This window comes from Lithobates pipiens, unplaced genomic scaffold, assembly GCF_037356315.1.
Source record: "Lithobates pipiens isolate NorthernLeopardFrog02 unplaced genomic scaffold, aLitPip1_a1.2 Scaffold_19, whole genome shotgun sequence".
NCBI classification, from domain to species: domain Eukaryota; kingdom Metazoa; phylum Chordata; class Amphibia; order Anura; family Ranidae; genus Lithobates; species Lithobates pipiens.
The window spans coordinates 447,035,441-447,323,798 of record NW_027507764.1 but is presented as its reverse complement, the minus strand read 5'-3'; the positions used below and the strand labels follow the sequence as shown (position 1 = coordinate 447,323,798).

General features: G+C 43.5%; 1 protein-coding gene across 2 annotated transcripts; it reads left to right on the top strand.

Annotated features, from left to right (window-relative positions):
- Nucleotides 1-53,659: 53,659 nt before the first annotated feature.
- On the top strand, nucleotides 53,660-204,354 carry ATP6V1H (ATPase H+ transporting V1 subunit H). Of its 2 annotated transcripts, XM_077492693.1 has the most exons (15): nucleotides 53,661-53,819; nucleotides 57,480-57,562; nucleotides 58,881-59,000; nucleotides 81,547-81,646; nucleotides 84,170-84,259; nucleotides 94,544-94,657; nucleotides 97,176-97,280; nucleotides 103,792-103,845; nucleotides 111,054-111,151; nucleotides 131,890-132,082; nucleotides 143,014-143,192; nucleotides 155,631-155,756; nucleotides 170,242-170,343; nucleotides 175,811-175,924; nucleotides 204,011-204,354. In XM_077492693.1, the coding sequence occupies exons 3-15, from the start codon at nucleotides 58,897-58,899 to the stop codon at nucleotides 204,069-204,071; spliced, it is 1,440 nt and encodes a 479-aa protein (XP_077348819.1). In that variant the 5' UTR covers nucleotides 53,661-53,819; nucleotides 57,480-57,562; nucleotides 58,881-58,896; the 3' UTR covers nucleotides 204,072-204,354. The 2 variants fall into 2 exon arrangements, with proteins under 2 accessions (XP_077348820.1, XP_077348819.1); XM_077492694.1 differs by lacking the exon at nucleotides 204,011-204,354 and having other exon boundaries at nucleotides 53,660-53,819; nucleotides 175,811-175,928.
- The last annotated feature ends 84,004 nt before the right edge of the window (nucleotides 204,355-288,358 follow it).

Genomic DNA, 288,358 nt, shown 5'->3' with positions numbered 1-288,358 from the left:
CTGAAAATTGGGCTCATCAGGAAGGGTGTAAATTTGCCCTGTGCGAACAGTGAGCTCTCCCCAGACATCTCTATGATCTAGGAAACTGGAAGTGACAACATTAAGTCACTTCTGGATAAACACTGCCATTTTTTGAAAAGCATGCGATCAATGTTTTTTCTTTTTTTTTCTTTGATCTCATGCATTTCAGGATAGAGGAGAGATCTGGGGTCTATAAGACCCCAGATGTCTCCAGAAAGAGGACCTGTCATTCCTTATTTCTATCACAAGGGAAGTTTAAATTTCTTGTGAGGGAAATAAAAGTGAAAAAAAAATGTAATTTTTTTTTATTAATAATAATAATAATAATAATAATAATAAGTGTTTTTAAAGGGCCCCTTCTCTTCGTGCCCGAGCGCAGAAGCGAACGCATACATAGGTGACACATGCATATGTAGACGGTGTTCACACCACAGAAAGCGAATGTTATAGCAACAGTAATAATTCTAGCACTGGACCTCCTCTGTCGCTCTAAACTGGTAACCTGTAAAAAAAAGTGTCAGAAAAGGGCTGGTCTTCAAGTGGATAATACCTGGTGACCCTGCTACGATCCCATGTACCAGCACTTCGTGTTATGGGGACAATGTTCTGATCCTGTCTCACAATTGTCACCCAGCAGTGGCGGTGCGTTCATAAGGGCGCACGGGCTTCGCCCCCTCTCTCCAGCCACCCCTCTATCACCAATAGATAGATTCATGCATTTCATGAATCTATCCATGGCCACCACTGCCACCCCCTATTCAGGCGCCCGGCCCCTTTTCGGGCATCTGAATTACAGCAGCAGGGTATTTTTTTGAAGTAACTGATTAGAGCCATAGGCTCTAATAGGCATCAAAAAAGGTAAACAGCGAGCGCCATGCTTGGTGCTCGCAGTTCATTCACCTGTGTTAGGAAAGCAAATGAATATTCGCTTTCCTAATACTGAACCGCCTCTCCACCAATCAGGTGGTTGGATCTTTTACCCGTCAACTGATTGGCTGAAATGACAGGTGCTGTGATTGGATGCTTATCAGGCATCCAATCATAGAGAACGGGAGGAGAGGACGGGAGAAAACATTGAGGACATGGAGGAAACCGCTTGCGGCTGTCACCGCCCCACTGAGACCGGGTAAGTGCTGGGCAGGCAGCGGGCGGGGGGCACAGTGGCGGCATTCGATGGGCAAAGTGACATCAATTGATGGCACAGTGGGAGCATTTGATGGGCACAGTGGGAGCATTTATTGGTACAGTTGAAGCATTTGATGGGGCACAGTGGGAGCATTTGATGGGGCACAGTGGGAGCATTTGATGGCATAGTGGCAGCGTTTGATGGGCACAGTGGCTGCGTTTGATAGTACAGTGGATGCGTTTGATGGTACAGTGGCTGCGTTTGATGGTACAGTGGCTGCGTTTGATAGGCACAGTGGCAGCAATTGATGGGCATAGTGGCAGCAATTGATGGGCACAGTGGCAGCAATTGATGGGCAGAGTGGCTTTGTTTGATGACACAGTGGCTGCGTTTGATGGCACAGTGGCTGTGTTTTATGGGCACAGTGAGGCTGCAATTGATGGTTTATTTTTTCAGTTTGCTTGCCCCCCCCCCCCTCCCCCAAAAAAAAAAATTTGAGCACCATCTGCCATTGCCACCTAGTAACATTCACCCATGCAAAGATTGCAAGTGGATGTTTTAACACACATTGCACAAACACGATTTCCTGTTGTCCCTATTAACCACTTAACGACCGCCGCATGCCATTGTACGTCATCACAATGGCATGTACAGGCACAAGCACGTACATGTACGTGCTTGCCTTCCAGCGGGTGGGGGGTCCGATCGGACCCCCTCCCGCTGGATGCGGTGGTCCGTTTCGCTTCGGGAGCGATCTGGGATGAGGGGATGGCTGTTGGTTTCTGGCCATCCCCTCTCGATCGCTCCTGGCGAATGAGAAGCTTCCTCCCACTGTGTATTGTATACACAGGCAGGGAGGAAGTGATTTCATTCTCCTCGGGGCGGTCTTTTTGACTGGACTACGAGGAGAAGACTAAAAGTAAGTGTGCACCAACACTACACTGACATGTAGGCACACAAACCCCCCCGATCGCCCCCCAATCCACCCCCTGCCCCCCCTCATCCTCCCAGTCACAGTGTCACTGATTGCAGTGATCATTTATTTTCTGATCACTGCATTCAGTGTCAGTTGTAAAAGTAAAAAGTGTCAGGGCAGTTAGTGTTACCACCCCCAATAAAGGTTTAACCCCCTGATTGCCCCTAGAGTTAACCCTTTCACCCCCTTTTGCCAGTGTCACTAAGCGATCATTTTTCTGATCGCTGCATTAGTGTCGCTAGTGTCGCTAGGTAGCTAGTTATTTTTTTAGGTTCACCACCAGGTTTTTATAGTGCTAGGTACCCCGATATACTACCCAATAATGGTTTTAACCCCCTGATTGCCCCTAGTTAACCCTTTCACCCCTTTTGCCAGTGTCACTAAGCGATCATTTTTCTGATCGCTGCATTAGTGTCGCTAGTGTCGCTAGGTAGCTAGTTATTTTTTTAGGTTCACCGCCAGGTTTTTATAGTGCTAGGTACCCCCATATACTACCCAATAATGATTTTAACCCCCTGATTGCCCCTAGTTAACCCTTTCACCAGCGATCACCGTATAAGTGTCACTGGTGACGCTGGTTAGCCAGTTAGTTATTTAGGTTCCCCGTCAGGTTTTTATATAGCGCCAGGGACCCCCATATACTACCTAATAAAAATTTGAACCCCCTGATTGCCCCTAGTTAACCCTTTCACCAGTGATCACCGTATAAGTGTAACGGGTGACTCTGGTTGGTTAGTTTGCTTTTTATAGCATCAGGGCACCCACCATTTATTACCCAATAAAGGTTTAACCCCCTGATCACCCGGCGGGTGATATCAATTAGGTTTTAGGGTCAGGGTCTGCGCCGCCCCAGGCAGCGCTAGGTTAGTGCCAGTACCGCTAACACCCACGCGCAAAGCATACACCTCCCGTAGTGGTATAGAATCTGAACAGATCAATATCTGATCTCATCAGATTTATACTAGCGTCCCCAGCAGTTTAGGGTTCCAAAAAAACGCATTGTTAGCAGGATCAGCCCAGATACCTGCTAGCACCGGCGTTTTGCCCCTCCGCCCAGCCCACCCAAGTGCAGTATCGATCGATCACTGCCACTTACAAAACACTAAACACATAACTGCAGCGATCGCAGAGTCAGGGCTGATCCCTGCGATCGCTAACAGTTTTTTTTGGTAGCGTTTTATATTTAAATCCGGAAGGCAGTGCTTGGTTTTCGGGGTCCCGTACGTGGCTAGGCTCCCAAAAAGTCCCCCACATGTGGTATCCCCGTACTCGGGAGAAGCAGCAGAATTTATTTTGGGGTGTAATTTGACTTATGCCCATAGCATGCGTGAGCAATATATCATTTAGTGACAACTTTGTGCAAAAAAAAAAAATTGTAATATTCCTGCAACTTGTGGCAAAATATAAAATATTTCATGGACTCAACATGCCTCTCAGTAAATAGCTTGGGGTGTCTACTTTCCAAAATGGGGTCATTTAGGGGGGTTTTGTGTTATTTTGGCATTTTATGGCCTTCGAAACTCTGATAGGTAGTGAGGAGTGAAATCTAAAATTTGCACCCTGAGGCCGCGTACACACGCGCGGACTGTTCGCCCAACTTTGTCCGTCAAACAGTTTCGGCAAACAGTCCGCTCAAACTTAGCATGGACGGACATGGCCACACACGACGGACGAACAGTTTGCTGAAACCGTGCGCGATGACGTGAACGGCACGTACGACGGGACGAAAAATACGACTTCCTATACACTGCATTATAGCTTTCGGCGTGAAAATCCTTTCTGAGCATGCGCGCAACTTTGTTTGACGAACAAGCCTACACACGAGCGGACTGTTCGCTGAAACAAGGTTTCAGCGGACAGTTTTTCGGAAATTCCGAAAAACCTTGTCCGTCAAACTGTCCGCTGAAACTGTCCGCTGAAAGCCCACACACGAGCGGACTGTCCGCCCAAACACTGTTCAGCGGACAAAGTTGGGCGAACAGTCCGCCCGTGTGTACGCGGCCTTAGAAATCCTGAAGGCAGTGATTGGATTTCGAGGTGCCATACGCCGCTAGACTCCCAAAAAGTCCCACATATGTGGTATCCCCGTACTCAGGAGAAGCAGCAGAATATATTTTGGGGTGCAATTCCACATAGAACTATGGCATGTGTGAGCAATATATCATGTAGTGACAACTTTTTGTAATTTTTTTTTTTTTTTTTTGTGTCATTATTCAATCACTTGGGACAAAAAAAAAATATTCAATGGGCTCAACATACCCCTCAGCAATTTCCTTGGGGTGTCTACTTTCCAAAATGGGGTCATTTGGGGGGGAAGTTGTACTGCCCTGCCATTTTAGCACCTCAAGAATGAGGCAGTCATAAATTAAAAGCTGTGTAAATTCCAGAAAATGTACTCTAGTTTTTAGACGCTATAACTTTTGCGCAAACCAATAAATATACACTTATTGACATTTTTTTTACTAAAGACATGTGGCTGAATAAATTTTGCCCTAAATGTATGACTAAAATTGAGTTAATTCGATTTTTCTTATAACAAAAAGTAGAAAATATATTTTTTTCTTAAAATTTTCGGTCTTTTTCCATTTATATCACAAAAAATAAAGATCGCAGAGGCAATCAAATACCATCAAAATAAAGCTCTATTTGTGGGAAGAAAAGGACGCAAATTTCGTTTGGGTACAACATTGCATGACCGCGCAATTTCCAGTTAAAGCAGTGCAGTGCGAAATTGTAAAAAGTCCTCTGGTCCTTAGGCTGAAAATTGGTCCGGGGCTAAAGTGGTTAAGAAACACACCTTTAGAAATATAATACATCTATTGTTGGAGAGAATGCATGTAGACAGAAGGACCATGAAGAGGCTGCAGGATATAAGCAGCACTGGCCTGCAATAAAGGATGTAAAATAAATGAAAACAAGTATTCTATTTTTTTAAGGCAATTGTTCATGCTACATATTGCTCTTGCAAACTAAGTATTTGTCAGTTAGGGTTTAAATCAAACATTATGATTCTGTATTGTGTATGAGTCAGGTTGAAGAATGTCGGAATACAAATTTTAGTAAACATAAAATTGCCTAGAGATAACTTTCTTCTTTGCAGTAACAAATAAATATTTCCTTCTATTAGTCAAGAACAGGGATAGAAAAAATATGATCTAATTAATCCTTGCCTGACATCCATCTATAATACAAGGTTTTGTGCACGGACAAAATGTTTTTCTTAGTATGACAGGCAGGACTCCATAAAGACCTCTGTCCCATATCTAAGGGTTTGTGATCATGGACACTGACAGGGCACCCAAGCCCAGCAAGCTGAGACACTATTTGATGTAAGGGAAGTAGAGCTCTCTGATGCTGCTTTTATGCTTTACTGCTGCGAGCACTGCTGAACAAAGGTTTGTGTGTTTGGATGCAAGTCAGTCTGCTTGATAGCAAGAGGAGTTTGGATGACAGTTAGTATATGTGATAAAAATTAGAAAGATGTATCTTTGCTGTATATTTCGAGCTCCAACAAGAGAAACCAAATTCAGTTTCTGAAGCTGAGATGGCTACCTACAGTGGTGTGAAAAAGTGTTTGCCCCCTTCCTCATTTCCTGTTCCTTTGCATGTTTGTCACACTTAAGTGTTTCGGAACATCAAACCAATTTAAACAATAGTCAAGGACAACACAAGTAAACACAAAATGCAATTTGTAAATGAAGGTGTTTATTATTAAAGGTGAAAAAAAATCCAAACCATCATGGCCCTGTGTGAAAAAGTGATTGCCCCCCTTGTTAAAACATACTATAACTGTGGTTGTCCACACCTGAGTTCAATTTCTATAGCCACACCCAGGCCTGATTATTGCCACACCTGTTCACAATCAAGGCATCACTTAAATAGGAGCTGCTTGACACAGTAAGGTCCACCAGAAGATCCTTAAAAGCTACACATCATGCCGAGACCCAAAGAAATTCAGGAACAATTGAGAAAGAAAGTAATTGAGATCTATCAGTCTGGAAAGGGTTATAAAGCCATTTCCAAAGCTTTGGGAATCCAGCGAACCACAGTGAGAGCCATTATCCACAAATGGCGAAGACATGGAACAGTGGTGAACCTTCCCAGGAGTGGCCGGCCGCCCAAAATTACCCCAAGAGCGCAGCGACGACTCATCCAAGAGGTCACAAAAGACCCCACAACAACGTCCAAGGAACTGCAGGCCTCACTTGCCTCAGTTAAGGTCAGCGTTCATGCCTCCACCATCAGGAAAAGACTGGGCAAAAATGGCCTGCATGGCAGAGTTCCAAGGAGAAAACCACTGCTGAGCAAAAAGAACATCAAAGCTCGTCTCAATTTCTCCACAACACATCTTGATGATCCCCAAGACTTTTGGGACAACATTCTGTGGACCGATGAGACAAAAGTGGAACTCTTTGGAAGGTGTGTGTCCAAGTATATCTGGCGTAGAAGGAACACTGCATTTCATAAAAAGAACATTATACCAACAGTAAAATATGGTGGTGGTAGTGTGATGGTCTGGGGCTGTTTTGCTGCTTCAGGACCTGGAAGACTTGCCGTGATAAAAGGAACTATGAATTCTGCTGCCTACCAAGAGATCCTGAAGGAGAATGTCCGACCATCTGTTCGTGTACTCAAGCTGAAACGAACTTGGGTTCTGCAGCAGGACAATGATCCTAAACACACCAGCAAGTCCACCACCGAATGGCTGAAGAAAAACAAAATGAAGACTTTGGAGTGGCCTAGCCAAAGTCCTGACCTGAATCCTATTGAGATGTTGTGGTAAGACCTTAAAAAGGCCGTTCATGCTTGAAAACCCTCTAATGTAACTGAATTAGGACAATTCTGCAAAGATGAGTGGGCCAAAATTCCTCCAGGACGCTGTAAAAGCCTCATTGCACGTTATCGCAAACGCTTGGTTGCAGTTGTTGCTGCTAAGGGTGGCCCAACCAGTTATTAGGTTTAGGGGGCAATCTCTTTTTCACACAGGGCCATGATGGTTTGGATTTTTTTTCACCTTTAATAATAAACACCTTCATTTACAAATTGCATTTTGTGTTTACTTGTGTTGTCCTTGACTATTGTTTAAATTGGTTTGATGTTCCGAAACACTTAAGTGTGACAAACATGCAAAGGAACAGGAAATGAGGAAGGGGGCAAACACTTTTTCACACCACTGTATATCTATTTAGCCAATGTCCGAAACCAGAAACAGACAATGGGGGTTATTTACTAAAGACAAATCCACTTTGCACTACAAGTGCACTGAAAGTGCACTTGGAAGTGCAGCTGTTGTAGATCTGAGGGGGACAGGCAAGGAAAATAAAAAACAGCATTTTAGCTTGCACATGATTGGATGATAAAATCAGCAGAGCTTCCCCTCATTTCAGACCTACTCCTCAGATTTACAGCGACTGCACTTCCAAGTGCACTTGTAGAGCAAAGTGGATTTGCCTGTCGTAAATAACCCCCAATAAATTGTTTGTGCTTGACCTTCCTTAGCCCTTGTACACACGGTCAGACATTTCAACAACCAAATTTCGTCGGATTTTGTCCGACGGATTTTGTCTGACGGATTGTGTCCGAAACTGTTGCATACACAAGGTCGGACAAAGTGATGACGTAATTTCGTTACGATGGGACTACGTTCAGGCTAGTAGCCAATAGCTTTGATGTAGGAATTTGATCTGAGCATGCGTGCCACTTTGTCCGATCTGAATTCTCTACACATGATCAGAGTATGTCCGATCGGACCAGTTTGTCGGAAAATATTTCCAGCAAGTTGGAAAATTTGGTCCGACGGATATTCCGACGGAAACAGTCCGATGCATAACACACACAGTCGGATTATCCGACAAAACGGTCCAATAGGACACATTCCGACGGATTCTCCGACCTTGTGTACAAGGGCTAAGGACAGTTGGGAGACAGGTTAATTGTAAGTCGTGTTGTTTCTGTGCCCATTCACACCAGTGACATGTACAACATGCATAGCTCAAGGGTAGTGCTTCCAAGGACAGAGTTCACTTGGAAAATCTTTGTTTTAGAACTTTCTTGACCACTTTTATATAAAAGAAAGTTCAAGCGAAGGTTACTCTCACAGTGGTTGTTCAGCATTCTATTGCCGTAACAGAATACGCTTACAAGCCTCCTAGTTTTTTTCATGGCACCACTTTTGTTTTGGCCTCAGGCCCTAGTCTGCTTCCCTACCAGACAATACTCAACACAATTCTATGCACACATGCATAATTTCTGGGTGCACTGACTCCACCTTCACCTGGGTGGAGCCGTTCTGTCTCCTGGGGGGTGGAGCACTAAACTTCTTCCCTATTTTCACTATATAGACACCTTATTTTTTCCACTCCGTTCACCTTGATAATATGCTCCACAATATACTTCTATACTGTGGTGATGGGTCTACTCTATATGACATTTGCGAAATATGACATTTCTTTTTAATTTTATTTATACCAATATGGTAACAAACCACTTACTTTATTGTATACAATATAGAAACCCCATTTATCTAGGGGCTCAGTATAGGCGGAACTGTACCTTCGGTTCATATATTCTCTAGCGCTCATGTTGCGCTGGGCCTTTTCTGAAGGCCTCTCTCCCTTCATTCCCTTAATTAATTTAATGCCCATAATGACTGGCCAATTTTCTCTACTTGTGCCTATACACTCTTGCCTCTAAAACAAATAGTACAGCAAATCTGCAGATTTACAAGAATAGTCTCCACTTATCTACGTGGATAGAAGGGGTTAATGACAATAGACAAAACACTCATTAACCTCCCTGGCGGTATGATTCAGTCTGGAATAAGGTGCTGAATGCGGTACAATTATTTTGCATGGAAATCTGGCGTTTTATTTTGTAGTCCTGTAATTCTTAGGAATAACGCTCTTAAATCTGTTCAAACCAGAGTCTAGCAGACATCCCGGGTATGATAAAGTTTATAATATAATAAAGAATAATAAAAAATATTCAATAATGTAATCAAATCCTAAAACACTGAAAAAGGGACACTTTCTGGTTGCTATGGACAATCTCCAAATTTCAGGCAGAAAAAAACAGTATTTATAATATAAAAGTGCATGCAGGGCACTGCACAGACCACTAGGGACAAAGGGGGTGTGTATTTTTTAATACAGCACTGTAATCTGTAAGATTACAGTGCTGTGTGTGTTTTGTGTACTTTTACTTTTTTGAATTTTCCGCCGTTCTCCGCTCCTGTGCGCCGTAACGTCGCAGGGAACGGAGCTCAGCAGCATTCGGCACTGTGAATGGAGCGGAGGACAGCTCGATCACACAGCGTGGCGGACATCGCTGGATCCAGGGGACAAGGTGAGTAACTCTCCCTGTGTCCTCCCCTGCATCGAGCGAAGCGATCCCGAGTCTGGCTCGGGGGTTACCGCTCCTGTAATTAAAATCCCAACCCGAGCCAGACTCGGGATTACCGCTAGGGGGGTTAAGAGACCCTCCTCGTCTCGTCTCTTCTCTTCTCTGTGAGTTTTATCTGACCCTACCATGCGCCTCTGACCCAGGTCACCCACAAGGAGTCAACGCAGGGAACTGCAGAGGATTCTCCCTATCCACACACAGTCCAACCCGTGAAGGGGGACACAAACACATTCACACACACACGTTACCCAACCAGAAAGGTCAGAGAGTGGTCTGGTTTCCTTGAGAACCGACAGATAGGATACATAGGAAAGGCAGAAATATAGCAAGCTTAAAGACAGCTTACCTAGCCGGCATTTAGATGTCTGCGTTCCCGATGATCCCGATCAAAGCGTGGTTCCTTCTGGAAACTCTGCCAACCTCCTGATATCTGACTCGCCAAAACTGTTATCACTAATTTCTGATTGGGACTCTAAAATAAAGTTAATACTGCAGTTGCAGGAACAAATTCACAGGACTCAATCACTGTGTTTAAAATGTCCGTTCAGTGCCAAAATTTATTATTACATGTTATTTTATACATAGATAAGAAAGGGGTGGTGTGAGATGTTATTAACCACTTGCCGACCGCCGCACGCCGATGTACGTCGGCAGAATGGCACGGGCAGGCATAAGGGCTTACATGTACGTCCTTGCCTGCCCGCCGGTCGGGGGCCCGATCGGGCCCCCGCCCGGTGCCTGCGGTGGTCGGTATTCGTTCGGGAGCGATCCCAGACGAGGGGACGGCCATTCATTCATGGCCACCCCCTCGCGATCGCTCCCGGCGAATGAAAATGTCCGGTGACATCACTTCCTCTCCTGTAATGTAAACACAGGAGAGGAAGTGATGTATTCTCTCCTCCGTGTCGGTAGTTTTCGTTCCGGCACCGAGGAGAGAGGTTCGGTGAGTTGCACCAACACACCCCACATACAGTAGAACATGCCAGGCACACTCACACCCCCCCTTTACCCCCCGATCACCCCCCAATTACCCCTGCCCCCCCAGTCACAGTGACACCAATTGCTTTTTTTTTTTTTTTTTTTTTTTTTGCATTGGTGTCATTTGTGACTGTAGTAACTGTTAGGGCAGTTAGGGTTAGCCCCCTTTAGTTCTAATGTGCCCCCCTAACCCCCCCAATAAAGGTTTAACCCCGTGATCACCCCCCGTCGCCAGTGTCACTAAGGCTGGGTTCACATTGCAGCGGTTTATGAGAACGAATGTGATTCGCACCGCACTGCAGTGCAAATCACATCCGATCTCTGTGCGATTTGAGTTCAGCCATACAGATAGTATGGCTGAATTCGTGTTGCACCCGCCGCACCCGCCGCAAATTCGCACGGGACCCTTTTTTTGGCCCGCAGCAGAATCGGATCGCATGGGTGTTCACACCATGCGATCCGAGTTTGCAGATCGCACTGCGATATGCGAACTGATCTGGGGGTGTCATTAACATTTCACTGACACTCCCAGCAGTTCGCATAGGGCAGTGTGAACTGCCGCCGGGAGGCATGCGATGCGGGAACCCGCCGCGGATTCATGGCGTTCCCGAATCGCTCCAGTGTGAACCCAGCCTAATAAGCGATCGTTTTTCTGATCACTGTATTAGTGTCACAGGTGACACTAGTTAGGCAGGTAGGTATTTAGGTTCGCCGCAGCTTTTTATAGCGCCAGGGACCCCCATATACTACCGCATAAAGCCTGATTGCCCCCTAGTTAACCCTTTCACCAGTGATCACCATATAACTGTTACAGGTGACGCTGGTTGGTTAGTTATTTTTTTTATAGTTTCAGGGCACCCGCCATTTATTACCTAGTCTCACTAATGTACCCCTAAATTTAGGGGTGTCTACTTTCCAAAATGGGGTCATTTGGGGGGGGGTTGTGCCATCTTGGCATTTTATGGCCTTCAAAACTGTAACGCCCTTAGAAAGCCTGAAGGCGGTGCTTGGTTTTCGGGGCCCCGTACGCGGCTAGGCTCCCAAAAAGTCCCACATATGTGGTATCCCCGTACTCAGGAGAAGCAGCAGAATTTATTTTGGGGTGTCATTTCACATATGCCCATAGCATGTGTGAGCAATATATCATTTAGTGACAACTTTGTGTAAAAAAAAAAAAATATATTTTTTTTTGTCATTATTCAATCGCTTGAGGCAAAAAAATAAAATATTCAATGGGCTCAACATGCCACTTATCAATTTCCTTAGGGTGTCTACTTTCCAAAATGGGGTCATTTGGGGGGGTTTCTACTGCCCTGCCATTTTAGCACCTCAAGAAATTAGATAGGCAGTCGTAAACTAAAAGCTGCGTAAATTCCAGAAAACGTACCTTAGTTTGTAGATGTGACAACTTTTGCGCAAACCAATAAATATACAATTATTGACTTTTTTTTACCAAAGACATGTGGCTGAATACATTTTGGCCTAAATGTATGACTAAAATTGAGTTTATTGGATTTTTCTAATAACAAAAAGTAGAAAATATCATTTTTTTTCAAAATTTGCTGTCTTTTTACGTTTATATCGCAAAAAATAAAAATCGCAGAGGCAATCAAATACCATCAAAAGAAAGCTCTATTTGTGGGAAGAAAAGGACGCAAATTTTGTTTGGGTACAACATTGCATGACCGCGCAATTACCAGTTAAAGCAGCGCAGTGCCAAATTGTAAAAAGACCTCTGGTCATTTACCAGCAAAATGGTCCGGTCTGAAGGTGGTTAAAAACTAACAAATAGAAATATGTTATTAAAAGCTAACAAATAGAAATATATTATTAAAAGCTAGTGAATAGAACAATTGCAAAAGTAAAACATTGAGAAGGAAGGGGGGAGTAGAGAGTGTTTAGCAAGAGATGTTTCTGTGTGTTAGGTGAAGGTTACAGAACACATTTCAGCAGCGAGAACAAAATGGAGTCTCTTGTGCTTAAATGAACAGTACAGTGAATGTCCATGTCAACAGCTACATAAAGATTTTTCCATATACACTTTTTGGGGGACTGCTTGTGTGCTCCTGGTTCATGTTTGGGTCCTTTCCTTAGCTCCCGTGCTGGACATATTTATTTGGCTGACCTCCGGCAGGTGGTATCGAATGGTCTCAGTATCAGTTCTTATGTGAGTACTTTCAGTTATGGCCATTTATCTGTTCATCATCATCCTTAATCCCTCCATCCCCCAGTCTGTAGTTATATCAAGCTATAATGGTGATTTTTATCCCCCTTTTTAGTATATGGATGCACTCGCTCCTGATGAGTGGATAGACGTCCATGAAACGTTGTCAAGCTTATTTTGATGCATCCATTTCATATTTATGATTCTAGATGATTTTATTGCTTTACCACACTGATATAATGTTATGTCTACTCCATTTGAGGGACTGCAATGTACAATATTTACTTCCTGTGTCATGTTGGTGACTATTCTCAATATGTATGTTGATACTTTGTATTTTATATGCCAATGTGCTATTATGCATCCATGCCCTATCTTTGGTCTAATAAAGAATATCATTTTTTACATATGTATATGGTTTTGTCTGGCTCTACCCCACACACCTCATCTAAAGTAACACCCCCCCTCTTGTTTGCATAAGCAACCAGGGATGGAGGCGCCATATTCCCCCTTGCGTCTCATTCAAAGTCCCACATATTCCCTTTTTTCTTTGGGTTTTCAAACTTCTGAAAACACCCAACTCATAAGGGCCTGCACAATCAAAGTGCTGACTATTGGCAAAACATAGTTCCAGGAATGGAAACGTCATCACTTTCAAGGCTTTACAAACCTCCAGGAGCCACCATAGGGGGAAAGGAGGCTTTACGCCTCAGGTCAACCTTATTCTTATGTAACACCAGGAAAGGCTCTTTATACAATAAGGCTGCTAGAGATGTCATAGCTATGGGTAAGGCATAGGGAATGTACTGTGGGGTGAAATGTAAGCGACACTGTGCACAAAGGCATGAGAGGCCAATGCTCTCTGAAAACAAAAGCTAAGATCGAGATTCATCCCTCAATGGTAGTCAAGGCCAGATGCTTATTTAGACCATATTGAAGGAAGGATAGAATGCATCCCATGGAACACTTCCTAGAATTAAATATTCTGGTCTATACTACACAAAAAAAGGCTTTGAAGGTGTAATAGTAGACTTCGAAATAAGTCGACTTCCTAGCCTTAAAGAGGGCAAGAATGACTGAATCCAACAGATCCAAAATTTGCGGGAACTTTAGAATGCCTTTAAAGTCTATGGGACTCAAACATTCGAAATCAAAAGTGCTAGTATGCCTGTAAGGTGACGCGTGTTTCCGGAGCTTAGAACAGTCCCTGCACAAAATGACAGTTGTAAAGGAATAAAAGTAATTTAAAACTGCTTGCGGCTTTAATGTAATGTCTGGTCCAGGCAATATGGATAAAAATCAATGAGACAAATGGCATGGGTACCCCCCTCCCCAGCCCATTACCAGGCCCTTTGTGTCTTGTATGGATATTAAGGGGAACCCTGCATCCAAATTAAAAAAAGGAAAGGTGTGGGGCCCCCAGGCCCTATATACTCTCAACAGCAGTATACAGGTGGTGCAAACAAGACAGGGACTGTAGGTTTGTTTGTAATTTTGAACTGGTACATTTTTAAAGTGTAGATCCAGTCAAAAAATCTATTTTTAAGCTTTTTAGAAAACATAGGGAAGGGTTATCACCCCTGTAACATTTTTGTTTCTGGGCACCGCCACCAGTGGCTAAAGCCCAATTTTTCAACTCCTGTTTAACAGGGGCATGTAATTAACCTGTGCTGGTGCCACAACACTGTAACCCCTCACAGATACTCTAGTTGGAGCGCAAGAATGAGCCCTGCTGCAAAGTATTGCATCAAAAATTGTAATTACACACCCCTGTTAAACAGGGGCTGAAAAATTGGGCTTTAGCCACTGGTGGCGGTGTCCAGAACCAAAAATGTTCTTACAAACTATCAGCATGATTATTGAGGAGGAAGAGGATAGACACTCAGAATAACAGGTCAACAGTCAACATAACAGGACAGTCACTCAGCATCAACATAGGCAGTCTTGAAGGGATCTGACATTTCAAAAAAAAATTATTCGGTTACATCAGCATCAAGTGCTTGGTAGCTGGTGGTGTTCCAAGACTGAGGACTCCAGACCGAATGCCTCAGCTAACCTACATTGCATGGCCTCCCTGATCCTGTAAAGCCTGCGGAAGGATCCTCATATTCGTCGGATCAAGGAGAGGGACCATTACTGCTGGCAACCCTCCTTGATCCATGTTACAAGGGTAAGGTTGTGGACCTTATCTTGCCATCGCAGAGGGATCAGAGGATGAAACATCTTCGGGAGGCCTTGCAAAAAGTTCTGTGCAACGTGTTCCCAGAGACTGGGAGGTTACAATGTCCTGGTCCTGGACAACTTGTCGCTGAGGCTTCGGTCAGTCACAGAAGGAACGGTGGAGAAGGTGGCCGTCTGACTGATGCTTTCAGACAATTTTTTAGTCCGCAGCCCCAAGGTATGATCGGTTCCAGCACCCATCGCCAGCGTCTGATTTACATGGTGCAGGAATACCTAGGGGCAAGGTCAGACTTGGACACCTTTCCCACCGAAAATCCTCTGGCTTACTGGGTCTTGAGGATGGATCACTGGCCAGAGCTTGCACAGTATGCAATTGAGCTACTGGCCTGTCCTGCATCCAGCGTTCTTTCGGAACGCACCTTCAGTGCTGCTGGTGGCTTTGTTACCGATCACAGGGTGCGCCTGTCCACCGAATCAGTTGATCAACTGACCTTCATCAAGATGAATCAGTCTTGGATCACCCACAGCTACCAAGCACCTGAAGCTGATGTAACAGAATAATTTTTTTCGAAATATCACATCCCTTCAAGACTGCCTATGCTGAGTGACTGTCCTGTTATGTTGATTGTCTATCCTCTTCCTCCTCCGCTGATATGTTGGAAGAACATTTCTGGTTCTGGTTGATGCCATCAGCCCAATTTTTCTGCCCCTGTTTAACAGGGGCGTTTAAGTACAATTTTTGATGCAATGCTTTGCAGCAGGGCTAATTCCTGCAATCAAACAAGAGTATATGGGAGAGGTTGCAGTGTGGTGGCACCAGCACCAGTGCCTAAGGCCCAATTTTTCTGCCCCTGTTTAACAGGGGCGTTTAATTACAATTTTTGATGCAATGCTTTGCAGCAGGGCTAATTCCTGCAATAAAACTAGAGTATATGGCAGAGGTTGCAGTGTGGTTGCACCAGCACCAGTGCCTAAGGCCCAATTTTTCTGCCCCTGTTTAACAGGGGTGTTTAATTACAATTTTTGATGCAATGCTTTGCAGCAGGGCTAATTCCTGCAATAAAACTAGAGTATATGGAAGAGGTTGCAGTGTGGTGGCACCAGCACCAGTGCCTAAGGCCCAATTTTTCTGCCCCTGTTTAACATGGGCGTTTAATTACAATTTTTGATGCAATGCTTTGCAGCAGGGCTAATTCCTGCAATAAAACTAGAGTATATGGCAGAGGTTGCAGTGTGGTGGCACCAGCACCAGTGCCTAAGGCCCAATTTTTCTGCCCCTGTTTAACAGGGGCGTTTAATTACAATTTTTGATGCAATGCTTTGCAACAGGGCTAATTCCTGCAATAAAACTAGAGTATATGGCAGAGGTTGCAGTGTGGTGGCACCAGCACCAGTGCCTAAGGCCCAATTTTTCTGCCCCTGTTTAACAGGGGCGTTTAATTACAATTTTTGATGCAATGCTTTGCAGCAGGGCTAATTCCTGCAATAAAACTAGAGTATATGGCAGAGGTTGCAGTGTGGTGGCACCAGCAACAGTGCCTAAGGCCCAATTTTTCTGCCCCTGTTTAACAGGGGCGTTTAATTACAATTTTTGATGCAATGCTTTGCAGCAGGGCTAATTCCTGCAATAAAACTAGAGTATATGGCAGAGGTTGCAGTGTGGTGGCACCAGCACCAGTGCCTAAGGCCCAATTTTTCTGCCCCTGTTTAACAGGGGCGTTTAATTACAATTTTTGATGCAATGCTTTGCAGCAGGGCTAATTCCTGCAATAAAACTAGAGTATATGGCAGAGGTTGCAGTGTGGTTGCACCAGCACCAGTGCCTAAGGCCCAATTTTTCTGCCCCTGTTTAACAGGGGTGTTTAATTACAATTTTTGATGCAATGCTTTGCAGCAGGGCTAATTCCTGCAATAAAACTAGAGTATATGGAAGAGGTTGCAGTGTGGTGGCACCAGCACCAGTGCCTAAGGCCCAATTTTTCTGCCCCTGTTTAACATGGGCGTTTAATTACAATTTTTGATGCAATGCTTTGCAGCAGGGCTAATTCCTGCAATAAAACTAGAGTATATGGCAGAGGTTGCAGTGTGGTGGCACCAGCACCAGTGCCTAAGGCCCAATTTTTCTGCCCCTGTTTAACAGGGGCGTTTAATTACAATTTTTGATGCAATGCTTTGCAACAGGGCTAATTCCTGCAATAAAACTAGAGTATATGGCAGAGGTTGCAGTGTGGTGGCACCAGCACCAGTGCCTAAGGCCCAATTTTTCTGCCCCTGTTTAACAGGGGCGTTTAATTACAATTTTTGATGCAATGCTTTGCAGCAGGGCTAATTCCTGCAATAAAACTAGAGTATATGGCAGAGGTTGCAGTGTGGTGGCACCAGCAACAGTGCCTAAGGCCCAATTTTTCTGCCCCTGTTTAACAGGGGCGTTTAATTACAATTTTTGATGCAATGCTTTGCAGCAGGGCTAATTCCTGCAATAAAACTAGAGTATATGGCAGAGGTTGCAGTGTGGTGGCACCAGCACCAGTGCCTAAGGCCCAATTTTTCTGCCCCTGTTTAACAGGGGCGTTTAATTAAAATTTTTGATGCAATGCTTTGCAGCAGGGCTAATTCCTGCAATAAAACTAGAGTATATGGCAGAGGTTGCAGTGTGGTGGCACCAGCACCAGTGCCTAAGGCCCAATTTTTCTGCCCCTGTTTAACAGGGGCGTTTAAGTACAATTTTTGATGCAATGCTTTGCAGCAGGGCTAATTCCTACAATAAAACTAGAGTATATGGAAGAGGTTGCAGTGTGGTGGCACCAGCAGCAGTGCCTAAGGCCAAATTTTTCTGCCCCTGTTTAACAGGGACATGTAATTACAATTCTTGATATAATATTTCACAGGAGGGCCCCTTCCTGTGCCCACCCAGAGTAACGGTGAGGACTTATAGTGTTGTGGCACCAGCACCACAACCACCAAAGGTCAATTTTTCTACCACTGTTCAACAATGGCATGTAATTACAATTCTTGATATAATCGTTCACAGCAGGGCGCTCCAGCGCCCACAAAGAGTCACTTTCAGGGCTTACAATGTTGTGGCAAAACCAACACCTTGTTCCGCCATTTCTGCAGAGCATATAGGGCAGGCCCCTACTTTCAAACATCCAATTTACAAACATCTCCTACTTGCAAATGGAAGGAGACAACAGCAAGTGAGATGAAAAAAGGTGGACGACAAAACAAATTATACAGGGGTGATAACCCTTCCCTATGTTTTCCAAAAAGCTTAAAAATAGTTTTTTTGACTGGAGCTACACTTTAAAAATGTACCAGTTGAAAATTACAAACAGATTCAACTTAACACAACAAACCTACACAGTCCCTGTCTTGTTTGCACCGCCTGTATACTGCTGTTCTGAGTATATAGGGCCTGGGGGCCACACGCATTTCCTTTTTTTAATATGGGTACAGGGTTCCCCTTAATATGCATACAAGACCCAAATAGGCTGGTAATGGGCAGGGAGGGCTACCCATGCCATTTTTCTCAATGATTTTCAACCATATTGCAGGAACCAGATATAACATTAAAACCGCAAGCAGTTTTAAATGGTGTTATTTCCGTTTAATGTCATTTTGTGCAGGGACTGTTCTAAACACGGGAAACACGTGGCACTTCACAGGCATACTACAGACACCCCCCAGGCACCATATTTAAAGGAATATTTCACTTTTTTTTTTCACTTTAATCGTCATTAAAATCAGTACTCCCGCCAAAACTGCCATTTTTAAAAACATTTTAGGCATTGACCCATGACCCCTGGGGCAGGAGCCAGGTCCCCAAACCCTTTTTAGGACAGTATCTTGCATATTAGTAGTTAAAATTATCACTTTTCATTTCGAAAGTTCGAGTCCCATAGACTTCAATGGGGTTCTAAAGTTCGTTCGAATTTGGGGTCCGTTCGAAAGTTCTGGTGCGAACCGAACCGGGGTGTGTTCGGCTCATCCCTACTCCTAAACTTCAGTTTAGCAGCTGTAGTGTACATGAGGCCTTAGACAAACAAATGACACTAGTAATATAACTATACTAATCTCTAGGTTATTCAACAAAAACATTTGAAAGTGTCTTTAACAACTTCAATACTGGGCACTTTCCCCCCTTCCTGCCCAGGACAATTTTCAGCTTTCAGCGCCATCACACTTTGAATGACAATTGGGCGGTCATAAAACACTGTAACCATATGTTATTTTTATGATAGGCGGCATTGATGGACACTGACTGGTGGCACTGACAGGTGGCACTGATTCCCACTGAGAGGTGGCATTGATGGATACTAATAGATGGCACTGATGGGCAGCACTGATTGTGCAGGTACTGACAGGTGTTAATGCTGGGCACTGATTGGCACTACGGTGGGCACTGATTTGCACTGTGGTGGGCACTGATTGATACTTTATTGGGCACTGACAGGGGGTTATGATGGGGCACTTACTGGGCATCGATTGGCAGCTTATTGGTACATTATCAGCACAGACCCACCCTCTGACAAGGAGAGCCGCTGAGCTGCTCTCCCTGTCAGTGCAAACCGAGGAATGCCGTTTACCGGCGCTTCCTGGTCACGAGGTGATCAGCTGTGATTGGTCACAGCTGATCACGTCAGAGGCTGTGAGAGGCTTCTTATCATGATCGGAGATGTGGTGTGTCAGGCTGACATGCCCCACTCACGATCGCCGAGCTGTGTGCCGGCATGTTATCCTGCTGGACGTCATATGACGCCCAGTCAGGATAACAGAACAAATTCCCGGTCGTCAATCTGTTATAGGCCGCGCGGGAAGTAGTTAAAGTATAACTAAAGTCAAAATGTTTATTTATTTTTTGTTTTGGATAGAGGGGAAAGGGATTAGAATACATGTCAGTTTCTATTGCTGTCTGTTAAGGAGATCCACTCTCTCTATTTGTCCTGTTTACCATTACCAATGAAAGTGAACATAAAAGAAAATCCCACATTTTGGGTTGTTCCAAAAAAATGCAATAGGGGGAAATTTTCAAATGGGGATACTAGTTCTGATGATCTGGGGGGTCCCTTCATTTTCAGGGGTTTCCTCTCACTTCCTGTTTGGCTATGGGACAGGAAGTGAAGGGAAATCTCTGCAACGGGACACTGATGGACCAAACAAATCTGACAAAATGTAAAAAAGAATAAAAATTTGCCTATAGTTTTTTTTTTGATTTTAAGTGGGAGTCTGAAAAGAACATGAAATAAGCAGAAATTTCTCTTTAACAAAGATTAAGCATAATTCTCAAGAAGATTGCTGATGATTGCTAGTTAGCACCGTAGTCATATGCCAATCACAACCAATTATAATACATTGGACATCTCCTGGCGACAAAAGATACTTTATCTGGAAAAACTATCTGAATAAGTTTGCATTATTTAAATACAGCAATTAAAAAGATATTTAACAGATTCTACAATTACACTTTTGATAGGAAGGAGAAGGAAACCTTCAGCTTATGGTGCTGGAAACTAAAGTGACAGATAATGCAGCGCTCACCTACTTTTGAGAGCTACGTGACAGCAGCTTGGCAAAATGGATTTTAAGCAGCTGCTAATCACCTTTAATGGTTTTCTCAGCAATTTCATTTTCAATGCTTTTAATTATTCTAATGCTAATAGCGCAAGGCAATGAATGATGGTTTTAATTATACTATATTGAACGCGTGAACTTTGAGTACATTTCTGATGGACACAGAATCATTTCACTGTGCAGAGATCCTACATACACTGTCTTTAAATCAGAAATTCATTCTGTTGGGAAATATTATATTGTTTTCTTTCTACATCTGTTTCTATGGTCACGGAATTTTAAGAGATACTGTAGACCTTATAAAATGTCTATTCTCTGTTTTTCAGAGGCCGATAGCTGCACTTTCTACATGCTAAATGAAGGTCGGCTTAGAGTCAGGGTGAAATATAACTAATTCAGCTAGCAACAGAAACAAATAGGTATACTGCCAATTGTTTACTGTACAACAGTGATGTCTCGCGCTGCCTGCATTTGGCATGCGGTAAGTAAAGCCTCTTGAAGTAGAAGTGGACTTTTTCTCCTTGTATGAGACCATAATATAAAACTCTGATCAAAGGTTAAAGCAAATCTCTCCGTAAACAGTACTTTTTATAACATTGTAGCAAAGAACAATACATTCCAAAATTTACTTTATAAGAAAAAGCTACAAAAAGCTTAGTAAGGATAAGCTCTGGCAGGTTCGCACATTCCACGTGCAGAGCCCGTCAGGAAGTCGGCACGGCACTGCACTAATCACAGGCAGTGAGACATTTCCCGATGTGCGGCTGCAGAGATTGGGAAATGTCTCACTGCCTGTGATTAGCGCAGCGCCGTGCCGACCGAAGCTCATCCCTACTTAGCAGTGGTATATTCTCCTGTGCTTGACAGTAACACAAGAGAATATACTGCTGCTAAGCTTTTTGTAGCTTTTTTTTATAAAGTAAAGTTTGTACAGATAAGACAATGTACAGATAGAAATAAGACAATGATATCCTGCACTTCAAGACCAGGCCTTTTTAAAAATAAATCTTTATTTTTTGCTAGAAAATGACTTAGAACCCCCAAACATATTTTATACATATATATATATTTATATTTAGCAGAGACCCTAGAAAATATAATGGTGGTCATTGCAATATTTTATGTAACACTGTATTTGCGCAGCGGTCTTTCAAACGCATTTAAAAAAATACACTTTAACGCTACATATATAGTGCATGATTTTGTGCACGCAGTGCAGGGGGGTGGGGGCGTGCTGCGCCACCCCCCAATCACAGCGGCAGCCAATCAGCGGGTCCAGCGCCTGCAATGGCCACCGCGACCTAACGATCATTCAGAGGAGAGACGGAGCAGTGTTCTGCCTATGTAAGCAACGGCTGATCTGTCAGGGAGCAAAAGAGAGATCTTGTGTTTCAGCTAAGCTGAAACACGGATCTCTCTTTTTCTCCACTGTATCCGTCCCCCAAACATTAATAAACACCTCCCATGGACACATTTAACCCCTTGATAACCCCTGGTATTAACCACTTCCCTGCTAGTGTCAGTTATACTGTAACAGTGCATTTGTTTTAGCACTGATCACAGTATTGGTGCCACTGGTCTCCAAAAAGTGTCACCTAGTGTCCAATCTGTCTGCCGCAATGTTGCAGTCCCACTAAAAATCGTTGATTACCGCCATTACTAGTAAAAATAATAAAAAAAATAAAAGGTCCCTAAATCTATTCCATAATTGTACACATTATAATGTTTGTGCAAACCAATCAATATATGCTTATTGGGAATTTTGTTTACCAAAAATATGTAGCAGAATGCATATTGGCCTAAATTGATGAAGAAATTAGATTTTTAGATTTTTCTTTATTGGGAATGTTTTATAGCAGAAAGTAAAAAATGTTTTTTTTTTTTGCTTATAGCGCAAAAAATAAAAACCCTTGAAAATTAATGGAACTCTCTCAGAACCAGTAGAGATAAGAAATGGCACCAGGCAGGGCTGTTCCCTGTCCCCAATCCTGTTCATACTGACGTTGAAACCATGCCTGCACACTGTGAATGGGAACCCATTGATTCAGGGCCTAACACTAGGGACTAGACATTGTAAATTAGCAGCTTACGTGCATGATGTTCTATTTGTCCTCACACAACCCCATATATTCATCTCTAATCTCATAAAAGAATTTGAATTATATGGATACATCTCTAACTTCAAGGTCAATTATGACATGTCCAAGGCACTTAACATCTCCCTGGCCCTGAGACCCCTACAAGAGACCAAATCCAACTGCCCCTTTAACTGGGTGGATTCTGCACTCAAATACTTACTAGGGATATGGCTTACACCCGACCTGGCTAGCCTCTACACACAAAATTTCCATCCCATCTTACTCAAAATACAACAAGACACGCGGCTCTGGAACCACAAACCACTCTCTTGATTTGGAAGAGCAGTTGTAGTGAAGATGACTATCCCACCTAGGATACTGTACCTGTTTTATAACCTACCTATCTTACTGCCTAAAAGCTTTTTCTCCCAATTAAACACAATTCTGAGAGAAACCATGCATCAGCATAATGACCCTGACATCGCCAAAGACAGAGGGAGATATTAACCTACCAAACTTTAAACACTACTATTACGCTACACACCTGATGCAAATTATGGATTGGAATTGTCACTCCTCTTCCAAAGACTGGGTAGGAATAGAAGGCTTACAGTCCAAACCACCCCTGAGATTTTTACCATGGATCTCCAAAGAAGTACGTCCTATGAAACTGGCACTACACCCGACCATTGGACCGACAGTGAAGGTTTTCCAGTCACACGACAGTATGACATAGCTTCCACGCCAGGCCCACTAACACCACTGATTCACAACAAGGACTTTGCCCAGGGTCATACCACCGTATCATTCCCCTACAGGGAGCACACGACACCTGTGATGGTTTTTCACTGTGTGGAAAGGGGAAAACTCAAAACCTATGACCAACTACAGATGGAATTACAAGCAAAACATTTCACATACTGGCAGTATAGACAGCTCCATGACTACATTCTCTGCTCAGACAACAGACGACACTTCCTGCGGGAGATGACTTTTTTGAGCAATTATACATCATGGGAAACCCAAAGCAACCTCCCTGATGTACAGTTGCTTGCAATCCAACAAAAAAAGGCTACCCTGTGAACATAAGCAAGAATGGGAAGAAACGTTAAGAAAAAAAACGTTTTACAGATGAACAATGGCTTAACGCCTGTATTTTAGTACACAAATGTTCTATCAGCTCTAGTACAGTGCCTTGCGAAAGTATTCGGCCCCCTTGAACTTTTCAACCTTTTGCCACATTTCAGGCTTCAAACATAAAGATATACAATTTTAATTTTTTGTGAAGAATCACCAACAAGTGGGACACAATTGTGAAGTGGAACGAAATCTATTGGATATTTTAAACTTTTTGTAGCAAATAAAAAACTGAAAAGTGGTGCGTGCAAATTTATTCGGCCCCTTTACTTTCAGTGCAGCAAACTCACTCCAGAAGTTCAGCAAGGATCTCTGAATGATCCAATGTTGTCCTAAATGACTGATGGTGATAAATAGAATCCACCTGTGTGTAATCAAGTCTCTGTATAAATGCACCTGCTCTGTGATAGTCTCAGGGTTCTGTTGAAAGCGCAGAGAGCATCATGAAGACCAAGGAACACACCAGGCAGGTCCGTAATACTGTTGTGGAGAAGTTTAAAGCCGGATTTGGATACAAAAAGATTTCCCAAGCTTTAAACATCCCAAGGAGCACTGTGCAAGCGATCATTTTGAAATGGAAGGAGTATCAGACCACTGCAAATCTACCAGGACCTGGCCGTCCCTCTAAACTTTCAGCTCAGACAAGGAGAAGACTGATCAGAGATGCAGCCAAGAGGCCCATGATCACTCTGGATGAACTGCAGAGAACTACAGCTGAGGTGGGAGAGTCTGTCCATAGGACAACAATCAGTCGTACACTGCACAAATCTGGCCTTTATGGAAGAGTGGCAAGAAGAAAGCCATTTCTCAAAGATATCCATAAAAAGTCTCGTCTAAAGTTTGCCACAAGCCACCTGGGAGACACACCAAACATGTGGAAGAAGGTGCTCTGGTCAGATGAAACCAAAATCGAACTTTTTGCCCACAATGCAAAAGGATATGTTTGGCGTAAAAGCAACACAGCTCATCACCATCAACACACCATCCCCACTGTCAAACATGGTGGTGGCAGCATCATGGGTTGGGCCTGCTTTTCTACAGCAGGGACAGGGAAGATGGTTAAAATTGAGGGGAAGATGGATGCAGCCAAATACATGAATAAAATAAATAAATAAATGCGGCGCTGCCTAAAAAAATTTATAAACTAAAGTGCAATAACTAAAATGAATTATAGACTAAAAGTGCAAAGGTGAATCTGTTTCACTAAAGTGATAAAATGTGCAAAAATGGAACAATGAGTATAATACATCTAATATGCAATATAATAAATAATCATATACGTGCATAAATAATCAAAATTCATAAGTGAAATACATTCCAAAATATAAAATTGAAAAAATGAAAATTGCCAAATAGGCAATAATGTGCAAAATGCAATAATAGATGGTGATCATCAAATAAAGTCCATGCATATAATTGGTGACCATATAACAAAGTCCATGCAAAAAACTTATGAAGTGATTTCCAATACGTGACAATCCACTGCAAACTTCAGTGCCCAACTTGTGCACCACCAGTTTCCCCCAGCCTCTCACCTCAAGTTTTATGACTATGGCTGCATAAAAATCACATCCACTGACGCACTGCTGGAGATTCTTAGACCCTGGCTGATAAACAGCAGAACCAGACTGAGGCTTCCAGTGTCTCCAGGAGAACCTTTATTAGCCACGCTAATCCAATGTGACAAACGTATGCCACAGTTCTGTACACATTACTGTATTTTCTGCCATGTATAAAAATACTGGTTAATTTATCAAAAGTGAACAAACCATAATTCCTAACACCAGTGCTTGACCAAAAATAAGCAGCGCTGTGCAATCTAGTTTTTGACCATATACAGCTGCTATACAGCCCATCCCCACACACACAGGCGCTATTGTGTACATCCAATTGTCTCTCACATATATTCTAAAGGGCATTTTCATGCCCTGTATCATAATTTCTGCACCTGCCCTCAGAAGTTTTATGACTATGGCTGCATAAAAATCACATCCATTGACGCACTGCTGGAGATTCTTAGACCCTGGCTGATAAACAGCAGAACCAGACTGAGGCTTCCAGTGTCTCCAGGAGAACCTTTATTAGCCACGCTAATCCAATGTGACAAATGTATGCCACAGTTCTGTACACATTACTGTATTTTCTGCCATGTATAAAAATACTGGTTAATTTATCAAAAGTGAACAAACCATAATTCCTAACACCAGTGCTTGACCAAAAATAAGCAGCGCTGTGCAATCTAGTTTTTGACCATATACAGCTGCTATACAGCCCATCCCCACACACACATACACACTGAATTTCCAATATACAGTATGCTAAAAACATAGCAGAATTTAATTACTAATGACACAGATTTTTGGCAATTGGTGAATCCTTGACTTCCTCCAACTTCATTTATCTTCTGGACAAAGCTAAAATCCACAACATAGTTCATGGGGAATGTGATGCAATATGGAACATACTAAAGGGAATCGTAATGTTGGAGCCAACAGAGGAACGGTGGTTGGAAATCAGCAATGAATTCAATTATAACAGCAACTTTCCTCACGGCATTGGAGCATTAGATGGCAAACTCATACAAATGCCAGCAAACAATGGCTCGAAGTATTTCAAATATAAAAAGTTTTTTCCCATAGTGATGGCCATTGCTGATAGCAACTACAATTTTGTGGCAATTGACGTTGGTGCCTATGGAAACTTTGGGGACTCTCAAGTGTTTTGCGATTCACCCAAGGGAAGAAGGATAATGGAAGGAAGGTACAACATACCCTCCCCTTGGCCTATCACAGAGATTGAACAGTAAACAACAGAGATGTACGGCTCCAGGTGGCAATCCCAAGATTATACCTACCCCACACGTCAGGAAAGGGTGCTGGCTCAGCATGCACAGTCAAGGCAAGTAAGGAGATCTGGACAGCCACACACCGATGCAATCACCTTTACTGAAATAAAATACAGTCCATGCAGTAGACAGAGGTACAGAAATTAGCTGTAACTGACGCGTTTTAACACCCTCACTGGTGCTTAGTCATAGCTAAAGGTAACACACACTCAGGTCACAAATAAGCTGATGACTGAATAATCAATCATCCCATCCTAAATGTAATCATGTGTGGACAACAGAACACATATGAAGGTGATTAAAGCAGTCAAGGTAATCAAATTACCATATTTATCGACGTATAACACGCACTTTTTTCCCCTAAAAATCAGGGGAAAATCACGGGTGTGTGTTATACTGCATTTTTGGGCTCTGGGCAGCTTTCAGCCGCCTTCGGCCCTTCTCGGCGGCTTTCGGCCACCTTTGGCCCTTCTCGGCGGCTTTCGAAAAACCGCAGAGAAGGGCCGAGAGCGGGCGAAAGCCGCCGAGTACGGCCGAAAGCTGAGTACGGCCGAAGGCGGGCAAAAGCCGAGTAAGGCCGAAGGCGGACAAAAGCCGATGAGTACGGCCGAAGGTGGGAAAAAGCCACGAGTACGGCCGAAGGTGGGCAAAAGCCACTGAGTACGGCCAAAGGCGGCCGTAAGCCGCTGAGTACGGCCGAAGGCGGGCAAAAGCCACCGAGAACTACCGGGCGCCGCCGAGATACACAGGACATCTCGGCGGCGCCATTTCTAAAAATAAAAGCTGACATTGATGGACAGGCTGCATGACAAGGCTGCAATGATGGACAGGCTGCATGACAAGGCTGCAATGATGGACAGGCTGCATGACAAGGCTGCAAATGACACTGACAAGGCTTCAGATGGACACTGATAAGGCTGCATTGATGGGCATTTAAATGTAAGTTTTTTTTCCTTAAATGTCCCTCCTAAAAGTTTTTTTTCCTTAAAATTCCCTCCTAAACTTGGGGTGCATATTATACGCCGATAAATACGGTAATCCATTAAATGGTATATCAATTCGTCAGAAAACTTCTGCTTGAATCACACCCCGTGCCAACTCATTCTAATAAAGCAAAACAGATAAAACAGTTGTCTTTTTAAAAATGGCATACAAAAAAAAAACTCCTACGCTCAAAAAACATAAAACAAGAACAAAAACAAAATATGTATGTTCATAGTGTTGCAGATATTCACAGGGAAGTGCCCAATTATACATATGATATTATAATAAATCCTGAAAATATGGGGGAGGGTTTTTGCACAGTACTTCCCCTGTGTGCTATTGGCCAATAAAGAATTTTTACTGTCGACTTCCATAATGAAACAATATCCCAAAAGAGGCCTGGATTTGAAGAAGAAGGTATTTAATTATCGGCTAACATGAGCTAGGCGATTTGTGGAGTGCACTTTAGGCATACTGTCAAATAAGTGCAGAATCTTTAGAGGTGGAGTACAATAAGATCCCGCTAATGTTGACATTATTGGTAAAAGTGCCTGTGCTCTCCACAATTTTGTCTGTAATAGAGAGGGGATTCATTCTGATGTCTCACTTGTGCATGATCTGGAAGGTGTTGATTGGCATAGTGCACAAGGTACCCACCAGGTGTCCATTGTCAGGGAGCAGTTTGCTGATTATTTTATGTCACCAGAGGAAGAGCTTCCATGGCAATATTCCAAAGTGTTAAAAATGACTTCTGTTTCCTCAGCAACTGAAATAGTTCTGTCATGTATGGTTAAGCATAAAGAGGTTGCAAACCTCATACATGAAATATGAACAAAGCATATCCCTTTATAGTGTCTACTTGTTTCAATTAAGTACAAGGGGGTTATTTACAAAAACTGGAGAGTGCAAAATCTGGTGCAACATGAAAACCAATCAGCTTCCAGATTTTATTGCCAAGGCTTAATTGAAGAAGCTGAAGTTAAAAGCTATTTGGCTACAATATACAGTTGCACCAGATGCTGAGTGCACCGTTTTAGCAAATCTCCCCCCGAAGCGAGTTTTCTGTCTGCTGCTTGGTTCCTCTGCTATCTGCATAAATCACTTCTGACAGGTTTTTCTGACAGCAATAAAATAAAAGGTGACAGTGACGGTAGCTCAAGCACACAGCTTGTGATTGGCAGCCTCATGTCTGTTCCAGTGTGCTGTATGAAGGTACAACCATAATTGGCTTACAGAGCTTACCTCACTGATCTCTGCAGTATGCAACTTCAGCTCCCCACCCCCTGATAGCTCATAAAAGGTATATAAATTCTGGACTTTGAACGACTGTATTAAAGAGAAGACTGCAGATAAATAGGTGCAACATATAGAGGAGGATTTTGTTACATCTCTGTGTATCACCTGAGAATAGTCACTTCAATGGGTGTATGACAGAGTTCACAACCTCTTGTTTTCCTGTTTAAAATTCTGTTTTCCAAGTGTCATGTGATGCTGAAAAGCAGGCATGATTGTTATGTAATAAAAATCAGTGTGGAACAATTGTTCCTTGTTCAACCTTTTTATTCTGTTGTTTGAAGTTCTGAACCCTATACTTCATATAATAACGTTCACGTAAATTTCTAGTTATTACCAGTGGAAAGTAGTTATTAACCACTTGCCGACCAGCCGCCGGCATTTTACTGCAGCAGGTCGGTACAATCCCATGAACCGTCGTAGTGGGATTGGGATAGCAGGCGCTGCACGGGGGTCCCGATGCTCACGACCGACGGTCGCGATGGCATCCGGTCATGAGCGATCATGAGCACAAGGGACAGAACACACAAATCCCTGTTCTGTTCTGAGAGCAGTCACAAATCGTATGTTCCTGTTAGTTAGGAACCACGATCCGTCACTTTTTCTAGTCAGTCCCCTCCCCCTTCAGTTAGAATCACCTCCCAGGGAACACAGTTAGCCCCTTGATCGCTCCTAGTGTTAACCCCTTCCCTGCCAGTGACATTTATACAATAATCAGTGCATTTTTATAGCACTTATCACTGTATAAATGCCAATGGTCCCAAAATGGTGTCAAAAGCGTCCAATGTGTCCTCCATAATGTTGCAGTCCTGATAAAAATTGCAGATCGCCGCCATTACTAGTAAAAAAATAATAATAATAAAAATGCTATAAATCTATCCCCTACTTTGTATAACTTTTGTATAAACTTTTGTATAAACCATCGCTTATTTCGATTTTTTTCACCAAAAATATGTAGAAGAATACATATCGGCCTAAACTGAGAAAAGATTTGCTTTAAAAAAAAAAAAAAAAAAAACGGGGATATTTATTATAGCAAAAAGTACAAAATATTGTTTTTTTCAAAATAGTCGCTCTTTTTTTGTTTATAGCGCAAAAAATAAAAAACGCAGAGGCGATCAAATACCACCAAAAGAAACCTCTATTTGTGGGAAAAAAAGGACATCAATTTTGTTTGGGCGCAGCATTGCACGACTGCGCAATTGTCAGTTAAAGCGACGCAGTGCCGAATTGCAAAAAAATGTCCGTGTCATTCAGAAGCCAAATCTTCCGGGGCTAAAGTGGTTAAACGCACCAGAAACCAAAAAATATTTGGCTACTGCAACAACATTCACATTTATTTCAGTCACAATAACAACTAAGAAAAACTTTTCAGGAACAATTTCTCATATGTTCTGCACATATCCACAAATGCGCATGGTAAAATAGTACAAAATATTACAAACATCTTTGTAGTGACAATACATAGTAGGCAATTTTTTAAAATTTACATAAAGACCTGCATGCGCCGTATGCATAAGTTCCACGTCACTATTATTCCAGGATTATCATGTTCCTCTACCCTGTAGTACATGTTCGTTCCAACAACGCAAACCAAGAAGGTGAAAGTCGTAGCATTTGAATCTCATCTTCTGGGATTCCAAAAACAATGCTAAGATGTGGAGTCAGAACAACAATACATAACCAAAAAAAGTGAAAATGCAGTTTCCAATTTGTTTGTTATGGGACTGAAACTTCTAGGATTGCTGATCTTCTGTGACCCCTGGATTGCCTACTTATGCCCAGTACACATGATCAGAAATTCCGCCAGCAAAAGTCCGATGAGAGCGCTTGGTCAGAAAATGTGATTGTGTGTATGCTCCATCGCACTTTTGCTGGCGGAATTTCGGCCAGCAAAAGATTGAGAGCACGTTCTCAATTTTTCGGTCTGAAAAAGTTCCGATCAGAAATTCTGATCGTCTGTACAAATTCCGACACGCAAAATTCCTACGCATGCTCGAAAACAATTTGACGCATGCTCGGAAGCACTGAACCTCATTTTCTCGGCTCTTTGTAGTGTTGTACTTCACCGCGTGCTTGACAGTAGAAAGTTCAGAGAACTTTTGTGTGACCATGTGTATTCAAGACAGCTTGAGTGTAAATCCCGTTGGAAAAACCATCAGAGCTTTTTCCGACCAAAATTCGGATCGTGTGTACGCGGCATAACTCCTACGGTTGAGCTCCACTCTTCATAGGATATAGTAGTCGTATGCAGGTCAGCAGGAAGACCCCCTGAGAACCCCAATGGGGAGGCCTTACAATGTGCATAACACCATATGATAAAGCCTATAAATGTTCACTTAAAGAGGAGCTGCAGTCAGCTCACATAATTTGTAATAAATACATCTTTGCCATTCTCAAGCTTCCCTCCAACCACTTTGCATATTATTTTATATATACTGTACTGTGATTCTGTATCTGCCAAATATGCTGCATAAATCTGTGAAAACTGTGGGCAGCTAAAGCCTGCCTGTTCACTTCCTGGATTTACACAGACATAGAGGCACACCTACAGCTCTGCAGCTCTCATTGGCCCTCTTATGATGCATCCCCCCTCCTATCCTGGCAAACTCTCACAAGAGCTGTGCATTAGGTCATAAGCCTAGGTTTTTTTCTACTGCCAGAAAAAAAAATGGTTTACTATCCAAAGTTAAAACAAACAAGGGCAGAAGATTTAATATATGGAAAGATGACAAAATGACTAAAATTCCGCTTTAACCACTTAAGGACTAGGCCTTTTTCTGACATTTGTAAAGACCAATATTTTTTGCTAGAAAATTACTTAGAACCCCCAAACGTTATATATACAGTTGTGCTCATATCCTGGCAAAATGTATAATTTCTTGGCCATTTTTCAGAGAATATCAATGATAACACAAAAACATTTCTTTCACTCAAGGTTAGTGTTTGGCTGAAGCCATTTATTAAGGCAACAGAAACTACCCAAATGACCCTGATCAAAAGTTTACATGGCCTGGTGATTTTGGCCTGATAACATGCACACAAGTTGACACAGAGGGGTTTGCATGGCTATTAAAGGTAACCATCCTCACCTGTGACCTGTTTGCTTGTAATTAGTGTGTGTATATAAAAGGCCAATGAGTTTCTGGCCTCCTGACAGACCCTTGCATGTTTCATCCAGTGCTGCACTGACTGGAATCTGAGTCATGGGGAAAGCAAAAGAATTGTCAAATGATCTGCGGGAAAAGGTAGTTGAACTGTATAAAACAGGAAAGGGATATAAAAAGATATCCAAGGAATTGAGAATGCCTCTCAGCAATGTTCAAACTCTAATCAAGAAGTGGAAAATGAGGGGTACTGTTGAAACCAAACCACGGTCAGGTAGACCAACTAATATTTCAGCTACAACTGCCAGGTAAATTGTTTGAGATGCAAAGAAAAACCCACAAATAACTTCAGGTGAAATACAGGACTCTCTGAAAACATGTGGTGTGGCTGTTTCAAGATGCACAATAAGAGTCCATTCACACAGGGGCAATTTTGGATCCGACTTGAAGTTGACCCAAGTTGCCTCAAGTCGCGCAACATGATCAAATCAATGTAAGTGAATGAGAGCCGTCTTAATGTACACTACTGACGTTGCTCTGACTTCAGAAAAGGTTCCTGTACTAGTTCAATCCGACTTCTAGGCAACTTGTACCCATTGATTTCAATGGAAGTTGCCTCCAAGTCGGATCCCCTGTCTTAACTGAAGCAACTTTCCAGGAAGTAAAAATACTTTTCTAGGAAAACCCCTCCCTCCCACAGAGCTGATTATTATGTGATTGGCCACTTGCAAAGTCCCCTGTCCTGGAGGCAACTTCAAGTTGCCTTATAAGTTGCCTCAAGTCGCGCTGTGATTCATACTCAAGTCGTGTCCAAGTTGCCTCCCAAAGTCTCGCTGGAAGTTGTGTTGCCCCTGTGTGAATGGACTCTAAGGAGGTACTTGAAGAAAGATGGGATGCATGGTCAAGTCGCCAGAAGAAAGCCATTACTACGCAAATGCCACAAAGTATACCGCTTACAATCTGCCAAACAACACAGAGACAAGCCTCAAACCTTCTGGCACAAAGTCATTTGGAGTGATGAGACCAAAATTGAGCTTTTTGGCCACAACCATAAACACTACATTTGGAGAGGAGTCAACAAGGCCTATGATGAAAGGTATACCATTACTACTGTGAAACATGGAGGCGGATCACTGATGTTTTGGGAATTTGTGAGCTACAAAGGTACAGGAAATTTGGTTAAAATTGATGTCAAATTGCATGCATTGTGGAATGGTGCCAAACTACTGTACTTAAAAATCTCCATAGGTAATGCTTTAAAATTTCTACAGGTTACCAGTTTAGTGTTACAGAGCAGGTCTAGTGCTAGAATTATTGCTCTTGCTCAGACGTTCCCAGTGATACCTCACATGTGCGGTGCAAACATTTACATATGTGAGCGTGACCAAAGTATGCATTCACTACTGTGCACGAGCACGAAGAAACAGAGGTACTTTTAAATTACATTTTTTTATTTTGACACTGTCCCTTGCGATAACAATACAGCATAACAGGTCCACTTTATGGAGAGATCTGGGGACCCCAAATCTCTCCTCTACCCTTAAAAGCAAAAATTTATCTTTTGCTTTGAGCAAAATAAAAAATAAAAATTTACATGACCTGAGAACCAGCAGTGATGTCATGACGTTGCTTCATTCCTCCAAGGGCATAGGGATAAACGGTGACCATCTTGGAGTAGAGAGTGATCGTCTTTTCCTAGTGATAAGGAACAGAGATCTCTCTCCTCCTCCAGTCAGTTCCCTCCCTCCACAGTTAGAAACACTTCCCAGGGAACACATTTAACCACTTGATCACCACTAGTGTTAAACCCTTCCCTGCCAGTGTCATTTATATGCCATTTATTTATATGCCATTGCAACAACAGAAGGTGAGAGTAAATCCCTGGTTGCCTCCAGAACAAGTGTCTCCATTGGCAGATATCCAATCTCTTGCTATTCTGTGGACATGGCAAACGTGACAAATAGAGAGGGCGAATCTCCCTAATGGACCCGGGGACAGCAATTACAGTGCCTTGAAAAAGTATTCATACCCCTTGAATTTTTCCACATTTTGTCATGTTACATCCAAAAATATAAGGTATTTTATTGGCATTTTATGTGATAGAACAACACAAAGCAGCACATAATTGTGAAGTGGAAGGAAAATGATAAATGGCTTTCAATTATTTTTTTTTTTTACAAATAAATATCTGAAAACTGTGGTTTTTGTATTAAGCCCCCTTTACTCTGATACCCCTAACTAAAATCTAGTGGAACCAATTGCCTTCAGAAGTCAGCTAATTAGTAAATAGAGTCCAACTGTGTGTAATTTAATCTCAGTATAAATGCAGCTGTTCTGTGAAGCCCTCAGAGGTTTGTTAGAGAACTTTGGTGAACAAACAGCATCATGAAGGTCAATTAACACACCAGATAGGTCAGGGATACACAACTGCAAACCTATCAAAACATGCCCATCCACCTGAACTGACAGGCCGGGCAAGGAGAGCATTAATCAGAGAAGCTGCCAAGGGGCCCATGGTAACTCTGGGGGAGCTACAGAGATCCACAGCTCAGGTGGGAGAATCTGTCCATGGGACAAGTATTAGTTGTGCACACCAGAAATCTGGCCTTTATGAAAGAATGGCAAGAAGAAAGTCATTGTTGAAAGAAAGCCATACGAAGACCCATTTAAAGTTTGTGAGAAGCCATGTGGTGGACACAGAAAACATGTGGAAGTAGGTGCTCTGGTCAGATGAGACCAAAATGTAACTTTTTGGCCTAAAAGCAAAATGCTATGGGGTTGATTTACTAAAGGAAAATACACTTTGCATTCCTCATCTCATGAATAATATTCTATTTTTTAAAAGCCCATTCTCCATAATAATGTTTACAATTATTTTTTATACTCATCTTTTATCATTTTTGATTTCATCAAGATGTATTTTACGATTACTTTTACTAGAAAATTTCTAGTGATCTGCATATAATTAATTTTTTTTTGTTTCAAGTTACCACAATAACATTATTATCTTGTATTTTTTCTTAACCTTAAGGAGGTTGGTGTCCCTTGTTAATTTGACATAGGGGGCTATTTACGAAAGGCAAATTCATTTTGCACTACAAGTACAAGCTACAAGTGCAAAGTACACTTGAAATTGCACTAAAAGTGCACTTGGAAGTGCAGTAGCTGTGGATCTGAGGGGGACATGCACAGAAAATAAAAAAACAGCATTTTAGCTTGCACATGATTGGATGATAAAATCAGCAGAGCTTCCCCTCATTTCAGACCTACCCCTCAGATTTGCAGTGACTGCACTTCCAAGTGCACTTTGCCTTTTGTAAATAACCCCTATAGTCTTTTTGAAATGTACCTGTCGACTCACAAACAATAAAAACACGTAAGAAAGTATTTTGTGAAAATAAAATATCCATTTATTCTGGGTAACAAAATAAAGAGAAAGGCAACGCTGGACACACTTTTGGAATTTGTGAAGCCTTTTGGCCCCCAGGGCACACATCAACTCAGTGGAAAACAAAATTGGGATCTTGAGGAGCCCATATAATAGGGAGCACAATCTGGTCCAGGAATCCCAGAGATCAGGACAAGCAGCAGATGACATATCTGTCTCCAGGCTGTGGTACTACAACAGCCTGCGTCTTCTATCCTTGGAGGCTGTGGCTCTAGTGGTGGACTTGTAGGAGGAGGATGGGCTTGCTCATATATGTGGCTGTTCTCAGTGAGCTGGCCCCTCAACCCCTTCTGAAGGGCCTCATAAAAAATTTCCCCACCGAGGAGGCATTGGCCCTTCTCTAATTCCAGCAACCTGGTGGCTACATAGCAGCCATAGGCCTCTTCAGCGTTGGGGGGTCCTCAGGAAATCGGTGGCTTCCCTAATGAGGCCCAGTGCTGCGTCCTCTGTCATTGTCCCCTTCCTGGGCCTTTTGGTGGTAAGGCAGGGAGGAGGCACCTGGGATTGGGTGAGGCTCCTTCTAAGCTCAGCCACCTCCTGGCTGCCACTGGGCATGGCCTCCTCCTGGCTGACGTTTGGCACAACCTCCTCCTGGCTGACGCTTGGCACAACCTCCTCCTGGCTGACGCTTGGCACAACCTCCTCCAGGCTGAGCTCATCCTGTGTATAAAAAAGGGACATAGTTGTAGTTTTTGCTTCATCAATCACACACAATTTTAAGCTCATGACTTGCAAGTTGAATGTTAATAAATAGAAAAGACTATCATTCTGACCCCATCATTTTTCAAGCTGGTCACCAACATTTTTGACCACTACTGTCTTGTGATATGTATACATCATTTTTGGTCTAAAATCATTGATTTGTAAGCAATTATAACATCTAGTTAACATAATTAATATTAGGACAATAAATATGTCTAAAAACAAATATACCTGGCTCCAGCTGGGCGCATCCACTTCTTCCTGCATGGAAGGCCCAGGTTGTTCCTAGGAAGCCTCTGCTGGGGTGGAGGGAAGGGTCAAAAGAGATTCCCTGGCTTCAGTCTGGTCGTCCAGAAACTTCCGTTTTTTTGAAGTACCACAGCCTGGGGACATAAACATTGTCAGCTGATGCTCCTGATCCGAGGGAAGCCTGGAACTTCTTGTGCTCTTTCCTATACATGTTCCTCAAGATCCTAATTTTAGTTTCCAAATCTTAATGTTTTTTTCGGGGACCCGAGTCTTCACAAATACCAGAAGTGTCTCCAGTGTTGCCTTCCTTGCTTGTTTATTGTAATATAAACTGTGTTTGACCTCCCACAGATTCCTCATCTCCCTGTACTTGTCAATAAAAATTGACAGGAATTCTGGTTTCTTAAATGGATTCATTTTTTCTTTAAGACAATACACAAGACAAAAACACTAATGTCAGTCTAAACTCTCATTATCTTATCCCAATATCAAGACATTTTTGACACTCTAATGTCTGATATTGCCTTCAAGTTTTTATACGTTGAACTTTGTAAGTTCCAGAGTTGTGTATGTTAATGTTTTAAAACATGCCTGTTTCTAAAAAAAAAAAATAAAAAAAAAAAATAATAATATATTTATGAAAAAAAATAGTGAAAAAAAATATAAATGAAAAAAAAATTGTGAATTTTTTTTTTAAAACACATTTTATAAACGCACATGTGTGAATGTGCAGAGTAAACATTTTGAAATACAGCAATGTGTGGCTTCTTCTTTCAATACTCAATACCAGTTTTGTAAGTCATTTTGTGTTTACAGTGACAATGGGGCTTATTTACTAAAGGAAAATCCACTGCAGTACAAGTGCACTAGGAGAACCTAGGAGACAGCCAAAAAGAAAAGCAAGCAATAAAGAAAATACTAGATTTTATCAGAAAAACATTTTTAATTACTAAAAAGTTTATACATTGTCTGGCACTGCGATGGCCCCCCTACCCATAAAATAATTAACATATTTCTCCTGAACTTCACAGGCGCTTTGGGGTGCCAAGCCAGTACGGCCAGTATCCAGGCCCATCAGGGAATTGTCTGGAATAAGTCTGGCCTCAGGCCCAACTGAGGCTAGATAATTCTAGGAATTTAAAATTTCCTTAAATAATTGTGCAGGATGCAGCAGCACAGGATAATATGATTGATGTAGTCCACCATATGGATTGCTGTCAGAAACAGGCAGAACCGGCTGGCCATTATCCCGAAGTTATTCTCAACAACTCTTCTTGCTCTGGCCAGCTGGTAGTTAAAAACCCTCCTCTAAGGGGTGAGGGTCCTTTGGGGGAATGGCCTCATCAGGTGCTTGCCTAGACCAAACGCTTCATCAGCAATGAAGACGAAGGGGAGTCCTTCCACGTTGTCCGCATCAGGTGGCAATGCCAGGCCACCAGTCTGGAGACGTTGTTAAAACTCCATCTGGGTGAAAACTCGACATCCAACCATTCTTCCCCACATCCACATAGTGTGCCAACACCACCGCCATTAACACTACACAATTAAACCCCTTATAATTATAATAGTAAGAACCCGAATGGGGTGGTGGCACAATGTGGACATGCTTCCCATCTATCGCCCCTCCACAGTTGGGAAAGCCTCAGGCACTCTATCTGAATTTAAGGACACACATTACGACACATTTTAGGGGGTGGGGGAGGGTTCTAAATTAATTTAAGGACACACATTACATTTGGGCGCATTTTAGGTGGTCGGGGAGGGTTCTAAATCAATTAAAGGACACACGTTACATTTGGACACATTTTAGGGGGTGTTTCAGGGAAAGGAGTACAATGGAGCTGACAATATACATTGTTAAAGGGACTAGGCTATAGGTGTATATGGGCTCTGGATAGCATGCTGGGGAGGTTAGTGAAGGCAAATATGCATGTAGGCCAAAAAAGGATTATTAAAAAATCTTCCAGCATGCATGAAGATAAAGGGGACATTCATAGCATATTCCAATCATGGTAATTAGGGAATGATGAAATAAATACAATACATTAGCAAACATTAAATACATATATTGTGATATTAAAGGAGAAAACTTACCTTAATATAGTCCTTCTGCAGGACCTGAATGATGGCAGAACAGCTCTGGAATAATGATCCCCAGAGCCTGGGGGGAGATTACTATCGAGAACTTGAGGTCCTGTAGACTTTTCACAGTCTCCAAGTACCGCAACGTGGCGACTAGCCTCTACTCCGGACTGATGGCTTGCTGCATGCAGGTATCCTAACTGCTGATATAAGGGGTGAGCAAAGCCAACAGACGGTGAAAAACGGGGTCCGTCATCCTAAGATAATTCCTGAAATCCTCAGGATTATTCTCCTGTATCTCACAAAGCAAAGGCATGTGCGAGAATTGGTCACGTTGGAGTAACCAATTCTTGGCCAATGAACTCCTCCTCGCCTTGTTCATGGACCGGGCTTGTGTCAAAGTATGAACCCCAACACCAAGCCCCCACACAGCACAAACTCGACAACGAGTATGTATACGCACCATGGTTACAAAATGGTCGGCTGGTCAGAACGCACTTAAACAAACGTACTGAAGAACAGCAAGGCTCTTGAAGAGCGAGCTGAAGAACAGTAAAGAGCGGACCAGAACGCACTGAAATCCAGATAGGAAACTGACCAAAACGCACTGAAAACCAGACAAACCCACAAGCACAACTGAACAGCATTAAAACGATCGGAATAAGCTGGAGTCTGAAAGGTGCAAATCATCTCTAACAAAACTTCTACTAATACGGTATAAATACAAGATCAGCAGAAGGAGCCCAAGGGGTGGCGCACTGTGTCTTGAAGTTCCTTTTTCTAGTCCCATCGTACGTGCTGTACATCACCACATTCTAAATGGTCGGACTTTGGAGTGATCGTGTGTAAGCGCGACAGTTTCATCGGATCTCTGTCTGAAAAACCTTCGGAATTTATTCCGACGAGAAAACCGGAAGTATGTATGCAGCATTAGAGTCTGCAAAAGACTTGAGACTGGGGCGGAGGTTCACCTTCCAGTAGGACAACAACCCTAAACATAGGGAATGGTTTAGATCAAAGCATATTCATGTGTTAGAATGGCCCAGTCAAAGTCTAGACCTAAATCCCATTGAGAATCTGTGGAAAGACTTGAAAATTGCTGTTCACAGACGTTCTTCATCCAATCTGACAGAGCTTGAGCTATTTTGCAAAGAAAAATGGGCACAAATGTCACTCTCTAGATGTGCAAAGCTGGTAGAGACATCCCCAAAAAGACTTGCAGCTGTAGTTGCATCGAAAGGTGGTTCTACAAAGTATTGACACAGGGGGGCTGAATACAAATGCATGCCACAGTTTTCAAATATTTATTTGTAGAAATTTTTGAAAACCATTTATCATTTTCCTTCCACTTCCCAATTATGTGCCACTTTGTGTTGGTCTGTCACATAAAATCCCAATATACAGTGGTGTGAAAAAGTGTTTGCCCCCTTCCTCATTTCCTGTTCCTTTGCATGTTTGTCACACTTAAGTGTTTCGGAACATCTAACCAATTTAAACAATAGTCAAGGACAACACAAGTAAACACAAAATGCAATTTGTAAATGAAGGTGTTTATTATTAAAGGTGAAAATAAATCCAAACCATCATGGCCCTGTGTGAAAAAGTGATTGCCCCCCTTGTTAAAACATACTATAACTGTGGTTGTCCACACCTGAGTTCAATTTCTATAGCCACACCCAGGCCTGATTATTGCCACACCTGTTCACAATCAAGGCATCACTTAAATAGGAGCTGCTTGACACAGTAAGGTCCACCAGAAGATCCTTAAAAGCTACACATCATGCCGAGACCCAAAGAAATTCAGGAACAATTGAGAAAGAAAGTAATTGAGATCTATCAGTCTGGAAAGGGTTATAAAGCCATTTCCAAAGCTTTGGGAATCCAGCGAACCACAGTGAGAGCCATTATCCACAAATGGCGAAGACATGGAACAGTGGTGAACCTTCCCAGGAGTGGCCGGCCGCCCAAAATTACCCCAAGAGCGCAGCGAACTCATCCAAGAGGTCACAAAAGACCCCACAACAACGTCCAAGGAACTGCAGGCCTCACTTGCCTCAGTTAAGGTCAGCGTTCATGCCTCCACCATCAGGAAAAGACTGGGCAAAAATGGCCTGCATGGCAGAGTTCCAAGGAGAAAACCACTGCTAAGCAAAAAGAACATCAAAGCTCGTCTCAATTTCTCCACAACACATCTTGATGATCCCCAAGACTTTTGGGACAACAATCTGTGGACCGATGAGACAAAAGTGGAACTCTTTGGAAGGTGTGTGTCCAAGTATATCTGGCGTAGAAGGAACACTGCATTTCATAAAAAGAACATTATACCAACAGTAAAATATGGTGGTGGTAGTGTGATGGTCTGTGGCTGTTTTGCTGCTTCAGGACCTGGAAGACTTGCCGTGATAAAAGGAACTATGAATTCTGCTGTCTACCAAGAGATCCTGAAGGAGAATGTCCGACCATCTGTTCGTGTACTCAAGCTGAAACGAACTTGGGTTCTGCAGCAGGACAATGATCCTAAACACACCAGCAAGTCCACCACCGAATGGCTGAAGAAAAACAAAATGAAGACTTTGGAGTGGCCTAGCCAAAGTCCTGACCTGAATCCTATTGAGATGTTGTGGTATGACCTTAAAAAGGCCGTTCATGCTCGAAAACCCTCTAATGTAACTGAATTAGGACAATTCTGCAAAGATGAGTGGGCCAAAATTCCTCCAGGACGCTGTAAAAGCCTCATTGCACGTTATCGCAAACGCTTGGTTGCAGTTGTTGCTGCTAAGGGTGGCCCAACCAGTTATTAGGTTTAGGGGGCAATCACTTTTTCACACAGGGCCATGATGATTTGGATTTTTTTTCACCTTTAATAATAAACACCTTCATTTACAAATTGCATTTTGTGTTTACTTGTGTTGTCCTTGACTATTGTTTAAATTGGTTTGATGTTCCGAAACACTTAAGTGTGACAAACATGCAAAGGAACAGGAAATGAGGAAGGGGGCAAACACTTTTTCACACCACTGTAATACGTTTACGTTTTTGGTTGTAACATGACAGAATGTGGAAAATGTCAAGGGGTGTGAATACTTTTGCAAGGCACCATAAGTGTCAAAGGCTTTTTATTGACAACTTCATTAAGTTTATGCAAAGAGTCAATATTTGCAGTGTTGACTCTTCTTTTTCAAGACCTCTGCAATTCATCCTGGCATGCTGTCAATCAATTTCTGGGCCACGTCCTGACTGATGGCAGCCCATTCTTGAATAATCATTGCTTGGAGTTTGTCAGAATGTGTATTTTTTTTTTTTGTTCACCCATCTCTTGAGGATTGACTATAAATTTGCAAAGGGATTAAGGTCTGAGGAGTTTCCTGACCATTTACCCAAAACGTTGATGTTTTGTTCCCCAAGCCACTTAGTTATCACTTTTGATTTATCATGCTGGGTGATGATTCCATCATGCTGGAAAAGGCATTGTTCATTACCAAACTGTTCTTGGATGGTTGGAAGAAGTTGCTCTCAGAGGATGTTTTTGTACCATTCTTTATTCATGGCTGTGTTCTTAGCCCTTGTACACACGGTCGAACATTCCGATGGACAATGTCCGACAGGACCGTGTTGTCGGATAATCCGACCGTGTGTGGTCTCCATCGGACTGTTTCCGTCGGACCAAGTTTTCCAACTTGTCTATAAAATTTTCCGACATCATGCTCCGATCGGACATAGTCCAATCATGTGTAGCCTACTCTGACGGACAAGGTGCCATGCATGCTCACAATCAAATTCGGACACGGAAGAGCTCGCTCAGGTAAAACTACCACTCGTAATCGATATAGCACATTCGTCACGCTGCAATGTTAAAAATTCTTTCATGCAGCGCATTCTCTTGTTCTTTACAATGCTGCGAGAATTAACTTGTTTTGATGCTCATATTTACACACACTTCTCCCAAATGTATTTCTTTCGTCTTTTTACTCATTTCAGCAATACAATATTTTAAATCGTCACATCTACACAATCTTTTCTTGTTCTTTTTTTTTTTTTTGTGGTTGTTATTTTTCATCAACATCTCCTTTTTTGACAGTTTGCTCATCTTTGCATTTTTTGGGAGTGTTTTGTGTGTCAACTTACCACAACACCTTTATTTAGGTGTCAAACAAATAAACAGGAAGGCAGTGCTGGAGAAACTTGTCAATTTGGTGAAGCCTTTGGCCCCCAGGGCAGACATGAACTAATTGGAAAATGAAAAATTGGTGGCCTGAGGAGTACATATCTCAGGGAGAGAAGTCTGGTCCAGAAGTCCTAGAGATCAGGAAGAGCAGATGCCATCTATGTCCCCAGGATGTGGTTCTACAAGAGGCTGCATCTTCTGTCAGACCAGACTGAACCCAGGCCATCACTCTCTCGTCTTCCTTGGGCACTTCCCTCTAGGCTTCCTTCCAGGCTGTGGCTGGGCTCCTGTAGTTGTGGCAGGAGGAGGAGGGCGATTGTCGACCTCCTGGCTGCCACAGCCTCCTCCCGGCTGAGGTCTTCCTGTGTATGAAAATGGGACATAGTTTTCGTTTTTTGCTCATCAATCACACCATTTTGTGCTCATGACTGTTGCAAATTGAATGTTACCAAATAGAACAGACTATCATTCTGAGCCCAGCATTTTTCATTCTTGTCCCAAACATTTTTGGTCACTACTGTCTATTGAGATGTAAACCACTTTGTTAAATCACAACTTACTGATCAATAATAACATCTAGTTAACATCATTAAATGTACGACAAGAAATATGTTCAACAATGCTATACCTGTCTCAAGCTGGGCCCCTCCACATGTTGCTGCCTGGAAGGCCCAGGTTGGACGTTGGAAGCCTCAGCTGGGGGTGAAGGAAGCCTTGAAGGAAGACGGTCGAGTGGTGGCCTGGGTTCCCCTGGTCTACCAGAAAATGCAGCCTCTCGAAGTACACCATCCTGGGGTAATAAATGACATCTGGATCTCCTGATCTCAGGGAATCCAGGGGCTTCTTTCTCTCCCTGAGATATAGAAAAAACAAAGAAAAAATCGCGCTACAGACTATAGATACAGGAAAATTTAAATCCTGTGAAATGCTGCAGTTCTATTATATAACCCAAAAATTATATATAAAAATATTTCAAACCAAGAAGAACCGCGCTCTCTAGATACACACACTTCCCACATGATCCCAATATTCCAACAGATTGACCGTGTTAATAAAATATAAAAATATATATAAGAATAAAGTGCACAAGTGTTATTAAATGATCATAGTGAACATGATTATCATTAACCCATAAATACAATTATGAATCACATCTAAACTTGCATATTGATAATCCAAAGGCTGAAATTGAAAAAAATGCATAAGAAATTGGTCAGAAAAAACCTCCTTAACTACTAAGTATATCCTCGTATAATAGTCCTCAAAGGAACAAATCTGACTTGTGAAGTCAATTATAGGCAAATAAAACACCACGTGTCGGCTATAGTGTCCAAAAGTTCTGATTCCTTGCTTCATAAACCATGAGACATGACATAGTGTACCACCACCAAATATCAAGATTGGCTCCTTACCAGATGTCAAACAATTATTCGCACATCAAAGGATCAGATCCTGCTACACATGCTCCTCAGTCCTCCAGAACTCCACACTCTTCCGAGATCATGGTACAGAAAAGCTCCCCATTTGAACAGATTCCCAAATTCACCATATAAAGGAGAAAAAGGCGCTCCGATAGTGTAAAATTGCTTATTTAATAAAAAATTCAAACTAAAAAGGCACACTTACAATAAAGCAGTGAGATATTGCATAAACGAGTGGAAAACGGCGGCCGTACGCTGATCTCCACGGGTCTCTCCTTCTCCAACTGATACGATTTCTCTAGGCAATAAAAAGCATGTCACACTGCCCGACGCGTTTCGTGATACTTCACGTCGTCTCTGGGCACCATATGCCATGCCATATCTCACTGCTTTATTGTAAGTGTGCCTTTTTAGTTTGAATTTTTTATTAAATAAGCAATTTTACACTATTGGAGCGCCTGCATCTCCCTGAGATATGTACTCTTCATGGCACCAATTTTGGCCATCACATAGGTCATGTCTGCTGGGGGGACCATGATCCGCACCAAAGCAAGAAGTTTCTCCAGCGCTGCCTTCCTCTTTCTTCGGTCATTATAAAATGGGTTGTTCATCTGCCACAGACAGGGCAGCTCCTTGAACAGTTCAAGGAATAGCCCCATAAAATTTGCTTTTTTGGAAGGGATCCATCTTGTCTGCAAGACACAACACAAGACAAACCCTAAAATACTAATAATGCCATGCTAAACCCTCCTAATCTTGTCCCAACATAGGCTTATATAGAAGCAGTCTAGGCTAGTGATGTACCAAGTTCAAAACTGTACCTTCGTTTGCACGATTGGCGCGTCAGTTCCTCACTCTGTTCACAAATCGTATGTACGACACACGCGTGTTGCATTTTATATACAGTGCGCATGCGTGAAACTCCGCCCGCCCCTGACGTTCTTTCTAGACTATTCCCTGCCCCTTCTCTTTCGGCGCAGTGGGGACAGCACATGGCGGAGACACAGCAGGTGTGCAATCAGAGTTCCACTAACCAGGAGGAGGGTGAGGAAAGCCCGGAGCCTGAAACGTCCCAATCCTGGAGGAGAAGATTTAAGGCCTCAAATATGTCTTTTGGAGAGATGTTGGAGATGGTGGACATATTGAAGAGGACCGACTATGATGGGAAGTATGGACCTTACCCAAACCCAAATATCAGAAAGGCCAAGATCATGACTAAAGTTGTGAAGAGTCTTCAGAAGAATTTTGGGGTACGACGATCCAAAGATCAAATGAGAAAACGCTGGTCAGACCTGAAACTGAGGGAGCACGATCAGTACAGAAGGATCAAGCGTGTTCTTCAAAAAAGTAAGTAGTTGTCGTGTTTTCATATGATTATTCTTGCTTGCATACTGCTCCATGTACTTTGATTTCATGTTATACAGTTTAAAATGGCCACTTTCAAGTTCATGGGTTCAGTCGTTCCTAAGAAACATCGTTTGTTAGCCCACTCCCAAAACGATGTTTTTACAAATTACACTTCACTACATTTCTTCACACTGCATGTAAGTATTCCAGCTTAACAAAGTGTCGAAAATAATGTTCTCACCTTTGAACTCGGCCAAAAAACACAATTGTACGACACTTCCAAGCAATGTTTCATATTCCTATTTCTGCCCTCTGTGTGCTAAGTATTCCTTTTTTACATTTTCCTAGGGGAGAGAAGACTCAGGAAGTCTGAGGACACCAGGGACCCCACACCTCCCAAAGAAGGCGAAATTCCAACACCAGAAGCAGAGGAGGAAGGAGAGGTCGTTGAAGTTGGACAAATTGTCACCACAACAGGTGAGTGTCGGAGACCACGGCTTCCGGTAAGCTCATCAATGTATGTCGTCATATTTATAATACATGGTGGGTTTTTTTTTGTTTTTTTTTAGGTGATGTGGAAGAAGAATCACATTTTACCAGTGAAAGTTCCCAGATCCTGATTGGGGAGATAATGGGGTGCAATCGGGATTTAGAAAATATACAGAAAAACATCAATGGATGTTCAAAATAAAATGAAGAACATCATTGATGTTTTGGGGAGAGTCTGAAACACCCCAAACTAGCTAGGGTTTTCTTTTTGTGTTTTGAAAAAACAACTTTTGTATTTTACAAAAAGCCAAAATTGGAAGATGCACACAGTGTGTCAACATGCCCTATCTCCCATCATGGGGGATCAATGTACGTGTTTTGTGTAAAGTGGCTGAGATGAAGGGGTTGCACCCCCAAAACATATACATTGATCCCCCATGATGGGACATAGCACATGTTGACACACTGTGTGCATCTTCCAAATTTGGCTTTGCCAGGGGTGACACCCCATGTGATGAAGGCAATATCAGCCCAGTTTGTACATGCTCATGTCTGATATTGTCTTCACTTTTCAAACTTGAACTTTGTAAGTTCCTGTGTTCTGTATGTTACGCTTTGATACATGCCTGTTTACACAAAAACGCCAAGTTACAAAAAAGTTACCAAAAATGTTTTGATACACCCAATATGTTGGTTTGTTGTAAAACCCTTTTCTAAACGCACATGTGAATGTGCTTTGATTAAAAAGTGAAATTTTCAACAATGTGTGGCTTCCTTTTTCAATGCGCAAAAGCAGTATTTGGAGTAAAATTGTTGTTTTCGGTGACAATGGGTGTTATTTACTAAAGGCAACTCCACTTTGCACTCCAAGTGCAGTTTCAGGTGCACTTTTGCAGTGCACTTGTAGTGCATAGTGGATGTGCCTTTAGTAAATAACACCCACAGTGATGTGTAAATTTCCCCAATCACGCCATTTTCCTGACCCCACATATTTCTGCCATGGTGCTGAAAATGAGCAAGATTTTTGTCAGTAATGCACTACATACATTAGTAACAAAAACAAGTGTGTGGCAGATTATCTGAAGAAGAGACTGTCCCCTCATCTCGCTCAGAACTTGGGTTTGCACTGTTGTAGAAAAAGGCCCAAAAAAAACAAAAAAAAAACTTAGGAGACACCTAAAACCAAGCCAAGCAGTAAATGAATGCAAAGATTATTGTAGTTTCAAAGAAAAATGGATTACAAAAATGCTTCTCAGACATTGTCTGGCATATCAATGGCCCCCCTACCCACAAAGTACTCCATGTATTGGGTTCTGACCTCGTGGGCGCTTTGGGGGGGCAAGCCAGGATGAGCAGCTTCAAGGGCCGTGAGATTATCATTTTCAGGCAAGTCTGCATCTGGGCCAACTGAGACCACATAGTTAGCTGAATGTCTTTTCAAGAAATTGTGCAGAACACAGCAGGCAAGCACTATGTGATTGAGTTTATATTCCGCCATGTGGATTGGCGTTAAAAAAAGCCGGAAATTAAAGATCCTCTGATCCGGGGTGAGGGTCCTCATCGGGAAAGGCTGCATCAGATGGTTTGCCAGGGCAAACGCCTCATCCACGATGAATACAAACGGGAGTCCTTCTTGATTCTTCTCTGGGGATGGCAAGCCCAGACTGGCACTCTGGAGACGCCAGTAGAATTCTGTCCGTGAGAACACTCCACCATCCGACATCTGGCCATTTTGCCCCATGCCGACATACATGAAGTAATAGGTCGCTGACACCACCTGTCAGGAAGGGCATGCCAGCACCCAAGATGGCTGCCGAAGAAGATGACCTGCTACCTCTGCCCCTATCAGCATGCCATTGGTGCGCACGCACCATGTGACAGCTTTTGCCGCCCAAACAGGCTATTTAAACTCAGCCAGTTTCCAGGCTCAGTGCTGTCTGCTCTACAGCGTTCCCTGTGTAACCTGCAATTACTTACCTGCCTTCTGTTCCTGTTGTGACCCGGCTTGCTTCCCAACGTTCCTGTTTCCTGCCTGCATCCAAGTTGTCCCCCACTCCGCACCTGCCTGCTCCTTCTGCCACTCTGCTGCCAGCCTGTTGATGACCCAGCCTGTAATCTGATTCCGCTTCTGCTTCAGCCCCTGTTCCTGATGTGCCCGTTGTGTATGACCCGGCTTGCCTTCTCTTCAGCCTTGAGGGTGCCACCATCCCTTCTGCTGCATCTGCACTCCTGCCTGTGGGGACCGGTGGTCTACTTGTTCCAGCTACCTGCCTACCACTGCTCTGGGATTCCTACAGACACCTCTACAGCCCGGCCGAGTGCTCCGAGCCAGCTCCAGGTTCAGCAATCCCGCTAGGCACTCATGCGACTCTGCATCTCGGTGCTTCCTGTCAGCTCTATCAGGGGCTCCAAGTCAGAGTTGTAAGAGAGGTCATCCTCTGCATATCAGGCTCCATCACCAGGTACGTGACACCACCGCCAACATCATGATACTATTAAACCCCTTGTAATTATAATAGTAGGACCCCGAGTTGGGGGGTGGGACGATGCGGACGTGTTTCCCATCAATTGCACCTCCACAATTGGGAAAGTCCCAACGGCTGGCAAAGTGGGAGGCCACAGTCTGCCATTCCTGTGGCGTTGAAGGAAACTGTGGAGTGAAACAAGAAAAAAAATTAGTAATTTTGCACATTGCAAGCAGATTAGACACCAACATTTTTGGCCAAGATCAGTATAACATTTTAGGAAATTAGTATTAAAAGCCTAAAGTATAATGTCCCCTTATCAGAGTCATTAGCCCCTCATCCCCCCCCCCACCCCCCATCTGATGGGCCCTTGCAAAAAATGAGGAGGGGGGATGTTTTGGACAGGTAACCCTCTCCACTTGATTGAGAGCTGAATGCCTAAATAATCTGTGATACTTTGGGCAGTCCCTCCTTACTTACACTATTGGCAGCCCACCGGACAGGTAAGAAGTGTTATAATACCAAAACTACAAAAAAATTGACATTCTGCTATTACCTATCAAGATAATAGTAGGAGAAAAAAATATATAGCATTTGAAAGTATTGAGGCAGGCCCTTGCACTACATGCTTTGGTGAATTCGTCCATAAATGTGACCATCAAAAAGGTAGGTAGAGTGTGTATTGGGTTTGGTAAAGTCAGCAGATAGAGGATTGCTATCAGCTGACCTAGCAGTTGAGGGGAGGGGGGTTCCTAATGAGTTTGGCCCAACCAAAAAAAAAAATGTCACTCTGCATGAATTGAAGCACACACATAACATTTGTAGACATTTTAGGGGGTGTTTAGGGGAAAGCAATAATATGGAGCTGACAAAAGACATTGCTAAGTGACTAGACTATAGTTATATGGGCCCAGAAGAGCATGGTGGGGAAGTTAGTGAAGGCAAATATTCATGAAGGACAAAAAAAGAACTTGAAAAGCTTCCAGCATGCATGAGGACAAAGGGGCAGAGCATATGAATTAGAGCATATTACAATCATGGTAATTAGGGAATGAGGAAAGAAATCCAAGACATTAGCAATCATTAAATACATAGAATGTGATGTTAAAGGATAAAACTTACCTTCATATAGTCCTTCTGCAGGACCTGAATGATGGCAGAACAGGTCTCTGGAATAATGATCCCCAGAGCCTGGGGGGAGATGCCTGTGGAGAACTTGAGGTCCTGAAGACTTCTCCCTGTCGCCAAGTAGCGCAACGTGGCGATGAGCCTCTGCTCCGGAGTGATGGCTTGCCGCATGCAGGTATCCTGCCTGGTGATATAAGGGGACAGCAAAGCCAGCAGACGGTGAAAAACGGGGTCCGTCATCCGGAGATAATTCCTAAAATCATCAGGATTATTCTCCTGGATCTCACGGAGCAAAGGCATGTGCAAGAACTGGTGACGCTGGCGCAACCAATTCTTGGTCCACAAACTCCTCCTCGCCCTGTTCATGGACCGGGCTTGTGTGAAAGCTAAAAGCCCAACACCAAGCCCCTTCACAGCACAAACTGTACGAAGAGTACATACACAAAACATGGTTTAAAATGGTTGGCTGGTCAGAACGGACAACAGAAAGCACCGATAAACAGCAATGCCTGAAAGAACGACCTGAAAAGCAGAAGCAAGCAGACCATAAGCAATGCAAATCAAAGCGTACTATACCAAGATATAGTCCACAATGAGAAACAAATGCTTACTGACTACACGCACTGATAATCAGATACGCAAAGACAAGTACAAACTGAAGAGCAGTACCGAACTGAAGCACAAATCTGAAAAGTGCGAATCGTCTCTAACCAAACTTCTACTAACACACGATAAACACGAGATCAGCAGAAGGAGCCCAAAGGGTGGCAGACGTGGTGCTGAACTTCCTTTTTCTAGTCCCGTCGTACGCGGCTTACGTCACAGCGTTTTTGGCAACCGGAATTTCCGTCAACTTAGTCCGACCGTGTGTATGCAACATCACTTCCGGACCTCTTTCAGACTAAATCCGTCTGAATTAATCCGACGGATTTGGTTGCCGGAATGTCCGACCGTGTGTACAAGGGCTTAGGCAAAATTGTGAATAAGCCCACTCCCTTGACTGAGAAGCAACCACAAACACGAATGGTCTAATGCCGCGTACACACAATCGGAATTTCGGCCAGCAAAAGACAGATGAGAGCTTTTCATCGGAAAATGTGACTGTGTGTATGCTCCAATCGGAATTTAGCTGGCCGAATTTCCGCCAGCAAAAGTTTGATAGCATGTTCTCAATTGTCCCAATGGAAAAACTTTCTATCGGAAATTTCGATCGTGTGTATGCAATTCCGACACAAAAACTCATGCATGCTCAGATTCAACTATGAGATGGAAGCTATTGGCTACTAGGTATTGAACTTCCTTTTTCTAGTCCCATCGTACGTGTTGTACGTCACAGCGTTCTTGGCGGACGGAATTTAGTGTGACCGTATGTAGGCAAGACAGTTTGAATGTAATTCCGATGGGAAAACCATCAGAGCTTTTTCCGACGAGAATTTCGATCGTGTGTATGCGGCATTAGGATACTTTACGGTTGGCATGACAAAAGACTGATGGTAGCACTCACTTTTTTCTCTGGACAAGGATTTTTCTGGATTCCCCAAACACTTGGAAAGGGGATTCAACAGAGAAAATTACTTTACCCCAATCCTCAGCAGTCCAATCGCTGTACCTTTTGCAAAATATAAGTTTGTCCCTGATGTTTTTACAGAGAAGTGGCTTCTTTGCTGCCCTTCTTGATACCAGACCATCCTCCAAAGGTCTTTGCCATATTGTGCATGCAGATGCACTCACACCTGCCTGCTGCCATTTCTGAGCAAGCTCTGCAATGGTGGTGCCCCGATCCTGCAACTGAATCAACTTCAGAAGACTGACCTGGCACTTGCTGGACTTTCTTATCAGCCCTGAACAACTGAACCTCTATCCTTGAAGTTCTTGATGATCCGATAAATGGTTAATTTAGGTGCAATCTTAGCTGTGTCACTCAGCCACAGACAGACAGAGCAGCCCGAGTGCCCGAATGGAGGACAGCCACTCTGTCTGATGCTGAGTGACAGGCGGATGCAAGGCACTGCAAGCTGAGGCGTGGGGAACAGCCCAAATAGCTGCTGTCCCCAGCCTGATTTGGCTCCTGCATGGGTACTTTTTTTTGGGGTCGGTCCGGCCGATTCAGCAGGGAAGGAGGGGGGTGGACGGAGGCAGAGAGAAGACTGTGATCTGCAGGCTGTAGCAATTAACAGAAAACTTTCCCCTGTCAAGCGGACTCTTTTTCCACTTTCTGGTGCCGCTGCGCAGTCATCTCCTGTGCAACAAGTACATGACAGTCCCTTCTATATCAATCTACTGGGCAGCCTGGGACTGTCATGGACTTGTCGCACAGGAGATCACTGCGCAGAGGCACCTGAAAGTGGAGGAAGAGTCTGCTTGACAGGGGAAAGGTTTTTTTTTTTCTTTTAATTGCTACAGCCTGCAGATCAGTCTTCTCTCTACCTCCGCCCACCCCTTACTTCCCTGCTGAACCGACCCAAGAAAAAGTACCCATGCAGCAGGCTGGGTACAGCAGTATGGGCTGTCCTCCCCTCTGCCTCAGCTCACCCCCTTCCTTCTGGGGAATTCTCTGACTGGGATGGCTCACCAGTCCCATTGCAGCCAGACCCCAGGACCAGCTCCAGCAACCAGATCCCTGGCCCCAGCAGCCAGACACCAGGACCAGCAGCCAGATCCTTGGTCCCAGCAGCCAGACCCTTGGTCCCAGCAGCCAGACCTCTGGCCCCAGCAGCCAGACTCCAGGACCAGCAGGCCAGCTCCAGCAGCTAGACCCTTGGCCCCAGCATCCAGGAACAGCAGCCCAGCTCCAGCAGCCAGACTCCAGGACCAGTAGCCCAGCTCCAGCAGCCAGACCCTTGGCCCCAGCAGCCAGACTCCAGGACCAGCAGGCCAGCTCCAGCAGCTAGACCCTTGGCCCCAGCATTCAGGAACAGCAGCCCAGCTCCAGCAGCCAGACTCCAGGACCAGTAGCCCAGCTCCAGCAGCCAGACTCCAGGACCAGCAGCCAGACCCCAGGGATGGTAGCCCAGCATCTGTGTGATCAGGCTGCATTTCATTGGGCACTGGTACAGTTGCGTTTAATTGGCACGGTTCAGGCTGCATTTAATTGGCACTGGTAAGGTTGCATTTTATTGGGGGGGGGTCAGCGCTGGCACAAAGCGTCACCTCCCTGAAATTAGTTTGAAACCTCTGTGAAATATTTTTTGCAGGTTGGGATGTCTGCATTCTCAATACTTTTGTCCAGGGTTACAGATCTCTGCTCTCACAGGAAATCACGCTATGGGCTTTCCTTTCCTCACACAGTGACAGAGCTGAGGAAAGAAATTGCCAATAACTGCCATTTGTTTACATGGGATCAGCTGTGACTGGAATTGGCTGAAAAAAAACGCTCCAATGCCAGATAACATGCATTCCAAATGCTCCGTATAAACATCCGCATGGCCACATTAAATAACATGCAGCTGCGCTCATGGGTGTAAAAAACAAATAAAAACCATACCTCCCAACTTTTTGAGATGGGAATGAGGGACACCTACTAGCAAAAACATGTAGCATAGGACACGCCCCCTTAAAGGAGAATAAACCTAAACAATTTTTATTGGCATTTGAAAAATTACAAATGCAGCAATTTAGAAATTGGATGAAAGGTTTAGCACCGGGAACCACTTTTTGAAAGATAAAAAGTGCATTTTATATACAACTATATAGATCAGACCAAAATGAGGAGGAATGAGAGACATTGAAAACCACCAGACACATCAGTAGCATATTACACCATGTGAATGAGGCCTGATCTTATAGAACTTGGTGTGTTTTTGTGTACCATTAATAAAGAATTCACAGAATGCCCAACCTTACAGGCACACTCAGGCTGGATTCACACCTATGCAGTTTTAGTGCTTTTTGCAGATTCACACTACAATCCATTGAAGATTGTTTCCTATGGAACTTTTTCTGTAGTGCAAATCTGCAAAATGCGAAAAGCATTAAAAATGCATAGGTGTGAATCCAGCCTCAGGGATTGCAGTGATTTCATTTTTCCCAATCATAGAGGAAACCATCAGAGTTCTGCTATCAGCGTATATCATCTATGATGATGATATGATATCATCACATGGTGATGTCCTGACTCACATAAACTGTCAGCCATACACACAACTCCCTCTATCACACAGTGAGAGAAGAGACAAGAGTCCGTACACAGCTCCTCCCCACCAATCAGGAACAATCCTCCTCCCTCCACTACATGGAATACAATCCTCCTCATCACACAGCTCCCTTCTTCCGTAAACGGGATCACGTGATAACAGCCCGTCCCCGCTCACTTCCGGGGTAGAGTCACCTGATCGTGTTCCCGTCACATGACTGCGCCTGTCTTCTCCGCTGTCCTGTCTATACAGAGAGGTCACAAGGTGCGCGGAGCGTAACACAGAGGCTGGCTGTCCGGTGCAAGGGCCGGGGACTGAGCCAGGGAAGGTGAGTGAACGAGGACATTATGGGCTCTGTGCTGTATGATGGGCAAACTGTGTGGCCTGGCTGTACAATGAAGGTGTATGTGTGTGGCCTGGCAGCGTCTCGTGGGGCTTTCGCCCGTCCTGGCTGCGTCTCGGTGGGGCTTTCGCCCGTCCGCGCTGCGTCTCGTTGGGGCTTTCGCCCGTCCGCGCTGCGTCTCGTTGGGGCTTTCGCCCGTCCGCGCTGCGTCTCGTTGGGGCTTTCGCCCGTCCGCGCTGCGTCTCGTTGGGGCTTTCGCCCGTCCGCGCTGCGTCTCGTTGGGGCTTTCGCCCGTCCGGGCTGCGTCTCGTTGGGGCAGTTTTTAATCCTGTTAGAATGACTCTTATTGGATGTCCCCCATAAGGCTGGGTTCACACCATAGCGATGCGGGAACGCCGCGAATCACATCCGGATCTCCCACCCGCAGCAGTGTGAACCCAGCCTAAGGGAAAATTTACTAAAACTGGTGCACATAGAATCTGGTGTAGCTGAGCATAGTAACCAATCAGCATCTAACTTCAGCTTGTTCAATTAAGCTTTGACAATAAAACCTGGAAGCTGATAGGTTACCATCATGGATGCACCAGTTTTAGTAAATCTCCCCCACGTGATTGTGTAAACTCTTTTCTCTAATTGGTGAAAATGTAAACATAATTTGTTACTAATATATCAGAAACCAAGGCTATTGTGGAATTGTTAAACCCCTGACATCCTTTCCCCTTCCTGTGCCCCATGGGGGGGGGGGGGGGGTAGGGAGTGTTCTTCCATCTCACTTACTGTAATCGGAAAGAACAGGAAATCTGAGGGAACACAAAGTGAGGACAAATCTTTCTTGTCACATTGGCAGATTTTGTTTTAGTTCCTGTTCTGGTGACAACTCGCATTTTATAGATGTTGACGATGAAGATAAAATGTTAAACACAAATCTTGTAATTGAGTGCCATGTCGTTTTTATATTGCAGAGACCCCATTTGCTCATACTTGTAAACTATTGTTGAGTCTTGTGTGTGTGGTGTTTATTTCTTGGGGAGTGGATTTTCATCTTCTATTTATTTATTTTTACGTCTTTTGTTCTTCACAATGCCCCTTTTTGTTTTTGCCCTGACTGACTGCATAGTACTGTCTCTGATATATATCTCTATCAGTGTGTATGTCATGGTCTGTGTTTGAGTTTAATAAAGTACGTAATACATAGTAATTACCTGGGCTTAGACTGATTTAAACTCAGGCCAACTTGAACATTTCGTTATGTACTTGCTAGGAGTAGTGGGAAAGAGATGTGAAATCTCTTCAACATGAACACAGGTTTAGCAGAGTAGGGAGGAGTTAGAATTAGTGGCAATGTTTTAAATAATTTTTGCCTTCTTGTTTTGGTGACAGCTGAACCCCCCCACCCCCATTTTTTTTTTTTTTTTTTTTTTTTTTTTTTACATGGACAGTAAATAAGTGAAGATCTCTCCAACACAGTCATAGACAGAAATAAAAACTGACACGTTTTAAAGTGGTTGCAAACCCTTACAAACCACTTTGACCTACAGGTAAGCCTAGATTAAGGCTTACCTGTAGGTCCAAGCAATATCTCCTAAACCTATATGGTTTAGGAGATATTTGCCCGAAAACGGGCACCGCTGTCTACGGCGCATGCGCCGTAGACAGTGGCGCGCAGGCGCACTGAGCGCGGCATTTCCAAGAATGGAGCTGCCGCGCATGTCGACTCCCGTGCGCATGCATGGGAGTGACATCATCGCGGCTTCGCCGAATGACAGCAGCGGAGCTGCGAGACGCCACCAGCAAGATGGATGCGGCGGACTACAGGGGACAGCGGCAACTTCGCTGGCTCCTGTGTCAGGTAAGTGACACATAATGGACTACTATGCGATGCATAGTAGTCCATTATGCTTTGCCTTTGCAGGGAATGAAAGAGGAAGTAAACCCATCAGGGTTTACTTCCTCTTTAACTCTGCTTAAAGCTGGCAATACATTAAACACTTTTCCTATTAAATTTCCTATATATATATATATATATATATATATATATATATATATATATATATATATATATATATATATATATATATATATATATATATATATATATATATATATATATATATATATATATATATATATATTATTCTTCAACTATGTAGCGCAAGGGCCTACCTGATTGCATACAAATTGAAAGTGTTTAGGTTTGACCTCATGTTTGCTTTTTAAAGGAAAATTGTACAAGAAAATTCGTATAATGCATTGCCAGCCTTAATCTATACCAAATGAGATAGAAGGAAAAAAAAAATCTAAGAAGGGTTACTAGCTCTCCAGACATGTATCCGATTCGTGCCCGCGCTATAGCCAAATGAGTCAATGAGACTCGGCTGATCACAGATGAGAGTAAGGGGCCAATCCCGGCCCCTTACCACCTGATCAGCTGTCAACCAATGACAGCTGATCACGTGATGTAGAAAAAAAAAAGGCGATCACCGTCTCGTGTCAGAGGTATGTTTACATTCCTTGTGATAGGGAAAAAAAGGTATATAAAAATAAAGTAAAATAAAATAAGAAAAAAAAATGAAAGCGGCCCTATCCGTCCATACTTGTGCACATATGGTCGTGCATGCATATGTAAATAGTGTTCGCAGCACACGTGAGGTATCGCCACGAACGTTAGAGCAATAATTATAGCACTAGACCTCGTCTAAATAGGTAACCAGTAAAGGTGTTTAAAATGTCACCTGTGGGGATTAGATACTGTAGTTTGTCCCCTTTCCACGAGCAAGGGAAATTTTAAAGCGTGACATGTTTGGTATCTATTTACTCGGTGTAACATAATTTTTCATATTTTACAAATAAAATGGGATATATATTGTGTTTGTGTTGTATGTGTTTTTACCAAATACTGTGACATAAAAAATTTAAATGATTGCCATTTTATTCCCTAAGGTGTCTGCTAAAAAAAAAACGTATAATGTTGGGGGGTTATAAGTAATTTTCTAGCAGAAAATACTAATTTAAACTTGTAAACAGTGCCAGAAAAGGCCTGGTCTTCAAGTGCAGTCAGTACAGTCATCATCTTGGCAATGTGCTGGAAAAGAAATATTGCCTTCTATGGCTGCAAAAAAAAAAAAAAAAGAATGTGGAATTTGTTTCATAGGGATCTGGTGTTTATAGGTGAGAGGTGCTCTGCCCGACCATTCCTTAGGCCCCTTTCACACTTGTGCAACCTGAAAATTGCGCAATTTTGCCACTATTTTGACAAAACTTTAAGCAATGCCAGTGTAATCTTGAGGTCTATGGACCTCAAGTCGCATCGAAGTCGGACCAAAGTAGTAGAGGGACTACATTGAAGTCGCTGCGACTTGAAGTCACACAGATTTGAATGTAAATCACGGGGTACAACTTTTCATGTGACTTTGCAGTCGCAGGACAAGTTGCACAATTGTGAACGGGGCCTTAGTGTGAGTCTTTCAGACATATTTAGTAGCATGTGTAATTTTTTTCTTCTTCTAATGCTGGGGTCAATACGGGGCATTCCTCTTGTCTAACAGAGTTTACATGTAAAAGTACAGCTGTTATGGCACACACTTATTTGTTCATGCTGCTGTGTAATCACTGTATTTTCTTTTCTTTTTTTTTTTTTTTTTGCAGGGCTTTTATTCTACAGTTATTTCTTCCAATCCCAGAATATTTCTGGGTCAATCCGGAGTCTCTCTGCTTTTTACCTGTTAGAGGTAAGGCTAGGAGCTGGGAACAACCTTTGATAAATCTAATAAAAGGGATTGGCTTTTCAAACCCGTGTTTAGAGAAAAACAAAAGCCTTGTTGTGTCATCAGACTTATACTTCTTGAAGGACACAGAAAAGGAGATTCTTGTATGAGCGCCTTGCTGTGTATTAGAATTTATACACCACACATTACATTTCAAATATTTGACATTTTTTGTCAGATCTGGTATTTTAATGTGTCCATTGCAGTTATACTACAGACAGATTTCATGTCAAAGCCTTAAATTATTTTAAATAATCTTACTTTTCAGAAAAATCTTTTCATAAATTATTGATTATGTCACTATTGTGAATTCAGAAAGTATTTTATTTAGTGTTAGCCCCCTATAAAATGTGTGGATTCCTGGAAGAATCAAGCAGCAAGAATAACCTTGTTACTGCAAAAAAGTGTAGTTCAGTGCAGCTTTTGCATTTAACGTGTTTTTTTTTTTTTTTTTTTTTAAACAATACTTGAGAGCTTAGTCTAAAAGGCAATACCTTAGGCCCCTTTCACATGGAGCGGAACCGCTGGACAGACTCCACCAGCTCAGTGGGGGATTGCTCCATTGATCCCCGCTGAGCAAGCGGATGACAGGTCCATCTCTACTCACTGTGCCGAGACGGACCTGTCAGAGCCCTGCTGTTCTCTATGGCGAGATCGGATGAAAATGGACAGCTTGTCTGTTTTGAGCGGATCTTGTTGGTGAGTCAAATCACACCTAGGCTATTCAAATCATGGGTGGAATCGCGGTTCTGCCCACAATTCCAGAATCGCAGCAAAATGTGGGATTTTCTATGCCATTACTTGGTAATGGCACTCCAACCACGGTGCAATTTTGCAGCGTTAAATTGCACTGCAATCAAACCACGCAAAGCTTGTCGCTCAAAAAGGAACAGGATCTTCTTTTGTGCGGCAGTCGTGTCTTGCAATTGTGCCATGATTGCAGTGCGATTTATCGTGGCCAAATCGCACCACTATTGGGGTGCGATTCTGCCTGTGATTCAAATTGCCTAGGTGTGAATGGAGTCTTACTGTTCCGATCACTGTAATTAGGTTCTTGTTTCTACATCTGCCCAAGCAGGGTAATGTTTAAAAAAAAAAATGGAAGATACCCAATCAACATTCCATCTGACATCTTGGGATGATGTTATTGGAGGGGTAATTTTTAGCACCACATTCTCCAGAAATCTGCCTAATCCAGGGAAAAAAATGTTTCTTCATACACTTGGTTTGGAGCCTATATCATGTCTTGAAACGCATAATAATATTTTGTCTTTGTCTTTAGAAGCAATAAAGAAAAGATGGACATCCGAGGTGCTGTTGATGCTGCTGTCCCAACAAACATTATTGCAGCCAAGGCTGCAGAGGTTCGTGCCAACAAGGTGAACTGGCAGTCTTATCTTCAGTAAGTATACATCACTGTCTTTATCCTGCTGCTTTTTCCTTGGTACATGTGTAATAGTCACAGACATTGTGTGTGTGTGTGTGTGAGTTCTTACATTTAAAGAAAGCTGGGCAAATTCTAGAACCTCACCAAGGTGCTTAGGCACATCTTCCTGACAATTACGGCCTCCTCTGGTGTCTACATGATCAAAATATTATTTTCTGACACTGGCAGAGTCTGCACGGTGACTCCATAAACTTGAATTGGGCTGTTCTCCCAGCATTTCTAGTGTTGGACTACAGCTCCATCCAAGTTTATGGGAGTTGGCGCATGGGCAGATGCTGTAAAGAAAGTTGATTTGTCTCTAGGGATCTAATCAATGGAGGAGGGTGGCTGTATTCGGGAAGAGGTAGGAAAGCGCTTGGGTACAACAGACTACTGCTGAACATTAAACAGACTACAGTTGACCTGATTCTCAATCAAAAATTCTCATCCAGGCTTCCTTTCAATCTCTCCCCTCTGTATCATGCACTCCATACCTTTCCTTCTCACAGTTGTATCCTCCCTCCTTAAATTCTCTCTCTCCTTCACCCATCTTCTCCACCCCACAGCTTACATATATCACCCTCACTCCTGTCTTCACCTAATTACTGCACGTATCAGCTCCTGCTAATTCTGAATCCATATACCAATAAAACCTGCAGGACACTGGGAAATGTCCCCCCCACATAAGTCACACTCCCATATCACCGATCTCACCCTTCTGCTTCTCCTAACTTCTGGAGATATTTACCCAAATCGTGGACCAGGATGCTGTTGAGCACCTGTGGCGTAAGATTAAGTCACAGCTAGATTTCAGCCAATATAAATCTGCCCTCCAAAAATACCATTCCTTCCTCCACACTGCCAAACAGACCTACTTTATCGCTCTCATTAACACCTTCTCACACAGTGCCCATCAATTCTTTTCTATCTTTACCAGTCTACTTCGTCCTCCATTATCTCCACCCACTAACTTACTCACTGCACAAGAGATTGCTAATCGCTTCAAAAATAAGCTTGAGACCAATCGTCTCGATCTCCACTCTACAGATATCGCCCTCACTTTACACTCCTGCACAATCAATACTTCCCTCTTTTAACCCAGGTACTATAGAGGAAGTCACTAGACTTTTTTTTTTTTTTTTTCTCTAATGCCCACCTAACCTCCTGCCCCCTGAACCCTGTTCTTTCTCAAATACTACAGTCACCCTCTGGTTCTAGCCTACACTCTTTAACTCATATCTTCAGCCTCTCACTCTCTACTGGAATCTTCCCCAACCCTCTAAAACATGCGCTAGTCACTCCCATTCCAAAAAGGCCTCACTAGACCCCACCAATCTTAACAATCTAAGACCCATCTTTTTACTTCCTTTTGCCTCCAAACTCCTTAAACGTTTAGTCTATAACCGACTGAGCGACCATCTCATTGAGAATAATCTTGATCCCCTTCAGTCTGGATTCAGCCCACAGCACTCCACAGCAACTGCCCACCTAAATCTCACAAGCGACTTATTAACAGCCAAAACCAATGGTTGTTATTCTGTACTCTTACTTTTGGACCTTTCCGCTGCCTTTGATACAGTTGACCACCCCCTCCTCAAAAAAACAAACAAAACAACTCAATTTGCTTGGTCTCCATGGCTTTGCTCTCCGTTGGTTCAAATCTTACCTATCTCATCGCACCTTCAGTGTGACTTACAACTCTACTTCCTCCTCTCCAACTCCTCTTACCTTTGGGGTCCCCCAAGGTTCTGTCCTTGGACCTCTACTATTCTCAATCTACACGTCCTCTCTGGGTCAGCTGATAGCCTCCCATGGCTTTCACGACCATTTTATATTCTGATTACACCCAAATCTGTCTCTCTGCCCCTCTGTTCACCCCATCAGATGCAGTCCCTGTTCGGGTATTCTGTCTGCTGCTGGAGCAGCGGCTGTCGGAATACAATAGCCAGCAGGGGAGATTTCCTCCATCCATGCTGTTTAGTGTGGTTGATGGCATCTATTGTTTATTTCTAATGTGTTTTGCTGGCCTTTAGGCTTTGTTTACACTTGGGATCCGACTTGAGGCCCCAAGTCACGTGACATGTGAAATCCTGTGTTAGTCAATGATGGCTGTCTTAATAAATACTACTGAAGTCGCTCCCACTTTAGAAAAGATTCCTGTACTATTTTAAGGAGACTTCTATCCGACTTGTGCCCATAGACTTTAACGGAAGTCGCCTCCAAGTTGGATCCTCGTCTATATTGATGTAATGTGGATCCAATATTACAGCAAGATTACCCAGGCATTCCCTTAAAGTTGCTTCAAAGTCTTTTCAAAGTTGCATTAAGTAGTATTCAAGTGGCCAGGAAGTCGCCCCATAAGTCGCACGACTTTCCGGTCGCTGCAGTGTGAACCAAGCCTTAGGCTTTGCATTACATTTACTTTACAAAAAAAACTAAAAAAACTATACTGGACTGCCCAGTGAAGTAGAAATACTTGTCTACACCTACCCCTGTACTGCTTACAATAAATAATGCCGAATGTTTACAAAACAGAAAGCAAAACCAAATTTTTTCTTAATGACGTTTTGCCTGTCAAGTCTGATGTTTTGCCGAGTACATCCTGTGTGATAGAGTTTAAATCTTCTAATCATTAGTATTAGAATGGTATTTGAAGTAAAATGCACGGTCCGTTTGGTTTTAGTGATTAGTGACAGTTTTAGATCTGGACCCACTGGTTTATGTGAATTGGGGAACTTGTGTGTGAATAGGTTGAGCCTTACTAATCTCATATCTTTCATTGGTCCACTCTATACTTCTAGTATTTTTAATACTTAAAGTGGTTGTAAACCCTCACAAACCACTTTGACCTACATGTAAGCCTAGATTAAGGCTTACCTGTAGGTCCAAGAAATATCTCCTAAACCTACACGGTTTAGGAGATATTTGCCGAAAGACAGGCACCGCTGTCTACAGCGCATGCGCACTGAGCGCGCCGCTGTCATCGGTGATATGCCGCGAGTGGCAGCTCCCGTGCGCATACGCGGGAGTGACGCCATCGCGGCTTCGTCGAATGACAGCGGCGGAGCAGCGAGATCCACCGAGAAGATGGATGATCCGGACTGCAGGGGACAGCGGTGACTTGGCTGGCTCCTGTGTCAGGTAAGTGACACATAATGGACTACTATGCGATGCATAGTAGTCCATTATGCTTTACCTTTGCAGGGAATCAAAGAGGAAGTAAACTCATCAGGGTTTACTTCCTCTTTAAGCTTTCCATCTGGGCAGTGCTGTACACATCAGTCCAAATGCTGGTGCCAGCTTTTTTTGTCAGCAATCTAGGGATCTGATTAACTGGCTCTAATGCAGGGCTCAAAACTTCAAATCCTGAGCTACTAGCCAGGTAAGGCTCGTACACACCATAAGAAAATCCGGCGAACATTTTTGTCCAAAGAATTTTTTTATAGTGTCTGTACAACTTTCGACAGCCGATTTTGACTTTTCATACGAAAATTCCCTGAAGGGACAAGCTCCAAAAATGTTTCTCATATGGGAACAGAAGGAACAATTTTAGTTTAATGTGTACTGTTTTTGTATGTTCGTGCAAAAAAAAAACAGAAAAGAAAGATTGCGCATGATCAGAAACGACAAAAAAAAAAAACCTTTGTCGTCCGAGAATTTTAATACGAATTTTCGTTCATCGGTTCTGATTTGCTGTGAAACAATGAGGAAAATCAGACGATATAGTGTGTACCCCACTTTACTCGCCCCTCCCCTAATTAGGCCCTCAAATTATCTCATGAAATTACATTGGTAAATGTTTTATGCAGAATTAAGTTACCGAAATAAATATTAATAAAAACATTAACATTATTAACATAAAGCATAGTTCTCCTATCACCTTCCAGGACGTCAAACCTGAGAGATGAGGGCTCCTCCCTACAGGAAACACAATCAATTGACAGCTTGTTATAAGTCGGCACCGATCCACGATCCGAACGGGTCACCCCGCTCGGATCAGCACACGCAGCGCTCCGTGGAACGCTCTGCGGTCTCGGCCTTAGGAAAGGCCGTGGCTTTGGCCTAGTTCCGGAGCGGCGGCCATCGTGGTACACCTGCCGGTGTTTACAATGTGATCGCTCCGTCAAATGACGGAGCGATCACCTGTAAACAAACCGGCGTCATGATGCCGTTTCCTCTCTCCCCTTTCTGTACTGATCTGTACAGTGGAGTGGAGAAATCGGATGGCAGCCACAGCCATCCCAGCAATACTCTGCAATACTTACTCTGCAATACTTACTCTGCAATACTTACTCTGCAATACATACCCTGCCAATACCCAGCCATACCCATCCATGCTCAGCCAATATTACATTGGGTGAGATGACGTGGATATTACAGTGGGGGAGATGTATATTGCAGTGGGGATTATATGATGGTGGCATTTTCACAGGTTTTTGCAAATTCCATTATTATTTGCTGATCCGAAAAATGATCCGATCCGTGACTCTGATCTGAGGAATGATCCGATCCGTGAGTTTTTTGATCCGTTGCACCCCTAGTTATAAGACCCCCCCACCCTTCCCCTTGATCCCCAGTATTGATTGTGTTTCTCCCAAACACCGCAGCATGTTTGTTTTGTTTAAAGACCAAATGACTGGGGAGGGTTGGATGGTCCCCTGTTGAACAGGTTTTATTAGGGAGGCCAGGAGGGCTGAACTAACCTGCAGGCTTCTCCTTCTCACAGGTAGCCCTCAAGGCTGCACCAGCGCTCTGGCCGCAGGGAGTGCGTACCATTTCTGCAAGTTCGTAAAACGCCATCACCAGCCGCTCTCTCTTCTTCCTTGGGGAAAAGCCATCCTGCATGGAGGAAGTGCTGTGCTCCAAGCCTCACTCTGGTAAGGTCACGGCCACATTAGAGGAAGTGGGTGGCGCCCAGACGTGCCCTTAAAACGCTGGGAGGACAGCGTGGAGAGCGGTGTGGGGAAGAGAGAAAGGGAGCAGGTGGCTGGCAGTGGTTGGCTTGCTGTACTAGACCCTCAGTGGTACCAGTAGCCCAGGACCGAGGCAACCTCCTCATGGAACAGGATGAAGGGATGTTGACTGCAACTGCATGCAGATCCAGGTGGGGGCCTAGCTCTGGCTTCTAAGGGGTCTGAGAATCCCTGGGCCAGCCTGGACAGTTAGGGGGAAGACAGAGTAAAAATTACATGTATGAGCTATCTCTTGTCTTGCAGAATCTCCCAGCGGTACCCAGGAGGCTCCAGATATACAGCCCCCTGCTGCAACAGAGCATAGCTCCTCAAAAAAATGTGGGCACTGTAAGGATAAACTCCAAAAGTCCCATTCAAAACCCTTCTGCTATAAATGTATCAATGTGAAAGAAAACTTCAGTTGTGCAGCCTGAATGGGTTAATCAAGCGAGTGATCAAATGAGCCTCCAGAACAAGCTACTATGCCACTCACTCCCACCAAAAAAATAAATCAGTAAATAATTAATCAGTGATAAATAACTGCTCAGTGATAATAATAAACTGTCCCTATTATACCACTCATAAAGTGCATAAGAATTATATAGGTCTGCGTGACACACAGGTCAGAAAAACCCAAATACTGAAGCGCCCGAAAAATAAATAAGTGAACCGCCAGGGATACAAACTTCCGTGTGCCAAACACCCTTACTCAATAAAACTATAACTAATAAGTGGAAGCAGAAAAATAGAAAAAATCTGCGCTTAGTAAAAAACAATAAAGAAATCAGCAGCTGAACACCATAACCAAGATACTAGGCACAAAAAAATAAAAGAAAAAAAAGTGCAGAGCTTGGCCAATAAATTTGAATGTGACCAAAAAAAACAAAAGTGCAGGGAAAAAAAAAATCGCCAAAAAACTGTGAAACCGAATACACAAACACTATTGAAAATGAAAATAAAAAATATAAACTCAAGTGTCCATATATATATATAGATTAATATAAAAAATAAAATGTAAATTCAAATGTCCATATATAAATTTAATACACAAAATATATATAATGTCCAGTGTATGTGTAAAAGTAACTGGAACTTGATTGTTCAATCAGATTGTATTTGACCATGTGGACCTGTCACCTCTAAACACCACTATTAGATGGAGGCTTACCAGATCCCCAGTGACCCCCCTGTTAGGGGAGGTCAAACTGCGCGAATTCAATCACAGGTCACATAGACGTCCCGATATCCAGATGCTGGAGATTATCCCGATCTTTCGGATGTCTCGTAATCTTTGTATTCGCACGATTGCTTTCAGCATGCCTCCAAACGAAGTATCACCATGAAAAATTTTTCTTGTCCTAATCCACATTTCTAGACATTTCCCTTATTTATTGTTTCTTCCTAACCATTCAAATTTATTGGCCAAGCGCTGCACTTTTTTTTTTTTTTTTCTTTTCTTTTTTTCTTTTAATAAGTGGAGTAAAAAATTACTGGTCATGAATAATTAATAAAGTGTCCACATTGAATAACATAAAAAATGCTAAAGAAAAAAGTCCATATAATGTACAGATCAAATGGATGTTGAACTTCAAACAAAGTTGTTTTCTCAGAAATTGTAGCAAAAATTGACAAATTAACAACAGTCATCTTTCTGCCCTCTCTTCATGCGGAGGTAGCGCACATCACTCTGCGGGTAACGGCTTTACAGGAAAAGTAAAATCTAACCGGTTGGCGCTTACCAGATCCCAGGATCAAGAGAGCATATCTCAGACCAGAGCCCCCACACAGGGCGATGTCCCCCTCCAACTCCTCAGCCTGGATCCTCTGCTCTCTGCACATTAGAGTGGACACGGAATTTTGTATCCGTGGCTGTTCACTTATTTATTTATTTTTCTGGCGCTTCACTATTTGGGTTTGTCTGATCTGTGTGTCACGCCGACCTATAATTCTTATGCACTTTGAGTGGTATAATAGGGACACTTTATTATCACTGAGCAGATTTATTTATTTTTTGATGGGAGTATCATAGTAGCTTGGGTATGGAAGTTTGCATTCCGGAGCCTCATTTGATCACTCGCTTGATTAACCCATTCAGGTTGCGCAATTTAAGTTTTCTTTCACTTACATTTAAATATTTTATTCAGGGTTTTTTAATTGCATCATCTGTTTCTTCACTTAGGGAGGAGGGTGAAGGGATTCACCCACCTGCTTTTAATGGTTACACTAATTAATATTGGTTAAAACAAAGTTTTACCGGATAGCGTGGATATTTCCCTTGTAACAATAAATGTATCAATAAATTTAGCAGGCAAAGATGCTTCTACTTCTGATGAAAAAGTTTTTCATCTATGCAGACGGAAATTCTGGCAACAATCAAGTCTTTCCGTGAAGCTGCCGTGCTGTCAGTAGCCCAGGGTCCTGACCCAGAGGAGCTTTCCCCTAGAGAAGGCACATTCTCACAGGAAAGCCTCTCCAGAGGGGGACCTAGTGCACTCCCCCTGCCCTCACAATCGCTGCCTCTAGCTCAGGTAGAGGAGGAAGAGGAAGATAGGGGGAAATAGAAAGCCAGGTCAGGTCAGATCACAGTTTAGATGGGGAGGTGGATCCAGCGAGACACAGGAGGATGCTAGATTAAAGAGACACCTCTTCACCCTGGAGAACCTGGATGGGCCCCTACAGGCAATAAATGCCACAGAAAAGATTTCAGAAACCCCTAGAGTAACCTTCGCACAGGACAAGGTATACAGGGGGGATGAGTAAGGCTCAATCCAGGGTATTCCCAGTCCATCAATCTCTAAAGGATCTGATCCTACAGGGAATAGAGGGAGACTGAAAGGAGAATTGTAAGACAAAAAAAACCTGGAAAAGGAGATTTCCCTTTAAAGAGGGTGATGAGATATTCTTTAAGCTTCCAAAACTGGATGCCGCTTTGTCTCAAGTCACCAAGCAGGATGACCTCTCCTTAGAGGATGCAGGCAGTATTAAGGATCCGATGGACGTAGATCAGAATCCCTCCTTAGAAAGGCTTGGGATGCAAATACATCAACCATGGGTCCAGCCTTAGCAGCAGCATGGGTAGCCAGAAATGTAAAACTAAAGACCTGTCTCAGGAATCTGAATCAGATGACATCCTTGACTCCCTATCGGTGATAGTAAAAGCTGTCGCATACCTTGCAGATGCTGCAGTTGAGTTGGCAAGAGAATCGACTAAAACTGCTACATTAATAAACTCAGCTAGAAGAGCTGGTCTGGATTAAGGCCAGGGAAGGAGATGTTACCTCAAAGGGTAAACTATTCGGCCTTCCCTTTCAGGGCTCATTGCTGTTTGGCCAGGGCCTGGACGATGTTCTGTCTAGGTTCTCAGAAAAGGGTAAAAAATTCCAAGTAAAGCCCAAAAAGGAAAAATCCAAAAAAGATTTTTTGTGGCCCCCCAGGGCTACCGCAGCAATGAGCCAAAAAAAAGAGCCCAACAGGGGGATCAAGGGGAAGGAGGTGGGGCTACAGTAGGGAAAGGCAACAGAACAATATATTGTTTTCCTCCCCCAAGGTCGGCGCCAAAGAAGCTAAGTGATGCTAAGATCAGGGTGGCGGGCCGGCTGTTTCACTTTGTCCCTCAGTGTGAAAAGATATCAGTGCCTGCATTTTCCAGATCCTGCGAGAAGGTTATTGCTTGGAATTTTTGCAAAGCCCCCCTCGATAGTCGCACTCGTACATCCCCCCCCCCCCCCAGGGCGCCCATGCCCGAAAAGATCAGCTTTCTAGATGGTGTCCAGGAATTGGTAGAACAGGTAGTGGTACCTGTGCCACAAGGACAACAATACCAAGGGTTCTTTTCCCATGTATTCGTTGTTCGCAAGTTGTCAGGAAAGTATCGGCTGATAGTAAACCTAAGAAACCTGGACAAGTTCTTGGAAAGTTTACTATGGAGGGTATCTGCTCCGTATGAAAAAAACCTTATGAAGGAGGCCTTCGTGACGACACTGGACCTCAAGGATGCTTACCTGCATGTTCCAATTCACGTGGATCACCAAGCATTTTTCACTGGCCGTTCAGAGCCCTCCCATTCAGGTTAACAGCCAGCCCAAAGATTTTTACAAAAATTCTAGTGAAGGCAGTATCCTTTCTGCATCTCCAAGGTATATCTCTGATTCCTTACCTGGATGACTTGTTGATTTCTAGGCCATCAGCTGCCCAGGTCTGATCAGACACCAACAAGGTAATGTCAGTCCTGGAAACCCCAGGCTGGATAATCAACATGGGAAAAATCCTCCCTTGGATCAGAACAGGTCAAGACCCTCCTAGGCTATAGCAGCTCTTCTTGCCAAAGAACAAGGTGGCAAAACTAGCTTCACCGGGGGGGGGGCTTAATAAAAACCCTGTCACGCTCCAGAAGGGAGGTGCCAAGAACCCTGGGTCTGATGTCGGCAAGTGTATCCGCCATAGTCTGGGCACAACTTCACTCAAGAGTCCTTCACTTCTTTTGCCTGTCCTCTTGGGACAAAAAGAGGGAGTCCCTGGATCAGGAGATAGTGCCCACCCTTCAGGTCCTATCCTCCCAAGAGGGGTGGACAGTGCCGACAACCTAAAGGGGGACAGACCATAGGCGCAGTGGGATCTGTTAAGTTACCACCAATGGCAGTTCTTGGGGCTGGGGGGGCCCACCTAGGAAAGGAGAAAGCCCAAGGTCAATGTAACCCCTTGCTCGGTCGGATGTCATCCAACCACAGGGAGCTCAAAGCAGGGGAGGGGGGGGCAGCCCGCCCCTGAAAACCTTTCAAGGAAGCAAGGCAGACTTCCTCAGCTGTCACCCGATAAGGCAGGGGGAATAGGAACTGAACCCCGAGGTATTTCAAACCCTAGTGCAGCACTTCAGAAATCCGGAAATAGATCTTTTTGCCAACCGACAGAACAGGAAGGTGAAGAGATATTTCTCAATTTTCCAAGAGTGAGCCAGAGGGCTTAGATGCCCTGACTCAGACCTGGCAGTGCAGGTTGGCATACGCCTTCCCACCCCTAGCACTGATTCCACGTGTCCTTCAGAGGAGGCTCAGCCAGTCCCCAGGTCAGCTCCTTCTGATAGCGCCCTGGTGGCCAAGTAGAGCTTGATTTGCAAGCCTAAGATCCTGTGAGGGCTTACCTAGGTTGGAGTCTATGGTACAGAGATGTACGCTCACCCTTGCAGGAAAAGCCAAGGGAAGCGAAGAAAAGCCATTGTCTGGGATTCCAGAAGTCAGCATAAACGATATACAAGCCAGGGTCAGAAGCCGGGGTCAGTCTTGGAACACTGTAACTTGAAAACAGGTACCTTTGGTGACAAGAGACAATGAACTGACAAAGCCCTCAGAGTGAGGCAGTGTTTTATACCCAGCTGATTAGGTAACCTGCCACAGCTGATCCAAGAGTGACGGGTACAAACAGAATTGGCCACAGTACTTATGCAAAACTAGGCATGGCTGGAAAGCAGGCAGTATAGAACCGAGGTGTGGCTCAGAGGTAAAGAAACAGGAACAAGAACAAACAGTCATTAGTTCAATACCACCCAGAGCCACTTGGGGCACGACCACGACTGGCCGTATGAAAGACACGGTAGGGACCGTGACAGATCCATGGTGGTGGCAGAGCCATGTTAGCTCCCAAACGGACTGGATGTTCTCAGGCAGGGGCCAGTACTACACCCAAGGCTGGAATTTTTCCAGCTAATGGCTTTGATAGCGAGCTCCAGATCCTAAAACGGGTACAGCCCTCTCGGTCTATCTTGATAAGACTGGCAAAGGAAGACCTCAATACATGTTTCCTGGTGGCCAGGGGAAGAGTTTCCCCAGTCTCCAAAGGCAGGTTCCCACCATTAGACACATTATCTAAACACCTGTTTGAATCTATAGAGGTTGTTCCCTTTAAGTTTCTAACTTGAAAAATATCATTTTTGTTAGCCATTACCATGGCCAGCAGGATTGGGGATCTACAAGGGCTGTCCATGAAGGAACCCTACTTTATTGATACAGTCACCCTCAAGCCAGACCCTTTGTATCTACCAAAGGCATCCTTATTTCATAGGTCGCAAGATATAATATTGTGATCAACCTTTTTGTGATCAACTAAAAAATGAGAAAGGAAAATAAATTTAATTGCCTGGATGTAAGAAGGTGTCTCCTTACCTACTGTATTTACAGAGAACAAGAGAGTTTAGGAGATCCAATGGTCTACTAGTTTTGTACACTGGTCCAGTGAAGGGACTTCAGGCTTTTAAAGCCTCAGTCTTGAGATAGATCAGGGGCACTATCTTTCTGGCTTATGAGAGTTCTGGAGCACCAGAAAAGGTCAAGACCCATTCAACCAGGCCACTAGCAACTTCCTGGGCTAAAAAAAAGCAGGGGCCTCCTGGGAACAAATCTGCAGCGTGGCCACCTGGTCCAGTCAGGATATGCTCCTGAAGCACTACCGTGTAGAAGTGTTGTTACAGCAAGACTTGGCCTTCAGCCAGAAGGTCCTACAAGCTGTGGTCCCACCCTGAAGGTAGGCTTGTGTTTACTTCATTATCCTCTCGGATGTGCCATCCTGGAAGGTGATAGGTTTTTTTCCTATGTTAGACTTACTGGTAACAGTATTTCTACGAACCTTCCAGGATGGCAGACCTACTTACCACCCTATGTGGAGGGAAAGTGAGTTAAACACTAGGTGGTGAGTACCTAATGTGGAGTGATTCTCATTGTGAACCGGTTCGGGATTACTTTATTACAAACTAGGGATCAAGGGTGGGGTCTTATAACAAGCTGTCAATTGATTGTGTTTCCTGTAGAGAGGAGGCCTCATATTAAGTAAAGTATTAAGTAAATATTTTAATGCTATATTAAATATAGCATTAAAAAAATGAAAACCAATAAATGACACTTTCGCTGATTTAGGATGCAGAGAGACTTACAGCGGAGCTCAGCACTGGACTTGGGAGCGGATTCCTATTAACAAGCTGGCGATTGGTTGCTCAGACTGCCTAGCAATTAATCACCAGCTTGTTAACATCCCACCCCGACCTCAACTAATTCTTTGACAACTCCTGCCATATGCCAGGCCCTGCTAAGAGACTGTTGGGGCAGACGCTGAGAGTAGAATCGAATCCCATTCAACCCTACCTGCCTCTCACCTCTGATGTTGCGCCACACTCTCCCTCTGCTTATTTCCACTCCCTAATGCTAGCAGGCGAGTGGAAATTTTGAGGACTGCTATAATGTACAGAATGTTTGATGTAAAAAATGCATTTTCCTAGAGATTTCTCACAGCCACCAATCAAATTTTAACCCGTGGATCTAGTTGGTGATGCAGGCTTGTGAAGTGATCTAGATCTTGGCTGAATAAGCTGAGTGAGCTACCTGATTTTAGCAGGGTTGCAGTGTTTACACCAGTAGCACTGGCTGGTTTTCCTTTGTTATGTGGCGTTTCTCTTTTGAAGTGGATGTACAGTAAACCCTAACCACTTGCCCACCAGCCGCCATCATTATACAGCAGCAAGTTGTCACGTTCCCGCAAATCTCCATAGCTGTACGCAGCTCCTTTAAGAGCCATAGCAGTAACGCGCATGCTCCTCCTCTAGTCAGTCCCATTCTCATACAGTTAAAAACACACACAGGGAACACGTTTAACCCTATGATCAGCCCCTAGTGTTAATCCCTTCCTTGCCAGTGACATTTAGTTCAGTGCATTTTTACAGTACCGATCGCTGTATAAATGTCAATGGTCCCAAAAAAAGTGTCAAAAGTGTCCGATTTGTCTGCCGCAATGTCGCAGTACTGGTAAAAATTGCAGCTCGCCACCATTACCAGTAAAAAAATAATAAAAATGATTCCATAAAAATGCCATAAATCTTTCCTATTTTGTAACATTTGCCCAATTTAACCACTTGCCGACCAGCGCACGACGATGTACGTCGACAGAATGGCACGGGCAGGCAAATGGGCGTACATGTACGTCCCTTTAAATTTGCCACCCTGCTATCGGGAGCGCGCCAGCGGCAGCGCACTCCCGCGCTGGTCGGGACCCCCGTGAGTCCGGTCGCGGGACCCGCGGACTCGATCGCCGCGGGCATCCCCGCGATCGTCTCACGGAGCGGCCGAATGGAGAAGTGCCGTTGTAAACAACATTTCTTCATTCTGCCTAGCAACTAGTGACGCTGATCTCTGCTCGATGTGATTGGAGCAGAGATCAGTGTTCACTAAATGAAAGCCCAACCCCCCCCACAGTTAGTAACACACCCCTAGGAATACTTAACCCCTACACTGCCACCCACAGGTTAACCCCTTCACTGCCAGTGTCATTTACACAGGAATCACTGCATTTGTATAGCAGTGATTACTGTATAAATGACAATGGTCCCAAAAATGTGTCAAAAATGTCCGATAGGTCCCCCACAATGTCACAGCCACAATAAAAATCGCTGATCGCCGCCATTACTAGTAAAAAAATAATAATAAAAAATTATTAATAAAAAATGCTATAAAACTATCCCTATTTTGTAAACGCTATAACTTTTGCGCAAACCAATCAATAATCGCTTATTGCGATTTTTTTTTTTTTACCAAAAATATGTAGAAGAATACGTATCGGCCTAAACTGAGGGGAAAAAAATGTTTTTTTATATATTTTTGGGGGATATTTATTATAACAAAAAGTAAGGAAATAATGGGTTTTTTTCAAAATTGTCGCTCTATTTTTGTTTATAGCGCAAAAAATAACCGCAGGGGTGATCAAATACCACCAAAAGAAAGCTCTATTTGTGGGAAAAAAAGGACGTCAATTTTGTTTGGGAGCCACGTCGCACGACCGCGCAATTGTCAGTTAAAGCGACGCAGTGCCGAATCGCAAAAAGTGGTCTGGTCTTTGACCAGCAAATTGGTCCGGTCTGAAAGTGGTTAATATACGCTTATTGGAATTATTTTATTTTTTTTTTACCAAAAATATGTAGAAGCATACATATCGGCTTAAACTGATGAAGAATTATTATTTTTTTTTTTTAATTTAGTGTTTTTTTGGGGTATTCGTTTTTTAAGTAAAAAAAAAATATTTTTTTCTCTCAAAATTGTTGCTTTTTTTTTTTGTTTATAGCGCAAAAAAATAAAAACCGCAGAGGTGATCAAATACCACCAAAAGAAAGCTAAATTTGTGGGGGAAAAAAAGACATCAATTTTGTTTGGGTACAACGTCGGACTACCTCACGCAATTGTCAGTTAATGTGACGCAGTGCCGTATAGCAAAAAAATGCCCTGGTCATTAAGGGGGCAAATACTTCCGATCCTTAACCACTTTCAGACCGGACCATTTTGCTGGTAAATGACCAGAGGTCTTTTTACACTTTGGCACTGCGCTGCTTTAACTGGTAATTGCGCGGTCATGCAATGTTGTACCCAAACAAAATTTGCGTCCTTTTCTTCCCACAAATAGAGCTTTCTTTTGATGGTATTTGATTGCCTCTGCGATTTTTATTTTTTGCGATATAAACGTAAAAAGACCGCAAATTTTGAAAAAAAATGATATTTTCTACTTTTTGTTATTAGAAAAATCCAATAAACTCAATTTTAGTCATACATTTAGGCCAAAATGTATTCAGCCACATGTCTTTGGTAAAAAAAAAGTCAATAATTGTATATTTATTGGTTTGCGCAAAAGTTGTCACATCTACAAACTAAGGTACGTTTTCTGGAATTTACACAGCTTTTAGTTTACGACTGCCTATCTCATTTCTTGAGGTGCTAAATTGGCAGGGCAGTACAAAACCCCCCCAAATGACCCCATTTTGGAAAGTAGACCCCCTAAGGAAATTGATAAGAGGCATGTTGAGCCCATTGAATATTTTATTTTTTTGCCTCAAGCGATTGAATAATGACAAAAAAAAAATTTTTTTTTTTTTTTACACAAAGTTGTCACTAAATGATATATTGCTCACACATGCTATGGGCATATGTGAAATGACACCCCAAAATAAATTCTGCTGCTTCTCCTGAGTACGGGGATACCACATATGTGGGACTTTTTGGGAGCCTAGCCGCGTACGGGGCCCCGAAAACCAAGCACCGCCTTCAGGCTTTCTAAGGGCGTTACAGTTTTGAAGGCCATAAAATGCCAAGATGGCACAAACCCCCCCCAAATGACCCCATTTTGGAAAGTAGACACCCCTAAATTTAGGGGTACACTAGTGAGACTAGGTAATAAATGGCGGGTGCCCTGAAACTATAAAAAAATAACTAACCAACCAGCGTCACCTGTAACAGTTATATGGTGATCACTGGTGAAAGGGTTAACTAGGGGGCAATCAGGGGGCTTTATGCGGTAGTATATGGGGGTCCCTGGCACTATAAAAAGCTGCGGTGAACCTAAATACCTACCTGCCTAACTAGCGTCACCTGTGACACTAATACAGCGATCAGAAAAACGATCGCTTATTAGGCTGGGTTCACACTGGAGCGATGCGGGAACGCCACGAATGCGCGGCGGGTTCCCGCATCGCATGCCTCCCGGCGGCAGTTCACACTGCCCTATGCGAACTGCTGGGAGTGTCAGTGAAATGTTAATGACACCCCCAGATCAGTTCGCATATCGCAGTGCGATCTGCAAACTTGGATCGCATGGTGTGAACACCCATGCGATCCGATTCTGCTGCGGACCAAAAAAAGGGTCCCGTGCGAGTTTGCGGCGGGTGCGACACGAATTCAGCCATACTATCTGTATAGCTGAACTCGAATCGCACAGAGATCGGATGTGATTTGCACTGCAGTGCGGTGCGAATCACATCCGTTCTCATAAACCGCTGCAATGTGAACCCAGCCTTAGTGACACTGGCGACGGGGGGTGATCACGGGGTTAAACCTTTATTGGGGGGGTTAGGGGGGTACCTTAGAACTAAAGGGGGCTAACCCTAACTGCCCTAACAGTTATTAGTCACAAATGACACCCGCCGGGTGATCAGGGGGTTAAACCTTTATTAGGTAATAAATGGCGGGTGCCCTGAAACTATAAAAAAATAACTAACCAACCAGCGTCACCTGTAACAGTTATATGGTGATCACTGGTGAAAGGGTTAACTAGGGGGCAATCAGGGGGCTTTATGCGGTAGTATATGGGGGTCCCTGGCGCTATAAAAAGCTGCGGCGAACCTAAATACCTACCTGCCTAACTAGCGTCACCTGTGACACTAATACGGCGATCAGAAAAATGATCGCTTATTAGGCTGGGTTCACACTGGAGCGATGCGGAAACGCCGCGAATCCGCGGCGGGTTCCCGCATCGCATGCCTCCCGGCGGCAGTTCACACTGCCCTATGCGGACTGCTGGGAGTGTCAGTGAAATGTTACTGACACCCCCAGATCAGTTCGCATATCGCAGTGCGATCTGCAAACTCGGATCGCATGGTGTGAACACCCATGCGATCCGATTCTGCTGCGGGCCAAAAAAAGGGTCCCGTGCGAATTTGCGGCGGGTGCGGCGGGTGTGGCGAATGGCTGAACTCGAATCGCACAGAGATCGGATGTGATTTGCACTGCAGTGCGGTGCGAATCACATTCGTTCTCATAAACCGCTGCAATGTGAACCCAGCCTTAGTGACACTGGCGACGGGGGGTGATCACGGGGTTAAACCTTTATTGGGGGGGTTAGGGGGGTACATTAGAACTAAAGGGGGCTAACCCTAACTGCCCTAACAGTTATTACAGTCACAAATGACACCAATGCAAAATAAAAAAAAAAAATGACATTGGTGTCACTGTGACTGGGGGGCAGGGGTAATTGGGGGGGTGATCGGGGGGGTGTGAGTGTGCCTGGCATGTTCTACTGTGTGTGTAGAGTGTTGGTGCAACTCACCGATCCGCTCTCCTCCGTGTCGGAACGAAAAATACCGACACGGAGGAGAGAATACATCACTTCCTCTCCTGTGTTTACATTACAGGAGAGGAAGTGATGTCACGGGGGATTCCTATTCGTCGGGAGCGATCGCGTGGGGGTGGCCATGAATGAATGGCTGCCCCCTCGTCCCGGATCGCTCCCGGACGAAAACCGACCGCCGCAGGCACCGGGCGGCCCGCGGGAGGCAAGGGACGTACATGTACGCCAATATGCCTGCCCGTGCCATGCTGTCGACGTACATCGTCGTGCGGCGGTCGGCAACTGGTTAAGTGGTTAAATAAAATAACTTGTTTTCATCTTTTTAATTTTTTGTTGCACCTTATTGCTGCTGATCTGCTGCATCTTATTTGGCATTCCTCCATGTCTTAATGCATTCACTGGCTGCAAAGCATTTCTTGGCATGAAGTGCCTGATGGTAACAGTGGTGAATCATGCCTAGATGATGTTTGTTGAAATGGCCAATTGTAAGTCCATCTGAAGCCCATGTGACAGGAAGACTGCAGGCGTATTATTGAGAGCTAGGGTGACAACACTCTGTTACTGTGCCAGGAAGTGCCCTGAACAAGGATCTTGATGGCAAGATCACCAGCTGTTATTTTATGTAAATTTCAGAGTTAGATATTTTATAATTCTTTCTAAATTACATTATCATGTTGAAATTGATATGATTTTTTAGCAATTTGTGCATGTAGCCTTAAAGTACATGCAATCCACAGACTGGTCCATCAGCATCAAATCTCTGCGTTTTTTGTGAATCCATCAGACACAGGTGCAGTGTTCCAAGCAGCCTGTCAGAATCTGTGATGGGCTAAATTATATGGAGGCTGAATGCTGTAGCGAGTAGTATTTATGTTTAGAGCCGTATATGTTCAGGGGTGTATGGGCTGAATACAGGAATTATGTGTTTGGGGACATGCATCCCTGAATGCATGCAGCTGTAAACTCAAGCACTTGGGCTTACACACTGCTGTAAGTAGGGCTGGATCCTGCATTAAATGAATGGCTGAGATCAAACTGCACCCAGGTTGCATGTACTTCACACATGATCACACAATGAGGTTGATTTACTGTGTGATTCATGCTGTGAACTGGCCTTTAATAATATGTTGTGAGTGAACACCAGTTACATAGTTCTGTTGAAAAAAAGACAAGTTCATCTAACTCGGTCGGAAAAAAGTTTCTGAGGGAGTTTATTCTACATTTTTACAGCTCTAATGCCGTGTACACACGATCAAAAAATTTGACCGACAGATGAGAGCTTTTGGTCAGAAAATGCGATTGTGTGGTATGCTCCATCTGACTTTTGCTGGCGAATTTCGGCCAGCGAAAGATTGAGAGCATGTTCTCAATTTTTCGGTCGTGAAAAAGTTCCTATCCGAAAATCCGTTTGTGTATATGCAATTCCGATGCGCAAAAACTCAAACATGCTCAGATTCAACTACAAGACTGAAGCTATTGGCTACTGACTATTGAACTTCCTTTTTCTAGTCCCGTTGTACGTCACCGTATGCTTGACGGCCAGAATTTTGGTGTGACCATGTGTATGCAAGACAGCTTGAGCGAAATCCCGTCGGGGAAAACCATCAGAGCTTTTTCCGACCAAAATTATGAATCGTGTGTACGCGGCATTACTGTGAAGAAGCCTTTTCATATGTGCAAGTTAAATCTCTCTTCCTCAACAAGTAATTGACAAAGCAGTTTTTATAGCAAGGTAAAAGGAGCAGTTCTAAACTAGAAGAGCATTTTTGCATAAAAAATAGGCTACATACACTAGATTTATTTTTGGTAGAACATAAAAAATACATTATGCCGCGTACACACAATCGGAATTCTCGTCAGAAAAAGCTCTGATGGTTTTCCCTGACGGAATTCCGCTCAAGCTGTCTTGCCTAGACATGGTCACACCAAATTCCGATCGTTTAGAACGTGGTGACGTACAAACCGTATGACGGGACTAGAAAAAGGAAGTTCAATAGCCAGTAGCCAATAGCTTCCATCTCGTAGTCTTGAGTCTTGTACTTAGACTCAAAACAAAGGAATTCTTCTTTACCTCTGCTTCCTCACACAACTCAAACAATAAGCATATGGAGATGATTGCTGACCACCCGTATGTACTCTTTTCTGGCCCATCCTTTCTACTGAGAAAAGCAAGTGAATAATAATTCATAATCATTTTAGAAAATTGATTGATCAGATGCTGTGTCTGTGTGCAGAAAACATTTAGCTGAAACTGATATGTCCATGTGCTGCTGTGAAAGACTTTCACAAATGTAACCGCATGCAGCTATTGATTGAGGCGACGCTGCGTGGGCGTGTGGCTGAATGTTTCCAGACGAGGTCTTTCTATAGTTTATTTGATGAAAAAGCAGAAATTGTTGAAAATGGAAGGCCATCTTCTGAACATAACATCACTAGAAAAAAATACTTTTTGTTCAGCTTGTTCCATTGCTTATATTTCATATAAATCCTTCAACTAGTATTGCCTTTCTCTTCCACATATTGTGTGGTGAAGACTGAAATTGACAAATGGTAATTAATAATTTACTCAGATAGTATTAAAGAGGGCATTTAATGGGGCAGCAAAATACACAATTTAAAATAAATGTTTTGTGAACCATTTTACCTGCTAAACTTTTTGGAATTCTGTTACCGTATATACTCGAGTATAGGCCGACCCGAATATAAGCCGAGGTCCCCAATTTACCCCCAAAAAACTGGAAAAAATTATTGACTCGTGTATAAGCCGAGGGTGAGACATGCCTGTCCATCCCTGTGTGTCCGTCCATCCCTGTGGGTCCATCCATCCCTGTGTGTGTCCATGCATCCGTGTGTGTGTGTGTGTGTGTCCATGCATCCGTGTGTGTGTGTGTCCATGCATCCGTGTGTGTGTGTGTGTGTGTCCATGCATCCGTGTGTGTGTGTGTCCATGCATCCGTGTGTGTGTGTGTGTGTGTGTGTCCATGCATCCGTGTGTGTGTGTGTGTCCATCCATCCCTGTGTGTGTGTGTGTGTGTGTGTGTGCATGCATCCGTGTGTGTGTGTGTGCTTTTTCCCACCTTAGTTTGATTGGTTCATTAATATATCAAAATTGCCCTAAGGAATTAGAAACAACTGTCAAATAGGCTACTAAGGAATAAACCAGTAACACCAGTAATAGAAAGGTTTTACATTGCTGTTGTTACAAAAGCACTATAATAAGCATATGTGTATGTATATTATTTGCTAAACATTGTTTGATCATCATAAACACCAGTCAGAGGAAGTAGCCATTGAAGTAATGGGTTCCATATGGTACAAACTGAAAGAAAAATGGAATAGGGCACATGCATTGATTTCTTCATTTCCAGGAAAGGCACAGTAAAGACACAGTAGAGCCTACCTGTGTCCGTCCAGCCTGTGTCCGTCCCGGCCTGCGTCCCATCCCGGCCTGCGTCCCGTCCCGGCCCGTCCCGGCCCGTCCCGAGCCGAGCCTCCGTCCTTCAGCTCTTCGTCGGTGGCCATTCTAGGATTCAAAAGCCGCGCCTCCGTCGGTGATAGGCGGAACACTCAATTTCCCACTGACTGCTGGGAAATTGAGTGTTCCGCCTATCGGATGTCCGTGATAGGCGGAACACTCAATTTCCCAGCAGTCAGTGGTCCGCCTATCATGGACGTCCGCTCATCTTCATACTACGGACGAGGATGAGAGGATGTCCGTGATAGGCGGAACACAGACTGCTGGGAAATTCAGTGTTCCGCCTATCACAGGCGAAGGCGGAGAGGGAGGCGCGGCCTTTGAATCCTAGAATGGCCGCTGTCTGTCTGCTCGACACGCTGATCGGGCAGACAGACAGCGATGACTCGAGTATAAGCCGAGGGGGGCACTTTCAGCCTCAAAAAAGAGGCTGAAAATCTCGGCTTATACTCGAGTATATACGGTACGTGCTGTAATGATTCCAACAGCCTTGCTGCTGCATAGCAGGCAGAGTGACACCATTATGCCGAGCCATCACCTCTCTGTTAGCATGTGACTGAAGCAACTATGTGGCAGTGATTTAGAGGAACCTGAGGAAACTATGTCTTCCAGGAATTTTAACCACTTGCCATCCAGGGCAATTTTGGCATTGTTCATATACATGTTAAAAACAGAGTTTTTTTATTTTTTATTTTTTTGCTGGAAAATTACTTTGAACCAACAAACATTTTATATATTTTCTGAAAGCAGAGGCCCTGGAGAATAAAATGGTAACTGTTGCACGTTATTTGCAGAGCTGTTTGTATATGTACACCTGTGAGACATCACTTCTCACAACTGGACCACACTATAGAAGACCTCAATGTTTTAGTTCTTAAAGGGAATTTCAGAACTATCCAGCAAAGAAATGTTTGAACTAAGAATGATTCTTTTTGATACAAAAAATGATAGCCGAAATTTAGATATTGGTTTCCTTACCCATTATGCTAACGTTTTACAACCCCCCCCTCTGTGACTAGCACCCCATCCCCCTGTCTTATCTCACTATCTTTGCTGCTATCTTTATTACCATTGATCTGTATGTGTTTTCTCTTTTTTTTTTTCTTTTTTTTTTTTTTTTTCTCTCCTTTCCCTCAGAGGTGTGGGTTTTTTTTTTTTTTTTTTTTTTTTTTTTACATTCTGCTTAAAAATTTCTGAATCAGTACTGCTTGGACCTTGAAGAAGGGGACATACCACAAAACTTTTCCTGAAAAATTGTAGGTTAGTGCAAATAAAAAAAGTATCACGGACAGTACTCAGTTTTATCTGTCAGAATTGCACTAATACGACTCCGATCACATCAAGTATGCATTAAGATAAAAAGCCTTCTGTGTGCAGCAGCCCCCCTAATACTTACCTGAGTTCCCTCTCTGTCCAGCGATGTCCATGAGTGTCTCAGCTATCCGAGATTCTCCCTCCTGGTTGGCTGAGACACAGCAGTGGCGACATTGGCTGCTGAAATCAAAGTCAGCTAGCCTGTCAGGCGCACAGGCGGGCCGGGTTGGGGCTCCATGTCTGAATGGACACAGGGAGCTGTGACTCGGCTTGGGTGCCCCCATAGCAAGCTGCTTTCTGTGGGTGCACCCAACGGGAAGGAGGGGCCAGGAGCAGCAATGAGGGACCTGAGAAGAGGAGGATCTGGGCTGCTCTGTGCAAAACTACAGAGCAGGTAAGTATAACACGTTTGTTATTGCAGAATAAAAACGAGAGTTTACAATCACTTTGAGTGAAAGTAAAAATAAATTGAGTTTTACAATGCACTTTCATAGCTGCAGTTTAAGCTGGAGAGCTGTAACTTGGGAAAGGGAGCTATAAAGATATTATAACAGCCTTTATGCACTGGTACTGTTAGATGGACTAGCAGGAGGAATGCCATAGTTTAATTTAATGGTAGGATTTCTAACTATGTTATTGCTGTATGTAAACTTAAAATCAAAATACCTTTTACACGCACATTCACAAAGGGTAGATCTTTTGAAAGAAAACTTAAAAAATTCATGGTGTGTTTACAGTTTCCCATCATTAAGGCTGACAGTCATTGATAATGCAATGTATGTGAAAATGAATTACACTTAGCAATTCTAAGGATATCCAGCCTCATGCTGTCTGAATGTGTCATAAATGTCACACTGTCTGTCTTTGACAGTTTATGCTTCTATGTTGTTTTAGTCTTAAAATGATGAATTTCTTATAGGGGTCAGATGATTTCTGGAGAGGACTGTGAATTTATTTTAAAGTTTGAAAAATCCCATGCAGAAGAAAAGAAAGCGATGCTAACAACTGAAAGCAACCAGGTAGGATTTATTTAATCAACTGCTATAGCTGTTAGGAGTCGCATGAAATTGAAGTTGCCTGTAATGTTGAAGAGGTTTCACCACTCCTCAGTTTAAATGGGTGTCGGAAACCTTCACCATCATTTATACCCTCATGAACACCTTAACTCATTCCCAATATTTCTAAAAAATGAAAAAGTGAGCTATTTCACAGCACCCAGAATAAAAGATGCCTAAACTGGATTGGGGGTCTTCTAAACCACCTGCAACTCAAATATATAAAGCTGTTTTTAACATCTTTACCTTGGCGATTTGACATAAATTTATACTTTATTATTATACTTTATACAAACACTTTATACAGTCACACAACTCAAGCAGTTGACATCTGCCACAGACTTCATGGAATGTACCCCCTTCCTGACCAGAGCACTTTTTGCAATATGGCACTGCATCGTTTTAAATGACAATTGCACGGTCATGCGACGTTGCACCCAAACAAAATTGACTTCCCTCTTTTTTTCCCCACAAATAGAGATTTCTTTTGGTGGTATTTGATCACCCCTGCGGTTTTTATTTTTTGTGCTATTAACAAGAAAGAGCGACAATTTTGAAGAAAAAAAAAACATGTATTCTTCTACATATTTTTGGTAAAAAAAAATCGCAATAAGCTTGTATTGATTGGTTTGCACAAAAGTTATAGATTTTATGACATTTTTTTTTATTAGTAATGGCGGGATCTGGGATTTTTTTTTTTTTTTTTTTTTTTTTTTTTTTTTATCGTGACTCTATTTTGGGAACATTGCCATTTATACAGGGATCAGTTCTATAAAAATGCACTGATTACTGGGTAAATGACATTGGCAGTGAAGGGGTTAAACACTAGGGGGCGATCGAGGGGTTAAGTGTGTCCTAGGGAGTGATTCTAACTGGGGAGGATGGGCTACCACTGACATGACAGCGATCACTGCTCCCGATGACAGGGAGCAGTAGATCTGTCATGTCACTAGGCAGAACAGGGAAATGCCTTGTTTACATCTGCCCATTCTGCCGCTTTGTGACATGATCATGGGCCCCCGGCAGACATCGAGCCATGGGCATGGTCGCACACATGCCCACGATGCCGTGATTTAAAGGGGACGTATCTGTACGCCCATTTTACCAGCAGTGCCATTGTGCTGACCATACATCGCCATGCGCTGGTCGGCACGTGGTTAAAAATGTCAGAACTGTACACCTCTGTGTAATATTTAATTGATAACCTACTAATTTTATTCCACAGATGCATGTGTACTTCTGTGTTAGAATTCAGTAGAAGAAGCTGGTTACTTCAGCTTTCTAATAGTATGGAATACATGTAGCACATGTGGGAGAACTCCTACCAGTTGTTTGGGTGTCTGGTCTCAACTGGCATGCCAGCATGTTGTTTCTTTTTGGCGGGTGGTGTGATTTACAAGGTAAATATTTTTTGGATGAATGCTCTTGTGGACCCAGAGGAGTTTAACTCTGGCACACAACTTCGATTGTGGAAAAGAGCCTATGCCTAGGCTCTTTACCACGTGATTAGCTGTGACCAATCACAGCTGATCACAGTGTGTAACCAGGAAGTGCCGGTAAAAATGGCTTTCCTTGATTCATGCTGACAGGGAGAGCCGATTGGAGGCTCTCCTGTCAGAGGGGGAGGTTTTACTGAGGTGCCCACCACAGCTGAAAATCAGTGCCCATAAAAATGCCAGTCGGTGCCCATCAGTAGCGCCTGTCAGTGCCCAAAACAGATGCTAATCATTACCCATCAGTAATGACTGTCAGCACATCGTAATCCGTGCTGCCTATCAGTGCCCAGCAATTCTACATATTGGTGCCTCCTAGTTGGTGCCACCTCATCAGTGCCGCCTCATCGATCCCCATCAGTGAAGGAGAAAACAACATTTTATAGCAAAAACTTTTTTTTGTTTTTTAAAAGTCTCAGTCTTTTTTAGATTAGCAAAAAAAAAAAAAAACCCTATGGTGATCAAATACCACCAAAAAGCTCTATTTGTGGAAAGAAAATTATAAAAATGTAGTTTGGGTACAGTGTTGTAAGACAGCGCAATTGTCATTCAAAGTGTGACAGCGCTGAAAGCTGAAAATTGTCCGGGTAGGGGAGTGCCGTGTAGTCAAGTGGTTAAAGGACAACCATCAAATGTAAAGTCCATATGTTTACCACACTCGCTATTCCGGGGGCTGTCTGACTTGCTGAACCCCACTTGCCCAGAAACTAAAGCTGGATACACACTGAGGTCCTGTACAGGTTCAGGGCTTTACACAGTCATAAAAATACATTTTGAAGATTAATAAACATTGCAATAATGACTGACTGGCTGCACGGGTTCATTTAAGCAGTCAATGTGTGCATTTAGATAAGTCCTTTTTAACCTGATTGTAACCAGTGATGCAAACAGATTTGAAAATGATAAGTAATGGAGCAGTTGGTATTATGAAGTACATAATGTCATTAATGTTACTTTTTTACCATCCTTTTAAGCATATTTTTTTTCTTTTCAGTGTGCTAAAACCTTTATTAACTTGATGACCCACATTTCAAAGGAGCAGACCGTGCAGTACATTTTAACCATGGTGGATGACATGCTACAGGTAAGGAGTATGCAAGATTAAAGCTGTACCTTTTGCTAGTCTGTTTCTTTTAGTCTGACAGCTCCAATCTGCTGTGTCTCAACATGGAGAAACAAATGTTTAAAGAGGAAGTAAGCCCTGATGGGTTTTACTTCCTCTTTGTTCCCCTGCAAAGTAAAAGCATAATGGGCTAGTATGCATTGCATACTAGCTCATTATGTAGCACTTACCTGCAAACAAAGCCCACGCTGTCCCTGTTGGCGGCCGCATCCATCTTCCTTCTGGGACGGACTCCGGCTCTGTGACTGGCCAGAGCTGCGTGACATCACTCCTGCATGCATTCGGGAGCCGTCCGTCATGGCACTTGCGAGTGAAGGAACAGCACGGAGGTCCGTTGACATCATGGGCGCACTACAGGGTAAATATCTCCTAAACGTGCACTGTAAGCCTTATTCTAGGCATACCTATAGGTAAAAGTTACAGTTGGGGGTTTACAACACTTTTAACTTCAGTTCAATTGTTAGAATACTTACATTGATTTTTTTTTTTTTTTTTTTTTTTTTTTTAAACACACTGACTTTTTTTCTGATCCTACACTTTTAACTGCTGGTATGTTTAAGTCAACATTGCCAGTTTGTACATTTCTATTAATGCAGCGCTTGTTTTGTGTGTGCGTGTGTATTAGTTGTGCTCATAAGTTTATATACTCTGGCAGAATTTGATTTCTTGGCCACTTTTTAGAGAATATGAATGATAACACAAAACTTAACCACTTCAATACCGGGCACTTATACACCTTCCTGCCCAGACCAATTTTGAGCTTTCAGCGCTGTCGCACTTTGAATGACAATTGCGCGGTCGTGCTACACTGTACCCAAATTACATTGTTATTTTTTTCCCACAAATAGAGCTTTCTTTTGGTGGTATTTGATCACCTCTACGGTTTTTATTTTTTGCTAAACAAATAAAAAAAAAAATACTGAAAATTTTAAAGAAATTTTTTTTTTTTTTTTGTTTCAGTTTGAAAGCTTTGTAATTAAGTAAGTTTTCTTCTACACTGATGGACACTGATGGGGGTTACACTCATGGGCACGGATAAGGCGGCACTGATAAGTGACACGGATGGGCACCGATAGGTGGCACTGACAGATGGGCATGGATGGGCACTGATAGGTGGCACGGATGGGCACTAATAGGCAGCACAGATGGGCACTGATAGGCGGCATTTTATTGTATTATACTGTACTAATGGATGCCAATCAGTGCCAAACAATGCATGCCAATCAGTGATGCCCATTGTGGGCACTGATTGGCATCCATTGTGGGCACTGACTGGAATCCCTGGTGGTCTAGGGTGGCATACCTTGTGCTGGGCATCCCTGGTGGTCTGGTGGCATCCCTGGTGGTCCAGTGTGGGCATCCTCTGGGAGGCTGCACTGATAATCGATCAGGTTGGACACGGCTAATCACGTGGTAAAGAGTCTCCGTCTGAGACTGTACCGAGATCGTAGTTGTGGGGTGTCAGACTGACACCCCGCGACAACGATCGCCACGATGCGTGCCCCCGGGGGCACGCAACGGCTCAAAATCCTGATCACGTCATATGACGTCCGGTCAGGATTTTTAAACCACTTTGCCGCCGTGTTTCTGTTATAGAGCGGGTGGCAAGTGGTTAATACTGTGTATTGCCCCCATTAACATCATTCCTCTTGGCAAAAAGCCTCCAGTTCCTGTAAATTCTTGGGCTGTCTTGCATGAACTGTAGGTTTGTGATCTCCCCATATTGGCTCAATGATATTAAGGTCAGGAGACTGAGATGGCTACTCCAGAACCTTCACTTTATTCTGCTGTAGCCAATGACAGGTCGACTTGGCCTTGTGTTTTGGATCGTTGTCATGTTGGAATGTCCAAGTACGTCCCATGCGCAGCTTCCTGGCTGATGAATGCAAATGTTTTTCCAGTATTTTTTGATAACATTCTGCATTCATCTTGCCATCAATTTTGACCACATTTCATGTGCCTTTTGTAGCTCACACATCCTCAAAACATCAGTGATCCACCTCTGTGTTTCACAGTAGGAATGGTGTACCTTTCATGATAGGCCTTGTTGACTGCTCTCCAAATGTAGTGTTTATGGTTGTGGTCAAAGAGCTAAATCATGGTCTCATCACTCCAAATGACTTTGTGCCAGAAGGTTTGAGGCTTGTCTCTGTGCTGTTCAGCGTATTATAAGCAGGATGTTTTGTGGCATTTGCGTAGTAATGGCTTTCTTCTGGCGACTCGACCATGCAGCCCATCTTTCTTCAAGTGCCAACTTAATGTGCATCTTGAATCGGCCACACCACATGTTTTCAGAGAGTCCTTTATTTCACCTGAAGTTATTTGTGGGTTTTTCTTTGCATCCCAAACAATTTTCCTGGCAGTTGTGGCTGAAAATTTAGTTGGTCTACCTGACTGTGGTTTGGTTTCAACAGAATCACTAATTTTCCACTTCTTCATTAGAGTTTGAACACTGCTGATTGGCAATCTCAATTCCTTGGATCTTTTTATATCCCTTTCCTGTTTTATACAGTTCAACTACCTTTTCCCGCAGATCCTTTGACAATTATTTTGCTTCCCCCATGACTCAGAATCCAGAAATGTCAGTGCAGCACTGGATCAAAGAGGCATGGGTCTGTCAGAAGTCCAGAAACTCTCAGACCTTTTATACACACACACTAATTACAAACAAAGAGATCACAGGTGAGGATGGTTACCTTTTAATAGCCATTCAAATCCCTTTGTGTCAACTTGTGTGCATCATCAAATCATCAGGGTATGTAAACTTTTGATCAAGGTCATTTGGGTAGTTTCTGTCACCATTATGATTTAAAAAGGGGAAACAGTTGATTTGATAATAAATGGCTTCAGCCAAACACTATACATGAGTGCACACAACAGTGTGTGTGTGTGTGTGTGTGTGTGTGTGTACACACACACACTATATATATATATATATATATATATATATATATATATATATATATATATATATATATATATATATATATATATATATATATATATATATATATATATATATGCGCACACACTGGAGATCAAAATAAAAGAACTTTTATTTTTATTTTTATTTTTTTATAAATTTCAAGGTCACTATTTGAATTTATCTAAACAAATCTGCAATGTCTAGAATAATGCATCTCTACAATGTCACAAACTCATTCAAGTCCCCCAAGAAGGCTGGTTGTCCATCAAAGACAAATGCAAGAGAGGACAGGATAATGCGGGAAATCTCAACGAGCAATCGGTTCAACACTGCAGCTGCCATTGCTCGCCAGTTTAGCGTTGAACAGACTAAAGATCTGTCTTGCCGTTTAAGAGAATCTGGATGAAAGCCCACTCTGCAATGACCAAACCTCTTAGCAGAAAGAATCAAAAGGCTAGATTAACCCTTTGCTCAGGAGTATGTTTTGTGGACAGAGGAGAACTAGTCCAAAGATGAAAGCAAGTTTAATTTGGGTCTGATGGGAAACCTTGTTTATTGTCAAACTGGGGAAAGACTGAACCCAAAGTGGTTAAAGAAGTCAGTGAAAGGTGGAGGGGGAAGTGCCTGGAGGTTGTTGTCTGCAGCTGGAGTCGAGCCTCTTATACGGCTACATGGCAGAGTGAGTGCAAATGTTTATCAGAACCTTCTTTGACAATATGTGGTTCCTTCCCTGCAATCATCACCCAATCAGCCAGCAATTTTCATGCACGACAATGCAACCTGTCACTCAGAAAAATGGGTAAAGCAGTTCATTGAAGCTGAAAACATTGACATAATGAATTAGCCAGCCCAGAGTCCTGATATAAACCCACTAGAAATCCTCTGGAAAATCTTGGCAACAAAGTTGTGGCCAAGAAACACACTACATTCACTGAACTGTGGAAGAGACTAAGAAAAGTGGAACAAAATCACACCAGAGCCATGTGAGAGACCAGTGATGTCTTTGGCCTCAGATGTGCTAAAGTTATTCAAAGCAAGGGCCTGTAAACTTCTTACTTATTGATTATTGTAACCTTCAGGAATTTTAGTTGTAATCTTTCTTCGTACTACAGTCATTGATGTTCTCTAATTTTTATCATTTTGTTTTCTATAAAATAATAATTTTTTTTTTTTTTTTGTTGAAGTGCATTGGTTAGTTTGGAAAACACTATTCTATTAGCGTGGTATAGCCACAACAAAAATGCCATCAAATGTTGAGCAACGAAGATTACCGTATATATCGAGTTTAAGCCGAGGCACCTCATTTTACCACAAAAAAACTGGGAAAACTTATTGACTTGAGTATAAGCCTAGGGTGGGAAATGCAGCAGCTACTGGGTAAGCAATGCCCATCTGCAGCCTCACTGTGCCCACCTGTACCTTTGATAACCAAACAGCTGGTGTCTGTTTGGTGGCCGTCCACTGTAATAAAGCTTCGCCTTTTCCTCATCTGTGATAGACGGATCACTGATTCAGTTTTCCAGCATTGTATCAGTGTTCAGCGTTCCATCTATCACGGAACAAGGTGGGGCTTTGTTGCAGTGGATGGCCACCGAACAGTTAAGACTGCATGACACAGCGGGAGACCCTCACTTGTGTATGAGCTGAGGGAGCCTTTTTCAGCATAAAAAATGTGCTGGAAAAAGTCAGCTTATACTGGAGTATATACGATACATTATTTCTGCAAAAATCAAGAAATTGTTCTCAAATTTTGATCTCCAGTGTGTGTGTGTATAGCTAGATAATATATCCCCACAACCCTACCTGCCTGGAGTTTGCATGTTCTCCTTGTGCCTGGGTGGGCTTCCTCCTGAGTACTTCAGTTTTTTCCCATATTTCAAAGACCGCGAGTCCGGGACCTTTAGATTGTAAGCTCCTAGTGGGTAGGGACTGATTTAAATGTACAGTATATTTAAAGGGCTGTGTACATTTTATATATATATATATATATATATATATATATATATATATATATATAATCTGTTATGACATTTCCTTCCCTCTACTCACCATAAATAATGCTGAGATTACTATACACCAGTTATACCGTACTATACCATGCTATCATCCTAACGTGCTTAGAGTGGTAGAGCGTTCATTTATAGAACGGTAATCTTTACCAGGTGAGAAAAATCTAAACAGCCGCTCTGTTCTTGCAGCTTTCTTTGTTGTATGAAATGAATATTCATTTATATTATTGCTGGGACAATTGCTTCCTTGCCCTTATCACTTTGACTAATGATGACATTTTAATTAATCTGTAAAACAAACTGAACTAAGGATCTAATTTGCTTGATTGATGTCTTTTGATAATAAGGGTAATTTATATACATAGTACGCAATGTTTACTTTTCATAAAACTTTTTATCTTTTCACATTTTAACTTTTCTCCATCACAGCAAGAAGCAATCGGTTAAAGGATGACCATGTTAAATATGCAAATATGTAAATCACCAAGATGATGCCACTGGGAAGATTATTTTCTCTAATAGTAGTTCTTGTTCATGCAGACATTTATCTGTTATCCCTTGTTAGTCAGAGGGAGACCTATATAGTCTATAGTCAAAGAGAAAATGTTTTTCTAATAAAATGAGTAAAGTGTTTAAAGAGTTGCCCTCTTTTTGTTGTATGAGGTTGCTTAGCTTGAAGACTTAATTTTATAGGGGAAACCGTATTCTTACTGACATATCGGTTATATCACATGGGTAAAATATTTAAAGAACCAGTAAGGCTAGGTTCACAATACTGCCAAATGATTTTGATTCACCTTTCAATGCAACTTGGATCTAACTTTGAGAGGGTCTATTCTATGGGGCTAAACTCACATTGGAATCGCACTAAAGTAGTACAAGGACCTTTTCCAAAATTGCTCTGCACTAAATTGCATTGATGTGAATTAACACCATTGAAAATGTCATGCAATTCTGTGTGACACAAGTTGCATGTGAAATCTCACTGGGGTGAACCAGGCCCAAAGGACAGTTGCATATTTTGTTGTTTAAGAATACATGGCTTGAAGACCTCATTTATTGGCAAAGCTGTTTTCTCAGATATATCCTGTTGCCATATATATCAGTCTTGTTGAAATGACAGGAACTGAATTAGAAATCCCTTTCTGCACAGTACAGGCAGACTTCCCACAGTTTCAGTTTCTATTGTGGTATTACCCTGAAACTGTAATTTGTAGTTCTTAGTTATTTTGTTAGACAGTCAAGCTGTCAAGATTGGTAGTGGTAGAGGTCTACCACCTCTGCCTGTAAAGGTTGACAAACTTTGACAAGCAAAATAATTTTCCTTGATAGTGTCAGTGTGGTAAGTGCTTTGCTCTACAGATTTTTTGACTGTGTACAAAGAGCTTTCTGGGAATGTTATAATTTGCCTTTCTTATGAATGTTCTCAATGTTTAAATTAGCCCTGCGTTCTGTACTCACCAGAAAATGTCAGAAGTGACAGGTGATTTGTTCTTCTTGTTCAGAAGATCGAGTGTCATGAAGCCTGCAGTTCTTAATTACAAAATGCAACAAAGGGTCATGTCTTTTTCCTTTTTAATACTTGTTTTTTGACATGCTTGAATATTTACAATCTCTCCAATTATTGCATAACTCTGGTACAATTTTTTTTATGTTTTTTGACTATTTAGAATGCTAAGGAGCAAGGTGGATTTGATTTAACCCCTTCCCGCCGAGCGTACACACAGGCCTCGGCCTTCGTGGGTTATACCGGGATGATGCCTGCAGCAGCAGGCATCATCCCGGTACCGCTGTTTACAGTGGGCGATTGGCTTTCCAGAGTTAACGACCAATGCGGCTAAAAGCCACTCAGCTGTTATCTCAGAGGTGCGGGAGGGGACAAACCCCCCCCCCCCCCCCCCTGCAGCCTCCCGATGCTCTGATCGGGCCTCCCCTCCCACCGGGAAACTCGATCTACCATCTGGCTCTTCTGGCGCCTAGTAACAGACTGGAACGAAGCCGGAAATGGCTTCATTCCAGTCTCCTGATTGTAGACACTGAAGCGACGTCACAGCGTCACTTCCTGTTTACTGGGCTGCCAATGGCTCCGGTTTAAAAAAAATAAAAATATACAGTATTCAGAATCGTCAAAAATGTCGATATGAATACTTTGAAGTGCAAAGGAGGGACTTTTAGGCCCCCGATCCCTCCATAAAGAATACCTGTCACCACCTATTACTGTCACAAGGGATGGTTATAAAATTTAAAGTGTCGCCTATGGAGATGTTTAAGTGCCATAGTTTGTCTCCATTCCACGAGTGTGTGCAATTATAAAGCGTGACATGCTTGGTATCTATTTACTTGGCGTAACATCATTTTTCACATTATACAAACAAAATTGGGCTAACTTTACTATTTTTTTTTTTTTAGTTCAGGAAAGTGTCCCATTTTTCTGTGTACATCCTAGTTTATTTTTTTTTTTAAACTCTATCCACTTTTACCATACAATAGTGAATCTCTCTACCTGGCCTTCTTCTCTACTACTTAAATATTCAATTTTATAGATGTAGCCTATTCTCTTGAACAATTCTTTTATAGTAGATTTTTCCGGGTCTTGCCATTTTTTAGGGTATTCTTCCCTTCACTGCATTCAGTAAGTATGGGATCATTGTTCTCTTGTATTTTTTTTTATTTTTTTTTGTACTACTTGTTCTATGAAATAAAAATGTCCATGGATCTTTTAAGATCTCCTTCCCTGTGATTTCCCCTATATAGTATTGTATCTCCAGCCAGAGTTCCCTTATTTTGCTGCAATCCCAGCATATATGGGCCATATTACCTATTTGGTTACATCCTCTCCAACATAGTGGGGATTTTTCCTGTTGGTATCTTTGGACTTCTCAGGTGTTAGATACCATCTAGCTGAGCACTTATAAATAATTTCTATTGTTTTTTTATATCAGTCGCGTATTCGTGTACCCCACCCATCACTTTGACTACCTGTTGGTCATCCATCTGTGCTCCCAATTCTCCTTGCCATTTTCCAATGAATGGGGGTCTTCCCTGTCTCTCTAGGTCTGTGAGTATCTTATAGATCCAAGATATTCCATGTTTCAGTGTTGTCTGTACACTACATAATCATTCTATTGGGTTCTATTTGATTGTCAGCTACAGGAGCCAATGGCTCCAACTGCCATCAATCTGCCCTGTAAGGAGGGATAGAGCACTGGATTGAGATCCGGGGCTCAGGTAAGTTAAAGGGGGGGGGGGGCCCTGAATGGATCCTGTGATATTGAAGGTTTTTTTTTTTTTTTTTACCTTTTTAATGAAGAGACTACTTTAAGGTAAAATAAAAAAAACAAATGAAGCCTTTAACCACTTCGTATCGAGGTCAATTCTGACACCGCTCCTACGCATAAAAATTGACAATTCTTTTGTTAGAAAATTACTTGGAATGCCCAAACATTTATATATATTTCTAACAAAGGCCCTATAGAATAAAATGGTGGGTATTACAATTTGTTATGTCACACGGAATCTGCGCAGCGGTTTTTCAAACATTTTTTTTTTCATGAATTAAAAAAAAAAAAAGTTAGCCCAATTTTTTTATATAATGTGAAAGATGATATGCCGAGTAAATAGATACCCAACATGTCATACTTTAGGCCCCTTTCACACGAGCGGTCCAAATATGTCCCATGCACAGCTTCCTGAGTGATGAATGCAAATGTTCCTCCAGTATTTTTTGATAAAATGCCGCATTTGTTTTGCCATCAATTTTGATCAATTTTCCTGTGCCTTTTGTAGCTCACACATCCCCCAAAACATCAGCGTTCACTTCCGTATTTTTTCATCATAGACCTTGTTGACTCCTCTCTAAATGTAGTGTTTATCGTTGCTAAATTCTGGTATCATCACTCCAAATGACTTTGTGCCAAAAGGTTTGAGGCTTGTCTCTGCCGTTTGGCGTATTGTAATCGATATTTTGTGGCATTTGCGTAGTATGGCTTTCTTCTGTCGACTCGACCATACAGCCCATCTTTCTTCAAGTGCCTCCTTATTGTGCATTTTGAAACAGCCACGCCACATGTTTTCAGAGAGTCCTGTATTTAACCTGAAGTTATTTGTGGGGGGTTTTTTTTCTTGCATCCCAAACAATTTTCCAGGCAGTTGCGGCTGAAATTTTAGTTGGTCTATCTGACCGTGGTTTGTTTTCAACAGAACCCCTCATTTTCCACTTCTTAATTAGAGTTTGAACATTGCTGATTGGCTATCTCAATTCCTTAGATATACTTTTATATCCCTTTCCTGTTTTATACAGTTCAACTGCTTTTTCTCGCAGATCCTTTGATAATTCTTTTGCTTTCGCCATGATTTAAAATCTAGAAACGTCGGTGCAGCACTGGTTGAAAGATGCAAGCATCTGTCAGGAGTCCAGAAACTCATTGACCTTTTATACACACACTTAATTACAAGCAAACAGATCACAGGTGAAGATAGTTACCTTTTAATAGCCATTCAAACCCCTTTGTGTTAACTTGTGTTCATATTATCAGGCCAAAATTACCAGGGTATGTAAACTTTTGATCGGGTCATTTGGGTAGTTTCTGTTGCCATTATGATTTAAACGTGTACACACAGTTGATTGATAATAAATGGCAAACATAATAAAAGCCAAACACTAACCATCAGTGAAAGACATTTTTTTGTTATCATTCATATTCTCTGAAAAATGGCCAAGAAATCATAAATTCTGCCAGGGTATGTAAACTTATGAGCTTAACTGTATACTCACCTGAGCCCAATCTAGCGATGTGTATGAGAGCAGAAGCTCTCCCGGCTATCTCTCTCCTCATTGGCTGAGACACAGCTTTCACAGTTCCTGTTTTCTTAAAGTTGGGACAGAAATGAACAGAAAAATCAGTGTGCAGCGTTTGTACACTTGTGAATGATCCAGGATAGTCCTAACATTGGAATGATTCATGAAACGGCGACTGATGTTTTTTTGTTTTTTTTGTTTTTATTAAAACCAAGCACAATGGGGAAACTGTAGAAATTAACGTGTTATATTGCTGCCTAATAGGTATCATCCAGTAGTGTCTACTGGTTCATTGTAGATATCTGATACCCTTGCAGATATCGGTAGACTTTTATAAAATATATCTGTATACAATTTTGCTATTTGTATTTTTCTACTTCATAACCGAATTTTGTTTAAATAGTATTTAGATTATTGTCTGTCATGTTTTTGACGCAAAGCCATGTCAAGAGGTAAAACCAGTAAAGAACAAAATAAATTGTAATTTTATATTTTTGGTTTTTATTTTGCAGGAAAATCATCAGCGTGTCAGCATATTTTTTGACTATGCTCGACGTGGGAAAAACACTGCCTGGTCTTACTTTTTACCAATGCTGAATCGTCAGGACTTGTTCACAGTTCACATGGTAAAACATAAAAAATATTACAGCCGTTATGTTTTCATTATTCCTTTCTGGTGTTTTAATATTCTGCTACTTTTTTTTATTTTATTTTTTTATTTCTATACCAAAAATTTTATGAACAGTTGTTTAATTTAGAAAGTGTAGAGTGAATCATTTTGGAAGCTGTCCATTGAGGACTGGTTTATCACACTGTATATGTACAATTCATATTTTGAATGACTTGTAAAACACTAAGGCAGGCCATACACAGTGCAAATTTCTTTCCTGCAACCAAAGAAATTTTGCTTGATTACCCCATCAACACAGACGGTGTTGACTGGCAAATCTGTATTTGTTTTCTCCTGGCAAGGGGCGGGGCCCCATCGGGAGAAGACCGTGATTATTACTAGCAACTTTAGTAGTCGCTGGTGATGATCGCAAGAGAATCCAGCAGGCTTGTTGTACCCAAAGTTGATCGATCGACTTGGTACATTCAGCCTGCCTATTAACAGTTCGAATCTCAGCCGATTCCTGCTGAACCGACCAAGATTCGAACCATGTATGGGCCGGCCATACATGGAAATGCAAACGTCAAACCGAAATCCAGTTAAAAGCCAACAATGATATAACTAAACCGTGATCTAATTAACAGTAAGCTAATCAACAACCAGGCACCCAGACTTTGATTAGTCAGAAAGTAACCACCCCAGACAATCTGGTAACAAGTCCACAGATGCACAAAGTACATTAAACGTTAACATAAACATTCCACAATGGTTCGGTAACCAAGTAAAGTGGACACAAGAGGATTAGCAGACACAATGGGTGATGCAATAAACTCAATTAACAATAGGATAAACACAATTCACAGCAGGCACTGGCTGAGATTTGAACCGCCTATGGCCGGCCTAAAACCCCACCTACACCTGAAGGGATTAGAAGTGAATTGGTTTATACTATCTACTATGTCTCATCTATCGGCACTCAACTTACAGCTCCATAGTCAGGGCTTGTGCATACTAGATGTGATTTGAAAATTGCATATTGTGCAATTTAAAGTATGATGTCTTGGATTTTCAGATGTTTGCAATGTTAAAAGTTGACTTTTTGGATGTTGCAGGACAGCACACGCAAAACTGCTGCTTGCAGGATATTTTAATATCTGCAGTGCATTTTTCTTGTGAGAGCAGGTCCACAATAACATAAGTGGATTGTTTAAAGCACTGTGTAGTTTGCCTGAATTACAAAATACAGTGTATCAATCTTGATGGATCTATTGTATGATCTATCAACTCTAAGGGCTAGCTGATTTTGGTTCAACTTTCGCCGTTTAATTGAAGGAAAAAGAAAAGGTGAAGTTAGGTTGTCATGAGTAGGCAGGGCAGAAAAAAGGAGGTTGCAAATTAAATAACAGTACAGGCAGAAAGAGGAGCTGATTTACAACAGAGAGCAGATACTGATAGTCTGTTAGTCCCTACTGCAGTCTGCGTTTTACAGTTGTGAATTTGACATGCATAAAATGAAGGCTGCAGTCTGAAGCCTATTGTCTGTTAACTGCTAACATTGCCTTTGCCTGATACCAAGTGGAGCCAGCAGACTAGCAAACACATTTTTAAAGCACATATGTTTTATAAATTGGGCTGCGTTTGTTAAAACGCTTATTTTTATCCTTAAGAGTAGTGTAAACAGTGCTACTTGTGCTTAAAATTACACTTACAGCAATAGTACGGTGCTGATAGTGGGTCATTCACTCTCCACCTTTTTCCATTCCTAAAACATGCTGTATTCTTTTCACAGAATACCAGACGTTCTGTAGTGGATGAGGAAAGTGGGGATGACCGTCATGATCTCCTCTCATCCAATCATTGTTTGGGTAAAAGAATACATGATTGGATGAGATGGGGGATAAGCAACCCACTATCATCAATGAGAAACCAGTAAAACTAATGCACTGCACATATGCTGGCAGTGAATATACTAGGAGAAAGCAGAGTCGGCAGAGGATGATGCTCCTTCACCAATATGCGGCCTTGGTTATGTTTTGACCAATCTTCTCTAACAAGATCTACTGCTGTAGTGGTGGTTAAGGATCGGTTGGTTCTTTCTGTCAGAACTAGCCGAGTCACTAAAATAGTAGTTTAATACAAAATCTTTAGCAAATACAAACATCTAATGTATGTATCTATATACCCATTCAAAAAAATGGTGCTCCTGTGTTTAAATGTATAACTTTAAAGGGGGAACCATTCTTCTACCGTCATCTGGCAGTGAAGTAAGTTATGGCAATGAAATATGCAGCACACGCATGGTAGAATATCGTGAGTATTTATGTATGGACTAAATTGTTTTATGGATTTACTCAAGTGTATACACATCTGCTGCAAATTCATTATCACCCTGATATTTTATCACTACGTAATGTTTATAATTCAGAAATTGTATATTGATGTATTGCAGTCTATTTATTCCTTGGTAACCATGGCTGGAGGAGAAATGCGACCTGTTTTATCTATGAGTTAAAAATAAAAATCTGTTCTTTCAGGCTGCACGTATAATTGCTAAATTGGCTGCTTGGGGGAAAGAACTGATGGAAGGCAGTGATTTGAATTACTATTTCAACTGGATTAAAACTCAGCTGAGTTCCCAGGTATTTTTTTTTTTTTTATCCTTTTCATTGAAGTTTGCAGTTTTTCTTACTTTATGTACTGGCCATGTATTACACACACTTGGAACCCTTTCACACTGGAGCAGTTTGCCGGCAGGACTCTCAAAGTCCTGCTAGCAGTATCTTTGGAGCGGTGTATACACCGCTCCTTCACCACTCATGCCCATTGAAATCAGTGGGGCAGCACGGCTATACCGCCGGCATAGCGCTGCTGTAGCTGCACTTTGTGTTGATTTTTAACCCTTTCTCGGCCACTAGCGGGGGTTAAAACCATCCTGCTAGCGGCCGAATAGCGTGCGCTAAAACACCAGTAAAGCGAAGCTAAAAATAGCTCCACTTTACCGCTGACTCCAGGGCACTGGCAGGGTAAAAGTGGTCCAACAGAGAAATATAATTTTTGAGCAACCATTTGATGCTTCATGCTTTTGTACTTCTGTATAATATAAGGTGATGGTGCAGTTTTCTGTCAATCGTGTATTAACTAGTGTAAAATGTGATGACATTATAACCCTCTTGATGGCAAATGGCTTATGTATTTCCAATAAAATGCAGTGGCGAATAAAGAAGCTGCTGAAAACCATCACAATGCAAGTACAAAGCCTCATGAGAGAACTATTAAGCTAATTATCAGCACCTCAAAAGCAAGTTAAAAGTTAGTCACCAGAATTCACAGTATTAAAGCAAAAGTATACTGCATTCAACTTGCTTCTAAATGCCAAGTCTTTGTACACAAACCAGTCTGTTTTTAAATGACAATTTTTTTGTTATAGTAAAATCTACTGCAATAAAAATGATTCTGCATTGGTAATAATTGGCAAAAACTCCTGGTCAAGTGGCAGTGACGGGGCTAGTAATTTAAAATATTCCTTTTATTTTTTTATATACCTTATTTATATGTAGGAATGATGCAATGGACATGATTACAGAGACCGTGTATACAATCTGGTTAAGTTATATATTTGTAGATAAAACACGGTTGTCTACATCAAGCCTGTGTATCACCCCCTAAGGTAATTGGCAATGCAGAGTAAATAATAACAATAAAAGTGTAGCGCTGCTGATAAATCAAACAATTGTATATAAATATCTATATTAGGTGTAGTAACCAATAAACCCAATATGTAAAATCAATTCATTTCTTCACAAATGAAATGCCATTGATCTTCTGTAATAAATATAACCCACACCACTGTGAATTGAATACAGTGCCTTGCAAAAGTATTCACCCCCCTTGGCTTTTTACCTATTTTGTTACATTACATCCTTTAGTTGTGTTTTTTTTAACCACTTGCCGCCCGCCCTATTACAAATTGACGGCGGCAAAGTGGTTTCATTATCCTAACCCGACGTCATATGACGTGATTAGGATAATAAGCCGCTGCGCGCCCCCAGGGGCGCGCATCGCGGCGATCGTTGTTGCGGGGTGTCAGTCTGACACCCGGCAACTACGATCTCAGTAAAGAGTCTCCGACGGAGACTCTTTACCATGTGATCAGCCGTGTCCAATCACGGCTGATCACAGTGTAAATGGGAAGAGCCGGTGATCGGCTTTCCCTCACTCGCGTCTGTCAGACGCGAGTAGAGGAGAGCCGATCGGCTGCTCCTCTGACAGGGGGGGTCTGTGCTGATCGATTATCAGCACAGCCCCCCCGAGGATGCCCACACTGGACCACCAGGGACACCACTAGACCACCAGGGAAAAGGTAATAAAAATACATAATCCTCCCTAGACCACCAGGGTGCCAGTCAGCACAATGGGTGCCAATCAGTGCCCATAATGGATGCCAATCAGTGGCCACAATGGGCATCACTGATTGGCATGCATTATTGTTTGGCACTGATTGGCATCCATTACTATAACACCGATGCCGCCTATGAGTGCCCACCTGTGCCGCCTATGAGTGCCCACCTGTGCCGCCTATCCATGCCCACCTGTGCCGCCTATCTATGCCCACCTGTGCCGCCTATCCATGCCCACCTGTGCCGCCTATCCATGCCCACCTGTGCCGCCTATCCATGCCCATCCGTGCCGCCCATCCGTGCCAGCTATCAGTGCCAATTTGTGCCACCTATCAGTGTCCGTCCGTGTCGCCCATCCGTGTCGCCCATCCGTGTCGCCCATCCGTGTCGCCCATCCGTGTCGCCCATCCGTGTCGCCCATCCGTGTCGCCCATCCGTGCCACTTCATTGGTGCCACATTGGTGCCCATCAGTGCCACCTTATCAGTGCCCATCAGTGTAGCCCCATCAGTGCCCATCAGTGAAGGAGAAAACATACTTATTTACAAAGTTTTGAAACTGAAACAAAAAAAAACATTTTTTTTTTCAAAATTTTCGGTATTTTTTTATTTGTAGCGCAAAAAATAAAAACCGTAGAGGTGATCAAATACCACCAAAAGAAAGCTCTATTTGTGGGAAAAAAATGATAAAAATTTCATTTGGGTACAGTGTAGCATGACCGCGCAATTGTCATTCAAAGTGCGACAGCGCTGAAAGCTCAAAATTGGTCTGGGCAGGAAGGTGTTTAAGTGCCCTGTATTGAAGTGGTTAAATCTGAATTATATGTGATGGATCAGAACACAAGAGTCTTAAGTTGGTGAAGTGAAATTAGAAAAAGCTCTGGTGCAACCAACATAATTAGTGAAATGATGTCCACCTGTGTGCAATATAAGTGTCACATGATCTGTCATTATATATAACACCTTTTTGAAAGGCCCCAGAGGCTGCAACACCTAAACAAGAGGTACCACTAACCAAACACTGCTATGAAGACCAGTGAACTCTCCAAAAAAGTAAGGGACAATGTTGTTGAGAATTAGTTAGGGTTAGGTTATAAAAAGATATACAAATCTTTGATGATCCCTAGGAGCACCATCAAATCTCTCCTAACCAAATGGAAAGAACATGGCTCAACAGCAAACCTGCCAAGAGACAGCTGCACACCAAAACTCATGGACCGGGCAAGGAGGGTATTATTCAGAGAGGCGGCATAGAGACGTAAGGTAACCCTGGAGGAGCTGCAGCGTTCTATAGCACAAACTGGAGTATCTGTACATAGGACGACAATAAGCCGTATGCTCCATAGAGTTGAGTTTTATGGCAGAGTGGCCAGAAGAAAGCCATTACTTTCAAAAAAATACAAAATGACACATTTTGAGTTTGCGAAAAGGCATGTGGGAGACTCCCAAAATGTATGGAGGAAGGTGCTCTGGTCTGATGAGACTAAAATGATGATGAGAACTTTTTGGCCATCAAAGAAAATGCTATGTCTGGCGCAAACCCAACAAATCACATCACCCAAAGAACACCATCCCCACAGTGAAACAGGGTGACAGCATCATGCTGTGGGGGATGTTTTTCATCAGTTGGAACTGGGAAACTGGTCAGATTTGAGGTAAAGATATATGGTGCTAATACAGGGATATTCTTGTGCAAAAGCTGTACCACTCTGTATGGGATTTGAGGCTAGGACAGAGGTTCACCTTCCAGAAGGACAATGACCCCAAACACACTGCTACAAGCAACACTTGAGTGGTTTAACCACTTCAGCCCCGGAAGAATTTACCCCTTTCCTTACTTTTTGCATTCGGCACTGCGCCGCTTTAACTGACAATTGTGCGGTCGTGCAACGTTGTACCCAAACAAAATTTTTCCCCCACAAATAGCTTTCTTTTGGTGGTATTTTTAATCACCCCTGCGGTTTTTATTTTTTGCGCTATAAACAAATAAAAATAGCAACAATTTTGAAAAAAAAAGCATTATTTTTTACTTTTTGCTATAATAAATATCCCTCAAAAATATATAAAAAAAACATTTTTTTTCCTCAGTTTAGGCTGATGCATATTCTTCTACATATTTTTGGTAAAAAATTTGCAATAGGCAATTGATTGGTTTGCGCAAAAGGGGTTAAGGGGAAACATGTAAATGTGTTGGAATGGCCTAGTCAAAGCCCAGCCATCAAATAGAAAATCTGTGGTCAGACTTAAATATTGCTGCGCACAAGTGAAAACCATCCAATTTGAAGGAGCTGGAGCAGTTTTGCAAGGAGGAATGGGCAAAAATCCCACTGGTAAGATGTGGCAAGACTAATCCAAAGCGACATTGACTTTTTCTGTTATTTTGTCCTATGTTTGACAATAAAAAAATAAAAAATAAAGTTGTGGGCATGTTCTGTAAATTAAGTAATGCAAATCCTCAAACAATCCATGTTAATTCCAAGTTGTGAGGCAAAAAAAAAACACGAAAAATGCCAAGGGGGAGAATACTTTTGCAAGGCACTGTAATTCTTATGTGTCAAAACACCACCTGTTCCCTCCTGGCTCCCAGAAATCAAGCATGTATTCGCTAAATCCTCCAAACTCCCAGTTCCTAAGGAAAGGATCACTTTAGCCTCCGTCCACTGGGGTCTCCCTTTGTACACTGGTAATGCCTCTACGAATTGCAGGGGTGTGGTTCCTTTAAGATCCCTTGAGTATTCGAGCGGCCATTATGTAATTCTCTCAATAGAATTCGCATAATTTGAGGGCTCTATTTATCAGCAGCACTACACTTACACCCCTTTCACACTGCACCACCTAGGGCGTCAGTGGTTAAGCTGCGCTATTCAGTTTTAACCCCCCACTAGCGGCCTAAAAGTGGTTAAATACACCCGCAAAACACTGCCGGCATTATTGCAGCACTGCCTCATTGATTTCAATGGGGAGCAGCGGTGGAGGAGCGAACTCACCGCTCCAAAGAAGCTGCTGGCAGGACTTTCTTTGTGCCCTGCCAGCGCACCGCTCCAGTGTGAAAGCCCTCAGGCATTCATACTGGAGTGAATGGAGCCGCTTTTTTTAGGCACTATGCAGGCGATATTTTTAGCGATTGTAGAGCCTGAAAAAACGCTGGCAGTGTGAAAGGGGTCTTATATTTTTATTTATTCTATTTGTGGGAACATAGATTGCTTTTTTTATTTGTTTTTTCCACTTCATTTTTTTTCTGGTGGGGCAGGGATTTAAACCACTCAACATTTCTTTAAATAGGGACACTTGTTGAGAGTGGAAAGGACCAGGTATGGACAGTATCTGAGAAACGGTGTTCACCACTGGATGACAATTTTTGAAAGTTATTAATTGAAAAATTGGGGTGGGAGTAAGTTTAGGAAAACCAGAGAAAACATGGAATGAGAGTTTAGAGGACAGGGAATAGTATCTCCTTTTTTTTATTTTTTTATTTTTTTTAACCTACCCGCTGCTACATGGAAGGTCTTGTGCTCATGTCTTGAGAGCCAGTGTGTCAGGGTTTCATATTCTGGTGTAGTTGAGAACTGATTCCAATTAATCCAAACCTTACATAATGTGTCATGGGTGCAGCATTTCGTGAAATCTGCCATTTGTTTAGTTTTACACATGGTGTGAAAGAGGTCTTGGGTTGTTTTCATAGTTTTGAGAAGCAGCTCCCAGCAGCATCAGTCAGGTTACATCTCGGGTTTTTTCTCAATTTTTCCCTACCTTGAACTCATGTGTCAGTCTTCCTTTCTGTAATCTCCACCATTCTGCTCTTAGGAGCAGTTGCACACTCCCTAATTTTTCCATAGACCATGCCCATTAACGGTTCGAATCTTGTCAGATTCCGGCTGAGATTCAAATTGCATATGGCCAGCCTAACATGACAATGCAAACTTCAAACTGCAATCCAAGTAACAACTCACAGTAAGCTAATTAACAGCCAGGCACCCGGACCTTGATTAGTCAGGGAGTATCCGCCCCACACAATCTGGCAGCAAGTTCAAAGATACACAGAGTACATTGCACATTAACATAAACACATAAACATTCCACAATGGTTCGGTAACCAGGTAAAGTTGACGCAATACTTATCACGTCTCCCAGAGGATTCGCAGACAGACAGAAACAATCGGTGATGCAATTCAATTAACAATGGGAGAAACACACTTCACAATAAACGCAACACCTTAAACAGATTACACATAACGGAGGGATACCTCAACATCAGGTTGTTTTAAGGCGATTATTATCTTCTCCTTAGAGTCTGAGTCTAGAAGGGGGTTGACGCAGTCATTGCTGGTTTGGGCATAGAGGCCCTAAATCTGTATCCAGGTCCTAGGTTCCCAGGGTCTGTGTTTCGGGGAGACATGGACCCAAAGCAAAACCACTCCAAGAGTCCTCAAGGCACACACCTTCCAAAGAATAGAGTCCCCTCAAAAGCCAGGGCCCATAATCAGTAGGCAGGAGGCTACCCTGCAATTCCCTCCAAAAGCCCCTGTCCTGGTTGGGCATGTCATAATAACTATACCATATTTATAGACCAAGGAACTCTGAATCCAGATATTTCAGGTGTTTATAGTCATAATGGTTAACTCCTATAGCATCTCAGAATTGAAATATTCGTTTTGGTTGGTCTGACCCTCCTGAACAAATATAATCAATAGTCACGATAAAACGGCATTACAAAGGACTACTATTTTTACATTTCTATTTTATTTTCTGCTTCAGAAATTACGAGGAAGTGGAACTGCCATGGAAACAGGAACTGTCTCTCCAAGCGATGTAAGTATTCTGCAAAGGGAACAAAAAACTTATGGTATGATAGTGAATCATAGGTGAGCGCATAATTACTTGACATTGTATTGGACTTTCAGAGTGCTACCTAGGGCACAGCTTAGTTTTTTTATTTGTGGCCTTTTTATTGGAACAATTTTACAATCTGTTGTATGTCTCATTTGTGATCCACCCACATTTCCTTGTTGCTCTCATTTCACATGTCTCTAGATAGACAAAATCAGAACAAGGTCCTGAAGGAACGTTCAAGTATGGCTGTGTACATGAAGATCACAAGCTCTTGATATAGCAATTGACAAATGTTACAAGGGTGGCGTTTGGGAGCAAAAAACAATTCTAAGCTAGCTAGGTCAAGATGCTGCAGATTAGTATAAAACTAGTGTTTAAAATAAAACCTTTAATATATTTTTGTTTGTAATTTAATTTAATTTACCTAGATCTTGCATAGATGGTTACATACTGTAGATATTGATACTGTTATAGTTTGTAGTCTGCAAACACGAGATTGTATCTCTGTTGTCTCAGTCATAGCTGCTGATGGTAGATTGGTAACTGCTGGAGTTCTGGCTAATCTGGCAGTCATAAACGTATACATTTGATGACCTTTGATTACTGATGGGTCTAATAACAGAAGTGTGTCTGGAGTATGCCCATAGTCCTGGAAGAAGTAAATGTCACTCATTTGTGACGAAAGCCATCAGTCTTTCATCCAGAAGGCTTCATGCTAGGACTTGGACCCTGGTCAGAACCGCTCACAACAGTGATCAATCTTTGGCTGAGTGTGCTGCAGGTTTGGCCTGTTGCTAAAGACCAAAACTGTACAGAAATGCTCTGGGATAGCATCTCAAGAGACATTAAAAAGTGATTGAGTTTTTACTGGAGAGGGGTTTAAAGCCTTCAGCTATTGGATTGACTGTCAGTTGAATCACTCCATTCTTTCTTTTGCAAATCATGAAAAGGAGCAACATAAAGGTGTATACAGATTTTACATACAGCTAACTCAAGGCAGCTTTAACATTTCTGCATAAAAAAATAAAATAAAATAAAACTTTATTAAAGAGGAAGTAAACCCTGATGGGTTTACTTCCTCTTTTATTCCCTGCAAAGGCAAAGCATAATGGGCTACTATGCATTGCATCGTAGCCCATTATGTGTCACTTACCTGACACAGGAGCCAGCGATGTCACCACTGTCCCCTGTAGTCCGGTGCATCCATCTTTTCGGTGGGGTCTCGCAGCTCCGCCGCTGTCATTCGGCGGAGCCGCGATGACGCCACTCCCGCGCATGCGCACGGGAGCCGACACACGCGGCAGCTCCATTGTTGGAAATGCCGCGCTCAGTGCGCCTGCGCGCCGCTGTCTACGGTGCATGCGCCGTAGACAGCGGTGCCTGTCTTCGGGCAAATCTCTCCTAAACCGTATAGGTTTAGGAGATATTTCTTGGACCTACAGGTAAGCCTTAATCTAGGCTTACCTGTAGGTCAAAGTGGTTTGTAAGGGTTTACAACCACTTTAAAGGCAACAGAAGTACCCGAATTTGACTTTGTACCCACCTCTTCCAGACCCTGAACTGCAGGACTCTTGGAGAAGTGGTGTAAGGAGCTGAGTTCATGTTCTGACAAGGAAAATGCTAAAAAGAGAAGACAGATGGGCTGCTTCTCCTTCCCTGTCCATTCACAGGCTGGGGGTGGGTTCACAATGGCCTGGACTCAGAGGATGTAGGTAAAAGATTAAGGACATCTAGAAATGGAAAAGAAGTTCTGCGAGGGACATCTCCAAATTGAAGGTGATTATTGCAACAATTGGTGCGCATTTTATTTAATTGCACACTTTTTTTTTTTTCTTTACCACTTTAGGTTTGGTAACAAAATGGCAGTCTTTTTAGGTTTGATTATGCTTGTACAGAATACTGCCGTCTGCAGTTAAGTGACGAGTCACCTATAGAAATGTTTACACTCCAGTTATCTCAAGGGACATGCATTTAAGTGATTGTAAAGTCTAGTGTTTTTTTTTTTTTTTTTTTTTTTTAAATAACCTATTATATTTACCTCCTCTGTGTAGTGGTTTTGCACAGAGCAGCCTTGCTCATCTTCTTCTCGGGTCTCTCATTGCTGCTCTTGGCCCCTCCCTCCTGTCAAGTGCACCCACAGCAAGCAGATTGCTATGGGGGAACCCGAGCCGAGTCACAGCTCTGTGTGTCCATTTAGACATGGAGTCCTGACCCGGCCCCAGCCCAGCCCCCTCTTTCCTCTGATTATCTAACTGACTTTGACAGCCATGGGAGCCAATGGCGCCACTGCTGTCTCTTAGCCAATCGGGGGGAGAGTCCTGGACGGCTAAGACACTCGTGGACATGCCTGGACAGAGATGGGACTCAGGTAAGTATTAGAGGGTGCTGGGGTGGCTGCTACACACAGACGGTTTTTTATCTTAATGCATAGAATGTGCATCAAGATAAAAAACCTTCTGCCTTTACAACTCCTTTAATAAGTTGAAGGAGATATTTGGTTGACATGGGAATGATATAAAATTCACACCACCTTTTAGTTACACAATGTTTCTAATTCAAACACTCCTGTCCCTAGCAGATAGTTGAATTTTTAGAGTAAACATTAAAATCTGTAGTGAATTTTCATTGTTATTCAATTCTACTGATGTGCATCCAGGTTTTATTATAATTAATCTTTGAAAACTGTATATTAATGGACATCTGTCATTGAAAAGGAAAGCCTTGAATTTGACCCTGCAATTTCTCCATATAATAGCACCAAGCTGGCACTCCTTAGTTTTAAAAGATAAGAGGTATTTCTATTTATTTAACAGGCCCTTTTCATGAAGCTTTTGTCTTGAAAGGTTGTCAAAGGCATGTGTTCCCTTTGCAGCTGGGGAAAGCTGACCTTGTGTGCTTCTGCTAAGTGTTTCTTCGTAAGGATACATACATTAGGTTAATTTTCAAAAAAACACTGTGTTAAAGCTTCACAATGGGATTTTTTCCCCCTATCTGAATTTCTTAGGTGGTAGGGAACTTTCCATTCCTATTTAAGTAATCTGTGCCTGCTTTTAATTGCATTTCCGAGAAAGGGTTAAAACCACAGCAAATCGCTGCTGCAGCAGCGCTATGCCGACGGTATAGCCGCGCTGCCCCATTGATTTCAATGGGCAGGAGCGGTGTATACACCGCTCCTTCACCACTCCAAAGATACTGCTAGCAGGGCTTTTTTTACCGTCCTGCCAGCGCACCGCTCCAGTGTGAAAGGGTCACTATATGGATACGGTCTTCAGGCAAATGCTCCAAAACAATGGATAAGGCAGTAAAATGGGCAAATAAGCCCAACCATGAAGGAGAAAGAGATGAAGAACAGGTCACCTATCGTAATTCGGTAAGGAATATTTAGTGTTGTTGTAAGCATAAGAATTGCACTTGCATTTTCCAGATTAAAAACAAGTGCTTCAAATTAGACAGTAACCAGGAGATCAGCTAACAACCCGATGCATTTTGCCTAAATAGGCCTCATCTGGGGTGCTGTTCCATGATATTTACCGCCTTTATATAGATGTATGAGTCCCCCATAATGAACAGCAGCTCTGACATTAATTGCTGACATTTCTGAGGTCACTTCCGGTTTTGGGCAGGATAGCACCGCCACGTGCGTTTCAAGCCTCATTCTGAAGTGCAGGAAGTGTATCCAGATGGTTAACTGGTCATTTCCGGTTAGAGAATGGTGCTGACGTGTTGCAAGCCTCATTCTGAAATGATGGAACAGGAAATGGCCCAATATCACAAAGAAAACCAATCTGAATATACAACATAAATGGTGATATAAGCACTGACACTAACACATAACCGTATAAGCAGCCAGGTGGAGTGACAGCAAAGTAAAAAACAATCTTTATTAGTGGACATATTATAAATAAAGGAAAAACAAAAAGTTTATTAGAAAAGATAACCAATTGAAATGTAGTAATAATCAAAACAATAGCCCATTTTAAAGGGGATGCAAATAGTTTAATATGTGAAATTGAACGAAATTGGGGAATATTAATGAACAATTTTTCATGGAAGTGACTTCTATTAAAAATTGTAAAAAATAAAATAAAAACTGATTTAGTAAGAATAATACATCTCAGAGCTGATGTGCAGAATGGTGGCCCATATTTATAAACAGTACAATCCTATTTATTGAGTCGTATAAAAAATACTGTAAATTAAGAGCAGAATCTAAAAAATTATTAATAGTTTTTTGTATAAAAACAGGGGTGATCAAATTAAATGAATAAAAAGTAAAAAATAAATGGAGACAATAAAAATAAGAAAATAGAAAAAAATATATCGAAATATATATATATATAGGTGTGCCAAACACAAAGTGTGTTAGCCTTGATTAATAAAACTAACATTGATATCCCTCTGCTTAAACCAAAAGGGGAATGGGTCTGTAGCTGGTATATCCAGTAAGTTTCTAAACGTGAGAAACCCCTGGTCATAGCACCCCCTCTCCATGGGGGGGGTATATTTGTCAATAATGACAAATTGGGAACCTCAGGGGGTCTCGGGTTATGATGTTTTCGATAGTGCCTAGGCAAATTATGTTTGCTTTCACCAGCCTTAATCCTGGCAATATGTTCACCTACCCTTTCGGGGAACGAATGGTACATCCCACATACTGTTTTCCGCAAAGGCAGGTGCTCATATACACAACGTGTGTAGTGGCACAAGTACAGAATATTTTGATGGGATAAGTCTTGTTGGTGACGTTAGACCTAAATTCTGAAATCTTGTGTGTCCCACATGAATTGTGTTTACAAACCACACATTTTTTTTACAGGGAAATAAGCAACCATATTATGAAAAAAATGACGGGCGTGTGGGGGAATTGATAATGTTAGGGGCAATTTTTCCCCGAAGTGAAGGTGCACCTCTAAAAATAACTTTGGGAGAATGGTATCCAGAATATGATCATTAATGATATATCTTTCTGTTGATCAGAAAAAGTCGTGAGCATAGAACACTTGTAAGCATCATCAGATTCCCGTGGAGGTTTTGGTATAAGGAGAGAGTTCCTATCCACCAACGCCACCCTGTGTAATTCCGTGTTTAATGATGTTTCATTGTAGCCCTTTTCAATAAACCTTTGTTTAAGAATAGAAGCCTGAACAAAATGCGTATCGGCATCTGTAAAATTCCTACGCAATTGGCTGCGAGGGACTGATTCAAGCCATGATCGATGATGGCATCTATCTATAGAAATAAAACTATTGAGATCAGTTCTCTTGAAATTAGTCTGAAACCTAAATTGTCTTGAAGCTATTTCTATCTCGAGATTTAAAAAATTTATTTTGGAAGAACTGAATTCATACGACAATGAGATACCACAATTGTTGTCATTAAGACAGATGAAAAAGTCCTGAAGGGATTGCCTTCCCATAGGAGGAGGATGTCGTCTATATATCTGGCCCACAGAACAAGACTGTCTGTGTTCAGAATAGACGACATCCTCCTCCCATTTTCTGCATAAAAAGATTGGCGAGGCTGGGGGCAAATTTAGCCCCCATAGCAATGCCTCTTTGTTGCAAAAAGAACTTATGGTTTTCTGGTATAAGCTGAAAAATGTATGTATGTACATGTTGTTTCTTTCTGTATATTTACACAATGGCTTTTATGGGTATACCAGTCCTGGCTTTTGGAAGCCATGGCCCTTATCTTGTGGGGATGATAAATCACCCCTAAACGCCTAAAATGTATAGATATGGAGGGGTAAATGGCACTGCCAAAATGTGTAAGTGACTACAATAATGTCAAAGCAAAATCCTCACGATTACTCATAGACCTCTTATAAATAATCAAGTGTAATACATAAAAAGGTGCTAATCAAAAGTGCAATGTGCTAGTATGTGAAAAAAGTCCAAAATGCAAAAGTGTCCATCCATTAATTCATAAGTAAAGCACATATATACAGCGCTGGTGCAAAATAATAGTTCAAATGTCGGGAGCAAGAAATTGCAAAATTTAATAATGTCCGTAATATTGTCATTTTCCAACAATTGTGCAGACAATCACAACTTCTGTGCAGAAAAGTGAATTTTCACACGTGCTCCCCTCTCAGTTCCACACTCAACGGATAGCGGCACCCATGCAGGGGTAAATCGCATATAAGCAGATTGGCGTTTGGTGCTCAGTGGAATAGCCTCTTCTGCAGCGGGATGGATGGGAAAGATTGATAATCGTAGCGTAAATCCGATAAATGAGTTTTAATTTCATCAATCAAACGATTTCTTTAAAAAATTGCACTACACTAGTGCCAGGGACAATGGCCTTACTTTCATTACCCTTAAAAACCATCCGCAAATTACTAAAATAACCCCCCCCCCCCATTTAAATTTCAATCTGTGCTGTCTGATACATTTTGTGGTCCTTTTTTTCCCTTGCCCTCAGACCACAGGTATTGTATTGTATATAAATGACTGGTGTGCGCGTCTCTACCAATAAATTACTAACCTGGATTTCTAAGAACTTTCTTTCCTCTTGCTCTCCCGCTGATGTGTTCAGGAGCAAAGAAACATTTGGTACTTCCAAGTGTGGAGGATTATGGGATTAATTGTATGCGACAGGGAGCGTACTCGGCCCTTAGTCCTGTAGTGACAAAGAGGCTGGTGGGTGAAACCACAACGGACAGAGGGTGACGCATGCATCCAACATGCCCAGATGTATTTTGGATTTGAAAAGTCTGCGGGCAGCTTTGATTTTGCAAAAGAGTTGAATGGGTGATGAATAATGTAACCACTCTGCACTGTAGTGGTCAGCCGGAGGAACCAGTGAGAGCTGCGGGGGACCACAGTTCGACACGCCTAGAAGTGTTGGTTTCCTTCAAACTTCAGGGATCATTTGTTAGGATTGGAGCAGGATTGTGGACAGCAGGAGAGGTAAGTTTTCCCTTTCCTCAAGGTATGTGTTTGATGACAATTTGTTTGATTTTTAAAATTATAAGCAATCAACTGTTACCTTGTTCTTCCCTTTATTTAGAATGCTTCCGTTCTGCTTCTCCTATTAAAGAGGTTCTAAATAACTTTTTGTTTTGTGCTTTTCTAGTAAGTTTTTATTTCATAACTTACTAATAATATAATCGTTTCTACTTGTTGCAACCAAAATAAAATACTCTTATTTCCCACCACTAATTCCCAACATTCTTATAATTTCAGAGCTCACAGTATGTGCAGTGTGTCGCAGGATGCCTTCAACTGATGCTTAGGGTTAATGAGTACCGTTTTGCGTGGGTGGAAGCAGATGGTGTCAACTGGTAAGGCTTCTTATTGAGTGTAATGATAAATGCAAAAGAGCATCTTAAAGACAATTGCTGTCACCATGGATTTGACTACATCTTGGGAATAAGAGTAATATGATTATTGAAAGATAAGGCACTCGACAGTGTACAGGAGACAACTATGGCTTATACAAAGGGTGAAAGTTCTAGAGAGTGGGTGTAATGCAGGTAAAATTTTCTTAACGTTAGAGTAGTGCAGATTGAATAAATATATATATATTTCCACATTGTACAGTATTTCAATTGTTTGTAGGCTACTCCTATTACCTTGAATGATCTTTAAATTTGTAAACTTACTTTGTGAAGATCCCCACACTGTTAACCTTTTTGAATTCAATGACATGTATTTGCATTATATGCCCTGTGAATAGACTATGTCGCAGGGGCGTACGTACAGGGGTCATAATTGCGAACCGGCCCATGCTCCAGGGGTCCTGTGCGCCCCCCCACACCTGGATGGGAGGGGTGAGGGTGGCATGTAGAGGAGCCAATCGCTCCATGCAGCTACTGAATGCCCACACATCATCCTCTCCCTCCTGCAGACATTCAGCAACTGCAGGAAGGAAAGAGAATGCATCGGTTGCTCTACATGCCTCCTCCCTATCCTGCTGCCTTGGGCCCATGTGTGCTCCTCTGATTTGTAACTATCACTGGCTAATTTTTTTCTTTATCGTACATCACGGGACACAGAGACATAGTATTAACTATATGGGTACGTAGGCACCTTCAGGTGATGGACACTGGCACACCCAAGACAGGAAGTTCATGCCCTATATAACAGCTCCTCCTACCAGTGTCTAAGGTGTTGGTCACGAGTGAAGATGTGCTCTGCAGTGCCACTGCAAGGATCCTTACTGGATTTAAATGGCCTCCACAGACCGGATCCATCCAGAGTGCCACTGAGGCCAAGGTGGTTGGTACCCGGGCCTCGTATTAGAAGAACAAGGTTTTGCCTGCAATGCTTCTCTTTGGAGACCTGGACCTTTGGGTCAGTGCTTTGGTCATGCTCACATTACTTAAAGTTTTTCCTGGCGGGGTGCTATACGGGTCCAAGGGAGTGGAACCCAGCTAAAAAGGGACCCGGTCATTGAAGGTTTGTTAAACATAACCCATCGTGATGGGTGAAGGTTGGATCTGTCTGATAACAGCAGAACCCTGCGGCGGGGATAAGGTAAGTGAAGAAGCCTAGGAACTGTAAAAAGTCCACCTAGGATTTTCTTCTGTGTGGAATGTTATAATGCCTAAAATCTCCACTAGAGGGTGTAAATGCATACCTTATTACGTTGCTTCTCAGCTAACTCTGTGTCCGCAGCAGACAGTATGTTGGGTCTCAGCCATCAGGAGAAATTCAAGGGGGGAGTCCTGGATTGCAGGGAAAGTTGGCAAGTAGGTAAACCTCACTGCAGCTTCTCCCCCCTGGAAAGGGAAGAAGGGGTAGGAGGCTACAACAGCCCCCCCACCCTCGTCCCCGGGGGTGCAGCTGCTTTCCATGTTTTTTTCCTCCCTGAGTGTCCCCCTTCTGTGTCCTCCCCCTCCCTCTCATGGAATCTGCCGCTAGGTAGATCCGAACAGCGCTGCACGGGCAAACTAGGAGACTTAAATTAATGGAGGGGCGTGTTAGAAGATGGAGGGGGCGTTGCCTAGCACGGCATCGTGTACGGGAAACTGCCTCCTTGTGGATTACATGTCGCAGGCGCAGAGCTCAGAAATCAGACCTCTGTCAGTTTGCAGCTGAGAGCAGGCAGGCAATGCACAGGATCAGTGGGAGCATGTAAAGGGGATGATGCAGGCATTTCCAAAGGGAACACATTTCTCTCAGCATCAGGCTGAACTTTATTGGTGGCATTTTCATTTGCTAGACTAGTTCAGCGAGTGGTGCATTTATTTAGTACCTCTGATGTTGTGCTTAGGACTATGCCTCCCAAAAAGACTGTTACAAACGCCTTTAAAAAGGGTACCTAAAGCATCAACCCCAGGCACTGAGGATTCTAGTAATGCCTCCACATTGTCATCTTCTCCTGAAGTACCAGAAGTGGCTAGCCAGGGTAAGCCAGTGGGAGTTCCAGCTGCTGCTGGCATTTCAACCTCTGTTTACGTAACTGAAGATGCTCTTTCCTCCGCCCTGCTGGAGCTAGAGGAGAGACTAGTGGCTTTAATCGTATCCTCCATCCAAAGGGAGCGGAAGCATGGTAGATCCTCCTCCCTCACCTCAGACCCTTTATCAAGGGACCAGTGGGTGGAGGATGAGGTATTACCCTCATGGGATCAGGAGAAAAGGCAATCCAGTGACTCCTCTTCTGCAGAATCAACAGGGCAAAAACTCTTTTCAGCCTTGCAATCTCAAAAATTGCTGGTACAATCTCTTACAGAGATGGTTCGTTCCTTCTTTCAAGCTGCCCTTAACGGAGTCAGCCGAAAGTTCTGTTTCTCCTTTGGGTTCCTTAAGACCTCCACAGATTTTTGCATGCGTTTCCCGTCCATGCATTACTAGAACAGCTTATTTATGCTGAATGGGATCACCCGGGTAAGAATTTTCTCCCTCCTAAAAGGTTTTCAGTTATTTATCCCGTGGAGGAGAAATTCATCAAAAGATATAATGTGCCAGCAGTTGACGCTGCTATATCCAGTGTGAATAAGTCTAACTTGTCCAGTAGACAATTCGCAAATGCGTAAGGATCCAATAATTAAAAGATTGGAATTCCTGCTGAAATCCTCTTTTTCTTTGGCAGGTGCAGTTACTCGGCCTGCAGTCGCTGCAATAGGCATCTGTCAGTCCCTGAAGGACCACTTTAAACAGGCCCTTAAGGAGGTTCCTGTATAACAGGCCTGGGACTTGGCCAAACTACCAAGAGCATTAGGTTTTGCCGTTGACACCATCAAGGATTCTATCCACCAGGCATCTCGTCTTGCGCTTGTGCTGGTGCACATGCGAAGGATCCTGTGGTTAAAAAATTGGTCAGCTGAAGCACCATGTAAAAGGCTCCTGACTGGTTTTCCTTTTCATGGGGATCGGCTATTTGGGGATGATTTGGACAAATACATCCAAAAGATTTAAAGTGGGAAAAGTACTCTTTTAGGAGTAAAACCCTTCATTTAAGGTCGCTCTTTCTCCAGCGCCAGGGGCATCTGCCTCTAGGCAGGTGCGACGGCCTCCACCGTCAAAGTCTAGAGGAAAACCTCAGGGTCAGGCCCAGGTGCAAAAGAAGTCCTGGGGGCGGAAACCTGCAAAATAGAATTCTAAAGCCTCATTATGAAAGGACGATCCCGCTCTACAGGATAGGGGGAAGACTTCTGCAGTTCTCAGAAGTCTGGCAGGAGGAAATTCAGGACAGATGGGTCATCTCCACGATAACTCTAGGGTTCAAACTGGAATTTCTGGAGTTTCCACCGCCTCGTTTTCTGAGGTCAAACGTTCCCAAAGATCCAGGGAAAAGGGAATTTCTCGTTCAGGCATTAGAACGATTAATGGCTCAGGGGGATCATCCAAATCCCCACAGAAGATCAAGGTTTGGGGTTCTATTCAAACCTCTTTATGGTACCAAAACTGAATGGAGATGTTAGACCCATTCTAGATCTAAAGAATCTAATTTAGTTCCTGAATGTCCGCTCTTTTCGCATGGAGTCGATCAGGTCGGTGGTTTCTATCCTACAAGGAGGAGAACTTCTGGCCTCTTATCGACATCAGGGATGCATATCTGCATGCTCCTATATTTCTCGCTTTCTGCGGTTCGAGGTAGAACAGCATAATTTTCAGTTTGTAGCCTTGCCCTTCGGGCTGGCTACAGCACCCTAGATATTTACAAAAGTTCTGGCTTCATCTCTAGCCAGATTAAGGGCGCAGGGCATAACAGTCTTGGCATACCTTCAGACCAGTTATCTGGAAGGTGGTAACGACAGATGCTAGCCTTTCAGGTTGGGGAGCAGTACTAGAAAAGACAACTGTCCCAGAGACGGTGGTGAAGAACCGAAAAAACCTTACTCATCAACATCCTAGAGATTCGGGCAGCTCGTCTAGCCCTGAAGACCTGGACATTCAGGTTACGGGGTTGTTCTGTCAGGATCCAATCAGACAATGCCACAGCTGTGGCTTATATCAATCACTAAGGGGGCACCAAGAGTCTCACAGCGCAGAGAGAGGTGTACCATATCCAAACTTGGGCAGAAAGGAATGTTCCGTGCCTATCGGCAGTTTTCATTCCGAGAGTAGAGAATCGGCAGGCGGACTGCTTGAGCCACCAGCAATTGCTTCCGGGGGAATGGTCCGTTCACCCCGACATTTTTCTGTCTGTTTGCCAAAAAGGGGGGATTCCGGATGTAAATCTTCTGGCATCCAGGTTCAACGTGAAGTTGGTCAACTTTGTGTCCAGGATAACAGATCTACTCGCACGCGGAACAGATGCGTTGGCAACCCCATGGGATCAGTTCTCACTGATTTATGCATTCCTCCATATTCATTTGCTGCCACGACTTCTTTGCAGGATCAAGCTGGAAAGAGCCTGTAATTCTTGTAGCCCCAGCATGGCCCAGGTATTCAGAAATCATAAAGAAGGCAGTGGGGGATCAATGGTTCATTCCACTACATCCAGACCTAATTTCACAGTGCCTGATATTCCACCCTACCTTACAAACTCTAAATTTAAGGCCTTGAAACCTACATTCTGCAGAAACGTGAGCTAAACGGGTCAGTTATCTACCTTGATTAATGCAAGGAAGCCAGCTTACGGAATCCTATATTATAGAGTCTGGAGGGCTTATGTTTCCTGGTGGGAATCCAAGGGTTTGCACCCTCGGAAATTTAGCCTAGGCAGAATTCTTGCTTTCTACAATTAGGGGTAGAGATGAAGCTGGCCTTGAGTACTATTAAAGGCCAAGTCTTGGCCTTATTTCAAAGACCACTTGCTTCGCATTCTTTGGTCTGGGTTTTTATGCAAGGGGTGATAGGGCTTAATCCGCCAGTTAGATCACCTTTGAATCCTTGGGACTTGAACTTAGTTTTGTCAGTGTTACAAAAACAGGCTTTTGAACCAATACAGCATACTCCCTTAGTCCTTCTGAAAAGGAAGTTAGTATTCTTGGTTGCTATATTCTCAGCAAGGAGGGTTTCGGCATTAATTGGCTGCTCTTTCTTGTAAAGAGCTATATTTGTTTATTCACAAGGACAGGGTTGTGACGCGTCCTTGTCCAAGTTTTCTGCCTAAAGTGGTCTCAGGGTTTCTCCTGAACCAAGATATTGTCCTTCCATAGTTTTTTCCAAAACCATGTTCTAGGTAAGAGAAGTCACTACATTGTCTTGATGTGGTGAGAGTGGTCAAGGTCTCTTTAAAGACTGCTTAGCTCTGGAAGACTTCTTTGTGCTGCCAGAAGGTCCTAGGAAAGGACAAGCAGCGTCGAAATCTACTATTTCTAAGTGGATTTAGCAAGTTATAATTCAGGCTTCAAGGCGCACTCTACCAGAGTGCTTAGTGCTTCTTCAGCAGTGCATTACCAGGCCTCCATGGCTCATATCTGTAAGGCTGCAACTTGGTCTTCAGTACATACATTCACCAGGTTTTATCAGATGGATGTAAAAAGGCATGAGGCTATCTCCTTCGGCCCCAGTGTGTTACAGGCAGCAGTATAGGTCCTCAAGTCTGTAGGCGCCCTGCGGGTTGTCTCCCCCCTCCCCTCAAATAGCATTGCTATGGGACGTCCCATATAGTTAATACTATGGCTCTGTGTCCAGTGATATACGATAAAGAAAATAGGATTTTTATAACTGCTTACCTGTAAAATCCTATTCTTGGAGTAAATCACAGGACATGGAGGTCCCGTCCCTCTTTTGGGATTTGTGTATATTGCTTTTCTCCAAAAACGGATGTGCCGGTATCCATCACCTGAAGGTGCCTATATACCCATGTAGTTAATACTATGGCTCTGTGTGCCATGATGTACTGCAAGAAAAGGATTTTACAGGTAAGCTATTATAAAAATCCTATTTTTTCCTCTTCAGTCATAGCTGTAGTAAATTGTGTTTGCCATGCTTCAGTTTATGAATGAACAGGAAGTTCAGTATAGAGTTCTTCCTCTTTGTTTATTCATTCTGTGCTGCAGAGCTGGAGATTGAGGTATTTCCGCAATCTCCTTTGTGTCTGTTTAGACCCCTGATATTTCACCAAAGCCTCCCAACAGGGCTCCTTAACCACTTGAGGACCGCCGTATTGCCATTGTACGTCAGCACAATGGCACAGGCAGGCATAATCACGTACATCTACGTGATTGCCTTCCAGCGGGTGGGGGGTCCCATCGGACCCCCTCCCGCTGGTTACGGCGGTCCGATTCGGTCCAGGAGCGCTCCGTGATGAGGGGATGGCCGTTCGTTTTCGGCCACCCCCTCTGGATCGCTCCTGGCCAATGAGAAGCTTCCTCCCCTGTGTATTGTTTACACAGGAAGGAGGAAGTGATGTCATTCTCCTCGGGGCGGTCTTTTTGACCGGACTACGAGGAGAAGAGTAAAAGTAAGTCTGCACGAACACTACACTGACATGTAGGTACACACAGGCACACAAACCCCCCCCCGATCCCCCCCCCGATCGCCCCCCGATCCCCCCCCGCCCCCCCTCCCCCCCCCAGTCACAGTGTCACTGATTGCATTGATCATTTCTTTACTGATCAATGCATTCAGTGTCAGTTGTGACAGTAAAACTGTCAGGACAGTTAGTGTTAGGTCCAGGGTAGCCCCCTATCACCCCCCAATAAAGATTTAACCCCCTGATTGCCCCTAGAGTTAACCCTTTCACCCCCTTTTGCCAGTGTCACTAAGCGATCATTTTTCTGATCGCTGCATGTGTCGCTAGTGTCGCTAGGTAGCTAGTTATTTTTTTAGGTTCACCGCCAGGTTTTTATATCGCTAGGTACCCCGATATACTACCCAATAATGTTTTTAACCCCCTGATTGCCGCTAGTTAACCCTTTCACCCCCTTTTGCCAGTGTCACTAAGCGATCGTTTTTCTGATCGCTGCATTAGTGTCGCTACAGTCGCTAGGTAGCTAGTTATTTTTTTAGGTTCACCGCCAGGTTTTTATAGCGCTAGGTACCCCGATATACTACCCAATAATGTTTTTAACCCCCTGATTGCCGCTAGTTAACCCTTTCACCCCCTTTTGCCAGTGTCACTAAGCGATCATTTTTCTGATCGCTGCATGTGTCGCTAGGTAGCTAGTTATTTTTTTAGGTTCACCGCCAGGTTTTTATATCGCTAGGTACCCCGATATACTACCCAATAATGTTTTTAACCCCCTGATTGCCGCTAGTTAACCCTTTCACCCCCTTTTGCCAGTGTCACTAAGCGATCGTTTTTCTGATCGCTGCATTAGTGTCGCTACAGTCGCTAGGTAGCTAGTTATTTTTTTAGGTTCACCGCCAGGTTTTTATAGCGCTAGGTACCCCGATATACTACCCAATAATGGTTTTAACCCCCTGATTTCCGCTAGTTAACCCTTTCACCCCCTTTTGCCAGTGTCACTAAGCGATAATTTTTCTGAACGCTGCATCAGTATCGCTAGTGTCGCTAGGTAGCTAGTTAACTAGGCTCCCAAAAAGTCCCCCACATGTGGTATCCCCGTACTCGGGAGAAGCAGCAGAATTTATTTTGGGGTGTAATTTGACTTCTGCCCATAGCATGTGTGAGCAATATATCATTTAGTGACAACTTTGTGCAAAAAAAAAAAAGTTTGTAATATTCCCGCAACTTTTGGCAAAATATAAAATATTCCATGGACTCAACATGCCTCTCAGTAAATAGCTTGGGGTGTCTACTTTCCAAAATGGGGTCATTTGGGGGGGTTTTGTGCTATTTTGGCATTTTATGGCCTTCGAAACTGTGATAGGTAGTGAGGAGTTAAATCAAAAATTTGCACCCTTAGAAATCCTGAAGGTGGTGATTGGTTTTCGGGGTGCCGTGCGCGACTAGACTCCCAAAAAGTCCCACACATGTGGTATCCCCGTACTCGGGAGAAGCAGCAGAATGTATTTTGGGGTGTCATTTCACATATAACCATGGCATGTGTGAGCAATATATCATTTAGTGACAACTTTTTGTAAAAAAAATTTTTTTTTTATTTTTTTGTCATTATTCAATCCCTTAGGACAAAAAAAATAAATATTCAATGGGCTCAACATACCCATCAGCAATTTCCTTGGGGTGTCTACTTTCCAAAATGGGGTCATTTGGGGGGGATTTGTACTGCCCTGCCATTTTAGCACCTCAAGAAATGAGATCGGCAGTCATAAATTAAAAGCTGTGTAAATTCCAGAAAATGTACTCTAGTTTGTAGACGCTATAACTTTTGCGCAAACCAAAAAATATACGCTTATTGACATTTTTTTTACTAAAGACATGTGGCTGAATAAATTTTGCCCTCAATGTATGACTAAAATTTAGTTTATTCGATTTTTCTTATAACAAAAAGAAGAAAATATCTTTTTTTTTCAAAATTTTCGCTCTTTTTTCATTTATATCGCAAAAAAAAAAAATCGCAGAGGCAATCAAATACCATCAAAAGAAAGCTCTATTTGTGGGAAGAAAAGGACGCAAATTTCGTTTGGGTGCAATATTGCATGACCGCGCAATTACCAGTTAAAGCAGCGCAGTGCGAAATTGCAAAAAGACCTCTGGTCCTTAAGGTGTTTATTGGTCCGGAACTGAAGTGGTTAAAATGTAAAAGAAATAAATGAAATTGTAAAAAAAAAAAAAAAAAAAAAAAAAAAGAACTAAAGTTAAAAAAAAAAAACTATAGACACCAGTGGTGGAACTACCAGAGTCCCAGAGGTCACGACTGGCCTCTGGCATTCTGCCACCATGGGGGGACACCAAAGCAGCAGGAAAGGAGCTCACTGCTGGACCGTAATAAAGAGTCCCACAATGGGAGTAAAGGGCCCCCAGGATAGGTGGGAAGGCCAAGGGGGGCCCTTCATGGTGTTTTACCCTGGGCCCCTGAAGGCTCTAGTTGCGCCTCTGCACTGTTTCATAGAATTCACAGATCCTGCCTTCTGGACTAGAGAGGTGCAAAGAGGAGGCGTTTTCAGGAGGTAGAATCAGTGCAGGAGTTACAACTTGCAGGCAGCAAGGTACCATGGGATATGTAGTTCTTCTTCTTTCAAAACATAAAAGATAAGTGTATATTGGGTTGTCAAAAATAAGTATTTTTTGTATTACAATGCTGATGTTATAAGTGAAAAAGTATGATGTGACTATAGAACGCCTTTAATAGGGAACATTAAGTGATTGATGAAGTTCAAGTTGCATTTTGGGACTTATCAAAAATTCCCACTTCGTGCAACACAATGTGAAAAGAAGAATGCTGCATGCTAATGTCACTTAACCCTTTCATATTGCTGAGGCTGTTTTATGCCTTCATTGTTTTTTATGCAGTCTGCAAGTCACACACAGCTTTAACAGTCTCACTTATTTTATGACAAAGCGATGTGAAAAACCCATTTGTCAAAGTGCTCATTGGAAGACAATCTTTGTTATGTGCTATATACAACGCTTAATAATGTACACAGTAGGTGATATGTAAGCATGTTGTATAAAAAATGCCAAAATTATAGGAGACCTGGGTCTTTTCTACATTAAGCTCCATCACACCAGGATGTATACTAAAGTATGTGTCAAGCTGAAATTTGGAGCCGATATATAAAATATTGTCAGAAATTTTTATAAACTTGGCGCTGTTTTAATCCACCAGTTGATGGGGTCAATAGCATAGTGTCAGCTGAGTCTGGGTCACAGGATGACATTAATGTATGTACTCCTGTGACTCACAGAGAAGTATAGCCAGAACAAATTTGATCACACTTATCTCTTAAAATCCTAAAGGACAGAAGTAGATGGGAAATTTTTCAGTGGGTGCACTAGTTCTTGTGACAACTGTCAGAGAAATCTTTTTATTTTTTTTTTTTTTATTTTTTTTTCTTCACTTTGGAGAAATTACCTCTTGTGCTGTGGCTATGGGACAGGAAGTGAGAAGCAATTGCCCCAATGAGACGGTTGGCAAAAGAAAAAACTCAAAAGGGGGGGGCAAACCTGCCCGACCAGGCTACTTAAAAGCTAAAGGATAGGTTTGAACAGGACTATATTCTGTATTGTCTGATGGTTAATTGCAAACAGCATGATGTTGCCCACTTTGAGCTCTAATTAATAATAATTGCTGGTTTGTGCACTTTGCATATAGTGTTCACTTGAACTGTTAAATCCACGATTTTTAATAATGATAAAGTACCATAGTTTAAACCACCTGCTGACAGCAATTCATATATATACGTTGTGGATGCAAGCGGTTTACTGGGATTATATATATTACAGACGATATCACTTGTGCCACCTGTATTGTGTTTTTTTTTTTTTTTTTTTTTCAGCAGGCGGCTGTTTTTCTCCCTGGCAGCTCATGAGCTGCTGGAACGCTTTCAGAAGTGGAGGGAGGGGATGAACCCCCTCCGCCACTCGCCGGTGTTTCTTGGGCTTCCTGTATCTGCCGGCTCGCCCGAGAAACGATCCGATGGTGTCGCTGGCTGGTCACACAGACGATCAAAGAGTAGATCCGCTTTGTTTGCCTCTATGGCCTTGGAGAACCGGGACGACCAGTACAGGGTGGAAGTAAACAAGTTTTTTTAAAGCAAAACCACTTTTTTTTTTTTTTATCTTTTAAAGGTAAAGAGGAGATTTGGGGTCTTTTTGACCCCATATCTCTTAATAAAGAGGACCTGTCATCCGTATTCTTATCACAAGGTATGTTTACAGTCCTTGTAATGGGAATAAAAGTGATAATTTTTTAAAGGTACAGTGTCAAATTTTAAATAAGGAAAAAAAAAAAATTAAATTCCCTCCTTGCATGTAAGTCGTGCATGCACCTGTAAACTGTGTTTGCATCACACGTGAGGTAATGCTGTAAACATTAGAGCGAGCGCTATAATTCTAGTGCTAGACCTCCTTTGTAACTCTAAACAGGTTACCTGTAAAGGAAAATATCGCCTATGGAGATTTTTAATTACTGTAGTTTCGTTTTGTCGCCATTCCATGATCGTGCACGATTTTAAAGTGTGACATGTTGGGTTTCTATTTACTCGGCGTAACATCATCTTTCATATTATAGAAAAATGGGGTATAATGTTTGTTTTGTTTGTTTTTTTATATTCATTAAAATTTATTTTTTCCCCAAAAATTTGTGTTTTAAAAAAAAACTGCTGCGCAAATACCGTGTGATATAAAAAAAAATGCAACGATCCCCATTCTATTCCCTAGGGTCTCTGCTAAAAATGTGTGTGTGTGTGTGTGTGTGTGTGTGTGTGTATATATATATATATATATATATATATATATATATATATATATATATATATATATAATGTGCCAGAAAAGGCTTGGTCTTCAAGTGGTTAAGGAGCTGGTTTACACCCACCTAACTGGAACAAAATATATAGTACCTTTTTATGGTTGCTTGCTTTTCAAGGGAGTTCTGTATGGTTGAAGCTTTATGAATTATCGATAATTCCTCTGTCAGCCTGTAGATCAGCTATATCTTTATATACATTGCTTTATTCTAACCACAAAGTGTATGTGTGTAAGCTGTGCGCCTTTTGATATGGATGGTGTTTGCCTCAAGTAGAGACTGCAAAGCAAAATTTGCAGCAAAGGCGGAAGCATAAAACGGAGAAATTGAGCAGATGATTGGAGAGTGGCAGACCAAATTGAAGACACTTTTGAATAGTACACATTACAAAAAAGGAAAAAAAAAAAATCCTATTTAGGTCAGAGATATATATTAGTGTGTGTAATTACACAAATTTATTTTCAGGTTGTACTGGTGCACTTCTTTTCTTGTGAAGTTCAATCATCTAACTGCTTGTTTTCAGGTGGTCAGCCCCAAAGTTTTCACTGGAAAACCGCTTGGGGAAAAACCATGATCCAACCACGCAAGCCGGAAAGGCTTTTTTTTTTGTAGAAGTAGTGTACATAATGCTTCTATTTTACCATCATTACAATAATTTTTGACTGTTTTAGGAAAATCATAGATGGTGACAGATTAAAATTGAAAAGTTATTCCTAGATGCGAACATCGGCAACGTCAGAACATCAGCATTGTAATAGCAATACAAACAATAGTTATATTTGACAATCCAATATAAATTTACTTGAAAATCCCCTTTCGTGGTTTGAGTGCTACCTACCTGCTGGCCATCTCTTAACAGTTTCCTGAATTCCTTACATGCATTGCAGCTACTCCTTTGCGCATTCCTTTGGTTCACTTTCAATTTATAAGAACTACCTATCTCATGTTACCTTGCTGCCTGCAAGCAGTGCTTCCTGTACAGACACCGCCTCCTCTCACTTCTGTACTTCAGAAGGCAGGATACACTTTGACTTCATGATGTTATAAAACTGCTTGTGTAGCAGTTTTTAAATGTTAAATACATTTTTTAATAAGAGATTATAACACCTGTCAGTTGCTCAACCGCATACTCTACGCTATGTGCTCTTCAGCAAGTAACCGCTGCATATACATCATATTTGTACCCTAAAAATAAAAAATATTACTGAGTGCTACCTGTGAATACATTAAGAATGTGAAGACACTGACACTGAGACTGAATCTGCAATTTATTGAAGTACTTTAATTTGCACTAGAGACTGCAAATTGACAGAGATTTTATATTGCATATAAATAGCACTTTTTTGGATTGGGATTTTATGGTATCGCTGCGCTTTATAGCGTGAATGTTTTGTTGCACTTTATTGAGATATTTTTACTGTGATATTTTGAATAGGGGTTTCTTTTAGTAGTATAAAACAAATCAATCAGCGCTGAACACAACAAATAAGTGAAAAATTAAACAATTAATTAAAAAACATGCAGCTCGAATACTATAGGTCAAAATACCAAATCCCACATTACAAAGTAAAAGCAACAGTACAGCGCATAAATAAATAATCTAAGTGAAATGAAAAAGTGACACTCTATTAGTGCATCAAAATACAAAAGTCCATAAATTTAAAGAACAATAAGTGGAGATGTCAGAAAAAAGATCCGCTGGTGCAATGTGCCTTCAATCGACAAAAATAAGTGATGATGTGATTCCTTCACCAATAATCAAGATGGACTCTCTCCTCAAAATATGGACCCCTGATTTAACAGACAGGTCAGAAAACGCATGTTCCCATCATGGGTAACTCACAGCATTCAGTAGATATAGCGGTAGTGCTCAAAGATTGAATCCTTTTCAGTATCCTCAATTTAATATGATTCCATAAAAAACATAAAAAACAAAATCTAGACCTAAGCCGTGACGTCATCCGCAAGCTGCTATACTGATCCATGCATGGACGCTGTGATACATTTGTTTTCATGCCCAGCACTCAGCACTGGAGATCAGTGCACCAGAATGTGAGTGTATCTCTTTTACTTCTGTTTTAAATAAATTTGTGGAAACAGAGAGCACTAGATTTTGTTTTTTATGTTTTTTATGGAATCATATTAAATTGAGGATACTGAAAAGGATTCAATCTTTGAGCACTACCGCTATATCTACTGAATGCTGTGAGTTACCCATGATGGGAACATGCGTTTTCTGACCTGTCTGTTAAATCAGGGGTCCATATTTTGAGGTGAGAGTCCATCTTGATTATTGGTGAAGGAATCACATCATCACTTATTTTTGTCGATTGAAGGCACATTGCACCAGCGGATCTTTTTTCTGACATCTCCACTTATTGTTCTTTAAATTTATGGACTTTTGTATTTTGATGCACTAATAGAGTGTCACTTTTTCATTTCACTTAGATTATTTATTTATGCGCTGTACTGTTGCTTTTATTTAGTTTCTTTTAGTAGGTAGTAACATTTTACGTGACATAAGTATTTATACAAGTTAGCACTTTTTGGAATATTTTTTATTTTTTGCAGAGGGGTTGGGGTATTGTAATATTTACAGCTCCACACCTATATTTGATTTTTCTCTTTATACCTGTCAGTTGCTGTCTGTGTCCTTTATTAGGGAATTTTATCCTCTCTATTTGTCCTGTTTACCATTTTATTATCGTAAGCGAAAAAAAAATAAAAAAAAAATAAAATAAAACTTTTCTGTGGCAAAAATTGAAATGGAAAGAAAAGGTATTGGTCATGGCAACTAAAAAGATACTGGCCACTATTTTTTAGTGTGGTGGAGTCTGGTTTAATCAAAAACTTTTGTTTCTCTTATATTCACCGGCCGACACAGCTCCTCTCTGTAACTAAATGGGTTGTTTAGCCTGCCATTAGGAGAACTAGGCAAAATTGTTATACAATACACAGAACTTTAGTCCCGCCCCGGGGGGCGGACCCTGTGCTAACAACCCTCCCTGCTCCCAGCAGACTGTTTTTATTTTGCCTAGTAAGGAGAATGACCTAGGAACCCTGTGGGCCCTTATGGTCCATTCTTTTGATGCAGGTTTGATGTTTTTCACGCAAGATGAATGATCCTCGGATCTTCTATCAACTGCCGGCTGGGTGACAGGCTGGTTAATGATATTCTTGTAGTCTCCCCAGTCCAGCCATCGAGCGTGTGCCGGCCGCAGCTGAGGCTCGGCAGGCTACGACATGCCTCAGCTCCAGAGATGGTCGGTGAGCTTCAATTCTCCAGGGTATACATATGACCGGGCTACTGCTGTCTGGATCACAGTATACCAGGCCAGCAGCTACCCTATAACTGCGCAGGATTAGGTCTGTGATGGAATGTCTCCCAGCTCTTCAGGAATGGTAAGTACGGCTCTCCCTGCTTTGGTGGGGTGAGCAGCTGGGCATTCCCTGGGGGCTCGATTCGGGGGCCACCTCACCTCCCGATCTTCTCTCCCAAGTCCCTATCTCCCCTCCTTCCCCCCTCTGAGGGGGTTGGCTGCGTGTGTGTGTGTGTGTGTGTGTGTGTGTGTGTGTGTGTGTGTGTGTGTGTGTGTGTGTGTGTGTGTGTGTGTGTGTGTGTGTGTTCGCTGGATTCTTACCTGTACGGGCTCTGTGCGGCTGGCGTTGGTCCGGGTCCCAAAAGGGTCTAAGGAGGTTGTTCTGGCTGTAGGCAGGCAGCACTGTTCTAGGTTTGTTCTGTCACCGCATGGCACTGTCCAGCGGCCATCTTGGATGTGGGAATGGCTGTATTCCCCTTGTGAGCTTCAGCAGCCATCTTCTTTAGGATCTCCAATTAGTTACATTGGCGGCCGTTTTCTTGAAGCCTGAGCGCTCTTTTCGCCGAAGTTCTCTTGTGGCAGCATTACATGTGCTCTCACTTGCTGTTTGCTGTGTCCACTGTGTGTACAGGATGCTGGATGGCTCCTTGCTGAACGCTGAAGCTAGCTCTGCAGAACGTTTCACCGCTGTTATAAGCAGCTGCTGCTGACAGTTTTCTCCTCTGCAACAGGGAACCTCCTAGGGACTACAGGCACTGCTATTGGCATTCGCAGAGGCCCCAGGGTGGTGAGTCTAGCGCTAAGTACCCCCCCACGCATTGGCAGCAGGAGGGTGGGACCTTCACTGTCCTAAGTCCCCTTGCAGATGGCAGACAGGCTAGGGTCAACTGGTATTTCTTCCCCTGAAACCCAGGCTATTGCAACCGGGTCACCTGTGGATGGCGTGGTGCACGTGGGCACCCTGACGGCGGTCCTTGAGGCTTTTGTTGCAAAGATAGGGGCGGTGCATGGTAGGAAGGGTGCACGTAAGAGGCCCCCCGTCCTCTGGGGAGAGCTCTGATGCAGACTCGGGCCCTGCTGCGGCTGGTGACCCCTGCTCTGACCTATCAGACGTGACTGACCAGGACCGTTCGGAGCACTTATCACAGCTGTGCGTGATACCCTGAAGATACAGGAGCCAGCGGATCACTCTGCTGATGTACCGGTCCCTTTTGGGTCCCGCAAGCCAGCACATTCACCTAAGGTGTTCCCGTAATTGACTTACTTTGACAAATTCATCTACAGGGAATGGGGTCACCTGCAACGGACCTTTTCGGTCCCCAAAAATTTGGCGGTGCGTTACCTCTTTGAGGAAAGCCTTCTCAAAAAATGGTCGGCTCCTCTGGTCGTGGATCCCCCTGTATCTAGGTTAAATAAAGTAACCACGATCCCAGTTGAGGGTACTCCTGCATTCAAGGATCCCGCGGACAGGAAGGCGAGGCGGTGGCTCGTTCCTTGTTTACGGTTGTGGGGTCAGCCGTGCGACCTGTACTGGCATCCGCACTGGTGTCGCAGACACTGACTGAGTGGGCAAAACTTTTTCACTGCGAATTGAGAGATCAGAACGCCTCCCCTGTCTGCGTGGAGCTAGTAGACCAACTAGTGCAAGGCCTTAAGTACGTTTGTGACGCGGCCCTGGATACTCTCCCTCTGTTATCCAAGGCTTCAGTGTCAGCTGTGGTGCTGAGGCACCTAATTTGGCTAAAATGCTGGTCTGCTGACCAGGCATCCAAGAAAGCCCTGACGAATCTTCCCTTCCTTGGCGAGAGGCTCTTTGGAGCCTCGTTGGATAACATTATTAAAAATGCCACGGGTGGTAATAGTACACTACTCCCACAGGCAACGAAGGCTAAGAAGCCTCGCCACAGGCAAGTGCCCTCTTTTTCCACTCGCAAGTGGCTTTTTCGTCCGCCCGGTGCTTCGACAAAACATCCCTAGCCCAACGGTCAGAAGCGCCCCTGGAACCGCAAGCCTAACAAGCCTGCGACCAAAAGTGCTACCGCATGAAGGTTTGCCCCCCTTGTCAGGTGGGGGGGGGGTCGTCTTCAGGAGTTTGCAGCCCGGTGGACCTCCCGGTTATCCGACTAATGGGTCTGCGATCTGATTTCCACAGGCTACAAGATAGGGTTTCTCTCTTGGCCGCCAAACAAGTTCTTCCCCCTCCAGCATACCCGTGTCCCCGGGTTCGTGGGGAGGCCCTGTTAGGGGCGGTAAGGGACTTGCTGAATCAGGGTGTGTTTGTACCGGTTCCGGAATCGGAGCGTTTCCAGGCGTTCTACTAAATCTGTTTGTGGTTCCCAGGAAGGAAGGGGTACGTCCAATCTTGGACTTGAAAGCCCTCAATCACTTTGTAAAAGTGCAGAGGTTCAGAATGGAATCTATTTGGTCAGTAGTCGCTGCACTCAATCAAGGGGACTACCTGGCATCCTTGGACATCCAGGATGCATACCTGCACATACCCATATGCCTTCGGCATCAAAAATTTCTGTGTTTGGCAGTCGGGAAAGCCCACTACCAGTTTGTGGCTCTTCCTTTTGGCCTGGCATCAGCCCCCCGAGTCTTTACCAAAGTTCTGGCTCCAGTATTGGCATTGCTGAGGCAACGTGGGATCACGATCATGGGTTACCTGGATGATCTCCTCCTGAGAGCATCTTCCGCCTCAGAATTAGAGGAGGATGTGGCGATCACCATGCAGACACTGCGAGAATTTGGGTGGCTGTTGAACCTAAAGAAGTCGGTGATTGTGCCGACTCAGAGTCTGGAGTATCTAGGCTTGCTATTGGACTCTAGGGTAATGAGGGTCTTTCTTCCCTCTGACAAATTGCAGACTCTCAGATCTGCAGTCAAGCTGCTGATGAACCGCAAGTGGTCGTCTGACTGCTTTTGCATGCGAGTACTGGGGCTCATGGTAGCCTCTTTCGAGGCTGTACCTTTATGCCCAGTTCCACACCAGAGTCCTGCAGGAGGAGATCTTGACAAAATGGGACAAATCTCCGTTGTCCCTGGATAAGCAGATCCAGGTGAGCCAGCAAGTCGGGGACTCTCTGATCTGGTGGTTGACGTCCCCGGTGATTCGGTTTGGAAAATCGTTCCTTCCCCTAACATGGACAGTGATCACTACGGACACCAGTCTATCAGGCTGGGGTGGAGTGATGGGGATTCAGTCAGCTCAGGGCCTCTGGTCGACGGACGAATCCAAGTTGACGATCAACCTGCTAGAATTGAGGGCGATCAGGCTGTGCCTCCACACATGGTCGACGTGTCTTCAAGGCCGTCCGACCAGGATATGGTCAGACAATGCCCACGGCTGTGGCATATATAAATCGCCAAGGGGGAACAAGAAGCTCAGCCGCGGCTCGGGAGGTCGCTCACATACTTCGGTGGGCAGAGCGACACGTTCTTGCTCTGTCAGCCATTTACATCCCAGGGGTGCAAAATTGGCAGGCAGACTATCTGAGACCCAGGAGAGTGGGCGTTGCATCCAGAGATATTCAGGCTGCTGTGCCTGAAATGGGGCACACCAGATGTAGATCTATTGGCCTCCCGTCTCAATCGGAAGGTGCTGAGATTCTTGTCCAGGACAAGAGCTCCATGGGTGGACGCATCAGACGCGCTGGTGGCTCCGTGGGATCAGTACCAGCTGATCTACGCCTTTCCACCGTTAAAACTGTTGCCACGTCTGCTTCGCAGAGTGGAAGCCGAGGGGATCCCAGTAATCCTGGTTGCCCCAAATTGGCCTCAGCGGCCCTGGTACGCAGACTTTGTGCGTCTGGTGGCAGACGCTCCCTGGCGACTGCCGCTGCGAGAGGACCTCCTATCTCAAGGTCCAATCTTTCACCCTGCTTTACCATCGCTGGCTTTAACGGCATGGCTATTGAGAGCCAGGTGCTGAGGAACCGGGGTCTGTCGGACTCGGTGATTCCAACTATGCTGAGGGCGCGGAAATCTTCTTCACGGAAGATATACCATCGTACCTGGAAGGCCTACAGCTCCATGTGTGAGGAGAAAGGGTGGCATCCGCGCTCCTTTTCTATATCCAGGATCCTGCTGTTTCATCAGCAAGGAGTAGACCAGAAATTGCCGTTGAGCACCATTAAGGGGCAAATTTCAGCCCTGGCTGTCTTTTTTTTTTTTTTTTTTTTTTTTTTTTTTTTCAGCAACCCCTGGCGTCTCACTCATTAGTGAGTACCTTTGTTCAGGGGGTATGAGATGTAGTCCCTCCGGTGCGTCCACCGTTACCTCCATGGGATTTGAACCTGGTGTTGTCGGCGCTTCAGAAGCCGCTGTTTTGAGAATATCAGGGAGATTCCCCTGTTGACCCTTTCACAGAAAGTGTTTTTTCTAGTGGCCATCACATCGGCCAGGAGGGTTTCGGAATTGGCGGCCTTGTCCTGCAAGTCGCCTTATCTGGTCATCCACAGGGATAAGGTGGTGTTGTGTCCGCAACCATCTTTTGTACCGAAGGTGGTCTCGGCCTTTCACATCAATAAGGAAATTGTATTACCATTGTTGTGTCCTAAGCCGAAGCATCCCAAAGAGGTGGCCCTTCATGCTCTCGATGTGGTTAGAGCTCTGAAGGTCTACTTGTCTGCCATGGCTCCCTTTCAGAAGTCAGACTCACTGTTTGTTTCGGTGGCTGGTCCAAAGAAAGGCTTTGCGGTCTCGTCGGCCACCATTTCCAGGTGGATCAGACAGATTGTAGTCCAAGCCTACACCTTGAAGGGGCAGGTGTCCCCCTTTCCAGTCACGGCCCACTCCACAAGAGCAATCGGAACATCTTGGGCCTTCCGACACCAAGCGTCTGTCGCTCAGGTGTGTAAGGCGGCGACCTGGTCTTCTGTCCATACGTTTACCAAGTTCTACAAGGTAGACGTCAGTGCATCGGCTGATGCCTGTTTTGGCCGCAAAGTTTTGCAGGCGGCCGTGTAGTTGCCATTGAGCTTTTTTCCTGGTTTTTCGATAAAAACGCAGTACTGTTTGTTAATGCACTGTTGCATTACTTCCGCAAATAGGTTGCGATGTTGGGATTTCTCCTGTCGAGAATACCAGGCTATGGCGGTGTGTTTTTTCCGTACACTGCTGTTTTTTTTTGTGGGTTTAGTTTCACTAGTTCCCACTTGCCATGGTGGATGAATTTTTAATGCTGTTTTTCACACCCCCCGTTTGCCACTGCTTGGGGACGTCCCATTTAGTTAGAGAGGAGCTGTGCCGGTCGGTGAATATAAGAGAAAATAGGATTTTTGTACTCGCCGTAAAATCCTTTTCTCTGTAATTCACCGACCGACACAGCACCCACCCCTCCTTTTCTCTAAGTTTATACTGCTTGTTGACGTACTGAGTCTGCTGGGAGCAGGGAGGGTTGTTGGCAAAGGGTCCACCCCCAGGGACGGGACTAAAGTTCTGTGTATTGTGTTAAAATTTTGCCTAGTTCTCCTAATGGCAGGCTAAACAACCCATTTAGTTATAGAGAGGAGCTGTGTCGGTCGGTGAATTACAGAGGAAAATATTTTACAGTGAGTACAAAAATCCTATTTTCTTCAACTATATAAGAGCAGTCCAATATGTGAGGATTTAAAAAAAAAACAGGAACAGTAATAGCTTTGCGTAGACATTTCAAACTATTCAAGAAAGTTCTTCTTCTTTAAGGCCTGGTTCACACCTATGCATTTTTTTAGTGTGTTTTCAGTTTTGCAGAAACACACTACAGTCTATTTAACATGGTTTGGATGTAGTTCACAACTGTGCATTTTATGGAAAGGGCCAGGGACTTTTTTCTGGTTTTTGGTTCCATAGACTTCAATGGATCATGCATGTCTTGAAAAAACGCAAATGCACCTGGAATATGCAAACTACAACCTGCATAGGTATGGATCCTTAAAATAGAAACCTCCTTATTGTGCTCTGTTATATAGTATACGCATGTTCCCTAGAAGTATTATGTTTTTTTAAAAACTTTTTCTTACATTGTGTTTATTTTTTTTTATCTAGCATTATGTCCGTATTAAGTAACAAATGTGGATTCCAGCTTCAGTATCAAATGATCTTTTCGATCTGGTTGCTCGCATTCAGCCCTCAAATGTGCGAGTATTTGCGAAGGTACAACATTGTACCAGTGCTCTCTGATATCCTTCAGGAATCCGTCAAAGAGAAAGTAACGCGGATCATTCTAGCAGCTTTTAAGGTAAGGAGCCATGAAATTCTGGATTTTTCAAATGTTGTGTTGCTTGAAAAGTCATTTATTTGCAGTACATTCTTATACTTTGGGAGCAAGTGAAAAAAAAATGTGATTTTGTGGTTTATTGCCCAGCAAGATGCTCTTTTTTTTTTTTTTTTTTTGTGTGTGTTTTAGAAAATGGACAAATGTATCTTCAATTGATTCAAAAAAACCACAGCTGCAGATTTCTGTAATACTTTTTGTTTAAATGTAATACCAATGTGACATGCTGTTGAAGTGTATGATATGAGCCTGTCTTATGATTCTTATACAGGGAATGATTGCAAACAAGGGTTTCTTGTAAATCACTTGAATTGCTTTAAAAAAAATCTTCCAACATGGAATCCAGGTGTGGCACCGTTGTCACTGGTGTATGAGGTACAAGCATACAGATACACTGAGAAGTCTGCAGGACTTCTGCAGGGCACCCATGAGCTGTTAAATTGCAGATGCAATGCAGGCTCTTAGTGAAAAAATAATATATGCACATTTTTATTGCATTGATTTATTTTTTAAAGGTGAACAACTTCTTTAAAATTCAGTTCATGCAATCTTGGTGTGAATTTTCAAGAATCGTACTCAGAAGCAGAGCAGTAAATTCTGGGCAATGTATGCCTGCACGTGACATCTGCCATCTAGCCACCTACAAGTCATATGAAAAATAGGATAAATTTGCATGCCCTTGTGAAAGACATTTTCTTGTCATTTGTAGAAAACTGGAAACCAATAAGATAAGAATGCTTCTATAAACTTTGGGTTTCAAAGTAATTTAAGTCGGCATAAAGAATTTTGTGGGTCTGCATTCATGCAAAATAGTTATGTTGTATCTAACAAAAGTTTTAATATCCCTGTGCCTTGTTTAAAAGGTGTACCAATTCAAATTTCTTAAGGTAAATGTTTAATATTGACTGGAGTTGGGACCTATAAAAGTGCATATTGTAAGAAATGCTAATCGATAATAATAAAGCAAGTGCATGTTATAATAGAGGCTTATCCTTATAAAATGAGTAGCTATGAAGTAGAGCAATTTTGTTTCCCTGTTTTGTTTTATTAGCCATCAAAGGGAAACTAAATTGATTAGGGATAAATTTTTACTTTTGGATGCAGGAATGCACCCCCCCACACTTGAAAAAATGCAGGCTTTTACAGGTATGTAAGAAATGTCAGAATTGGATCTATTTTGAAGTGGTTAAACAAAAAGAAAATATTAAACATTTTACAGTTCCTTTAGTAAATAACCTACAGCAATATGCACATTAGGGACTCTGGGGCTATGTATTGATTGTGTGTGAACCCTTCCAAACCCACGTTGTCATGTTCAGCATACAAGCATGAATCTGTCAGGCTAATATGAAATATAGTAAAGCGGAATACTGCTACTGTACTGTCATAGTGTAAAGGCTGTTTCACGTGTTGCATGTTTTCTCAATAACAAGAAGTGCTGTGCCTTTTTATCAGGCTCTGTTGGGGTTTTTACCATTGTGTGGACACAGAAATAGACTGATTACCTTATGTTGCATGCTTCCATACTACTGTTGCAGTGGCGGTGTGTGTCCATTAAGGGAACACGGGCGCTGCCCCCTCTTTCCAGTCACCCCCCTCTGTGTATAATGGATAGATTCATGCATTGCATGAATCCATCCATGGCCGCCGCCACCCCCTATTCAGGCGCCGGACACCTGGTGCCTGAATTCAAGCGACGGGGGTGCATTTTTGAAGTGTCTGTCTAGAGCCATAGGCTTCAAAAAAGGTGAACTGTGTGTGCAACGCATTGCGTTCACAGTCCACCCATGTATTAGAAAAGCAAATAAATATTTGCTTTCCTAACACTGAACCACCTCTCAGTCAATCAGGTTACCCGTCACCTGATTGGCTGAAAGGACAGGCACTACGATTGGATGCCTATCGGGAGGAGGGGAGGAGATGCACGGAGGACACAGGAACCGCTGTCTGACCCGCTGCAAGGTCCCACCGCTTGCAAACTTCACCCACATGCCTGACCCACCACCCAGATGGGGTAAGTGTCGGGCAAACGGCGTGCGAGCGGGGGGTGGGGTCACAGTGGCAACTTTTGATGGGTTGCAGTGGCTGCGTTTGGATCACAGTACACAATATTTTGAGCACCAGCAGCCACTGCTCTGTTGGTTTCCTTACTTACAACTTGGTACAGAGTGACTTTGATTATGTATAGCTACTGAAGCTGGTGACTTTGTAGCTGACTTCAAAAGTAGCAAATATAGAGACTGAGCTACAGACTACTGAAATGTCTTCAGCATAAACCTTTCATTGACTGAAGTTCAACTTGTTTGGTAAAATCACTAAGGGCTCTATCACATGGACGCAGAGACCTGTACAGCATTCAAGAAAAAACTCCTCGAAACAACGGCAACAACATTTTTAAAAGCTAAAAAAGCCGAAGCCCACAAAAACATGTAACCCAATTTTCAGTGGTTGTACCTTACCAAGCGCTTAATTTGTTAAGTGTCATGAATGCTTTTGTTACCCTAGTTATTTTTTTTAACATCCATTTGTAGGAGAAAAAAAAATTCTCTTTAGGGCTCGCTCACACAGACACAGAGACCCATACAATAGCAGTTCATTTATGCATCTAGAACAGCAATTGACAGAGCTTGAGCTATGGGCAAAAATATCACTCTAGATGTGCAAAGCTGGTAGACATCTCCAAAAAGACTTGCAGCTGTAATTGCACCAAAAGGTGGTTCTACAAAATATTGACTCAGGGGGTCTGAATACAAATGCATGCCACACTATTTACATAAGTATTTGTAAAAAAGTGTGAAAACTATTTATCATTTTCATTCCACTTCACAATGATGTGCCACTTTGTGTTAATCTATTACATAAAATCCCAATAAAATACATTTACGTTTTTGTTTGTAACATGACAAAATGTGAAAAATTTCAAGGGCTATGAATACATTTTCAAGGTACTGCAAGGCTATACAGCTATTGTCTCTCCATAAACAAACTGCTGCATGGGCCTCTGTGCCAGTGCAAATGAGCCCCTAAAGAGAATAATTCTTTAATTCTACAAATGTCTGTTGCAAAAAACAAAACAAATGCAATATGGCTCTAAGAGGCTTTCATGACCCTTTAGAAATTGAGCACCTGCTATAGTTACAGCCACAAGGCCACCGGAAGTTGAGTTAGATGTTTTTATGGTAACAGTAGGGTTCTGCTTTGTTACTGTTTGGATTTTGTTGGTGCTTAGTTGTGTTTTTTTTTTCTTCTTCTTTTAGGGTGTTTCTTCAGCATTGAAATAGGCCATGGGATAATTTTACATTTGTAAATAATTTGACAGCTACAAAATCACACCTCCTTTTCATTTAATTTATTTAACTTTTTTATTTTGTTGATTCTGATCCAATGTTAAGTAAAAATTAGCATAATTATTATTATTTTTTTACATTTATAGTGCATAATGTACTTTAATAATGTGTTATCAACATGAAGTGTATACCAATAAAATAGTCACTGCTCACTTTCCTGTAATAATGCCAAGTGGTACTATTTTTCACTGTAATCTATAGGTCAAGTTTTACAGATTTATGAGAAGTCCCTCAGATTATGCCTCTGTAGTGTGGCCAACACAATCAGTATTGTATGCTTCAATGGATTTCTTGTTACTATGGAAACACAAAGTCTTTAGGAAAACATTTAAATTTCAGAAGCTTAAAGATTTAAGGCACAATGGATGGTTTTATTGTTGTTTTTTCCTTCTTGTGGTGGAGGCATTAGGTAATGATATTGCATTAAGTGTTTCCTGTAGAAGCAAACCAAGGCTGCTTTCTACACCACTTCCAGACGGACTTCTACTTTACCTGAATAGATTCTTGTCCTTAAAACACTGAAATATAGGTAGCACAAAAGCATGTAAAAAAAAAAAAGGGGCATCCACTTTGGTTTCTTAGCCTCATCCATTACAGGCAAGGTAGAAATTTAATCGGAATTGTGAATTTTTCACAGGGGAAACACATTCAAGTGATTCTAAAGCCAACACATTTTTACCTTAAAGTGGAGGGCCACCCTAAAAAAATAATACATTAAAAATTAAAAAAAAAAATGTACTTACCAGAAATGCCTGTTGCTAGGCACATCATCCTAATCTGCCTCTTCCTCCTCTGCAGAGATCTTCTTTCTTCTCTCCTCCGTGCGGTGTCTTCTGGGTAATCGAAAAAGCTGTCAGCTAAAATGGATGGTGCCTGAGCCTCATTGGAAGGAGAGAAGATTCCTCAAGGTTTGCCTGTAATGCAGCCTTTTGGTGCTGGACCCTGTGTAATGGAACCCTGTGCAGTGTTTGTTCTGACCAAGGTGCTTTCCTGCAGGGTGCTATACAGGTCCAGGGGAGTGGACCCAAGATTAAGGGGGCACCCAATCTCTGAAGATCTTTTATGACAAAGCTTGCCGTGATGGGTGAAGATTGAATGACTGTTATGTTCAGAGTCCTGCATCAGGAATGGTAAAGTCTGCATTTTCTCTTTTTAAAAAAAAAAGAGAGAGATCTGTCTGTTCTCCCAGGGCCACTGGGAGCAGTGTGCTGTTTAATTACTTGCCAACCGACCCATAGCCGAATGATGGTTACAGGGAGGTTGCATAACTCTGGGAAGGCGTACAGTGAAGTCCTCCCAGAATCCTGCTCTCACATCCGCTGGGGCACTCACCTGAGAACATCCGTGATCGATAGCGGCCTTTTACCATGTGATCACTCAGTCAAATGACGGAGCAATCACTTGTAAACAAAATCCCCTCTCTCCCCTCTGTGTACCGATCGGTACAGTGGAGGGGGAGAGATCGGATGGCAGCAGTGTTGTGGGTTAGATCTGTAGTGGCTACAGCGCTGCTCGGTGACAATTGCAGTCACATACATTCATCCATCCGTGCCCAGCCATACCGTGCCGTGCCCAGCCATACCGTGCCGTGCCCAGCCATACCGTGCCGTGCCCAGCCATACCGTGCCGTGCCCAGCCATACCGTGCCGTGCCCAGCCATACTCTGCAATACTCTGCCATACCGAGCCATACTCCAGTCTTTTTTTTTTTTTTCTTTTATAGAAAAGTCTGCCAGAGCCCACACACGGGCTGCATATTTACTGCTTATCCATGGGGGACTGTACAACTGTAAGCTGATAAATAGTTTAGCAGTTCACTTTAAAGTGTTGTTAACTGCTCGGTAGGCAGGTGTAGCATGGTATACATGCTTGTAAACTTGTTACTTAAATGCATGTTTAAATATACATGTTTTTAAAAACATGAGCATGAGTGCATTTTAAGGGGTTGTATCTCCAGTATAGTGCACATGTGATTGGCTAAATCCTGCAGGACTAGTATGGGGCCAACTGCAGTTAAGCAGGTGCATGCTTGCAAACCAGCTAAAACACAGGGTTGCTAGAACGTACAGTTGCTGAAACGCACGGTTGCTAAAGATGCATTTTTTTTACATATTTGCATAAATATACGTGCTTATACATAATAAAGATATTGCATAAAGATACATGATCATGGTTGCACAAGGATGCATGTTTATTCATGTTTGTATAAATTTTCATGGTTATATATGATTGCATAAATATACATGTTTAGACGTGTTTGTATAAATGTACATGGGGATACATGTTTGCATGAGGATACGTGATCGCAAAAAGATACATGATCGCATAAAGATGCGTGTTTAGACATGTTTGTATTGATATACATGGTTTTACTTGTTCATGTAAAGGTACATGTTTATACGTTTGCTTAAATATACACCGTTATACATGTTTGCATGAATATACGTTTCATAGTTTCATAGTTAGTAAGGTTGAATAAAGACACCAGTCCATCCAGTTCAACCTGAGTGAGTGTCTACAATTGCCCCTATCCCTGTACATTGCACACTCACATTAGTCCCTACCCTCAAGGAGCCCACAATCCAAGGTCCCCATTCATATACTAGGGCCAATTTTGGACAGAAGCCAATTAGCCTACCTGCATGTCTTTGGAGGGTGGGAGGAAACCGGAGTACCTGGAGGAAATCCACGCAGGCACAGGGAGAACATGCAAACTCCAGGCAGGTAGTGTCGTGGTTGGGATTTGAACCAGCGACCCTTTTTACTGCTAGGTGAGAGTGCTAACCACTACACCACTGTACCGCCTTACATAAAGATACGTGATCGCATAAAGATTCATGGTTGCATAAAGATACATGTTTACATAAATATACATGGTTATACATGGTTATACATGATCGCATAAGTATATAGGATTGCATAAAGATGCATGTTTATACATGTCTGCATAGATACGTGTTGCGTAATGTTGCATAAACATGTTTCATAAATGCATGCTTGCTTATTGCATAAACTCTTGTTTCCATGGACACATATTGCATGGATGTGTGTTTACAGGGACGCATGCTTTAATATTTTGCCCAAATGCATAGTTGCATAAGCACATGCTTCCATAAACGCATACTTCCATAGATGTATATTGCTTAAACACATGTTGGCATGTTTTCATTTGTACTGCATACATAAGTTTATTTACATTAAGCTGTATACATATGTACTGATTTTCCTGGGGCTACATACATATTCTCATTTGCATAGGACTACATGGATATGGGTACTTATTTACCTGGGGCTGCACGCATATGTGATTGTTTGCCTGGAGGTACGTGTGTATGTGCTTGTTGGCCTTGTACTGCATACATAAATGCATGAATGGCAAGAATACTTGTATACCTGCATGTTTGCTTACCTAGGTACTTGCATACCTAAGGGGTTGCATAGAGGTAAACCAACATTGTTTTAGGCCTGCGTCCTTGGAGGACTGTAAATTAGGTTGGCTAATATTGTTACTGCATTATCTACCTGTTATACCAGTTAAATGGTACCAGAAAAGAGGCAGCCGGGGAGGCAGCAGCACCACTCTCAGGTTCAGGGATCTGGCGGTGTCCATATCTCCCGAAGAACAGTGGTGTCGGAGGCATCTGAGCCACTGTGGTGTTTGGCATTGCAGTGTTTCCTGTCGCATTAATTTTTCATTTTTTTTGGTACTGCCTGGGTCTGTCAGAGTCATCAGTGTTTTGCCTTGCATTTGCTCTTGGAGCGGAAATTTTGGGCTCATTATCACGAGGCAATTAAATGGCAGCAGAACCAAATAAGGATATGAGGTTGAACTTAAGATCTCAAGCTACTAAACATCCTCCTGTTTCTGATGGGCTAGACCAGGGGTGTCCAAACTTTTTTCAAAAAGGGCCAGATTTGATGAAGTGAACATGCTCGAGGGCCGACCATTTTGTCTGACATTCTTTAAACCATTAAAATTCGGTCTAAGTGTGTTCATCCGAGCACTAATACACGGCCCAACAAGAATTATCTTGTCTTTGTGCTGTGTGTGGTGAACAGATGAGCTCGGGTGTGTTATTTGGATATACTGTATTTAATCGGCTTATACCACACACCTTAACTTTAAAAAGGAAGTCTCAGGAAAAAAATAAAAATAAAAATCTTACATTTTAAATAAAGACATGTGAAGCAAAATAAGGGTCAGTGCCCATCTGCAGCCCCCAGCGTATTGCCATGAATTCAGCCTCCACCGTATTGCCATGAATGCAGCCTCCACCGTATTGCCATGAATGCAGCCTCCACCGTATTGCCATGAATGCAGCCCCCAGCGTATTGCCATGAATGCAGCCCCCAGCGTATTGCCATGAATGCAGCCCCCAGCGTATTGCCATGAATGCAGCCCCCAGCGTATTGCCATGAATGCAGCCCCCAGCGTATTGCCATGAATGCAGCCCCCAGCGTATTGCCATGAATGCAGCCCCCAGCGTATTGCCATGAATGCAGCCCCCAGCGTATTGCCATGAATGCAGCCCCCAGCGAATGCAGCCCCCACATTGCCAGGAATGCAGCCCCCACATTGCCAGGAATGCAGCCCCCACATTGCCAGGAATGCAGCCCCCACATTGCTAGGAATGCAGCCCCCACATTGCCAGGAATGCAGCCCCCACATTTCCATGAATGCAGACTCACCATTACCATCAGTGCAGCCTGATTCACGTCCTCTGCAGCCTTGGAGGAGACAGGGAGGGGGGCGGGATGAGCGCCAACAGACATACAGGAGAAACTCCTGTTTCTATCGACGGCCTCTTTAATTGAAAGTCCCGCCTCCTGTGATGGACAAAACGGTTGTCCAATGGCAGCGCAGGACGGGACTTCCTTTTACACAGGACGCTGTCCTGTATCCAAGGCACTCGTCCCGCCCCCTCCATGGCAGCCAGCACATCTATCTTTTGTGGCCCCCGGCGATCGGGTATTCGTTGGGGGCCACAAAAGATATATATCTGAACATGACCAGACGGGCCGTCCGAAACCGGAACGCGGGCCGCGATTGGCCCGCGGGCCGGACTTTGGACATGCCTGGGCTAGACTGTTCAGTAATGACTTCTCTGCAAGAGACATATTTTTACAGCAGGAATCTGTGTTTAGGTCAAAGCATGTTCCCTACATACAGCTCTAGTCCAGGTCTTAGTAGAGGTTCATTCTTTCTCTGTGGAATTTGAAGATCCAGGCATTGGATTGGCAGAAGGCTCTGTTTCTGGGGTGATGCGAAGCAAAAAGTTTGGGCTTGATATTCTTCCTTTTCAGGAATTTGGAAAATAACCACTGATGCCAGTCTCTCTAAATTGACTTGTCTGACTACAGTTCAGTCGGCTTGGTCTCCACAGCAGAGAATACTGTCCGATAGCTTGGAATTTTTTTTGCCAGTATGCCTTGCTCTGGATTATAAAACTGTTGTAGGTTCAATTTGGAAATGTCTCTGCAGGCATATCTATCAACCACCAGGACGGCACCAGAGGTTATGCGACTCAGGGAGGTGTACCACATTGTGTCTGGGACAGTACAAGTGCTGTCTTTATTGCCAGTATATGTTCCAGGTATAGGATAGTGGCAAGGGGAACTCTACTAGATTCCAAGTTCTACAACAGTTTGGGACAGGTGTGTCCGGTACAAGAGTCCCACTGCCAATAGGCGTACATGTACTGGTAACACCTTTAAGGTCTGGTTCTCCCTTTTTATTTGATTTTTTTTTTTTTTTTTTTTTCTGTTTTGGATTTTGCCACATATTTTGCGAAGAATCCGTGAGGTGGTAACACTGATATTGGTGTTGGCCGAATTAGTCCAGGGGGGCTTGGTACACTGACATAGCGAGTCTGGCGGGGGTTGATCCTTGGACACTCCCTGTCCATCGGGACCGGATGGTCTTGAGTTCTGTATCTCAGCACTGTTGAGCCCCTGGAAGCCAGCTTTGTGGAACTTCAATTACAGGACTTGAAAATATTTTTTTGCCTGGGAAGTGGCCCAGGAAGTGGCACTTGCAGAAATATGTGAGTGGGAGATTTTCTTTTTCTTCCTCCAATCGATAGAGGAAAGGAGTTTGGCCTTAAGTACCGTTAAGGGTCAGAGTTCATCCCTATCCATTTTTTTCCAGGGGCCATTGTTTCTCGCTACTTGTCTCATACCTCGTACAGCATGTAACCTGGACAGCCCTGCCTGTCAGGCCATTCTTGCCTCCTTGGGACTTGAATTGATCTTGACTGTCCTTACAGAGGCCACTTTTTGAACCAATCGGGGGATTCTGTTGGTCTTTTTATCTCAGAAGGTGGCTTCTTTGGTTGCTATTACTTCACAAAGTGGAGTGTCAGAGTTGGTGGCTCTTTCATGCAAGGAGCCATTCTTGGTCTTACATCATAAGGAGATGTTGCATCCTCATCCATTTTTATTGCCTAAAGTGGTTTCTAGTTTTCACTTGAATCAGGACAGTGTCTTGCCTTTTATTTTTCTCCTAATACACAGTCAGCAGGAAAAAGATCGCTACCTACTCTAGAGGTAGTTCAGATTCTCAGGGTCTACTTAAGTTGTCAGCACAAGTCAGGAATCCTGGTTTGTGTTGCCAGAAGAGCCCAGGAAGGCAGGCGGCATCCAGGTCGAATATTTAGCAGTGGATCTGCCAGTTTATCAATGATGCCTATGGTTTAAATGGCAAAAACTTTTTTTTTTTCTTCGGAGAGATTCTCTACCAGGTGTGGGAGTACCTTGGGCCATCCATCATCGGGTGTCAGTGGCCCAGGTGTACAAGACCACTATTTGGTCTTTTGTTTATACATACACAGGATTTTTACCAGGTCGATGTCCATAACATAGAAGAAACTGCCTTTGGCCTTGGCGTATTACAAATGGCATAGTTGGTCCTTCTCTGGTAGCAGTTTCTGTAATGGCTTCTCCCTCCCCTCAGGGACATTGCTTTGGGACATCTCAGATAGTAATTACTATAGCTGCCCTGTGTCCTGTGATGTACGATAAAGAAAATAGGATTTTTCCTACAGCTTACCTGTAAAATCCTTTTCTTGGAGTACATCATGGGATGCAGAGGTCCCCTCCCTTCTTTTTGGGAATTGCTTGCTACAAAACTGAGGTATGTCCTGTATAGGAGGGGTTATATAGAGGGGGACTTCCTGTCTTTTTTGGTGTACCAGTGTCCATTCACCTATAGGTGGTGTATTACCCAGATAGTAATTACTATAGCTGCTCTGTGTCCCATGATGTACTCCAAGAAAAGGTTTTTACAGGTAAGCTGTAGTAAAAATCCTATTATTCATGACCTATAATTGCTCAGGTTCTTGATTTTTTTTATTTATTTTTTTATTTTATTTTTTTGCTGATTGTAATGTTGCTATAAGCAACACAGATTTTTATTTCAGACACTGCCATTCTTGAGTCAATTCTTTTGGTCTCCTAAATTATTCGCTGGTGATTCAGTAGGTGCTTCTCTTATAGGTAAATGTTACTTTATTTTGTAGTACTACATTTAATGGTTTTATTCTGATTGTAGAATCTGCTGGAAAAGTCCACTGAGAGAGAAACTCGACAAGAATATGCATTGGCAATGATCCAGTGTAAAGTGCTGAAGCAACTTGAGAACCTGGAACAGCAAAAATATGATGATGAAGACATTGTTGAAGATATCAAATTCCTCTTGGAGAAACTAGGAGAAAGTGTACAAGATTTAAGGTCAGTATCGGTGGCCTATTTGGACTATTTTTAATGGCTTGGTTACTCTCTGGTTTGAAATCAGGATTAGTAAATTAAGTTGTCAAATTGATATTTTGGCTTAGCTGGTCATTAGAAATCTTTGATAACAATATTCTAACATTCTAACAGACATTCCTTGTCTAAAATCTTTAGTTAACAAGGTTCTCCGAGAATTTTTTTTAAGCTTTCTCTATTTCATGATCTGCAGTTTGTGGCTCAGAAACTTGCTTGATGAGGCAAAAGCTGCATGAGATCAGCACCTATGGCTGGCCATAGACCAACTCGAACTGTAAGTGGGCAGGCTGAATGTACTAAGTTGCTTGATCAACTTGGGTACAACCAGCCTGCCGGATTCATTTGCGAATATTGTTAGCTGCTGCTATAGTCGCTAGTAATAATCACTGTCTTCTCCCAGCGGGGAGCCCACCCATGGTTGCAGGAAAGAAATTTTCACCATCTATGGCCTGCCTAACTCTCTGGCTGTTTTCTCTAGGAATGGTTACTAGATATCATTTTGCAATATATTTATTTATGGAACTCCTTGGGTATTTGCAAGACTAGCCCTAATAACCCATCTAGTTGAAAGTATATGTCCCCTGATTGATGTAACTGATAAAAGTAATTTTCACATCCAACTGTGTCTTATGCCATCCAGAGCTGGCTGCAGGGCAATTTTAAGCACTTTCAAGCATTAGAAACCAAGCCGACTGACAATCTCTGACTCACAGTGGTGCAAGAGAGGAACCTTTCACCTTGTGAGGTTCAAGTTTGGACCACATAGTGTTTGGTCCTTTAGGCAAATGAGCAAAGAATGGCATTTCATGGAACACCTCACTTGGAGGAAAGTCATACAGCCAAGGTTGCAAACCCCTCACAATGTCTTTTACTGACAAAGCATTGAAAATGTATTGACAGGTAAAAGATTTTACCGACCACCTCAAACATAATAGAAACTCTTATCATTTAAATTAAGACTATTAGTTTAAACAATTTGTTAACGTTGTTAACCCCTTTGTAAATGCAGCTTTTGCATCGTGATTGCTTTCACATTGGTGACATGTTCGTGAGCCTGTCCCACTAGCTCCCGATCGGAAACCCTTGACCAAGAACTGTCTGCGATGGCTCGATAAATGCTCAGACCACATTTTTGGCACACAAAACCTGGGTGTTAAAGCCCACCTTTAAATGTTTATTCTGAAGGGTTTTAGGTTAGTATTATTTTAAGTTGCTCTTATTTCTATTTCGTTCATTGACGGACACAGCTCCTTTAAATCTTGACAGGGTTATCACGCCACCTTCAGGAGGGGACTAGGCAGAACATTTAAAACATGTAAAAACGGCAAGACTGCATAGCACCGTCTAGGGGGCGGTGCCACTGGCTATAACCCCTCACCCTGCTTCCTACAGCTCAGTTTTTTTCCTGCCTAGTGTAGGAGAAGCACCTGGCTACCTGAGGGGATCATTGGTCCTGGGAATCTTAATTTTTTTCTGCAATTTTGATCCTGTGTTCTACTATCAACAGCCGGGCTGGGTGACAGGCTGGAAAATATAGATCCTTGTAATCTCCCCATCCTGGCCATTGAGCGTGTGCATACTCCATCTACGCACTGGGTTGGGCACGACATGCCCCTTCTTGTCCAGGGGCGGCCGGTGGGCTATATGCTCTGGGGCACACATATGACCGGGCTACTGCTGTCTGTATCAGTGTGCCGTGGCCAACAGCCACCCCGTACTGCTCGGGTGATGGGTCTGTGGTGGATTTCATCCAGCAGTCCCGACATGAGGGGTAAGTGTGGCCCCAGGAGGGAGCAGCTGGGCATTCCCTGGGAGGTTGACTAGGGGGTCTCTTACTCTCCATTTCCTCTCTCCCTATCCCTCATTCCCTCCTCCCCCTGCTGGGGCTGCTTTGTGACTGGGCATGAGATGCGGTGTATGTACCTGGCCGGGGGTGCTCCGGGCCTTGGCGGGGGGCTGCGCTGGCTGTCAGGATCCACGCTTTCTTTCCTTGCCTTTTTCCTGTCACAGGGAGGTATTGGGGCTGTTTGCCATGAGGGGAGGCCGCTGTGTGGGCCGCTGCCATTTTCCTGTAGCCTTATGCAGTATATATGCTGTCATCCATTTTCTAGAAGGCTTGGTGCCCATTTTCTTGGTGGTTTTTGTGCTAGAACCGCCAGCGGACATTTTCTTGTAGCCTCAGCGCGGTTTTCCTCTAGTGCTGGTGTCTTTATACATCAGAACAGCGCGGTTTTTAATTTGAGCACTTCGGGACTGACACAGGGCAGAGCGGACGGCGCAGTACTGTCAGGGTGGTGAGTCCTGCGGGGGGACCCCTCAGTCTGTGAGCAGCTAGGAAGGTGGGATTTTGTGTACCTTGCCTTAAGTCCCTGAGTTGTGGCAGGTGAGTGAGGGTCAGCATGGTGCCAGAAGCTGGCGCTTCTTCCCCAGATATCCCTGCTATTGCAACCGGCTCACCTGCACAAAATACGGTTCCTTATGGACACTTTGTCGGCGCTCCTGGAGACCTTTGTCGCAAGGGCGGAGGCGGCGTGCGGGTGCAAGGGGGGGTAAAACACGCCCCCCTGCCCTCCCCCGCCTTCTAGGGAAACCTGATTCAGAGTCAGGTCCCACGGTGACAGGCGGGCCCCTGTTCTGATGTATCGGAGGATGCGACCTGGGACCGTTCAGACAGTGAGAATGACTGACTGTGTCCGGGTCAGCAAAGGAAAAAGAGCTAGTAGGAGCAATTAGCACAGTGGTGCGGGATACCCTGAAGATACAGGATGCAGCAGGGACAACTGCCAAGGTGGCGGCCGCTTTTTGGGTCCCGCAAACCGGCCCGCACGCCTAAGGTGTTTCCGTATTTGACATATTTTGATAAGTTCATCTACGAGGAATGGTGGTGGTAACGCACCGCCTTTTTTCTCTGGACTTTCGAGTCCCGAGAAAAATGGTGTGTTACCCATTTGAGGAGAGCCTCCTATAAAAAATGGGCTTCTCCTCCGGTTGTTGACCCCCCCCCCCGGTATCCAGGTTGAATAAAGTAACGACGATTCCGGTAGATGGGACTCCTGCCTTCAAGGACCCTGCCAACCGGAGGGTCGAGGCAGTGGCTCAGTCCATGTTTACGGTGGTGGGTTCAGCGTTACGACCTGTGCTGGCCACGGCCTTGGTGTCGCAAACACTTACTGAATGGGCAAAATTGTTGCACCATGAATTGGAGAAGCAACAGACTTCCTCGGTCTGCGTAGAACTGGCAGATCAGTTGGTACATGGCCTTAAGTATGTCTGTGATGTGGCCTTGGATACGGTCCCCCTGCTCTCTAGAGCATCAGTATCAATAGTGGTGCTACGGCGATGCAGGCTCAACAGTCATATGCTAGCTACCCTAGCGAAGGCCCAAAAACTGCTAGCCTATGTGGTTGAATTGAATACTCTCACTAACGAGGTAGTACATACCACATTAGACATTTTCTTGGTATTTACTGACTTCATGTATTGTACAGTAGCAAGGTGTTTGATCAAGAGACTGATCTATTGTAGCAAAGCAGAGTTTGTGTCACTTTGCCCTCCCTTATCAAGCATCAGTGTGTGCACTGGTCTTTTGTAAAAACATACATCTTTTTACTTGCTTTTACTTTCATATTATCTTATTTAAATATTTACCTTTTTATAAGTGGTATAAATGTTAAAAAAAAAAAAAAAAAAAAAAAGTTCCTATGCTACCCGTGTAGATGAATGGTTGGGTCGCTCAAGGGTATCCAACCAGAGGGGGCAGCTACAGGTGTCTCCGAAATGAGTATTGGCGTGAGTAACCACTTGCAGCCTGGCAGGATATAAAGTGCAATAAGTGAGCTCCAATTTACGCAGCTGCTTCTTCACATGCACATATTTAGCTCTTTGAGGCTGCACCTCTGCAGGAAAATCTTGGCACCATCCACCGCAATATTAGGACACTGTCTGGCAAGATGATGTCCTGACCCTTGTAGTTTAAAAACCTTATCAGGAAGGGTCCAAAGATTTCCTTGGGTAAATGTTCGATGAAGTCCACAGGAGACTTCCCCTCAGATCTTTCGGGCAGACCCACTATATGCACGTTGCGGCGGAGTCAATTTTTCAAATATTCCAGCCGAGCATCATGTGCTGAAATCTTATGAGACAAGGATTGCAGAAGGGGCTGTACAGTGTCCTCTATAGAGATTATTCTCCCCTCCAAAGCAGAAACCATTTCTCGGATCTTGTCGGATAAGGGATATATCTTCTTGCAAAACATCAAACACCTGATTCAAGCTAGTTGGAGAGCTTTTATATGAGGTGATTGCCATGAGGATGTCTGACAGGAGTCCTGTGTTGGGTCGGCTGCCTTACAAGACTCAGGATGAGAGACAAGAATGTTACTCACTGCTCTATAAGGGAGAGTCCATGTGATTGCAGGTTCCTCCAAGGCAGGAGAGCAGGCAGATGTCTGATCCTCCGCTAACAGCCAGCACTGTACCAGGAAATGCATGGCCCCACTACGATCCTTTGCCAGTGTGTGGGGGGCGAAATGCTCCTGATGAGTGTCTGTGTTCCACAGCTTCTCCTTGATTGACCGAAGTGGAAGGGAAGCGGCGCCATCTTGGTGAGAGTGGTCCACGGCTGCCAATTTTCTTTTCTTTTTTTTTTTTCATGCGGCACAGTGGTGTAGTGGTTAGCACTCTCGCCTAGCAGTAAAAATGATCGCTGGTTCGAATCCCAACCACAACACTACCTGCCTGGAGTTTACATGTTCTCCCTGTGCCTGCGTGGGTTTCCTCCCGCACTCCAAAGACATGCAGGTAGGTTAATTGGCCTCTGTCCAAAATTGGCCCTAGTATATGATCCTCCTTGAGGAGGGTATGGATCGATGTTAGTGTGCAATGTACCAAACGGATGGATAAATGGGTCACAGCTTTCCTGTCACAGCTCTCCTCCAAGCTTTCATAAAGCTCAATCAGGATAATGATAAAATGTGGATGCCAAAAGACATTAGAAAACCATATAGCATAATACCATAAAATAAAAACTTGATCCTTTTATTAAAAGTTGTGCACTCATGTGATATATTAAAACAATACAGCATTGAAACAGCCGTGTGCAATCTTACTCTTCCCAGAAGGGCTCGGCTTGCTTAGTGTTCCCGGTGTATATGTGTGGCCACCACTACTAGCTCACTGCACACCTGCTGCTTAAGAGGACCCCTCTGCCCCCCCCCCCACAGTACCTTGTCTCCATGTTGATGAGGACAATGACCTCTTGCCCACAACTGTGGCTCTGTGGTTGTGGGGGTGCGGGGAGGGACTTATCGGGATCTGGAACCCTCTTTTTTAACAACTAAGCCCCAAGATCTCACCTTCCCCCAATGTAAATAAGTAGTATCCCTACTCATTAAAAAAAAAAAAATGGACACAGTAAATCAAAACCCGGAGCCAGTTTCTTGATTCATTTCTAAAAAAAAAAGGGACTTTGTCCCCTGTATTAAATCCAGCATCAACCACGATGAACTCCGGCTGCCGACCTGCACAGGGAAAAAACATTCACCACACTTTTTTCTCTTTTCTCTTTTTTTTTTTTGGCGGCCCAAATTTAATTTGCAATCCTTGGAAATCCCCGATCATAGCATACACTTTCATTTTATAACATCAGTATAGTAATAGCAATACAGACAATAACAATCCAATAAAATGTAATTTCGTGTTGTGATTGCTGCGTCTCTGTTGGCCATCACGTTCTAAATCTTCCTGGACTCCCTGAATGCTTTGCAGCTTTCTTCTTTGTTGTTTACTTTACATTTCTAAGGACTATTCCATGGTACCGTGCTGCCTGCAAGCAGTGAGTCATTTACTGACTACACCTCTGAAATTTCACCTCTGTAGTTCTGCACTAGAAAATGTAAGTTTACAAACTTCAACACCATTCAGAGTAATAGCAATAGGCAATAGCTATTTCAAATACAATGTGTAAATTAGTATATGATTTGACATTTTGACCATCGATATGCTTGAAGATAAATGCTGGGAGTATGCACAAGAGAACAACTTGTTTACAGGAGAAATAAGAGTCTTTCTTCAGTAAAGTGGTCATAAAGCTTAAACCTTTTTACCTACAATGCATTCCTTGCATTAAGGTATATGTATCTCCAGCTCACCCCTCCCCACTCGATCCAGCTGTGCCTGTCTGCAGTGGCTCTCTTCATCGCTTCCCGGTCTCAGGCTTTGCTGAAGCAGTGGGAGCCATTGGTTCTTGCTGCTGCCAGTCAAAATTCTGTGACGAGGGGGTGGGGCCATACCATGCTGTATGTGTCTATAGACACAAGCCGCATGGCCCAGGATCCGAGCCCACAGGTGTGCCATAATAGGAAGCTGCTTTCTATGGTGGCACACCAAGAAGAGGAGCCAGGAGCTCTGGCAGGGGACCCCAGAAGAGAAAGTCCAGGGCCCATCTCTATTACACAGAGCAGATAAGTACAAACTTTTTTTGTTTTTGTTTTTTTGGCCTTGCAATTCAGCATCTTAACCTGCTATGTGTCTTAGGCCCTATTGTGTCTTGCAAACAAAACTTAGTGCCGATAAATGTTTTTTTGTCATCAATGGTACTTTAAACTGGGAAAGTACAAGATGACATTGACTCTTTACATTCCTACCAAGTAGTCTATGTATGTATTCTGAACCTTGTTTGAACTTTGTAACTAAGTGCCCTTAAGTCTTGTATATTCTAAGTAAAATCTTTTGTGTGCATTTTTAATGGGAATTGATTGTGCCCTTTCCAGCAGACATGAGCTACTTGTTGAAAACTTGGGATCTTTTATTATTACTAGCAATATTCAGTTCTTTTTTTACTGGCCTCAGATGTTTAAATGATTTCAGGTATCGTAGATTTTAATATAAATTGGTTTTTTGACTCTAGGCTGGAACAAAACGTTATAGATATGACTACATTCCTGTTAAGTGCCGTCAAGGGGAAGTACACTTATTTTATAAATGGACATGTTTACTGGTCACTTGAAAAGGCTCAATTTGTCTTTGTTAGTGTTGTTCAGACCTTGTATATATTGCAGTTCATCTTTTTATTTTCCATAGTACATTTCATTTTCCTGTACTCATTGCAGGTAAATAAGCTTTTAAAACGCAATATTCAGTTTTTTTTTTCTGTTGGTTATTATGCCATCATATTGTTCCTGGTCTTATTATTTTAGAAACTCCAGAATTCCTGAAAAAGCATTTTTAAAATCTTCAACACATATTGGTATGCATTTTGGATATTAAAATGTTATTTAATTATTATTGTTACAGGTACTTATAGTGCTGTCAATCTATGCAGTGCTTTACACATATATATTTTACATTCACCTCAGTCCCTGCCCTCAAGTAGCTTACAATCTATGGTCCCTAACTCACATTCATACATACACTTACTAGGACCACTTTAGGCAGGAACCAATTAACCTACCAGCATGTCTTTGGTGTGTGAGAGGAAACTAAAGTACTCAGAGAAAACCCGCACATGGAGAATATGCAAACTCCAGGTAGGTAGTGTCATGGTTGGGATTCGAACCAACAACCTGAGTGCTGCTAGGTGTAAGTGGAAACCACTTGGCCACTGTGTTGCCCAATTAAAAGTCAGTAGAAGTATCTTCATTTTCTGTTTTAAGATAAATCCATAATTCTCACATTCATAGCAAAGGTTTACTGGATAGCAGGCAAATGTTCCTTACTTGTTCTTGCCTTTGCTACATTGTGCATCTTCAAAAGCCCCAGAAAACTAGCACTTTCAGTTATGAGAGATCATTTGATGCTTCTCCCCTGACTCCCCCACCACCTCTAAGACTGAGCGATCAAAGACTACTGATTGCTCAGTTCAGTGAATATCAGCCACCAGCTCTGTGTTCTGCCCCACCGGTGCTCACTGGAGTGCCAGGCTGTGTATGGGGCGAGGGTGGCTGTCGGCAGAAGCAGTGCGCGGAGAGACTGAGCCAGCTGCTGGTCAGGCATCTGGGTGGATCCCGACATTAAAGCCAGGATCTCTCTAGAGTCTGTAATTGCTGAGTGATGTCAGCAGGCCCTTTTCAGTACTAAAAAAGGGATAAAAATGCCACAATTGCATTTTTAATATCTCACACAAGCAGTTTTTACGTTTTAACCTTACAACCGCTTCTTTTCCGAAAAAGACTTGATTATGGGTACCCACATGCATGGAAGAATTAAAAAATATATATTTTAAGACCTCTGTGTAGACCATTCTCAGTAGGAGATCAAAGTGATCTAGCCCCAGATTTTATATTTTTATATAATAAATAATAATAAAATATATAATTAATATAGAATATGAATTATATGCCTTTGTGGTTGGAGTCATTCTGTTAGTAAATCCAGTTATCACGTCATTCATTCATATTTATAACTATGCTGCAAAATGCCCCAGCTTATATAGGTAGCATGGGTACTGAATTCAATGGTGTTTATACTGCTTTGTTTGCTGTCTTGATTACAATGTTTTAAAACCAGAAGCCATAGTGTTCTGTTTCCAATTTGGTCACAATACTGTTTTGGTGCAGTGCCCTTTTCTGTATTACTTAATATTTACAGCTAGGCAGCACATTTCTTCTGCATATTTATAGCAGTAAAATATGGAGAGAGGGACAGTGTTAAAGCGTTTTATCTTTTAAAGTAGTCAAAGTAATGTTTTAGTGTAGAGCTTGTTAACTTTAACTTTTAAACAGCTTATAAATTGAACAAAAAAATGCAAAGTACCTCTGGCCTTGTTTTAGAACGGGGTGTTCAAAGTGCCACTTCGTATATACGGTACCTGTATTTACATACTGTCTAACTCTGTATATATATTTCAAACAGCCAAATACTTGTTCAAATTGGTTTAAAATGGCATCTCTTGATTATTAACCACTAGGCACCCGCGCTTTAGCTGAAAGATGGCTACAGTGTGTCGCTCAATTGCCAGGAAGGCGTCCTTGGACAGCCTCCTGTTTACTCGTTCCCTGTGTGCCGCCGCGGGGTGTGCATCAGGGAAAATCTGTGTTGCTCGTGTCCCTTGGACACAGCCAATCACAGATCATGATAAATGGCCAATCACAGCGGCCATTTAGCACTTGATCGTCGTGTCAAATGAGTGATGATCTCAAATGTAAGCATATGAGATCATCTCTCATTGCCGGCTCTCCCTCCTCACACAGAGACCGCATGTGAGGAGGGAGAGATTCTGTGCTGCAGCATGAGTGAAGATTAAATAAAACACAGTGCCCACAGTACCTATCAGTGCCATCTGTCCCCAGTGTCACCTGCCAGTGCCATCTGTCCCCAGTGTCACCTGCCAGTGCCATCTGTCCCCAGTGTCACCTGCCAGTGCCATCTGTCCCCAGTGTCACCTGCCAGTGCCACCTGTCCCCAGTGTCACCTGCCAGTGCCACCTGTCCCCAGTGTCACCTGCCAGTGCCACCTGTCCCCAGTGTCACCTGCCAGTGCCACCTGTCCCCAGTGTCACCTGTCATTGTCCTGGTGCTCTAGGGCCTTCAAAAGTGTAATAGGTAGTCAGCAAGTTAGATGTGTAATTTATGCTCCTAGAACACCCACCTGATGGTGCTCCCTGCATGTTGGGCCTCTCTATGTGGCTAGGCTGTGAAAAAGTCCTGGCTTGTTCGAGTCGCAAGAAATGAGATGGTCCACCAGTACATCAGGTGTGATTATTTTTTTTATGGTTTGCACCACAGCTTGTAGACTCTCTAACTTTCACACAGACCAAATAATACCCACTCATTTTGGTTATTTTTTACCAAAGATATGTAGCAGTATAAATTGTGGCCAAAATTTATGAAGAAAAATAAATAATTTGCAAAATTTTCGGTATTTTTTTCATTTATAGCGCAAAAATAAAAAACCCAGAGTTGATCAAATACCACCAAAAAGCTCTATTTGTATGAAAAAAAGGACAAAAATAATTTGGGTACAGCATTACACGACTGAGTAATTGTCATTCAAAGTGTGAGCTGAAAGCTTAAAATTGAGGGGGGTTTATGTGCCCAGTAGGCAAGTGGTTAAACCTCAAATGTAGCCTGGCTACAATGTTGAGAGAGAAGGGAGATTGAATTGGCGCTGTTCTAAAATGGGGTACTCAGAACCCTTTAAACACAAAAAAGTTATGTAATATACCTAACCAGAGGGCCACAATATGAAAATAAACCATAAATAAGTGCACAAAAAAATCTAAATATATTCCTGTGCGATAGTTGCAAATGGTGTTGTACTGGGCTCAATATGCATATATGAATCTTTAAATAAACTGTGCTGATGTGCTATGAAGTCCCGATGCAGGTAACAAAGTGACAAAAGTGCTCTTCAACTTTTTATTCGGTGCTTCTTTAAAAGATGCCCCATAGGAAAAGCACTCACCGCTATTATTCACCCCACAAGGAAGTACTTCACCTTCACAGTATGAGCCACTGTGTAGCTTAAAGGGAAGAGGAGTCTCTGGTCTTCTTACCAGCTGTTGGCTTCTATGCTTGCGATGTGAGAAATCTCCTTGCAGCTAGCCTCTTACCATGCCCACATGTAGAGATGGAAAAAGCTCCATAGTGTATTACCCTAAAATATTTTAAGATGTTTATTCATATAAACAAGAGAACTCACATTCAGTTAGTTAATATAAAGCGAAAACTATTAAAACCAGAATGATCTGTGCTCCGCGGGCCGAAAACCGTAAGTGATGTCACTATTGGCCATGCCCTACGCATTTCATCACTGGGACATCATCTGGAGCTGCGCCATCTTGCTACACCATCCGGTTTTTAGAGTATGAGGTGTATCCCAATTAGTGGCCATGTGATCGCAGCCATTTTTAATTAGTCCAGGCTATAGCATGGTGGCAATACTATTATAGATTACAAAGTAAACGATGCCGCTCCGTAACATGAAAACATAGAAATTAAGAATTTAACTTTGTGGCCATGTGATCGCGGCCATTTTTGGTTGGTCCAAACTTCAACATGGTGGCAGTAATAGCAGCTGTCCAGTTTATAAACAATGTTATTCTATAACATGGCAAAAATGTAAAGTTTTAAAGGACTATATAAATCCAAATGTAAGGGAAAATGCATATTAATATGACAATATATAATCATCAAGAAAAATAACAATATAAAAAACACATAATTAGACATAAAGAAATGACATGTAATTTTAATATGTAAAATCTTTAGTTTTTTTTTTTTGTTTTTTGTTTTTTTTTTCAGCTTTTTTGTGTTTTTGCAATTTTTATGTGCTATAGTACATCAGGTTGTTCAAATCATTTAAAAATTGCACTGTAGCACTTTTTGCACATTTTGCACATGGTATTTTGCTATTCATGTGTACAGGATCGCTACTATTAGTTCTGAGTATCCCATTTTAGAACAGCGCCATTCCTGCTCTCTGTACCTTAGATCCACCCTAAGGTGAAAATATATCGATATTGGCTGCAGTTCTTCTTTTATTCTCTCTTTTTATTTATTTTGTTCATACCATAAGAGCGGGAGTCTGCATTTAGTTTTGGCTACAATGTTGCATTGCTGTTGGATGTGTGCACATTATCCCCAAGAGTTTGAACTACCACAGTTATTCAAATACAAGCGAGTGTTTTCATCACAATGACAGGGCTGCATTATGTTGCATTCATTCACTGTTTCACACTGTAGTTATTAAAGAGGAAGTAAACCCTGATGGGTTTACTTCCCCTTTTTTTCCCTGCAAAGGTAAAGCATAATGGACTACTATGCATCGCATAGTAGCTCATTATGTGTCACTTACCTGACACAGGAGCCAGCGAAGTCGCCGCTGTCCCCTGTAGTCCGCCGCATCCATGTTGCTTGTGGCGTCTCGCAGCTCCGACGAATCACAGCGGCGCAACCGCGATGACGTCACTCCCGCGCATGCGCACGGGAGTCGCGTCTCGCAGCTCCGCCGCTGCCATACGGCGAAGCCACGATGACGTCACTCCCGCGCATGCGCACGGGAGTCGACAAATTTGGCAAATCCATTCTTGGATTTGCCGCATTTAGTGCGCCTGCGCGCCGCTGTCTACGGCGCATGCGCCGTAGACAGCGGTGCCCATTTTCGGGCAAATATCTCCTAAACCATATAGGTTTAGGAGATATTGCTTGGACCTACAGGTAAGCCTTAATCTAGGCTTACCTATAGGTCCAAGTTGTTTGGAAGGGTTTACTTCCTCTTTAAGGGTTAAGCAGAACTGTATGTATATCTTCATATCACCATTTGTGTTGAATTGCAAAATATACGGATTGATATACAAGTTGTGAATGTTCAGTACAGTGCCACCCTGGCAGTATATTTCTTTGTATCTATAAACCTTCTGAGCAGCAGCAGTTAAAGTTTAATGTCTTCCTTTTCCCCCATGCAGCTCATTTGATGAGTACAGTTCTGAGCTGAAGTCGGGAAGACTGGAATGGAGCCCAGTGCACAAATCTGAGAAATTCTGGCGAGAAAATGCTGCAAGACTAAATGAGAAGAACTATGAACTCCTAAAGTAAGCATCAATATGACAGATACCATATTATAAAAACATAAAATAAACATTTAGATTCAGAATGAACATTAGATTGAAGATATTTTACCAAAGAGTCCTGTGTTTAACAAGCAAGTTGGTAGCCACAGTATGCTTTCGAAAAGTGGTACGGGTAGAAAGTGTAACTCCAGAGACCAACTAACAGATTCATCAAAATGATTGCAGCTTCTGTTTCTGAGACCTGAAGGTCCGATGCTGGAAGTATAGCAATAACACTGGCACAAATGTGAATAAGAAATAAGTCCATAACATGGTTTATACATATCATTAGTTCTTTAACTATTTCTGTATTTATACTTGTCATCTCTATATTATCTTGTTTATCTTTGTTTTTGTCTTCTTTACAGAGGAAGTAAAGCCTCTTAAAGTAAAAAATACACCCTGCAAGACAGAGGCATAATGAGCTAGTATGCATAGCATGCTAGCTCATTATGAATTACCTGAGATTGAAGCCCATGCATCGGCCCTCGTTCGCCTCCTCCGATGCCGCCATCTATCCCAGAGTGACTTCCGGGTATCACGGCTCCGGCGCTGTGACTGTCCGGAGCCGCGATGACGTCTCTCCCGCACGTGTGCACTGGTGCCGCCACTAACGGCATGATCGCCATTAGAAACGACATGCTCAGTGCGCCTGCACCTGATGTCTGTGGCACATGCGCTATAGACATCGGTGCCGCTACTTCTGCAAATAGATCCTAAACCTTTTGGGTTTGGGAGATATTTCTTGCACCTACAGGTAAGCCTAGATTAAGGCTTATCTGTAGGTTAAAGGGGTTGTAATGGGTTTACAACCACTTTACCTGTTAACGTCTATTTATGTTGAGATAATCTTTAGCTCATGTGATATTATACAGTAAGTTGAACTTACAGAATCTAAAATGTTGGTTTTAGAATGGCACTTTGTAACATTTGTATGTATGGTTAAAGTGGTTGGAAACCCACCAGGTATCCTGTACAAACCAAAGGCACCATAGTAATGTGCACAAATGTAATGTATGTGTGTTTACCTTAAAAATGTTGATCTCTTTGCCTGTATGAGTCACGTTAGATCCGTGAGTTGCATGATATAACCTCGTGCCCGGACATAGAAAAATGCACACATGTCACACGCAGAGCACAGTCACGAACCCCATAATGTGTGCATGTCAAAGCTACCCAGCGCCTGTGTATGGTAATTCCTGGCACTGGTAGCTTTGACAGCTGATTCAGGGCACAGAAAATGCTCCATTGAATGGCTAAAGAGAAGATATTCTCTCGATGACAGCAGGATGGTAAATTAACGGCATCAGGCCACACCCCTTCACAATTACCATCCAAACAAAACTCTAGGAAGGAACCACATGACTTCAGCGTGCCCAATCACGCTAAGGCGAGGAGCAGCCAATCCTGGGAGAGCCTGAGGAAAAATGATCGATCTGCTGCTGGAATCCTGGACATACTCCCTCCTCTCTCATGCTCGTGCGTGCTAACCTATGAGGTGATTGTGTTGAGTTTGAGCGTGAGTGTATGTATATATATATATATATGTGTGTGTGTGTGTGTGTATGTGTATATATATATATATATATATATATATATAATATATTATTATTTTTTTTATTTTTTTTTGCTCCAGCCCATTGTTGAATCAAAATACCAGGTATGAACGCCTTTTGGGCATTTCTTACCACAAAGGGATTGTTTACTGGGGGTGCATTTGTCTGGAAAAATTCCTGAAGCTTATTTTTTATCATTTTCAAGCTAGTGGGATCTTGCAATATACTGACATTGCAATGCCAGATGAAGACAGGTAGCGGGTTTCCTTGCTTGTAGTGTAATGGGCGTCAGACCAGGCATGGATGCTCCTGTTGACCCACATGTTGTGGTGGCATGATGGTTCAGACGAAGCAGTTGTGGCAGTGACATCAACCGAAGACCCCGCCCCTTGTACCTATATAAGTCGCCGCGTGCCCAGTCCCCGTCATTGTGAGCGGAGGACTCGGCGAGGCAACATCTGAAGAAGAAGAAGAGAAGGACAGAAGAACGGAAGGCGGCGGCGGCAGAAGACCGGGCCACCGCCTGTAAAAGAGCTTAGAAGAAGGCGCGGTGGCCCGGCAGAAGAACCGAAGAGGGGGACAAGACCCCCGAAGTTAGAAGAAGGGCGGCGGCTAGGAAGAAAGTCGGGCTCCTCCGCTAGTAAAAGAGCTACAAGAAGATAGCGGAGGAGTCCGGCGAGAAGACCCCCCGAAGACGGAAGACCTCCCGGAGCTGTGCAATAAACTATTTTAACCCTTGTGTGTTGTGTTTTTTTTTGTACTTTATTACACAGGTGAATGGGTAGGGGTACATTGTACCCTATACTCATTCACATAGGGTGGGGGGCCGGTATCCGGGGGCCCCCTTATTAAAGGGGGCTCTCGGATTCCGATAAGCCCCCCGCCCGCAGACCCCGACAACCAACGGCACCCCCCATGTTGAGGGCAGGCGGCCTGGTACGGCTCAGGAGGGGGGGGGGGGCTCGCTCGCCCCCCCTTTCCTGGCCGGCCAGGTAGCGTGCTCGGACAAGGGTCTGATGTGTACCTGGGGGGACCCCCACACCGATTTTTTTCGGTGTTGGTGTTCCCCTTTAAGTCCATACCAGGCGGCGGGGCCAGCGACGTATCCTTCGCGGGCCCCGCCTACCTGGAGACGCGCTCGAAATGAGCGGGCTTTCCTCCGCGTGTGTGGGCGAGTCCGTTCATTTCAAAAGTAGGGCGGATAGTACGGCGGACTTAGTACGCCGTATTAGTCCGCTGAAAAAGTGCCGTGTGTGGGCAAGTAGCCCGTTCGGAAACGTGTGTACGCGGCTTAGGAAGTGAATATGTTTGAGCCAATTTGAAAATGTAGAGGACAAGATATCTCAAGATAGCCAAAGTATTGTCAGATGGTATTAGAGATTAAATGCCTTTACAGAGAGCGTTGGCCTGTAAGGGTTCAAAACAAAAAACTGTTTTTTGTAAATAAATTGCTATCAATTAGGGACCAAAGGAAAGTTCCCCAGCGAATGCTAAGCAAACTTTCAAAGTCCCAGGGAGCTCACATATAAACAATAGTCCACGAAGTCTATTAGAAGATTCCAAGACTTTACCTCTCCCAGAAGAACATGAAAGGGATTTGGACATTTCCTCCCAGTCGCATCAGAACGTCACAGAGGTCCTTCTCCATCAATTGCCAACAAGGCAATGACAGAGAAGGTGTTTTAAGCTCGTGGCTCCAGCCCGGCGGCGTCTGACGTCACCGCCGGGCTGCGGGCGTGTCTCTAAAGAGGATTTCCCTTACTAGGCGAGATTGTTATTGCGCATGCGTGGAAGATGTGATTCACGTCTTTCTGACGCATCGGCCATTTTCAAAGATGGCAAACCTAAGGGCATTGCCCGCCTCTGTCTGTTGCTCCTGCGCGAGCGACGAAGAAAACGTCATTCACACGCAGGCGACCATGATGGAAAATGGCAATATGCCCATTCATCTGGCAGACAGGGAGCAAGCTAAACGCCAAGGAAACCGGAGTGACAAGATAACACTGCCATCATCCAAAGGTTCCCAGGCTCCAAGAAATAACAAAAGGAAAAGCGGCAAGTGGGCAAATAAATCCTCCAAATACGGAAGGGGGTAAGTTGGCGGAACTTGTAATTGGCTAAACAAGCTATAAGCAAATCATGCCCCAGGGCACCCGTACAGATTGCCTTAAAGGGGAAACAGAGAAATTCCTCATGGCGGTTCTAAAACCAAATTATCATTCATTCAAAGTTGATTTAAGTAAGAGCACTTAAATCAAAAAAATTTCAAAAATTGGTATTTAAATTAAATCCATAAAAGGAGTTAAAGGCATGGTAACACCCAACAGGGCAGCGTGGCACACAAATAAAACAAAACACAACACAACACCAAAAACAAAACCGGAAAGAACCCCAATCCAAGAGTCATGGCTCATCTAGAGAAAGGGCTTGAAACTGAACGCATCATTCAAACCTGGGGACCGGGTGGCTCCCAGGTTGAATATCCACCTAGTCTCACATTGCTATAGAGTACGGTTGTAGTCACCCCCCCTTTCCCCCCGGGGGAACATGCTCTAGTGGAAAAAAATGCATAAGATTGTCATTGAATTGGTGATGCAAGCCAAAGTGTCGGCTGATTGGAGTCTCTATCTTCTTCCCCCGTACCAGGGACACATGGTCCCTGATATGGTGGAAAAAGAGACTCTTGGTTTTGCCTATGTAGAAGGCACCACATTGGCATACCATGATGTATACTATGCCAATGGATTGGCAAGTAACTGTAAATTTAGGTTTGAACAAATGACCATTAGGCAATAAAATAGATTCAGAGGCATGCAAATACCTACAAAAGCCACAATTGTGGCAAGAAGCACATACTTTGCCTTTTTTTTCCCACCAGCGGGGAAGGGGTAAAGTGACTCTGAACTAGGGAGTCCTTCAGAGAGTGTGACCTTCTGTAGGTAACTCCCGGAACATCCGGAAGGTATTTGGTTAGTGTTGGATCTCCTTTCAAGAGATACCAATACCTCTGAAGGATCCCCTTTACTTGTAAATGTTGTTCATTAAAAGTGGTTATAAATCTAACTCCAGGAGCTGTTCTAGGTGGTCTATGACCATGTATCAGCACCGCCCTGTCTTGTTTCCTTGCTTGAGAATATGCCAGTTTCAAGCACTTGTTGCTGTAACCTCTTTGGCGTAGGCGCAGTCTCAGCTTCCTAGCCTCCAGAGTAAAGTCTCCTTGACTACTGCAGTTTCGTCTAAGACGGAGATACTGCCCATAGGGAATATTCGATATCGGAGGGGACGGGTGTGAACTCGATGCGTGTAATAGCGAATTGGCCGCTGTGGTTTTGCGGTGGAGGGTGGATTGGACCTCGCCATTTAAATCGACAAAAATTTGTACATCCAGAAAAGTTAATCTGGAGAGGCTTTTTTCCATAGTGAACCTCAGATTGAAGGAATTGTCCCCCAAAAGATTCACAAAGGTAGCTAGATCTGTTTCATTGCCTGTCCATATAAAAAAAATGTTGTCAATAAATCTCCGCCACATTGGGATTAAATCAAAAAATCTTTGAAGATTTTCCTGTCAAAAAATCTGACGCTCCCATCCCCCCAGGTACAGGTTGGCGTATGAGGGGGCACAATTGGTCCCCATAGCCACACCCTGCACCTGGAGGTAATGGGAGCGTCCAAACATAAAAATGTTATTAATGAGGATAAATCGTAGGAGGTCCAGGATGAACATCATGTAGTTGGACGGAGTCCCACCATCCTCCACAATGAAGCTTTCAACAACCCGAACACGCAGATCGTGCGGGGTGATTCCACTTCTGAGGAATCTAGTGGAGAAGGGCCCTCTTCGGCTTCTCAGGATGAGAACATGTTCAAATTCCTCTTCAGAGGATCCTAACAGGGAGTAGCCGCACACGTCAGGTGTTAGTCTACTCCCTTACTTAACCCTTTTGTTGCCTGCCACAGGCTCTTGAGGTATCACCTGGTAGTCCATTCAACATGGTGTTCTGTAGTGCAAATGTGCAAGATGCAAAAAGCACTAAAAATGCATAGCTATGTATTCTGAATGGGAACATTTTTCTGAAAGAAATGGGGGGTTCCAGCTATTAATGCTGCAATCGCCTCAGTGAGCAGAGTCTCACATGTCCAGTGGATAATGCACTCATGGTAAAGGATCCAGCAAGTTAAGGTTGGATTTTCCTTTTAAAGACGAGATGTCTTTTGCAGTTCTGGCTGCAATTGAAGTAGTTCAGTCCATTAACCCCTTAACGTCTGCTCCACTATTGTGGTGGAGCACATTTTGAGTCCAGCCAATGCATTGGAATGTGGACTATAAGGGGTTAATGAACAGGTGTGAGATACCTGAAAGTTCTGCCTGATCAGCAGACCCGGCAGGGGGCTGGTGTATTTGACGCACAGTGTCTCACAGATGCTATGAAGGACTCGATCATTTAAGCCCTATGGCTTATACTTGGACTAGTGCATTTTTGCAGAGGTCCATGGCTGAGATATTGGTCAGCCGAAGCACCAGGTGAAAAGACAGTCTGTGTCCCTTAATCATGCAGCCTCTCCTATGCTTGGGGTATCTGCCTTTAGGCAGTCTCGACAGTCTCAATCGTCAGGTTCAGGACAAAGTTCCCAGGGGCAGAACTAGGATCTTGGGGGTAGAAAGCCCATCAAGCAGAATGCTAAGGCCTTCTCATGAAGGAGCACCCCCATTTGTTTGAGTGAGGGGAAAGGTCCTGCGATTCTCAGTCTGACAGGAACAATGTTAAGAGCAGAGTGATTTCTGCGATTTTTCTTCTCTAGGTTACATCTAGAGTTTCAGGAGCCCAGATGGCTCAGTCGGCTTTCGATCCGAGGGTTCGGGTCCTGTTTGGGTGCTGCCTGTGGGATCCTTGGGGCTGCTGATGCGGCAGTCTTATGCAAGAGTGTCCATCTCCTCAAAGAATGCTCCTAAGGTTCCAGAGAAAAAAAAAAGAGCGAGGGAAGTGTCTATCTGGTCTCTGGATCAGCTGTTATCCCAGTCAGTGATATCAGAGTTTCCCTTAGTGGAACTAGGGTTTTTGGCTCAAACCTTTTTAAGGTCCCAGAGCCAAGCAGAGAGGCAAGACCCATTCTAGATCTTGGAGATCTGAATTGGCACTTAAACATCAGATCCTTTCATAAGTTGATCGGCTGTGTTCATCCTGCAAGGAGGGGGAGTTGCATATCTCCATGTGCCAAAGTTTCCCGCTTACCAGAAATTTCTGCTATATAAAGTGTGTGTGTATGTGTATATATTTTTATATATATATATATATATATATATATATATATATATATATATATATATATATATATATATATATATATATAATAATCTCAATCATGGCACTGCCATTCGGCTTAGCCACAGCACTACGAGTGTTCTGAATGATTCTGGCACCTCCTTTAGCCAGGTTAAAGGCTCAAGGCATAGCGGTCCTAGCCTATTAGAAGATCTTATTTGAATAGATCATTCAGTCTCAGGTCTAAAACCAGAGTCTGATCTCAGCTGTAGATAGCTGAAATCTCTAGGTTGGATTCTTGGCCTAGGAAGATTCTCCTTAAAACCATCAAGGAGGTTACTTGGGGGCTGGTTATAAAGACCATACAGAAGAAGGTATTTTTACCCCAGACTTGAATCGGTTCCATTGTAGGACTAATTCAACTTATCAGGAAGGAAAATTCCTTCATTTTGGCTGCAGGAGATTTTTAGGGGAAATGGTGGCCTCCTTCAAGGCCGTCCCTTACGCGCAGTTTTATTCAAAGACTGCTTTAAGACACCATCCTGTTGGTCTGGAATAAAGAGGATTCAGACCTTGTGTGTTTGCAATACGCTTGGCTCCCAACGTAGGTCAGAGCCTAAATTGGTGGTTGTTATCCAGCAGGAGGGAAAATCTTTATCCTGCAAGATGTTAACAGATGTCAGCCTTCTAGCCTGGGGAGCTGCCCTGGAAGAAGATTCTGTCCAGGGGAGATGGTCCAAGTTAGAGGACCTTGCCTATCAACTTTGTTGAAAGTTTCAGGCAGTATATCTGGCCATAGAATCTTGGTGGTCAGATTACAGGACTGTCCTGATAGGATTCAGTCTGACAGAGCCACGGTGGTGGCTTACATCAATAAATAAATTAATTAATTTTAAAAAAAGGTGAATAATGTTCTAGCTTTGGCAGAACACAACACTATCGGCAATTTTAATATTTCAGGCATACTACTCGAGACGCCAACAATTATTTCTAGGAGAATGATCTCTTCACCCCGACATCTTCCTTGTCAGATGGGATACTCCGGACATGGACCTATTCGCGTCCACATTCACTAGTTAGGTCGACAACTTTGTCAAACAAGGGGTCTGCTAGCTGGTGGAACAGACGCATTAGTCTTCCCAGGGGATCAGTTCTCGCTGATCTACGCATTTCCTCCAGCTCTGCTACTTCCGCGCCTTCTCCGCAGGATTAAGCAGGAACAGAAGGCAGTGATTCTGGTGGCCCCAGCGGGTCCCTGAAGATCTGAATTTATCGAGATCATAAGGAGGGCAGTTGAAGTCCTTTTGGGCTCTGCCATTATAGCCAGACCTTCTTGCACAGGGTCCGGTATTTCATCCTACTCCACGGACAAGGAGTTTAACAGGTTTGACTGTTGAATCCCACTCCATAAAAGATTGTGGGTGATCTCCTTCAGTAGTGTCTACTTTGACTAATGCCGGGAAGCCGGCTTCCAGAATCACTTACTATAGAATCTGGAAGTCATAGGTTTCTTGGTATGGATCCAGGGGTTGGCACCCCTGGAGGTATGTCAATAGGCAGGATTCCTGCATATGGGATCTGAAATGAAGCTGGCCTTGACTTTTATCAAGAACCAGATCCAGGCCTTGTCGATGTCTTTTCCTACGGCCTCTTGCTTCCCTCTCTTGGTGCGTAGCTTATTCAGGGGGTAACACAGTTTATTGCCCCTATCAAGACACCTCTAAATCCTTAGGATTTAAAATTGATCTTGTAGGCTTTGTTAAATCAGCCGTTTGAACCTTATGAGAAATTCTCTTGGTTCTTTGACGAGAAAGATGATCTTTTTTTGCTTGCCATTTCTTCTGCTAGAAGAGTATTTAAACTAACGGCTCTGTCTTGTAAGAGCCATATTTCATCATGTATAGGGATGAGGTAATTTGATGTCCTCGTCCTGAACGCTTACCAAAAGAGGTAACAGGTTTTCATTTCAACCAAGATATTATTCTTCCTTTTCTCCCCAGAAGCCTTAATCTGGGGAAGAGAAAGCACTAGAGACTCTTGATGTAGTAAGAGCGATCAGAATCTATTTAAGGGTGACCGCTCAGGTTCGCAAAACACAGGTTTTCTTTGTACTGCCAGAGGGTCCAAGATATGGACAGGCAGCGTCAAGATCCACTATTTTCCAAATGGGTTTGTCAAGTGATTGATCAAACGTCAGCTTAAAGAAGAAGATTCTTCCTTCTCATATTAAGAGCACATTCATCCAGGACGATTAGTGCCTCTTGGGTGATGCCTCATCAGGCCTCTATGGCTCTGATCTGTAAGACCGCAACATTGGTCTTTGGTTCAGACGTTTATCCGTTTTTTTTTGTTTTTTTTTCAAATCAATATTAAAGGTCATGAGGAGATTGCCTTTGGGCACAGCATACACTGCAGGCTGCAGTATGAGTCCTCTGGCCTCCTGTTTCCTTGATTCTGTCCCCCCCCCCCCTTTCAGTTGCCATTGCTATGGGACATCCCACATAGTTATTACTATGGCTCTGTGTCCCCTGATGTAAGAAAAGAAAATAGGATTTTTAAAATGGATGTACATCAGGGGACACAGTGGTCCCTCCCTTCTTCTTCTTATACACTTTGATTGCTTGGCTACAAAACTGAGGACTCCCAGTAATGGGAGGGGTTATATGGGGGAGGTTCACGCCTTAAAGGGCGTGCCAGTGTCCAGCACCTGATATGCTGATATAACCCACATAGTTATTACTATGCCTCTGTGTCCCCTGATGTACTTCAAAGAAAAGGATTTTACAGGTAAGCTGTTTTAAAAATCCATTTTTTTTAAAATAACAAATATTTCTATACCTACCAGCTATGTGTAATAGTTTTGCACAGAGCAGCCCTGATTCTCCTCTTTTGGGGTCACCATACCCCCCGCTCTCATGTCAAAGCTTTTGATTGACAGCGTCCAATGGCTCCTGCTGCTATCAATCTGTCCAACGAGGAGAGCGACTGCGGCAGGAGCCGCTGTGCTTGTGAATATCACTGGATTGGGCTCAGGTGAGAAAAAGGGAGGGGGTGTCAAGTGGGGAGCTGCAGCACAGAAGGTTTTTCACCTTGATGCATAGAATATTTGTGATTCTGTACATATGCGATGTACATGCTGTCAACATCTTGGACATTCACATGGAATTTTATCCATATCCACAATAAGAAACCTAAAATGAAACACTTGGTAAATTGGAAAACATGTTTCTTGTAAATGTAAATTATCTGTGTAAGCTGTGGAATACAATATGTGGGACGTATGAGAAGATTGAGTGTTGGCTGAATCTAGCAAAACACTTTACCATTCATTGAAATAATACCAGGTCTCTGAAAATACAAATTATAGAACATATTAAACTTATAAGAGGAGGTGAAATATTTTCAGTATTGTGTCATTGTGGGGCATTTTGGCTATTTTACTTCAAATACTGTCTGTTAACCTCTGTATTAGTTATATTGGTAATCAAACTATAGGAGAAGGACCTGGCTCTCTGTGGGGACAAATGGTCCTTGGAATTTTTTCTTTTTTCTGCTTTTTGATTCCTGTGATCTACAATCAACAGCCAGGCTGGATAATACAGATCATGTCTGGCGTAAACCATGCATCCCTCATCACCTGGTCAATACCATCCCTACAGTGAAGCATGGTGGGGGAAGCGTTGTGCTGTAGGGATGTTTTTCAATGACAGGAACTGAGAGTCTAGTCGGGGTCAAGGGAAAAATTAGTGCAGCAATGTACAGAGACATCCTTGATGAAAACCTGCTCCAGAGCGATCTGGACCTCAGACTGCGGCGGAAGTATATTTTCCAGCAGGACAACGACCAGAGTGGCTACGGGACAACTTTGTGAATGTCCTTGAGTGGCCCAGCCAGAGCCCAGACTTGAACCTGATTAAATATCTCTGGAGAGATCTTAAAATGGCTGTGCATCGACGATCACCCGTCCATCCTGATGGAGCTTGAGAGATCCTGCCAAGAAGAATGGCAGATACTGCCCAAACATAGGTGTGCGAAGCTTTGCAGCATCGTACTCAAAATGTCCTGAGGCTGTAATTGGTGTCAAATGTGCTTCAACAAAGTATTGAGCAAAGGCTTTGAATACTTATGTGCGTTTTTTTTTTTTTTTTTTTTTTTTTTTTTTTTTATGCATTTGCAAAGATTTCAAACAAACTTCTTTCACGTTGTATTTTTGGAGTATGGTTTGTAGAATTTTGAGGAAAATAATGAATTTAATTTTGGAATAAGGCTATAACATAACAAAATGTGGAAAAAGTGAAGCGCTGTGAATACTTTCCAGATGCGCTGTTCCTTCCCAGCCCCTCATCAATTTTGTGTAAAAGGGGGAGCCAAGTTAGAGTTTTATTTTTTTTTTTTAATTTAGAAGCTTTCAAAAATAAAAAGCAGCAAGCTCAGGCTCTCAGTGGCTTGCTGAGAGGCTGAGGCAGGTGCCGGTCCGATCCTGACCATATGACCGTGATCTTGCCTCAGCCTGGACCGGCTCTGTGATGTTGCTGACAGCGTGTTTGTCTGCTGAAAATGGGTCACAGGAGTGCAGAACAATCTTGCACTCCTTTTAATCCACGGAAGTACAGCCAAACAAGGTTTGGCTATACTTCTCCTTTTTAAAGTAGTGCAGTGCAGAATAGCAAAAAACAGCCTGGTCATGTAGGGGGTAAAATCTTCTGGGGCTCAAGTGGTTAAGGTGATCTAATGTTGTATTTTATTCTCAAAGCTGCTAGTACATTGAGCTAGTGTGGCTAGAAGAGAAGAATAGCTGGAATTGATAAAAGAAGGTCAGACGATTCTCAAGTATAGTACGGTACCCATTATTTCTCTGCTTGTTCTATGAAGTGGGTTAGCCCACCATTGTTTTCAGTTGTACTTCTGAAAAGAAGATGATCTGGCTGTGCTCACAGAATTTAGTGTCTGCAAAGCATTTTTCTCCAAATGCAGGCTTTAAATTGACTTTGATTTTTCTTTGTGGAAATATCAATAGGTTTTTCAAGTGATTGAGATATAGTCCTGTCATATTAATCTTTTTCACATTTTCATTTTAACATTCAGAGTTAATGGCTACAAATTATGATTTCTTTCCAAATGTACTGCTTTCAGATAATACATTTTAGAGCAGAGAACACTTTTCTTTGTATTGAAAATTATAGTATTTTCTACATGTTGAAGGACTACTGTCCTCACAGCCTAGGGATGTGGAGAATGAGGTATTGTAGTACCTAATCAAAAATCTGATTTTATTTTCATCTCTGCATGACATACACCGTAACTGAATCTAACTGTCTGCCAAAAACACTTCACCTTCTGCTTAAAAGTGGGTGTTTTTTTTTTTGTTTTTTGTTTTTTAGAAACCATACTCGCCTAGGTGAATGGAGCATCCGATGCTCCATCTATCCCCCACTGGCTCTACGGCTGAGAATTGAGCTATCAAAGACCACTGATTGCTCAATTCTCGGTGCTCCATGAGCAGAGAGCTAGTGACAGTCACTGGCTCTCTGCTCTGCCCGACCCCCTTTTCCCACTTGCTCACTGGAGTGCTGTGGAGGGGGCAGGTCACAGCTCCACAGCTCGTTTGGCTGTGGAGAGGGCAGGTCACAGGAGTTCAGAAAGAACTGCACTCCTGTGATCCACAAGAGAAGTACAGCCAAATGAGAATATTTGTGTGTGTTGATTAATAGGCTTGTTTGCTTTGCCCAAGTATGTATGTTAAAGTGGCACTAAATTCCCCAGTATAACTAACCCCCACCTTCCTATGATGTGGCATTTGCATCCTTCGCTGGCAGCTGTTGTCTTCTCCCCAGGTTCCTGGTTTTCGCCCTTTTGATTGGCTGGTGGGGATGACGTCATCCGTGCACACAAACTGGAGTCATTTAGACCCCTTTCACACTAGGTCATTTTGCAGGCACTATTGCTCTAAAAATAACGTCTGCAAACCAATCTGAAACAGTCGCTGCTGTATCTCCAGTGCAAAAGCCCCAAGGGCTTTCAAATTGGAACGGTGCACTAGTAGGACGGTAAAAAAAAGTCCTGCAAGCTGCATCTTTGGAACGATGTGTACACTGCTTCTTCACAGCTCCTGCCTATCGAAATCAATGGGGCAGCGAGGCTATACCGCCGGCAAATTGCTGCTGCTGCCGACGCCGCTCTTGCCCCAGTGTGAAAGGAGCCTTATGCCAGCACTGTGTGTGCCAGGATGCACGGAGAGCTGCACAAGTGTAACTCGATGTACATTACATACTTTTTGAAAACTGCGAGCAGACAGATAGGTGTGTATTATTGAAAAACAGGCATAACATGTCTGTTCTAGAATAAAAGGCTGCCTGCTCCCAGTTTTCTAAATGTTAGGTTTGAGTCTGCCTAGTTCAGTGGAGGAGTAAAGCCCCACACACATCAGTTTTTCCGCTGAGTTTTTCGTTCAGACCAAAACCATATAATATGAGCTCAAACCTTAGGAGTTTCAATGTGTATGCAATCAGGCAGGTCCTTGCACTAAATGGTTTTGGTAAATCTGAAGGAAAAACTTAGCAGAAAAACTGATAGTGTATATGGGGCTTCAGAGAAAATTCACCCAGCACAGCTAACCTAGTCTTTAAGCTTTCTAATTTAATCAATAGACTATTTCTTTAGGTAAATAATAAGAAATTGTGAAGTGCTAACCCTCTAATGATGAAAATATAAAGGTGGTATAGATGCAAAGAACCGATGTTACTCAAATAAACATAAATACATGTAACATTTGTAACAATGATAAAACCCCCCAAAATGCAAATAAGAATGACTCGCTCAAAATAAAGTGCAAATAGCTGAAGTGGTAGTATAAACATACAATCTGTAAATATGTTTATTTGTTGTAGTATCAATTCTTTGCATCTCTAATACCTAGACCTTTATCTTTTCATTATTAGAGGGCTAGCACATCACTATTTCTTATCAATCACATTTTGGTATATCTGGGAACACATACAGTATAGGTGTTAAGCAGCAAACACCATCATTTTATTTATAATTTTTTTATGGTTATTGCATTCTAGTGATTTGGCACATAGTAGTGCAGGGGACTAGACGTGGCAACTATTCCGTTAGTTGGTGCTGTTTGTTGGTCCATGTAATAACTGCCCGATCCATCTAAAATTGTCTAGAACAAAAGACACATCTCATGTCTTTTAGTACTTTAATTTAAAATTACTTATAATCCATTATCTGGGTTGCAGGACCTAAGCTGGTTTTATTCTATTAACCATATTATGAAAAACAGCGCAAAAAAATTATATAAATTGGATAACCTTAGCTTGCCATCTTGTTTATGAGAAGTGTATATTGTAACAGGCATTTAGACACATAAATATCATTTTAAAAATGTTTTATAAATAAATCATAACTACATTGCTACAGACCTAAAAGCATTTTTTTTTTTTGTCATGGCGACATTAATTTTATTTACCTTTGTAATAAATACATCTTGCTTTACACAAATTGATAGGTTTGGTTTCCTAAACTTTGATGTATAAAAAAAGAGTTTATTTTATACATGTGTTATATTGTAAAGGTCACAAATTTTATTACTTGTGTGTGAGTGAATGCTTGCTGCTTTGACCTATACTTTTTAATATTTTATAGAATCCTAACAAAGCTTTTGGAAGTCTCTGATGACCCTCAAGTCCTTGCTGTGGCTGCCCATGACGTTGGAGAGTATGTTCGACATTACCCCAGAGGAAAAAGGCATGTTCAGCCTATATATTGGGCACCAATGATTTACAGTTATAGTTTACATTTATGTATCCTATGCCAAAAAATGATGTATACTAAGCCAACTATATATATATATATATATATATATATATATATATATATATATATATATATATATATATATATATATATATATATATATATATATATATATATATATATATATATATATATATATATGCACATACACATACACACACATACACACAAGTATAGAGATATTAGATATATATATATAGATGATTATATATATAATCTAATATCTCTATACGTGTATGTATGTGTATATATATATATATAGTAATGCCCAGAAATGTTTCCAGAAAATCAAATATTTCTCAGTTATTGCAGTAACACATGTTTTTCTATGCACATGTTTATTCCCTTTGTGTGTATTGGAACAAAACAAAAAAAGGGAGGAAAAAAAGCAAATTGGACATAATGTGGCACGGAATTCCAAAAATGGCCTGGTCAAAATTCTTGGCACCCTTTCAAAATTGTGGCCAAATAAGATTGTTTCAAGATTGTGGTGCTCCTTTAACTACTTCCCACCCGACCAATGTATATATACAGGCAGGTGGGAGCTCTCTCCTTCTGACTGGATGTTTAGGAACGTCCTTCAGAAGTAGGGGGATCCAGTGCATCGGCGCAATCTCGATGCACTCGTGTCACCCAGACACGGCGCATCTCGGATCGGAAGGAGGGCTCTGTGATTGGTCCTCCTGAACACATGGCGGCCGCGTCCAATCACAGCCTTTATGTGATTTAAATAAACAGCCGGTTGCTAGGCAATCGGCTCTCCTCTCCTCACACGGAAGTCGTCACTGAGGAGAGCGGATTGCTGCAGCCGGCTGGTGATCAGTGAGTATGAGCTGTTTTTTTTACAACTTTTTACTCACTGATCACCAGTCTAGTGTAAAACACACATGTCCCCAAATAATAAAAACACATGTCCCCCACATATGTCCCACTAAAATCACATGTCCCAGTGAGTAACTTCACACATGTCTGTGATCACCTGCAAACATCTGTACATGATCATTTGCGTACATATGTCCGTGATCACACAAACAAATTATTATACACTTAATGGAATTCTTTTTACCAAAAACATGTAGCAAAATACATTTTGGCTTAAATTTATGACAAAATTCGATTTTATTGGATTTCTTTTAAAATAGAAAGAAGAAAATATTGGCTTTTTTTTTTTCAAAATTTCCGCTCTTTTTTCGCTTATATCGTAAAAAATAAAAAAACTGAGTCTTGACCACCAAAATAAAGCTCTATTTGTGCGAACAAAATTATAAAAATGTCATTTGGGTACAGCATAGCATGACCGCGCAATTGTCATTACAAAAATTTGGCTGAAAAATGGCTGAAAGCTGAAAATTGGTCTGGGAAGGAAGGGGGCGAAAGTGCCCTGTATTGTAGTGGTTAAACTCACCTGGGGCAAGTAACAGGTGTGGGCAATATAAAAATCACACCTGAAAGCAGATAAAAAGGAGAGAAGTTCACTTAGGCCGCGTACACACGCGCGGACTGTTCGCCCAACTTTGTCCGCTGAACAGTGTTTGGGCGGACAGTCCGCTCGTGTGTGGGCTTTCAGCGGACAGTTTCAGCGGACAGTTTGACGAACAAGGTTTTACGGAATTTCCGAAAAACTGTCCGCTGAAACCTTGTTTCAGCGAACAGTCCGCCCGTGTGTAGGCTTGTTCGTCAAACTAAGTTCCGCGCATGCTCAGAAAGGATTTACACTCCGAAAGTTATAATGGTGTATAGGACGTCGTATTTTTCGTCCCGTCGTACGTGCCGTTCACGTCATCGCGCACGGTTTCAGCAAACTGTTCGTTCGTCGTGTGTGGCCATGTCCGTCCATGCTAATTTTGAGCGGACTGTTTGCCGAAACTGTTTGACGAACAAGGTTGGGCGAACAGTCCGCTCGTGTGTACGCGGCCTTAGTCTTTGCATTGTGTGTCTGTGTGTGCCACACGAAGCATGGACAACAGAAAGAGGAGAAGAGAACTGTCTGAGAACTTAAGAACCAAAATTGTAGAAAAAAAATCAACATTCTCAAGGCTACTAGTCCATCTCCAGAGATCTAGATTTGCCTTTGTCCACAGTGTGCAACTTATCAAGAAGTTTGCAACCCATGGCACTGTAGCTAATCTCTCTGTACGTGGACGGAAGAGAAAAATTGATGAAAGGTTGCAATGCAGGATAGTCCGGATGGTGGATAAGCAGCCCCAAACAAGTTCCAAAGAAATTCAAGCTGTCCTGCAGGCTCAGGGAGCATCTGTGTCAGCGCGAACTATCCGTCAACATTTAAATTAAATAAAACGCTATGGCAGGAGACCCAGGAGGACCCCACTGCTGACACAGACATAAAAAAGCAATACTACAGTTTGCCAAAATGTACTGGAGTAAGCCAAAATCCTTCTGGGAAAACGTCTTGTGGACAGATGAGACCAAGATGGAGCTTTTTGGTAAAGCACATCATTCTACTGTTTACCCAAAATGGAATGAGGCCTACAAAGGAAATAACACCGTACCTACAGTGAAATATGGTGGAGGTTCAATGATGATTTGGGGTTGTTTTGCTGCCTCTGGCACTGGGTGCCTTGAATATGTGCAAGGCATCATGAAATCTGAGGATTACCAAAGGATTTTGGGTCGCACTGTAGAGCCCAGTATCAAAAAGCAGGGTTTGCGTCCGAGATCTTGGGTCTTCCAGCAGGACAATGACCCCAAACATACGTCAAAACGCACCCAGAAATGGATGTCAACAAAGAGCTGGAGAGTTCTAAAAGTGGTCAGCAATGAGTCCAGATCTAAATCCCATTGAACACCTGTGATGAGATCTTAAAATTGCTGTTAGGAAAAGGCGCCCTTCCAATAAGAGACCTAGAGCAGTTTGCAAAGGAAGAGTGGTCCAAAATTCTGGGTGAGAGGTGCAAGAAGCTTATTGATGGTTATAGGAAGCGACTGATTTCAGTTATTTTTTCCAAAGGATGTGCAACCAAATATTAAGTTGTAAATATTAAGGGTGCCAAGAATTTTGACCAGCCCATTTTTGAAGTTTTGTGTGACATTATGTCCGATTTTGCTTTTTTTTTTTCCCTCCCTTTTTTTTTTTATTTTGTTCCAATACACACAAAGGGAATAAATGTGTATAGCAAAACATGTTACTGCATTACTTTTGTGTGAGAAATACTTGATTTTCTGGAAAAATTTCTGGGGTGCCAATAATTTCGGCCATGACTGTGTGTGTGTGTGTGTGTGTGTGTGTGTGTATATGTGTGTATGTATGTATATATATATATATATATATATATATATAACCTGTTTTCGTGATGACATTGTTAGGAATTTGCATTTAAATGCTTTTGACCATAATTCAAGTCTAGTTTTTTTTTTTTTCCTGGTGCTTTTCCTTTTACTTTATTTATTTTTTTTAAGCTTTACTTCACTGCATTTCTTTCTATTCCTACAGCTTTCAGCAGTTTATGTCTTCCAGCACTGTCACCTTTTAGTTGTGTTCCTGTACATTTTTCCAAGGTCCCCATAGCTCACTGCTATTCTGTGACATTGTTCTATCTCTATGGTTACTGGAGTCCACTTTGAAGACTTTGTTTACAGTTTCTCCGCTTCAGACTACAAACTAATTACTGTGTAATCATAAGATTAATTAAATGTAAAAGCGGTACTACCAACCAACCAAGTCTTTAATGTGATAGCTGCATTAGGTTTCTTTTTTGGACTTTTCTTTTCTATTTTCAGCTGGTGATCCAGTCAGCAAGTCTGTTTACAAATGAGGACGCATCCCTGCAGATGCATCAGTAAAACCATTATATCAAAAAGTGCTGTCACTGACAATGAAGCGTTTGGCTTCTATTTGTTTAGGGTATTTAAAGGCTAATTTCCCCTTTTAAAAAATGTAGGCGCACATATTTTTGCAGGTAATAAAAGAGGATATTTATTTATTTTGGAGCCTGCAGAGAATTGTACCAATGATTAGCAGGTCACATGTACAATGTCAAGCTCCTGCAGAATCTTAGTATAGCTTTCTGTCTGGAGAGCAAGAAGTGGAAGGTGGAAGACTGTACTTGTAGTTCATTAATTCCCAGAACTCTGTGAATAAATGACATGGCTCTGTGGCCATGCCGGTTTTAAATTGTGACAGTGGGTGCTGGGAGAAGATCCCACAATCGCTGTCTCAGCGGGGGTTCGGAGCAGTGCAGACAGGTGTTCTTTGATAACATGTTAAATATGGGTGTAACATGTTGCCAAAGGTGAATTCCTCCTTTAGGACGGCTTAGTACATCCAACACTTCCCTACCCTGAGACTGACAATGCTGCTATGCCCCCTGTTCTCATTTATCTAGAATGGGGGCACTCTAATACAGGAGATGAGTTACTAGTCAGATAACTAGGTGATTTGAATATCTATGAATAGTTTTTAGAGTAACTCTGAATTATGGGAAAACTAGATGTGGCAGTTTAGAATAATGATTTTACTTCGATTTTTATTTTTTTGATGTTTGTTATAACATTTTCAAAAATAAAATCAGGGTTAAAAAATAACCATCTGAAAACAAAGAAAAAAAGCCTTAAAAAATACAACTAATGCAACCACCACACCTAATGATTCGTAGCTTGCGATATATTACATTTTCAGTTTAATACTACTTTATGTTAAAAGATCTTCACTAATTGAAATTGTTTCTGATGTTAAGTTAGAAAAATATTCCGAATTTTAGACTTTAGCTTGGTATACTAATGTATGCAATATGTTACCACTTTTGGTACATTCCTATATCCAGTTGATAAGTATACTGATACCAGCAGTTCAGATAAAACTTGTGTGCAAGATACATTGGCCTTAGGCATTAGCTTAGTTGGGCATAGCTTTATGGGCTAGGTTAAGGCAAGTTAGAAGTTGCTGCTGTCAGTGACAATATGGCACAAATATTGTTTAAAAATACTGTAATATATGCAAAAGCTTTTGTTTTGCAGCTATACTACGTGATATAATATTACCCATAGAGACATAATGGTGTTTTCTTCATAGTTGATGTAAATATAAGCTGTTTGTTGCCTGTAGATTGCTTACCCCTTTGCATTATTTGCCTGTAATTTGCATTATGAGTAGCCAGCAAGAGATTACTTTTGCTGGCTCACCGAAAGAACTGTTGTGCAGAAATGTATGTCAAGCAGCGGCAAGAAATCTAATTTTTGTTATAGGTTTATAATTATATTTACTAAAAGAGATATTACATATAATTCTTCATCTACCCAGCTACCAAAACATACAGTTTCAGGCAAGCATATTTTGTAACAAGTGTTTCGATTTTTGAATAACTCTCTCTACTAGACTCGCAGTAAGATTAATCATATAGACAAGTCAATAAGTAATCAATATGCCAACCCCTTCTTGCAGGGTGATTGAGCAGTTGGGTGGTAAGCAGCTGGTAATGAACCACATGCATCATGAAGACCAACAGGTCCGTTACAATGCTTTGCTGGCTGTGCAGAAACTGATGGTCCATAACTGGTAAGTGACAGTTTAGGAATATAATGTTTACATAAATAATAATGATACAAAAAAACTGTTATTCTCCTTTTGCAGGAATAGTTCTTACAAAGAAAATGCTTTTCTCTTTCGTTCATTGACGGACACAGCTCCTTTAAATCTTGATCTTAGGGTTATATTGCCACTTTCAGGAGAGGACTAGGCAGAACATGTAAATTATGTGAAAACAGCAAAACTGCACAGTATCGCCCAGGGGGTGGTCCCACTGGCTATAACCCCTCACTCTGCTTCCTGCAGCTTAGTTTTTTTCTGCCTAGTGTAAGAGAAGGACCTGGCTCCCTGAGGGGACCATTGGTCCTGGGAATTTTTTCTGCAATTTTGATCCTGTGATCTACAATCAACAGCTGAGCTGGGTAACAGGCTAGATGGATAATTTAGATCTTTGTCATCTCCCCAGCCTGGCCATCGAGCGTGAGCAGACCCTAGCTATGCACTGGGTCGGCCATGACATGCCCCTTTCTGGTCCTGGGGCGGCCGATGAGCTATATGCCTGGGCTACTTCTGTCCGTGTCACAGTGTGCCGTGGCCGACCGCCACCCCATTCGGCTCGGGTGATGGGTCTGTGGTGGAATGCATCCAGCAGTCCAGACAGGAGGGGTAAGTACAGCTCCACCTGCCTCGGCAGGATGGAGCAGCTGGGCATTCCCTGGGACGTCTAGGGGGGTCTCTCACTCTTCCTTTCTTCTCTCCCTGTCCCTCATTCCCTCCTCCCCATGCTGGTGCTTCTGTTTGACTGGGCATGAGGTGTGGTGCATTTACCTAGCCAAGTGGGCTCTGGGCCTTGGCGGGGGGGATGCGCTTGCTTTCAAGGTCCGCTCCTTCTTTCCCTGTTTTTTCTGGCCACAGTGAGGTGTTCAGGCTGTTTGCCATGAGGGGAGGCCGCCACGCGGTCCGCACCCAGTTTTCTGAGGCTGCGGCCATTTTCCTGTAGCCTTAGTGTATTACTGTCAGCCATTTTCTAGAAGGTTCAGCAGCCATTTTCTGAGTTTTTTTTTTTTTTTTGCTAGAATGGCCGGCGACCATTTTCTTGTAGCCTCAACGTGGTTTCCCTCTAGCACTGTTAACTGTATGCTTCCAGAACAGCGCTGATTTACTCAGAACACCTTGTGACTGACACAGGGCAGAGAGGGTAGCATCAGCGCAGTACCTAGGTCAGGGTGGTGAGTCCTGCGGGGGCCTTTCAGTCTGTCAGCAGCTAGGAGGGTGGGATTTTGTGTACCTTGCCTGAAGTCCCTGTGTAGTGACAGGCGAGTGAGGGTCAGCATGGCCTCAGAAGCTGGCGCTTCTTCCCCAGACATCCCTGTTATTGCAACCAGCTCACCTGCATAAAATGCAGTGCCTATGTATGCTTTGTCGGAGGTCCTGGAGTCCTTTTTTGCCAGGGTAGAGGCGGTGTGCGGGCACAAGGGGGTAAAAACGCCCCCTACCCCCCTTCCCGGTCTTCTGGGGAAAGCTCTGATTCAGACTTGGGGCCCCGCTGTGACAGGCGGCCCTTTTTCTGACGTGTCAGAGGATGCGGACCAGGACCGTTCAGACAGTGAGGATGATTCTGCGTCTGGGTTATCTCAATAAAAATCACTAGTAGGAGCACTTATCACAGTGGTGCGGGATATCCTGAAGATACAGGTTGCAGCAGGAACTTCTGCTGAGGTAGTGGCCCCTTTTGGGTCCTGCAAACCGGCCCGCATGCCTAAGGTGTTTCTGTATTTGACTTATTTTGATAAGTTCATCAACAAGGAATGGGGAAGCCTGCAACGGGCCTTTTCAGTCCCAAGAAGAATGGCGGTGCGTTACCCCTTTGAGGAGAGCCTCCTGAAAAAATGGGAGTCTCCTCTGGTCGTTGACCCCCCCCGGTATCCAGGTTAAATAAAGTAACCACGATTCCTGTAGAAGGGACTCCTGCCTTCAAGAACCCTGCTGACAGGAGGGCTGAGGCAGTGGCCCGGTCCATGTTTATGGTGGTGGGGTCAGTGTTACAACCTGTGTTGGCCACGGCCTTGTTGTCGCAGACGCTTACTGAGTAGACAAAGTTGTTGCACTGTGAATTGGAGAAGCAACAGACTTCTCCAGTCTGCGTAGAACTGGTAGATCAGTTGGTGCATGGCCTTAAGTATGTCTGTGATGTTGCCCTGGATACGGTCCCCCTGCTCTCTAGAGCATCGGTATCAGCAGTGGTGCTACAGTGTCTGATTTGGCTGAAATGTTGGTCTGCGGACCAGTCATCTAAAAAAGCACTGGTGGATTTGCCCTTCCAAGGTCAGGGGCTATTTGGAGCCTCGCTGGATGACATTATTAAGAATGTTACTGGTGGGAAGAGCACGTTGCTCCCACAGTCCAGGAAGGGTAAGGAGCCACACCATCGGCAAGGACCCTCTTTTTTTCCACTTAGAAGTGACTTTTTTGCCCACCCGGGTCGCCAGGTAAGCATTCCCAGTCCGACAAGGCACCTGCTGAAGGACAAAAGCATCCCTGGTTTCGCAAGCCAAACAAGTCTCCAAGCAAAAATGTTACCACACGAAGGTTTGCCCCTGCCCGACTCTTGGGTGGAGGGTTGCCTTTGGGAGTTTGCAGCTTGGTGGACCTCCCTACTGTCCGACCAATGGGTCTGCGAACAGGTTTCATCGGGATTCAAGATGGAGTTTGTTTCTTGTCCACCAAACAGATTCTTTCCCTCCAACCTTCATCTGCTTCCGGCTCGTCGGGAGGCCTTGTTTGGGACAGTACAAGACCTGCTACTGCACGGTGTGATAGTACTTCTACCAACACTGGAAAAGTTTCAGGGATTATACTCCAATCTGTAGTCCCAATCCTGGACCTCAAGGGCCTCAACAGCTTTCTGAAAGTGCAAAGGTTCATGGTGGAATCAGTTCGCTCCATGGTCACTGCACTCCATCATGGGGACTTCCTGGTGTCCTTGGACATCAAGGACACATACTTACATGTACCCATATGCCTCAGGCATCAGAGGTTTCTGCGATTTGCAGTCGGGGAAGAGCACTACCAATTTGTGGCTCTCCCTTTTGGCCTAGCGTCAGCACCCCGGGTCTTCACCAAGGCCAATTCTGGCATTGTTAAGGCAACGTGGGATCACAATCGTGGGTTACCTAGACGACCTCCTTCTGAGAACAGCTTCCGCCTCAGAATTAAGGAGGATGTGGCGATCACCATGCAAACTCTTCGGGAGTTTTGTTGGGCACTGAACCTAAAAAAGTTGGTATTGGTGCTGACTCAATGCCTGGAGTACTGCTGGACTCCTCAAAAGCGAGAGTCCCTTCAGACAAGCTACAGATTCTTCAAGCTGTGGGGAGATTATTGGTGATCCGCAGGTGGTCGTCGCTGCGTTTCTGCATGCGAGTCCTGGGTCTCATGGTAGCCACATTTTGAGGCGGTACCATACGCTCAATTTCACACTTGAGTCTTGCAGAAGGATATTTTGTCAAAATTGGACAAATCTCCTTTATTCCTGGATTGTCAAATTTGGGTGAGCCAGTAAGTCATGGATTCCCTGCTCTGGTGGCTGAGGTCTCTGGCCCTTCGATCTGGGAGATCGTTCCTTCCTCTCCATTGGACGGTGATCACAACGGTTAGGGCGTACAGTCGGCCCAGGGCAGTTGGACGTGGGAGGAATCCCACCTGCCGATCTAATTGCTCAAGCTTCAGGTGATCAGGTGGTGCCCCTCCACATGGTCAAAGTGGCTGCAGGGGCATCCGGTCAGGATCCAGTCTGACATGTCAACCATCAAGGAGAAACAAGGAGCTTGGCTGAAGCACAGAAGATCACTCACCTCCTACACTGGGCAGAGCGGCACAGGCCGGCCCTATCGGTCGTATACATTCCGGGAATAGAAAACTGGCAGGCAGACAACCTAAGTCTTCAGATGCTGGACCAAGGGGAATGATTGTTGCATCAGAATGTATTCTGGCTCATTTGCCTAAGGTGGGGCACAACACATGTGGATCTCTTGGCCTCTTGACTCAATCGGAAGATGCAGAGGTTTGTGTCCAGGACAAGAGACCCCTGGGCGGACGCATCAGATGCATTGATGGCTCCATGGGGGCATTAGTGGCTGATTTATGCCTTCCCCCCACTAAACCTCATGCCATGCCTGCTACACAGAGTGGAGGCCAAAGGGATTCCAGTGATTCTGATTGCTTCGGATTGGCCTCGGCATCCTTGGTATGCTGACCTAGCACGACTGGTGGCAGATGTTCCGATGCAAGAGGACCTTCTATCGCTAGGTCCGATACTTCATCCTGCTTTACCGGCGCGTGTTTTAATGGCATGGCTGTTGAAAGCCAGGTGCTAAGGGACCGAGATCTGTCAGACTCGGTAATTTCCACTATGCTGAGGGCACAGAAGTCATCTTCGCAGAAGATTAATCATCATACATGGAAGGCCTACATCACCTTGTGTGAGGAGATTTGAGTTACAAGGCTGTTGTGAACGCATCTTGGGATGCATACGTTGGCCACAGGTTTTGCTGGTGGCCGTTTAAGTTGGCAACTCCTCTGAGGCGTTCCTCTTTGTTGTGGGTGAAGTTTATTGCTTTTTCCACCCCTCGTTTTTTGACACTGCTTGGGGACGTCCCTAAGGTCAAGATTTAACCACTTGCTTACTGGCCGCTTAAACCACCCCCAGACCAATTTTCAGCTTTCAGCGCTGATGCATTTTGAATGATAATTGCAAGGTCATACAACACTGTACCCAAATGAAATTTTTATCATTTTTTTCCCCACAAATAGAGCTTTCTTTTAGTGGTATTTGAACACCTGTGCGGTTTTTATTTTTTGTTAAAAAATAGAAAAATACAGAATTAAAAAAAAAAGTTTTTTTTTTTCTATATTTTGTTGTAAAATTTTGCAAACAGGTAATTTTTCTCCTTCATTGATGTACGCCGATGAGGCGACAGTGATGGGCACTGATGGGCACTGATGGGTGGCAATGATGGGCACTGATTGCTTACACTGATAGGTGGCACTGACACCACTGGTGGGCATTGATAGGTGGCACTTGTGGGCATTGGCAGGTGGCACTGATTGGCCCAGATGAGGGGCCTGTGTTCCTTAATCTTCGGGACCAATGTCCCTTTAACATAAGCTGGTGATCGGCTTTTTTTTCTCCTCACGCTGGCAGCGCGAGGAAAAAAAAAATGATTACCAAGCTTTTGTTTACATCATGTGATCAGCTGATCACATGGTAAGGGGACAGGACAGGCCCCTGACTCGGTGATCAAAGTGCGCTCCCCGTGTGTCCTGCAGGGAGCGTGCACAGGGGAGGATGCCCTATGACGGCCTCCCGGAAATTGGGGTCCGCGCTGTAGCCGTCATTCGGCTATGGCCCGCACCTCAAGCGTTTAAAGGAGCTGTGTCCATCAATTAACTAAAGAGAAAATAGTATTTTTGTACTCACCGTAACATCCCTTTCTCTGAAGTTCATTGACGGACACAGCACCCACCCCTCCTATTTGTTTCTTTTTGATGAACTGAGCTGCAGGAAGCAGAGTGAGGGGTTATAGCCAGTGGGACCGCTCCCTGGGCGGTGCTGTGCAGTTTTGCTGTTTTTACATGTTCTGCCTAGTCCTCACCTGAAGGTGGTGATATAACCCTAAGGTCAACATTTAAAGGAGCTGTGTCTGTCAATGAACTTCAGAGAAAAGGATTTTACGGTGAGTACAAAAATCCTATTTTTACATTAGGTGTATACTTTTTCTGGATACAGCATTTAATGGTTTAGACTCCTTTCAGATTTTTCCATGTGCCATTTGGGAGAATTCACTTTGCTTCCTGTCCCAGTGATACAGCAGGAAGAAGATCCCATCTACCCCCTCTCTTTGTCACCAGAACATACAGTATTTGCAATTTAGAAGATGTCCTTCAGCTACTGTTCTGATAATCTCCCATCCTTTACTGCACCAGAAATTGTAGTCGCCAGGGCCAGTATTGAGAATGGGTTGTCTGTTGCATACTATACTTGCATGTATGTGTTTTTGTATGGTAAGATTGTGTATAGGCATCAGAGATACATCCACAGTTCTCTGTTAACAGTTCATTTAAAGACCACTCCTAATGTTTGATCTGTCATCCAAAAAGAAACTGGAACCATATTTTGTGACCTGTCTGAGTTTTTTTTCTTCAGTCTTTTGGATCAATAGCCTGCATTTTAACCTTACATGTAGACCTCTAGTACAAGAATAGAACTCAAGCCATACCATTCACCTAATGTTCTGCCCTTTAAAACCAGAATAGTTGCATTTTCTGTTAGGAAGACCTAGCCTAGGAAGTAATTCTGACTGAGAAGGTTCTGTAACTTAGGCCATGATGTAAAGCACTGTTGTTTTTTCTTTATTGACACATCTATTCTTTTTTTTTTCATTATTCATTTTTTTTCTAATGGTTGAACTAGATGGACCATTTTTTCAAATGAACTCTGTAACGATGTATAAACTCACACTGTAGGTAGGCTAACAAGATGCAAGAATATATACGTGGGCTAACGAGAGGAAAAATTATATTGGCGAAAAAAAACTATTTTTAAAGTGCTGTTCTTACAAAATCTTTAAGAACAAAATATAACTTTCCTGTTATGACACAGTTGGATTTTGTTCTTACTGAAAATAGATGTGATTTTTTTTTTCCGCCTTTATAACCCTGCTTCAGTACATCATTTGTTTTGTTTGGAAAATTAGAAAAAAGAGTTTAGAAAATGTAATTCAGAATGCAGGCACTTTCTTGCTGAATTGGATATGCAGGATATTTTGTAATAGGTCACTGAGTAGACAAGTGCATTCAATTGTGTTGTTTTCATATGGTCATAACCATGCTTGGTTTGGTGACAATGAATATCATATTGTTTGTACTCCATCTTTAGAAACAGAACATGTTGCCTTGAGCTCCCCTTTTTGGTACAGAGTTGAGGGATTGAAATAGTAAACCTCACTGCTGAAAGATTTTGTAGATGTGCTCATGTTGCTGGTAGCAATACACAAGATTGCTCTTTCTGTTCTAAATTACCGTATATACTCGAGTATAAGCCGAGATTTTCAGCCTCTTTTTTGAGGCTGAAAGTGCCCCCCTCGGCTTATACTCGAGTCATCGCTGTCTGCCTGCTCGATCAGCGTGTCGAGCAGACAGACAGCGGACATTCTACCCTTCAAACGCCGCGCCTCCGCCTCCGCCTTCGCCTGTGATAGGCGGAACACTGAATTTCCCAGCAGCCTGTGTTCCGCCTATCACGGACATCGTCTCATCCTCGTACTACGGACGAGGATGAGACGATGTCCGTGATAGGCGGAACACAGGCTGCTGGGAAATTCAGTGTTCCGCCTATCACAGGCGAAGGCGGAGGCGCGGCGTTTGAAGGGTAGAATGGCCGCCGAGGCGCCGACGAAGAGCGGCGATCCTGGCAAGGCACGGGACGGAGGCAAGGCAAGGCACGGCACGGGACGGGACGGAGGCAAGGAGGCAAGGCACGGGACGGAGGCAAGGAGGCAAGGCACGGCACGGGACGGAGGCAAGGAGGCAAGGCACGGGACGGAGGCTCGGGACACAGGTAGGCTGGACACACACACACACACACACACACACACACACACACACACACACACACACACACACACACACACACACACACACACACACACACACACACACAGGGATGGATGGATGGAGACACACACACACAGGGATGGATACACACACACACAGGGATGGATGGATGGATGGAGACACACACAGGGATGGATGGATGGAGACACACACACACAGGGATGGATGGATGGATGGAGACACACACACACAGGGATGGATGGATGGATGGACACACACACACACAGGGATGGATGGATGGATGGACACACACACACACAGGGATGGACGGACACACAGGGATGGACGGACACACACACAGGGATGGACAGGCATGTCTCACCCTCGGCTTATACACGAGTCAATAAGTTTGCCAGTTTTTTTGGGGGTAAATTGGGGGCCTCGGCTTATATTCGGGTCGGCCTATACTCGAGTATATACGGTATGTTAAGTATTTGTAATAATTTCTGTCAGCATTATGCCTGCTTTGGACCACAACAATACTCTTATGTTGAACACCTTTTGCATGGCACAAACTTTAATCACTTTAAATTAGTATTTTGTCAACAGATTCTACAGTGCCAAGTACATCCGGCTAGCCTTTTCAGTTTAAAAAGTAGCCTGTCGGATAGAAATATGGCAGTTGTGTTAACAGAGGCGATTAGAGGATCACTTGCAGTCGAATGCTAGCTAACCAACCTTCCTTCCTTCCTAGATTGCAGAGTGTGAGGTCCCCAAAATGTTACGCACAGCAGTTAGTCACTAAGCAATATTTGCTTTCGAAGTAGGCAGCTCTTGTGATAGATCCAGCCGTTTCCTACCTTAACACAAGCATTGCTCTTTTAAGACCAGATAGATTAGATGCATTTTTATTAGAGCCTGTAATTTGAAGGGTAGGATTCCTCCTGTCTCTTTTAAGACCAGCTCTACCAGACCAGCTAGTACTTCTTGGACTTTTCAGCAGCAGGCATCTGACTCTCAGATTTTCAAGGCTGCAACCTGGTCTTCTTTGTACAAATTTAGGTTCTACCAAGTGGATGTTCAAGCCTCTTCCAATTTCATCTTTAGACATGCTCTCTGAGCCTGTCAATCCCTTATTGACCTGCTTGTTGTGTGAGCCTGTGGGCATTGTTTGCTGTGTTGCCCAACCCTCGCTTATACTGCTTTTGGATGTCCTAGTCATAGTGATTTAGATAAGCCTGTGTTCTATACTCTACAATCATGAAAATAGGATTTTGACTTATCAGTAAAGATCATTGGATGACGTACATTACAGGATGCAGGCCCATCCTCTCTATTCTTATGATCTCCCTATTGCGTTACTACATAACTGAGGCTAGCTGGGAGTGGGAGGGGTTATATAGGGGAATGTCCCTGCAACCATTTTGACAGTTTCCAGGCACTTAAAATTAGCTGCACTTAACCCAGTCATGGGAATCTTAGGAAGCCTGAGTTCTTTAATATTATGTATAAAAGCCTACAAGTTTTATGGATTTTTGCATGATGGGATCTGCTCATTGTCTAGTCTTGAAAAATATGGCCAGTTTTGTTGAAAGGGTCAGTCCACTTCAAAATGTTTTTTCTCCATTCTTTCACTATAGGACAAGTGGAATGCCTGGCTACAGATTTTTTTATTTTCTCTCTTTGCACGCCAGTTTATTAAACCTGGTGAGAGGGCTGTAACAAATTGCTCCAGTTGGTGTCTAAGCAAAACTTTGTCCTTTTTAGGGTACTTTCACACTGAGGCGGTGCTGGCATTAGTGGTAAAGCGCCGTTGGGTTTAGTGGCGAATTACCGCTATTATAGCGATGCTTTTTGGCCGCTAGCAGGGCACTTTTAACCCCCGCTGGCAGCCAAGGAAAGGGTTAAAAGCTCCTGTGTTGCTTTGCAGGTGCATCAGCAGCACTGCCCATTCATTTCCATGGGCAGGGCGTTTTGGGAGCGTCAGCACTTTTCTATAAAATTTGCTTTTTTTTTTTTTGGATGAAGTTAGGGTTCTTGACATTTTTGCCCATTAGAGCGGTTTCCATTACCACTTTCTGTCTTGTGGAGGTAACATGGAGTGAGAGGAAATTAAGTGAAATGCCCTCTTAGGCATTTGTAACTTTAAAGTTCCCTTTTATTCTCATTCTGATGACAAATTTTAGGATTTTTTTTTCCTTTCAGTATTGTGTACATGGCTAATTGAGAATGTGAATGTAGACAGTGTGACCCAGACAACAATTAAAACCTTAAAACAAAAAAATGGCGCATAGGTGGCAACAAACCACATGAACCAGTAAGGCACAAATTCAAGCAAAGAAATTTGCATACACTTCAAAAAAATAAAATATGTGTTAATTCCGTTATATATCAAGAGATTTTACTCCCAGGTGGAAGAGTGCATGAACCTCTTGCACACAAAAGGTTAAAGTAAATAAAATTAATTTAACATATACAGTCCATCAAGTGAACGTCTAACAGTCCTTGAAATGTGTAATATCAATCACAATTCCAAACTTGAGGTGACGTAAAAAAGGTGAAATTCAACTTCTGATGTGTAGAATAATACCACCACCACCACCACCGTGATAAAGAAGAGGAGAGGAGGCTTACCAAGTGACGTGGACTCAGAGGAAGGCTTACGCCTCTCGAGTCATATGGGCCTGTAGGTTAACAAACCAGATAATCATACATCTAGTGTGTAATCTCCCGCAAGTCTTCAGGTCATGAAATTATCCGTAGCGATCCTCCTATAGTGCTCATCCCACGAAAATAGGGAGCTCAGGTATCAAAGACCATGGAAGTAGAAAACTAGCATAGCATGATACAGTTTTAACATCCAATTTATTAAAAAATAATAATAAAATTACACTCACATTTGGTTCAATCGTAATAACATAGTCAGAAGGTAGCGATGTCTGTAAGGGGGTCCACCCAACGCGTTTCAACTAAACAGTCGTCCTCTGGGGTTAGACGTTCACTTGATGGACTGTATATGTTAAATTCATTTTATTTAATTTAACCTTTTGTGTGCATGAGGTTCATGCACTCTTCCACCTGGGAGTAAGATCTCTTGATATATAAGGGAATTTACACATTTTCTTTTTTTGAAGTGTATGTAATTTTCTTTGCTTGAATTAGTGCCTTACTGGTTCATATGGTTTGTTGCCACCTAAGCGCCACACTTTTTTTTGTTTTAATTTTTTTTGCATGTTACTGTGTAGTCTTCAGTAGTGTTGGCAGCTGGGTAGAGCACATCTTTTCACAGCGCAGTATTTTTTTACACCTTTATAACAATTAAAACCTTCCATGGGTTCTAGTTTCTGACCACGGAAAACGGAAAAAATAAAGCTTTGGCTTTAGATTCACGTTTTACATTTAACCCCACAACACCAAAAGTGTGCCCTTAATACTTTACCTCTAGGCCTACCACTAAACAAGCCTTTATGGTAATTACCACTTTTTCTGCTTTTCTACCTCATTTTGTGCAAATAGCTGCAAGTTCCACACACCAAAAGCATGCAGCCTTGAGATTCTGGTTTCAGAGTAAACTGTTTTGTCCTTTCCCTATATCCTTTTTTATTAGCACTTGTCAATTATTATCTGGTCTTTCTCGGGTATCTTGAAAATCATTATTGTATTTCAGTGACAGTTTGTGTTTGGAGTTAGTGGCTTTATAGATTTACAACTTTAAATGAATTGACTTATAACTTTGTCAGAGTTTAAATATTTATGAGCTTCTAAATTGTAGGTTTAAATGTTTAAAATGTCATAGTAACAAAATGTCAGATTAATGTCATTGCAAAGATGAGTCACTGGTGCAGAATACAAAATCATATGACAAATTACAATCACATGAACAGAACGCTGAATGTGCTAGAAAAACATTTTTACAATAGTTTGTATTTGCCATCTAGATTTGTGGCAGGCATACTTGCATGGACATTATGGTCAATGGCTTAAAAGATTGTTGTATCCTGGAAGTAAAGTTATCAATTTGACTCAATTTATTGTGATATTTTGCTAAACTAGGCATTAGAAGCAACTGTCTCCCTCTAAATTAAATTCCACAGTTTTTGCCAATCTTCCATCTGTGGGTTAAGCTTGCCCTATACATTAGAGAGTGGGCTGACCAGTAAAAAAAATAATCCTACCCTTCCCAGTATTTGTGTCTATGGCTTGGTCCTTAACCACTTTGTCATGCGATCCAATAGGCAGATCGTGCCGCAGTGCAGCCCTGTGTGAGGTGTGATCTGGGAGGACATCATAAAATGTCCACCCAGATCGACTTATGTCCCGCCAAGCCATCAACTGATTACAGGCTGGGTGGGACATAAGTCAAATAAGGGTGGACATCATATGACATCCTCCTGGATCACGCCTCACACGGGCTGTGCTGCGGTGTGATCTGTCACACTGGCACAGCCGATGACTGAACAGTGTACCGGCTCACTGCCGGTACCATGTGAACGCTGTAAGCGGATCACATGACAATTGTAAAGAATGGTTTGCTTCCTTTCATGCCATCCATTGTGTACAATTGTGTTGCTAGCTATAATCGGTCACACTGATTATAGCTAGCAACACAATTGTACACAATGGTACACATGGTAAAACCCATCTGTACCATTTGATTAGATATGACCAATCACAAGACACCAAACGAATCTGTTTCATTCAGTAAAAATGGTTGCTTACACCAGTGAAATTCACTGCTATAAACAATCATAATAATGTGTAAAAAAATGAGAACAAAATAAAAAGGGAGGGGGGCTCATTTGGGGTGTATTTCTACTGTCCTGATGTTTTCAAGCCTCAAGAAGTCAGTACATCAGGATTTATTGATTTTCAGATATATACCATAGTTTGTGGACTCGATAACTTTCGACAGAGTAAATAATATACACTGGTTTGGGTTATTTTCACCAAGGAAATGTAGCAAAATACACTTTGGTCTGAATCTCTGAAGAAAGATTTATGTGCAAAATTTTATAACGGAAACCAAGAATATTATTTTTAATTTTTTTTTAATTTACGTTTTAGTGTTTATTTAGCAAAAATCCCAGTGGTGACTAAATACCACCAAAACAAAGCTCTGTTTGTGTTAGATATGCTTAGCCTATGGAGAGAGGCTGGTAAGGCAGACACAACATGTACTTAGAAGAGATGAGTAGCAGTCAGATAAGGTTTCTAAATTATGGGGACTGTCGTCCAATCTCTATAGACATCTGTGCGCGAACAATTCATATCTGTAATTGTCTAACTTTGCAGGTAATTAGATTGTTCAAAGCACATAATATCCAATGATAAAATCTTTTAGTCCAGTGATGTTTCTTTTTATCTTATGTTCCTTGTGTTTTAATGATATTCTGATATTGGCCATATTGTAGCTGATTCATAATGATGGACATTGGCTATATGGGGGTTAGTGAAACATGAACATTCTAGAAATTGATTTTTTCTTGGTGCATTAAATCTAAAACAAAATCAAATACTTCCTGGGGATTCCAGCGGTTGATTTCCCGTACACAACTCCTTTTACAAAAATATGACTGTCTTGTAGCAGGATTCCCCATTTTTGTTTTTTTATTCTTCTTTTAGTCTGTTAGATTTGGTTGTTATAGCCAAGAAATTAACACGCAATTCTGGTGGTAAGCACACAAAAATGTCAACCACTTCCCATGCTGCCAATGTATATAAACAGCTGGGCAGGTGCTCTCAAGTTCTAGGAGGATGTACCCGTATGTCGTCCTATTCACACACCTCGTGTGGGCTACCTAGGGCTTGCAGCCGAGACATTTGTAACTGCTGTATCCACCAGGCACAGTGGATTACAGTTGTCTTTACCAGGTCGCTGTGATTGGCCCAGGTACCATGCAATCGATGTGAACACTCACAGCAATCACATGTCGACTAGTAAACGTCTGTCATGCAAGGCATCCATTCATGATAGAATTGTTTTATTGGGATCTCTGTGATTAGTCAGAGTGGTCACATGGTACAGGGCCATTTCACAGCAGCACTGTACCATGTGATAGCTGTGGCCAATCACAGCAATCACAATAACCAACAATAAATCATGAATGAAAGCAATTTAGGATAGTTAAAAGGATTGCTTTTACACTGATCATCGCTGTAATAAGCAATCATAGTGTAAAAGAAAAAAAAAATCTGTTCACCCTCCCAGAGTAATACAGAGCCACTATGGAGAGACTGCACTACTGACAGTTTTTTTTTATTTATTTATTTGTTTTTTTACATACTGTCACCAGTCAGTCTCCCTAATCAACACCACACCAGTCCCAGTGTCCCTGGTCACTGCCGTCACCAGTCGCAGTGTCCCTGGTCACTGCCGTCACCAGTCGCAGTGTCCCTGGTCACTGCCGTCACCAGACGCAGTGTCCCTGGTCACTGCCGTCACCAGTCGCAGTGTCCCTGGTCACTGCCGTCACCAGTCGCAGTGTCCCTGGTCACTGCCGTCACCAGTCGCAGTGTCCCTGGTCACTGCCGTCACCAGTCGCAGTGTCCCTGGTCACTGCCGTCACCAGTCGCAGTGTCCCTGGTCACTGCCGTCACCAGTCGCAGTGTCCCTGGTCACTGCCGTCACCAGTCGCAGTGTCCCTGGTCACTGCCGTCACCAGTCGCAGTGTCCCTGGTCACTGCCGTCACCAGTCGCAGTGTCAACATAGGGACTTGTTTACATGTGTGATGCTTTCTGAAGGGCCATCCGTGTTCAGGTCAATCTTCAGAGAACATTTGACAGGTAGCGAGGAGGCATTGGTCTGTCTCTTTACCATCTGGTTTAACCCCTTGTTCTCGCACAAGCAACCCCATCCATTTAAATGAGTCAGGATCGGTGGGTGTATAATTCCTGCCACAGCTGTGAAGCAAAGCATCACAGCCATGGTACCTGTCCAGCCCTAGCTGCTGCCTCTGCAGCTAAAGGGGTTAGCGTTTTAACTACTTCCCGCCCAAGATACATCATATGACGTCCTTAACTTTGCAGGGGTATATCTGAATGATGCCTGCAGCTACAGACATCATTCCGATATCTGCTTTTTCAGCCGGTGATTTCCTACACCATAAGAATGATCATAGCAGGTGTTCCACTGATTAATCATTCTTACGGGCAGCAAGAGGGGACGCCCTCCAGTGCGTCTACCGACTCACCGCTTCCATCGGTGAGTCAGAGACAGGATCCACCCACCTTGGATGGTGATTAGAGAGATCTCCGGTGGACTAGATGGTCGCCGGAGTCTCTCTGATCGTTCAAAGGTTGGGCACGATGTTGTGACGTCACTCCTGGCCTCTGCATTCAAATGAATGGCACTGCCTCGGCAGGGAAGCTGGGATCATTTTTTTGTATTTTTTTTTTTTATTTGATTTCAGGCTTCCCAGCCTAGAGGTGAGATATGGGGTCTTATTCTTATTGACCCCATATCTCACTGTAAACAGGCCCGCTCATGCCATATTCCTATTACAAGGGATGTGTACATTCCTTGTAATAGGAATAAAAGTGATCAAAATGTTTTTTTTTTTTTTTTTTTAAATTGTCAAGCTAAAAAAAAAGAAAAGAACATTTTTTTTAAAGAGCCCCCGTCCCTGTGTGCTCGCACACAGAAGCGAATGTTTACGCAAGTCCCGCCCACATATGAAAACTGTGTTCAAACCACTCGTGTAAGGTATCGCCATGAACATTAGAGTGAGAGCAATAATTTTAGCCCCAGACCTCCTCTGTAACTCAAAACATGTAACCAGTAAAAATTTTTAAAGCGTTGCCTATGGGGATTTTTAGGTACCGAAGTTTGGCACCATTCCATGAGCGTGTGCAATTTTGAAGCGTGACATGTTGGGATCTGTTTACTCGGCCTAACTTTATCTTTCACATCATGCAAAAACATTAGGCTAACTTAAATATATTTTTTTTAAAGCAAAAAAAGTGTTCAAAAAATAAATACCGTGCAAGATAGCTGCGCGACAGCCATTGTATTCTCTTGGGTATAAATATATAATGTTTGAGGGTTCTATGTAATTTTCAAGCAAAAAAAGATGAATTTTACAGAAAGAAATGTCAGAATTGGCTTGGATGGGATGTGGTTAAAGGGTGGTAAAACCACAAGTTTTGTCAACCCCCCCACTCTCACATGTGAGCAAGCCCTAATGGTGTAGCCAGTCACATTTCTCAGATAACCACCAAACAGCTGCAGTGTCTCAAGTCCATTGTAGCTAGAACCAGTGTTCTTGCTTGCACCACACCACCAAACTAGTTCAGCAAGCAACAGTTTCACCAGCATCAGTGTCACCAGACCCAGTTTAAGTCAGCAGAAGTGTTCTTAATTGCTGCCACACTAGTCCCCACTATCACCAGACCAGTGCAGTTCCCGATCACCGCCACACCAGGGTTTTGTTAACCCTGGCCTGTTTATTGACCACACTTCTGCCTGTTGCTAGGACCAATCCTTTCTGTTTGCGGACCTTGTCTGTGCCTGCTGACAGAACTGACCTGGCTGGCATAAGTATTTGGAAGATCTGCCTATATGTGGCCATCTTTTGTTCCCCTTTTCCTTAAAGATGTTCACCCAGTAAGCCCAAAATAACAGCGAACAGATGTTAAATCGTATGTCTTTGTGAACAGAGGCGGTTGAGACTGTTTTGGGTCTTCCTCTTAAAAATGTTCCAAAAGATGCTAAGCACAAATAACCATAATGATCATTTATTTTCTGTAATGGCTGCACTGCTGCTTTATTCTGGCAGCCAAGCAAATAACCCTTTCCATAATATGGGCAAATTATAAATGAAAGCAAAGCACCCCTTGTAACAGAGGAGCCCATGGAATAGCTAGTTATGATTATTTATACTTTCCTTCATTTTGACAGACAGCCATAATTCTCCTTGTCACTTAATGGCTTATTACGAAGAAGCTTTTGTAAGGTACTATTCAGCTGCAAGTAGAGCACAAAGACTGAAATATATTTTGCATATCTTAAAGTTTCATTTCATAGTGTAATGTGAACATGGATCTTGAAATCTGAAGGAATCAGGTGTTAAGTTATTTAAGTATTATCTGAAGTAAATTCTGTTTAAACTTCATATTGTGTGTCACTCATAGTCTGGAATGCTATACCTTGATGGAGCTGTCAGACGTGCTTTCTTTTAGAAAGTAGACATTATATTACAGCCTAACTCTGGTAAAAATACTGTTTTTGGACTTTTGCAGTGTAAGAATAAGTTACCATTAATGAAGCATATGCCCAATGTGTGACTGCTGCCGTGTTCGCTATAATTTTTTTTTTTTTTTACTCGTACGCTACAGTATGTACCAAACATCCAGCACTAAAACTTAGTTCTAGCTGAAGTAGAGTTCTCATAGCAGGATGTTGCTTTCCACCTCAGCCATTCGTGCAGTTAGCCTCTTTCCATCTTGATGTATCCTTCTGTGATCCCAACCCCAACACTACCTGCCTGGAGTTTGCATGTTCTCCCTGTGCCTGCATGGGTTTCCTCCGGGTACTCCGGTTTTCTCCCACACTCCAAAGACATGCTGGTAGGTTAATTGGCTTCTGTCCAAAATTGGCCATAGTACATGAGTGGGGACCTTGGATTGTGGGCTTCTTGAGGGTAGGGACCAATGTGTGTGAGTGAGTGTGACTTGTTGCTAGACAGAACAGGGAGATGCTGTTTACAGCGGCATCTCCCCGTTCAGCCGCCCCATGAGACGATCGCAGGTATTCCCGTGGCGGGGCCCGACCAGCACGCGAGAGCGCCGGCGGCAGCGCACACGCAATGGAAAGGCGGCATATAGAAATGGACGTACCTGTACGCCAATCTGCCAACATGCATCGGCATGCGTCGGTCGGGAAGTGGTTAACATATTTGAAAAGCAAATATTAGACCTTGATTCAAACAGTGCCTACAGATTAAGAGCGGATTTGTGGTGCTGGTTTGGGTGTAGCTCGATTTATGAGCGCTTTACTCAGTTTTAGGTGCAATCCCATTGACTTCTATTATACCATGCATTTTCTTGAAAGCACATCAGAGTCCCGCAAGCTGCATTTTGATGTGTTTTCACAAAACACATGGTCTAAGCCCCTGTACACACGGTCGGAAATTTCGACAACCAAGTCCGTCGGATTTTGTCCGTCGGATCTTGTCCGAAACTGTTGCATACACACGGTCGGACTAGGTTGTCGAAAAATCCGATCATTCAGAATGTGATGACGTAATTTCGTTACGATGGGACTACGTTCAGGCTAGTAGTCAATAGCTTTGATGTAGGAATTTGATCTGAGCATGCGTGGCACTTGGTCCGATCAAAATTCCCTACACATGATCGGAGTATGTCCGATCGAACCAGTTGGTCGGGAAATATTTCCAACATGTTGGAAAATTGGGTCCGACGGATATTCCACGGAATCAGTCCGATGCATACCACACACAGTGGGATTATCCGACAACACGGCCCGATAGGACACATTCCGACGTATTCTCCGACCGTGTGTACAAGGGCTTAGAGAAGTCAGTGGGATCGCCGGTAAAACACTGATACAATTGCACTGCACCCAAACTGCAGCACTCCAGTGTGGACCCAGCCCTAAACTGATCTCCAGCTTTTAGCAAAGTTTTAAATACTTTTAAAAGATAGATAAAGGGGTAGGTGGTGCTGTCCGTCACCTAAAGAGTGAACCTGCAAAGGTGCGTCACACTTCTCAGGTGAAAGTGCAAGTGCTGGATAGGGATTAATGTGTATCAGTGATGTAAATATTATTGATTTGAACTCGTATAAACATTGACATTAAAACCTAATATACTTATAAAGTGCAGGAAAAGTTGTAGTTGATACTCTTAATAAGTGTTAATTAGTGCCAATTCTCTGGAGTGTGCATATAATCACAAGCACACAGTACCGTGAAAATTAAACATATAAAAAAGACTAAATCAAAGAATTTCATCAGAAAAATCAAAAAGGCAGTCCATATGTGAAAAAATACATATAAACACATATAATTAAGTCCGATTTTTGGTGCAAATTGCAAGATTGCCAAGTGACTTGTGCAGATATCCAAAGTGACTTCTGCATACACTTAATCACAAATTATGTGCAGGAAGTGAAGTGACATCCATGCTCCCCTTCAGTTCCACACTCATCAGATCCTTGCACCCCTGCAGGGGTAAACCACATATAGTAGGTTTAGTTGTGATATCCAGAACGATCACCTCCTCTGTGGAACATCAAAACCGTGGGGGTATCCTCATATTCATGAAAGAGACATGCACTCAAGGCGTAAAACTGAATGGTTTAGATTTATTGTGGTAATGCATTAAAAGCAAGGCATATCGTAGCCAAATAACAAAAACTGTGATAGTTCAAGAGATCCGGGCCGGTGTACGTTCCACAGGCCAGGACAGCGCAAAGCATAAGTGGCATGGGTGCGCACAGGCTCCAACTTGCGCATTTTGTCATGTGACGTCGCCTCAGATGGAGCGGTAGTGCAGGATCCGCCCTCTATAATTTAGATTAAAGAAAGTTAATGTGCTAAAATAATTGAATTATTGCACATATCACCATATGTACCACACAAATCCTATTTCAGAAAGAGGCGTACGTATATCCTTTATTTTGGTTCAGTATTAACTGGTAGTTTGCCACACGGAATAGTTATTCCACGCCGTGCGCCCCTGGATTCCAAATTATAAATTTCACCCTGCACATCTGCTCTCCATTGTGCAATCCAGATATTATTTGGTAAAACTAAAAGCAACAACACTCTGCAATATTTAACTTACAGTTAAAGGAGGGATTATGTACCGTTTGCTTTAAAAAAATATATATATACATCCTAAAAAAATAAATAAAAAAAAATAAAGAAATAGTTTGTTGAACATTATTAAAAATATGTACAAATTCTTAGTTTGTTTATTACACTATATGTACATTTAAAATATATAATATATGTGATAGGAGTAAGTTGCTGTGCTTAATGTTATTTTTCTACGATCAGATACCACGTACACTGGTGTAGAGGATGACCTTGAGGGTAAATCCTGTATAAAGTGGTGCACTAGATTTGCCAAGATGGAACAATGAGGGTTAAGAAGTTGGATATGAAACAGTTGAGGTCAATGTCAAGGTTGAGACCCTCGGGCGACAAAGACCCCAATCTGTATATCCACTTTGTCTCATTCTGTGACACTTGTACCTTTTTATTACCACCCCTCCAGTGGTCCTTAATTTGATCTATCCCATAAAAAATCAGTCTTGTAGGGTCCTGTAATGTCTCCAGAGATTGTTTTGGAAACCCTTATGTTATTAATGTGCTCTCTAATCCTCACAAATAAAGGTTGAGTAGTTCTTGCTACATATTGGTGGTGGTCAAGGGGTTAAACCTTTATTGGGGGGGGTCCTTAGACCTATCTGGGCATACCACTAAGCACCCTAACATTGTTTATTGTCACAAACGACACCAGTACAGTGATCAAAAAAATATGTATACTGCACTGGGTGACAGTGACAGAGAGTGAAGGGGTTAATGGGGGGGGGGGGGGGGGTGATAAGTGTGCCTATGTGTACTGTGTCAGTGTAGTGTTGGTGCAACTTAATCTAAGATGTCTTCTCTCCTCTCCCTGGAATGAAAAGGTGTTCCACGGGGGGTAGATTACATCAGTTCCCCTGCCTGTGTTTACACTTACACAGGCAGGGGATGGATTCATTCTTCAGAACCGATCACCAGGTCCAGGCCAGATCATTGGCCTGGAGACTGATCAGTTCTGAAGCGAATCCGATCGTCACGGCTGCATGCCCGACATACAGCTACAACGCTTTGCCCAGCCGAGTCAACCTGTCGCAGTATAACTGCGGCGGCTGGTCTGGAACTGATTAAAGAGGTGAACTTATCGGTTCCACTATACTACCTAAAGTGGTTCTGATCATTGGCACCTAATCTGGAACACTGGATTTTATTTAAAATGGTGGTAAATAGTTGTACCTACTTTTTCCATACTAAAAATCTGCATTTTGTTTATTCATGAAAATGAATACACAATGTCACATTTATGTGTCTTATGTTAAAGTATAGCATCTCATATGTAGGCACTGTTTGAATCCAGATCTAAAGTTTGTATGTTTAAATATGTTGAAAAAGCTGGGATGCTGAGTCTTCCCGAGCATCCTGCCCCAATCTCCTTCTAGCAAATAACTGTATTAATCTGCATTGTGGTTATAGGATGTATATCTTTGAAAGTAATGAGTTGTGACTGTTTTGCTACTTATCTAGTGGTATCAAATATATACTTTAAAATCCTGCTTCAATTTCTCAGAGCTTCTTCATCAGCCTAGATATGTCATAAGCTGTGGCAGGCCCCATGTATTCTTACAAGCAACACATCTAGAGCAGCACTTTCAAGTGCAATGACTGAGTGAATGGAAATCTGTTGTGTTAATTACATTCAGCAGGGAGGCTTTGTTATTACGATTTTAGTCACACTCCAGTTCCACAAAGTCAAATTTTCTTTCAATCATCCTTTGAAGCTAGTAGCTAGACTACATACAATAAATGTATATATCGTGTACAATTGCTGGTGATGTAGTACATATTTGATTAGTATCACTTTCTGACATAATGTTATTGTATGAACTGCTAATTCAGAAAATAGTCACAATGCTTAGATCGTTATACATATATATATATATATATATATATATATATATATATATATATATATATATATATATTAAAAAAAGATAGTGGTTTCTATATAGCAAAAAAACCCACACCACTACCCCTCAAAGAATAATTATAAATATAAAGGATTTCTGTGGTAAGCCAAGGTGCCATTAAAGTATAACTAAAGGCAAAACTTTTTTTGGATAGATTGGAGTGGGATTAGAACACCTGTTGGGTTTTTATTGCGCTGTGCCCTCATTAGGTCATTTCTTTCTCTCTATCTGTCCTGTTTATCATTGACAACCAGGGATTCCCATACTTTTGGGATTTCCTCTCACTTCTCGTTTTGACTATGGGGCAAGAAGTTGAGGGAAATCTTTGCAAAATGAATGTTCCTTGAGTTTAGGCAAAGAAACCTTTTTGCTTCAGCCAACCAATTGTGCTATCAAAAGATAGTCCTGTTTTTCTGTTTTTTTTGCACATATTTAAATATTTAAGTAAACACGGTTTCACTCTATTTACCATCATTTACATTGCAATTGAATATTCACTTTCCTAACTGAACAGCCTCTACTCTCACAGGCTCAGCAGCGACCAGGCAAGATGCAAACCATCTATGGGTAGGCTGAATGTACCCAAGTCAATCCATGGATTAACGTGGATACAACCAGCATGTCAGAGTTTCAGCATGCAATTATTGCCAATGATTATAGCTGCCAGCAATAATGACTGTTTTCCCGGCAGGGACACATGGTTACATAAAAGAAAATCTATGGCCTGCCTTAGTCCAAATGACAATCTCAATATTTTCCATCTTCCTTGATATTAGTTTACCCCCAGTTTAGTGTTTTAAAAGGATTATAGTACCTTAGAGGCTTACCCAAGAAGTATAAGAGGAGTTGCGAATTGGGTAACAACTCTTCTACCATCGTGTTTTTTTTCTGTAATTCCTGTGTAAATTTTTTGGCATACTTTGTTTCATGGAAAGTGTTTCAATTATGCTTTTGTTTTGTATTATATATTATTTCTTGCCATTTCTGAAATGCTCCATTTGAGAAATTATATTTAGGAGCTAAATAAAAAACGTATTTATCTTCTGGTGACTGCAGTTTGGAAAACAATGCCATTTAATAAACCACTAAACCATAAAATTGACATTTTTACACATGAATACTATACTGTACATAAATAACTGACTCCCTATCATCACAGGTTTGATTTTAGCATTTTACTCTCTAATACAACTTTCATCTAGATGTAAAAGCACCCTGCTGGTACATTACACACTAAGGAAAATAAAGTGGGGTCATGGGAGCATGTGCTTTTCGATGTTTTTAGGAAAAAATCTGTACGCTAGGCACCGACCAAGTGTTCCTTTTGAATGGTATAAAGAAATAAAACTTGTTGAAACAGCAGAATAGGACATGATATGTTTATAATCAACATTGTTCCATACAAGTCAACTTAAAACACTGATCCACTTAATCCATAAAAAATCTATAGCAAATTATGTTGGTAACAAAACACAAAAACATATAGGCATGCACTTCAAGGGGAAGGATCAGTGTTGTAGCAGACATGATGATTGGTTCACCATACTACTTTATCTGAAACTACATGGGCAGTGTTATGGTATGATGGAAACTGGAGGACTGCACAAGTATTGTTTCCCTAAGAGAAAAAGGCCTACTTGTTATGCTACATGTAACCACTTCCTAGAAGGTGATTGTTGCTATGGACAGAGATTTACAAACCTGTTGAGTGGTTTGTGTGCCAGTCTCCTCTATTAATAGTTAAAAGTGTATCCAAAGTCAAAACTTTTTTTTTTATAGTAAGGAATAGTTAAACCCCTATTACATTTTTTTCCATTTGTGTGGCACTTTAGAAAGCCCTTTCTTCATTTTAGGTCTCACGACACAACTGGAAACAAGTGTAGATTTATCCATAAGAAGAGAGGTCCTCTCTTAGATGGATGTCACTGAAACAAGTGCCATCATTGGAAGATTTCCCCATACTCCAGTGACAACTTAAGTCTGGATTTTCACTCGCTTTCAGTCCTGTTTACAGTGGTCATCAGGGCAAATAGAGGGTGAATCTCCCCAGAGGAAATGCAGACAGCAGTAAAAACCTGATGGGTATTTAGTGAATAATTATTAGCGGTTTCCTGTTAATTTACTTTGGTAATTGCACATTTCTGCAAAGTAGACATCCTAGCTTTTTACTGACATTGCTTCATTATAAAAGTGATCACTGGTTTTCAGTTAACAGCATCTTAAATAGGAACCTAATGTGCAGCTCCACAACACAGACTGAGTCATATAAAATAATGGCTTTAATAACCACTGTTCATTCCTATTCCTAATTGCGTTGCCTTTTTTTTTTTATTATTATTCTAGTGCTTCTGGGTACAATACTGATTTTTTTTTTTTTTTAATTTCTATGAATCTGGATAATATAAAATCCACAACATTGTTTTATGCTATAGTTGATTATTTTAGTTGATATGTGCACAGTCACTTTATATATTCAAAACAGAATAAGACCTTTGTTTTATGGCTCTTATTTGCATATTTATCTGTATGTTACTTTATGACTTTAAACAGTAGCTTATATTGAAGGTTGCACAAAAAGTGATAAAAACAAACATTGTATCCATTGAGAATAAAACAAATGTAAAAAAATGATTAAGCATTTTCCAAATGAGATTTGCATGATTGATACAACTTTGCACAACTTGATACCTTAACTAGTTGTCTTTGGTGTATAATCATTATAGCCGCTATTTTAAACCTTCCAATTTATGTGCAAGTCTCGGAGGCTTGTAGCCATCTATCCCATATTTTGTCGTATTTCGATTTGACAACCTCTGTGGATATAAATACATATCTTATACTGTAGATTATTGTTGATGTCCAGTATCCAAGCATGGAAGTCAGGTGGAGTGGTCCTCATCCACTGCCTAGAAATAATTTTCTTTGCGGAGAAAAGGGTTTAATTAGGAAAGGTTTTGGTGAATTTGTCAATGTCTGGTTCTGGAAATATACCCAGAAGACATGGTTTAGGGTGTACCATGAGTGGGGAACCCATAGCGTCATGCAAGAATTGGACGACCTGTGTCCAGAACCCTTGTATTTTTGGGCAGGTCCAAAGCAGATGGTAGAATGAACCCACATCATTTAAACACATCGGGCACAAAGTGCCCTGGTCATGTTTGTACCTAGCTAGTCTAAGTGGACAGATAAGAGCGGTGGAGTATGTACAGTTGTGTGAGGCAATCCAAAAGTTTAGGTGAAACCCGTTTGCATGTATCCAGAGAATCGCTCCACTCCTCATCCTCAATTGTGCCTATACCTCTCTTCCCATTGAGCTTTAAGCTCAAAAGCCAATTTGGTGGATGGAGAGAGGAGCAGCATATTATAACAGGTGAAGATCAATTTATTTTTTTATGGTCCAAGCTTTTAACTACCTCCATGAGTGGATTAGCGTCCAATTGAGGGATTGCAGAGGGGAATTTAGTTTTGAAAGAATGCCAAACTTGTAAGTATCTAAAAAAAAAACAATCTAGTTTGGTAGTTTGTACATTGTCTTTAGCTGATCGGATGGTTTTTAGGTCGCCATGAGCAATAAAATGGGATACATAATTCACCCCCTTATTACTACTGAGTCCGGAATAAGATAAAATTCGGGGAGCAAACAATTATATCACAATGAAGTAAAGTCATGGTGGCAGGATAAACCTAGCTTGTCGGACACAACATCCCATACCCTTTAGTGGTAGAGTAAAAACTAAGTATATCGGAGAGTGCCAGACCATATAAAGTATTTTGGGTAAAAGTACAATTTTTACTAGGTTTACACGACCCATTACGCCTATGGGTAAACTGGCCCATGGTTGGATTTTGTGCTTAACCACTTGCCACCCACCATCAAATGACAGCTGGGCGGTGCAGCTCTCGTCATGTGACGGCCTCCCAGAATGACTGCTCTCGTGCGGCAGCCACCCTGTGTTGCTAGGACACGACGGGACCCCAATCTGTAAAGAGCAGAGGATCTTTAACCATGTGATCGGATGTGTCCAATCAAAGCCGGTCACATGTAAACACAGAGATGCCGGCAATTGGCGGTCCTCGCCTCACACTGACAGAGTGAGGAGAGGAGAAACGATCAGCAGCATCTCCTCAGAGGACAGCTAGGTATGTAATCGGGGCACTGATCATCAGTGCCCTGATTACAATTAAGTGCCAGCAATGATTGCCCACCACTGCCAGCAATCAGTGCCAATCTGTGCCCACAATTGCCAGCAATCGGTGGCCATTCGTGATGACAGTCAGCGCTGGCTATCAGTGTTGCCCATCACTGCTGCCCATCAATGCTCATCACTGCTGCCTATCTGTGCCCACCAGTGCCGCCTATCTGTGCCCATAAGTGCGGCATATTCGTGCCTCCTCATCAGCACCCATCAGTGAAGAAGAAAAATTACTTATTTACAAAATGTACTAACATGTTTTTTTTTCCTTTTATTTATTTATTTATTTATTTTTTTTCCTTTTTTTTCTTTTTTAGAAAAAAATACCAAAAGAAAGCTCTATTTGTGTGAAGAAAATTATAACAATTTCACATGGTTACAGTGTAGCATGACCACGCTATTGTCATTCAAACTGTGACAGCGATGAAAGCTGAAAAATGGCCTGGGCAGGAAGGGGGTGTAAGTGCCCTGTATTGAGGTGGTTAATAATATCAAAGAGGGGGTTTGTATTGAGTGAGATATAGTCTGCTGGGGTATTAGTAACCTGCACTCCTAGATACTTAATCTGGTTTACTCTCTGTAAGGGTAGGTTAGCATGAGTACACGATGATGGAAAACTGTCTGGTGGGAGTATTTGGGACCTATTGCAGTTAATATTAAGGCCAGAAAAAAGTCCAAATTGTTCTATAAGGGCCAAAGCAATGGCCAGGGATGTATTGGCGTCTGCTAGGTACAGTAGTGTGTCATCCGCATAGCATACATGCTGATCTTTTCAGTTAGATGTCTGGCCTGAAGGCCAATTATAGCAGAGTGCGATCTTATCGCTTTCGACAGTGGCTCAGCGGCCAGTGCGTATATCAATGGGGACAGCCTTGTCAAGTGCTTGTAGTACAAGGAAACTGTTCAGAGGTCCATTCATTTGCCAGGACCCTAGCCAGTGGGGGCTGATACAAAAAATGCACCCATTTTATAAATTTGAGACTGAACCCATAGCTCTCCAAGCATTTCCATAGGTAGCACCACTCGACTGAGTCGAACGCCTTGGCTGTGTCTATGGCGACAACAACCCTTGAGCCAATATTGTCATGTAGGGTCTGCAGATTCATATAGAGTCGTCTTCGGTTGAAGGAGGAATTTATCCCAGGCACTAAGCATGACTGATCCTCGTGTATCAAAGAGAGAATTGCTTTGTTGAGTTGGATAGCAAGAATCTTAGCCAGAATCTTGACATCTACTTGTAGCAAGGAGATGGGGATCTGTAAATTTTTGATTAATTTGCATTATGATTTTTATTTTATGGTTTTCCAGCTATTGACAATTAAAAGAAAATGCCACAATGTGTTCTCTTTTACACTAAACAGAATAAAAAAATTACAGACAAAAAAGAGATCTACGCCTGCAGTTGTGGGGTTGCTTTCTCATCTTTAACATGCTTTAAAAATGTATGTGTGTTACACTAACATACATAGTTTGTAGCTTGGCTGGACTGCATATGCTAACAAAAAGGTGCATGTAATATTCTATTGTAACACAGCACATTACAATGCTTGTTTGTTTGCAAGGATTATTGGGGTGCTATTTAGAATGAATGGCATTGCATCTCACAAATGCACATATATGTATGCGATGGTGTGAACAACTCTCGGTCACTTCCACTGATTTATAGTTCTAAGTTACTCGTCAACAGACCAATGACAATTGCTTCTCGGTAGGTGTGCAGGCTGTTGGGAAGTTGGGGAAGTCAGGTCTCTATTTGCCCACCATCAACAGAAGAACAGTACAACCATTAAGGTTGTGATGATGTGGTACAAGAGGAATCAAAAGACCAGGTCCAAAGTACTGTGAGATACAACACTGCCTTCTTAAAACAGAAGATATTTACACATCCTCACTTCCTGTACAAAACCCACAAACAAAAGGCTCAGTCTCTGCTTATGGGTAAGTTGGTGGAGTCATGCAAATCACTCCTTTTCACCCATTTTAGCAACCAAGCCAATGCTGGATCTTGCTGTACTTTTTAGTTTGAATATTTGGTTCCTTTTGTACCATTATACCGTAATGTCAATAATTAGACTGTTCCCCTGTACTTAAAAGCCGCCCTATACCAAAGCGTAAAATCCTATCTTGCTTTAATGGGGGCTAGGAAGCCTGAAACTGCTGTATGCAAGTTGGTAATACTGGCTCTGTTAAATCATAGGTGTGTCTTCTCTATACACCAGCAGTTCTGGATAAACTGATGGTTAAAAGGGGGAAAAAAGAATGTTTTGCATGACTCCACCAACTTACCCAGCAATAAAGAGTGAGATCCTTGTTTATGGGTTTTGTGCCAGAAGTGGGGACGTATACAGTAAACACCTGTTTTAGGAAAGCAATGATATATCCCACCATAAATCTAAATACAATCTGTGATGGAGAAGATGGCTTACTTGGGTAAACCGGCATTCCTTTTTAAATAACCCCCTTATGTTCCATTGTCGAGATGTTTAGCAGGAACTGGTCTGGGATGAAATCTCTAACTAAATTGCACCTTACCACTTTTCTGATTTATTAACATTTATCACTTGTGTCTTTCAGGGAGTATCTTGGAAAACAGCTGCAATCAGAACAGCCGCCAGCAGTGACTGCAAGGAGCTAACTTCATTGCCGTTGCTGTCCAATGGTGTTCCCTATCTGCTTCTCTTTATCTAGTTCATGGAGCTGCTTTCTTTTATTTTGGCTATCCACAGTTTGTGTGTTGTGCCCTCTCTTCCCAATAAAATCCATGTTCTAGTAAAGTATAAATGTGAATTCTAGTGTTTTCTAGTTTTTCACTATTACATGGAAGGTCAAAGGTACTGAAACTGAATAGTGATCATTCTGCGTCCTGTGTATTTATTGATATGTGGAAAACACAATTAAATGGCACATTCCAAGAAAAATAGTGTCATGGTTTTGTTTTAAAGTACTCTGGACCTTTTTTTTTTTTTTTACCTATTTTATTAATCGTAATTGATTTTTATCTTTCAGGTTGTCTTTATACAACAAAAGAATAACAAGGAAGGCAGAATAAATGCAATAGAGAATTATTAGGACAAATTACAAAAGTCTTTATAGTTTTTCAAGTTAAAGTGTGCTCTAAGAAACTTGATGGAGGAATTACATCTTTAACTTGAATTATTAACCACTTCAGCCCCGGACCAATTAACAGCCTAAGGACCAGAGGTCTTTTTACAATTTCGCACTGCACTGCTTTAACTGGTAATTGCGCGGTCATGCAATGTTGTACCCAAACGAAATTTGCGTCCTTTTCTTCCCACAAATAGAGCTTTCTTTTGATGGTATTTGATTGCCTCTGCGATTTTAAATTTTTGCGATATAAATGGAAAAAGACCGAAAATTTTGAACTTTTTGAACTTTTTGAACTTTTTGTTAAAGGAAAAATCGAATAAACTCAATTTTAGTTATACATTTAGGGCAAAATTTATTCAGCCACATGTCTTTAGTAAAAAAAAATGTCAATAAGCGTATATTTATTGGTTTGCGCAAAAGTTATAGCGTCTACAAACTAGAGTACATTTTCTGGAATTTACACAGCTTTTAATTTACGACTGCCTATATCATTTCTTGAGGTGCTAAAATGGCAGGGCAGTACAAACCCCCCCAAATGACCCCATTTTGGAAAGTAGACACCCCAAGGAAGTTGTGGAGAGGCATGTTGAGCCCATTGAAAAAAAAAAAGTACGGGGATACCACATATGTGGGACTTTTTGGGAGCCTAGCCGCGTACGGGGCCCCGAAAACCAATCACTGCCTTCAGGGTTTCTAAGGGTGCAAATTTTTGATTTCACTCCTCACTACCTATCACAGTTTCGAAGGCCATGAAATGCCAAAATAGCACAAACCCCGCCCCAAATGACCCCATTTTGAAAAGTAGACACCCCAAGCTATTTACTGAGAGGCATGTTGAGTCCATTAAATATTTTATATTTTGCCACAAGTTGCAGGAATTTTACAATTTATTTTTATTTTTTTTGCACAAAGTTGTCACTAAATGATATATTGCTCACACATGCTATGGGCATAGGTCAAATTACACCCCAAAATAAATTCTGCTGCTTCTCCCGAGTACGGGGATACGACATGTGGGGGACTATTTGGTAGCCTAACCACGTACGGGACCCCGAAAACCAAGCACTGCCTTCCGGATTTAAATATAAAATGCTACCAAAAAAAACTGGGCAGGGATCAGGCCTGACTCTGCGATCGCTGCAGTTATGTGTTTAGTGTTTTGTAAGTGACAGTGATCGATCGATACTGCACTTGGGTGGGCTGGGCAGAGGGGCAAAATGCAGGTGCCAGCAGGTATCTGGGCTGATCCCGCTAACAATGCGTTTTTTTGGAACCCTAAACTGCTGGGGACGCTAGTATAGATCTGATCAGATATTGATCTGTTCATATTCTATACCACTACGGGAGGTTTATGCTTTGCGTGTGGGTGTTAGCGGTACTGGCTCTAACCTAGCGCTGCCTGGGGCGACGCAGATCCTGACCCTAAAACCTAATTGATATCACCCGCCGGGTGATCAGGGGGTTAAACCTTTATTGGGTAATAAATGGTGGGTGCCTTGATGCTATAAAAAGCAAACTAACCAGAGTCACCCGTAACACTTCTACGGTGATCACTGGTGAAAGGGTTAACTAGGGGCAATCAGAGGGTTCAAATTTTTATTAGGTAGTATATGGGGGTCCCTGGCGCTATATAAAAACCTGACGGGGAACCTAAATAACTAACTGGCTAACCAGCGTCACCAGTGACACTTCTACTGTGATCGCTGGTAAAAGGGTTAACTAGGGGCAATCAGGGGGTTAAAACCATTATTGGGTAGTATATGGGGGTACCTAGCGCTATAAAACGTGGCGGTGAACCTAAAAAAATAACTAGCTACCTAGCGACACTAGTGACACTAATGCAGCGATCAGAAAAATGATCGCTTAGTGACACTGGCAAAAGGGGGTGAATGGGTTAACTAGGGGCAATCGGGGTTAAAACCATTATTGGGTAGTATATCGGGGTACCTAGCGCTATAAAAACCTGGCGATGAACCTAAAAAAATAACTAGCTACCTAGCGACACTAATGCAGCGATCAGAAAAATGATCGCTTGGTGACACTGGCAAAAGGGGGTGAAAGGGTTAACTAGGGGCAATCAGGGGGTTAAAACCATTATTGGGTAGTATATCGGGGTACCTAGCGCTATAAAAACCTGGCTGTGAACCTAAAAAAATAACTAGCTACCTAGCGACACTAATGCAGCAATCAGAAAAATGATCACTTAGTGACACTGGCAAAAGGGGGTGAAAGGGTTAACTCTAGGGGCAATCAGGGGGTTAAACCTTTATTGGGGGGTGGTAGGGGGCTACCCTGGACCTAACACTAACTGCCCTGACAGTTTTTACTTTTACAACTGACACTGAATGCAATGATCAGTAAATAAATGATCACTGCAATCAGTGACGCTGTAACTGGGGGGGGAGGGGGGGATCGGGGGCGGTTTGTGTACCTATGTGTTAGAGTAGTGTTTTGGTGCACTTACTTTTAGTCTTCTCCTCGTAGTCCGGTCAAAAAGACAGCCCCGAGGAGAATGACATCACTTCCTCCCTGCCTGTGTATACAATACACAGTGGGAGGAAGCTTCTCATTCGCCAGGAGCGATCGAGAGGGGATGGCCAGAAACCAACGGCCATCCTCTCATCCCGGATCACTCCTGAAGCTAAACGGGCCGACGTATCCAGCGGGAGGGGGTCCGATCGGACCCCCCACCAGCTGGAAGGCAAGCACGTACATTGACAATACGGCGGTCCTTAAGTGGTTAATGGCGTGTGACAAAAAGTGTTTGAAGTTACTTTAGTGAAAGTTTTACATGAAACTGATGAGATTTCTGAAGAATATCACATTGTTTTCAAAAAGAACCTTTAAGCAAAGCTTTCATAATTTTTTTAAAAAAAGTCTGTTCTAGGCACCCTCTGATGCCTACACTTGCCTTTATTGTTGCTCCTCAGTGCCGAGATTGACATCACAGTTGAGTTAAAATTTTAAAATACTTTGTGTTTTCTTTTCCATAAACAATTTGTATTCACTTGCAGTGTGCCTTGGGATTGTCTTCTCCAGGAAACATGCAATAAATCCAAAAATTGCATGTAGGATCTTATAGGCCAGCACCTCCTGACCCTTTAAGAGGTTTGACGCTGGGGGCAGGGCTTAAGAGCACGTGACCGCTGTGATTGGCTGTCATATGATCTGAAAAGTCACTATCGGGAGCTTTGTTAGATGCCGGTAACTGCATCGGGAGCACGCATCATGTGCGCTTTCGGCACATCTGGGTGCACAGCAATTCACGCAAATATGCAGCCTCGACGCTAAGGACCAGGCTCCAAAAGGCTGCATATTTGCTTACAGCTGGCACCAAGGGGTTAAACAAGAATGTGACTGTGAATGAAGGCATTCACAAGTGTGTAAAAATGCAGTACCTTCAGATCCATAACACAAAATCCAAAAATCTGCATCTGAGTACATGTACATTCACATATACCATTGAAAACGAGGACAGAGCAAGTTTTACATATTAAAAGATTTATCTAGTGTTTACTGATCACTAAGCAGGACATTTTGATCCTCGCCTGAATGATCAATACATTTTTAACATTTTTGTTTTGCGACATAGTAGCTTATTCAGGAGCCAATAGTGCTTCTATTTAAATATATGTTCAATGAGTACACCATTAGTTACAGAAACCGCAAAGTTGATTCATAGTTCCTTACAATTTTGCCATGATGCAATACTTATTCATATTAAGACATACTTGTTCATGTGCTTGCTCCAGAGGTCAGAAAAAGAGAAGCCCACACCGGACTGTGGCGTAAATCCCTCTGCAAGTGTGGGGGAGCATTCAGCTACCGGGGAATGCTATGAAAAACAAAGTAAAAACTCTCTAATATATATTTCAGTTAGTATAGTGTTGGTAATTACTTACAAAATTGTATTCAAAGATTCTCCAGCCACTCAAACTCGGTTATGGAGGTTGTTTCCAAAACGGGGGTAGCCAAAAGCCTGCTAGACAATATTAAAGAAAATATTAATAAGTTCATCTGTGTGGACATACAGTATCTCACAAAATTGAGTACATCCCTCATATTTCTGTAATTATTTTATAAAATCTTTTCATGTGGCAACACTGAAGAAATGACACTTTGCTACAATGTAAAGTAGTGAGTGTACAGCTTGTATAACCATGTCAATTTGCTGTCCACTCAAAGTAATTTAACATGCAGCCATTAATGTCTAAACCGCTGGCAACAAAAGTGAGTACACCTCTAAGTGAAAATCTCCAAAATGGGCCCAATTAACCATTTGACTCCTTAGTTTTACAAGGTCTCAGGTGTGAATGGGGGGGGGGGGGGGCAGGTGTGTTAAATTTGCAACATGGTGGCCAAGGCCATACAGCGGTTTAACAGGACAGATTCCATTCAGAACACGCCTCTCCATGGTCGACCAAAGAAATTGAGTACATGTGCTCAGCGTCATTTCCAGAGGTTGTTTTTGGGAAATAGACGTATGAGTGCTGCCAGCATTGCTACAGAGGTTTAAGTGGTGGGGGGGGTCAGCCTGTCAGTGCTCAGACCATACGCCGCACACTGCATCAAATTGGTCGGCATGGCTGTCATCCCAGAAGGAAGCCTCTTCTAAAGATGATTCACAAGAAAGCCTGCAAACAGTTTGCCGAAGACAAGCAGACTGAGGACATGGATTACTAGAACCACGTCCTATGGTCTGATGAGACCAATATAAACTTATTTGGGTCAGATGGTATCAAAGTGTGTGGCAGCAACCAGATGAGGAGTACAAAGAGGCACCTACAGTCAAGTATGGTGGTGGGAGTGTCATGGTCTGGGGCTGCATAAATGGTGCCGTCACTTGGGAGCTACAGTTCATTGAGGGTTTCATGAATGCCAACATGTACTGGGACATACTGAAGCAGAGCATGATCCCTTCCGGAGACTGGGCCGCAGGGCAGTATTCCAACATAACGACCCCAAACATACCTCCAAGATGACCACTGCCTTGCTAAAGGAGCTGAGGGTAAAGGTGATGGACTGGCCAAGCATGTCTCCAGACCTAAACTCTAATGAGCATTTGTGGGGCATCCACCAGCTCTGTGATGTCATCATGGAGGCGTGGAAGAGGACTCCAGTGGCAACCTGTGAAGCTCTGGTGAACACTATGCCCAGGAGGGTTAAGGCAGTGCTGGAAAATAATGGTGGCCACACAAAATATTAACACTTTGGGCCCAATTTGGAAATTTTCACTTATGGGTTTACTCAAATTTGTTGCCAGCGGTTTAGACATTAATGGCTGTGTGTTGAGTTATTTTGAGGGGACAGCACATTTCCACTGTTATGCTTCCACTGTTATGCAAGCTATACACTATTCTGGCTTACCCATACATAATATAGATTCCTGTACCCTAATTCATATCCATAAGCCATCTACTACTTAGGGTCCCAGAGTTGGTTGTATACATAAAGGCCTCTTCTCAGGTTTATATATGGGTGGATGATATCTCGCAGTATAAATACTCTCCTTGGATGTGCTAAGAGACATAAACCCACACAGTTCATATATTTATTTCTCCAGAAAGGGTAACGACAAAGTTCAATCCTTGAAGTGGTCTTCAATAAAAAGGCATTACCTTTTGTATTCCTATGGTCCAGAGAGCCTTAGCCAGCATTTATGGAGGGGGACTCCTGTCCTTACCGCATGCCCAGCCAAGATTCCCCTCCCTGGAGAAAAAGAGCACACCAATAGCTCTTTATAATGAAAATACACTTTTAAAATGTAAACAAACCTACTTTGTGCATGAATAACAAAAAATACAAAAGAAAAGGAATTCCTCTATATTATTCCACACTGCATCTGATGCTACAAAATTTCCTTGTACCTTGAAAGACACCATTATAATTCATGTTACTGATTTAGATTTTGAATATCTTGTTACTTAGTGGGACACAATGGACTAAACATCTCAAGTACTGCTGTTACCAATTCTCTAGAATCGAAAGTATATTTTTAAGAGTATTTGCATATTATAACCAAAGTTACTCTACTATTTTTCATCATAAGAACGGTTTGTATGACAGAAATTAATTGATAACTGGCAATTGTGTGGTATTCAGCCATTCGATCCATAGGGTTTCCTTTTGTAGGATCCTCTTATTTCAAACCCGGCCATGTGGGTCTTCTGGAATTACTTCCAGTACAATGAACTTGATATAGAGGGTATCAAATCTATGGCAGAGACTCAGGTGGTGGCTGACTGGAGTAAGCATTTAGCATTTTGGGAGTAGTAGATATTATTGTACAGTCTCTGTCTTAAAGCGGTGTTCCTCCCTCAAAAAAGTATTATTTTTTTTTTTTTAAGTCAGCAGCTACAAACACTGTACCTGCTGACTTTTAATAAGGACACTTACAGGGAGCCCGTTATATCAGCCCTCCGAGGCTGATCTGTCCATCAGATCGTGTGCCGGCACCTCCCTTGTAGCTAAGGGAAAAAACGGAAGTGGAGCCCTCAGGCTTCACAGCTGGTTTCCTACTGTGTATGTGCGAGTCACGGACGTGTTCTGAATGGCCCCATTGTCTTCTAGGATACACACAGGTCTCAAAAGGCAGCGAGGCAGAAGGAAGAGGGCTCTCTACAAAAGAAGAAATGACGCGCTAGGACAGAAGTACACTATATGTACTTCAAAAAAGGTAAAATAAAAATAAAAAAAAGTTATGCAAAAATGAGGGGTGGTCTTTACTTTAAGACCAAGTTGTAAAAGTGTGTGAAACTCCACTTTAATTGTCGTATGATTTGTTTACATATACTAACCCAAGGGCAATATGTGCACTGTCCACATATACAGTTAGGTCCATATATATTTGGACACAGGCACAATTTTCTTACTTTTGGCTCTCTATACCACCAGAATAAAATTAAAATTAAACAATTCAAATGAATTTGAAGTGCGGACTTACAGTTTTATTTCAAGGGATTGAACGTAAATATCAAGTACATATTTTAGGAACTGCAACCATTTTTATACACAGTCCCCCCCATTTTCAGGGGCTTAAATGTAATTGAACAAATGAATATAATCATAAATAAAATGTTCATTTTTAATAATTTGTTGAAAATCCTTTACTGGCAATGACCGTGAAATCTGAAACCCATGGACATTACCAAAGACTTGGTTTCCTCATTTCTGGTGCTTTGCCAGGCACTAAGTGCAGCGGTCTTCAGTTGTTCTTTGTTTGTGGGTCTTTCTGCCTTTAGTTTTGCCTTCAGCAAGTGAAATGCATGCTCAATTGGGTTGAGATCAGGTGATTGACATGGTCATTGCAGAATATTCCACTTCTTTTCCTTCCTTCCTTCCTTGGCTGCTTTTGCAGTGTGTTTTGGATCATTGTCCATCTGTACTGTGAAGCATCGCCCAATCAACTTTGCTGCATTTGGCAGAATCTGGGCTGACAGTATATCTCTAAACACTGCATAATTCATCTGGCTTCTTCTGTCACATTATCAATAAACACCAAAGACCCAGTGCCACTGGTAGCCATGCATGCCCATGCCATCGCACTCCCTCCACCATGTCTTACAGATGACGTGTGCTTTAGATCATGAGCTGTTCCAAGCCTTCTCCACACTTTTTTCTTCCCTTCATTCTGGTACAGATTAATCTTAGTTTCACCCATCAAAAAATGCTTTTCCAGAACTGGTCTGGCTTTTTTAGATGTTTTTGGAAAAGTCTAATATGGGTTTTCTATTCTTCAGGCTTATGAATGGTTTGCGCCTTGTGGTGAACCCTCTGTATTTGCTCTCGTAAAGTCTTCTCTTGATTGTAGACAATAATAAGCCCACCTCCTGGAGAGTGTCCTTCACTTGTCTGAATGTTGTGAATGGGTTTTTCTTTACCATAGAGAGGATCCTGCAATCATCCACCACTATTGTCCTCCATGGACATCCAGGCCTTTTATGTTGCTGAGCTCATCAGTGCTTCTTCTTTCGTCAGAATGTACCAAACTGTTGATTTGGCCACTCCTAATGTTGCTGCTATCTCTCTGATGGATTTGTTTCATTTTTGAAGCCTTACAATGGCCTATTTCACTTAGAACACTTAGAATAAACTCTAGACCTTTTACCTGCTTAATTGATGAAGAAATAACAAAGGAGTAGCCCACATCTGGCCATGAAACTGCTTTTGATTCAATTGTCCAATTACTTTTGGTTCCTTGAAAAAAGGCGAGGGAGGGGGAGTAGCTATTCTTAAGAGCTGCAATTCCTAAACCCTTACCCAAATTTGGATGTACATACGCTCAAATTAAACCTGAGAGTGTTTACTTTGCATCCCATATCCATTATAACTATAGCTTGAATATGTTTTGGTAAATACATGAAAAAAAAAAACTAAAATTGTGCCTGTATCCAAAGCTATATGATAGAAACAAAATGAAGCTGCGCTAGAATTGATTATACACGGTGCTGAACTGTTGAGAGTAAGCCAATGCGCTAACCAATGGCAAACGAATAAATGTAAACTGTCAATGCAAAAGCAAGTGATGACAAATACATAGAAATAACATTTGAAGAATATAAAAAAACACACCAAGTGTATAACTAGATGGATTAATAAAACCCAATCACAAATTAGTGCAATAATAGTGAAAAGAATAATAAATAGCAAAAACAAATAAAAAAATTTAAAAGTGTATATCAAAAATTATTAATCGACAAATAAGTCCTGATGTGCAAAAAACAAAGCATAAAAGTGAGTCCAAGACATATAGTATCTGAAAATGAATCAAAAATACGTTTGTGCACAATAAGTGAAGAAAACCTGATCACGGTGACATATATCCAAACCGCATGGAGAACATGCAATGAGTGAAAAAATACCTCCACCTGCAGACACACTGCCGCTTACCATAATGATGTGGTCCCTTGTAACAGGGGACCCAGGAGTACAGATGGCTAATAACCCAGCCTGGGTTCTCTGTTGCAAGCACCAAGCTAATCAATCCCAATAGCAGTAATCCTGTTCTGCTCCTGCTCTCTGATTGGCCGGCTTCCTCCCCTAATTCTTCAAATGTTATTTATATGTATTTTTCATCACTTGCTTTTGCATTGACAGTTTACATTTATTAGTTTGCAGCTGGTTAGCACATTGGCTTACTCTCAACGGTTCAGCACCGTGTATAATCAATCCTTAGCGCAGCTTAATTACGTTTCTATCTTTGTTTGGCATCATATAGTTGCAGCTTGGTTTGTTGAGATAATAGCGCAGTTTTCCTTTTTTACCAAATATATATGAACCTAACTGTATGTACCCCTTTGATAGAAGACCTCATCGTTTGATTAGGTGTGTAGCAGCTGGCCGTAAACTTGTCCCTTGTGGGGATTGCTTCCGAGAATACAATTTCTGTGCGGTCCTGGATGTACTTACTTAAGGTGGCATTATCATATAAAAGGTGACAGTATTTCTGTAGGCCACTATGTAGCTCCTGATGTTGCGCCAAAATTTGGTGATACATTTTACCGTTGTTTGTTCAGGTTTAGATGTAAATGAGTATACAGTGCCTTGCAAAAGTATTCACCCCGCTTGTCATTTTACCTATTTTTTTACAGTACAACCTTTAGTTCAATGTTTTTTTAATCTGAATTATATGTGATGGATCAGAACACAATAGTCTAAATTGTTGAAGTCACCCCCTTTGTTATGAAGCCCATAATAAGCTCTGGTGCAAACAATTCCCTTCAGAAGTCACATAATTAGTGAAATGATGTCCACCTGTGTGCAATCTGAGTGTCACATGATCTGTCATTACATATACACACCTTTTTGAAAGGCCCCAGAGGCTGCAACACCTAAACAAGAGGCACCACTAACCAAACACTGCCATGAAGACCAAGGAACTCTCCAAACAAGGGACAATGTTGCTGAGAAGTACAAGTCAGGGTTAGGTTATAAAAAAATATCCAAATCTTTGATCCCTAGGAGCACCATCAAATCTATCATAACCAAATGGATAGAACATGGCACAACCGCAAACCTGCCAAGAGAAGGCCGCACACCAAAACTCCCGAACCGGGCAAGGAGGGAATTAATCAGATAGGCAGCACAGAGACCTAAGGTAACCCTGGAGGAGCCACAGAGTTCCACAGCAGAGACTGGAGTATCTGTACATAGGGCGACAGTAAGCCATAGGTTCCATAGAGTTGGCCTTTATGGCAGAGTGGTCAGAAGAAAGCCATTACTTTCAGCAAAAAACAAAGAGGCATGTTTTAACTCCCAAAATGTATGGAGAAAGGTGCTCTGGTCTGATGAGACTAAAATTGAACTTTTTGGCCATCAAAGAAAACAATATGTCTGGTGCAAACCCAACACATCACATCACCCAAAGAACACCATCCCCACAGTGAAACATAGTGGTGACAGCATCATGGTGTGGGGATGTTTTTCAGCAGTCGGGACTGGGAAACTGGTCAGAGTTGAGGGAAAGATGGATGGGGCTAAATACAGGGATATTCTTGAGCAAAACCTGTACCATTCTGTTTGTGATTTGAGGCTAGGACAGAGGTTCACCTTCCAGCAGGACAATGACCCCAAACACTAAAGCAACACTTGAGTGGCTTAAGAGGCTAAAGCAAAACTTGAGTGGTTTAAGTGGCTAAAGCAACACTTGAGTGGAAACATGTAAATGCAATGGAATGGCCTAGTCAAAGCCAATAGAAAATCTGTAGTCAGACTTAAAGATTGCTGTTCACAAGCGCAAACCATCCAGCTTGAAGGAGCTGGAGCAGTTTTGCAAGGAGGAATGAGCAAAAATCCCAGTGGTAAGATGGTACAAGCTCATAGAGACTTATCCAAATCGACTTGGAGCTGTGATAGCCGCAAAAGGTGGCTCTACAAAGTTTTGACTGTAGGGGGGTGAATAGTTATGCACGTTGACTTTCATGATGCAAAGCCTCAAACAATCCATGTTAATTCCAGATTGTGAGGCAAGAAAACACGAAAAATGCCAAGGGGGTCAATACTTTTGCAAGGCACTGTAATACCTATATAAATTGTGATTCATTACATGTACATTTGTATAATGTACAAAGTGGACAGAAAAAATTTCACATGCCTGCAAGATGATTTATGGTACAGTCCTGTAATTGGCCAGGTAACTTGTGCTGAGCTAATGTTCCTAGTTATGACAATGCATACTACAGTACATCAAGAGCCGTCTCCCCCTGTGCTTTCATTTAGATGTTTGCCTGCTGTTACTACGCTTGCTCATATGACAGTTGCTGCATAAAAAGTACTGATTTCACAGTGCTTTAAGTACTTGTAATATAGTCCAGGAGTAACCAGGAAAAATTTTACTTGCCAAGCAGTTTTTGCAATTTGAATCACCCATTACCCCTAGACCACTGTCACATGGAAACATAGTGATTGCATAAAAAATACCAAATTGTCCATTGAGTCTAGCCCTGTTTTTTATATATATATATATATATATATATTTTATATATAGTGCTGTGCAAAGGTTTTAGGTAGGTGTGAAAAAATTCTGTAAATTAAGAATGCTTTCAGAAATAGAAGTGTTACTAGTTTATTTTTTACCAGTTAACAAAATGGAAAGTAAATGAACAGAAAAGAATTTCAAAGCAATCAATATTTGGTTTGACCACCTTTTGCTTTCATAACAGCATCAATTCTTATAGGTACACTTTCATACAGCTTTTAAATGAACTCAGGTGGTAGGCTGTTCCAGATATCCGGGAGAACAAACCACAGATCTTCTGCGGATATAGGCTACCTCAAATCCTTCTGTTGCTTCATGTAGTCCCAGACAAACTCGACAATGTTAAGATCAGGGCACTTTGGGGTCAAACCATCACTTCCAGGAAACCTTGTTCTTCTTTACGCTGAAGCTAGATCATAATTAGTAATGCCCATGCAAACCAGCAGTCAAATTTCTACTGCCAGTCAGCAAGTGGCTAATGGTGCAACTATAACTCAAAGGTCTCTGGGATGAATACCATCAGGACCCATTGCTTTATTAAGTTTTAACCAAGACCGTTTCTCTGCTAACTCTGCCTGCAGAAATCTTGAAAATGAACAGTAATTGCTAGAACCAAAATAATCCCCCAACTTGTTATTGTTAGAACAATTTATTTCTGAGAAAACTGAACAGAAGTAAATGTTTAACCATTTACAGACCAGGAAATTTCCCCCCTTAATGACCAAGCCATTTTTTGCGATACGACATTGCGACACTTTAACTGACAATTGCGCGGTCGTGCGATGTTGTACCCAAACAAAATTGACATCCTTTATTACCCACAAATAAAGATTTCTTTTGGTGCTATTTGATCACCTCTACGTTTTTTTTTTCTTTGTGCTATAAACAAAAAAAGCTACAATTTTGAAAAAAAAAACTATATTTTTTACTTGCTATAATAAATATCCCCAAAAATTAAAAAAAAAAACGAATTTATTCATCAGGCCAATATGCATTCTTCTACGTATTTTTGGTAAAAAAATTAAAAAAAATCCGCAATAAGCATATATTACTTTGTTTGCACAAAAGTTATAGCATCTACAAAATAGGAGATAGATTTATGGCATTTTTATTATTTTATTTTTACTAGTAATGGTGGCGGTCTGCGATTATTAGCGGCATTTATTACTGTGTAAATGTCATTGGCAGGGAAGGGGTCAACACTATGGAGCGATCAATGGGTTAAATGTGTTCTCTGGGAGGTGTTTCTAACTGGGGGAGGGGTGGGACTGACTGGAGGAGGAGAGAGATCGCTATTCCTAATCACTAGGAACAGCAGATCTCTCTCTCCTCCCCTGTCAGAATGGGGATCTGTCTGTTTAAAGTGACAGATCTACGTTCTGGTTCTCTTTCCCACATTTGCGAGTGGCCGACGGACATCTCGGCCACCGGTCATGTGCATCGGGTCCCCCACTGTGAAGTGTGTGGACCTGCTATGGCTCTTGAAGGAGCAGACATACACCTGCTGCGATTTACAGGAATGAGCCGACCTGCCACAGTATAACAGCAGCGGCTGGTCGGCAAGTGGCTAAATGTTTTGCTACATCCAGGTTGATGAGGGAATCCCTCCTACCGAGCTATTGTGTTCTTCCAGTGGGGAGGACTGTCCCTGTCGGGACACAATGATTACTCCTATCGGCTATAACCACTGGCATTAATCACATGCTAAAAATCTGACATGCTGGTTGTACCCAAATTGATCAATGGATCGACTAGGGTACAACCAGCCTGCCCATAGATGGAATTAATCTTGGCCAGTCCCTTCTAAACTAGCCAGATTCGATCTATGGCCAGCTTTTTTATATGCTTCTCTATCAACTACACTGTCGGCAACAGAGCTGAGGACCGCAGCCTGCGTCGCTGTTCTGGGTAAGGGTTTTAACTGCCTTGGGGGAGAGACACCATGCTTACCATGATTTTGTTACCATATTGTTATTTCTTTGTGATGTTATATTTTGTTTATTATGATTAATATTGTTTTCTTTTTCTATTTCATAGTATTACATACTGTCCCTGTTCTTTTAACATATGATTATGCAAATGAAAGCTCCTGAAGAAGCAGTAAATTTCTGCGAAACCTGTCAAGCAGCCTCAAATACAAATTTTTCTACCTCTCCTATACATACTTCCCACCATAAAACCCTCTGTACTCCTCTCCCATATACACTGCCCTTTGACATATCCTCTACACTATTTTCATGTGCATACGGCCTACTGTAATACTACACACTCCTTTTCCAACAGCTCACTTTAAGTTCATCACCAATTCTTTCTTGCACATGCTGTATGCTCACAAACCCTCTGATTCATAGAATGCCTGCCATCAGACCCTCTGCTCTCTCTTCCTGCATATACTGTCTGCTGTCATGCCCTCTTCACTCCTCTCCTGTACATACTTCTCACTGTAATACCCTCCACATTCCTCTCCTGGAAATACTGCATGCTGTCATACCTACTGCACTTTTCTCCTCTATATACTGCCCCATATCAGACACTCTGCACTCCTCTCCTGTACATACTTCCTACAGTCTTATTTTCCATACTTTTCTCCTGCATATAATGCCCTGTGTCAGAACTTCTGTACATTCTGCCCACTTACATACTCTCTGCCCTCCTCTACACACTACTCTATGTAAGACAATTGGCACTCCTCTCTTGTACATTCTGTGCACCATCATACTTTTAACGTCTCATCTACATGCACTCCCTCATGTCAGACCCTCTTCACTCCTGTCCTCTGCATACTGCCCACTGTCATAAGCTCCACACTCCTCTGCTGCACAAACTTCCCACTATCATACCCCCAGCATGCTCATCTCTATATACATACTGCCCTCTTGTCTGACCCTTTTAACCCCTCTTCTGCACAAATTTCCCCAGTGTCATTCCACATGACTCTCTTCTTCTATACACACTGCCCACCATCCGCACTGCTCTTCAGAGTTGAGCCAGCTCTGCAAATAAACACAAGGTAAAAGAAGGGGGGAAGTGCCACCTAAGTGCACTATTACAGGGTTTTTTATTAAAACAAGGTAAGATATAAAAAGGGTTTTTGTAAACTGGCTCTTACGCCAGCGGTACCCGAGTCCTTACTCCGGCATGGCCTGCTGGGTACAGGTTCCCTGGAAAGCAGTGGAGATGGAAGAAAGTTCCTATGATGTGTAGGAAGTCCATGGAAAAAAAGGCAGACACGATGTCACCAGGAGGCGACCGAGTAGCTAGAATAGGGGACCGAGTGGCACTCCAGTATTCTAGCCACTCCGTCCCCTCCTGGTGACATCACCTCTGCCTGAGCATTCCAGGCTGGTTTTGCATGGACTTCCTACTTACCATAGGTGCTTTCTTCCATCCCCACTGCTTTCCAGGGAACCTGTACCCAGCAGACCATGCAGGAGTAAGGACCCAGGGACCTCTGGCGGAGGAGCCAGTTTACACAAAGCCTTTTTATATCTTATCTATTTTAATAAAAACCCCTGTAATACTGCACTTAGGTGGCACTTCCCCTTCTTCTACCTTTTCTTCTTTACCAACTACCTGCTGTAATCCTCTCCTTTAACCTATCCTGCACAAATTGTCTGGTATGCAGTACGCATTCCTGTCCTGTATCTTTTGCCCACTGCCATACCCTCTACACTTCTCTGCTGCATAACCTCTGCACTCCATTCCTTTGCTGCACATACCTGCTGACTTGCCCTTTTCTTACACATTTTGCCTGCTGTCAACCACTCCGTATTCCTCTCCTGTAAATACTGATTGCTGTTATACCCTGCGCACTCCTCTGCTGTACATACTGCCCAAAGTCATATATGCCACATTCCTCCTACCCTGCACATACTACCAATGCCCTTCCCTCCCCCGACTTCCTGCACTTTTGGCCCCCTGTCATTCCCTCTGCACTCCCCTCTTGCACATACTGCTTGCTAAAATGCTTTACGATGTTTTGTAATATCTGCAATCTTGCCTATTATGGAACAGCATACTTTTTCTAGTATTAGAAATATCACTGTTAATTCAAACAATAAATAATCATTCTAAATCTACCCTGATCATCAGTGCCAAATGGAGATCTATCGGCATACCTGGGAAAAGTAACTTCTGTAAAAACTACAACTGTACAAAGCACCTTCAAACAACAGCTTAAATTGGTGAACCGCTGAGAATATCCAGGAGTTTTATATTAACTTTTGCAGTCAATTTTGCCTCACTGTCACGTATCAGAAAAGACCAGAACTGTGTGGACTGCACAGAGGAAACCAGAAACACATGTAAGTGAAAAATAATGGTGTTTATTTACATAGGTGAAAAGTAAGTGAATATAATAGTGCACAACCAACCCAAAACCACAAACAACAATGATATATACAAATATTGGGGAATACCAGAATCATAACAAAAGCCAGGTCGAGGTCATACACAGGGGGGTCAGCAGATGGGTAAGGATGGGGAACCAACAGGACAGGGCGAGGACAGATGGATGGATGGGCTGTAGAGCAGGGATCCAAGGCAAACAGGAGGGACAGGTCCAGGATGGGGTCAGATACAGGCTCAAGGTCAGGATAGCAGGCTCAAGGTCAGGCTCCAGGGAGAAAGATACCAAGGCAAGCATGTGTGGTCTTGCCGGGTATTTATAAGACTGCATTAATTGTCCTCAAGTAACACCTGAGTGCAGGAAGTGTTGCCTGCTCCCTACTGCCAGGATCCATCCGCTGGTGGACCTCAGTACTGCATGTCAAATTATGGATCTTACCAGCGGATGGACCCTTTCCTGACAGTACCCCCCCTCAAAGGAGCGGCCTCCGGATGCTCCAATTGGCTGCAATTGTCCATAGTCTATGACGTCAAACAGAACACTGGATGGGGGTATATCAGGCTGTGCAACAGGCTCTTCAGGCAGGGCATCAAGGCAGACAGAGGGCTTCAGGTCATCGGCAGGGTCCGGGTTGTTGGACTGGGCAGCAGTCACCTTGAACTGGGCAACAGGAACATCAGGCTCGGCAGTGGGCACAGGAGCCTCAGGCTGGGCAGCAGACAGGAAAACATCGGACTGGAAGGCCGGAACATCAGACAGGAAAACATCGGACTGGAAGGCATCAGACTGGAAGGCCGGGACATCAGACTGGAAGGCATCAGACTGGAAGGCCGGGACATCAGACTGGAAGGCATCAGACTGGAAGGCCGGGACATCAGACTGGAAGGATGGGACATCAGACTGGAAGGCCGGGACATCAGACTGGAAGGCATCAGACTGGAAGGCCAGGACATCAGATTGGAAGGCCGGGACATCAGACTGGAAGGCTTGGAGGTCAGGCTGGACAACAGGCACTGGGACGTCAGGCTGGACAACAGGCACTGGGACGTCAGGCTGGACAACAGGCACTGGGACGTCAGGCTGGACAGCAGGCACTGGGACGTCAGGCTGGACAGCAGGCACTGGGACGTCAGGCTGGACAGCAGGCAGATGTTTGTCAGAATCAGGTGGGTGATCAAGTTCAGCTGGCATGCAGCCAGACTGAAGCAGGTTGGTTGGCGTGGAGGCAGGTTGCGTTACTGGCAGGATCAAATGGGTAGGAAATAACTTCTGTCTCTTTTTAGATTTAGCTACTGAAGTTCTGTAGGTAGCTGCAGATCTATAGGTAAGAGATGAAGCAGACTGGAGAGAAGGGTTGGAATATGGCAGGGAAGAGGTAACAGTGGCTGGGGGAAGTTCTTGAGGGATAGTAGGCCACGGGTAAGAGGAAGTTTGATTAAAGGCACGGTATGTGCAGCAGGAAGAAACAGGGTATTGATATTTGGTGGGGAGTAGAGTATATTGGGCTGAAACTGAGGTTGCCATAGGTGATGGAGGAAGAGACTCTTGGGCAGGCAGGTGTTTGGTAGCAGAGATGGCTTGTTGTGGGCTGGCTGTGGCTGATTGCAAAATACCAGACCATGCTAAAAGTAGTGGTTGTACAAACTGCGGGCTACATACTGCCTGTCTGACAAGGGATTGTACGGAATCAACACATTCTATTATCATCTGTTGGGAACAGGCTGTGTAATGCTCAAAAAAGTAAGGGGAATCATCTTCCAGAAGCCATACCAGTGATGTGACCTGATTAATACTGAAAGGGGGAGAAAAATCATCCTGGCCCCCTGGGATGCAGGGCAGGGCCAGCTCTGTGCAGATTTCAATTAATGGCTGAACATCCCCAAACAGCATACAGCCCTGATCAACCCAGGAGTGAGCTAAACGAATGGTTTCCAACAGCTGATCACTGGTCCACTCTTTCAGTGTCTGGCAGAGATAGTCACTACTCTCAGACGTCAGCAAAGCATAATAACAAATCACCTCTAAATTCATTTCAGCAAAGCAACCTGAACCAAGATGGTTCCTCTGTGTAGCCACTTCTGGTCAGGGATGGCCTTGGTATTCTGTCACATATCAGATAAGACCAGAACTGTGTGGACTGCACAGAGGGAACCAGAAACACATGTAAGTGAAAAATAATGGTGTTTCTTTACATAGGTGAAAAGTAAGTGAATATAATAGTGCACAACCAACCCAAAACCACAAACAACAATGATATATACAAATATTGGGGAATACCAGAATCGTAACAAAAGCCAGACCGAGGTCATACACAGGGGGTCAGCAGATGGGTAAGGATGGGGAACCAACAGGACAGGGCGAGGACAGATGGATGGATGGGCTTTAGAGCAGGGATCCAAGGCAAACAGGAGGGACAGGTCCAGGATGGGGTCAGATACAGGCTCTAGGTCAGGATTACAGGCTCAAGGTCAGGCTCCAGGGAGAAAGATACCAAGGCAAGCATGTGTGGGCTTGCCGGGTATTGATAAGACTGCATTAATTGTCCTCAAGTAACACCTGCGTGCAGGAAGTGTTACCTGCTCCCTACTGCCAGGATCCATCCGCTGGTGGACGCTAGTACTGCGGCCCAATGGTGACATAACACTAGCAGGGAAAGTCTCTCCTGACAGTTACTGTACAAACTACCAGGAGACACCTGCTGGTGGACCTCAGTACTGCATGCCAAATGATGGATCTTACCAGCGGACGGACCCTTTCCTGACACTCACATTTTGCGACAAATATATGTTACATTCCTGTTAACCCACTGTTAATTCAAGCAAGTCCCTCTATTGAGATTTTGACTTTTGTAATGTGTTCCTCAACACCTAGCATTGATTACTGAACCAAGATTTAAAAAAAGCACCCTCGCAGCCTCACTGAGAAACAGCAAGTAGGCCACAGAGTTGAGGATAGGATATCTAGGCTTGGGCTAAGGAACAGATTCCAGACCACCAACTTATCACCAAATTGTAGATTTAAAACATAATGTGACCTTGCGCAGTATGAAAAACAAACTTTCGACAGGTAAGCCGTGTGCCCCAGTACGGAGCAGAAGGAGATTCCGAAAATCTCTGAAGATTAACGGCGCCTGCACCATGAGTCGAGGTGCAAGCCCCACCATCCAAGTGGACATAGGGCTGCACATATTAGAGGGCGCTTCGCTCGCCACACTTCGGGCATGGCCTCGCTTTGCTCAGCTCTTTTTATTCTACCTCTATGTCCACTTGGATGGTGGGGCTAGAACCTGGACTCACGGGGCAGGCGTCATTCATCTTCGGCTATTTTCGGAATCTGCTTGTCCTGTGTACTGCGCATGCTCAGTACACAGTGGACACTATCTGACAGGGGACACTATTTGACAGGTCATCGGCAGCACTTATGCAGCCCCAGACCATGGCACTCCCACCCCCATACTTGACTGTAGGCAAGACACACTTGTCTTTGTACTCCTCACCTGGTTGCTATCACACACGCTTGACACCATCTGAACCAAATAAGTTTATCTTGGTCTCATCAGACCACAGGACATGGTTCCAGTAATCCATGTCCTTAGTCTGTTTGTCTGATTTGATGCAGTGTGCGGCGTATGGTCTGAGCACTAACAGGCTGACCCCCTAACCTTCAACCTCTGCATCAATGTTGGCAGCACTCATACATCTATTTCCCAAAGATAACCTTTGGATATGGCGCTTAGCATATGCACTCAACTTCTTTGCTCGACCATGGCAAGGCCAGTTCTGAGTGGAATCTGTCCTGTTAAACTGCTGTATGGTCTTGGCCACCATGCTGCATCTCAGTTTCAGGGTCTGGGCAATCTGCTTATAGCCTAGGCTGTAGAGCAACAATTATTTTTTTCAGATCATCAGAGTTCTTTGCCATGAGGTGCCATGTTGAACTTCCAGTGGCCAGTATGAGAGAGTGAGAGTGATAACACAAAATTTAACACACCTGCTCCCCATTCACACCTGAAACCTTGTAACACTAATGAGTCACATGACACCAGGGAGGGAAAATGGCTAATTGGGCCCATTTTAAACATTTTCACTTAGGGATGTACTAACTTTTGTTGCCAGCAGTTTGGGCATTAATGGCTGTGTGTTGAGTTACTTTGAGGGGACAGCAAATTTACACTGCTACACAAGTTGTAACATCAATACTTTACATTGTAGCAAAGTGTAATTTCTTCAGTGTTAGTACATGAAAATATATAATAAAATATTCACAAAAATTTGAGGGGTGTACTAACTTTTATGAGATACTGTATATTGTAAGTCTTAATTTTCAGATTTTGCTAGCCGTATATATCCTTTCCTGGGTGCGGTGATGCCATCCCTGTGTGCCAGGGAAATAGTCCAACCCCTTAAAGGTGCAGGGAGGAGGAATGGCTGGGTGGCTGGTACAATACACGTGGACGTGGCTGCAGGGGACAGCATGAATGCCACAGGAAGATCCAAGGATGCAGGAGGAGGATGATCTGCCATCTGCCCAGGCTCTGGGGGTTACATGCACCAGTGGGACACAGGTAAGCACTTTGGTGTCCATTAGTAGGAACAGCAGCTAGATGGTGGTGGTGTCAGGAAAGGCTGGCTGGGGTCAGTGGTCCGTCACCTGTCTGTGCGCGCCTGCGGGTGCCTGGTGTGCGTGTTCGCGGTCACGCGGTTGCCCACGAGCACGGTTACCGGCGCCAGGCGGGCTATTTAAACCCAGTTCTCCCTTCTGATCTTGCTGCTTGATCTACAGCGTTCCTGAGACTATTACCTGAATCTGATCTGTTTGTGTATTGACCCGGCCTGACCTGCGACCTACCCTGCCTTCTGCCTGCCTCTGACCTCCGGCTTGTCTACGACTCTGCACCTGTCTCATCCTCTGGTCCATCCGTGCTCATCCGTTACCGACCCGGCCTGTTCCACGTTCCTGCCTCTGCCTGCTGCATCTGTTCCTGTACTGACTGTCTGGTTTGACCCGGCTTGCCTGACTCTTCTGTGTGCCTGCCCCTGAGTGATCCACCTGTTCCTGTTGGTCTCCTGCTGTCTACTGGTTCCTGTCTGCTGTCACTGGGGCCTGCTTGTCCAGCTACAGTTCCTGAAGTCAGCCTGATCCATCCACCGGCTGTTGATCCTGCCAGGCACTCGTGCTACCTCTGACTCCCGTGCCTCCTGTCACCATCATCAGGGGCCGTGAGTCGGGGACCCAAGAGAGGTCTCCTTCTGCATTCCGGGCTCACCACTAGGTACATGACATTATCAAGCAGCCATGACCGAGCCCACGCAGGGAGCCTCTCCTTTGGATGAACTGTGTTTGCATCTGGCGGGTTTGACCCAGGCAGTTAAAGGCCTTCAAGAAAGCTATTCCCTTTTTTGGAGGAACGTGTTCAAGCCCTCTCCCCGCCAGCTACTATCCAGGGGTCACCATCTGCCTCTGCCAGCATGCCTGCTCCACCAGCAGTGGTGATGTTACCCCCTGAACCTCGAGTGCCCACGCCTGAAAGATTTTCTGGTGAACGCAGCAAATTCAGGGCCTTTCGCAACTCCTGCGAGGTATACTTTGCTCTTCAGCCACGGACATTTTCTTTGGAAGCCACCAAAGTGGGCTTTGTGATCTCCTTGCTCCAGAACGAACCCCAGACATGGGCACATCGCTTTCTTGAACAAAAGGCTGACGAACTTTCCAACCTGACCACCTTTTTTGACGCGATGGCCCGAATCTATGAGGACTCTCAGCAACAGCCGAAGCTGCTCTCCATGCATTACAGCAGGGTCGCAGGGCCGCAGAGGACTACGTTGCAGAGTTCAGGCGTTGGAGTGCAGACACCAATTGGAACGATGCTGCTCTCCGCTACCAGTTCCGGTTGGGTCTGTCTGATCCCCTGAAAGATGAACTCACCCATGTAGGGGTTCCTCAGACTCTGGATGAATTAATCAATCTATCCATACAGATTGACAGGCGCCTACGTGAACGCAGGTCAGAGAGAGCCGCAGGTCCGTCACGTCCCACCTGGATGTTGCCAAGAGTGCCCAGTTACTCAAGTACTATGCCACCAGCTCAGTCTACTCCTACTACTGATGTGCCGGAGCCTATGCAGCTTGGTTTGCTACGACCAACGCTCACACCTGAAGAACGTCAGCGTCGCCGCATGAATGATCTGTGCATGTATTGTGGGGAGCCTGGGCACTACGTGAGGTCCTGCCCAACCAAGATCCGTAAGTGGCTTCCCCCCTCTGCTGATCAAGTCCTTGCAATCACCAATGCTTCCCCTCATCTTGCTCTTTCCGTTTTGTTGCAGCTCCCCGGAAAGAACATCCAGGTTCCCGCTATCGTTGACTCGGGAGCATGCAGCTGCTTTATGGACTCTGCTTTTGCAGCAAAACACCACATACCACTACGCTCCAAGACCCAAGGACTACTGATACATCTTGCCGATGGATCTGCCATCCGGTCTGGTCCTGTCACCCAGGAAACCATCCCCATCTCTGCCAGCATATCCAATCTTCACCATGAACTTTTATGTCTTGACATCATCACTTCACCCTTGTTTCCTGTTATCCTGGAAATGCCCTGGCTCCAGGCCCACAACCCTTGCATTGACTGGACTACTAGAGATGTTACCTTTCCTTCACCCTATTGCTTCCAACATTGTCTACCAAGGACTTCCAACCAGCCCACAGCTCTGATGTGCCTGGATACGGAAGCTCGCCAATTAGTTCCAGAGGCATACCACGACTTCATGGATGTTTTCAGCAAGAAAGGTGCAGAGACTCCGGCCCCAGCTCCTCCCTGGGGCCGAAGTACCATTTGGAAGAATTTTTCCTTTAACTGAACTGGAACTGGCAGCACTCAAGGACTATATTGACGAAAATCTTAAGAAAGGATTCATCCGCTCTTCCACATCCCCTGCAGGAGCTGGCATTTTCTTTGTGGAAAAAAAGGACCATACCCTTCGGCCATGTGTCGATTACCGGGAACTAAACAAGGTGACCATTAAAAACCGATACCCTCTTCCTTTGGTGCCAGAACTTTTCCAGGGGACTGGGGGCAGCAGTCATTTTTACTAAATTAGACCTACGGGGGGCCTATAATCTGGTCCGTATAAGAGAGGGTGACGAATGGAAGACAGCTTTTCGCACCCGATTTGGACATTTCGAATATCTAGTTATGCCGTTTGGGCTCTTCAACGCCCCCGCCACCTTCCAGCATTTTATAAATGACATCTTCAGAGACTTCCTGGACCTATTCGTCATCATCTACCTGGATGACATTTTGATCTTTTCTGCCTCCATCAGTAGCCATCGTCAACATGTCAAGTGTGTGTTAGAGCGACTCCGTCAGCATGGCCTTTATGCAAAACCTGAGAAGTGTGAATTTGAACAACAGAGTATACAGTTTCTGGGACTAATCATTTCTGTTGAGGGCATTAAAATGGACCCTCAAAAAATTTCCGCTATCCTTGAGTGGCCTGCTCCTGTGGATAAAAAGGGTGTTCAGCGGTTTGTAGGCTTTTCGAACTTTTATCGGAAATTTATTAAAGGATTCTCAGCCATCATCTCACCTATTACCCAGCTGACCAAGCAGGGAGTTCGATTTCATTGGACTCCCGAAGACCAAACTGCTTTTGATACCCTTAAAGCGGGAGTCCACCGGGACTCCGCGTTTTTTTTTTTTTTTTAAAGCCAGCAGCTACAAATACTGCAGCTGCTGACTTTTAAAATAGTGACACTTACCTGTCCAGTGCGCCCGCGATGTCGGCACCCGAAGCCGATCACTAGGTCGTCTGTCGGGTCCTGCCGCCGCCATCTTGGGTATGGGAATCAGGAAATGGAGCCTTTCGGCTTCATTTCCCGGTTCCCTACTGCGCATGCGCGAGCCGCGCGGCGCAATCCGGACGGTCCCCGCTGCCTCTGGGAACTGTGTGTTTCCCAGCAGGCAGCGGGGCACTTGCGCAAAGGGGCGGGCAGTTGCGGAAAGGGGCGTAATCTACGCCCCTTTCCGCAGACAGCTATCCCGGAAGTGGGTGCAGTTACCTGGATTATCCAGGTAACTGCACCCCCCTCCCCCCTGAAAGGTGCCAATTGTGGCGCCGGAGGGGGGGGATTCCGATGAGCGGAGGTCCATTTTAGGGTGGACCTCCGCTTTAAGAGACTTTTTACCTCCGCTTCTGTACTGAAACACCCTGACCCGGCTCTCCCGTTTGTTCTGGAGGTTGATGCATCCAAAGTCGCCGTTGGGGCAGTACTCTCACAATGACAAGGCCCCAAGTCTCTTCTGTTCCCTGTTGGCTTCTTTTCACGCAAGCTTTCTGCTCCTGAAAGAAACTATGATGTGAGAGACAGGGAACTATTAGCAATAAAAGTGGCTTTGGAGGAGTGGCGGTACCTTCTGGAAGGAGCAGCTCACCCGATCCTGATCTATACGGATCACAAAAACCTGGAGTACCTGAAATCTGCTAGAAGGTTGAAGCCGTGTCAAGCCAGGTGGGCGCTGTTCTTTTCCAGGTTTGCCTTCCATGTCACCTACAGACCTGGTTCAAAAAATACCAAACCGGACGTATTGTCCCGCATGTTCAATGATCCCAAAGTACCTACCTCTCCAGATACTATTCTGTCGGTGGAAAACTTTCTCCTTCTTCAGGAAGATCTGTTAAGTCGGATTAAGCAAGCTTCCAGTGAAGACCCCCCTCCTGCAGGAGCAAGGCTGCTTGCGAAAGATGGTCTGTTCTAGCTTGAGGACAAAATATTCATTCCAGAAAATCTTTGGGCCACCATACTCGGGCTCTGCCACAACCATGTACTAGCCGGCCACTTCGGTGTCTCCAAGACGTCTGACCTCGTGCAACGCACGTTCTGGTGGCCGCAAGTTGCAAAGGACTGCAAAAGATATGTGGAGTCTTGTACCATCTGTAATCGCAACAAGGGTAATAAGGCCAGGACTTGGGGCCTGCTCAAACCTCTACCTGCTCCAGAGAGACCCTGGAAATTAATCTCCATGGACTTTATTGTTGAACTTCCCCCTTCAGAAGGCCATACGGCCATCTTTGTGGTAGTGGATCGGCTGTCCAAGATGGCACACTTCATCCCCTTGAAAGGAACACCATCGGCACCGGAAACTGCACAAGTTTTTATCAGGGAAGTCATCAGACTTCATGGAGTTCCAGCCAACATCATATCAGATAGGGGGGTGCAGTTTACCTCTCGTTTCTGGAGAGCGCTATGCAGTTCCCTTGGCATCGAGCTATCTTTTTCTTCTGCATACCACCCTCAGACAAATGGGCAGACAGAGAGAACTAACCAGACTCTTGAGCAGTATCTTCGCTGCTTTTCCTCCTTTTCTCAGGACGACTGGTTCTCTCTGTTGCCACTGGCCGAGTTCGCTTATAATAATTCCATTCATTCTACCATCAAGCAGACCCCGTTTTTTGCCAATTATGGTTTCCACCCTTCATTTCTACCTAACTCTGTTCCTGAATGTTCTGTGCCAGCCATTCTCAAGACTGTGGATTTTTTCAGTATCAACAATAAACTGTTGCAGGAAACCATGACCAGAGCACAAGCGCTAAACAAAGAGACTTTTGATAAAAACAGACGGGGGGAACTGATTCTGAAACCTGGAGACCAGGTTTGGCTTTCTACAGTTAATCTCCGACTCGCTTGCCCTTCAAAGAAATTGGGCCCTAAGTTTCTGGGTCCCTTCACAGTCAAGAGGAGAATCAATGAGGTGGCCTACGAACTGGAGCTGGCAGAAACACTTCGGGTACACCCCGTTTTTCATGTTTCTCTCCTGAAACCCGCCATCTCTAACCCTTTCCCAGGACGAGCCACAGATCCCCCTGCTCCTATTATGGTCAATGGTGAAGAGCAGTTCGAAGTGGAGGCAATAATGGATTGCAGGAAGAGAAATAACTGTGTCCAATTTCTCATTAAATGGAAGGGGTACGGTTCCGAGGAAAACTCATGGGAGCCTGAAAGCAACATACATGCCAAGCATCTGATACAAGCCTTCAAGAGATCCCATCCTGAGAAAATGGCCCGGTTGGGCATCCGGAGGCTGCCCCTTGGGAGGGGGCAATGTCGGGAAAGGCTGGCTGGGGACAGTGGTCCGTCACCTGTCTGTGCGCGCCTGCGGGTGCCTGGTGCGCGTGTTCGCGGTCACGCGGGTGTGCGCGTTCGCACGGTTACCGGCGCCAGGAGGGCTATTTAAACCCAGTTCTCCCTTCTGATCTTGCTGCTTGATCTACAGCATTCCTGACACTATTTCCTGAATCTGATCTGTTTGTGTATTGACCCGGCCTGACCTGCGACCTTCCCTGCCTTCTGCCTGCCTCTGACCTCTGGCTTGTCAACGACTCTGCACCTGTCTCATCCTCTGGTCCATCCGTGCTCATCCGTTACCGACCCGGCCTGTTCCACGTTCCTGCCTCTGCCTGCTGCATCTGTTCCTGTACTGACTGTCTGGTTTGACCCGGCTTGCCTGACTCTTCTGTGTGCCTGCCCCTGAGTGATCCACCTGTTCCTGTTGGTCTCCTGCTGTCTACTGGTTCCTGTCTGCTGTCACTGGGGCCTGCTTGTCCAGCTACAGTTCCTGAAGTCAGCCTGATCCATCCACCGGCTGTTGATCCTGCCAGGCACTCGTGCTACCTCTGACTCCCGTGCCTCCTGTCACCATCATCAGGGGCCGTGAGTCGGGGACGCAAGAGAGGTCTCCTTCTGCATTCCGGGCTCACCACTAGGTACGTGACAGGTGGTCTCTAGTGGGCTGGGGCACAGCAGGATTTTTATCAGATGATACCAGGTGTGCACTCTGCATAGTGGGGTATAGAGGTTTTGCCACCACCATGGGCTCCTGTGTTTGTCTTTTGGCAGGCCAAGCCTTTTAAAGAGTTAAAGCCCATTTCCAGAAAGCGATGTGCTAAGTGTGGGATGAAGATGGCGTTAGAGTACACTGAACCTCCATGTAAAGTTAGCATGGGCATGCTGGTCAAGAAAGTGTCAGATGCTCTGTATACAAAACAATTGGATCCGTTAGGGATGAAATGACATCCACCTTTATGGAGTTCAAGAAACTGCACATGTCAGAACTCCAGCTGCTCACTCTGGTTATCCCTCTCCTACAGCCCCGCAAAGGTCGGTCACCTTGGGGGTCTCAGGAGGCGGCGAGGGAATGAGCAGGTAGCTTTGCAGCAAGTGAAGTAGCCACTGCTAGCTCAGACTCGGAGCAGGAAGAAAGTGGAGAAAAGAAAAAAGGGGCCCCAAGTAGTGTGTTATCAAAGCTTAAAGAAGGCTCTGGTAGCCCAATCGGAGGAATTGCCAACCAAATGGTACGTCGCCATGGGGTTCCTCGTCCTGAATCTCGGTCCTTCGCAGTCTCCAGCGGAGGAAGGTAGATAAGATTTCCAGACCTTGAACGACTGTAGAGCTTGGCACAGGATATCTCATAGGGACTCACCATGAAGGGAAAAAGCATAAAAAGGTGCCTCTCATGGTGAAATTCAACCAGTGATGGTTTATTGAAAAATACTTTCTTAAAAAGCATATATTACATAAAAATCGAGTGATGATACAATAAAAACAAAAAAGCAATATGGGGAGCAGGAATATGCATTGTCTTTTTGTTTTTATTGTATCATCATGTGATTTTTATGTAATATATGCTTTTTAAGAAAGTATTTTTCAATAAACCATCACTGGTTGAATTTCACCATGAGAGGTGCCTTTTTATTCTTTTTCCCTTCATGGTGAGTCCCATTTGGTACCATTTGGTTGGCAATTCCTCTGATTGGGCTACCAGAGCCTTCTTTAAGCCTTGATGACACACTACTATACGGTGGATGTGTCCAACCTATCCGGTAAGAGTATTTATCTTCAATGATTATCCAGTAGTCGGTTGCAAGAATTTCTGCAGCATGTGATGTTTGGAAATTTCAACCCCAGGAGTGTTGCTTGAAAATCGAAATCTCAGGAGTTCCATTATAGTGGACATTTTCTCCTAGGACTTTAATTGCTGGTGGACTGTTTTCATTTATATTCAAATTTTGTCTTTTACACACACTAATTTTCACACATAGGTGTACTTTAGAGCTGCACTTTTTTGATTTATTATACTTTGAAACTTGGTTTGTTTGTGTGCCAGCGGCTTGGCTGTGTTCATTCACAGGTGTTCTATTCAGGATTTTTTCTTTTTGTTTATACTCTTTGGGTAGCACTGTGTTTTCCCCTTTAGACCCAGAAAAGAAACCCAGCCACAAAAGGAGGTTTCTTTTTGACGACAAACCCACAGGCAGTGTGGAACAAAAATCTTTAATTGAATTGTCCACTATAAAAAGTCTCAAAAAGTCACTATTGGCCTTTGAAGACATGGGGCATCTGAAGGACTGCATGGATAGATGGGGAGACATTGTCTTGAAGAGAGCATAGGAAACAAGTCTGAGACCTGCGCTCGCCATAACCTGCATAGCGAAAAACCTAGACTTCTGGTTATCCAAGCTTAAGGACCACAGCAAAAACAGTACCCCCAGGGAAGAAAACCTAAAGTCCTTCCCAGTGTGGGCTTTATAGCGGATACATCCACAGAGTCTATTAAACTTGCTGACAGATCAGGTGGTCTAGCAGCGGTAATGGAAGTGACATTCGGCTCAAAACATGGTTTGGAGACCCTGCATCCAAACTGAGATTGTGTAATCTTCTGTTTTCTGGAGACCTGCTGTTTGGAGCAGGGCTGGACAAAGTCTTGGAAAGGACGGCGGACAGAAAAAAATACTTTCCGACGGAAAAACAGAAGCTCCCCCAGAAAAGGTCTTTTTTTTTTAGGGCAAACGGAGCGACCTCAAGCTGAGAGGAAAGATCATCCCAAGAAACACTGGGCTTGCTACAAGGGGAAGCCAAAAACCAATGTCCTCTTTGGCTCTTCTGGCCAAACCCCAAAACAAAAGTGACAACAAGACACCAGTAGGGGGAAGATTGGCTACCTTCCTATATCAATGGCAGAAAATGACAGTTTTTGTCCTAAACATCATTGCCAGAGGTTACTCTGGAATTTAACAGCCTTCCACCAGATAGATTTCTTCTGTCAAAGCTTTACAGGGATCCCGAGAAGGCTTGAGCCCCCCACCCCCTTGCTTCTGGGAGAAATGGTAGACCAGAAGGTCCTTGCCCCAGTCCCAGAAAGAGAAAAAGGGCAAGGATTCCATTTGCACATATTTGTCTTCAAGAAACTGTCAGGAAAGTTTTGTCTCATGTTGAATTTGAAAACCCTGAATCAAGCGATTCGGTACAAAATATGGAATTAATTTTTCTTCAGTGAAAAATATCCTTCAACCAAGAATCTTCATGACGACCATGGACCTCAGGGATGCCTACCTCCACATCCCCATACAAGAAAGTTCCCAGAAATAGCTAAGGTGAGCATGCGTGAGTTTTTGCATGTTGAAATTGCATACACACGATCAGAATTTCAGATAAAAAGTTTTTCTGTCGCAAAAATTGAACATCCTCTCAAATTTTTTAAATTCTGATGGAGCATACACACGGTTGCATTTTCCGATGAAAAGCTCTCATCGGTCTTTGCTGGCCAAAATTATGATCATGTGTACAAGGCATTAGTGGTACTGACAGAAGTGCAGCTGGAGAAAGACCTTACGGAAGTCCAATAATGGCTGAAGTCACTGGGGTGGATCCTCAATACAGACAAATCAAACCTTTATCCTGTCCAGAATATCCTGTTTTTGGGATATTGTCTCAGTTAAACAAATCCGAAGATGCTTCTGCTGGAAGAAAAGGTTCAGAATATATTTAGAAGGGTTAGTTCTATACAAAACAATCTTCCAGTTTTGATCAGAGAACTGATGTCAGTTCTAGGTCTGATGACCTCGACAATCCCAGCTGTCCAATGGGTAAAGTTCCACCTAACACCTCTACAAGCTTTCCTTCTGCAAGAACAAGGTCGGGAGGATTCAGACAGGATGCTTCTACTCCCTACTACAGTAAAAGAGTACTTTGGTGGTGGAGAAACCATGCAAATCTAAACCAGGGCCTGGCCTGGTCCTTTCCAGCCTTGTGGCAGTTGACAACGAATGCAAGCAGTTGGGGATGGGGAGACCATCTGGCAGGTCAACCAGCACAGGGCAGGTGGTCCCCAGAAGAAGCCCATGCAACCTCAAATTGGAGGGAGCTTTTGGCGATCGCCAAAGCCATCAAGCACTTCCAGAAGCAACTGAGAGGTCACTGTGTCTTAATCCTGTCAGACAATGCCACTGCAGTAGCATATGTGAACAAGCAGGGGGGCACTTGGAGCCTGTCCTTAATTAGGATTGAGAACCAGATTTGCCAGTGGGCAAAAAAGAACCTGCTATCTCTCACAGCAGTCCACCAAAAGGGGGATTGCAACCAAGTGGCAGACTTTCTCAGTTGTCAAGAGATATCACAGGAGTGGGAACTGCATCCAGAGGTGTTCACAGAAATCACAGCCCGCTGGGGAGTGCCAGACATAGACTTCTTTGCATCCCAACGCAGATGGGAAAACCAGCGTGTCAGCGTGCGGGGTCATGAATGACGCCACATGCACAGCAGGTGGGCGTGATTTCGATTCGCAATGGATGCACACCCATCCCCACCCATCAATGCCGCCCACTGAAACCGCCGCCTGTGGAAGGGAATTCCACATCCTTGCCGCTCTTGCAGTAAAGAACCCCCTGCATAGTTTAAGGTTAAACCTCTTTTCTTCTAATTTTAATGAGTGGCCACGTGTCTTGTTAAAGCCCCCTCTGCAAAAATGTTTTATCCCTATTGTGGGGTCACCAGTATGGTATTTGTAAATTGAAATCATATCCCCTCTCAAGCGTCTCTTCTCCAGAGAGAATAAGTTCAGTGCTCGCAACCTTTCTTCATAACTAATATCCTCCGAGCCCTTTATTAACTGTGTTGCCCTTCTTTGTACTCACTCCATTTCCAGTACATCCTTCCTGAGGACTGGTGCCCAGAACTGGACAGCCTACTCCAGGTGTGGCCGGACCTGAGTCTTGTAGAGTGGGAGAATTATCACTTTATCCCTGGAGTTAATTAGTTTTTTAATGCATGCCAATATTCTGTTTGCTTTGTTAGCAGCAGCTTGGCATTGCATGCCATTGATGAGCCTATCATCTACTAGGATCCCAGGTCCTTTTCTATCCTAGATTCCCCCAGAGGTTCTCCCCTAGTGTATAGATTGCATTCATATTTTGGCACCCGAATGCATTATTTTACATTTTTCTACATTAAACCTCATTTGCCATATAGTTGCCCACATCATTAATTTGTTCAGATCTTTTTGCAAGGTTTCCACATCCTGCGGAAAAGTTATTGCCCTGCTTAGCATGGTATATTCCATAAATACAGAGATTGAACTGTTTACCCCATCCTCCAGGTCGGTTATGAACAAATTAAATATGATTGATCCCAGCACAGAACCCTGTGGGACCCAGGTTTAACAAGACACGTGGCCACTCATTAAAATTAGAAGAAAAGAGGTTTAACCTTAAACTACGTAGTGGGTTCTTTACTGTAAAGCCCCGTACACACGAGCGGACTTATGTCCGACAGACTTCCAAAGGAGTTCCGTCGGAGTTCTGCTGGAATTCCGACGGAGTTCTGACAGACTTTTCGGCCGAAGGGACTTGGCCACACACAATCACACTAAACTCCGACGGATTCGAACGTGATGACGTACGACCCGACTCGAATAAGGAAGTTCATAGCCAGTAGCCAATAGCTGCCCTAGCGTCGGTTTTAGTCCGTCGGAGTAGCATACACACGAGCGGAGTTTTCGAAGGGGACCGGGTCCGGCGGAGTTCCTTCGGGAAAATTTGAAGCATGTTCCATATTCTAAAGTCCTCCGGACTTTGGCGAGTCAAAAGTACGTTGCAGCCCACACACGATCGGATAGTCTGACGGACTCAGTCCTTCGGACTTTGGATGTTGAAAAGTCCGCTCGTGTGTACGCGGCATAAGAGCGTCAAGGATGTGGAATTCCCTTCCACAGGCAGTGGTCTAATGGGGGGCATCGATAGTTTAAAAAAATTGTTAGATAAGCACCTGAATGACCGCAACCTACAGGGATATACAATGTAATACTGACATATATTCACACACACAGGTTGAACTTGATGGACTTGTGTCTTTTTTTAACCTCACCTACTATGTAACCTATGTAACTATGTGGTTATGCTCATTGCTTTCTGGGTATCCATGCTCAATGTCCTCTATATGTTTTATCATGTTGGAATACCTATGTGTATATATCCATTAACTATTTAAACTTTATTTATTGAGACTAATTATCTTCTACTGTTATTAAGGTGTTTGTATACTCCTTTGCAATATTAAATATCTATTATATAATTACTGGTTTGTTCATTCAGTTGTGTGCTTCATATAAAGTCCCAATCCCCCCCCCCCACCTTTTTTTATATGGACTGATATGATGGCGACCAGTGCTGATGGTAGGGGGCATCCAAGCATGGCATCCAAGCATGCGTTGCTGGGACCTCGTAGCTTATTGGCTTATCATGCTGGTTGTTTGGCAACCAGCAATGCCGACACAATTGGGCTGATACTCCTGACCATTATGTGATATATATGAACAATTATGTTATGAGTCCCAGCACTACCAGATTGCCATGTTTTCCAGCTGCAGATGACATAGCTCTGCAGATATACATGTGTGTATATATATATATATATATATATATATATATATATATATATATATATATAATGTGACATTTGTATATAGTTTTTTTGAGAGACTGATAATGTCATATTCTGTCATGGGGTGGGAGGGGCAATCTACTCTCTGGTTCTGATTAATGGATGTTCACTTCACACTTCTGCACAACAGTACGCACTTTTCACATGCCTGACGAAGGGGTCCTGCGTGGCTCCGAAATGTTGCACTACACCACTCTGTGATGTGATCTTTCTTGAATAAAAGAATTTTGGATGAAGTTGATGATCCTTGGTGTGCTGGCAAATATCTACATATTCTTCTACAAGCAGACCCAGGGTTTATACCAGGCATATGCAATTAGCGGACCTCCAGCTGTTGCAGAACTACAAGTCCCATGAGGCATAGCAAGACTCTGACAGCCACAAGCATGACACCCAGAGGCATGATGGGACTTTTAGTTTTGCAACAGCTGGAGGTCCGCTAATTGCATATCCCTGGTTTATACCAAAAGTGGCATCAGCCTTCCACAAGTCTCAGGATATAGTGCTGCCATCCTTTTGTAATTCACCTAAGAGTGGTAGGGAACAAGAGCTGAACCTACTAGACATCAGGAACTGCTTGTTTAAATACCTAGAAAGTGAATTCAGATCCTCAGATGCCCTATTCAGCCTAGATACAGGAGTATCTGGAGTGCTATGGAATTATGCAGGTAACTCCTCTGCAAAATCTTAGAGATCATTCTACAAGGGCTTCAGCGGCTTCATGGGCGGAGAAGGCGGGAGCTACTCTGGAAAAAATTTGCAAAATGGCAACTTAGTCCAGCTTCTCCACCTTTGTCTGACATTATCACCTGGACCTGATATCCAGCCAGGACCAGGCTTTGGGTAGGAAAGTACTCCAAGCTGTTGTCCCAACCTAGCCTGGTGAATACTTGGTTATCCTCTCAAGAGCTGACCTGGAAAACGACTGGGGGGAAAAGATGAGTTGGTCTTACTGGTAACTCTGTTTCCAGTAGTCTTCCAGGGCAGCGCGATTCCGCCATAATGTTTATCCTTTTGGGGTGGTGCTGTTTTTATGTTTTTCAGATTCCAGCCTTCAGTTCTCTTGGATGACTGACCAGGGACCTGGGGACCGCCTCAAAAAGAAAAATGGGCAACGTGTTTTCTGTTTGGAAGGAGGAGCTCCATCTCTCTAGGGCTACTCAGGAAGATTAACTTAGTTTTTAGATTTTTTTTGTTCTTACCTTGTCTTGAATATTTTTTGGCCAGTCATATGACACACAGGATCCTACCATTTAGGCTGATGTTATGCCAGCTGGTTCTCTGCATCATTGTACTGTGAGTGCAGGGCACTGTGTTTGGCTCCCTGGGGGGGACCCATGGCCCCCTGTTTACAGGAAGTGGGTTTAGTAACACGGAGTGTCATTCATTCATTGTAAACGAGGGTTGGCACTGGATTGTATATTGCATAGTGGTGAGTCTGTGGGATTTAGCACAAAAGAGCAGAAGAGCATTGCATTGAGAATGGCTTGTTTTCAAGATTAAAACTGCTGGGCTTCTTTTTAGATGAACTAGAATTTGTCTTTAACCCCTTCCTGCCTACGTGTGGCCCTCTAGTTCTGGGAGGGCATCCATGGACATCCTTCCAGAACCGTGCCTCCTTTGGACACAGCTGATCACAGATCGTGGTAAAGGGCCAATCACAGCTGCCCTTTACAATGTTATCAGCTTTGTCCAATCACACGTGTAAACAGACTTGAAGGTTATCGGCAGTCCTTTACTGACACACTGTCTCTGTGTGAGGAAATGGGAACCGGAAACTAGCAAGGCTGACAGAGCACAGTTAGTACATTCTTTACACCGATGATCAGGGCACCTCAGTGAAGAAGAAATATTACTTATTTGCTTATTTCTTTTTTCATAACTCTTATTATTTTTTGTTTGTTTAGAAAAAAAAAAAGAAAATCCAGTGTTGTTTAAATACCACCAAAAGAAAGCTCTATCTGTCTCAAACAAATGATAAAGATTTCATATGCATACAGTGTTGCATAACCGCACAATTGTCATTCAAAGTGTGACGGCACTGAAAGCTGAAAATTGGCCTGGGCAGGAAGGGGGTGAACGTGCCCAGTATTGAAGTGGTTAATGCATATGTGGATTGTGCAGATGTGTCCTTTCCACGCTACATTTTAATTATTGGGAAGTACATCTACGATTTTTTTTTCTAAAAGTTAGTGTTATGATCAATATAGCTATTCCTATGTTCTAAACATAATTTATATTTAATGTTACTATTAAGATTAAAGGGCTTGAATGTATTATGAAGACACTAATATAATTCAAAGCACAGTTGCTTTCTTCTTTGAAGTTTAGTTTTTGAGCCATTTTTGTTAGCTGGGTATGATGCAATGTTTGTATAAAGATGAATCAGTGATGGCACATGTTAATTTAGATAATTGGTCATTCATTTATGAGACCTCACAGAACCCAGAAATAGCTTAGGCATCAAAGGCTTTTAATGAATTACACATTCAAAATAAAAAATAAAAAAAACATTTCTAAAGCAAGTGATTGCCATTGTCTACCTGGTCACTGCCATTAGCACTTTGGCAAAATTTCTATTTGGAGCAATTAAATACCCATAACTTAAAATACTAATGTCTTGCTGCATGTATTACTTTACCTGCTGATTGAAATGATTTTTCCTGTTCAGGATAGGTAAATCAAACATTTTATTATCGGACAAAAGTATGTTTAATAGAGCAACAAACAGACCATTTTTAATTATTCGTTCTATTCCCGTGCTTCTCACCACTGTCATGGGAAATAGAGAGCCAAATTGTGCAGTTATACCCTCAAGTGTGTTGACTGCTATGATTCACCATATTCTGAAGATGCTAAATCCCAGGTTCTCAAGAATCACAGTTTCCAGAATCAAGTCCTACATAGTATGCAGATTAGAACGTTTGATTTCATTTGTTGCTTACTTGTGCTAGATCACAGACTTAGGCCCCTTTCACACGAGGGGATCGTTTGTCAGTTTTTCATCCATCCCTTGACAACATAGATGACAACACTGCCAGGGACTGCAGTGCAGCAGTGGCATTGCGTTGTCAGCTTCAGAGGCGGCTCTCTAATTAGGCAAATTAGGTGATTGCCTAAGGCCCCGCAGTCTCAGGGGCCTCGCAATCGACTAATTTGCCTGTGATCAATGCGGTGGCAGCAAGTGCGGGGAGCGGGACAGTAGAGTCCTCTAGGTGGCGCAGTGGCTGGATGACAGACGGCATGAGGGCGGCATATCCATGTGGGACCCTCACCTGAGCTTCTCTCTTGTGCCGCTCACCAGACCTATCAGACCTCTCCTCCGCACCTGCCTCCTATTTGGTTCTGGAGTGGGGGGGGGTTGCTGAAAAACCACCCAGCTGGATAGTCCCACCATGAGTGTGAAGAGGGAGGAACTCTTATGCTGCCGACCAGAGCAAAGGTGAGTGCCCATGCCGTGCAGCCTTCCCTGTGTGCCTGAATAGGAGGAGCGGTGGGGAGACTGCACATAGATAGTGGAATTGATTTTTCCATATTACTCCATACAGCCGCTGAATGTCTGCAGGGAGGAGAGGAGGAGAAGTGATCATTCAGCGGTTGCATGGAGGAATATGAAAAAATCAATTCCACTATCTATGTGCAGTCTCCCCCACCACTCCTATCTAACTTTTTCTGCATCCCCCGTACTCTCCGGCCCCTCCTTGTACTCCCTGGCTCCGCCCCTCTGTGTGCTCCCTGGCTCCGCCCCTCTGTGCGCTCCCTGGCCCCGCCCCTCCTGCTCTCCAGCCCCTCCGTGTGCTCACTGGCTGCACCCCTCCTGCTCTCCAGCCCCTCCTTGTTCTCCCTGGCTCCGCCCCTTCTTGTACTCCCTTTCTCCACGCATCCTGCTCTTCAGCCCCTCCCTTTGCTCCCTGGCTCCGCCCCTCCTGCTCTCCAGCCCTTCCTTGTGCTCACTGGCTCCGCCCCTTCTTGTGCTCCCTTTCTCCACGCCTCCTGCTCTTCAGCCCCTCACTTTGCTCCCTGGCTCCTCCCCTCCTGCTCTCCAGCCCATTCTTGTCCTCCCTGGCTCCACCCCCATTTTGCCAGCACCCCCTGCTCTCCAATTCTTTCTGCCTCCCCTCTCAAGCTCCCCCCCAGCACTCTTCACCCCCCACCCTTAGCACTATCTGGCCCCCAGCACTCTCCACCCTACACCCCCCTGCGGCTCTCTCTGGCCCCCAGCACTCTCCACCCCACACCCCCTAGCTCTCTCTTGCCCCCAGCACTCTCCACCTTCCGCCCCCAGCACTCTCCACCTTCCGCCCCCAGCACTCTCCACCTTCCGCCCCCAGCACTCTCCACCTTCCGCCCCCAGCACTCTCCGACCCTCCACCCCCAGCACTCTCCGGCCCCCACCCCCCAGCACTCTCTGGCCCCCCCCACCCCCCAGTACTCCCCGCCCCCACCCCCCAGCACTCCCCGCCCCCCACCCCCCAGCAATCTCTGGTCCCCACCCCCCAGCACTCTCTGGCCCCCAGCACTCTCTGCCCCCACCCCCAGTAATCTCTGGCCCCCACCCCCAGCACTCTCTGGCCCCCAGCACTCTCCGCCCCCACCCCCCAGTACTCTCTGGCCCCCAGCACTCCCCGCCCCCACCCCCCAGCAATCTCTGGCCCCCACCCCCCAGCACTCTCTGGCCCCCAGCACTCTCTGCCCCCACCCCCAGCACTCTCTGCCCCCCACCCCCCAGTACTCTCTGGCCCCCAGCACTCTCCGCCCCCCACCCCCGAGCATTCTCTGGCCCCCAGCACTCTCCGCCCCCCACCCCGAGCATTCTCTGGCCCCCAGCACTCTCCACCCCCCACCCCGAGCATTCTCTGGCCCCCAGCACTCTCCGCCCCCCACCCGAGCATTTTCTGGCCCCCAGCACTCTCTGCCCCCCAGCATTCTCTGGCCCCCAGCACCCTCCAGCCCCCACCCCCCAGCACTCTCCGGTCCCCACCCCCCAGCACTCTCCGGTCCCCACCCCCTAGCACTCTACAGCTTCTCCCTGCTCTTTGCCCCCCCAGGGGTACAGACAGGGACAGATCTCTAGATCTCTCTCACCCCCTTTCCGACACCCCCTCTTTCTCACTTCCCCCTCTCTCTCTTACCCCCTCTCTCCCCCTCTTTCTCTTACCCCCCTCTCCCTCCCCCTCTCTCACCACACTCCTCTCTCTTACCCCTTCCCACAACTCTCTCTCTCTCCCTTACCCCTTCCCACCCCTCTCTCCCTTCCCTCCCTTCCCTCCCTTCCCTCCCTTCCCTCCCTTCCCTCCCTTCTCTCCCTTCCCTCCCTTCTCTCCCTTCTCTCCCTTCCCTCCCTTCCCTCCCTTCTCTCCCTTCTCTCCCTTCTCTCCCTTCTCTCCCTTCCCTCCCTTCCCTCCCTTCTCTCCCTTCTCTCCCTTCCCTCGCTCTCTCCCTTCCCTCGCTCTCTCCCTTCCCTCGCTCTCTCCCCTCCCTCGCTCTCTCCCCTCCTTCTCTCCCTTCCCTCTATCCCCCCTTCCCTTCCCTCCCTCCCACTCTCCCTTCATTCCCTCCCTCCTCTCTCTCCCTCCCTCCCCTTCCTTCCCTCTCTTCTCCCTTGCTTCCCTCTCTATCTACCTTCCCTCCCTCTCTCCCTTCCTTCCCTCCCTCTCTCCCCTCCCTTCCCTCTCTCTCCTCTCCCTTCCCTCTCTCTCCTCTCCCTTACTTCCCTCTCTCTCTCCCTTCCTTACCTCCCTCTCTCCCCTCCCTTCCTTCCCTCTCCCCTCCCTTCCTTCCCTCTCTCTCTCCCTTCCTTACCTCCCTCTCTCCCTCCCTTCCTTCCCTCTCCCCTCCTTCCCTCTCTCTGTCCCCCTTCCCTTCCTTCCCTCTCTCTGTCCCTCTCTCTGTCCCTTCCCTTCCGTCCCTCTCTCCCTTCCCTTCCTTCCTTCCTTCCTTCTCTCTCTCTCTCCCTTCCTTCCCTCTCTCCCTCCCCCCTCCCTTCCTCTCCCTCTCTTCCCCCTTCCCTCGCTCTCTCCTTCCCTCTCTCCTTCCCTCTCTCCTTCCCTCTCTCCTTCCCTCTCTCCTTCCCTCTCTCTCTTCCTTCCCTCTCTTCCCCCTCCCTTTCCTCCCTTTCCTCCCTCTCTCCTCCTCCCTTTCCTCCCTTTCCTCCCTCTCTCCTCCTCCCTTTCCTCCCTCTCTCCTCCTCCCTCTCTCCTCCTCCCTTTCCTCCCTCTCTCCTCCTCCCTTTCCTCCCTCTCTCCTCCCTCCCTTCTCTCTCTCTCTCCTCCCTTCCCTCCCCTTCCCTTTCCTTCCCTTTCCTTCCCTCCCTCCCTTCCTTCCTCCCTTTTCTCCCTTCCTCCCCTTCCTTCCTTCCTTCCTCCCTTCCCTCCCTCCCTCTCTCCTCCTCCTCCCCTCCCTCCCTCCCTCTCTCCTCTCCTCCCCCCCTCCCTCTCTCCTCTCCTCCCCTCCCTCCTCTCCTCCCCTCCCCTCCCCTCCCTCCCTCTCTCCTCTCCTCCCCTCCCTCCCTCTCTCCTCCCTCCCTCTCTCCTCTCTTCCCTCCCTCCCTCTCTCCTCTCTTCCCTCCCTCCCTCTCTCCTCTCTTCCCTCCCTCCCTCTCTCCTCTCTTCCCTCCCTCCCTCTCTCCTCTCTTCCCTCCCTCCCTCTCTCCTCCTCTCCTCTTTCCACCACTCTCTCCCCCTTTTGTGCACCCTTTATCTACCCCTCTCTCACCCCCCTCTCCCCCTCTCACTCACAATGTCTTGCTCCCCTCCCCCTCTCTCTCTTTCCCACCCCCTATCTCTCACAATCTCTCTCTTCCCCTCCCCTCTCTCTCCTCTCCTCTCTGTCTCCCTTCCCTACTCTTGCTCCCCCTGCACTGTGCTGGGATCCCCCCGCTCTACTTCCTCTGCGGATATGGAATGGCTCAGTGACATCTCCTCCCCATTCTCCCAAGACACAGGAAATTCTTAGAGGGGTTGCCACCTTGGTGGGCCCCAGATGTTTTAATGGCTGCATATGTCTGATGGGTGAGGAGGGTGCCCTGGAAGTGGTGCAGATGAACTGTTTGCTAGATCTGTGCATCTTTTTGCAGCCATTTTTATTGCTTAAATTTTTTTCCCATTATGGGCATGATTGGGGCCTCATGTGTAAGTTTTGCCTAAGGCCTCACAAATCCTAGAGCCGCCTCTGGTCAGCTTAAATAGGAAATTAGGAGTGCAATAACTGCTCTCTCAGTCTTACTTTGCACAGATACTTTCCAGCTTGCAAGACAACAATCTAAGATCCAGCAGACTGAGAATGATTGTTACTGGGATCAGTTAAAGTGGGCAATTCTCCACTTTCACTAGAACTCTGGCTGAGTGAGGCACTGGTGATGTAACCCTCCAGATGATGTGCACTGTCACATGTTGGGGAGACAGACCCAAAGTTTCAGGAAGTGAAGGAAGATGGGTTCAGCTACCCTTATTACCATACCCTTATTATAAATGGCCACTGTGAGAAGACTGGAGAAGAAAAGAAAACTAAGGTATACAAGGAATAAAAAGCCTGCAATTATTTCTGTTTGTAGATTGCCAATGTTAAACATTTCTAAAGATGTCTGTTGGGATTTTTTTAAGATAAGGGTAAAGTTCATCTTTAATGCTGCAGTTACCACTTTACACAAAAAAACATCTACCACCATGTTTTAATGGCAATATGTACTCCTTACCACATCTGCTGTAGTTATTCTGACCTTTAAGAAATGTCTGTGACTCTCAATCCCATGCCAGATAGGAAGGTAACGGAATTTAAAATATGGTAACTTTCTTCTTTTTTTTTTTAATAGAAACGCTTTTATTGAAGTAGAAAAAGCATAACACAGTAATTCCGTATACAGAGATTATCAGGTATAAAACAATGAAGAACATACACAAAATGGACATAGTTCTATGTATTCATATATTAAAGGTTTTACGGTGTTCTATATTTCCAAAGTAAAAATTAGGACTGATCCTGTCTCTTTAGTCAAGATATATGTTAGTGCAACTCACATATTCAGAGAGGGTAATTGTATCCAAAACGCTTGCATCTCTGACTTTTGAAACTTATATTGAAACCATAACATCTAATAACTAGGTATCATCTGTGTAACTTGTTGAGCTCATTCATAGCTAAAACAAAAATTAGACTGAAAAGAATGAGGAAGAGAAGAGAATACACTATACCATAAAGGGCTAAGAGCCTGTGCAATTGGGGAGATTGCTGTAGAGAAGTTTTTCTACATTCGACTCAGCCACCATATGGTTCCCATTATTTCCATTTGCGGTCAAATATATGCATAGTAAAAAGGAAAAATAATACAAGAAGGGAGCCCGCAAAGCTGCGTAACCCATAAGTATACAAAAAACACAGGAAATTTCCCCAGGGTTTTTTTTAGCAGCAGAGAGTTGGTGTGAGAATAATTGATGTAAATTTGTTTATTTAACCACTTGCCGACCGCCGCACGACGATATACGTCGACAGAATGGCACGGGCAGGCATATGGGCGTACCTGTACGTCCCTGCCTTCCCGCGGGTGGGGGGCCCTGTCGGGCCCCCCCCCCCGGTGCCAGCGGCGGTCGGTATCCGTTCAGGAGCGATCCGGGATGAGGGGGCGGCCATTCATTCATGGCCACCCCCTCGCGATCGCTCCTGACGAATGGAAGTGAAGCATTGCATCATTTCCTCTCCTGTAATGTAAACACAGGCAGAGGAAGTGATGTAATCTCTCCTCCGTGTCAGTATTTTTCGTTCCAGCACCGAGGAGAGAGGATCGGTGAGTTGCACCAACACGACACTACACAGTAGAACATGCCAGGCACACTCACACCCCCCCTTCACCCCCCGATCACCCCCCCAGTCACAGTGACACCAATTGCATTTTATTTTTTTTGCATTGGTGTCATTTGTGACTGTAATAACTGTTAGGGCAGTTAGGGTTAGTCCCCTTTAGTTTTAAGGTACCCCCCTAACCCCCCCAATAAAGGTTTAACCCCGTGATCACCCCCCGTCGCCAGTGTCACTAAGGCTGGGTTCACATTGCAGCGGTTTATGAGAACGGATGTGATTCGCACCGCACTGCAGTGCAAATCACATCTGATCTCTGTGCGATTCGAGTTCAGCCATACAGATAGTATGGCTGAATTCGCGCCGCACCCGCCGCAAACTCGCACGGGACCCTTTTTTTGGTCCGCAGCAGAATCGGATCGCATGGGAGTTCACACCATGCGATCCGAGTTTGCAGATCGCACTGCGATATGCGAACTGATCTGGGGGTGTCATTAACATTTCACTGACACTCCCAGCAGTTCGCATAGGGCAGTGTGAACTGCCGCCGGGAGGCATGCGATGCGGGAACCCGCCGCGGATTCGTGGCGTTCCCGCATCGCTCCAGTGTGAACCCAGCCTAATAAGCGATCGTTTTTCTGATCGCTGTATTAGTGTCACAGGTGACGCTAGTTAGGCAGGTAGGTATTTAGGTTCGCCGCAGCTTTTTATAGCGCCAGGGACCCCCATATACTACCGCATAAAGCCCCCTGATTGCCCCCTAGTTAACCCTTTCACCAGTGATCACCATATAACTGTTACAGGTGACGCTGGTTGGTTCGTTATTTTTTTATAGTTTCAGGGCACCCGCCATTTATTACCTAGTCTCACTAGTGTACCCCTAAATTTAGGGGTGTCTACTTTCCAAAATGGGGTCATTTGGGGGGGGGGTTTGTGCCATCTTGGCATTTTATGGCCTTCAAAACTGTAATAGGTAGTGAGTAATGAAGTCAAAAATTTACGCCCTTAGAAAGCCTGAAGGCGGTGCTTGGTTTTCGGGGCCCCGTACGCGGCTAGGCTCCCAAAAAGTCCCACATATGTGGTATTCCCGTACTCAGGAGAAGCAGCAGAATTTATTTTGGGGTGTCATTTCACATATGCCCATGGCATGCGTGAGCAATATATCATTTAGTGACAACTTTGTGAAAAAAATAAATAAATAAAAAAGTTTGTAATTTTCCCGCAACTCTTGGCAAAATATAAAATATTCCATGGACTCAACATGCCTCTCAGCAAATAGCTTGGGGTGTCTACTTTCTAAAATGGGGTCATTTGTGGGGGTTTTGTGCCATCTTGGCATTTTATGGCCTTCAAAACTGTAATAGGTAGTGAGGAGTGAAGTCAAAAATTTACGCCCTTAGAAGCCTGAAGGCGATGCTTGGTTTTCGGGGCCCCGTACGCGGCTAGGCTCCCAAAAAGTCCCACATATGTGATATCCCCGTACTCAGGAGAAGCAGCAGAACTTATTTTGGGGTGTCATTTCACATATGCCCATAGCATGTGTGAGCAATATATCATTTAGTGACAACTTTGTGAAAAAAAAATTAAAATAAATAAAAGTTTGTAATTTTCCCGCAACTTGTGCCAAATATAAAATATTCCATGGACTCAACATGCCTCTCAGCAAATAGCTTGGGGTGTCTACTTTCTAAAATGGGGTCATTTGTGGGGGTTTTGTGCCATATTGGCATTTTATGGCCTTCAAAACTGTGATAGGTAGTGAGGAGTGAAATTACAAATGTATGCCCTTAGAAATTCTGAAGGCGGTGCTTGGCTTTCGGGGCCCCGTACGCGGCTAGACTTCCAAAAAGTCGACCACATGTGGCATCCCCGTACTCAGGAGAAGCAGCAGAATGTATTTTGGGGTACAATTCCACATATAACCATGGCATGTGTGAGCAATATATCATTTAGTGACAACTTTGTGTAAAAAAAAAAAATAATAATTCAATGGGCTCAACATGCCTCTTATCAATTTCCTTAGGGCATCTACTTTCCAAAATGGGGTAATTTGGGGGGGGGGTTTGTACTGCCCTGCCATTTTAGCACCTCAAGAAATGAGATAGGCAGTCATAAACTAAAAGCTGCGTAAATTCCAGAAAACGTACCTTAGTTTGTAGATGTGACAACTTTTGCGCAAACCAATAAATATACAGTTATTGACTTTTTTTTTACCAAAGGCATGTGGCTGAATACATTTTGGCCTAAGGGCCGGTTCACACAGCGAGGCGCGGCGAGGCGTCTCCGACTTGCCTCGCCGCGACCTGCGGGGACCTCAGCGGCGACTTGCAGAGGACTTCTGTATAGAAGTCAATGCAAGTCGCCCCCGAAGTCGCCCAGAAGTAGTACAGGAACCTTTTTTCTGAGTCGGAGCGACTCGAGTCGCTCCTCTCAGAACGGTTCCATTGTACAGAACGGGGGCGACTTGCGGGAGCGAGGCGAGGCGAGCCGTGTCGCCTCGCTGTGTGAACCGGCCCTAAATGTATGACTAAAATTGAGTTTATTGGATTTTTCTAATAACAAAAAGTAGAAAATATCATTTTTTTTCAAAATTTGCAGTCTTTTTACGTTTATATCGCAAAAAATAAAAATCGCAGAGTCAGTCAAATACCTTTAAAAGAAAGCTCTATTTGTGGGAAAAAAAGGACGCAAATTTTGTTTGGGTACAACATTGCATGACCGCGCAATTACCAGTTAAAGCAGCGCAGTGCCAAATTGTAAAAAGACCTCTGGTCATTGACCAGCAAAATGGTCCGGTCTGAAAGTGGTTAACAGACAATAGTAATTCCAAATGAACAATAATACATCATCCATATAGGTAGTGCGATAAAAACAAACATGGAACATAACTCATAGCAAAAACACTCTATGTACAGACATGGTTTGCCAATTGTATTTATAACATATGTATCCACATGAAAAACCCCAATGCATTTCGACCCTTGCGAATTCCGGTCTCTTCAGGGGGATTTTGTATTCTAGGGAAATGTCAAAATATCTAATTAAAGACTTTAGATAATATAAAAATACATATAGGTATAGTATTTCAAATTAAGCAAAATTATGTCTCAATGCATATAGAGGTATAGTTACCAATGGGTGGATGAGGACCCAGAGAGGAGGATGGGGGGTAAAACACCTGCAGATGGACATGCAAAAAAACTTTTTGTAAGTCATCATTAAATAATATTGGAGGGAGTATATAGAAGTGCTTGGCAGCTGTAGGCTTATTATTACTTGGTCATTAATGGATTCATATTCTAGAAGAATTAAACTAGTTATACATAGCATGGCGTAGTTTATTCGTTAGTTATATTGATTATAAGAGGGATTAGCTGACAGTGAAAAGAAGGTGGGTGAGAGATGGGGTGTGGTGATGTGGTAGGTGAAGTGAAAGTGCATGATGGATCTCCTGGGAGCTGTTGGATTTTAAAGTATCTGCATGATTTTTCCATTGTCTGCAGGTGTCAGGCCCCACCCAATCCACCCTCCCACAGGTCTACAACACCAAAAGGGCGTCGTCCGCATAATCCCCTCTGCATTCCCGAGGTGTTCAATATATCATGTTCTATAATCAATATAACTAACGAATAAACTACACCATGCTATGTATAACTAGTTTAATTCTTCTATAATATGAATCCATTAATGACCAAGTAATAATAAGCCTACAGCTGCCAAGCACTTCTATATAGTTACATAGTTACATAGTTAATCAGGTTGAAAAAAGACACAAGTCCATCCAGTTCAACCTTAAAAACAAATAAATAAAATAAAAAATAATTGTACAATCCAAATACCCAATTTTATGCCCACAATTGATCCAGAGGAAGGCAAAAAAAAACCCCCAGCAGAGCATGCTCCAATTTGCTACAGCAGGGGAAAAAAATTCCTTCCTGATCCCCCAAGAGGCGATCGGATTTTCCCTGGATCAACTTTACCTATGTTAGTACCTAGTTATATTATGTACCATCAGGAACGTATCCAGGCCTTTCTTAACCACTTTCAGACCGGACCAATTTGCTGGTCAAAGACCAGACCACTTTTTGCGATTCGGCACTGCGTCGCTTTAACTGACAATTGCGCGGTCGTGCGACGTGGCTCCCAAACAAAATTGACGTCCTTTTTTTCCCACAAATAGAGCTTTCTTTTGGTGGTATTTGATCACCCCTGCGGTTTTTATTTTTTGCGCTATAAACAAAAATAGAGCGACAATTTGGAAAAAAACGCATTATTTTTTACTTTTTGTTATAATAAATATCCCCCAAAAATATATAAAAAAAATTTTTTTTCCCTCAATTTAGGCCGATACGTATTCTTCTACATATTTTTGGTAAAAAAAATCGCAATAAGCGATTATTGATTGGTTTGCGCAAAAGTTATAGCGTTTACAAAATAGGGATAGTTTTATAGCATTTTTATTAATAATTTTTTATAATTTTTTTTTTTACTAGTAATGGCGGCGATCTGCGATTTTTATTGTGACTGCGACATTGTCGGGGACCCATCGGACATTTTTGACACATTTTTGGGACCATTGTCATTTATACAGTAATCACTGCTATATAAATGCAGTGATTCCTGTGTAAATGACACTGGCAGTGAAAGGGTTAACCTGTGGGTGGCAGTGTAGGGGTTAAGTGTTCCTAGGGGTGTGTTACTAACTGTGGGGGGGTTGGGCTTTCATTTAGTGTACACTGATCTCTGCTCCAATCACATGGAGCAGAGATCAGCGTCACTAGTTGCTAGGCAGAATGGGAAAATGTTGTTTATACAGCATTTCCTCCATTCGGCCGCTCCGTGAGACAATCGCGGGGATGCCCGCGGCGATCGAGTCCGCGGGTCCCGCGACCGGACTCACGGGGGTCCCGACCAGCGCGGGAGCGCGCCGCCGGCGGCGCGCTCCCGATGGCACGGCGGCAACGAATATTGGACGTACATGTACGCCAATATGCCTGCCCGTGCCATTCTGTCGACGTACATCGTCGTGCGCTGGTCGGGAAGTGGTTAAAGCAATCTACTGAGCTGGCCAGAACCACCTCTGGCGGGAGTCTATTCCACATTTTCACAGCTCTAACTGTGAAGAAACCTTTCCGTACTTAAAGATGAAATCTCTTTTCCTCTAGACGTAAAGAGTGCCCCCGTGTCCTCTGGGTTGACCGTACAGAGAACAACTCAACACCAAGTTCACTATATGGACCCCTAATATATTTGAACATGTTGATCATATCCCCCTTATTCTCCTCTTCTCAAGAGTGAATACATTTAGTTCCTCTAGTCTCTCCTCATAGCTGAGCTCCTCCATGCCTCTTATCAGTTTGGTTGGCCTTCTCTGCACTTTCTCCAGTTCCCCGATATCCTTTTTGAGAACTGGTGCCCAAAACTGAACTGCATATTCCAGGTGAGGTCTTACTAATGATTTGAACAGGGGCAAAATTATATCTCTCTCTCTGGAGTCCATACCTTTCTTAATACAAGAAAGGACTTTGCTCGCTTTGGAAACAGCAGCTTGGCATTGCATGTTGTTATTGAGCTTATGGTCTACCAAAACCCCCAGATCCTTCTCCACTATGGATTCCCCCAGTTGTACTCCCCCTAGCATGTATGATGCATGCATATTCTTAGCCCCCAAGTGCATAACTTTGCATTTATCAACATTAAACCTCATCTGCCACATAGTTATACTAGATATACTCCCTCCAATATTATTTAATGATGACTTACAAAAATTTTTTTTGCATGTCCATCTGCAGGTGTTTTACCCCCCCCCCCCCCATCCTCCTCTCTGGGTCCCAAAATGTGGCCCCCTGTAAGCTAAGTGGAGTATGCACCCACCCAGAGGGCGCGGGGGGAACATGTGGCAGCGATGGGATCACTGGACGGCTATAATCCTGCAATGACGGTTTGTGCGACACATCCTCATGTCCTCATCCACCCATTGGTAACTATACCTCTATATGCATGGAGACATAATTTTGCTTAATTTGAAATACTATACCTATATGTATTTTTATATTGTCCAAAGTCTTTAATTAGATATTTTGACATTTCCCTAGAATATAAATCCCCCTGAAGAGATCGGAAATCGCAAGGGTCGAAATGCATCAGGGTTTTTCATGTGTATACATATGTTGCGAATACAATTGGCAAACCATGTCTGTACATAAAGTTTTTTTGCTATGAGTGATGTTCCATGTTTGCTTTTATCGCACTACCTATATGGATGATGTATTATTGTTCATTTGGAATTACTATTGTATGTTAAATACATTTTTTTTACATCAATTATTCTCACGCCAACTTTCTGCTGCTAAAAAACCCCTGGGGAAATTTCCTGTGTTTTTTTAATATATGCATAGTATCCATAATGGTATGATGCACTTGCTCCATTCATTTAATTGTTTCCATTCTCTGTAATACCTGCGGCCACAGCACAGTAGGAGACCGCCATTTCAGGGCTATAGCCCATAGGATTGCACAAAATAGTGTATGGGCTAGTTTTTGGGAAGGTGATGTGACCTCAGGAATTGGTGCAAAAACAAGGCACATTGGTAATGTCAATGTGACCAAGGAACCTGTTATTTGGGCTACCTTAGAAGCGCCCTTCTGCCATATCGATTGGGCAGGACACCTCCAAAAGATACGGAGAAACAAGCTTGTGTCCTAGCAACCTGTAAAGCAGTTGTCTGGAACTGTTCCGATAGGTTAGGTACCATCTGGTGTGCAGTTTCACTACCGTTTCTTTAATAGAGCGAGTGCATTTATGCATGTTTAGCAGCATGTAGCATGTCTGACCATTCTTCTGAAGTAAATTTTTAATCTATGTCTGATTCTCACCTGACCATTGCTGAAGATTTTTCAGGCAAGTGCAACCCATTCTGTGATATGATCCCTTTATCTCTGGCAGAACTAGAACATATGGTTTCATATGTCCTAAATCTGGGCATAACATTGAGGGGTTATAATGATTCATAGAAGTGTCTGATCTGGAGATATTTAAAGAATTCTGTCCTTGGGATATTATATTTTTGCTGGAGTTGGGAGAAAGAACAGAAGTGTGCGTCTTGTATCAGGGAGTTAAGGGTAACTAGAGTGTTCTGCTCCCACCATAGATATTCATTAGGTGAGGTATATGCGAGGGGGGAATCTTTTATCTCCTAAGAACGAAAATAAGGGTGGCCTTGGGGGTGAGAGCTTACATTTCAGATGGTATAATGACCATAAGTGGAATGATTGTGAGACTATACTATTTACAGGGCTCAACACCCTGGTCCTGACTGTATACTGCCAAAGCAGACCTGTGAGGTAGTATGGGCAAACTGAAGTATTTTTGAATTGGAGCCAAGGGATCGAAGTTGTGTCACTGTGCTGTTTGTGCCAGTCTGGCCGCCATAAAGTACCACCATATATCTGGAAGGCCTAGACCTCCTTGTGAGAGAGGTCTATGTGATATTAATTTGCCGTATCTGGGTCGCTTCGCCCTCCATATAAATTGATTAATCTCCCTTTGGATCTGTTCGATGGTCTGGTGGGAAACATAGACTGGCAGGGCTTTTATTAATATAATTGCTTTGGAAGGATGGACATCTTGATCGCTGTAACTCTGCCTAAAAGGGAGATGGGGAAATTGGAACACAATCTCAGCCATTGTTTTACTTTTTAAAATGCTTGCGGATAATTAGCATTACAACTCTCTCTGAGCCAAGGAGCTAGATGAACCCCTAAGTATTGCAGAGTTCTATCACTTACTGAGAAACCAAATGAGTCTTTAAGGTTAGCTATTATGTTATAGGGGATATTTATTGGGAGGGCAGAGCACTTCAGATTACAGATTAACCCCCAGGTCTTAGATAACATGGAACTCTCGTAACACCATTACCAGGTTAGGGAGGGATACCAGCAGGTCTGGCAGGAACATGAGTATGTTGTTAGCGTACATGCTTAATTTAAATTCCCCTTCTTCTTTAGATACCCTTTGATATTCAGGTTGGCCTTTATTGCCCTTCCCAGCAGCTCTATGGCCAAGGCAAAAATGAAGGTGACAGGGGACAAACTTTCCTTGTACCCCTACCCAATGGAAAGTAGTCAGAGGAGCAACCGAGAAGCTTGATTCTGGTATAGGGGTTGTGGTATAACGCCTTAAATCCGTGTACAAATTCCCCACTGAATCCAAATTTAGCTAATATACTGTCCATGTATGGCCATAGCACACTATCAAAGGCCTTATGTACCGTATTTGTTGGCGTATAAGGCGGCTGGGCATATAAGACGACCCCCTACTTTTCAATTTAAAAAGTTGGTTTTGTGCTGTACTCACTGTATAAGATGACCCCCTTATGCAGGAATTCCGTATGTTCAGAAACCAAGTTGGCGCCGGGTAACATGCTGTCTCACAGTATACATATAGTATACCGCCCTTAGCCAATCACGGCAAGCTATGCATTCTATTATTGCATACAGTGCCTGCTCGGATTGGCAGAGGCTGTTACATCATCAGCCCGCACCTCTGACTCTCACAGCCAATCCGAGCAGGCTGCAGAGGTTGTTACTCCAATCAGAGCAGGCGCTGTATTCATTAATAGAATACATCGCTCGCCGGGATTGGCTCAGCGGTGTATATTGTATGTATACAGTATTACCGCACACTCGGCGAGTATCTGGAGGGCTTAAAATCCAGCGGACGGCTGACATATGATAACCCCAGCTTTATATCAGGCGTATAAGACGACCCCAGCTTTTTGCTAATTTTTTTTTACTGTAAAAGGTCGTCTTATACGCCGGCAAACACGGTATTTCTAGACCTAAGATCAATACTCTGAGGGAAAAGAGATCTGCGTCCTGTATGATGTTCAAGGCCAATCGGATGTTATCCGTAATCTGCCTGGTAGGGATGAATCCCGTTTGTTCAGGGGCTATTAGTGAGGAGATAATAGGGGCAAGGCAGTCTGCCAGCAATCTACCCAAGATCTTTAGGTCATTATTGAGGACCGATATCGGCCTGTAATTCTGAGGAAATGAGTGGTCCTTATTGGGTTTCGGGATTAGTGTCATATTGACGTGGAAGCATCTCTCCCGGGAGCTTATGGCCCTGGAGGATATAATTGAAAGGATTGAAGAGTTTAGGCTCAAAGGTTCCTGGAAATTTCTTATAGTATGTAGGGGTAAACCCATCCGAGCCTGGGGCTTTTGAGGTCTTCAGGGATGGCCAACCAGGAATCCGTCTGACTCTCTGGACCAGGTTTTGGCTGAAAGTAGAGCCTTATAGTAAGAAGTAAAGATGTGTAGCACTTCTTTGAGATGAGACACCATCTGACCCCTTCCATTCCTCAATTTGCATGCATGTGTTGGCTGGAGGGACTGGTGAAGCTTACGAGTGAACATTGACGAGGCTGAATTACTATGAAGGAGAAAATGTGCATAGACCATTGTAGGGACTTCTCAGTTTGTTTCAATATTATGGTGTCTAATTCTACACTTTTTAGGTTAATTTGTATCTATATTTATATCTATATATAGTACTTATGCAATTCCTTAGTAAGGGAGGCAACTGCAGCCGCTCTTTTGCCGCGTACACACGAGCGGACTTTTCAACATCCAAAGTCCGACGGACTGAGTCCGTCAGACTATTCGATCGTGTGTGGGCTGCAACGGACTTTTGACTCGCCAAAGTCCGAAGGACTTTAGAATATGGAACATGCTTTAAATTTTTCCGAAGGAACTCCGCCGGACCCGGTCCCTTCGAAAAATTCGCTCGTGTGTATGCTACTCCGACGGACTAAAACCGACGCTAGGGCAGCTATTGGCTACTGGCTATGAACTTCCTTATTCGAATCCAGTCGTACGTCATCACGTTCGAATCCGTCGGAGTTTAGTGTGATCGTGTGTGGCCAAGTCCGCTCAGCCGAAAAGTCTGTCAGAACTCCATCGGAATTCCAGCAGAACTCCGGCGGAACTCCTTCGGAAGTCTGTCGGACATAAGTCCTCTCGTGTGTACGGGGCTTTAGTCTTTTCCTTGTGGAGGCCAGTTTAATTATATGTCCCCTCAGAACTGCCTTATGGGCTGCCCAGAGTATGGGGGGGTCTCTTCTAAATCGTTCAACCTAAAATATTGTAGAAGTCTGTCTGATATTTGTGATATTATCTCAGGGTTGGTGAGTAGTGAATCATTCAATCTCCATGCCACATTATGTATGAAGTCTGAAAGGAGACCACGTGATGATCCGACCAGGGGCATGCATGAATCATGGCCGAGGTGGAGTTAGCTAGCAGGATGGGGGTGCTGGGTACTGTAAATTGTCTGACTCCTATGTTCAGAGCCCTCCATGTATCTATTAGGTGGTATGACTCCAGTGATCTTGCATGGGTCTAGAAAATGTATTTGTTGTACTCACCGTCTTACTTCTGTTTAGGTTTGAGTGTGCCCCTAGATTTAAGTCACCTCCAACCAACATATGCGTTGCATTATATTTATCCAACCTCTGGAAAAAGGGCTGAAAAAAGAGCTTTGAGATGCATTCAGAGCGTACACATTTGCTAAGGTTAGCACTCAAACCTGTAGAGAGCCCAGCAGTTCAAGAAACGTACTCTCCGGGTCATTGTATATATGGTGAATATCAAGCAAATCAGTGTTTTTAATGAAAATTACCACTCCCCTTGACTTGGACTCATACGTAGTAAAAGGACACTGCCTGTATGCCTTGTCAAAGTACTTAGGGTGATTGTTGGTGGAGAAGTGTGTCTCTTGTAATAAGATGATATCCACCCCTAATTTTTTGTAATCTCTAAAGGCTTTTTTCCGTTTCTGTGGAGAATTAAATCCCCTTACATTGTGAGAGATAATTTGAATGCCCATGTTCATTTTGAAAGGTAATTATCCAGGGTCTTAGCTGGTTGCCCACTTAGAAATTAAATTGAACACAAGCTGTGTTTTACCGCACCTTAGTCCATTTCAAAGCTCCCCCTGGGAAGGGTGGGGTGGTGTTTACACTCCATCATATTCATATGCCTTATGTAGGAATTATTATAAAACAGTCCCTTATTTGGCAATAAAGTTAGCATATCGTGTGAAAATAAGAAAAGAAAAAAAAAAAAGTAAAGAATAACATAACCTTCAAACAGCTGTAAGGGGCCGGGGGGGGGGGGGGGGGCACCTTGCCATAGTAACAACCTTCTGTGGAAGCCAGCGTTTCATCACCCAATAGTCAACTCTGACTGTTAGTGCATCAGGGAGAACAGTTAATCGATAGCCCCATAATACTGAAACAAAGGAGGGGAACGATGGTTTGAGAAGCTGCTGTGAGTTGGGGGGATAACAGACACGCGAGAAAAGACTTAGCTAGGGTGTACCGCTCGTTAAAGTTGTATTAGGAGTATATTGCAGCTTTTCAACTGTGGGGAACAAACGCATGTTGAGAGAGGAACTTCGTCCGCTGTCCAGGATCAAGCCTTCCTGTCCCTGGATCTTCGCCGATTTCTCCTATCCCACTGAGGTGATGGAGTGGTCCAGATTGGGTTTGGGCAGGGAGTACAAGGGAGCCTTGGGGTGTTGCGTCGTTCCAATAAGCCCAACTTGATGAGCAGGTCCTTGCCCTCTGATAGATTGAATACTGTGTAGATAGTACCATTATGCGGTACTGAAAGCTTTAAAGGGAAGCCCCATCTATGCCTAATTGTGGCAGATTGCAGAACCGCATGACGTCTTTCATCTGTCTGTCATCTCTGATCCAGGGTCTCTGGGGAGATATTTGGGTAGATTTGTATAGTGTCCCCTCATATTTGATTATGGGGGTGTTGCGAGAGGCCCTTAGAATCTCCTCCTTAACTAAAAAGTCTTTAAGACACCTTTCTATGTCTCTGGGAGGTTTTACCAGTGGAGGTTTTGGCTGGAGGGCCCTGTGGCCCCTTCTGTGGACTTTTCAGTCCAGTACTCAGCCAGCTCTTCATCTCCCAATAGTCAACTGTGACTGAGTGCATCAGGGAGAACAGTTAATCGATAGCCCCCTAATACTGAAACAAAGGGGGGGGGGGGGGAATTATGGCTCGAGAAGCTGCTGTGAGTAGGGGGGCTAAACAAACGGGTGAGAGAAGACTTAGCTAAGGTGTTCAACTGGTTAAAGTTGTATTAGGAGCATATTGCAGCTTTTCAACTGTGCGTAACAAATGCATGTTGAGAGAGGAACTTCATCCGCTGTCCAGGATCAAGCCTTCCTGTCCCTGGATCTTTGCCTATGCTTAATCGTGGCGGATTGCAGAACCGCGTGACATCTTTCATCTGTCTGTCATCTCTTATCCAGGGTCACTGGGGAGATATTTGGGTAGATTTGTATAGTGGTCCCCTTATACTTGATTATGGGGTTGTTACGAGAGGCCCTTAGAATCTCCTCCTTAACTAAAAAGACTTTAAGACACCTTACTATATCTCTGGGAGGGTTTTCCAGTGGAGGTTTCGACTGGAGGGCCCTGTGGATTCTGTCACAGGTAAAGGCCTTGCCAGCGTGTTCAAGGAGCAGAGAGTGAAATATGTTCTTCACTGCTGCTTACAAATCCCCCACTGTCTCCGGGACCCCCTCACTCTGATGTTGTTTCTTCTATTACGGTTATATAAGTCCTTGAGGTGGGTTTGCAGTTGGAGGACAGTGTCTGAGAGTGCCTCATGGTCTTTGCGTAGGTCTTCATAGCCTAGATGAATCTCATCATGCTTTGTTTCTAGCATGTCTGTGCGGCATCCCAGAGCAGCTTTTTCCTATGTCCGGGTGCTGATAGATTTGTGAAGCTCTGCCTGGAACTTGCGGGCCAATTTGTCATACATGGCTTAGAGGCTATCATCAAGATCAGCCTTAGTGTGATGAGGGGTGTACTCACTGTGGATCGGGATCGTAGACTGTGAGACCGCTGAAGTAGGTGAGACCTCATGTGCCTGCATCGGCTGGGCACTATCTTTGGACATCGCTACTTGTTCCTACACACGGAGCAGGTAGATTGTTAGGGACCACTGTTCGGTCTTCTTCTTACTGCTCCTGGAGTTCGGCATGCATCGGTTGATCCTCCAGGACATTGCAAATAAAAGTGTGTGGGTTTGCTGCTCTCTGGCCCGGGGAACAGGTTTAAGTCTCCGCTTCCCTCAGAGCTCCTGTGACTAGCGTCCATCCAGTTTCGCAATGGGCATGGGCCCCATGGTAGCTTTCTTCTCAGATGCTTCTTTAAAGCGGAGTTCCAGCCTGGGTGAAAAAAAATTAAAAGTCACTTACCTGTCCAGGGAGGCACCCCAAGCTGATCCGTCCATTGGCTCCGGGTGCAGGTGCAAACAGGAGGAAAACAGGAAGTGAAGCCTTGTGGCTTCACAGCTTGTTTCCTACTGTGGATGCGTGAGTTGCGCTGTGCTTTCTGAATGGTCCCGCTGTCTTCTGGGAGCTGTGTGCAGAAGGCAGCGGGGGGAAGGAGGAGTGCCCGCCATTTTGTAGTTCGCTGCACAACTATGTAGCGATCTTACACGGAAGTGAGAACAGATACCTGGTTTTGACAGATATCCAACCCCCCAAAAGGTGGCAAATGTGTTAGCGGGGGGGGGGGGGGGGGGGCAAACAAGCAGAGCTTCCCCTTTTGGGTGAAGCTCCACTTTAACTTTTGAATAGAGAATTTAAGGAATACCATTAACAATATTTTATATTAATGAAAAGAAAAAAGGTGCAAGACAACATATTAACAGAAAAGATATTACAAAATAGACACTAGCAATAGTAAAATAAGCAGACTTGCTTAAAAATGAAAGGTACTTAGCAAAGTTTGACTGGTCTTTGGTTCCTATGCAGAGTCCAGTTTGCTTTAGAGTCAGTGGCCCTCAGAATAAAATGACTCTTAGCATTCTGCCATAGTGCTAATAAAAAACGAGAGCCCCAGTTGCCAAATGCAGCAGATTTTTGTTGACCCTACAGAGCCATTGGCTCCTGCTGCTGTCAATCAAATCCAGTGACCCGGGGCAGGCTAATTCCTGCTGTCTGTGTGAATGGACGCAGCAGCAGGACTCAAGAGTGTGCCCACACGGGTGCCCCCATGGAATGCGGCTCTCCGAAGGGGCACCCGATAAAGAGGAGGAATGCCTCAGGTTTACCCCAGAAAAGGAGGCCTGGGCCGCTCTATGCAAAACCCTTGCACAGAGCAGGTAAGTATGACATGTTTGTTATTTAAAAACAAAAACAAAAAAGGAACCTTTAACCACCTCCCGCCCGCCCTATAGCCGAATGACGGCTGTAGAGCAGGCGGGTTCCTTCGCCTGTCCGTCCCTGGACGGCCTTGTGTTTACTTCCGCAATGCGCGCCGCCGGGGGCGCGCATCGCGGAAGTTTTGTATTCGCCGTGTCTCCCGGAGACAGGCAAATACAGATCGCCGTGAACGGCCAATCAAAGCGGCCGTTCACAGCGTGATTGCAGCTGCCAATGGGAGATGATCTCATATGTAAACATATGAGATCATCTCCCATTGCCGTGTCTCTCCCTCCTCACACAGAGACAGCGTGTGAGGAGGGAGAGCGATCGGTAAGTCAACCCCAGTGCCATCTGTCAGCCCCAGTGCCAGTGCCATCTGTCAGCCCAGTGCCATCTGTCAGCCCAGTGCCATCTGCCAGTAGTGCCAGTGCCGCCAGTGCCACCTGCCAGCGCCAGTGCCACCTGCCAGTGCCTGCCGTCAGCCCCAGTGCCGTCAGCCCCAGTGCCGCCAGCGCCAGTGCCACCTGCCAGCACCAGTGCCATCTGCCAGCACCAGTGCCACCTGCCAGCGCCAGTGCCATCCGTCAGCCCCAGTGCCGTCAGCCCCAATGCCGCCAGTGCCGTCAGCCCCAGTGCCGCCAGTGCCGCCAGTGCCACCTGCCAGTGCCACCTGCCAGTGCCAGTGCCACCTGCCAGCACCAGTGCCACCTGCCAGCGCCAGTGCCATCAGTGCCACCAGTGCCACCTGCCAGCGCCAGTGCCACCTGCCAGCATCAGTGCCACCTGCCAGCGCCAGTGCCATCCGTCAGCCCCAGTGCCGTCAGCCCCAGTGCCGCCAGTGCCACCTGCCAGTGCCACCTGCCAGCACCAGTGCCGCCAGTGCCACCTGCCAGTGCCACCTGCCAGCACCAGTGCCACCTGCCAGCGCCAGTGCCATCCGTCAGCCCCAGTGCCGTCAGCCCCAGTGCCGCCAGGCCCAGTGCCGCCAGTGCCACCTGCCAGTGCCAGTGCCACCTGCCAGTGCCACCTGCCAGCGCCAGTGCCATCCGTCAGCCCCAGTGCCGTCAGCCCCAGTGCCGCCAGTGCCACCTGCCAGTGCCACCTGCCAGTGCCAGTGCCACCTGCCAGCGCCAGTGCCACCTGCCAGCCCCAGTGCCGTCAGCCTCAGTGCCGTCAGCGCCAGTGCCGCCACCTGCCAGTGCCACCTGCCAGTGCCACCTGCCAGCACCAGTGCCACCTGCCAGCGCCAGTGCCATCTGCCAGCCCCATTTGCCAGAGCAATTAGCCAGAGCAAATAGCCAGCACCATCTGCCAGTGCCATCTGCCAGTGCCAGCCCCAGTGCCATCTGTCAGCAACATCTGCCAGCGACATCTGTCAGCCCCATCTGCCTCCAGTGCCATCTGCCTCCAGTGCCATCTGTCAGTACCACGTGTCGTCAGTGCCACGTGTTGTCAGTGCCACGTGGGGTCACTTTGTGGGCATTTCCATTGTCCTGGTGCTCCAGGGCCTTCAAAACTGTAATAGGTGGTTGAGAAATAAGATGTGTAATTTATGCTCCTAGAACGCCTGATGGTGCTATTTCAATATTGGGCCTCTGTATGTGGTCAGGCTGTGTAAAAGTCTCACACATTTGGTATTGTTATACTCAGGAGGAGTAGTAGAACGTATTTTGGGGTGTCATTTTTGCTATGTACATGCTATGTGTTGGAAATATCTTATAAATGGACAACTTTGCGTAAAAAAAATGCGTTTTCATTTTTTTTCCACATTTTCCCCAAATTTCTGGAAAAAAAATGAACCATTCAAATGACTCATTATGCCTCATAGATTATACATTGGGGTGTTAGCTTTCCAAAATGGGGTCACTTTGTGGGCATTTCCATTGTTCTGGTGCTCCAGGGCCTTCAAAAATGTAATAGGTGGTTGAGAAATGAAATGTGCAATTTATGCTCCTAGAACACCTGATGGTGCTATTTCAATATTGGGCCTCTGTATGTGGCCAGGCTGTGTAAAAGTCTCACACATTTGGTATCGTAATACTCAGAAGGAGTAGCAGAACGTATTTTGGGGTGTCATTTGTGGTATACACATGCCATGTGAGAGAAATAACCTATTACATTGAAAATTTTGTGAGAAAAAAAAAAAAATCTTCATTTTGCAAAGAATTGTGGGAAAAAGATGACAACATCAAAAACCTCACCATGCATCTTAGTAAATACCTTGGAATGTCTACTTTCAAAAAAGGGGTCATTTGGGGGGTATTTGTACTTTCCTGACTTGTTCGGGTCGCAAGAAATGAGATAGGCCACCAGTACATCAGGTGTGATCAGTTTTGTTCGATTCGCACCACAGCTTGTAGACTCTCTAACTTTCACAAAGACCAAATAATATCCACTAATTTGGGTTATTTTTACCAAAGATATGTAGCAGTATAAATTGTGGCCAAAATGTATGAAAAAAAATTATAATTTGCAAAATTTTATCACAGAAACAAAGAAATATGCGGTTTTTTTCAAAATTTTCGGTCTTTTTTCATTTATAGCGCAAAAAATAAAAACCCCAGAGGTGATCAAATACCACCAAAAGAAAGCTCTATTTGTGGGAAAAAAGGACACAAAATTCATTTGGGTACAGTGTTGCATGACTGAGTAATTGTCATTCAAAGTGTGAGAGCACCAAAAGCTGAAAATTGGTCTGGTCAGGAAGGGTGTTTAAGTGCCCAGTAAGCAAGTGGTTAAAATCACTTTAAAGTGGTTCTTAGGCCACTCAATGCACTTTATACCATCCTATCTGTTTAATAATCCTATATGCCCGTGTCTGGGTTTTATAAAAATAAGCCTTTCTTTACCAATTTTCAGAGTGCCGATCATGTGACCATCCAGTTCTCTCCTCTTCTCGTCTCACAGCTAAAGCGGGCAGGGCTGAGCATTCCCCGCTGACACCAGTCGGGAGGGAAGGAGGAGGAGAGGAGGGGAGTGGTCACGGGTCATGCAAGCGGTGATTGGCGATCTGAAAACTGCGCTCTGAACAGCTTATTTTTTTATAAAAGACAAACACAGAGGCATATAGGATTATTAAACAGACAGGATGGTATAAAGTTTAAATGAAATTTCAGCAGCAGGGGGGGGGGGGGGCACTGACACAGGAGCAGACAGGCATGGAGGGGAGATGTGAGAGGGTAGGGGGGGAGAGAGGACAGAGGAGGACAGGAAAGCTGCGGCTGAGACATGTAAAGATGTGGGTAAATATTTTAGAATACACCCTCTAGACTAGTCCTAAGATAAAGAAATTTAGAGCATAAAGGCAGCTTCGATCCTTGTCTTTTTATAATCAAACCACCACAGTAAATCAATTTCTCTTCTGATTGGCCCAACTTAGATCTTCGCTTGTTCATCTGAGAAAGGAGCCCTCCATATCTCTCTTCTGATCATCAGCCTTCCCATATCCTCTCCATTTCATATCATAAGCAGCTTTTCCTGGGTGTGGCTCCAAACTCAGTGCAGGTCACTTGATTGGTAAAGTTCAATTCCATAATTGCTTTGTTGAAGTTTCCTTCTTATTTCTGAATTCAACCAATTGTGTGTTATTATTCAGGTGATAGATTTTTGTTTGATGTAACATTACATGCATGGTATCATAACCCCTAGAGATTAAGTTATTAAATCTAAGCTGTATTAACACAGCCTGTAGCATAGACTCAACCCCTTCATTCTTACGGACGGTCTTATCGCGTGGACCAGTTTCTGGTTGTCTAGTCCAATTGTTTGTACAGTGGTGGGGATAATTGTGAGTGGAAAGTAAACCATCTGAGTTCCTAGACATATATCTTTAGTCATTCAGTTTTCAAGTCCATGATGTAGTTTAAATGTGTTTATATCATACGTTTAATCCTACTGATGATTGTTAGTGACTTAATTGTTAACCACATTTGTATTTATTTATCATTTTCCATAGTTCATACATTTATATATTTTTATTGTGCTTTAAAATATTTACATAGGGCAACAAATTTAGGGAATAATAATTAAGTCAGTGCATTTATATTTATTTCTTTATTTCTTTATGTTTTATGCCGAAAGGCTGGAGGCACTGTTGCATGTTGATTTATTAAAGAATCAATGTCACTGACTTGTTTGATTACTTCCTATCAGTAATATACAAAAAGCGCAGCGCTAAAAGTCTCTAACAACAAAGTATAATAGAAAGGATGAACCACTGCTCCAAAGTAATCCTCGAGGACTGAAGCTCTGTCTCCTATTGATGAGCCCCAGGTGCTGACCATTACACACACCATGAGCAAACAAGCAGGACAAAACTCTGGATAGCCACACACTGGAAAAAGACTTGAAATCCCATCTTTAATTGAAACAACGTGGGTCACATCAAAACAAAATCAAAAAATCCACAGCAAAAGAATAACAGGGTACAGGAAAATGCTGACGTGTTTCGCACCGTAATCAGTGCTTACTCATAGCTAACCATCTTTCAAGCAAATATCAAATATATAGCATAAAACATAAAAAGAAGCAAGGCATATCACATAATTGAAAGATTGAAGGCAATTACATACAGTTGAATCGCACTTGCAATTAGATCTTAGCATGTGCTGCCAAGCAGTGAAAATACTCAAGAAAACTCAAAAGAAAGCAAAAAGAAAACATTTTGACCAAAAATCTAACCAAAATTTAACTCTTAGTGAAAATAGAAATGATGTAAAAGATGCTGCAGGCATACGCCACCTTATACAGGTCTGTATGTCTGTATGAAATAAGTGAGATAAGTGAAAAAATGGACCAATGGGCCCTAGAAAGTGAAATGAAGATATTCCATTTTATCCAAGATGAAAAATTATTAAATCCCCTGCAAGAAAAAGAGCAAAAATAAAATAAAAAATTTGAGTGGGTGGAGGATATAGACTTAATGATAAAAAAGAAAGGAGGCGGGCGGGAGAAGTGACCCCCGCCGCCGCTCAACATACACAGCAGAACCAAACGAATGCCCTCTCGTGGAGCCGGACGAGTCCACGCGAGGAGGAGGCAGAGGAGGGCAGGCTTTGTGCAGCCTGACTCCTCCCACAAATACAGGCTGACCTGCGGTCAGCCTTACACTCTAACTCTTATGAATGTATTACAGAACACCGGTAATAAAAGGTATCTTCAGGTGTATACTGTGCTGGAGGCACACAACATCCACTTTAACTGCTGCAGATGCCTGTATTACAGAGACAGAACACCAGCAATAAAGGGTAGCTTCAGGTGTATACTGTGCTGGAGGCACACACCACCCACTTTAACGGCTGCAGATGCCTGTATTACAGAAACAGAACACCAGCAATAAAGGGTATCTTCAGGTTTATACTGTGCTGGAGGCACACAACACCCACTAACTGCTGCAGATGCCTGTATTAAAGAAACAGAACACCAGCAATAAAGGGTATCTTCAGGTGTATACTGTGCTGGGGGCACACAACACCCACTTTAACTGGTGAACATGGGTTCGACTTGAACACCAAGCTCATCCCTACCTACCGGTGTTTGTATATTTAACTGTGAAAAAATTAATAAACAGAACCGCACATACCTCTTGTTTGTACAAATTATCCGGAAAACGATAACAATTATGGAAAAAATTAATAAATAAAAATATTTCAACACACAAACTCATAAATCACAAAAAAATCCAAAAATCCATAAAGTGCAGACTGTGCCAAAGGTAAATGAGAATCATCCAATAATGGTATGTTCCCATTCGATAACAAACATATCAAGTTACATCAGTGCTTTTTCTTCACCAATATGCACTCACCAGAATGCCATTGGTAAACGACATTGTATCAACCGCGGGGGAATTCCCAGCAATGATCCAGCTGCTCCTCCAAAAGGCAATGGCTCCTCCCACAAGATCCTTGCCAAAACGATGCTTGTCACAGGGAGCCCAAGAAATGATTTATAGTGTGGCAGTTTATTTTAAAATGATGACATACAATTTAAAATAAGGGATGTACATCCAAGTAAAAATAAACATAAACGGCCGAACATGCAGCAATGGCTGCTGATCAAAGGCTCCTTACATGCTGATATTAATGTGCTGTTCGGCCGTTTATGTTTTTTTTTTTTTTACTTGGATGTGCATCCCTTATTTTGAATTGTATGCCATAATTTTAAAATAACCTGCTACACTATAAATAATTTCTCTAGATCCTTGTGGCAAAAACAGAAAATTGTACCATACTTACCGTAATTTTATTTTCCTGGTGCCTATCCATGGCAGCATACCTGTGACAAGCTCCGCCTTGGCTCCTCCCTCAGGACTAGTGAATATTATAAAAGAAATGGTTAGCGCAGCCCCAGCATTCTCCGTAATATAGAATACTGAGGGTGGGATTGTATGCTGCCATGGATAGGCACCAGGAAAAGAAAATTACGGTAAGTATGGTACAATTCTCTGTTTTCCTGGTGCCTCCATGGCAGCATACCTGTGACAAATAACTAGCTAAGACGGGTGGGATGATGCTTAGAAGTTTATTTTAAAGAAATTATTATTTAGAAGAAGCGAAGGCTGATGTGACTGCCTGTCTGCCAAACTCCACCGATGAGAGAGCTCCTGGGTCCACCCTGTAATGTTTCAGAAACGTATGTTGGGACGACCAAGTCGCTGCCCCACAAATAGTTTCAATTGACACATTCGCTCTTGCCGCCCAAGAGGCAGAAACCGCTCTGGTGGAGTGCGCCCTAACCGCCGAAGGGGGTTCCAGTCCATTTGTCCTGTACACCTTGTGGATGAGTTTAACGATCCATGAGGCAATCGTTCTTTTTGACGCCTCCTTGCCTTTGTTTTTACCCCAGGGAATTATAAACAGCCTGATGGAACCCCTGAATGATGCTGTGGCCTGCAGATAGCATCTCAACGTGGAGGCAATGTCTAGCTCATGAAGAGAACCAGAGTCCTGTTCCGAAAATGTTGGGAGTGCCCAAGGTTCCGACATGTTCAAGGATGATGCGACCTTGGGAATAAATCCTCACACTGTTCTGAGTTCTACTCTGTCCTGATAGAATATGATATGATTATGATCTGCTCCTAAAGCTTGGAGCTCTGAAACCCATCTGCCAGAGGTTATAGCTATCAGGAAGGCTAGCTTCAAGGTTAGATGCCGACTCCGAAGGGGCAAAAGGTGGATTGGCCAAGGACTCTAGGATGATAACAAGGTCCCAAGTGGGAAAAGATCGTTAGTAGTTGGCGGACAGAACTTTCTGACAGCTTTGAAGAACTGGATTATCAATGGCTCCTCGGCCCATCTTCTACTGGTTGCCACTGAAATTGCTGATACCTGTACCTTTAGTGTACCTAGTGCAAGACCTAGGTCTAGGCCTGCCTACAAAAACTCAAGAATTTGAGAGGATGATGGGGAATCTGGATCACAGCTTCTGCCAATCATGAAGGCCCTGAACTTGCTCCACAACTTATCGTGTATACCGTTTGTGGATGGTTTTCTTGCTTTGAGCAGGGTTGTGATCACTTTGTTGGAACATCCTAGGGATTGGAACCTTTTCCTTTCAGCTGCCAGATGTGAAGCTCCAGCCTGCGGGGATCTGGATGGGTGTGACATCCTTGTGACAGGAGAAGAGGTATTATTGGAACCTTGACTGGAGGCCGGGTACTCAGATACATTGCTGTGGGGAACCAAGGACGCCTTGGCCAGTACGGTAGGACCGCTATCACCGTCGTGGTTTCCCTCATAAGTCTTGACAAGAATCTTGGAAGGAGAGGCCATGGAGGGAAGGCATAGGCCCAATTGCATGCCCAGGGGGCTGAGAGGGCATCTAGTGCCTCCACTTGGGGGTGAGAAAACCTTGAGGTGAACCTTGGGAGTTTGGTATTGAATGTTGTTGCAAATATGTCTAGCTCGAGGGGACCCCACTGGTTCACTATCCAGTTGAAAATCTCCGGGTGTAGAGACCATCCGTTGGTATCCACAAACTTGCGGGAAAGGCTGTCGGCCCTCGAGTTGAGATGACCAGGCAGATGGACTGCCCCCAGGTCTTTTAGACTCCTTTCTGCCCAGAGGACTATGGGTTCCACCTCCTTCAGGAGGGACCTGCTGCGTGTCCCCCCTTGTCGGTGTACATAAGATACCACAGCCCTGTTGTCCATTCTGAGGAGAACTGGTTTCCCCGTAATCTCGAACTCTAGGGTTAGTAATGCAAGGGAGGCCATTCTGACCTCCAGCACATTTGACACCACACCTGCTGTATGGAAGAACCATCTTCCCTGCACTGAGATCTGGTTGCAGTGTGCTCCCCAACCTGCTGCACTGGCATCAGTAGTAATTGTGATCCAGTCGACATTCCCTAGCGGGCGTGATTTCAGAAGTGTCTGTTTCTTCATCCACCAATGTAGACTCCTGAGCATCAAGGTCGTCAAGTGTATGGGTTTGGAATAGGTACCATCTTTTCCACAGTCTCAGGAACTCCAGCTGGAAATGTCTCAAATGCCAATGGGCCCCGGGGACCATAGGGATACATGACAACATCCGACCTATCAGGCTCAAACAGTTTGAGGCTGCCAGGTAGGATCTCGTACTCACTTTCTTCATTTGTTGAATAATGGATGTCGCCTTCTGAGGTGGGAGAGCCACTGTTCCGTTCCTTGTGTTGAACAGAGCGCCCAAATAAACCATCTCCTGGGTTGGAGAAAGGTGACTTTTCTCCTGGTTTATCTTCCATCCGAATTCTGTTAGAGTCGTCAAAAGAATGTTCCTGTGTTCCACTAACTGGGCTGGATCCTTCGCCAGGAGTAGAAGGTCGTCCAAGTAGTGGTATACCCGAAGCCCCAATTCTCTCAGAGGGCTATGATGGCAATCAGGGTCTTTGTGAAGACTCTTGGCGACGTGCAGAGGCCAAATGGAAGGCTCTGGAATTGGAGATGTACCTGCCCCACTGCGAATCTCAGATACTTCTGGAATGGAGTATGGGTATATGCAGGTAAGCGTCCTGCAAGTCTATTGAAAACAACCAGTCCCCTGGTTGGACTACATGAATAATCGTCTGTAGTGACTCCATCTTGAATTTTTCTAGGAAGATATAGCGATTTAGTCTTTCTAGGTCTATCACGGGTCTCCACCCACCGTTTCTCTTGGGGACTAGAAACAGGGTGGAGTAAAAACCCGAAAATCTTTCTGATGGAAGTACTGGGACTACTAATTGCTGTTCCTGCCAGGAGATAAGAAATCGCTGTAGCGCTTCCGCTTTTTGGGGGGACCTTGACACCCTTGTCGGGGAGATGTCCTTGGGAGGTTTGTCTAGGAACGACCAGAAATGGCCATATTTGACTGTGGAGACTACCCAAGGATCCCTGCACTTTTGTTCCCAGGTCTTTGAGAAGTGTTTTAACCTGGCTCCTACAGGGATCGCTTGGGCTGGCCTGGCGACAAAGGGATTTAGTGGAATCCTGTGGGGTAGGCACTTGTCTCTGTCTTCGGGTCTTGAGGAACGTGGACTGTGTGCTTTTCTAATTATGCCTGAAACCTTTCCCTTGCCTGGACTGTCGGTAATCCTTATTCTTGGAGTATTGGAATCTGGGTGCGAATGTCCTGGAGCGTCCGGATCACCTGTCTTGGGGTAGTAGGCCTAATTTTCCGCCAGTGACTCGAGAGATGGCCTTGTCCAGTTTTTCCCCAAACAAGGCTTTGCCGTCAAAAGGTATCTTGCACCAGTTTTGTTTTGAGGCAACATCCGCTGCCCGCGGTTTCAGCCACAGGGCCCGTTTGGCCATCACTGTGTGGGGCATTGCCCTTGGGGATCAAAGAATTGAATCAATGGCGGCTTCACCAATAAAGTCTGCTGAGAGCTTCAGCTCATCCAAGGCCCTGATTATATCCTCCTTTGGGATGTCCTGTTGGATTGCCGACTCTATGTTATCGGTCCAGACGCGTAGTGCATTGGACACTGATGTCAGGGCTATCGCAGGCTTACAGGCATCATCTACCATCTGGTAAGCCTTCTTGAGATCGAGATCCATCCTTCTGTCCAGTGGATCCTTAAAAGAAGTTGAATCTTCTAGGGGCAATGTGACATTCTTTGCCAACCTTACCACTGCTGCATCGACCACTGGAGAACCCTCCAGCATTGCAGAATCAGCTTCTGAGAGAGGGTATAACTTTCCCAAGTGATAAATGGAGAATCTTTTTTCTGTCTTTTTCCACTTTTCCTCAATCACATCCCTGATCTCGTCTGTGAGAGGGAAAAAGGAGATCTGGCGTTTGAGAAAGGGGAAGTACGATTTAGGCTTCTAAACCTCTGTGTTGGTCTCTTCCCAGCTGATCGCTTGTTTAATTGCCTGTACATAAGGCTGGGCCATGGTCGAAAGCAAAGCCAGAGGCATCTAGGTCATCAGATGATTCCTCTGAGATAGCATTCTCTTCTTGATGTTTAGAGGAAGGTACAGGCGTCAGATGAAAAATTCCACTTGTGGACAGCCCGGGAGTGGAAGCCTCAGCCGTTTGCTTTTGAGGAGGGGATGCTGGTTGTTGCGTCGGCATTGTGGCTACCAATTCCGCAAGGGAATCTTTTACTGCTTTTTGAGTAGGTCCGCCACTTGCAGACCTTCAGATTCTCTGTCCGCTGCATAGACCTTGAGGCAATTTCGACAGATCAGTTTGTCTGGAAGTGGGGTAGGCCTGACATTCTGGAGATATCTCGGGGAGCGCAAATGACGCCGCTTTTTGGCCGATGCTTTCCTGCCGCTTCTATAATCCCCATGCCTGGACGACCTGTCTCTGCTGTGACTAGAGTCATTGTCATCTTCATGACGCCTTGAGGTCCTCTTAGACGTCTTCTGGTGTACAGGACTGAATTACATAAAAGTACCAGCCTCAGTGCACTTTTTTTTTTTTTTTTTATATATAAACTTACCTGGACGTAGGTCCTTACCTTGGGAGTAGAGTAGGATCTTGTGCGGGTGGCGAATGGCTCATGCTAGGCAGAGGCAGCAGCTAAGAAAAGAGTCATAGGAGAAGCATCAACTGGCCATGTCCCAAATTGAAAAAAAAGGGATTACCTCTAAAAATAAAGGGTTTTCTCTTTTTTTTTCTTCCCCCTGAGACCCCAAATAAACATGTATTTAATTTATTAATTGTATTTATATTAATAATTTAATATATATTATTTTATTTATTTATTTGATATTATTTAATTACATTTTTTATTTATTTATTTGCCTTACCTGAAGTGAATGGGTTTCCTTGCCTGGAGCTCTCCAAATGCAGTTCTCCCTGCAGCCACAGGCGTCCCACTGAGGCCGCCAGGGAGATAAATAGGAACAGGAGACCCTGGAACACTGTCCCTGATGCTTTGAGGGAACGAGCACCCGGAGGAGCTGCCCCGCCGGCGCATGCGCAGAACACGGCGGGGAACGCCGAAAGTGTAGAAAAAGCCGGCGCTGAGCGCGCGGCTCCTAGGGAGCCTGGAGGGTGACAGGGGCTAGGAGGGGGGCTTTCTTTGACAAGGAACGAAGAGGGAGAAAAAAAAAAGAGACCAAAGAGAAAAAAATGGAAAGTTGGGGAGAGGAGGGGGGCAAAAGAGAGAGAGAAGAGGAAAGAGAAAGGAGGGAGAGAGAGGAGAAAAAAAAAAAGGAATGCAGAAATAGCTGCTGCCTCTGTAACCATAAGTGAGCTAATGCCTAAATGACCAATTTGCAGATAAAGCTCTTAAGAGACAAACTGCTTGTCCCAAAAGGAGACACAGAAGGGACTTCCAACCTTATAAGCGCATTTAGCTGCCCAAGAGAAGGAACTGCGTCCGGTAGAGGCTTGAACCCGGACGGAGGCTGCCGAATGCAGAAGGTAAGGACGCTTGACCAGAATTCACTGCCATGAGGTATGAGGAAAAAAAGGAGAATGCTGGGGCTGCGCTAACCATTTATTTTATAATATTCACTAATCCTGAGGGAGGAGCCAAGGCGGAGCTTGTCACAGGTATGCTGCCATGGAGGCACCAGGAAAATCCTTTTGGCCAGAATTCTGTGCAATGAGCCATTGCTTTTTAGAGGAGCAGCTGGATGATTTCTGGGAATTCCCCACGGTTGATTTGATACAATGTCGTTTACCAATGGCATTCTGGTGAGTGCATATTGGTGAAGGAAAAGCACTGGAGTAATTTTTATCAGAGAAGCACTGATGTCACTTTATATGGTTGTTATCACATGGGAACATACCATTATTGGATGACTCTTATTCACATTTGGCACAGTGTGCACTTTATGGACTTTTTGGATTTTTCTGTGAGTTTGTGTGACAAAATATTTTAATATGTTTACAGTTGTGGCTGATGTTTTTTTTTGGGGTGGGGATGGAAAACAACCACCACCACCCCTCCCCACGCCTGCACACTGTCTGCCGGTCTGGCACTTACCCTATCTAGGTGACAGGTAGCAGGTATAAGGCAGCGGCTCATGTGTCCTTTCCTCCATCACGCCGGCTGTGCGTCTCCTCCCCTCTTCCTAGGCATCCAATAAGATTGCCTGTCCTTTCAACCATATTGAGTGACAGGTCTGAAGAACTGCTTCCTGATTGGCTGGTAGGAGGATCGGTGTTACAATAGCGAATGTTAATTCGCTATCCTAACACACCTGGGTGGGCTCTGTTTGCATTCTCTGCGCCCTGAGCCCACCCTTTTTTAAAGCCTATTAGAGTCTCTGGCTCTAATCAGGTGCTTAAAAAAAAACACCCCACCCCACATTGGAAGGGGCCGGACGCATGGATGGGGGGGGGGTGGCCATGGATGGGGGGGGTGGTGTCAATCCACCCTTAATGGACGTGCCGCCACTGTATGTTTATTTATGACACTTTGTTGTTAGAGATTTTTAGCATTGCACTTTTTGTATATTACTGATTGGAATCATAGGGTTGGTCATATTTGTGCTAGTAGCTCCTCCTCTTTAGCGCTCACTGTGTATTATTATATACCTGTATATAATTCCTGAGCATGCATAGATGCAATACCTGCATATTATTTGTGATTTTATTCTTTAATGTGCTATCATTTTAAAGTATATGCAAATCCTTATCTTTTAAAGCAAACATTCAGTTTAAAATAGAAATGAAAGGCAAAACATCTGTGTATAGATGTAAAAAAAACATTATAAACACTTTTTTTCCTGAAGTGCTCACATTCCCTCTGTTCTTAGAGGTAATGTGGTCAGTTTTAATAGGACAACAGGGGACTGACAGGAACAGCATGGATTTCACACAAAGCAAGCAATACAAAGAGAATAGGATACTTTTTCATATTTTTTTCAAGTACATGGTACAATGATCACATATCAGGAATATAAAATGTTGGTTTTACATACCCTTTAATCGTGTGATATTTTATAAAGATGGGTGATTTATCCATAGATCAATTTTGAGGTAGTAATTATCAATCCAATTATCCCGGATATCTGGATAATATTTTATCTACCTGTTTCTCACTTCTGAAGCATATAGACTATGAAACAAACTTATATTTTGATTTGCATATTATGATCATACATATCCAAGGTCTATCCATGGTCTCCATATATTTTTTCGTCACCAAGTCCTTTAAATAGTAGGATGCCCCATATATGCATATATAAATTGAAAATCATATAAACACTTTATCCCCTTAGCGCCAACTGTATGCACATATGCTGCCTTGGCTTTAAGGGGTTATACCGGGATGATGCATGCAGCTGCATGTATCACCCTGGTACTGTTTTTTAGAACGGGCGGTTGGCTCTTCAGGGATAACAACTGATGCAGCTAAAAGCTGCTCGGCTGTTATCCCGGAGGAGTGGGAGGGGACTCTTCCCAGGCCTCCTGTCCCACCGGGACACTCGAGCCATGATCCAGAACTTGCTCCAGGTAAAGTGAGACTGGAATGAAGCTGGAAATGGCAGGGGAACCCCAAACCAAAATTTAACAAAAAAAAAGCGTGGGGTCCCCCTAAATTCCATTCCAGGCCCTTCAGTTCTAGTATGGATATTAAGGGGAACCCCGTGCCAAAAATGTAAAAAAAATAAATGGCGTGGGGGCCCCCTCAAAATCCATACCAGACCCTTATCTGAGCACGCAACCTGGCAGGCCACAGGAAAAAAGGGGGGAAGAGAGAGTGCCCCCCTGAACTGTACCAGGCCACATGCCCTCAACATTGGGAGGGTGCTTTGAGGTAGCCCCTCAAAGCACCTTGTCCCCATGTTGATGGGGAGAAGGGCCTCATGCCCACAACCCTTGCCCGGTGGTTGTGGGGGTCTGCGGACAGGGGGCTTATTGGAATTTGGAAGCCCCCTTTACCAAGCGGAACCCCAGATCCTGCCCCCATGTGAATTGGTAATAGGGTACAAGTGTACCCCTACCATTTCACAAAAAAAGTGACAAAAAGGTTAAAAAAGACAAAAGACAGTTTTTGACAAGCCCTTTATTAAATTCTTCTTCTTTGCACTTCTTCTTACATCTTCTTTCTTATGGTCTTCCTTCGGTGTTGTTCTTCTTCTCCATCTTCTTCTTCATCTTCCTCCACTCTTCTTGTCCCGCATCTTGCTCTGGCTTCTTCTCTACGCTGTCCGCATGGTCTGCCTCTGTGGGAGTCTTCAGCAGTGTGATGCTTTGCTTCTTCTGACACTTCTTAAATAATGGAGGGCGGGGCCACTCGGTGACCCCACTCTCCTCCTATGGCCTTCCTTGTGTTGTTAGAGGGGGCGGGTCACCCGGTTACATAAACGGGTGACCCTGTCCCCCTCTGACATCACGGAGAAAGCAATAGGGAAATCCCCCAATCAATTGTAGTGGAGTAAAAATGAAAATTGCATATATGTTAAGAAGAGGAGGTAGAGAAAGAAAATGTCTAAACCAGAGATGCAGTATCTCAGAGAGTCCATTTTGATGAATTCTCTCAGAAATTTGATGTTCGCCATGCGGTTGAGAATTTGTGGCCAAGGTACTGTAGTGGAGCGCCAATTAAAGGCTATGGCCCAGTGGATGGAGCTGAGGAATGTGTGGATTAGGGGAGAATAGAAGACAAATTTGAGGTGTAAGAGAAAAATTTCCACCGGATATTTTATCTATTAATATGCTAGCCTTTTGCCAAGTGTTTTTTATGTGGGGGCAGTCCCAAAAGGTATGTAAAAGTGTTCCCTGGGTGGGGCAACCCCTAAAGCAAAGTGGTGATAGTGAGGGATAAAATTAGTTAAGTTTAGCAGGGGTAAGATACCATCTATAGAGCAATTTGATGGCTGATTCTCTGATCAGGTTGTCTTGGTACATTTATGGAGATTTGCAAAAATAGTATCCCATTGATCAAGAGTAAATGCGGTATTTAAATCTGATTCCCATTGTAGCATGGGATGTGATATCTCAGGCATATTGGTTTTATTTAGGATTTTATATATTCTGTAGATTAAACCCCTATCATGAGGGGAGGAGTTACAAATTTGCTCAAATTGTGTATAAGTGGGGTAGAGTGTAAGTGAGTAATATTTCTGGTAGAATTGTCTTATTTTTGTATAGTTCTCTAGTACAGAAAGTGAGAGATCATATTTTATTTGTAGTCTGGTGAAGCTGAGGAATGCATTGTGGGAGAGCGATTTTAAATGTGCTAGGTTATGTGATTTCCAATTCGTTAAAAAGTTTTGATCTTGAGCCCTATCTGGAGGGGAAGAATGAGGGTCACCTAGAAAGGAAGCTAGGGGAGGGGTGTTAGAGGATAACTTAAATTTAGAGACTTGTCTGGTCTATAGTTGGGGGTTATGAGTGACTATAAGGTTTAAGGCTCTAATTTTTTGTGGTGGGATAGCCTTGGATCAGAGAAGTCCTTGTAAATTGTAGGGTAGGATAGATTCTTCTTCGAACCGGAGCCAAGGGATTTGGAGTGAAGGGACATACCACCACTGGGCTAATTGAGTGAATCTGGCCCATAGATAATAGAGCCAAAGGTTGGGAAGGCTGAGGCCTCCTTTTGTTTGGGGTCTAAACATAAGGGAGTAACTAAATCTGGGTTTTTTGTTTTGCCAAATGAATGTGTTGGTCTCTCTCTGTAGATATTCTAATTTTTTTAGGTAGAATAAGAGGAAGTGATCTAAAATAAAATAAAGATTTGGGTAATATCATCATTTTTACGCCCACTATTCTGGCCAAGAATTAAATCTGGTGTGATGACCAAAGTTTAAGTAGATTTTAATACTGATGAATAAGGGAGGGTAGTTTGCTTGGTATAGCATTTTATACGAAGGTGTAATCTGAATACCCAGGTATCTAAATGAATCCGTGTGCCAGTTGAAGAATTTTTCTTTAAAGTGGGGTGCCCCCTAAAAATAAGTAAATAAGTCAGCAGCTACAAATACTGCAGCTGCTGACTTTTAATAATCGGACACTTACCTGTTCCAGGGTCCAGCGATGCGGGGGAACGAAGCCCCCCTCATTCCCGGCTCTGCTTGCAGCATCGTCATTCTTACTGTGGGCACCCGGCTGTGGCTTCACAGCCAGGCACCCACTGTGCATGCGTGAGTGGCGCAGGGCATCCGTGATACGCTGCATAGTCATCTGGGACACGTGACAGGTCCCAGATGACTGTGTGGTGCGAGTGGAAGTGATGTCACCAGCCCGGGCATTGAAGAATGCAGACTACGAGGGACCCCCTAGCAACAGGCATTTAGAGGTGACTAAAAAAAATTTTTCCCCAATTATTATTTTTTTTTTTTAAGAATTTTAAACAATTTTTTATTTTTTGGTGGCAACACCACTTTAAGTGAAGATATTAAGGCTGGGGGAATATTGATTGGTAAAACGGAGCACTTAGAAAGATTTACACCCATACCTGTCAGGTTGTGGAAGGTGTCAAGGGTTTTAGTTAGATTGGGTAGGGAGATAAGAGGATCAGTCATAAACAGAAGGACGTCATCTGCATAGAGACTTAGCTTGTATTCTTTGGATCCTTTAATATATCCTTTAATGTTTGTGTTATTTCTGATGGCGCAGGCAAGGGGCTCTATTGCGAGGGCGAAGATTAGAGGGGAGAGGGGACAACCTTGTCTGGTACCTTTAGTCAGGGGGAAAAAGTTTTTGCCTGGGAGTTTGATACGTGTTTGTGGGTTCTGATAGAGAGCTTTAAAGCCTGTTAGGGATTCATTGTTAATGCCATATTTGGGGAGTAGAGTGTCAAGATATGACCAGCAAACGCTGTCAAAAGCTTTGTGTATATCATGACCAAGTAGTAGAGTGGGTTTGGAATATATGTTAGAGTCTTGAATGATATTTGCAGTCAGTCGTATGTTGTCTGTTATTTGTCTGTTGGGAATGTAGCCTGTTTGATCAGGATCAACTAATGGGGAGATAACAGCAGATAATCTGTCTGCTAAAATACGGCCAAATATTTTTACGTCGTTGTCAATAACTGATATTGGGCGGTAGTTTTGAGGGATGCAGTGGTCTTTATTTGGTTTGGGAATAAGGGATGTTAGCTAAAAGCATCTCAGGTGGGAATTGGCCACCCTGTAAGATATAATTATACAGTTTAGTAAGGTGTGGGGTAACGGTAGAGGCACATTTTTTATAGTAAGATGTGGAATAGCCATCCGGGCCTGGGGCTGTGGATAACTTTAATGTTTCCCAATAATTCTGTTAACTTCTATATCTGTACAAGGGGCATTAAGAGATTCAATTTGTTCTCTAGTGAGAGTGGGCAGTGTAATGTTGTTAAGCCAGTCTAGGGAGGACTGTTTGGGAGGTGATTGTGGTGTGGAAAGAAGATTTTTATAGAAGTCTAAGAACAATTTCATGACTTCTTTGGGATGGGACACTATATTTCCAGATGAGTTCCTTAATTTGTAGGTGTGGGGTGGTTTCATGGATTGATTTAGTTTTCCAGTGAACATGATGGAATAAGAGTTGCTGTTGAGTAAGAATCTAGCTTTAGACCGTCTGAGAGCTTTTTCAGTGTCCAAGGTAGTGCGTTTCTCTTGAATCTGCTTAAGAAGGTCACTAGATGGGTTTTGGTTGTTTCTATGATATAAGTGGTCCAGATCTTTCGTGAGGGACCTAATATGTGTAAGTTTGGATTTGTTTTTAATTGAGGCGATATTTATCAGATGGCCTCTCATTACCGCTTTATGCACCATCCATATATTTGTAGGAGACATGTCTGGTGTTACGTTTTGTGCAAAGTATTGCTCAAGGTGAGATGGGTGAGTCTGTGAGCAAGGAATCATTTATTCGCCATGAGTGTGTTGTGTTGGCTAGACCTACAGTGGTGTGAAAAAGTGTTTGCCCCCTTCCTCATTTCCTGTTCCTTTGCATGTTTGTCACACTTAAGTGTTTCGGAACATCAAACCAATTTAAACAATAGTCAAGGACAACACAAGTAAACAATAAATGCAATTTGTAAATGAAGGTGTTTATTATTAAAAGGTGAAAAAAAATCCAAACCATCATGGCCCTGTGTGTAAAAGTGATTGCCCCCCTTGTTAAAACATACTATAACTGTGGTTGTCCACACCTGAGTTCAATTTCTCTAGCCACACTCAGGCCTGATTATTGCCACACCTGTTCACAATCAAGGCATCACTTAAATAGGAGCTGCTTGACACAGTAAGGTCCACCAGAAGATCCTTAAAAGCTACACATCATGCCGAGACCCAAAGAAATTCAGGAACAATTCAGAAAGAAAGTAATTGAGATCTATCAGTCTGGAAAGGGTTATAAAGCCATTTCCAAAGCTTTGGGAATCCAGCGAACCACAGTGAGAGCCATTATCCACAAATGGCAAAGACATGGAACAGTGGTGAACCTTCCCAGGAGTGGCCGGCCGCCCAAAATTACCCCAAGAGCGCAGCGACGACTCATCCAAGAGGTCACAAAAGACCCCACAACAACGTCCAAGGAACTGCAGGCCTCACTTGCCTCAGTTAAGGTCAGCCTTCATGCCTCCACGATCAGGAAAAGACTGGGCAAAAATGGCCTGCATGGCAGAGTTCCAAGGAGAAAACCACTGCTGAGCAAAAAGAACATCAAAGCTCGTCTCAATTTCTCCACAACACATCTTGATGATCCCCAAGACTTTTGGGACAACATTCTGTGGACCGATGAGACAAAAGTGGAACTCTTTGGAAGGTGTGTGTCCAAGTATATCTGGCATAGAAGGAACACTGCATTTCATAAAAAGAACATTATACCAACAGTAAAATATGGTGGTGGTAGTGTGATGGTCTGGGGCTGTTTTGCTGCTTCAGGACCTGGAAGACTTGCCGTGATAAAAGGAACTATGAATTCTGCTGTCTACCAAGAGATCCTGAAGGAGAATGTCCGACCATCTGTTCGTGTACTCAAGCTGAAACGAACTTGGGTTCTGCAGCAGGACAATGATCCTAAACACACCAGCAAGTCCACCACAGAATGGCTGAAGAAAAACAAAATGAAGACTTTGGAGTGGCCTAGCCAAAGTCCTGACCTGAATCCTATTGAGATGTTGTGGTATGACCTTAAAAAGGCCGTTCATGCTCGAAAACCCTCTAATGTAACTGAATTAGGACAATTCTGCAAAGATGAGTGGGCCAAAATTCCTCTAGGACACTGTAAAAGCCTCATTGCACGTTATCGCAAACGCTTGGTTGCAGTTGTTGCTGCTAAGGGTGGCCCAACCAGTTATTAGGTTTAGGGGGCAATCACTTTTTCACACAGGGCCATGATGGTTTGGATTTTTTTTCACCTTTAATAATAAACACCTTCATTTACAAATTGCATTTTGTGTTTACTTGTGTTGTCCTTGACTATTGTTTAAATTGGTTTGATGTTCCGAAACACTTAAGTGTGACAAACATGCAAAGGAACAGGAAATGAGGAAGGGGGCAAACACTTTTTCACACCACTGTATGTGTGAAGTGTTAAAGGAGACTATTTGGTGATCAGACCAAGGACATGTATGGATATCTGCCTTAGAGGAATTGGCAAGTAGGATTGGGGTGCAGAAGATGTAATCAAGATGGGCAAAACTATTGTGCGGGTGGGAGTAGAATGTGTAGGATTTGGTTCCAATGTTGTGGTTTCTCCAGGTGTCTACTAATTGAGAGTTATATAGTAATCTGTTCAAAGATTTGGGTAAAGCTGTAGAGGATGGGACAACCTTGCTTCTGTCTAGAGCTGAAAGAGCAGCTAAATTAAAGTCCCCACCCACTATTAGATGTGCGGAATGATACTTGTCTAGAGTGTCAAAAAATTTGTTGAAAAAGTTAGAATGGGCTTCATTGGGAGCATATAGTGAGGCAATAGTGACAGAACATCCTTTAATTGAGCCTTTCAAAATCAGATAACGACTGTCTGGGTCCTTAAAGACATTCTGAACCTCAAAAACCACCAAATTCCTAATAAATATAGCAGCTCCCCTGGATTTTGTGTTGTAAGTAGTGCAAGAACATTCACTGTAACTTTTGTCAAGTGTTTGTCTGTTGCAAAGTGGGTTTCTTACATTAATATTATATTAGCTCCCAATCTTTTGTAGTGGCGAAAAGCTTTCTTTCTCTTGTGAGGGGAATTAATACCCTGGGCATTGTGAGAAATCACCCTGAGACCCATTGTGTTGGTTTTAAAAAGCGATAATGGTTATGAGGTAGAGGCAGTGGATCACAAGATCCAGGGATGAGCATATAGAAAAGTCGGTGTGGTATTAGTAATATGGTTATCAACATTAACATTAGAAATTAAGAATTACCTGGGATAGAGGAAAATTTGGTGATCACTGTGTTGCTATCAACATCTTCATATATAAAATGTATCGAAATATACATCAGTATCCTGCAAGTATTTTCTTGTTGACTTTTCTTCATCAAATAACATATTGTACTTATGCATGTGAACAATAGAGAATAAGGAACCTAAACAGTAGAACCCTAGAAGTAATGATCTCATCGATAATAACAGTACTGCATTGCACACCATCTTTCCACCATAAAGCATAAAATAGAGAGTTTTTGTTTGACCTATTCAATATTTTGTAAAAATAAAGTATTTTAGAATAATTATGAGAAATATTAACTATAACTTGGGGGTCAGGGTGAGAAGCATCACCTGACCAAAATGAATAATGTTGTGGACAAAAATGTCCATTACTCACAAATGGAGCCTCCATCATTAAAATAATGGATAGCAGGATCAGACGCAGAAGAGTTTCTGCTAGTTGATTCATGCTTTTGGGGTCCCTCGTGAGTAGGGGGACAAACTAGCAGAGGCGCAGCAGATCAGCCTTAGCAAGGATTCTATAAACAAAAAATTAAGTGCATGCTGTAATATATGTTGAAAAGAAAAAAAAAAAAAAACAGCACAAAAAAGAAAAAAAAAAACCCCCCAAAAAAACAAACAAAAAAAAAAGTTAAATGTGTAAGTTCCTATGGAAGGAACTGATATACCAACCCAATACATTTTAAAGGTGTAGAACAGATGTTTAACTCTACACAAGTCAAACTATAGAACTTGCAAATTTTAAGAACTGTAAAAATTGTTCTTTGAACCTTGCAAAAAGAGGAGAAAAAAAAAAGAAGAAATATTTTTCACATCCCTTCTTTCCCTTCCAACAGAAGAAGGGTAAACTTTAGCCGCAGGTAAGCGTCAGCTTTATCTTCAGGTATCCAAACTTCTGAATGATGGACGCCATCTTCTTTGATCACGACGTGTGGCTGGGGTGGTCCAGATAGGTGAAGTATGAGGAGTGGTAGAAGGTCTTGCAACTGAACCCAGATCTGGGAGACCCAACTTCACAAGGAGATCTTTACCTTCCGAGATGTTGAAGACTGTGTAGGTGGTGCCATTATGTGGTACTGTTAATTTAAATGGAAAACCCCACCTCGATCTAATATGAGCTGATTGTAGAACCAAAGTTTCTCTCATTCCTTTTGCGTCTCCTTTCCAAGGTAGCTTGCGAGATATCTGGAAAAATTAGAATTTTTGTGCCATCCAATTCGATGTTATGCATATTTCTGGATGCTCTTTATATGCTTTCTTTTGTGATGAAATCTTTCATGCATAAAGTGATGTCTCGGGAAGGTTTGTCTGGGGGTGGTTTAGGATGCAGGGCCCTATGAATTCTATCACACGCAAATGAGGATGGAAGTAAATCAAGAAGGAGATTGTGGAACAGTTTGGAAACTACTGGCATTAGATCAGTTACTGACTCTGAAATACCACGGATCCTTAGGTTGTTTCCGTCGGTTTTGATTGTCCAAATCTTCCACTTGTGAATGTAAGTATGAGTGGTTTTCGGCTAAAAGTTCAAAATCCTTTCTCAGATCATTGTGCACAAGTGATAGTTCATCATGTTTGGTTTCTAGAACTTCTGCGCGTCCTCCCTGGGTTGCTATTTCTTGTGTGAGTGTGTTTGTTGTTTTTTGGAGTTCGCACTGTAATTTGTCAACAATTTTTTCATAAATCATGGTTAAACTGGAGTCTAAATCAGCTTTTGTGATCTGAGAGGAGCATTCTCAGTTATATTGTGCGGCTGCAGACTCCTGTGGAGGGCCACTGGTAGCTATAGGAGACTGTACAGGTGGTGGACCAGCGCCTTTTTGAGCCATTTTGTTCTGCTCTTTATTGCGCAGTGGATATGTTATTCAAGAGTGCTGTTGCGCACAGTGATTGTACGCCTTCTTGCCCGATGGCATTCACTAGTGTGAACAGCAGGGATGAAGAAAAAAAACGCTATTTAAAGCAGTTATTCCTAACAGTGTGGGTAATATCCTCTCTGAACAGTTTGTAGATGAAGATGGTGATCTGCATCGCGTCTCGCATGCGTCCCCACTTGTGGTTGTGTCCTTTAGCTCATCTTGTTTACTCAAACCGGGGTTAATAACTCACTCAGAGTCTTCTTTGGGACTACATGTTGCCTGGCGATGAGGATTTGGGGTCAAGTTGGAGTGGGGATCAATCACCTAGAAATTTAGAGTTTGGGAGAATGAGTTTATGAGGTGTGGTAAAATGGTTGCTCCTGGGTTTGAGACCGTAGCACCTCCTGGGGCATGGGGGGACCTCAGATCAGGACCATGGTGTGCAGTCTGAACGGCCGAGCATAAAGAGCGTTCCCACAGATTGCAATTAAGGTCTGGGAGGATCCAAGCAGCCCCAGCCACACTGCTGCTGGGTGTAGCAAGATGGCCGCTACACCTGGGTGTGAGGACAAGGCCTTGGCAGCTGCCAGGGCCGTTACTGGGGTGGAAGTTCCTCTATTCCCCGGTCTGGGTCTCCCCCTGGCAAGTGGGGTGTTTCTGAAGCTTTGTGGGGCTTGAATCTAGTGTGGGGAAGGCAACTAGTGGGCCAGAGGTGTAGCAAGATGGCTGCCTTTCACCTGTGTCCCTGAAGCGCCAATCACTGCAGGTCTCCTCCAGTGGTTGTCCGACAGCCTATGCACCGTCCTCCAGGGAGCCGTCGGAGGTGCACTGGGATAGGGCTGTTGCTTGTCCCGTGGGATGTGGCACCCGATCGCGAGGGATGTGGAGGCCTCGTACGGCTCAAGATGGCGGCAGAACCCCTGTAGCCGGCCGCGGGTCAGATAACAGACCGAGTGGCTGCCTGGAGTGCCCAATAAAGTTATCGGTCTGCTCAGGGGATGCCCAGGGTTGAGGATTGGTACTTTAGAGGCCTCCTGTAGAAGTGTTGGCTCCGGATGGCAGCGGATTTCAGCAGATTCCGCGGAGCTCCACAGCAGCGCGTCTGTCTCCTATAGCATCCGCACACCCTCCCAATGTTGAGGGCATGTGGCCTGGTATGGTTCAGGAGGGGGGGGCACTCTCTCATCCCCCCTTTTTTCCTGTGGCCTGCCAGGTTGCGTGCTCGGATAAGGGTTTGGTATGGATTTTTTGGGGGACCCCCACACCATTAATTCTTTAATTTTGGCACAGGGTTCCCCTTAATATCCATACTAGAACTGAAGGGCCTGGTATGTAATTTAGGAGGACCCCCACACATTTTTTTTACATTTTGGTTCAGGGTTCCCCTGTGGGGAAATCCCCATGCCATTTTATCAATGAACTTTTATATTGTGTATTGTGGACCGACAATTCATTGTAGCCGTGTGTAGTTTTAAATGACTTTTCTTTTCCTTTAGAAATAAAATTTTGCTGTCAGACTGTTCTAAACACTGGAAACATGCGCCCCTTTATTGGCATACTATAGACACCCCCAGGTATGAATTTTTAAGGAATATTACACTTTTATTGTTTCACTTTAAGCATTATTAAAATCACTGCTCCCGAAAAAACGGCCGTTTTTTAAAACTTTTTTTTGCATTGATACATATCGCCTGGGGCAGGACCCAGGTCCCCAAACACTTTTTATGACAATACCATACATATAAGCCTTTAAAGTGAGCACTTTTGATTTCTCCCGTGGACTTTTAAAGGGTGTTGCGTGACTTTTGAATTTTCCACGACCACCCAAAATTGTTCGCTGTTCGGCGAACTGGCAAACAGCCAATGTTAGAGTCGAGCATGAGTTCAACTCAAAAGCTCATCCCTGCTTGTGACAGCAATAAAAGTGATGCATTTTTAAAAAAAATATAAAAAATAAAATAAATAAGAAACAATAAATAAAAAAATGTTTAACAACCCTGTCCCATGCAGCAAAGAAAACGCATGTGTAAGTCTTGCCCATATATGTAAACGGTGTTCAAATCACACGTATGAGGTATCGCTGCGATTGTCAGAGCAAGAGCAATAATTATAGACCTCCTCTGTAACTCTAACCTGGTAACCATTATTTATTTTTAAAGTGCCACCTATGAAGATTTTTAGGTATCGTAGTTTGTCGCCATTCCACCAGTGTGCGCAATTTCAAAGCATGACATGTTAGGTATCCATTTACTCTGCGTAACATCGTTTTTCACATTGTACAAAAAAAAACTGGGCTAACGTTACTGTTTTGTTCTTTTTTAATTCATGAATGTGTATTTTTTTCAAAAAAAAATTGCATTTGAAAGATCGCTGCGCAAATATAGTGCGACATAAAATATTTAAACGATCCCTATTTTATTCTCTAGATTCTCTGCTAAAAATAATATGTATAATGTTTGGAGGTTCTAAGTAATTTTCTAGTAAAAAGATGACATTAACTTGTAAGTAGGGATGAGCCGAACACCCCCCGGTTCGGTTCGCACCAGAACTTTCGAACGGACCCCAAATTCGTACGAACTTTAGAACCCCATTGAAGTCTATGGGACTTGAACGTTCGAAATTAAAAGTGCTAATTTTAACGGCTAATATGCAAGATACTGTCCTAAAAAGCGTTTGGGGACCTGGCTCCTGCCCCAGGGGACATGGGTCAATGTCTAAAATTTTTTAAAAAATGGCAGTTTTGGCGGGAGCACTGATTTTAATGACGATTAAAGTGAAAAAAAAAGTGAAATATTCCTTTAAATATGGTGCCTGGGGGGTGTCTGTAGTATGCCTGTGAAGTGCCACGTGTTTCCTGTGTTTAGAACAGTCCCTGCACAAAATGACATTAAACGGAACTAACATCATTTAAAACTGCTTGCGGTTTTAATGTTATATCTGGTTCCTGCAATATGGTTGAAAATCATTGAGAAAAATGGCATGGGTAGCCCTCCCTGCCCATTACCAGCCCCTTTGGGTCTTGTACGCATATTAAGGGGAACCCCGTACCCATATTAAAAAAAGGAAATGCGTGTGGCCCCCAGGCCCTATATACTCAGAACAGCAGTATACAGGCGGTGCAAACAAGACAGGGACTGTGTAGGTTTGTTGTGTTAAGTTGAATCTGTTTGTAATTTTCAACTGGTACATTTTTAAAGTGTAGCTCCAGTCAAAAAAACAATTTTTAAGCTTTTTGGAAAACATAGGGAAGGGTTATCACCCCTGTATAATTTGTTTTGTCGTCCATCTTTTTCATCTCACTTGCTGTTGTCTCCTTCCGTTTGCATGTAGGAGATGTTTGTAAGTTGGATGTTTGAAAGTAGGGGCCTGCCCTATATGCTCTGCAGAAATGGCGGAACAAGGCGTTGGTTTTGCCACAACATTGTAAGCCCTGAAAGTGACTCTTGGTGGGCGCTGGAGCGCCCTGCTGTGAACGATTATATCAAGAATTGTAATTACATGCCATTATTGAACAGTGGTAGAAAAATTGACCTTTGGTGGTTGTGGTGCTGGTGCCACAACACTATAAATCCTCACAGTTATTCTGGGTGGGCACAGGAACGGGCCCTCCTGTGAAATATTATATCAAGAATTGTAATTACATGTCCCTGTTAAACAGGGGCAGAAAAATTGGGCCTTAGGCACTGGTGCTGGTGCCACGACACTGCAACCTCTCCCATATACTCTTGTTTTATTGCAGGAATTAGCCCTGCTGCAAAGCATTGCATCAAAAATTGTACTTAAACGCCCCTGTTAAACAGGGGCAGAAAAATTGGGCCTTAGGCACTGGTGCTGGTGCCACCACACTGCAACCTCTCCCATATACTCTATTTTTATTGCAGGAATTAGCCCTGCTGCAAAGCATTGCATCAAAAATTGTAATTAAACGCCCCTATTAAACAGGGGCAGAAAAATTGGGCTGATGGCATCACCCAGAACCTGAAATGTTCTTCCAACATATCAACGGAGGAGGAAGAGGATAGACAATCAACATAACAGGACAGTCACTCAGCATCAGCATAGGCAGTCTTGAAGGGATGTGATATTTCAAAAAAAATTATTCGGTTACATCAGCTTCAGGTGCTTGGTAGCTGTGGGTGATCCAAGACTGATTCATCTTGATGAAGGTCAGTCGATCAACTGATTCGGTGGACAGGCGCACCCTGTGATCGGTAACAAAGCCACCAGCAGCACTGAAGGTGCGTTCCGAAAGAATGCTGGATGCAGGACAGGCCAGTAGCTCAATTGCATACTGTGCAAGCTCTGGCCAGTGATCCATCCTCAAGACCCAGTAAGCCCGAGGATTTTCGGTGGGAAAGGTGTCCAAGTCTGACCTTGCCCCTAGGTATTCCTGCACCATGTAAATCAGACGCTGGCGATGGTTGCTGGAACCGATCATACCTTGGGGCTGCGGACTAAAAAATTGTCTGAAAGCATCAGTCAGACGGCCAACTTCTCCACCGCTCCTTCTGACCGATGCCTCAGCAACACATTGTCCAGGACCAGGAGTTTGTAACCTCCCAGTCTCTGGGAACGCGTTGCACAGAGCTTTCTGCAAGGCCTCCCGGAGATGTCTCATCCTCTGCTCCCTCTGCGATGGCAAGATAAGGTCGGCAACCTTACCCTTGTACCGTGGATCAAGGAGAGTGGCCAGCCAGTAATGGTCCCTCTCCTTGATCCGAAGAATATGAGGATCCTTCCGCAGGCTTTGCAGGATCAGCGTAGGTTAGCTGAGGCATTCGGTCCGGAGTCCTCTGGGTCACTAAGGGCAACATGATCCGCAGCTACCTCCTCCCAGCCACGTACAAGTCCACGTGTTTCTTGGGACTGCAAATCATCCCTACAAGACTGCTGCTGCTGATGCTGAGTGCCAGCCTCCACCTCCATGCTGACACAATCATCCTCCTCCTCTTCCTCCTCCTCATCCTCTTGCTGTGTGATGGGTGGCACAGCAGGAACACTGTCTGGATAAAGGGGGCCTTGAGAGGCAAGAAAGTCCTCCTCTTCCTGCCTCTGTTCTGCCTCAAGTGCCCTGTCCATTATTCCACGCAGCGTATGCTCCAAGAGGTGGACAAGAGGTACAGTGTCACTGATGCATGCACTGTCACTGCTCACCATCCTTGTGGCCTCCTCAAACGGTGACAGGACAGTGCATGCATCCCTGATCATGCCCCACTGGCGTGGTGAGAAAAAACCGAGCTCCCCTGACCCTGTCCTGGTGCCGTAGTCGCACAGGTACTCATTGATGGCCCTCTGCTGTGTGTGCAGCCGCTGCAGCATGGCCAACGTTGAGTTCCACCTGGTGGGCATGTCACATATAAGGCGGTTCTTGGGCAGGTTCAACTCCTTTTGGAGCTCAGCCAGCCGAGCACAGGCATTAAATGATCGGCGGAAATGCACACAGACTTTCCTGGCCTGCTTCAGGACATCCTGTAAGCCTGGGTACCTGCCCAAGAACCGCTGCACCACCAGGTTAAGGACGTGAGCTACACAGGGCACATGGGTCAGTTGTCCCTGTTGGAGGGCGGAGAGGAGGTTGGTGCCATTGT

Coding starts and splice junctions, on each gene's coding strand:
- ATP6V1H (XM_077492693.1), top strand. CDS start 58,897: ATGGACATCCGAGGTGCTGTTGATGCTGCTGTCCCAACAAACATTATT. Junction 94,658..97,175: donor ACTTGTTCACAGTTCACATG/GTAAAACATAAA, acceptor CTGTTCTTTCAG/GCTGCACGTATAATTGCTAA. Junction 170,344..175,810: donor CATTACCCCAGAGGAAAAAG/GCATGTTCAGCC, acceptor CCCTTCTTGCAG/GGTGATTGAGCAGTTGGGTG.